The sequence below is a fragment of the Rattus norvegicus genome, chromosome 8 (assembly GCF_036323735.1).
Source record: "Rattus norvegicus strain BN/NHsdMcwi chromosome 8, GRCr8, whole genome shotgun sequence".
NCBI lineage: Eukaryota > Metazoa > Chordata > Mammalia > Rodentia > Muridae > Rattus > Rattus norvegicus.
The window spans coordinates 37,977,902-38,266,259 of record NC_086026.1 but is presented as its reverse complement, the minus strand read 5'-3'; the positions used below and the strand labels follow the sequence as shown (position 1 = coordinate 38,266,259).

General features: G+C 44.4%; 5 protein-coding genes, 1 long non-coding RNA gene and 3 pseudogenes across 31 annotated transcripts; 5 read left to right on the top strand and 4 right to left on the bottom strand.

The window, feature by feature from the left end:
- The first annotated feature begins 16,647 nt into the window (after nt 1-16,647).
- On the top strand, nt 16,648-18,088 carry Prps1-ps1 (phosphoribosyl pyrophosphate synthetase 1, pseudogene 1; annotated as a pseudogene).
- Nucleotides 18,089-53,736: 35,648 nt separating this feature from the next.
- Nucleotides 53,737-66,882, top strand: Amd2l-ps1 (S-adenosylmethionine decarboxylase 2 like, pseudogene 1; annotated as a pseudogene).
- A 30,778-nt stretch (nt 66,883-97,660) lies between these two features.
- Nucleotides 97,661-142,837, top strand: Tmem45b (transmembrane protein 45b). The gene is made up of 6 exons (NM_001033067.2): nt 97,661-97,873; nt 135,975-136,174; nt 137,827-138,036; nt 138,577-138,761; nt 139,224-139,369; nt 140,335-142,837. The coding sequence occupies exons 2-6, from the start codon at nt 135,991-135,993 to the stop codon at nt 140,444-140,446; spliced, it is 837 nt and encodes a 278-aa protein (NP_001028239.1). The 5' UTR covers nt 97,661-97,873; nt 135,975-135,990; the 3' UTR covers nt 140,447-142,837.
- On the bottom strand, nt 102,003-102,709 carry LOC134480154 (large ribosomal subunit protein eL21-like). Its single transcript, XM_063266377.1, has one exon. It carries the CDS (start codon nt 102,504-102,506, stop codon nt 102,024-102,026), a length of 483 nt encoding a protein of 160 aa, XP_063122447.1. The 5' UTR covers nt 102,507-102,709; the 3' UTR covers nt 102,003-102,023.
- Nucleotides 117,551-123,957, top strand: LOC134480011 (uncharacterized). The gene is made up of 2 exons (XR_010054113.1): nt 117,551-123,679; nt 123,801-123,957. It is a non-coding gene; the product is annotated as an uncharacterized LOC134480011 (long non-coding RNA).
- A 1,916-nt stretch (nt 142,838-144,753) lies between the features above and the next one.
- Nucleotides 144,754-176,686, bottom strand: Nfrkb (nuclear factor related to kappa B binding protein). Of its 25 annotated transcripts, none has more exons than NM_001108133.1 (26): nt 176,186-176,298; nt 173,344-173,499; nt 170,850-171,051; nt 167,968-168,095; nt 166,776-166,950; nt 166,137-166,238; nt 165,449-165,522; nt 164,581-164,665; nt 163,676-163,856; nt 163,031-163,139; nt 162,346-162,472; nt 162,018-162,083; nt 160,896-160,975; nt 160,761-160,804; nt 159,967-160,027; nt 159,553-159,727; nt 157,707-157,813; nt 155,666-155,789; nt 155,121-155,200; nt 154,766-154,980; nt 154,416-154,686; nt 153,668-153,880; nt 150,568-151,335; nt 147,164-147,270; nt 146,131-146,266; nt 144,754-146,033 (listed from the first exon to the last, which is right to left on the bottom strand). In NM_001108133.1, exons 2-26 carry the CDS (start codon nt 173,476-173,478, stop codon nt 145,908-145,910), a joined length of 3,891 nt encoding a protein of 1,296 aa, NP_001101603.1. In that variant the 5' UTR covers nt 173,479-173,499; nt 176,186-176,298; the 3' UTR covers nt 144,754-145,907. The 25 variants fall into 25 exon arrangements, with proteins under 25 accessions (NP_001101603.1, XP_006242815.1, XP_063121450.1 ...); XM_006242753.5 differs by having other exon boundaries at nt 144,757-146,033; nt 160,761-160,807; nt 166,137-166,274; nt 173,344-173,516; nt 176,162-176,686; XM_063265380.1 differs by having other exon boundaries at nt 144,757-146,033; nt 159,967-160,024; nt 160,761-160,807; ... (1 more) ...; nt 173,344-173,516; nt 176,162-176,686.
- A 3,666-nt stretch (nt 176,687-180,352) lies between these two features.
- Prdm10 (PR/SET domain 10) lies at nt 180,353-284,050 on the bottom strand. 2 transcript variants are annotated; one of them, NM_001427772.1, is made up of 22 exons: nt 283,744-283,857; nt 253,160-253,353; nt 250,660-250,824; nt 248,432-248,491; nt 240,802-241,009; nt 239,088-239,329; nt 236,904-237,107; nt 231,157-231,229; nt 229,016-229,133; nt 225,520-225,649; nt 224,697-224,939; nt 219,213-219,560; nt 217,195-217,350; nt 211,147-211,326; nt 209,868-209,978; nt 207,511-207,711; nt 205,614-205,757; nt 205,075-205,245; nt 203,561-203,701; nt 202,421-202,589; nt 194,068-194,171; nt 180,353-183,708 (listed from the first exon to the last, which is right to left on the bottom strand). In NM_001427772.1, the coding sequence occupies exons 2-22, from the start codon at nt 253,226-253,228 to the stop codon at nt 183,505-183,507; spliced, it is 3,441 nt and encodes a 1,146-aa protein (NP_001414701.1). In that variant the 5' UTR covers nt 253,229-253,353; nt 283,744-283,857; the 3' UTR covers nt 180,353-183,504. The 2 variants fall into 2 exon arrangements, with proteins under 2 accessions (NP_001414701.1, XP_017451484.1); XM_017595995.3 differs by lacking the exon at nt 219,213-219,560 and having other exon boundaries at nt 283,744-284,050.
- On the top strand, nt 273,924-275,929 carry Rpl32l1 (ribosomal protein L32 like 1). The gene has a single exon (XM_063266379.1). The coding sequence runs from the start codon at nt 274,187-274,189 to the stop codon at nt 274,652-274,654; it is 468 nt and encodes a 155-aa protein (XP_063122449.1). The 5' UTR covers nt 273,924-274,186; the 3' UTR covers nt 274,655-275,929.
- Nucleotides 284,051-288,138: 4,088 nt separating the features above from the next.
- The window catches only part of Nop16-ps1 (NOP16 nucleolar protein, pseudogene 1), a 1,071-nt pseudogene continuing 851 nt past the window's right edge, over nt 288,139-288,358 (bottom strand).

The following is a 288,358-nucleotide window of genomic DNA, read 5'->3' as shown; positions in this document are numbered from 1 at the left end:
AGCACTTCCTGTGCTGACGTGAGGGCCCTGAGTCCAAGTCCCAGCATCCACACGGAAGAACAGATATTTACAATTCTAAGCAAGTATGTTCTGTGATGATTAATCTTGATCGTCAGCGTGGTGGGGTTCAAAATCACCATGGATACACAACTATAGGCATATCTGCAAGGGCGTTTCTAGACTCCCGGAAGTTAACGGAGGTGAGAAGACACACCCTAAATGTGGGCTGGGATGCCAGACTGAATGAGTTGAGCACTCTCATCCATCCCTATGAGTTCCTGACTTCATGGATGATGAGATCAGCTGCCTGCGCCCACGCCATTTCCTTGCCATTCCCCACCAGAGTGGACTGCACCCCGTCAAACTGTAAGCCAAGATAAAACTTTCCTTCCTGAAGTTGCTTCTCCTCGGGTCTCCAGTCACAGCAACAGGAACAGCCGTTAGCACATGCACCAGATGCTGGTACAACAGCATTCTAAACTGAACAGACACAAAGACTGACCTCCACACAGTGACAGTGGGTGTGGGTGGCTCCCATACCCCATACTCATGGAGCAGAACAATTGGGTGGAATTTGATGACATGTAAACAACAGGGAACGGCACTATCAGTGAAACAAATAATCATTTCTTATAATTCAAATATCATTTCTAATAATCATTTCTTCAGAAGGATAAGGTGACAAGCCCTTAGCCAAATAAACCAAAAGAAAGAAGAGATCAATATATAATATAATTAATATTAATGTAACTAGAAACAAAAAGAGACCAGTCAAAGGCACAGCACCAATCAAGTCACAGCATTTTGAAACCCTATATTCAAAGATATTAGAATACATAGAAGAAATGGATGAATTTCTAGACATGTATGGTCTAGCAAATTTAAACCAAGACAATGTAAGTAACCAAATAAACTGATAGACCCGATAAACAATTTCAATAAAATAGCAGCGTGCAAAGAAACCAATAAACAAAAACCTGTAGCCTTTATAGATACCAATAACAAACATTCTAAGAAATAAATCAGGAAAAGAATCTCACTTTCAACTTCAACCTCACTTTCAAGGTCAAAAAGAATGAACTTCATGCTAATAAACCAAACCAAGGAAGTGAAAGATGTCTATGGTGAAAATTTTAAAACATGGAGGCATGAGACTAAAAAAGACACTGCTCGTGGGTTGGCAAAACTGTATCATGAAAATGGCCCTATTATCCAAAGTGACTGTACATTCAGTGCAAAGATTCCCATCCCAACACCAGCGTGGACCACCTCTAAAGAGCCAGGCCCAGACCCAAGGGGTCAACCTAAACCCACACATACATGAGCAACACTAAATGGATTCAGTAAGGTGTGTGTGCGTGCGTGCGTGTGTGTGTGTGTGTGTGTGTGTGTATACTGTGTATCTGTCTGTGCATCTGTGTGTGTGCTGTGTATCTGTCTGTGCATCTGTGTGTGTGTACTGTGTATATGTCTGTGCATTTGTGTGTGTGTGTCTGTATCTCTGTATGTGTACCTGTGTATATGTCTGTGTATTTATGTGTGTGTGTCTGTATCTGTATGTGTGTACCTGTGTATATGTCTGTGTGTCTGTGCATTTGTGTGTGTGCGTCTGTATCTCTGTGTGTGTACCTGTGTGTATATCTGTGTGTCTGTGCATTTGTGTGTGTGTGTGTGCATTTGTGTGTGTATCTGTGTGTGTGCATTTGTGTGTGTATCTGTGTGTGTGCATTTGTGTGTGTGTGTATCTGTGTGTGGGGGGGGTCCACCTGTGTTAAACCATAAGAATGAAGCAAAGGCCATGAGGGTCATTAAGAGGTATTGAGAGGGAGCTGAAAGGAGGAGAGGGGAGAGTAGGAATGAGGTAAATGCAGTACTTGAAATTCTGAAAAGACTAAATCGTCAAGTTGTAATGGTGAATGCCTTTGATCCCAGCACTCTGGAGGCAGAGGCAGGTGGATCTCTATGAGTTCAAGGCCAGCCTGGTCTGCAGAGCTAGTTCCAGGACAGCCAAGATTTTACACACACACACACACACACACACACACACACACACACACACACTATGAAAATGAACAAAGGAAAATGTCTTTGTAATTCTGTGGCTGTTCCAGGAGTTGCAGTCATGACAGAGTGAACGCTGACTCGACTTCTCTCAGCTTCCCAGCAAAGAACAGAAAGATGCCTTCCCAGTGAGAAGAACAGCAACTGGCTTGCTTTCCTAAAGCATTTTACAACATCACTGTTTCGTGGATGCCCATTGCTAAGGGTGCAGGACTGAGTGAAAACAGCTGAGATGGCTGCCACTGGTGCAGCCACTGTAGAAATCAGTGCAGAGTTTCATGACACAGCCATTGCAATCATTTGTGAGCACATACCCAAAGAACCCCGTACCCCACCACAGAGATATCCGCTCATCAATGTTCATGGCCGCTCTATTCACAATAGCTGGGAAACAGTCTATATGGCCATCGATAACCGATAAATGAGAAATGAAAATATAGTATATTTGTATGATGCAATGTTATTCAATCATTAAGAAAAAGAATAATTGTGACATATAAAGATAAATGGAGCTGAAAATAATCCTTGTGAGGAAGGTAACCTAAAACCAGAACAACAAACATTCCATGTTTTCTCTCAAATGTGGATGCTTGCTTTCTATATTCATGGGTGTTTCATTTAGCATACCCATAGAGATCAGGACTCAGTAAGGGGCCATGGGGGGAATCCTGGCCTCCGGGCTAGAAAGGAAATGATCTCCACCAACATAGTCCATCATAGAACTGTACCCTTATAGTGTCCCAGACCATGAGCATTAGGAAGAACAGAGACTGTCTGGTCTCTGCTCACAGGTTGACCACAATCTCTTCAGTGGAAGGTAAACAGGACCTGGTGGTTTGGGGTGGGAAACCTGGCTCTCCATTGCTGAAAAGTATGAACCTTTGAAGGAAAGAATTAACATAGTTCTCAGAAAAGAACTCAAGGAAGCACCACCAGGAGGTTATTTCCTTCCCAAAAGTCCAGACAGTGCCTTAAAACTTGCTGAAAAAAAAAAAAACAGAATTAGCAAAAATAATTAGCCATGGTTTGGACAGCCAGAGGTAGTTCTGTTTACAAGAGAGCGATGAATCACCCAGGCCACCTCACATTGTGACAAGGATCATACTGGAATCTGAAAGTAACACATTTTCTCAATTTATTTGGGGAGATATAAACCTCTTTCACGGTACCCAGGTCCAGAAGGAAAGGCGCCTCTAATATAAATTTGAGGTCTATGAAAAGGGCTAAAGAAACACGTCCTGGACTTCAAGTTGTTCTGTTTTCCCCCTAACATTAGCAATATTTTGTTTTGTTTTGTTTTGTTTTGTTTTGTTTTGTTTTGTTTACAAGACCCTGGGATTTCTGTTGGCTTTAGATCTGTATTTCTTTAAGGAACGGAGAGTTGAACATGTTTGTTTTGTGGCACTGGAGATGGAACCTGGGACCCCGGTGCATGCTGGGAAAATACTGTACTGCTGAGCACACATCCCCGCATAGTTCTGTATAATTCTAAACGATTGCCTTTGTTTCCCGCTAATCTAACTAGGTTATATTAAATATGCTTTAATAAATAAATAAACCTTTGGCTCGTTTGGAGTCGCTACTTTTTCTCCCTCAGGGAGGAGGATTCCTGTTTCCTCTTCCTCTGCCATCATGCATCACCCTCCTAAATAATGTCCCTTTCATCCTACCCTGAATTTGGCCTGGCCCTGCTTAGACATCACAACAGCTGCCGGCAGCACAGACTTCAGGAAAGGCAGCAGCCTCTGCCTCCCAGACCTACCAGAATCCACCCCCAGCCCCAGTGAATCTGAGCCGTCTGAGACGAAATGAGTTTGGGGTGATTACAAGGAACCACTGAATGCCATCCAGCGGTGGGGACCCCCCCCCAAAGGTAGTTGCCTTGTCCACTTAAAATTCTTGAAAGCACTGAGAAGAGTAGCTTGGAAAGCGAGAGAAATGGACTTTAAAAGGTGATGTCAGGGCTTCACCATGTGTTCTTGGCTGGTCAGACTCAGGGTTAGGATTTGGAGGCGCTGTGGGAGTATCCGTTCACTACTCTGTCCTAATCCTCTCAAATCGCCCGGCTCTACAGCTGTTGGTGCACCAGATAAACTATTTGTTCAATTATTCTTGGCCGGGATGGGGCGGCAGGCCTCAAAGGCTATGAGCTTCATAATTCCGGCTACTTCAATCAGCCAGGCCCTCCCCGGGCTGCCCACGGGAGACAGAACCTGTTTGAAGCCAGGGCACTGGGTTCGTCTTCTTTCCACCCTTTTCATCTCCACGCAGACGGCGGGGCGCGGGCACCTCCCGATGGACCCCGGCAAGGAGCAGCATCAGCCATGGGCCCCGTGCCAATGCACAGAATCAAGGCGATAAAATAATTACGAATGAAAGGGAGATTAGTGAGCACTGAGGAGACAAATGCTTCCAAAATGGTTCTAGAAATCTCCTCGGCGTGCTCTCAAAGGGGACTTCGCTGCAGCTGCCATCTCCATGGCAATCGGGCAGCAGATGCTGCGGGGCCAAGAGCACTCTGGACACTTGTCAGAGCCACCCAACACCAGCCCGGGAGGGAGACGTAGGCCGGTCACCTTGGCATCACGGAATTGCGCCGGCCCTGAGCACAAACTTATTTTCCCCCATTTTTAGTGCCCCTCCCTTTCTCTTGGCCTCTGCAGAGTCCACTAATAAGTGGGTGACAACTGCTGAGAGACTGGTCCTGTCTGGCAGTTGCTCTGAGAAATACTCCAAGGGGGGATGAAGCCTCACGTGGCTAAAAAGTCCTTTGGGGCCAAGGTGTTCTCTTGCCAGTCCTACTCATTTTTTTCCTCAAAACTTTATTTTGGTGTCTTGTGAGATTGAGTCGATATTGACAAACAACTTGGGATAACTCCTCTTTCCGGCCCACTGTCTCCACCACCTTCCTCAGATCTCCTCTGATAAAGAAAATCTAAGCCGCAGCCATTGACAGTTGTCGAAGTGTGAGTTAACACAAGCTGTAGCAGGAACTCTAGGACAGGGAAGGAGGCCTCTCCACCTAATGGGACAGAAAGTCTGAAACGCGGCCGTGCATGGTCTATAGGCTATCTTTTCCAGGTACCTCCTCGATAGTACAAGCTAGGGGCAGGACATGTTTAGAACCAGCAGTTCTAATTATGCAACAAGTGGCCCAGACTGAAATAGTTAATTTGTTGGACAGTGAGATGCTGAGAAGCCCCACAACCCAAAATTCCAAAATATGCAATGCTCTATAATCTAAAAACCTGAACATCAACATGATGCCCCAAGTGGAAAACCCTACACCCGACCTCTTGTGTTCTCGTCAGGAAGTCCCAGCATCCACCTGCAAAGAATGCTTCAACTGTGTGAACTATGCTGACACAGCGATATTACAGAAATACAGGAGAGCAGATACTGAAAATGAGTAGAAAAATCTACCTTCCACTGCACTGCGTTCAAGCAGCTCAGAGTCTAGCTGAGGGGTGTTGAAAGAGCAACATCAGGAGTACCGCAGAGAGTTCAACAAAAATAAAATAAAAATAAAAATAAAAAAAAGAGGTGGGAACAACCACCAAGTGCCCAGGTAGGTCTCTCCGGCTGTGACCTCCACTGAGACTGAACGTGCCTGTGTGCATTTTTGCAAAGAAAGCTTCAAAGTTCTCGTGCAAGTTTCAAGTGGATCTGAATCAAAACTGAGAGAAACAACAGGCTTAAAGTGAGAAAAGGGCAGAGAGAGCCAAAGGGAATGCACAGGCTGGACGACTGACCGTTTGCAGACACAGCTCAGAGCACACCCGCTCCCTGGGGAGACCTAGGGCTGCCAAGGTCTGAGGCTTTGTGTCTGGGTCAGCGACTTTCTCCAGCTTCCTTTCAAAGTAGCCAACTTTCAGACAGAACGATACCCAGAATCCCGAGAGCCAAATCTCAGTCAAAACGAGCGCGGTCTGAGCAGAGCAGGTTGACTTCGTGCTATCTTTCCTCAAGATCTGCAGCTTCAATATCCTACACTGGATTGGAAGTCTCCTGTGGACAGAGCTTAAATTCCCTGCCTAGACATTTGTGAGCCTGAGGTAACAATGGGTTTCCTCATTTTTTATATCCTCCTCGGTAAGATTGTGAACTAGTCACGGCCACCCACCCACCCTTGCTTCAGGTGCTGTTGGGAACGTATTTTCTTCAGGAAGAACTTGACCGTGGCCTTTCTGGATCAAAAACCTGCACAAGTCTCTCACGAGATCAGAGTCAGAGCTCCAAAGCCTTCACAAGATTTTCATACTCCTTCCCTCTCCTACGTTACAAAGAGGCAGACAATGACTGTGGTGGAACTCTCTAGTAGTATAGGCCTCCCAGACATCACCCAGGGGAACTCTGTAGTAGTATAGCTCTCCATATGTCCTGCAGAAGGCTCTCCAGTAATGTAGCCTCCCACACATCATCCAGGAGGACTCTTTAGTTGTATAGCTAGCTCCCCATAAGTCACACAGGAGACTCTTCAATGGTGGATACGCATATGTTGCTCACAGCACTTCTTGGGGTGTAGTGACTTTGAAACACCCATCCTCTCGAAGGTAACTCCAGTAAACTCATTGGTTCAGTAAGCTGGGCTTTCTTTGGTCAGTTCTTTTTTTAATCTGCCAGTACCCTCCTATCTGGGGCAAATAGATGTTTCTTTACATCTCCCTAGCAAAGTCCTGAAACAGCTATCATCCTTGGCTCCTGTCCCTCCTTCACTTTCTCATTGAAATCACCTGCTTGCTTGTCAAGATGTCCCTTTCAAAATCTGCTGACTCAGAACTGCCAAGTACGAGGTCCTATCCAGGAAACTTCCCTAAGCTCTCAGATCAAGCCATCAAATAGGGATCCCACAGAGACTCTGTGTTAGGTCCATATTGCACCAGTGAGGCCAAAACCTACAATGGGCATCTAAATTCACTCTGCATTGCTTGAGCCCACTTCAAAGCTAATGACAGATCTAGGAGAAGAAAATTCCAGGACTGTGTGTTTATAGGTCTGGGGTGCAAGCCCTGGAGCAGTTTCCCCAAGACTGAAACACTCAATCTAAAAGAGTTCTAAAAGCAAGTTCTTTAAGACAAAAGGTAAACATCTCAAAACAGCCTCAGGAAGTCCCTGAAACTGAACAGATTCACTACCCCTACCTGGATAGACAAATATTAAAGACTACTGAGAGTCACTCTCAGCTAATTCCAGCCCTACCTGGAAGAAGCAGAGACCAAATCAACTTTTGAGAAAAGACTAAGAGCAGAGGGTCTTCTTGGAAGAGGCTCAGATCAGTTGAGGCACCTGGAAAGGGCCCTCTCCAACCTGTTGAGCTGCCTGTACAGTGTGCTCCAGGTTCCCAGCTTTTGTGAGCTGTCTCCTCTAGGCTGGTATATGTATAGTGCCTTGTACTTCATAGACTTCTGAGGGGAGACATAGACCTCCAGCTCAGAGAAGTGGAGTTTACTGACCCAAACTCAAGTCCTCTGCAGCTATGGTACAGAAGAGCCGCTGCAGACTTGGGGAAGGGAAGTCATCCCACATTTGCTTTGGGAATATTTACTTAGTGGTGGCCTAAGCTTGCACATGATCTACCTAGGAGACACGCCCTGGAGCTCAATGGTAGAAGTCGTGCTTCCCATATTGACACAGAAGTAAAAGCAGGCCAGGGAGTAACCGTTGTCAGGGTGGAAGAGTCATGTCTGTTCTCCACATTCTGCCACCTTTCGGTGGCCAGCTTTTTCACGACGCCTTCCCTCTCCAGCTGCCCGCCCTGCTCTAATGGCGCTGACGTACCATGGCATGCCTCAGCCTACCTCCTTCTTTAGGTTAAGCATTTGGCCTCTGGCTCCGCGTCTTATTACAAATCCTTGAGAACAGAGACCACACCTCATCTTGGTGAGTATCTCCCTGGGTGGACTTCCATATACCAGCGAGTGCTCTGGAGATGACTAGAAACTGTATTAAAGGCTGGAAGAGGACAGGCCTAAATGCCAAAGGCCGTTGGAAGCATCTTAGCCATTCATCTCATTTCACAGGCGTCTTTTGAGGCGACCTGCGTTACAAAAGCGGTGATTTAACTGCGGGCACAAAGTGAACTTCTTAATGTCATGCCTCAGCCAACCAAAAGTCAAAGCCAGGATTTGAACCCAGGAAGTTCCCAGCCCATGCTCTGCCATGTGTCCTACTGCTGAGGCGGGAAAGCTGTGTGAATAGGAAGATGGAACGAGGACAGAGAAACAGAGGGAAAGAACATGTACGCTAACTTTTTAAAAAGAAAAAAATAAGACACTCTTTACCCAACCGGATTCTCATGACCCAGCAGCCTGCAGTGTCTCACACTCTCCCTCCTCTCAGAGGCGCCCATGCCGCTGCATGAATTGGAAATGGGTCTGAGACGGATAGAAAGTGTGCGCATGCGCCAATGGAGATTCTCCCCAGAACAGAAAGCCTGAACTTTTGAATTGTTGAAGTGGACCCCCAGGCAAGTGGTGAACCCTCTGTGACCTAGGCAAACTAAGCACCCCACTTAAGTATCCCACTGTCCGTGAGCGTCCCTTCTCACTGAAAGCTTGTTTTGACATTCTGCAATGTTAACTTAGAAGAAGATATTTGAGGTACCAGAGTCTCGGACCTGCCAATGCAGCCCAAGCCACCTGAATCCACCACTCTGCAAGAATTAACCTGTGAGCAGATGTGGCCGAATGAATCCATAATCCCAGCACTGGGGCGGGTAAAGCGGGAGGGTCATGAGTTCAAGGCAAGCCTGGACCATATAAAAAGACCCTGTCTCCAGACAAAGAAAGGTAGAAGAAAAAAAAGGAAGGGGGGGCAGAGAATTTGCAACACAGAATCCCGGAAGAACTTCCAGTGGGAAAAGGAGGGACAGTTTTATTAAATAACAAGTGTGTGTGTGTGTGTGTGTGTGTGTGTGTGTACACGTGTGTGTGTGTGTGTGTGTGTGTGTGTGTGTGTGTGTGTACACGTGTGTGCCCAATGGAAAGGCATCAGACCAATTGCTTTATTCTGATAAGATGTCAATACAGGTCAAAAATATAAAACGATGTGAGTTTTTATCCTCCCTCCACCCACTCAGCATATACCTGGGGAGTGTGTCTGTTGTATGCTAGGTTCTCCTCTTCAGGTTGTGTCCTGAAGACAAGCTTGAAAGTGAGTAAGCCCCTGGGGAAAAAAGAGAATTTACAGGTAGATCTAGCCAGACGATGGAAATAATTGCATAGACACATGGGACCAATGTCTACAAAGCAACTTTGAGGTGAAGGCGTATATCTATATGTACACTCCAACGGTGCAGTGCAGTACAAAGGTATTCTCAACAAACTTGAAAAGTCGGCTTTCCTGCCCACATTCCATGACTGAGAAGCAGCCCCAGTGAGCACTATACCTACCTGCCAGTACTGGGCTCTTCTCCCTCTATATCCCAGGCTGTTGTCAGGGCCCAACCCACTTCAAAAGCTGTCAGAGAGTGAGTCTGTGACTGTTGTGTGCTCTTCCTTCCTGCCTTTCTTTTATCTCCGGTAAGGCACATTCTAGAAGGAAACCCTATCATGTGTATACACGTCCACCCAAAAGACGCTCTGCTATATGATGTAACCATGGGGGTGACAGTGGAGCTCTGTGACTCTGCTTACAGAAGGCACCAGCAGGTATAAGGCTGTAGACAGTTACAGAAGGTGGGTAAGTGCTGGACATCTGTCCTCCTGAAATGCCTAAGTTTTCAAGATGTGGCCTGTGATCTCATCTTGGTGTTTGTATCACACACACACACACACACACACACACACACATGAATAACAAGCATAAGGAAACTTGGGGAGATGGTGGACGTGACACTAACCTTGACTATGGGGATGGTTCATACGTAACAAATGTCCAAACTCACAGAACTACATGCATTAAGCGTGTGACATTTTTTATATTAGTAACACAGCAACAAGCCTATTTAAACAGTAGCATTTCCATAGCCTCTTCTCCATTCTGCAACCCTTCTCTAGAGTCCAAACGGACTCACTCTGACCCAGTTCACGTCTGTTCATGTTTGAAGAATTTTCCTCTCTTCTCTCCTGACCTTGAGAAATGAGCTTCCCAGTCAAAACCCTGTGGAGGTAAACAGAGGGCCTCTTGGATACTCCCTTGCTCCTAGCCAGAGTGACTTGAAGAAGGGGGATACTGTCAGCCTGTCTCCACCCAGGCCCAGAGGACGGTTTTAGGGGAAAGGTCCTGAACTTTATGTTTCGTTTCACAGGCTTCCAGAGTCCACTGAAGCCAGTGCAGCCTACACCTCACTGAGGTAAGTGGATTCATGCAAGCTATGACTTTCTATTGCTAACTTACTCCACTTAGCATAATGTTTCCCACGTTCATCTATCTAAACAATGAGAACAATTCATGCTAGCCCTGGATGGCGAGTTCAGAGACTGCATCTTGCACCTCAGCTGCAGCCTTGTGCTGACAGACAACTCCCAGGGTGGAGCAGGGACGCCCCCGTTGATCATTGTGCTTAGCTCCTTTCGGAACGCCCTTCGTGCCTGCTTCTCCAAGGTCTGGCACCCTCTCTCACCTCTGAGAATGGAAAAAGACTAAGAAGCTAGGATATGATACCATTGTGAAAAGATCTTGAACTGGGGTGTGTAGGATCAAAGACATACCTCAGAGGACCAGGGGGATGGAGGAAGAGAGGGCTCTTCGCACTGACGACTGCAGAAGAGCCAAGCACCGGCTGTAGGAAGTGCCTCATGGACTAATCCTACGCGCTTAGAAACATAGCTGTTTAGAGTTCCGGGAGATGAAGCTGAGCGTCCCTGTACAGAACACACCGGCTTTCATTTCTTGGTCAGTCAGGATCTGACAACTAATTATCCAGGTGCAACAAGCGCCCCCTGGTGGCCATGGAAGGTGTTTCCCATTACAAAACTATGGAAACAGCACCATCTACAGTTCACAAAAATGCTGCCTCGCCAGCAAAGTTCAATTTGGTCTCTCATTAGGTACTTGTGAAAATAAAACACAACTCTTTAATAATGTGTGTTCCCTGTCGTAGTGAGGCATGAACGTCGGGCCTCGTGTGGCCACGAACAAAGCGTGGATTCTTAAGTTAAATGACTGAAATCTGGTTTTAGGAAAGTTAATACCGCAAAACTTGGTGGTGGTGGTGGTGGTGGGGTGTTGTTTGTTTGTTCGTTTTATCTGTAAAGAAGGTTTGTTTTCTTTCAGCACCGAACAAATGTTTAAATAAAATAATGCGCATAAGATAAAATCAAATGTGCATAAAGTTAGAGGGTAGATGTAAGAAATAGGCCTTAAATTACAACAAAAAATTCTCCTAGAAATTGGGGAAGGGGCATTGTTGAAGTTGTGAACTTTTTCTGAAGCAGGTTTGTCAAATGATAAATAAGAACTCTGTGAGGTATTTTTTTTTTAAGTAGCCTTTCCACTCTCTACAATGATTGACCCTTCTCCAAAAGACAATCTACCCAGTGGGCGTAAAGGCCTCGAAACAAACTTCTGCCAATAGAGTCTCCACAACATGGACTGAGTGTCTGCCCTGCGCTAGACGGCCCAGAAGTGCTCGTTTCGGTGTCATGGGGAGCTCTAAAGCCCCACCAGAAACGGTTTGGTCAAGGGTGTGGGAACGTCTTTTTTTTTTAAAGATTTTTTTTTTTTTTGGTTCTTTTTTTTGGAGCTGGGGACCGAACCCAGGGCCTTGCGCTTCCTAGGTAAGCACTCTACCACTGAGCTAAATCCCCAGCCCCAAGATTTATTTATTTTTTATAGATGAGTACACTGTAGCTGTCTTCAAACGCACCAGGATAGGGCATCAGATCCCATTACAGATGGTTGTGCGCCACCATGTGGTTGCTGGGATTTGAACTCAGGACCTCTGGAAGATCAGTCAGTGCTCTTAACTGCTGAGCCATCTCTCCAGCTCTGAGAACATCTTCTTTTATACTTTCTCAGGCACTGTTGAGATTGGTCAGAAAATCTCAACACTGGGAAGTGTGTGCTCCTTATCCAGAGAAGGTTTTGTGATATATAGCAAAAGGGGGCAAAGAGCCAAGAAGAGCACAATTGGAGTGAGTGTGGAATTGAACCGGGGGAGGCCGGGGGAGGGGAGTTCAGACTAAAATTGTAAATGCTGCATTGTCATAATGGTCCGGAACAATGGTTCTCAACCTTCCTAACCCTTCAACTCTTTAATACAGTTCATCATTTTGTGGTGGCCCCAACCATTAAATTATTTTTTTTCTATTCTTTTTTTTCGGAGCTGGGGACCGAACCCAGGGCCTTGCGCTTGCTAGGCAAGCGCTCTACCACTGAGCCAAATCCCCAACCCCATTAAATTATTTTTGTTGCTATTTCATAACTCTAAGTTAGCTGTTATAACCATGATGTAAAAATATCTGTGTTTTCCAGTCGTTGGGAGGGTCACAAACCACAGGCTGAGAACTGCTGTTCTAGGACAAGATCTTCCTTATGGTGGTAGAAATCAGCACAGCTGGGGGTCGGGGGGCAAGTACAGAGGGGCACTAGAAGTGTGTATGGAGGTGGGGTTGAAACTGGCCTGAATCCTGGCCTGGATGTTGGCCACACAGAAGTAAACAGTCCAGGTTTTCCTGAGCCCATTAGACCTTCTGAAATCAGGTTTTTACAATTCCAAGACATTTGCAAGTTGGTTCAAGTCAGAGTTGTAGAATCGCCATATATTTACACCACAGAGACTGACAAATGCTATCAAAGGAGGGCTTCTTCATCCCACCAGAGAGCCAAATATTTAATATAAATGTACACAATTCTCAGTACACTCATCAAAGCTACCTATGACACACGATGTATTGTATACCGCCGTATGAAAACTGTATCTCAAATAATTATACCTCAAAAGCACGTCTCTTGCTTTCAAAGTTTGCAGAATACAGCTGGGCACCCAGTACTGAGCAGTTACTTAAAAGAGAGATTGAAGCAGCCATTTCTGAAACAGAAAACTAAAACCTAAGAAGTGTTGAAGGATGACACTCAGAGACTGTCCTGGATAGTTTGCTGTCAACTTGACACAACACTGTAGTTCTCTGAGAAAGGGGGACCACACCTGAGAAAATGCCTCCTGAAGACTGGGTTATATGCAAGCCTGTAGGCACTTCAGTGATCGATTGCCAACCTACTGTGAGTGATGCTACCCCTAGGCAGGTGGCCCTGGGGTACGTAATAAAGCAGACTGAACAAGCACCATGGAGACCCATTCCTCCCTGGTTTGTGCTTCATTTCCTGCCTCCAGGTTCTTACCTTGAATTCCTGCCTTGAGTTCCTTCAATGATGGACTCCAATATGGAACTATACTCTGAAATAGATCCTTCCCTTCCCAGGTTGGCAATAGAAATATTAAGATAAAGACAGCCTTCTGCCCACTTTACTGAAGACCCCAGGACCCATCCCCAGCACTGAATTGTCTTTTTGTCCAGCCAAAGGTAGCTGAAGCAACAGAACAAATCAAACACAGAGGCTCCCCACACCCATAGAGTGCCACAGCACTGGTGCTTAAGAGCTGTGAATTCTGACACAGACCATGAAAAAGGTTCCCCTAGGGCTCCTGGAAACGCAGCTTAAAGACTTCAGATTGGCTCGAGACTCTTAGAGAGAACAGGGTGTAAAAGACAGTGACCACCTGGTGACAGTGGTAGGATGTCACCTGAATAGACGGAATTACAGATCACCATGTCCCTCACGTTCACTCCCTATACTTGTCTGCCATCTTGTCAAAAGCTCCAAACAGCTATTCCCAAGTCCTCCCAGACTATGCTGATCTTTAAAAAGCAAGTCTAATCTTCATCTTCATTCGATGTGTGTAGACGTCTGCTTGCATCTTGCGCTATGTGCATGAAATGCCAGCAAGAGGCCAGAGAGAGCCCCAGATCCCTGAGACTTGAGTTACAAAGCATTTTGTGAGCTGCCATGTGGGTGTTGGGAATCAAACCCAGGTCCTCCGAAACAGCAACCAGTGCTCTTAGCTACAGAGCCATCCCTCCGACCCCAAGAAAATGCCCAGTAAACAACATATCAAAACACCATTAATACTCCCAATAACCCACACCTTTGTCTACTCCTCCCCTGCCTCTCCCTCGCCTCTCACCTAGTGTATATTCCTTCGCTCATCACCCCCTAACCCCAGGGCTTCACTCCAACCTGTGCTTGCCTCCCCATCCTTTCTCCTCCTTCCTCCAGGGTTCCCTGCACCAACACCGAGTACCCAGCAGAAACAACTCAGGTCTTGGGCCCTCTAAACTCCTGCAACTCAACCCCCAAAGCCCCTGAAAGACCCAGGTCTTGTGTGTTTAGCCTGGAATACGTGTGAAAATTAGGAAACTAGTAATGAGCTGGTGGGAGTATGTTTGGAGAGTAGGGATAGTAGATTACAGGTGAGGTGGGAGCAAGAGGAGGGGAATGTTGGGGACAGGAAGGTTCAAGCAGGTGGTGAAGTGGTGGGAATCGAGGAACAGGGGGGTAAGGGAAGACGTAGGCAAAATGAAGGGTTTGTGAAGAGGCTACCTGGAAATCTGTCATCCAACTGAAGCTGATAGTGGAACACGTGATATGAAAGACTTGGGGGTAGAGAATACTGGGAGGTAAGGTTTAAGTGAAGGTGACAGGTGAGTGAGGGAGGTAAAGGGTAGGGGGTGGATTAACCAATACTAAGGATATAGGAAGAAACCTTGTGAGACTCCACAGGTTCGCAAGCTGAACTATTTTTAAAGGAGTTTGAAGGGAGGTCTCACACACGTGTGAACAGTGCTGTCCCCAGAAGACATGGCTATTCAGTGAGAATCTCAGTACCATGCACAGGTTCTACCTGCTTGAGTTGTTGGCATTGCCTGTGTTTGCCCAGCATAACTACTGGCTAGTGAGGCTATTACTAAAGACATCACCCACTTCAAAGAAAAAAAAATCAATCTTGAACTGGCCAGGAAAACCCTCTCCTGGCTGGCCTGCTTTTATAGTGATGGACAGACAGACAGGCTTCATGGGAGAGGAAAGATGTCAGTGACTTTACCCAGCACTGGATCCTTCGAGCTATAACAATGACTTGTCAGTAGAGATGTTCTACTGGTTCAATGTGACATGACCGTTTATGGTGACAACCACCTGCTTTCTTGATGGATTTTGAGGCCCACTCCATGGGAGGGGATTCAGGCCTGATATTGCAAACATGGTTGAAATCTATGACTGGGGAAGTTACAGGTTCTAGGAGGGACATCTACTGGTGTTGTTTTGCTAAATGATAATGTTGTCACACCGTCTTCTGTCCATGGACTTGTACTGCTCTCAACCTTGGTGGGAGGGCGCTCTTAGTGCACAGGATAGGGGTTAGTGTAGAGACTCTTAACTGTTCAGTGTCGAGACTAAGCTATTTCAAGTACTCAGCCATAGATGGAACAACCCTATCAGCTCTGCTCCCTGCAGGCTCAGAGAATGTCTAGGGAAAGAGAGCAGAAAGAAAGTAAAGGATGGAGGCTTAGGAGGAGTGCTGAGACAGGCTCGCCTCTGCACACAGCATGGCTACTCCATGAACTCACAGCTGAGGTGACTCCCCACACAAGACCTCCACAAGATCAAAGGAGCTAAAACGTCCATTGTGGGGGTGACTGGATAAATGGCTCAGCAGTTACCATCACTGGCTGCTATCTCAGAGGACCTGGGTTCAATCCCCAGCCCCTACATGGCAGCTCACCGCCATCGGTAACTTCCTTCTACGGGGTCAGATACTCTTTGTGGGCAGGCATCAGGCGTGTGCCAGGTTACCTGCATGCAAAATGTCCAAGTAAAATTAAAATAAATGAATAGGGGTTGGTGAGATGGCTCAGTGGTTAAGAAGACCTGAAGAAGACCTTAAGAAGTTCCTAGCACATGGGATGAAAGGCTCACAACCACCTGCAACTCTAGCTCCAGGGGACCTGACACCCTCTTCTGGCTGTCACAGGTACACACACACACACACACACACACACACACACACACACACACACACTTTTAAAAATCTAAATAGATTTTAAAAAAAAAAAGACATGAAGTTTGAAGGAAGGTGTTAGGGGAGAGGGGGCTGGAGGAACAGAGGGTGGATATGCCCAATGCATACATATGCACATTATATATGTGTATGAAATTTAAAGAAAAAAACAAAAAACCTTTTACAAGTCTCTCCTGCTGTACAGAGGGAGGCACACCAGAACTTCTTATTGCCGTTGTTTGTACCCACTCACCAGCTCACCATCCCTCCTCATCCCTTCCTGGACCCCACTCTATCAGCCACCTGAACCACCATTCACCTCTCAGCCTCTATAAGGTGAACGTTTTTAGGTGTCACACAAGAGTGGGCATCATAGCCTTTCACCATAAGCATCGCTTAACGCAGTGACCCAGGGTTTAGATGACAGGTCGTCATTCTTTCAGGGTGAATAGCATCTCCCTGTGTATAATCTACCACCTTTTCTCTATCCATTCATCAGCTTATGTGTAGTCACAGAATGGGAGAAAACAGAGTAGACATCTGACAAGGAATTGTTAATCCTGAGATTCGAGGGAGAAAAATCCATTTCACTAATTCAGGCCAAATTTGAAGCAAGCCCAAATCTTAAAAAAAAAACAAAAACAAAAAAACAAAAAAACCACCAAGAGATGGACTTTGGTCAAGACCACCCCCTGGAAATTCCAGCAGAGTGGCCTTGAGACACGTGTTGTGGAGGCTTTCATGGACAAAACTCATAGGCCACCGTACTTTCCCATGAGGCTTTGTTACTTTTTTAAGAACTACAACTCCCAGCAGTCCAGAAAGTTGTCGGGTTCTTTGGTGAGGCTTACAGGTTAATTTGGGGGAATTGCAGAATTAATGTCTTGAATATAAAGAATTGTACATACACGATATTAGAAAAATAAATGATGGGTGCTCTGGGAGGGAATGTAAGATGGCGGAACAGCAACGCGGTACTGTGGCAGCAGCGGCAGCAGTGGCGGTGACCACTGAGCATGTTTGGCTCAAGATGCCGAATATCAAAATCTTCAGTGGGAACTCCCACCAGAACTTAAACCAGAAAATTGCTGACCGCCTGGGCCTGGAGCTGGGCAAGGTAGTGACTAAGAAATTCAGCAACCAGGAGACCTGTGTGGAAATTGAGGAAAGCGTTCGTGGAGAAGACATCTACATTGTTCAGAGTGGGTGTGGTGAGAAAAATGACAATCTGATGGGGCTTTTGATCAAAATAAATGCTTACAAGATTGCTTCAGCCAGCCGGACTACTGCAGTCATCCCACCCTTCCCTTATGCTCGCCAAGGTAAGAAGGCTAAGAGTTGGGCTCCCATCTCAGCTAAGCTATGCAAATATGCTATCTGTAGCAGGTGTGGATCGTATCATCACCATGGATCTACATGCATCTCAAATGCAGGGTTTCTTTGATAGAGCAGTGGACAATTTACATGCAGAGCCAGGTGTCCTAAAGTGGATACAGGAGAACATATCTGAGTGGAAAAACTGTACTCTTGTCTCATCTGACGCTGGTGGAGCCAAGAGAGTGACCTCCATGGCAGACCGACTGAATGTGGATTTTGCTTTGATTCACAAGGAACGGAAGAAGGCCAAGGAGGTGGACCGCACAGTTCTGGTAGGAGATGTGAAGGATCGTGTGGCTATGCTTGTGGATGACCTGGCTGACACTTGTGGTACAACCTGTCATGCTGCTGACAAACTTCTGTCAGCTGGAGCTACCAGAGTTTATACTATCTTGACGCTCGGAATCTTTTCTGGCCCAGCCATTTCTCTCATCAACAGTGAATGCTTTGTAGCAGTAGTAGTTCGCAGTACCTCAGGAGGACAGGATGGAACGTTGCTCCAAACGGCAGGTGACTGGCATCTCTATGATCCTTGCAGAAGCCATCAGGAGAACCCACAACCGATAATCTGTCTCCTACCTGGTCAGCCATGCCCCTCTATAATATTATAGCTTCTGAAGCATTTAGAAAATAAAACCACCCCCACCCCTTTGTTTTTCTTGGTATTGGTGAGCTCAGCAGAAGACCCAGCCTGCTCCATAATAGCTTTGTACATCCCACATTAGCTATATTAAAATTTGTCCTACATTGGATAAAGACGGATGGCTAGTAACTGCTAGGATGCCCTACCTGCATTGTTTTATCCCGTCTTTCTTGTTTATTTTGTGAACCTTGCAGCTTTAAGTTGAGTTCGGCTGTTGAAAGATGTATAGACTGTTAAGAGAGTATTCCGTAAGGTCCTTAGGACGGGATTGACAGAGCTCATACTCCATTGCATGTGAATGCTTTGGGGGTTTCCTCATTCAGAATAACAGTCACAAAGTCAGCCCATGTGCGATACATTTTCAGAGGTCTATGCTACACTGTAGCAAGAACCCTGAGCATCCTTAAACATAGTTCAGTTGTTGAGTGCCCTGTAAGGCAGGGGCAGGTAGCGCAATACAGTAATAAATTTGGGGGAGGAAGAAGCCTGATCCATAGCCATTTGTTTAACTTATAGCTTGGATCCTCTACAGCTGTTCCTTTCCAGTTGGCTTCACCTTCAGCCGTCTTCTCTTTTCCTGGTCAAATAACTTGGACTTGGTGATCATTGTAACAAAATCTTCTGTAAGACAGACTTGCTTCTTGCTATGTAACTGCTAACATTCACATCAGGTAACAGCACAATCTTCCTTAGCCTCTGAGTGGTGGGTTTTAGGTGGTGTCGTAGTGCCTTTTGATTAATTTAAGTATTTAATTTTCATCTTCCTTGGATCCATTTGGCCTCTCTCTTTTTTTTCCCCTGGAGCTGAGGACTGAACCCAGGGCCTTGCGCTTGCTAGGCAAGCGCTCTACCACTGAGCTAAATCCCCAACCCCCCCCCATTTGTCCTGTCAATTGAACATTTTCTGCTAAACAATTTGATCTTATTGTCCTGTGTAGAAGAAACTTAATAAAATATCTGTCATGTGAGCAAAAAGAAAAAGAAATGACAGATAGATAGAGTGATGATAGATGGATCGATGGATGGATAGACAGACAGATACAGTCTGATAGTATAACAAAGTAGATCATAAATAGATGTTTCTCAAAAGAAGGCATACAGATGGCAAACAGATATGTGGAAAAAAACGTTCAACATCATCAATCATCAGAGTTGTGTAAATCATAGTGAGATAACACCTGGCTCCCATAAGTCACTATCAGTGTGGAGATGCCTTAACGAATTAGACATAGGAACATTTTTCCATTTGTTTTGTTTTGGTTTGGGTTGGGTTGGGTTGGGTTGGGTTGGGTTGGGTTGGGTTGGGTTGGGTTTGGGCTACTGGGATTTTCTGTGTAACAGAGTCCTGGCTGTCCTGGACTTGATTTGTAGACCAGGCTGGCCTCGAACTCACAGAGATCTGCCTTTAATCTCAGTGCTGGGATTAAAGACGTGCACGACTCTGCTCAGCTTTGATTGTAGCAACTTCATAAAGATGCCGGCTGAGGCAGATCTCTGTATGAGTTCAAAGCCAGCAATCTACATAGCAAGTTCCAGGCCAGCCAGGGCTATAGAAGGGGACTCTGCCTCAAGAAGCAAACAGCAACTGCAAAGCTGCCGATTTGCTGGCTCCGTGACATAAGAACCTTCCCAAGTATGAACCGCACTGTTGGGAAATTCAGACTGCAGTAGGTCCGTATTCTGAAATCTGGCTAACATTACACCACTAGACTATAGGGATGAAACTGCATCAGAATGTGCAGTATTCAGAGACGTGGAAATGTAATCAAAACCGGAATCTGCAGGGGACATAAACACAGGTTCCAAGCAGCACACCAGGTACTAGGAAGGATTTCACAAGGGCTGGACTGAGATTCAGAACTGGACTCCTTTTGAAGAATTTCCCAGGGGTGTGGCCACCAGCATAGGCAACTGGGTCTGAGAGCACCTCCCACTGACCAGACCTGCTTCTATAATCAAGGCTCCCAAAGGAAAGCCTGCAGGCAGGAATAGCATTTGCAGCACAGCTCGTGAAGAACCACCCTGACCAGCATTTATGATCCAATATCACAAAGGAACATCCAGGGCTATGATAGGCATCTGGGATCCTGGCAAGTGTTCTGCTGTGAGAGGAGTACTGAGTAGGCTGTAGTACCAAACATCGAGCTAGCAGAGGAGGAGGAGGATGCCTAAACCCTACCACTACCCAGTCCCTCTTGAACATAGCAAACCACTCCCGCTGAAAGAAAAACAACTTTTCTTTTTAATTCAGGGTGTGGGAGTGTGGCATGTTTTCGTGAGTGAGGTGCTTGCTGTATAAGCATGAGAGCCTGTGTTTGGATTTCTAGAACTCTACAAGGGCAGGAATGTAGACTTACCTGCCTCTGAGTCCAGAACTGAGTTATATCTGCCTGAGAGGCTTGGGCTGCTCAGTCTAGCTGAAATGGAGAGCTTTCTGTTCAATAAGAGGACTCTCTTCCTCTGTCTCCCCTCTCCTCCCTCTCTCTCAATCTCTCCTCTCTCTCTCAACCACTCTCTCTTCTCCTCTTTCTGTCTTCTCATCTCTCCTTCCTTTCCCCTTTCTTTCTTCTCTTTCCTCTCTCTTTCTCTTTCTACCCCTCTCTCTCCTCCCACCCCTCTCTCTCCTCTTAATATCTCTCCTCTATATTTCCTTTCTGTCTCCCATCTCTCTCATTTCTCCATTCTTCCCCCCTTCTCTTTCTCAATCTCTCATTTTCTCATAAGAAATTAATAAAAAGGTACAAATGGAACATTCAAGGTCTATGGGACATTATGAAAAACCAAATCTGTAAGCCATGGGCATAAGTGGAGAATTATGTCATAGAAAACATTTTCAACAAAATCATAGCAGATAATTGTCCAAATATAGGTTTTTTAAAGATTTATTCATTTATTATATATAAGTACACTGTAGCTGTCTTCAGACACACCAGAAGAGGGCATCGGATCTCTTTACAGATGGTTGTGAGCGCACCATGTGGTTGCTGGGAATTGAACTCAGGATCTCTGGAAGAGTAGTCGGGTACTCTTAACAACTGAGCCATCTCTCCAGCCCCCAAATATAGGTTTTAAGATGGCCATCCAGATACAGAAAGAATATGGGACACCAAAGAAATAAGACCAGAAAATAACATCCCTGGCCCATAGTATAGTTAAACAAAGAAAGTACATAGAAAGCTGCAAGAGAAACCATCAACTCACATATAAAGACAGACCCATCCGGTTTCTTGGCATATGCTTTAAAACCCAAGGGGGCTAAGAGTGCTACATTTCAAGTTCTGCAAGATGACAGGTGCCAGTCACAACTACTTTACCCAGCAAAACTATGTCATAATTTGAGCAGAAAGAGAACATTCCCATAATATAAACAGGCTGAGAAAATCCCTGACAACTAAACAACAAGCTCTAAAGAACACAGAAGCAGCCTTGAAGCTAACAGAAAAGAAGGACATGTTCAATTGAAAAGAAGAAAGAAACTCAGCCGGGTAAGAGTGGCACATGCCTTTAATCCCAGCACCGTGAAGGCAGAGACAGGTGGATCTCTGTGAGTTTGAGGCCAGCCTGGTCTACAGTGTGAGTTCTAGGACAGGTGGGACTACACAGAGAAACCCTGCCTCAAAACAAGAAGGAGAAGGAAGAGGAGGAGGAGGAATGGGGAGGAGGAGGAGGGGGGGAGGAGGGGGAGGAGGAGAGAAAAAAAGAAAGCTCCAACTAAAATATTTCAGGCCCAGATGAATTAATTCTAAATTCTACTATGGTCACATTAGACCACAAAACAGAAGAAGAAGGAAGGATACCAAACCTTTTTTATGAAGCTAGTTCTGCTCTGATGCCAAAGTGGATAAAGATATAACAAAGACATTTATACAGTGAACCCAGGGGCAAACATTCTCAATAAAACACTGAGTTCACCTCCACAGGGGAAACGTGAAGATACTGAGATGGGAAATCACACACCAGGAAGCCTTCCGTGCTTCTAGCTTGGAAGAGTTAATATTGTGGAAATGGCTACATTAGAAAGGTTACCTACGGGCTGGAGAGATGGCTCAGTGGTTAAGAGCACTGACTGCTCTTCCAGAGGTCCTGAGTTCAAATCCCAGCAACCACATGGTGGCTCACAACCGTCTGTAATGAGATCTGATGCCCTCTTCTGGCCTGTAGTTGCATACATGCAGGCAGAAAGCTGTATGATGTATACATAATAAATAAATAAATGTTAAAAAAAAAAAAAAAGAAAGGTTACCTACAGGTTCAATTTAACCCCCTAAACCTTCCAGTGATATTCGTTACAGAACTAACTAGAAAAGACAATCCAAAAAATATATCTGGAACCTCAAAGACCATGAACAGCCAAAGCAAGCCTCAGCAGAGAAAACATTGCTAAAGCTATCGGAGGTTAAACTTCAGAGTCATGGTGACGAAAACAGCCAGATGACGGCACAGTGACAGACATGTCAACCAGCCAACTAGAATAGAGGACCCAGACACAAACCCTCAAAGCTAGAGCCACCTGCCTTTTGACACACACTTTATAAATACATACTGAAGAAAAGACAGTCTCTTCAACAAATGGGGGGGGATGGGGGGATGGCGCACTAGATACACAGGCTTAGCTCTCACCTTCCACCAAAAAAAAAAAAGAAAGAAAGAAAGAAAAAAGAAAGAAAGAAAAAGAAAGAAAAGAAAAGAAAAAAAGAGGCTCAAAGACTTTAATGTAAAACCTGAAGCTCTAAACCGTTGGAAGAGTGAAGAAAACACCTGGAGATGCAGGCGTAGGAAAAGGCGTTCTCAGTAGATCTTCCAGCCTCAGGAAACCGACCATCAAATGGGAAGTGTGACTTCCTACTTGGGTGAAGAGATGCCTTACAGAAGGAGAGAGAAAACTGCCCATCTGATGAAGGATTAATTCCTGGAATGTACGAAGAATTCAAAAATCTAAACAAGAAACCGAACAACCGAATCAATCCATACACTAAATGAGCAGACAGCTCTCTGAAAATAAAATACAAATGGCCAAAAGTAAAAACAAAAACAGAGGAAAATGTCCAAGTTCACTAGTCATCAGGAAAGTGGACCCTTCGGTGAGGTTCCGCCTTACCCGAGTCAGAATGAGAACCATTAAGAAACAAATAATAAAATGCTAGTGGGGATTTAGACAATAGAGAACCCTTGCTATACGCCCCTGGTGAGAATATAAACAAGTCCAACTCACGTCCTACCTGACTCTGTATGGACGATCGGTGGTGATGAGGTCCGCGCGTCTGTACCGTCGTGATTGGGGGTGGTAATTAGATTATCTGTTATAAACAGTATTGTGGTTTTAAAATTTCTGTAGAGTTACTAAATCCGGCTCTTCCTCTGAGAAGACTGTTCTCCATCCTTTTTATGTCTTACTAACTCGGAACCTTATATCCAACTCTAATGGGCTCTGCGGTGACGGCTGGCTCCACAGCTGTCCAGATCACTGCAGTTCTGAGCCACGGACCTGAAGCAAAGGGTCACTGTGCTTGCTTTCCATGATGCAGCCACAAGAGGGGGCTCTGTGTCAGCTCTGCAGGAATTGCGGTCGCTGTATAGCCTCGCCAGGTAAATCCGTGATGTCATGAACCCAATTTAAAAAGATCAAGAGGCAGGCAAAAGTGCAAGAAAAACACGGTTTGGACAGAAAAGCATTATGAAAACTGACCGAGAAATGACACAGACTTTACAATTAGCAGGTTAGAATTAGGAGACAAGGTCATTACAACAGTCATTATATGCTCTATATTGAAGAAGAGAAAGGACTACAGCTGAATATATGGAAGACGGTTTTCAAAATAAATCAAGGGCTAAGGATGTCGGTCAGCTTTGTGCAGAAGCCTGCGAGTGGAGTTTCAAGCATGAGGAGCAGAAAAAGAGAAGTAGGGAGGGGAAAGGGGAGGGAGGAGGAAAAGGAGGAGGAGGAGAATGGAGGAGGGGGAAGGAAGAGGAGGGAGGAAGAGGGAGAAGGAGGAGAAGGAAGGAAAGGAGAGAAAAGAAGGAGGAGATAGGAGAGGGAGGGGAAGAAGGGGGAGAAGGAAGAAAGGAAGGTGAGGAGGAAATAATCTTGCATTGGCCCATGCAGGATGCGTGTACATGCATGATGTATGTATATACATGACATATGTACAGGACTACTCCTGTAGTCTTGGCTACTCAGGAGGCCAAAGCAGGAATATCAGGAGTTTATACCCATATTGGATAACAAGAGGGGGTTGGGAATTTGGCTCAGTGGTAGAGCGCTTGCCTAGGAGGCGCAAGGCCCTGGGTTCGGTCCCCAGCTCCAAAAAAAAAAAAAAAAAAAAAAGAATGGCCATGGTAGGATAACAAGAGTCCATCTTTAAATGAATGAATGAATGAATCAACTGCCTAAATTGAACTTTCGAGACTAAACCCACAATGTCGAAAAGAAAAAATACACTACAATCATGAAGATACAATGAATGAGATAAACAGAGTAGAAACTGAAGGGACGAAATGATGGACTTGAAAAGAGAGGAATGTGAAGCTCACAGATTGAAACACAGAAAAATGCTGAGAACAAATAGTGTTAGCACACTGGGAACAACTTCAGTAACTCTAACATATGGAGAACTAAAAATGCTTCTAAATGTTAAAAACAAAAAAATAAAGTGGGGCTAGGGAGATGGTCCAGTGGTTAAGAGCATTGACTGCTCTTCTAGAGGTCCTGAGTTCAAATCCCAGCAGCCACATGGTGGCTCACAACCATCTGCAATGGGATCTGATGCCCTCTTCTGGTGTGTCTGAAGACAGCTACAGTGTATGTATATATAATATATAAATAAATCTTTTTAAAAAATAAAGAGAAAAAGACCTCTAAACTGTCAGACCATGAAAATATTTAATCGGTTTATTGAAGGGAAAACAAAACAAAAAACCTCTACATAGCACCAACTTGTAAATCTTTGTGAGTTCTTTAGATGCAATCAATCTAGCAAGCTGCTTCTAGGTTTTGCTATGTATCCCTTGGCTGGCCTTGAACTTGCCATCTCCCGCCCTATTCTCCTGAGAGTCCGAGTTACAGGTTTGAGCCACCAGACTCCACCAGTATTTTTTTAATCATGTAAAATTAGTCCCTACACAGAGGTGTTCCTTCCAAAAATGTAAGGGTCATCCCAGAATGGGAATTCTGGGATATAAATATAAATTGTTATACCCCCCAAATTAAGAAAACTTATCTAACTTTATGATTGCAATTTTTCTTCATGTGTCTTCCAATAAAAACGCTAAAACAAGAACAGCGACTCCTGAGAAGAGATTGGAAATGTTGACCAGACAGAATGCTGCTTGCAAGCATGATAGAACATCAGAGTCTGGATTTACCTTTCCCACTTTCAAAACTAAAAGCCGAGCAAGGTAAATGGCACTGGGCCACGCCAATGCAGAACAGTGATCACTGAGAGGAAGAAACAAATGACCTGGACAACACCAGAGCCAACTCACTGCCTGGAGAACTTCCAGCGGACTGCCATTAAAAAAAAAAAAAGGAATCAAATGTAGCCAAACAGACTCCCCAAAGGCAAAGTTCAGGCTCCAGCAGAGCAAGGGAAGTAAGCCAAGTATCAAAGGAGAGAAGTCTCTTGGGACCGCAGGAAGGTCCCCCCACCCCCAGCCCTTGGCTGAGCACTGTGATGTGCACCAAGAAGCCACAAACCTGAAGGGAACCGGGAAGGGATGGGCAAAGCTGTCTCAGTTCACACAGGGCCAGAAACAGGATTCTCACAAGCTAAACTGCCAGACTCTCCTGTCCAGTGGTTCTTGGCAAACCTCCATCTCCAAAAATATTTACACTATGATTCCTAACAGTAGCAAAACAACAGTTACAAAGTACCAATGAAAATAATTCTATGGTTGGGGGTGGACACAAAATGAGGAACCGTTTTAAAATGAGGAATGTTTTAAAGCATTAGGAAGGTTGGGAAACATTGTTCTGTGTGTGTGAGGTGTTGGTGCAGTCCTCCAAGCGTGTCCCCTCCACATGGCTAAGTTAGCCCTTGAGGATAAGTTGCCTCAGATCTACCCTATTCAGGGATAAAAGCAAGCCTCAAAAATCCCAGACTGCAGCCATCGGACGGCAGGTGCATTCCCATTCTCCCAGAATATCAGGGTGTCACGTAGCTGCACCCCCCACAAACCCCTATAGAGAGGTTTTGAGACAGACCAAGTCACATAGAGCAGTACCCCAAGCCCCTCCTCCACAGGTTACATAGGCCGAAGACAAAACCCCAAACCCCTCTTCCACAGGTGAGGATGTGACCACAGGTCTCGTAGGCTCAAGACAGATCAGTCATAGAAACAGGACCACGCCCCCGAATATGTAGATGAGGTCTTCCCAGGCTCTCAGGCCAAATCAATAGGAAGTACCTGCTGTCAGACACCGACCCATCCAAAAAGCTGTTTAACTGTCATGTTCAGAATTAAAGGTGTGAAGGAATCATTCCACCGTCTGAGAGCTTCTGTCATAAGAGCTGTAACACCGCCGCTTGGGGAAGAGATCTGCTCTGCCCAAAATCGCCGCCAGAAGCTCCCCTGCACCCCTCGCCCCCCCCCCCCCCCCCAGCAATCCAAGCAGCAGCGGCGCAAGAGATTGGCAGCTGGGGGCGACAAAAGCTGTCCCCGTCCCGGCCCTGGTTCTTTCTCCACCTCACCTGAACCCACACACCTAACTGGGCCAGAGGTCACCGTGAAGAGCCCCACCCATCCCCATCGCCAGAGTCCTACAGGAGAGGTGCTGTGGAAGAGCGTGACTTCCACAAGATGTTTGAAAAATTCTCGAGATGTAACAAAAGACTCAGACAGTTCCTAAAACCATCTTTTACATGAAGGAAAAAGGGGTCTCTTCAGCTTTGATGTGTATTTTCTTACCTCGTGGCTCTTAAGCCCCACAGAGTTGGGAAAGCCTTCTTAGCTGATCCTACTTAAAAAATATTATTATTATTATTATTATTATTGTTGTTGTTGTTGTTGTTATTATTATTATTATTAATTTGTGCATTTGTGTACTTGCTTGTGTGGGTTTATGAGTGCATAAGTTTGTGGATCCAGAAGAAGGCATCACACTCCCTAGAACTGGAGTTCTAGACCAGTAACTGCTGGTAACTGGACCCACATCCTCCACAAGAACAGTAAGCACTCAGCCTCTGAGCCACCTCTCCAACCCCTGAGATTTTCCTACACTTTCCCTACTTAACAATGACCGTTGGTTGGTTTAGATGGTATGCTTAGCTACTGAGTCATCTCTCCGGCCCTGAGAAAGACAGTTAAATGGTGGACTGGGAAAATGGCTGGGCCACTGATGCTTGCCAGGCAAGCAAGAGGACGAGTTTGATCCAGCTCCTGCCTAAGAAAGCCAGGTGTGCACACTTGTAGAGTCAGCAATGGGAAGCTGGATCCAGACTGATGACTTGGGCTTGCTATCCATCTTAGCCTGCTCTGGACTGAGGTCCAGCACCTAAGGTTGACCTCTGGTCTAGACAGACAGACACACACACACACACACACACACACACACACACACACACACGTACCCTCACACACATGTATACATGCATACATGCATGCATACATACATATATTCACATATACATACATATATATAATACATACGTGCATACATACACAAAAGAGATAGAAATGAAGGTAGGGAGGGAAGAAAAGAGGAAGGACACAAGGGATGGAGGGAGGGGTGAAGGAAGGACAAATGAACGATGAGGCAGTAGAACAGGTCATAGAGTGAAATGCTCGCCTAGAAAGCATGAGGACCTGAGTTCACATCCCAGAATTCAAATTTAAAAAAAAAATTTAGATACAGTGACACACGCTCATCATACAGATGCTGGGAAATAGAGAGAGACAGATCCCTAGGATTCACTGGTCCTGCCCTACTAGGTGAGCTCTAGGTCAGTAAAAGACCTTGCCTTTAAAAAAAAAAAGAGAGAGAAAAGAAAAAGAAGAGTGGACAACACACAAGGAACACCTCCACATGCATGCATACACAGATGCAAGCGTGCCAACTGCACATAAACATGTGTAAGTACATACGGTCAGATGCAAGAGAGGGTTGGGCATGGTGGCACATTCCTTTAATCCCTGCACTCAGGAGGCAGAGGCCAGCTTGGTCTACAGAGTGAACTCCAGGACAGCCAGGGCTACCAGAGAAACCAAAAAAAAAAAAAAAAAAAAGTTCTAGTTTTTCAAATTCATTGAAAGTTGTTAATCAGAATGTATTAGACTAGGTTCTTGAGAGAAGCAAAATTAATGTTTTATATTACTGGTATACATATAGCATAAATACATTTATAATAAGCACATTATGTGTGGAGACCTGGGTATGGGGACTCAGGCCTGCCATCCTAGTCCTTGGGAGGCTGAGAGAGAAGGTGGAATTGGGCTATGTAACTATCTCAGGAATACATGCCCGAAACACTGACTTAACAATAGGTAAATAAGTGATTGAAAATGTGTGGAGAAGCAGAGAGAGAGATTTATCAGTCCGAGAAACTGATTTAGGCAGTCATAGAGTGGGAAGCACCATGACCTGCCATCTGCAAGCTAAAAATCCAGAAAAAGCGGGGCGTCTAATCTTGTCTGAGAGTCTGAGAGCCAGGGGAACCCATGGCAGAAGTCCTAATCTGAAAGGAAGGGGGGACAGAATGCCTCCTTCCTCTCACCTTTGTCCTATCCAAGTGCTTGCTCAACAGACTAAATGATGGACACTTTCATAAAGGTTTTACAGAGTCCACCGGTCCGGTTGCTAATCTCACCAGGAAGCGCTCACACCCAGAATGTTTCATGTTTAATTTAGCCTAGTCATGTCCACAGATAACGCCTCACAGGGCTGGGCAGAGGGCTCAATGGATCCCGCTGCCTAGACCTGAAGCCTGGAACTCTGATCACCAGAGCCCATATCAAAGCCAGGCACAGAGCTGTGTGCCTGTAATCCCAGGGCTGGGGTGGGGTGGGGGTGTTGGAGAGGCAGAGACAGGCAGATCCCCCCGAGACTGCTGGTCAACTAGCCTGGCTGAGTCCAGATTCAGTGAGAGATCTTGTGTCAAAAAAATAAGGGGAAGCAATGAAGGAAACTTCCGGACATTGACCTCTGGACCCCGTGTACATGCTGAGGGTGACTCACCTGCACATGTGTGCACACACACACACTGGGCACTGGGGCACACATGAATTAACCATCACAAACCCACTCGTTATCTTGGCATCTGTCAAAACATGCTGACAGCAAGCATAGAGTCCAAGAAAGGGAATAATGACCTTGGAACTCTACCCAACCTGCTACAGGTTGTGCTAACCTCTTCACTAGAATAAAGAAGCGAGCACTGGAACTTCAGTCCTTCTATCCTCCAGATTGGGAGCCCTGGGGATGTTCTTAAATTCCTCGGAGCCCATCATTTCCATGGTGGCCAGAGGGAGGGGGCCCCTGCCAGACAAGTTACACTTCCCCATGTTAAGACTTCTGTCTTGAGAGATTTGAGTAGGTTGGACCTTGTGTAAAAACTCTGAAAGTCTGCTCTGGGTCTAGAGATGTGTTCTGCTTGTCTGCGGAAAATGTCTTGACATGACAAAAATTACTGCTCAGGCTCTTGTGTCAGAAGTTGTAGCTCTGTTGGATACCGGACAGACAACAGGACATAAACATAACCAACAGGAGCAAATTGATAAAGAAAGCTAGTTGAATACTAATTTCGATTTAGGGTTAGTTTACAAGAGTTTGGTTGTAAATTCTTTAGAGAAGGCCAAAATGGAGGTGGCAAAAGCCTTAGACTTCTCTTGATCAGAGCATCACAGAAAGCTTAGCAGTTAGCAAAACAGTCTCCTTATCTTTGCCTAGAGATTCTGGTCTTGAGGGCTGGAGGAACGGCTCAGTGGTTCAGAGCACTGGCTCTTTTCCCAAGGTCACAGGTTCTGATCCTAGAACTCACCTGATGGTCCACAACCATCCAATTCCAGGGATCCAATGCCTTACTCTGACCTGTGAAGACACACAGTGGTACACAGATATACAAGCAGGCAAAACACCCATACACATTAAATAATAAGTAAGAATACATGATAAATAAATAAGTAAATATAAATAAATATTCTGGTCATGAGACAATTAGGGTCAATATGAACACCCACCAGAAGAAGGTTTGCATTGCCGATAATTTCTGTTTGGAGAGCACAGCTTGGTAATGTGTTCTTCTAAGCTTTGTAGTCTAGAAGGCTCAATGAACATAAATGCATTCGGTATCCAAAGAAGTCAGCAGCAATTAACACAGAGAACTAATTCTACTTTATTTTGCTCTTGCAGAAAAATGTAGAATTTTTGGCTTCTTAAAATAACAAGTCTACAACAGCAGCAAAAATAAAAACATTAGGTCTCTTTTATACTCTGTGTGTATGTGTGTGTGTGTGTGTGTGTGTGTGTGTGTGTGTGTGTGTGTGTGTGTGTGCATTAGTACCATGATGTGGAAGTCAGAGGACAGCTTGCAGAAGAAGTCAGTTCTCACCTTCCAACATGTGGATCCCATAGGTCGTACTATGCAGCTTGGTAGTAGGCACGTCCATCTGAAAGACCCCCGGAGTGGGGAGACCCTCACTCAAGTCTCGGGATGACTCGACCCCCCAAGAACTCACACAAGACCGTCCTTGTTGTAATCACATGAGGTTTATCGATAGCAACCAGTGCACTGGGGTCGAGACTTGTATCCCACGCAGGGGCAGTGGAGTTCAACCCTGAGAGGCTGGGAGAAGAGGTATTTAAAGGGAGAAACCACAACCCGAGGGGGAGGGATGGCGACATTGGAAAGTGTGTAGAATAACAGTGAAAAATCACAAGGAAAAACTCTCTGTTTTTTAAGATTGTTTCCTAGGAGAAGCTGTCTCCTACTTCTCAGATTGTTTAACTCCATAGTCCGCTAGTTCCTAGGAGAAGTTGCTTCCTGCTTCTCAAGATTGTTCTCTAAGATTTATGGTCAGCTAGTTTCTAGGAGAAAGCTGTTGAACTGGCCAATGTAATTACCCATTCTATAGCCCTAGGAGAGGCTTCTTGGAACATACAATTCTGGGGGCCTAACCTGTTTTTTGTTTTGTTTTTTTTGTTTGTTTGTTTGTTTTTTTTATTCTGCTCTAAACTTTGTGTCTAGGGGGGCAACTTTAAAACTTTTACCTTTCACATCCACTGAGTCATCTGACTGCCCCCGAACTTTAGACCGGTGATAGCAACTTCGAATAGATTCATTTTATGATGCACAAAGTGTATCTCACACATACAATAACAAAACGCTTGGTCAAAGCAAACAGATGTAGACCTGGGCTTTAGATACCAAGACTGCTCTGTGACTTTGTGTCTCTGTCTCTCTCTGTCTCTCTCTTGTTCTTCCTCCTCCCCTGCCCCTCCCACCTCTCTCCCTGAAACAGGTCACTCCAAACCCACCTACAGTCACAACACATCCCTCCAGTAATTGGCTACAGCCGAGTTTTTTTCTTTTGAAAAAGAAAAAAACAAAACAAAACAACAACAACAACAGCAGGTTTTTCTTTTGAAAGATACTGATAAAAATAGCGAAGATGTGAAAAAAATGAAATAGCCACTCTATGTTGAAAGTCTAGATGTAATATTGTATGAAAAAGAATACTTCTGGTAACTTTGCATATATTCAACTTACACACTCTGGCCCCGCCAACGTTTTCATAATATACAAATAAAATGTAAATATATAGCTCTGTCCATTTCCAGTGAACGACAGACATAAGTATTGAATATACTAGATCACCTTAAAGTAATGATTGTTTATAAAACTGTCCTTACAGTGTTTTGACGTAAACACACCTCAATAGGCCTTGACTTTGTTAAGTCAAGTTTCCTAAGTAGTTAAAAACCTGACGAAATCAGCAGGAAACACAAGGAACTCGCTTCACATAAAACCTGGAAGCTAGTTATGTGTGTGCCCTTGATCTCAGCACTTGGGAGCCAGAAGCAGGCAGATCTCAATGAGGTCAAGGTCAGGCCACCCAGGGCAACAGAGTAAGACCCTCATGTCAAAGAAAGCAAAAAGCAGAAAATCTGTCTTCTAAGCCAATTCCTTGAACAATATCTTAAGGGAAAACTGTTGTTTCAGACGCAGAGAACTCATTTCTAATTTCACAGTGATCTGTAGTCGTGACCTTAGAAACTCTTCTACAGAAATTCACACTTAGAGCACTTCCCATAAATTTCTAAAAATAATGTCCTAGTTGTTTTTCTGATGCTGCAATAAATGACAAAATAAGCCAAAAGCAACCAGAGGGAGAAGACAGCTACTTCATCTTATAGGTTTCCAGGAGAGAAGCTGTTGCTATTTTTCTGCTAAACGGACAGACACAGTGTTGACCCGGCTGCTAATGATGCATTAATGCGTCTCTGAGCCCTCCACAGAGAAGCTTCTTTTTGTTCTCAAAGGTGACAACACTGCCCTAGCCTGTGAGGGTTCAGAGGAGACCTGGAAGGGGGCAAAAGAATGGGGGACAGGAGTCTCGAAGGAGAGCAAGTCTGTGGTCTGATCGAGCTCTCAAATTTTATTTAAAAACAGCAGCTTATAAAGACAAGCAGGCAGGATGGTCACCCAGGACCCAGGACCCAGGACCAATTTCACTACCGTCACCACCCTCCCTATATCCCTGAACTGTAAACTGCAGGTATAAACTGATAAACTGCAGGTATAAACTGATAAGAACACAGAAGGCTGGAGATAGAAGCTGTAAAAGTGATAAGAACGGACAACTGGCTAGGTGTCCCAGAGGGTGTAAGTGGGCTTGACATTCCTGAGAAGAGGGTGTGTAAGTGGGCTTGGCTCCTGGCACAACACCCAGTTAGTCAAGGTTCAGAGATTAAGATACTGCAGTGTGCTCAGCCCTAAACGGGACATCCCTAAACGGGACAGAGGGGTCATTGCCAAAGACTGTTAAGGGACAGATATGGCAGTCTTCCCTGTCAAACTGCGTAAAACTTGTTTATGACCAGAAATCCAGATCTTCTTATCTTCCTTACGACTTTTGTGTAAATGTGTCAATCCACCCACCAAGGTAAACCTGATAAAACCTTGTTCACTCAGAGGCTCGCTGCCTTCTCTGAAGGGAGCTTCCGTGAACCACTCCTTCCCACACACCATTATTTTCATGGGCTATTTTCTTTAAGTCTAGCCAATTTTGGAAAGACTGTGAGATCAGATCCCAGCCTACAGAGAAAAGACAGTTTCCACCCACACTAGCTTAATACCGAAGAGCATTTCTTGCCCCGCCCCCCACGTGCTTGCTCTTTAGAGCTCTGACGTACAGTGCATCTCTTGGTCAGAGTAAGTAAAGCTTTGCCGTGTCAGGACACTTCAGTTGGAGTGACACTTTTGGGGGGCGGGGACCCAAACGTTTTTTAGTAAGCATTAACTTTTAAATTAGCATTCTCTCATACTTTACATCCCTACCTCCCTACATTCCTCCCAGTTCCTACCCCACCTCTCTCCCAGTTCCACTCCTCTATTTCCCTTTAGAAAAGAGTTGGTCTTATCAACTGAACACTGTGTAAGAAGTTACAATAAAACTAGGCATAAACCTTCACGTCAAGGCTGGATGGACGAGGCAACCCAGTAGGAGGAAAGGGGTCCCATTGGCAGATAAGACAGTCAGACACCCCTACTCCCACTGTTAGGAGTTCCACAAGAACGCCCAGCTATATAAACATAATATATAGGCAGAGGACTTAGCTCAGACCCATACAGGGTCTGAGGTTGTCTCTTAAGTTTCTGTGAGCCCCTAAGGGTCCTGTTTAATTAATTCTGTGGGCTATGTTCTCACCGTGTCCTGGACCCCTCTGCCTCCTACAATCCTTCCTGTCCCTCTTCTGTGGGCTGCCTGGCTCTGCCTCATCGGAATTTATTCCTAACACAGGAAACAATGTTTCCAGATGTAACCCGGCAGTTGCACATGTGAATTCACAGCAGTTTTCACAGTATGTGCAAGCTGAAGCCAGCCTCTCAGGACGGAGAGGGGAGATGAGCGCGAAGTTCGATCCTTGGCTGTGGGGCCATTGGCAACAGACAGCTGCTGGGACAGGGAGAGTCCGACTATTTTAAAGGGTGAGGCCACCAAACTCCAGTGGACAGCCACACACCCAAGAGTACAGGGGTAGAACAAATTGCCCTTAATGGACTTTTTATTTTTTTACACTCCAGATTTTATTCCCTTCCCGGTCCACTCCCCAGGGTTCCACATCCCATACCTCCTCCCTACGCCCCCCACCTCCCTCCTGCCCCCCTACCCCTCCCTATCTCCCCTATCCCCACTCCCTTGCCCCCACACACACAAGGATGACCCCACCCCACCCACCCCACAAGACCTCTAAACTCCCTGGCGTCTCCAGTCTCTTGAGGATTAGGTGCATCTTCTCTGACTGAATCCAGACCCAGGAGTCCTCTGCTATATATGTGTTGGGGGCCACATCTCAGCTGGTGTATGCTGCCTGGCTGGTGATCCAGTGTCTGAGAGATCTCAGGGGTCCAGGTTAATTGAGACTGCTGGTCCTCTTACAGGGACACCCTCCTTAGCTTCCTCCAGCTTTTCCTTAATTCAACCAGAGGGGTCAGCAGCTTCTGTTCCTTGCTTGGGTGCACAGATCTGCATCTGACTCTTTCAGCTGCTTGTTGGGTCTTTTGGAGGGCAGTCATGGTAGGTCCCTTTCTCTGAGCTCCCCATAACCTCAGTAACAGTGTCAGGTCTTGGGGCCTCCCCTTGAGCTAGAACTCACTTTGGACCTTCTTTTCCTTAGGCTCTTCTCCATTTCCATCCCTGCATTTCTTTCAGACAGGAAGGATTTTGGGTCATATCTTTGGCTGTGGGGTAGCAACCCCATCCCTCACTTGATGCCCTGTCTTTCTGCTGGAGGTGGATTCAACAAGTTCCCTCTCCCCACTGTAGGGCCTCTAATCTAGGGTCCCTCTCTTTGAGTCCTGATATTCTCTCACTCCCCAGGTCTCTGGTACATTCTAGAAGCCATCTCCTTCTTAATAGACTTTTAAAAAGAGAAAGAAGACACAAAGTTGAATGTGTAGAAGTGGGGAGGGGGGTAGATCAGGGAGGAGGTGGATGTAATCAAAATATGTTGTACAAAATTATCCAAGAACTAATAAATACGTGGGGAAATAAGCTTCTTGTCTCCTGTCACTTGGCCAAGAGCTGTACTCAGCAGGAGATGAGAGGGCAGGATCAGATTTGGGTCTCAGGTGTGTGGTTTCTAGAAGAGGGGAGGGGGTGGTGACAGAAGGGATTTTTGTAGGCTACATAAGCAATTTGGAAGTCTAGATTAAACACAGGTTTTATTTTTATGTAAATAGGGTTGAGTCAGGCACTCAAAGAAATGGGAAGCTTTACATCCTAGTTTGACTACTGTAGAATGGAAAACATTACACTGGCCACAAATCAGCAATGGCATGGTGCCTGAGGCAGCTTGACATTTCTGAGGAATCGAGTATTTGTGGGTAGGGAAAGAAATGGCTGGAGGGAAAAAAAAAAAAAAAAACCAGAGATGCCTATTTGACTTAGCAAAGCAGACATGGCCTCCCGGTTCTCCCAGCATCCCTCAGTTCCTAGCTGTTACAGGGTATGGCTGGCATACCCATCCCCCTATCCTGAACTTTCCAGACCAGGGGTTGGGCTGCCCTTCCCCCAGAGGCTCTTTCCTATATAATCTAGACCTTTTGGTTACCTGCGCTCTCCCCTCTTTTGCTGTTTTATACTTTTGGCCTACTGGCTGCTGTACTTGGTTCCCCTCTCTCCCTTCCTCTCCCCCTCTCCCAACATCGCTCAGGTTCATGACCGATCACTCTGGGTTCTCCCAGATTAAGTCCGCCCCTGACTGTGCTCTCCCACATATGTACAATACAGTTTCTCCTCCACCATACAATACCTAGGAGCAGTCATGTCCTCTCCTCTCCTCTCCTCTCCTCACCTCTCCTCTCCTCTCTTCTCCTCTCCTCTCCTTTCCTCTTCTCTCTTCTCCTCTCCTTATTTCTTTCTTTCATTCGGTGACCGGCTACTGGAGCCCCTGGAGCAGGCAGCCCTAGAGGCAGATCCAGGCAGAGTAAAGGGTGAAGGAGAGGCCTCCTGGTAAATGTTAGTGTTAGGCCAGGAAGGAAAGGAGTGGAAAGCATGGAGCAGTGGGAAGATTTGACAGAGAATCTCTCAGAGGGGAGAGGTCAAAAGGAAAAGAGCAAGACTTTGAATAAGACCCTAAAGGAAAAGCTGGAATTCTTGTTACCAGGTCTAGGAAGCTGTCTGGCTTGGAAGGAAAGAGGTGCTGGCTGGAGAGAGCTAGATTCTCCTTAAGCTGTTAGGGGAAGACAGTTGGCTAGAAAGGAAGACAGTTCGAGGCATCGAACTCGTTCTCGTGTCTCACTTGGGGAGGTCTCCTGTAGTTAAGACTCACTTAAGACAGCAGCAGTTGCTGTCCAGCCAGCTAGAGAAAGTTTATTTAGTGCAGTGCATTCTTAGTTCCAGGATTTGAAAAGTAGCACACCGTTGGCAGAGAGGACAGCAGTTTTAACAGCAAGAGAAAGAACGCGAGCACAGCAGCTTAGGACAAAGGACAGATCTGAGAAGAGGGAGATAAAGTTCAGGAGACTGGATAGATGGTTTTTGTAGAGAAGGAGAAAAGGTGGGGTATCAAGAACAGAGGGGAAGGACAGCGGGGGCCAAGTCAGACGGAAGCCCGGATGTAGGGAACCTCTGGCCGAAACATTGAAAGTCTCGGACTTGTAAGTTGAACATGCTGCTCTCAGATCAAAAACCAACAAACATGGCCGTTACAGAGGACGCAGCACACAATCAGACCGTGTTGCAGTAGAACACAAGGTGTTTGGGCTTAACCGAATGTCCCACCCGGCCATTCGGTAGAGTGAGAAAGGAAATTTTCAAATGGACAGGCTGTTTGAGAAAGGGGTATCCCCTTAGGTACAACCTGTGGGTAGTGATCACTTTAGGGATCAAAATTCCCCTTTCACAGGGGTTGCCTTAGACCATCGTAAAACTCAGATATTTATAACATAATTCATAACAGTAGCAAAATAACTTAATGAAGTAGCAAAAAAAAAAAATCCACGGTTAAGGGTCACCACTACATGAGGAACCCATGTACTAATGGGCGATAGCACTAGGGAGGCAGAGAACCAACCACTGCCGTAGATAAAGACAGGCAGCATCCACAGATCCTTTGAATGGACATCACTAGTGCCACCTGCAGAGGACTCCGTACCCAGTGCCAGGGCTTCTGGGAAGTTTGCTTGGGGGACGGTTAGAAAGAGGTTTTGTCAACTGGTGGTGGTTAAATAATCCTGGTAAGAGTTTCCCAAGGAAGGGGTACAATCATGTGGTCAACAGGAAGGACAAAAGAGCAGAGGGACACAACCCTGGAGAGCCCATACTCAACTCCCTGTGCAGACCACCAGTGTCAAAGCAGTGAGAAAACTGGAAGGTGGTGAGGAGCTCAGTGGCGGCAGAGGACAGCTGCGAGAACCAAAGCCTGCCTGCCATTGGCTTACAGGCTGGGGTCCAACAGGACACACAAAATTGGGGAAAGAGACTTACGTGTGTGTGTGTGTGTGTGTGTGTGTGTGTGTGTGTGTGTGTGTGTGTGTGGTGTGTCTATGTCTATGTATCTGTGTGTCTCTCTGTGTGGTATGTGAGTGTCTGTGTGTCTCTGTGCAGTGTGTGTATGTGTCTGTCTCTCCGCGTGTGTGTGTGTGGTGTGTGTCTATGTATCTGTGTGTCTCTGTGTGTGGTATGTGAGTGTCTGTGTGTCTTTGTGCAGTGTGTGTGTGTGTCTGTGTCTGTCTGTCTATCTCTCTCTCTGTGTGTGTTCGTGTGTGTGTGTGGTGTGTGTCTGTTTGTCTGTCTATGTCTGTCTATCTCTTTCTCTCTGTGTGTGTCTCTGAGTGGTGTGTGTGTGTGTGTGTGTGTGTGTGTGTGTGTGTGTGTGTTTGGGGACAGGGGGTTGTTGACCACTGAGTCAGCTAAAGACTATCAGCTAATCTAGAGGCATTAATCGTGGCTGGTCATTAGCGCTTGGGAGAGGGACCGGCAATGGAGTAGGTAGGACAAGAATCCAGAGGAACAGGTTGCTTTAGTTCTAGGAACCAGGTAACTTCCAGCTTGGGGGTTGTCACAGTTCAATTAAAATGAAAGAGCTCTACAAGAAAAGGGACAAACTTAACATCTGGATCAGCAGAGCGTGAAGTCACAAAGACAAGCATAAATTCTGTGGGTTACTAGAGGTAATGGGAGGATCTTTGATCGCTGAACTCGTGAATGCTGACAGTGGGAGAAATGGCATCGCATGCTGAATGCCCACTCAGAACCCAAGTAGCAGCCATAGAAAACCTTGCCCTAGACTTTCATGGTGTGGCCACTAATCTGGTCACAGTAGACCCACGTTGGCCTCCCAGATAGCTTGCTAAAGTTGTTGCATGGGTACCGGGATTTAACTAAACAACTTCCTAAAAGTCTCCAAAAGGCCACCAAACCTTCATCTAAAGCCAGCCGCTTCAAGATGGTGGGAAACATGGTAAAACCCAGAGATACCATTAGCTAAAATCCCTTGTAACTCTGTTTTACGTAAAATGAGGTCCTTTATCAAAAAAAAAAAAAAAAAAAAAAAAAAAGCTTCACAGAATACTATAACAATGGGTGAGCATTTTGGAGGTCCACACATGGTAGTTTTGGGGAAAGTATCACATAAGAAAAATCTTTAAAAAAAAAAAGCAAAACTATGCTTAGAATAAGAACCAATTCTAGTAGGAAGGAACTCTTTTAAGTTAGCTTCTCAGAAAACTTCAGGAAAGAGATCCCCCAGACCACCCCACAGATGCAGAGTTAGCTACTTGGAGGTTGTGAGCACAAAGAACGGCCTCCTATAATTAACAGTCCTTGAACTGCCCATAAGGCTGAAACAGTAGCAACAGCAGTGACTAACAGCCAATAGGGTTTGCAGCTAACTAACCAGGAATCAAGTATAGATGTGGGAGCGGGGTGGGGTGAAGTGATGCCTCAACCGCACCTAACCATCCCTAACTGAGTAGAAAACCCAGGAACGGTGGGTGATCCATGCCCTGCTTGGGCCAGAGGCGCATGCATACAAAAAACACCAGAGGAGGAAGTTCTGTGGCTCTCTATTCTGGAGACCACTTCTGTGGCTCTCTATTCTGGAGACCACTTCTTCTTTTAGATGTTTGTCTCACCTTTCCTTCCTTCTTGGTAAAGTTTGCTTCTGCTTAGGAGGTCCACAGCTTTAATTTTGACTGACTTGAGATGATAAACTTGGAGCCAATGTCTTATGTGGCTATTCCCTGCCCCGGCGTGTGGGGGTTCGGCGGAGACCTGGGAGGGGGCGGAAGAATGGGGGCCAGGAGGCGCGAAGAAGGAGAACAAGCCTATGGTCTAATCAAGCTCTCAAACTTTAATTAAAAACAGCGGCTTATAAAGACAAGCAGGCAGGAAGGCCACGCAGGGCCTAAGATCGTCACCACCCTCCCATTGTTCTTTACGTTCCTATAACCCTAAATCTCAAATTACAGGAGTGCTGATAAGATCAGATAACTGGTGAGGTGTCCCAGAGGGTGTAAGTGGGCTTGACATTCCTGAAACATTCCTGAGACAGTGGGTGCTTAAGCAGGCTCGGCTCCCTGCAATTGCCTAATTGGTTCTTGATCTATCAGTAAAGATGTCATGGGCCAATTGCTGAGCGGAAGGAAGAGGCGGGATTTCGGAGCCGCCCCCACCACCACCACCACCTCCCCAAGCGAGCTAGCAGGTGCAGGAGACACAGAGGAAAGTAGTTTTTTTTCACCATGCTTTAGAGGGAGAAAAGCCAACCAGACACGTGCGCTCTCCAGCGGAGCATCTAAAGGCCAATTCTCCGGGAGGGAGGTTGGGGTATCGAGCTGGGACTAAAGGTAACTGAGCAAGTTAAGCTGGGGCAGGCTGAGAAGTGATGAGCATTGGGAAGGGCACGCTACTAGCCACTGTAGATTAGTAGTGCCCAGCAGCCCAGCAATTGAGCCAGTACAGCAGGTTGAAATTGAACAGTGTGTGTGCGTTTCCTGCGTTTTCCATCCACAGATCCAATATTCTCTGGGCAGTGGCAGGGGCTGGCATCTCAACCTGTTCCTGGAGCTTAGGCGGGGTAGCAAAAGCTACACCCAACAGTAGATTTTGGTTACCACGAATGTCCAGCATCCTAAGTCCTCAGGTTATTTATGTACAACCAGAATATGACTTTCCTACTCAAAACACCACCTTCACATTGTGGAGAATCGTGAGTTGATCATGTATTTATTGTCATATATTATAGCTACAGAAATTCATTGTCTCACTTTTCTGAATTAGAGGTCTTTGTGGGGCTCTGAAGGGAATCATGTTGCCTGCCCCTTTGTTAGTTTTTGATGGTTTGCCCGTCAGCTTTAGAATTCTCCAGCCTGGGCTGCATTATGCTCCCTTCCCTTTAGATACATACCAAATATACTGGACTAAGATTTCATTCTAAAGACCAGCAGTCTCAACTAACCTGGAGCCCCGAGATCTCACGGACATTGAGCCACCAATTGGGCAGCATACAGTAGATGATCCAAGACCTCTGACACACACATGGCAGAGGGCTGCCTGGCCTGGCCTCAATGAGAGAAGACACACCTAACCCTTGAGAGACTTGAGGCCCCGGGAATGGGGAGGCCTGGTGGTATGTGTGGGAGGGTGTTGGGGTATTGGGACATCCTCTTGGAGACTGGGCAGGAGAAATGGGATAAGGAACAGACAGAGGGCAGAACAGGAGGGGGATAGTGACTGCAAAAGTTGATTAAAGATCATTTTTAAAAAAGATTTCATTCTAAATCAGGTAGTGGTGGTGGCATATGCCTTTAATCCCAGCACTGGGGAGGCAGAAGCAAGAGGATTTCTGAGTTTGAGGCCAGCCTGACCTACAGAATGAATTCCAGGACATAGAGAAACCTGCCTCAAAAAACAAACAAGAGACTTCATTCCATCCATATATAGATATATAAAGCATACAAATACTTTTGTGATAACCCTATTTCCAAATTATCCCACGTTCTGAGGTACTGAGAGTAAGGACTTTTATGTACGAAGCGGGGAGATGGAATTCAATCTATAATATTCAAGAGAAGTACTTCTCAACAATGCAGTATTTTTCCAAACATGCAGATTTATTTACAGATCAATGTACATACTTATTAAAAGCAGAAGAAAAACGGCCCTACATGAATACTTAAATCAAAAAGAAATAAAGATGACAAGAAATAGTAAATAAGGAAGTAACTCTTAAACACTCTTATCTTTTTTTAAGAATTGTTTATCTATTGTATTATGTGAGTACCCTGCAGCTGTCCTCAGACACACCAGAAGAGGGCCTCAGATTCCATCACAGATGGTTGTGAGCCACCATGTGGCTGCTGAGAACTGAACTCGGGACTCCTGGAAGAGCAGTCAGAGCTCCCACCCACTGAGCCATCTCTCCAGCCCAAGACTCTTACCTTAACAATCTATTTAGAGGTAGGTCCTAGACCTGTGTCTCAGGGCCTTTGGGTTCTGCTTGCGGTTTATTAATAATAAAGGCACAGAGACGTCTATATAGCTTAAAGCTGTCACCTGTTTGCTGGGGCTGTCTCTCCATTAGCGTCCTAACTTACCCCAACGCCTCCACCTGGCTCTCACTGCACTACCTCCCTGCTCTGTCCTCTTTGGCTTCCATCCCACCTACTTCTGGCTTCCTCCCCTTTTATCAGCCTGTCCACCTGTCCCAGCTTCACCAGCTCTTTATCCAAAAAAAAAAAGCCACATCCCTTATTCATCCAGTCCGTCTGAACCAATCAGCAGCGGGACGACAACCAGTCCGTTTCTCCGTGTTGCCTTTTGGACTCGAGGGCTACAGATCCTTGCTGTGGCTGCTTGCTTCCTAACATGATAATCTCAGAGAATTCTTTCAGGCAGGTAAAGAAGGGACGAGCATTTACATATAGAGAGCAGGTGATGCATAGAAATGAAAGTAACGAATACCCTGCCAGCTCTTTTCTCTGGCCACACAGCAATGATTGAAAACACAGGGGCACCTACATAGCCATTTGATTCAATGGGGGGGCGGGGGCGGGGAGGGGAGTGGCAGGATGTGCGTTGTTTGGTTATCCCAACTGAATGGGCTACTCAGTAAAGGCGCTTGCTGTACCAATCCTGACAACAAGAGTTTGATCCCTGACACCCACAGCATGAGCATGACATTAGAGCACCAACACCTGTAAGTTGTGTGTGTGTGTGTGTGTGTGTGTGTGTGTGTGTGAAAGAGAGAGAGAGACAGACAGACAGACTTTTAAAATATTTTCAATTCATTTAAATAGGTGAGCTTCCGTATTGGTAATCCCAGCATACAGAATGCAACAGGAAAAATCGTGAAGGCCAGAAAGGGCAACTTAGTGAGTTCAAACTTAACCCAGGCTACTTAGTGAGTTCATAAAGGGGAGCACTAGGAATGGAGCTCAGAACACTGGCCCAAAATGCGAAGGTCCTGGGTTCAATTCCCAGCCCCCCACTCCCAAGAACATGTTAACAAGATAATCGAGCTTTCGGTCTATTTGTTACTTTTCTATTGCTGTAAAAAAAAATGCCATGACCAAAGGTGACTTATGGAGGATAGGTCTCTTTTGTATTAAAGCTCCATAGGGTCTGTAATGTGGGGCAGGATGGCAGCAAGGTATAGCGGCAGGAGGAGGGAGCTGAAAGGTCACGACTTCAACCACAAGCAGAGAGCACAGGAAGCAAACTGGAAGTGAGGTGCAGCTCCAGACTCCCAAAGCCTGTCCCAGGGACCTCCTTCCTCCAACCAGCCTTTGCTATCTGTATAAACAGCGCCCCTAACCGGGGACCAAGTATTCAAATTCAAATACCTGAATCCTACAGGGGAGAGTTCTCACTCAAGCCACCACATTCCAGTACCTGGCCCCCATGGACTTGTGGCTATATATAACGGAAAATGCCGTTTACTTTAAAAGTCCCCGTAGTTTTTCATGGTCTCACCGCCCTTCAAACGCCCATCCTTTAAGGCTCAAGGCAATCTCTTAATTGTAAAGCCTGTAAAAATCAAAAGACAAATTACATATTTCCAACCTACAATAGCGCAGAGTTCTCGAGAAGGGAGAACTAGGGATACTAGGGAGTTAATATGGGACCAAAGCGAGACAGACACCAAACACAAACACAGATCCCATAGCGCACTCAATCTCAAATGTCTCTCAGATGTCTCTGCTGCTGGTAACATTCATCTCCCTTTGGGGCTTGTTCTACTCCCTGTGTGCAGCTCCCCTGGGTACGCCTCTCACATTCTGCCGTCTCCAAAATCTCGGGATCATTACTGCCACCAAGCCTTGCCTTCCACAGCTTTACACAATGGCCCCTCCCGGTCTCCGTGAAGAGATTTCTCTGCCAAGTGTATTGCCTGGTCTCACTGCTCTCTCTGAAACCATTCATCCTTGTATCCTTCGTGCCTTTAACGCCAGCATTATGGGAGACTTCGCTGTGGGGCGTGGCCGCCAGTTTGGATGCCCGGCCCCCTTGAATCATATTAGCAGCAGCTTTTTTTTTCTTTTCTAATTTGGTTGCTTTCCAGGAACAGACAACTTCTTAGGCTCTCTCACAAATTGGAGGTTTAGCTGGGTGAGGTCTTTGCCACGAGGCACTCTTCATTTATCACTGTATGGAGCAGGATGCCTTGCCCTAAACTGTGCTAATCCGACTAATGACAGCCTGACTCTCAGCACGTGCGTTGGCCGAACATTAAGCTCCCTAGTGCCTTTGCTTCTCTTCAAACTGCACATTTCTTTTCGCCCCGCTTCCTTTTCCTTTATTATAGACTTGCACAAGCATTACTACGGTCTTAGTTGGGTTTTTATTGGTGTGATGAACACCATGACCAAAAGCAACTTGGGAAGGAAATGGTACAAGTTTTGAATCTCAACAGCCCTCCTAGGCCTCTGTACCCGCACCTGCCTCCAGGTTCTTGTTCTTTTTGAGTTTCTAACCCTGACTCCATCCAACGATGGGCTGTGATCTGGAAGAGTAAGCCAAATAAACTTTTTCCTCCCCAACTTGCTTTTTTGTTCACCGTGTTCTGTTGCAGCAACTGGAACCCTAGGACAGCTGCCTGCACAGAAGTGGGTGGGAGAAGTTTGCTTTTGGGCTTCCTCCTCTCACTCTGGGTGGCAGATTTTATCCTCTTGCTGAAGCTTTCTTTTGCTGGTGTTAGAATCTACTTCTTCAGTACCCCACTGTAGACCAAAGACCAGCTGAGACATCCAGTCTTATGAGCTCAACGACTATAGAACTCTTGGTCTTTTCCTAGGGTAACAGCCACTGTTGGATGCTGTTGGACTGTGAGAAGTGTTTCTTTCCAGACAGTCACCAGCCAGCTTAACACAGACTCTCACGTGAACTTGGATCAGGCCAAGGGTTTCTACCACACCAGAATGGGATGAAATCAGAGGGGAAAACCAGCAAAATAATCATAACTGAGAATTTACCCAAAGCGATGCCCAACATGAATGATGTCACACATAACCTGAGAGAACAGGTCTGAAGTCTGTCACCTAAGCATATTAATTTATCACTACTACTACAAAATGTCAAAGGAGAAGAAAAATTCTTAATTTCTTTTTTCACTCTGTCAACATCTTACAGCTACATAATTTCAAACGTTTTCTGCCACATGTGGATTACCCTTTCTACAGTGTTGCCCTTTTCCTTTGCTGTACAGAAGCTTGTTAGTTTAATGCAGTCCCAATTGTCAGTCCCCGTTGTCTGTATTTGCTTTTGTTGCTTGTGGGCTTGGTGTCATGGCCAAACAAAACATTCCTAAATCCAATGTCAATAAGCCCTTGACACTGAAACCCATCACTCCTCGGAATTACATGGTTTCAGGTCTTGCATTTACGTCCTTAATCCATGGGAGTTCTATGCATGGTAAGAGTACAGCTTTGCTTTTCTGTTTGTGGATATTAAATTTCCTATCACTGTTTGTGAAGGTGACTACTAAAACGACACAAATAAGGGACACGTTTCTACTACAGAAAGAGCCGGACCAGGTGGGCTCATAGATGAGTTATTCCAAATATTTACTCAGGAAATTAGATTAATTTGACATGACCATTGAGGGGGTGCCACCCAACTCCTTCCGTGACCAGTCAGTCTCATGTCAAAACCAATGACCTTACTGAAAGACCAGGAAAAATTCAGACCCCCTAACAAACAGAGTAGAGCCAAAAATGTAGGTTAGCTGGTTCAGCAACTCCGTTCCAGGAACTGGCTGACCACAAAAGTTATATTAAAATCTTGAGAACAATCTTGAGAAACAGGGACTTTCCCCTTGTGATTTTCACTGGTATTCTCGACATTTTTCCAATGACGCCCTCCCTACCCCCTTGGGATGTGGTTTCTTCCTTTAAATACCTCTTCTCCCAGCTACTCAGGGTCGAACTCCTCTACCCCTGCGTGGGACACGAGTCTCGGCCCCAGAATGCTGGTTCCTGTCAATAAACCTCGTGTGATTGATCAAGGACGATCTCTCATGAGTTCTTGGGGGGTCGCATCATCCCGAGACTTGAGTGAGGGTCTCCCCACTTCGGGGGTCTTTCACTTACAACATATGAAAATGGATTTTGAAATCATTTAAAAATTAGCGAATCAAATCTAGCAGTGTATAAAAATCTGTAAATAACATCAATTCCATACAGTCTCAAATAGTTGTTTGGTAGTTGGCCCCAACGTCAGGTCACAAAATTTGAAGGAATAACCTCACCTGACTTCGAGACTATCAAACTCCATAAATAATTCGCTCTAACAGCAAACCCTGGGGTATACTGTGGGAGTTCCAGTGAGAATGGCAGCTCATCATAGATTCACCAGGTGTGCTAAATGTTCATGCTAGTGAAGGATGTTTGCTCAGAGGGATTGTGGAAGGTAGGGGCTATGGTTAAATCTCTGTAGCTTTTGCTTAATTTCAATGTCAATCAAAAGTACCTCTAAAAAATGAGTTCTGTTTCTTTGAAGAAATTCAGTAATTAAAGCAAAATAATAGCAAAGACTTTTTAACTGAAAAAAAATCATGCAATGTATTTTGATGATTTTCCCTCCCCCAACTCGTCTAGACCTGCTTACCTCCCTACCCACCTAACTTGGTGCTCTTTTCTCTCTTTCAAAACAAAAAATCAAGAAAAGAAGAAGGAAAAGAAGGAAGAAGAGGAAGAAACAAAAAAACACATAAGAAGAAAATCAGAACAAGCAAGTAAAAGACACCCCCCCCCAAAAAAAAGCAAAATAAGTCCACAGAAATAAGAAATAAGTTTGTTTTGTGTTGGTCAGCTACGCCTGCTGTAATGGGGCCTGTCCAGGAATGTAGTTGATATAGCCAGTAAGGCTTCATCGGTTTTCCCTTTGCCAACAGGTATCAATAGTGGATAACTTCTTGTTTAGTAATGGGGTCCCATGTCCACTCCGCCCTCTCAGTGCTGATCCCCTGTCTGGCTTGAACTTCCACAGGTCTTGGGAGTGCTGTCACAATCTCTGTGAGTTCAGATGAATATGAGTCCTGCTGTATCTGGGAGATACCAATAACAGTGACTTTTAAAGTTTATTTTAAAAGTATATATATATATCAGCAATAGCTCACAGGCCAGGGAACAGGGAAATGAAGTGTGTTAATGTGAGGCTTTTACACTGCAAATGAGGCACCATAATAACCTGTGAAGTAATGCTGGGATAAATACATTAAAATGTTGAAAAAAAAAACCCACATCGTACCTGTCTTAGTTAGGGTTTCTATTGCTGCAACAAAACACCATGACCAAAGCAACTTGGAGAGGAAAGGGTTTATTTGTTTTACACCTCCACATTGCTGTTCACCATCGAAGAAAGCTAGGATAGGAATTCAACAGGGCAAAAACCTGGAGGCAGGAGCTGAAGCAGAGACCATGGGGAGGTGTTGCTTACTGACTTGCTCAACATAGCTTGCTTGGCCTGCTTTTTATAGAACCCAGACCATTAACCCACGGATAACACCACCCATACGGGCCCCCTGCCATCAACCGCTAATTAAGAAAATGCCCTGAGCTGAGTCTGGAAGCATCTTCTCAATTGGGGTTCCCTTTCTTCAGATGACTCAAGTTAGTCAGCTAGCACAGTACCTGTAATTTTTGTTTTCAAATAACAGGTATAGCCAGAATCCAAAGCTACATGTCCCTACTAAGGACATTGAAAAGAGACAAATGCAGTCCACCACCAGTCTGTGTTTCTGTCGTTAGAGTAGAACAGGGTCCGAGCTGGTAAGTTCCACCAAGTGCAGCCAAAGACATGAAAACATGTGGGCCATGGGTCTGTGGTCCCAGCTACTCTGGAGGCTGCACTGAGAGGAGTGAATGAGCCTGGGAACTCTGGGTCAGCCTGGGCAGCACAGTAAACTCATCTCAAAACACAAATAATAATAATAATAATAATAATAATAATAATAAGAAGAAGAAGAAGAAGAAGAAGAAGAAGAAGGAGAATATAAAATAAAAATATAATCACACAAAGTGGGCTGACGCAAAGTCAGAGACTTACCTGAGAGAACTAGAGGGAGAGGGCAGGGAGAACCAAGGGACAAATGTCAGGAATGGAAGTAGGTGACAACATGGTAAAGTTGATCAAATAAGGACATGGGTAATTCTGATTAAATTATAGATGTACTAACCACCCAGTTACATGCTAATGGGCCAAAAAAATTTTGCTTGCATTTAATTTTTATTTTAATGCCACAAAGGTGGGTTTTTTTTTTCATTTTTCTCAAAATCTTATATATGGTGTACTATTTTTTGTATGGGTGTGCACATTGGCATACATGCACACATGCACACATGCACACATGCACACATGCACACATGCACACATGCATGGTACACGTGTCAGAGGACAGTTTGTAGAGTTCATTCTCTCCCTCTGCCTTTACAAGGTGTGTTGCTTAATCTCAACTGTCAACTCAGCATGACCTGGAACCACCCAGGAAGGGAGTCTTTTGTTTTTATTTAGAATGCTTTTCACACAATATATTTTGATTCTATTTCTCCCCTCATCCAACTCTTCCCAGATCCTACTCAACCTCCCGCCTACCAAACTTCATATTCTCTTCCACACACCCCCAAAAAAGAAACAAGAAAAACAAACCGAAAAAATCAAACAAACTTTTTAAAAACAGAAAGAGAAATTAATAAGAAAAATAATTTTCAAAATGAGACCCAAAAATTGTACACACAGAAAATGAAGTGTGTTTTGTGTTGACCAACTACTACAGGACGTGGGTCCTGCCTGGGGCATGGTCGATATATACAGTGAGTTATCATTAGAGAAAGCTGATTTTCCCTTCCCCAGCAGATATTAATGGTGAATAGTTTCTTGGCTGGGGGTGGGACTTTGTGTCTACTTCCTCTTCTCAGTGCTGGGATTTTATCTGTTTTAAACCTGTCTTGGTCTCATATGGTCTGGTCTGGTCTTGTCTGCCTCAGTCTCTGTGGGTTCTTGTGTGTATCTGTCCTATAGTGTCTGAAAGAGTCATGAACCGCCTCTGACTCCTACACTCTTTCCACTTCCTCTTCCCTGTAGATTGCTGAGCCTTGAGGGGAGGGGCTTAGTAAAGACATCCTACTTAGGGCTGAGTGCCCCCAAAGGTCTCTCATTCTCTGCACATTGTCCACTTGTGGGTCTCTGCTAACTCCCATCTGCTACAAGAAGAAGCTTCTCTGATGAGGGTTGAGTTGTACACCGATCTGTGGCATTAGGGGTCATTTCATTGCTTTGTTCCTTTAGCGAAATAATCGTAGTGGGTCTGGGAGAAAAATCTTAATGAGGAACTATCTAGATCAGGTGGGCCTGTGGACACGTCTGTAGCAGATTGTCTTGACTGTTGATTGAGGTGGAAAGACCCGCTCTGAATGTGGGTGGCAGCAGTTCAAGGGCTGGACCCTGAGCTGTGTAAGTGTGAAAGAAGCCAGCTAGCAAGCAAGCAGCCCAGCAGCTTTGGACTTGGGATGTGCTCTGACTCAATTGCTTCATTTTCTGCCTTGACTTCCCTGAAATTATCCAGTGTCTCCTGGAAATTTTAAGTCAAAGAAGCTCTTCTTCCCCTAACTTCCTTCTGGTCAAGATGTTTCGTTTTTAATATATTTTTTAATTAATCTATTTTTATTTTATGTGCATTGGTGTTTTGCCTGCATGTTTGTCTATGAGGGTGTCAGATCTTGGAGTTACGAGCAGTTGTGAGCTGCCATGTGGGTCCTGGGATTTGAACCCATGTTGAGGTTTGGTCTGAGGCTGTGTATGGCAATGCTAAATACTGGCCCCCAAGGTCTGGTTGCCCATGGGGACCAGGAAATCTCCCAGCACACCAAGATGCTCTGTAACCTTGCTCCTTAATTTAAAACTATTGGTTGACTAAAGATGCCTATAGCCTATATAGCTGGGCAGAAGAAAGGTAGACTGAGTTTTCTGTGACCAGGCTTGGGGTCTTAGGCAGGGGCAGAAGAAGAGAGAAAAGGTAGAGAGAGGAAAAGATGCCATGGGGTACGTGATCATGAGAACTGGCCACGAGGACTGGCCAATCAGAGTAGGAGTGACCTATGTGGAACACGACAAATCATACCTCAGGGTAACTGTCAGGGAAGTAGACATAATAGCATAGAGGGCTGATATCTGCCCAGCTCTGGGGCTTTAAAGGGTTATTATAAATATAAAGGTTTTGTGTCTTTTATCTGGGAATTGAATGATCTAAGGAAAAATAGAAACCCCCAATTGAGATTAAATATTTACTAAAACAAACCCAGATCCTCTGGGAAAGCACTTGGTCCTCTTAACTGTTAAGCCATCTCTTTGTCCCCTGGTCAAGACGTTTTATCACAAGGAAGGAAGCAAAACTAGATGGCATGGTGTCTAGGACTCTGACTCAGGTCACCAGATCTGTATAACAAGCAGTTTTACCTGCTGAGCCGTCACACACACACACACACACACACACACACACACACACACACACACAACACACACACACACTCACTCACACTCACACATACACTCACACACTCATTCACACACACACTCATATACTCACACACACATACACTCACACACACTCACACATACACTCACACTCACACATACACTCACACACTCACACTCACACATGTACTCACACACACTCACACTCACACATACACTCACACTCACACACTCACACTCACACATACACTCACACTCACACACTCACACTCACACTCACACATACACTCACACTCACACTCACACATATACTCACACACACTCACACTCACACATACACTCACACTCACACACTCACACTCACACATACACTCACACTCACACACTCACACTCACACATACACTCACACTCACACTCACACATACACTCACACTCACACTCACACTCACACATATACTCACACACACTCACACTCACACATACACTCACACTCACACACTCACACTCACACATACACTCACACACACCCATGCATACACTCACCCACACTCACACTCACATGTACACTCACTCACACTCACACTCACACATACACTCACACACTCACATATACACTCACACTCACACACACTCACACTCACATGTATACTCACACACACTCACACATACACTCACGCACACATACACTCACACACACACTCACACTCACATGTATACTCACGCACACTCACACATACACTCACGCACACATTCACACACACATTCACACACACATTCACACACACACACACACACACACACACTCACACACATCACATTTCTTCTGAGAAGATGCACATGAAGATGCATGCTTCTGTTTGTTTGTTTGGAGCAAAGGCCAAAACTGAGTGCCTTTCTCAAGCACTTTCCCTGTCTTGTTTGAGACAAGTCTCTCTCCCAGAACCTGGAGCTTGCTGACTCATCTGGACTGGGTGGCCAGTAAGAGCCAGGGACCCTCCTATCTGCCCCCCCCAGCTCTGGGATCATAGGTGCCCAGGGTCTTTTCTGCGGATGCTTGGGCACTGCACAGGTCTCCCTGCGTGCATAACTACAACTTTACCAACTGGACCAGCTCCTCTCCCTTTTTCATTTCTATTATCTGATATACAAAGGTTAAGAGGGAGCTGGGTCACCTCATTCCTTTTGTACTGACCACTTTACGCTTTCTAAATTCAGGGCATTCAGGGGAGGGGACGGGGAAAAAAGTATTTTTACAAATCACTAGAAGGGAGAGGAGGCTGCTTTGATACTCTTGCCACAAGGCAGATGATTATCTTATGTAAGTTCCCTTTCACTTTTACCAAATATTGTGTTTCAGATTGTAATCAAATGTGAGGATTCATTTCTTAAGTGAATTTATCTGGACCAAACTACATGTACCAAAGAGTTCCATGTCCAGGGTAATCAAAGTGCAGGGCGACAGGAGCCATTCATATCCACTAGCATCCCTGGCCCTCAGAAATCCCTGGCAGGTGGTGTCCTTGTCCCAGGAAATCCCAGGAATAGGGTTAAGGGGATAAATTCCTCAAGTTATCCTGTTTCCTATTTACAAGCAAGAACTTCCAGCAGGCAGGTCTTGCTGGTTGAAGAAGCACGGTGAGATAAGAAGTACACAAGTATCTGTTCTTCTGAACCAGATAAATCCAGTACAGTCTCTCCCCGCAGGCTGTTGGTCAAGTTCTTCCAGATGATCTAGTCGCAGCTCGTGATGACCACAATGAAGAGGATGGCAGACACATTATTGAAACATTGTGTCCATCTGCAGGATTCTCCGCACTGACTGATGTAACTTCAATTTTTTCAAAAGCCTGTTTCTAAGGATGGTTCTAAAATGCTTTGACCTCCCTTTTAGCCTACCACCCACCAGTAGTTGGAAAGAAAGAATAGGGGGTTGCGGGGGCTGGAGAGATGGCTTAGCGGTTAAGAGCACCGACTGCTTTTCCAGAGGTCCTGAGTTCAAATCCCAGCAACCACATGGTGGCTCACAACCATCTGTATGGGGATCCGACGCCCTCTTCTGGTGTGTCTAAAGACAGCTACAGTGTACTCATATACAAAATAAATAAATAAATCTTTAAAAAAAAAAAAAAAGAATAGGGGGTTGGGGTGTGGACCTGTTTAGAAAGGTTCTTTGGAGTAACTCCTGTCTATGTTGTCTGGAACTCAGCAGTTCAGTTCACAGGTCAGCAATTCAGTCCACTCACAAACACTTCACAGATACATCAGCAGTCCAGTTCGGCAGAGTCAGGACAGGAAACACGAATGAGCAAAGATAGTACTACCTAGCAGAGATAGCCAGGCATCAGCATCAGGGAGAATGCCAGGAGAAGTTCTCGGCTGTGCCTCTTTTACCAAAGATCAGTGAAGATGTGAGACCCACAAGCACTGCACAGCTAGCTCTATAAGCAAGCCAAGCTCAGCCTCCGTCACTGTCCATCAAGTCCTATTTACATCCTCTAAACATCACATGTCCTCCACAGGTCGTGCCTTAGCATGGGTCTTTGCCTCAGCTGACATCACTCTATCAATCAGCCTAAGTCAGCACAAGCAGCAAGAAACTGCAGCACACCACCAGAAGACTTTCCTAGGTTTCTCTCTATGGAGTCCCAACAAATGGAGCGCAACTACGCAGTGTAAGGCGGACCAATACATGTGCGCTGTTAACAAAGAATCCTTCATCCTGTGTCCTCTCACAGGCTTGCTTTAGCAGAACATCCTTTCTCCTGTGTCTGCTTCAACAAAACATTCCTTCGCCAGTCTGCCTTAGCCTTTTTGCCCGTGTTCACTCCAGGAAAACACTCCTTCACGTGTTTGCCCAAGCACAACACCACCCAACACAACTGATTCTCCAGAGAACCCTTAGGTTTCCACTTCAGACTGCCCGTGTGGAACATGTGGAGTTTATCTCTCCAGAATATGGTCTCAAAGAAAAATATGCTATCTCAGAAATGGGGGCCAAGAGAAATGGCCCCATGATTAAAAGTATTCCCAGACCCTCCTAGAGGAGTGGAAGTTTGGTTCCTGGCATCCATATTGAATGCTTACAGCCAGTCATCTATAAACTCCAGCTCCTCCAAGGAACCATGTCTCTACCAAAACATATCACACACACACACACACACACACACACACACACACACACACAAATAAATAAATAAAAATAAAAAGTAAAATATATATATATATTTTACTGAACCTGAAGAATTGCTGTGACTAAGAAGATACCAGAACCGCAAAGGTGACACCTTTGCTTTGCTGGGAGAGTGGTAACTGGTCAGCTGGAGCTCAAGAATCAGCTGTGATTAAGAAGAGACCAGCACCGCTGAGGCGATGTCTTCTGGGAAGTGTTTCCACAGACTCAACACACAGAAGCTGTCTTCTGGAAGTGGTCGAAGTCGTACCTCCTGTTGGCAGCCTGACTTGGTAGTTTGAGAAGTCACAGAGGTGGTGCTGGTTTTGAAGGCATCGCACGGTCTAGGCTGAGGCATGGCAGTCGTGTGGCAGGCCTGGAGTCCCCGAAGAGAGCCCAGGAGAGGCTACTGGCAGCCTGGTTGCAGGAAGGGAACCCAGTATTTTGGAGACTCCGGTATCTTGGGGAGCCCACGCAAAACAGCAGCAGGTATGGAGAGGAGCCAGCCTGAGCCTAAAAGGCAAACTGTGGGGGCTGGAGAGATGGCTCAGTGGTTAAGAGCACTGACTGCTCTTCCAGAGGTCCTGAATTCAAATCCCAGCAACCACATGGTGGCTCACAACCATCTGTAAATGGGATCCGATGCCCTCTTCTGGTGTGTCTGAAGACAGCTAAACTGTACTCATATATAATAAATAAATAAATTTTTAAAAAAAAGGCAAACTATGTGTACTGCAGAGAGCCGAGCGGGAGAAGTGACCCAAGGCCTTTGGAGAAGACCAAAAGACCACGACTGAATTGCACTAACATTGCATTACTTACACTGTTGGAGTCTGATTTTGCTTTGCGCAGATCATGGCTGTGCCCTGGTTCTTCCCACTTGAAGTAAGAAAGTACTTGATTTATTTTTTATTTTATGGAAGCCCACAGTTGAAAGGCTTGAAAACTCTTGAAGAAAAAAAAAAAAAGAGATTTAGGGGGTTTTACGGAGGATTTGGATTTTAAAAGAAACTGAGTATTTTTGAAGAGACAACGTTTTTAAAAAACTTTTTATTGGTTCTTTGTGAATTTCACATCATGCAATCCAAATCCCACTCCTTTCACCCCTCCCTTTGTGCCTACTCTCCACCTTTGCAACCTCCCCCACCAAAAGAAAGTAAAAGAAAAAAACAAAAACAACAACAACAAAAAAAAAACCACTTCACTGCAGAAGCTGTAGTATGCCAGTGTGTCGCACGGTATACACATCTGTCCATACTCCTTTGCTTGCAAATGTTCATTGCAATGAACCATTGTCTAGTTCGAGGCCTCTGGCTTCTGTTACACTATCAATACTGGATCCTCAGTGGAACTCCTCTATTGTTGCTGTGCAGTGTCATGGAGATCCTGTAATTTTGGATTTGTGGAAACTGCCCCTTCGTGCCCTCCAGAAGTTCATCAGTAGATGTTGGGGTGGGTCAATTCAAAGCCCTGGATCTGGGCCTGAGATGTAACTGAGCTGGTCAGCTCATGAGCTCTCCCACTCTCACAGTCCGGGGCCAGCTCACCAGCAACACTTGCAAGTAGGGACAGGTCTACCCCACCTGCCTAGGTAAGGCACAGGGCCTGCTCCCCAAGTGTCGTAGCTGGTGAGGGATATGGCAAATTCTCCCACTCTTGTGACCCTGGGGCCAGCTCTTCCTCTTGCCATAGATGGCAAGGGACAAGGGAGAGGAGGAGGAGGACATCATCTGAACCATGACCCAGCAGAAAAGATTGATTAGGTTACCAAGTTCTCCTGTACTCATGCCCTTGAGGCTGGCTCACCCACAACCCCCCACATCCAGGGCCAGCCTTACCGTGCTGGCCAAGCAAGGTGTAGGGCCAGCAACAGACAACTTTTTTTTTTTTTGGTTCTTTTTTTTCGGAGTTGGGGACCGAACCCAGGGCCTTGCGCTTCCTAGGCAAGCGCTCTGCCACTGAGCCAAATCCCCAACCCCAACAGACAACTTTTAAAGTGTTCGTATCTGAAAGGCTGTGAGACTTTTAAAGTTTGTAAAATGTTTTCTGTTGCAATGTCTCTATTAATGTGTAATCTTGGGGATAAACAAGAAAGGAAAGGTTGTGGCTTAATAGTTATGTGTTTGTGTGTCAAAGCTGACAAGGGGCTAGCTGTTCTGGCTAGTTTTATGCCAACTTGACACAAGCTAGGGTCATCAGAGAGGAGGCAGCCTCAACTGAGAAAATGCCTTCATAAAATGGGCTGTAGGCAAGACTGTAGGCATATTCTTTAGTCGTGCTTGATCTAAAACCCTAAGACACATGGTAACCTAATTTAGAAAAAAAATTAAGAGTTTGATTAAATGAAATCTCAGTACTAGAGAGAGGTGCTGCCTTCCTGTGAGTTATTCATATGGGAAGTTCAAGAAATCCCCAAAACAATACAACAAATGTCACTGGTGTTGGTTGTCAAGCAGAACCAAATGGTAAGACCTAAGGCACCACATGCCCTGGTCACAGGACATAGAGAAACCAAACTGAATCTGGGCTGGAAAATAATCTGAAGGCTCCTGGTAAAGGATTGTCCTCAATATTCTTACTCAGCTTTGGACCCTGAGCGTGATAATACCAACCAGCCCAGGAAGATGTACCTACTAGAGCAATTGTGCCAAGTCTGTTATGGGCGTAACAAACTGCTTTCTGATTGGCAATGAAACACGTCCTACAAGAGAGAATTCAGGTCAGGTGTCATAAATCTGTTCAGAAGCCTATAATTGAGGAGGTGACAGGTCCGAGTGGACAACCTTCTGGTATTGCTCTGCCAACCTAAGTGTACAAGCTGTCCCCATCAAACTGTTTTATACCCATAAACCAACTCTGCTACCAACCTTAGTGAAATAATCGTCTTTTCACAATGATTAGTAGTCACTGTGGTGACTTACAGCCAATCAAAATGCTTAGAATAAATGGCCGTTGGTTATTCAGCCAGAAATGGGACATATATATCACCAAGACTCAAGAAACATTAAAGAAGGAGGGAAAGCAAAACAGAAAGGGCCAAAGGAAGTGTGCATGTGGGAGTTAGTGAGGTGTTGAGGTTAGGGGGTTAGTGTTGGACTAAGTTTAGGTTTAGGGAGCACCACGCCCTGAAGATTTACGTGCAATTGATTGTTAATGGGGGAAGTAGGAACAGAAGAATTAAGAGGTGCCAATTTCCCAAAGGAAACCCTCACCCATGCTCAAGTAAGTAATCCTAATAAAGCTCATGGAGTCATTAGAAACAAAAACAAGACACTGGTGAGATGGCTCATTGGATAAAAGTACTTGCTATGTAAGTCTGATGATCCAATCTGAGTTCAATGCCCAGAACTCATAATGAAAGGAGAGAACTGATCCCCAAGTGTTCTCAGACTTCCACACACATATGGGATGTCACCAGATGTGTGCAAGTGTGTGCGCTCATGCACGCACACTAACAAAAATTATAGTAAAGCTTTTAAAGACTTGAAAGTGGAATTGGGGTTTCTTGTAGAAGAGGCAGGGCATTGGGAGGAGTGTAGCAAGGACAACAGAAGGCAATGGGAAGGTGTGTATGCTGAAAACACATTGTGAACATGTTAAGTTCACAGGCCACAGTGTTACCATTATTACACATAGTTAATAAATTCTACCCTAAAAGCTTAAAAGGAAAGCAGAAGTGTCTATTTTGTGAGGTAAAGTAGGCCTAAAGACAAGGACTATTATCAAGGATAAAGAAGACTAGGTATTAATGACAGGAGATGATTAACCTCAAGAACATAACAACTCTAAGTGCCCATATTCCTTGTCACGACGTTTCAAAATGAATGTGACAAAGACTGGCAGACACATAAGTAAACATAGGTGAACTCTTAGTCATAATTTGAATTTTACCATACCTTCCCAAATGTTTATGGGGGAGGGAGGAGTAAAGACATGTCAACAGTACAGAGGGAAGTCCTGAGTGACACTGTGAACTAACTTGTTCTCCTTTATTCCTCTAAAACATTCTTCCCAACAGAGCACACATTCCTTTCACATTCCAAGGAACACTTAACCAAGACGGGCCATACTGTGGGTCAGAAGATAGATCTCGGCAAAGTCAAAATGACCGAGTCAAAGTATGCACTAAGACCACAGTAGAATTAAATTAGGAATCAAGAATAACAATATATCTGAAAATTCCTGAAACATTAGGAAATAGAAGCAAATACACACTTCCTGTAAAAAATAAAAATGTGATATAAAATCATGACATGTTAACCCTCCTTCCATTAAAATCAAGGATAAGACAATAATGTCTGTTGTCAGCAGTATTTTTTATTGTTTTGGAGGACTTAACTAATACAGCAAGACAAGGAAAATAATGTAAATATTGGGAAAGAATTGGTTTTCACGGCTCGTAGGATAAGATAAAGTAGGTTAAGTTTCCGCTTCATCACTCTAACATGCCCCAATGGCTATAGCCCTGTTGTTCGCATGTTTTAAATGTTTTTATATAGGAGGGGTGGTGCAAGCCATAGCATGTGTGGGATGATCAGAAGACAACCCACAGGAGTCGGTTCATTCTTTCTACTTTTTGGGTTCCAAGGATGGACTCCAGTCATCAGACTTGGTAGCAAGCATCTTTACTCACTAAGCCTACTTGCCATCCACATCACTGGTACTTTGAATTGATTGCCCTAGCTAAAATATACAGAGGAAAAAAAGGGCTATAGTAGTTTCTGATTTATCATTGCTTAGAACATGTTCATTACATCGTCAGTCTGATCCCATTTTTTCTTTTTTCTTTCTTTCTTTTTTTTCCTTTGCTTTATTCCTCATAACATAGTTTATTAACTCCCTGAGTAATTTACTTTTTTACAATTTACAATTGGAGTTGGAACTCCCTTGCTTTTTCTGAGGCTACTTGAATGGTTTGGATTGCTTGCTGAGTATTTTCAAAAACGTGTGAAGAAGAATATAAAAACACTTTGGGGAGTTGATCAGCAAACTTGGGGATGAGAAGTGCTACTCATAGCCGGCTGTGTGTCAGGATGCACACCCCCTGTTTTCCACTCCAGAGCAAGCCGTACAAGGGGCAACTGTCCAGCTGTGCCTTTGCTAAGACGTCATGCTCTCCTTCCATTGACCCTTTTAGAAGCAAATGTTGTGTCAAAGTTCATAGAAATGGCGTTTCCTTTCTGCAGGTCTTGGTACTAATGAACCAAAGCCTTCTATGAGGAAAGGGAGGTGGGGGAATAAAAGCTATGCTAGCAGTACATTAACTGGGTGACTAATTCAGTCACCAAAGCTGACCTCACTCTTCTCTGCCTTCAGTGTTCATGCCTTCCTTCTCTTCGACATTCCTGTCTGTCTGTATTCCTCATGAAGACATTTCAAACACAGACAATCAGACCAAATCATATTTATGTCAGTGTTGCATAGACAGAAGTAGACATATTAAAAAGCAGAGAATGGGGAATCGGAGCAGACAAAAGACATGTAAGTACAGCCCTGACAAGAGAAGACCCTGGAAGGAAAGACTTTTCTCAGCACTCAGCCCTTCACCAGAATGACCACGAGACACTGTCTTTTTTTTTTTTTTTTTTTTTTTTTTTTTTTTTTTTTTTTTTTTTTTTTTTTTTACAACACTTAAAGAGTAACCGATTTGGTGCACTAAAGATTCCTCACATAAGCACTAAAATGCAGTCCATTGGACTGCATTGATGATAAACCAAAGTCGCCATCAATGCATCGGCGTTGCATTAAAAAAAAAAAAAAAAAAAAAAAAGAAATCAAAGAGCTTCTTCGTGTCATTTAGCCAAGAGTGAGCCTGGATTTGAGTTCTCTGTCCTTCCCTTTGTCTTAGGTGGTTTCTGTCTGTCTGCTGTATGAGTCTGGATCTGTGCCTACCTGAAGGCCATCTTGTGAATCTATTTGTCCTTGTCCCTCTGTTTTGTGTCTCTCTGTTCCTAAAAGGGGGCTTTTGCTCTCTCTTGCTGAGCTGCACAGAAAGCGTCACTCCAGTGAAGGAATGGGATCCCGGACCCCAGCTAAGCCAATAACAAAAACACTATCAAGCAATATCCAAATTCTGCTTTCTGCACTTACAGCCCATGTTCATTTAATAAGGCTGCCTTCAGCTTCTTTTCCTCTTTCAGCAAATGATTATCAGAAAACACACAAACCACACGCATTACTCTTGGATCAGGGCGTGACAGAGTACATAACGTGAGATTTCAGTATGCATTAGCTCAGATCGCAAGAGCTGATTGTGTGGGAAATCCAAGTCAGGTAAGATTGGTTGTTACAATGTTCTCTTAAAAGCAAGCTAAACAAACAGACTGAGCGCGCGTGACAGGAAACCATGAGGATTAAGTGACTTCAAGGTATATTATTAGCTTTGGCTATGAAGTCTAACAAAAGTTCCCGTCTTTAGACTGTAAGAAGTTTTTCGTTTGTTTTCTTTTTTAACCATGATGCATTGTCACACAATGTGTGCATACCCACTATCAAAGATGTTACCATTTGCCATTTTAACATTAATATTACATTCTCTAGTGGAGAACATTTCCTATGTGTTTCCTATGTGCCAAGCACAGTGTAATGTATATATTTACCTGCTCTCCTTTAAATTTGAATGTTTGGATTATCACATCAACCCTATGTGGTAGATAATACCATCTCCACTTTACACATAGAGAAGTTGAGGCACAGGCGTACACAGTATTCACCTGAGGTCAGAAGGTCAGAGCCAGGGTGTGCAGGAAACAACAGATACAGGCTCCAAGCAGCAAGGCAGACATAGAGGTAGAACCGGCCTTCACAGCCTAACTTCCAAGAATTCTCAAGGGCGTGAGCAGCATCTGTCACTAGATCTTCCAAACAAAGACCTAGAGGAAAGAGCAGCATTTCAACACGACTCGTGAAAAGAAAAAAAAAAAAAAGGGTCTGCTGAGGGGTGTGACTAGACCAGCAACTATGTCCTGATTCACAAAACCGTGTCCAGAATATGAAATTTTCAAGAGGCCGAACAAATGGCCCCATGGAAAGCCTCATAGATAGAATGGAGACTATATCATGGAGATGATATAATATAAGGTCTTTAAGGCAAGGAAAAGGAACTAGGATCAATAACAGGGGTTAATTAGAAGGTGCAAATACCCATTCAGAAACCAAAGAGATAACTCAGCAGGTGACAAGACACAGGATTCTTGAGGTCCTAAGTTCAATTTCCAGTATCCATACTGGTTGGCTCACAGCCACCTGTAAATCCAGGTCCAGGAGTTCTGGTGTCTTCTGGCCTCTATTTGCACCCACATTCCTGAGCATATATCACCCCCCCACAGACACACATGCATACACATAAATGAAACTAAAAATAAATATTTTTAAAAATGTACCACTTGAGATCAATGAAAAGATCAAGTATATGAAGCATGGACACAAAGGGAGAGGAGAAGATGGCCTGGAGAGACAGCTTAACAGTTGAGAGCATGCACTGCTCTCGCACAAGGCCTGGATTTAACTCCCAACACCCACATCAGGCAACTCAAAACTACCAGTAACTCCATCTCCAGAGTGGCATACGCTCAACACAAACACAAACACAAACACACATCAGTAAAAACATTTTAAGTCTTTTTTTTTTAAAGAGAGAATTTCATACTAAAGGACAGAGAAAATATTTTCAATAAGAACCATAGCCTGTATTCTCACTGAATCTATAGGCTCCCTTTAACAAGGCAGACGTTTTCAACTATCAATTCTTCCACTCCATCAGCCTGTTACTGACCTCGAGTGTCTTCCTCTGTTTCTTTCCTTAGCCTTTTCATTGCAAAGGTCTTTCCTTTCTGGTGTTAAGCTTACTCCCGGGAGCTTGTTCACTCTCTCGCTCTCTTGTTCTCATTCTTTTCCCCTATCCCTCTCAACTGTCCCACCCTAATACTGTGAAATGAGATTGTTTTCTTTTCTTTTTTTTTTTTTGAAAGAATCATTTATTTATTTAATGTATACGAGAACACTGTCTCTATCCTCAGACACACCAGAAGAGGGCATCAGATCCCATTACAGATGTCTGTGAGCCAACATGTGGTTGGAGTTGAACTCAGGACCTCTGGAAGAGCAGTCAGTGCTCTTAACCGCTGAGCCATCTCTCCAATCCGAGATTGTTTTCTTGATTTGTCAGTGTATTCGTCATTGGTCTGTAGGAAGGCTGCCGATACTTACTAATTCTGTATTCTGCCACTTTGCTGAAGGTTTGGGGTTTTGTATTTTTGTTTGTTTGTTTGTTTGTTTGTTTGGTTGGTTGGTTGGTTGGTTGGTTGGTTTGGTTTATTGGTATTGTTTTTAGGATCATCTGTGAGTAGGGATACTTTGACTCTTTTTTTCCTAGTTGTATCACTTTTGTTTCTCTGGTCTTAATGCCCTAAGACTTCAGGCACCTTATGGGAATAGGACTAGTGAGAATGGTTACCCTTGTCTGGTTCCTGAGTTTAATGGTAATGCTGTGTGTTTTCTCTGTTTATCATGATGTTGGTTACAGATTTATCATATATAGCCTTTATTGTGTTGAGGTATGCTCCCCTAGCTTCTCTAGGACTTCTGTTGTGAAGGGATGTTTGTTTTCAGCAAATGCCTTTTCTGTATCTTGAAAGGTGATCATGAGCTCCCTTCTTTTGAGTCCATTTATGCAGTGAATTACACTTGTTGATTTAAGTATACTGAGCCACCCACCCTGCATGTCTAGAATTACCAACTTGATCATGATGAATGATCTTCCTTTGTCTTCTATGTTCCATTGGTTTATTTTAATCTAACTTTGTCAATCTTGTGAAGTAGAAATTTCTGGCTTCTTTGGAGGGGCAGTTGTATCATGTGATCTTTTCCTTCAAACTGTCTTATGAGAGGATGTTTTGTTGAAACAGACATGAGAGGACACACTGTGTTTGGAAAAACTGTAAGTAGAACCCAGCAGACAGTGAATGACACTGGTCTTCACTCATCTTTGTTTATCATGACTTCGAAGAATTTCTTGTGGCATTCTGACTGCTTCCTGCTGCTTCCTCAGACTTGTGACCATTCGTCAGAGCCTTGCAGTTTCTTCTACATCTGACCGCTGCTGCTGAGACATGTTTGGTGTTTGCCATTTGGACTGGACTGTCACTACTGACTTGTGTTTGGTGTTTGCTGTTGAACTGGACTCCTGATACCCTGACAACAAAGATTGGAATCACCCCCAAAGAATTACTCCTAAACAGGTCAACATCCTCCTTGTCTAATTAACCACCTTTTCCCCCTACCTTTGGTTAGTGGGCCAGAAGGGGATTTGAAGCATTTAAGAACCTTACTAATTTAAGTTTTGAAAAATCTAAGCCTACAATATTGTTTAGCTTTTCATTGATCCGTTTTTGAAATATTCCAATTCACTAATTTCTATTCCCATGGTAACTATGTCTCTCCGTCTACTGATTTTGGGGACTGGTTTGCTCTCGTTTTCAAAATAAATCTCCCAGATGAACTAGTATTTACCTAACCTTCCTAGTATGTACCCAAAAGACCTGAAGTGACACATCAGAGACACGAGCACATCTATGTCATTGCAATACTAGTCACAATAGCTAACTTATATACCAACCTTGGTGGCCAACAACGGAGGAATGGATAAAGAAACTGTGGAATGAGGGGTTGGGGATTTAGCTCAGTGGTAGAGCGCTTGCCTAGCAAGAGCAAGGCCCTAGCAAGGCCCTGGGTTCGGTCCCCAGCTCCGAAAAAAAAAGAAAAAAAAAACAAAAAAAAAAAAAAAGAAACTGTGGAATGTATACACAATGGAATTTTTTTTAGCATAAAGAAGAGTTGAAGGCAGACCATTTGCTGAAAAATTAATATAGCTGGAGACTTATATTAAGTGAGTTTAGCCAGTTTCTGAAAGACAAATATTGTATGCCTTCCCTCATTTGTGGTTTATAGTTTATATAGGTTTATAAAATCATGTACACATATATCAAACGAAAGAAGCTAAACTATCTATGGTGACAAAGGGAACAAAGGAAGAGGGCTAAAAAATGGATCACATGTTTAAATTAACTTTTCAAAAGGCTTAATTTTTTTTTTACAAGGCCTCCTGGCATAAGCCTTTGGTCCTAGCTACTTTGGAGGCTGATGCAGGGGGATTTCAAAGTCTTTGTGTTCTAAAGCGTGAGTTCAAGGCCAATGTGAACAACTTAGCAAGTCCTTCTCTCAAAGTTAAAAATAGGTTTAATACACAGTGCCACAAAAGATAGATAGGTAGATAGACAGATAGCCTTGCAGAAGACATTGTAAAAGGAATGACAAGAGAAAAAATATATTTGAAAAAAATTACAAAATAATCTGAACTCATTTTTGCAATTTTAGCACTAAGAGGTTGAGCATGGAGGATGAGGATGAGGTTGAATCCTAGCTGGACTGTAGAGTCAAATGCTGTCTTAAACAACAACAATAGGGGTTGGGGATTTAGCTCAGTGGTAGAGCGCTTGCCTAGGAAGCGCAAGGCCCTGGGTTCAATCCCCAGCTCCGAAAAAAAGAACAAAAAAAAATAGTTTTAATAGTTTAAGACTTAATTTTTAGAGTATATGTCATTCTGTCTGTTTGTGGGTATGCTCATGTAAAGGCTGGTATTCACAGGGGCACTGGGTCCCCCCTACAGCTGGAGTTACAAAGAGTTGCGAGTTACCCAGCGGGGTCCTAACAACCAGGCTCGGTCCTCTGCAAGAGCAGCAGCAAGTGCTCTTAACTGCTGATCTGTTTCTTCAAAGATTATTTTAAAAGTCCAGTTTTGTACATGGGGCCAACAGCCTTGTTAGAGACCCTAATGGAAGACAAGGACTAGATCAGGAAGAAACTGTAAAAAAAAAAAAAAATGCATGTGGGCTTGCATTGTATGGCCGGCGATATTAGCTAGTAGTGCTCGCTCAACTTTCTCTAACGCGAAAGCTGCGGACTACAAGAGACTGAACTGTGTCTGCCTCTATTTCCAACAGACTCACATTCAACTTTCGCTCACGAAAATAGCTGGGAATTTTTATTAGTTCTTGAAAAAAAAAGTTAATATGAAATTATAGCCAAAATAAAATAAAATAAAGGAACCTGAACTTTCGTAACACAGCTGGAACAATCCGCCCAGCAGGAGCGGTAGAAGAAGAGATTTAATTTAGTTGACTTTCTGTGGTTATAGGTTATTCGCTAGTCTCACGGCGAGGGAAGCTGCACGTTGCTTTGAAGGGGCGGAGGTCTGGTTTTCCAGACGGAAGTCCGACACAAGCCAGGGACCTGGGGATCTGAGTGGGATGTCCTTTTGAAGGATGTGCAGTGCTCAATCGTAAGCGTGACAAAGACTGACAAGCAGGGAGCTTATGTACTCAGTGAGAGTAGCATGTTTGTCTCCGAGAGATGTTCCATTTTGAAGACATGTGGTACCACCCTCTTACTGAGCACAGTGGTTCCCCGCTGAAGCTCGCTAGGGATGACCATGGGTTTGACTCGATTCAAAGCTCCTTTTATTCTCATAAGAATTTCATGAAGCCTTCATACCAAGGGTCCACGCCAGAATTTCCAGGAAGAAATCGAGTTTCTTAATGCAATTTCCCCGAATGGAGCAGCATGTTGTATGGGACATATGAATTCTGACTGTTGGTACTTGTATACCAGATTACACCCTGGGAATTCTGATGAGTGAGCTTGACCCAGCAGCTATGGACCAGTTCTACATGAAAGATGGTGTTATTGCAAAAGATGTCACTCATGAGAATGGAATTTGTGACCGGATACCAGGTTCTGATTCCTCTGTCTTATAAAACCAAGAATTCTAATGTTGAAAATTTCATAGGCTCGTGCGCAACAAATCCTGGAAAAGAAACTGTAGGCAGACTAGTGATCTAGTGTAATTACAGGCAGGGAAGTTTTGGTGCCATAATTTCTCTTTGTAGGTGTTGGACTTTTAATCAGCTGAACTGTATTTCGGTACCACAATGTAAGCTTCAATAAAAGTTTGCTTAACTGTCTAGTTAAAAAAAAAAAAAAGATGCTTGTGTCATAGGACTTCATGAATATGCAAATTAACAATGAGGTTATCATTAAACACTTAGTAGAAGGCTAAATTCCAGAACACTGGCAAGTGGGATCAAGGCTGTAGATCTGGTGAGATGACTGAGCAAATAAAAGCCCGTGTCCTGAGTTCGAGACCCCCCACGGGAGGTAGGAGAAAAGCAATTCCCACGAGGTTCTCTATCCACATATGTACCATGGCACATGCGTGCCTGCACCGCGCACACACGGACACCACCACCACCACCACCACCACCACCACCACCACCAACAACAACAACAACAACAACAACACAATAAAAATAAAAGAAAAAGAGTTTAAGGATGTAGAGTCTTTTATTTCTTTCTGCTCACTCTTTAGAGCTAGAACAGCCTGGAAACCCAATCTACAGAGCAGTTCATCTCTGCAGCTTCAAGGCCAGGGCTAGTGGAAGGGTAGAGACGTCTCCCCAGACTACTGGATCAGCAAAGACATGCTTTCCCTGGTTGTAGGGTGTGGAACCCAGTTCTGCCCACTCTATAGGTGCCTGGTAGCTGCTGCCAATGAGGCCCAAGACCATGAGGATGCACTGTAAAGGCCAAGCTAAAATTGAAAAATAAGTAAATACATAAACCACCTTTGAAACCTGTGAAAACTGAAAACAGACCAGAAAAGTCCAAGCAAAAGCCACGCTGGGGAACGGTATTTCACCTAGTGATAACACATCACTAGGGTGAAACATTCAAATTTTAAGAACCCAAAGAAGGTCGGAATCAGTTCTAAAACATAATTTTTATTTATTCGGCAGGTTATTGGTGACTGTTTACTTACGTTGAAGATGCAAGTGAAAGGGTTGGTAGGGTATTATGTAGAAAGGGGATGGAAAATCCAATTTCACAGTATTTTGGGTCTATGTAAAAAATGGATGTTGCTCATTGTTTACTAATCGGAAGAGAAACTGGGGGAAGTAGTGTTCGAGGCAGCAAGTTAAGCAAGCACGTAGGCGGTGACTTTATCTTATTTTATTTTATTCTTACATCCTCCTGACTGCAGTTTCTCCTTCCTCCTCTCCTCCCAGACCCTTGCGATGGCAGTTTTTAAAGGTAGGAACTCTTTGAGCTTCGACGCTGGTGAGAAGAGCAGAGTTTTGGCTCCAGTGGCTGTCTGCATGTACGCCCTCAGAGAGCGTGTGCACAGCAGGTGCCTGTTCGACTTAGCGGTCATTGGGTGAATTTCTAACTTTTGAGACGGTTGCTCGACAGACAGATGTAGTGAGCAACTGGTACATTTGTAGTCCAAATACTCAGGAAGCTGAGGCAAGAGGAGCATTCAAGTGCATAACTCAAGACCTACGTGAGCAACATAGGAAGACTCCGACAACGACGACGACGACGACGACAACAACGGGCGGCGACGGTGGGGGCAGCAGCGGCAGCAGCGGCGGCAGCGGTGGCGGTGAATAAAATCTCTTCAATGCTGACTCATAAAGCATTCAGTCTTCATATTTTAAGTCAGAGTTTGATTGTTTCATGTTCTGACTTAGTTAGGGTTTTACTGCTATGAACAGACACCATGACCAAGGCAACTCTTATGAGAACAACATTTAACTGGGGCTGGTTTACAGGTTCAGAGGTTCAGTCCACTGGCGTCAAGGCGCGAGCATGGCAGGCACGGTGCAGGAGGAGCTGAGAGTTCTACATCTTCATCTGAAGGCTGCCTGGGGAAGACTGTCTCCCACAAGGTAAGGAGGAGGGTCTCATTGCCCACCCCCACAGTGACTCGCTTCCTCCAACAAGGCCACACCTCCTAATAGTCCTAAAACTCCCTGGGCCAATCGTATTCAAACCTCCACAATTTTTCTATAATGTATTAGTTAATACCTATCAGGGTTTTGGTTTATTTGCTTTGTTTTGCTTATATGATAAAGTAGAAAATAAATGTTATCTAATAAAGGTTTTTTTTTTTTTAAATGCAGAGCAACGAAGGGGAACACTGTTCACTGCCATTGTGAATGAAGATTCATGCGTCCTCTTTAGGAAGGGAGTTTTGAGGTTTCTTGCAAACCTAAACATAATTTGTGTGTGTGTGTGTGTGTGTGTGTGCATGAGTGTGCATGTGTGCATGAGTGTGTGTGTGTGTGTGTGTGTGTGTATGTGTGTGTGTGTTTCCTAAAACAAGGTTTCTCTATGTAGCCCTAGCTGTCCTGGAACTCAGTCTGTAGACAAGGCTGGCCTCAAACTCAGAGATCCACCTGCCTCTGCCTCCCAAGTGCTGGGGTTAAAGGCGAGTGCCATCAAAACCTGGCTAACACACTCTTGCCAAGGTTCTATCACTTGCCCTGATGAGTACTTACACAAAGCCATTTAAGACATCTCTACATAAAAACTCATATGTAGATGTTTATGAAACATTCATCCAAATGCAAAACTGAGGAAGCCATCAGGAGGTCCTTTAGAAAGTGGATAGATAAAAACATGAAGAGACATGATAGGAACATTATGTTTATATTATTAAGTGAAAGGCACCAGACGACTTAAATGTGACCTGAAAATAAAGGTGGGGGAGTGGTATAGAATGACTGCTCACAATATTTTTATCTTCTATTTTATATACTTACATTTTCTTTAAATTTGGGCAAGGATGGCCTTACTCCCCTCCAACACAAGCCACTGTTCTTTGGAGAGATGTTATGTCTGGCCAGTTGAAGGGCCTGTCTCCTACTGGAGCTGAGGCTATATGGGGTTTTCTCCCTCAGGGTGCTGGAAAGCTGGGTGTGGATACCTGAAAGACTGACTCAACCAGTGGACTAGAAGGTTCCAAAGCTTCTGCAGAGGCTACACCTGAAGAAAAGAAAAAGGATGGAGCAATGAACCAAAACCCAAAGGACAGGACCTCCCTACCAGTGATGGCTCATAGAGAGAAAAGAGCTGAGGAAGTCTCAGGGGAAGGGCGTGGCTGCAGGGTGTGGCTGCAGTACTGCTGGTTTGCTACCTTGTCTCTGTTGAATGCATTTCCTAACCGCTGAGACACCCTGGGCTTACTCGCTTCATCCGCCTGGCTTCACTTTGTTGGCTGGGAAGGTACTAACATCACTGTTTACATGAATGACTCTGAGATCTTAGACGGCCCCCACGACTAATCATGATGTTCCCTAAGCAAAGATGGCCAGATGACAATTTAAGTACTAGTGTGCAGGACCTGCATGGTAAAGTATTAACCGTTCAACATCAAAAACTCAATAAACCACCCCCTCCAAAGGTCTTATTACAGGCGTTCACCACTGCGTGTATTCCCACACAGTTAAAAACTGATAATGCTCCATCTTTTACTATCAGACATTTTAAGAAGTTCTGTTATGAGTGGCAAATTCGACACATCACTAGACACCATTACAGCCCACAGGTCAGACATTTGTAGAATATGCACACTCTGCCCTTAAGAAAGCAACTTTCAGAAAAAAAGAAAAAATGGCTTGAACATCTCCCTGGGATATTCTCGCTATTATTTACTTTAATTTTCTTTTGAAATTTGCCCCAACCCTCTTTATTACTGTTTATTACTAACCCTAACCCTATTTTTATTACCCAAGCTTCCCGACATGTGGCCACTGTCCCGCCCCACATGGCATAAAGAACTAGACCAGTGGGTACCAGGGTGAAATCTTTCAGACATTTCCTAAGCAACTGCCTGGAATCTCGGGACAGAGAATAAGAAAAGATATCTCTGATGCCTCACAAGGGAAGGACCCTCCTGGTGGCGAAGCATCCTGAATTGCGCTCTTGGGTCTAGCATGGCGCTAACATCCTTCTTTTTGTACTTCTGTTAGGATTTTGGTGGCTCCAAACAAGAATAAATACCCTGAAATTTAAAAAGCCAAACAGGTCGGGTGAATATCCCATGGTGATTAGTGCCTGGGGCACCGTAGGGAACATCCAGAGAGCCTTTCTCCTCTGGTGAGGTGTTCAGTTCTCTGGATTGTTCTTGGGCGTGATTTCAGGCCTCCAGTGTTAAACATTTACTTCCAGATTATAAGACATGCTTATTCTTGTTGGATGCCAGATCGTCGTCACAGAACCTGACCTGGATAGGACCTTCTGCCTTGCTTTCGCACTTTCCCAGGTATAATCGATGCTACGGGCCAGGCAATTACATTTAAATTAGTCTGTCCTGAGAAAGTTCTGGCAGAGGACTGTTGGTATTCAGAATGTGCTTCCTGGCATTTATTTGCATGTTTTCCTGACCGTGGTTTTCTGAACTCAGACAACCTTCCTTGGATGGTTGCTTTCTTTGTTTTGTTCATGTCTTACAGGACACTGAAACTGAAGTCGGATTTCCTACAGCATCAGACTGTAGTCCGCCCCATTCTTCAGGTCCTCAGACCCAAGGTCCAACAAACAGGATGTGCGCAGGCTGGCAGAAGGTGCCATGGGGCTACAGAGATGACTGGGTGAGTAAGAATGTTTACCATGCAAGAGAGTTGAGAAGAGCTTGAATGTCAGCAGCCACGTGCCTGAGGAGGTCTCACACACACACACCTGTCACTCTAGCTCTAAGAGAGACACATACAGGAGGACTGCTGGAACTTTCAGCTCCCAGATTAGGCAAAAATTAGGAGCCCGGGGTTCAGAAAGAGAGTCTGTCCCACAGGAAGGAGAGTGATGGGACCCTCTTCTGGTTTCCTCATGTGCATGTGTGTTCATGTGCATGTGTGCACATACTTGTATACATGCACATATCTTTATAACACATACAGACCACACACACACACACACACACACACACACACACACACACACACACACACACACAAAGAAACTACAGGGAGGTTAGGAGATATTTGAATGTGAAAAAAAATGAGAACACAAATTCCTGGCTGCCACCTCCCCTCCGCACATACACACATACCTGCAAGGTCTACAAGTATTCTGTCTTTGCACTACACCCCAGCAAGAAAACATGAGCTGCCAAAACTCATGGCGTACAGCAAAAGCAGCACTGGGGAGGAGAGAGAGAGCTACAGCCCAAAAAGATCTCAAATCAATAATTATGACGCTTCAAGGAAATGGGGAATCAAAGCAATCCAACAACAACCAACTAAACTCAAGTTTGCAGAAGAAAGAAAATGAATAAATGCTAGAACAGATATAAGCAAGCAGAGAGGAGGAAAGTGTGGAGGAAGTCCACAAATGTAAGATCAATCCAATTGACAACGCTTGGGTTGACTAAGGAAAAAAAAAGAAAGAAAATCCCAAAGTCATAAATAAAAGGAGAAATATTGGGTTGGGGATTTAGCTCAGTGGTAGAGCGCTTGCCTAGGAAGCACAAGGCCCTGGGTTCAGTCCCCAGCTCCGAAAAAAAGAACCAAAAAAAAAAAAAAAAAAGGAGAAATATTGCTATAGATTTTGTATAAATAAAGAGGGTTGTGAAGGAGTTTAGGGAACCCAACAAATTAGGTAACCAGTGCAACTTTAATGTCTGTGTCCCTTCCAGAGTTCACAGGAGCACTGAATCCCAAAAGCAATGGCATCATGAATCACAGCCCTTAGGAGGTCATTGCGTCACCTTCACAATAGGATCAGACACCCTTACTACAGGAGCCATGACCTCTCCTCTTCTGGTCCTTCTGTCACGTGAAGATGCTGTGTCCCCCTCCTTTGGAGGAGAAACTGGGCTTCTTATCAGGCATCACACTCAGTATTCTCTGATCTTGACTAATCCAGCCTCCAGAATTGTAAGGAGTACCCTTCCGTTCACAGGCCACTCAGTCTTATCATGCTACAGTAGGTACGTAACACACTTACTGTGTTCTGTTACAGCATCACGAATAGTTCAAGACAACAAACTGGATGAAACGAGCAAAATCCAGGGGAGGGACAATCTGCCAGAGCTTAGTCATGAAGAAATAGAAAAATCTGAAGACTTACAGTCAGTAGGTTTGATTTAGTAATCAATAAAAGGTCAATAATTTCCCAATAATGAGAAGGCCTGCACTTAATGATGTCATCAATGAATTCTATGAGATGGTTGGGTAATTAACACCAATCTTCCTCAAGCTCATTAAAGAAAAATCGAAGAGAAGAGGGTGTTTCCTAAGTCATCCCCATGAGGCCTATTACCAAACTCCAGGCAGCACAAGAAAACCTTAGACAAATATTCCCTGTAAATATTAATACAAAAGCCTCACCCAGATATTGGCAAACTAAATCTAGGAACATACTAAAATAATTCAAATAATCCCTATTTTCAGACAATATGATAAATAGAAGATCCCTCAAAATATACCAGAAAATGTCAGGAAACAACTATTTCAGCAAACAGTGGGATACAAAAATCAAGTTTATGCTCAAAGTCTTTTTTTTTTTTTTTTGGTTCTTTTTTTCGGAGCTGGGGACCGAACCCAGGGCCTTGCGCTTCCTAGGCAAGCGCTCTACCACTGAGCTAAATCCCCAACCCCCAAAAATCAAGTTTAAAAAAAAAAATCAGGCACCTTTGTATACACCAAACACACTGAGAAAAAGATTATGGGAATACTCAAAAAATAAATAAATAAATAACCCAATTAAAAAGTGAGCTACAGGGGTTGGGGATTTAGCAAAGTGGTAGAGCGCTTGCCTAGGAAGCGCAAGGCCCTGGGTTCGGTCCCCAGCTCCAAAAAAAAGAAAAAATAAATAAATAAAAAGTGAGCTACAGAGCTAAACAGAGAATTCTCAACAGAGGAAACTCAAATGGCTGAGAAGCACTTAAAGAAATGTTCAACATCCTTAATTATTGGGGAAATACAAAATCAAAACAACCCTGAGATTCCACTTCACACCAATCAGAATGGCTAAGATAAAAAACTCAAGCAACAGTACATGCTGTCGACGACATGGAGAAAGAGGAACACTCCCCCATTGCTGGTGAGATTGCAAGCTGATACAACCACTCAGGAAATAAATCTGATGGATCCTCAGAAAACTGGACATTGCACTACCTGAAGAACCAGCTATACCACTCCTGGGCATACACCCAAAAGATGTTCCAACAATTAACAAGGACACGTGCTCCACTATGTTCATAGCAGCCTTATTTATAATACCCAGAAGCTGGAAAGAACCCAGATGCCCTTCAACAGAGGAATGGATACAGAAAATGTGGTATATCTGCACAATGGAATATTACTCAGCTATCAAAAACAATGACTTCATGAAATTCATAGGCAAATGGATGGAACTGGAAAATATCATCCTGAGTGAGGTAACCCAAACTCAAATGGACATACGCGGTATGTACTCACTGATAAGTGGATATTAGCCAAAAAGCTCAGAATACCCACGCTACAACTCACAGACCATATGAAAGTTAACGAGAAGGATGGTCCAAGTGTGGATACCTGAAAAACAAAATAATCATGGAAGGCAGAAGGAGGTAGGGTCCTGGGTGGAATAGAGGAAGGGGAGGGGAAAAGAGGGGCCAGGGTATGGAGACAGGAGTGACACCTGGAGGGCCAGGAGAGTGAATCTAAATATGCAGCAGTGGGGGCTAGGGGAGAAGGGAAACCTCTAGAAAGTAGAAGAAACCTGGGATGTGAGAGACTATCAGGACTCAGTGGGGATGCAGAGACTGAAAGAAAAGCTGCCCAGTGACGGGCCCAACTTGGGATCCATCCAGTGAGTACACACCAAATCCTGACGCTATTACTGAGGCCATATTGTGCCTGTGCAGACAGAAGCCTACTCGTTCTCTGAGAGGCTTGGCCACCAGCTGACTGGGACAGATGCAGATACTTACAGCCAATCATTGGATTGAGGTCGGGGACCCCTATGAAAGAGTTCAAGGAAGGACTGAAGGAGCTGAAGGAGACTGATTGCAACCCCATAGGAAGAACAACAGTATCAACCAACCCAGACCCTTCAGAGCTCCCAGGGACTAAGCCAAAAACCAAGGAGAATAGATGAGTGGTTCATGGCCCCAGGCACACGTGTAGCAAAGGACTGCCTTGTATGGCCTCAGTGGGAGAGGGTGTGCTTAGTCCTATGGAAACTTGATGCTCCAGGGAAGCAAGATGCTGATGGGAGTGAGGTGAGAGTGCGTGGGTGGGTGGGGGAGCACCCTTTCAGAGGCAGGGGTGGAGAACTCAGGGAGGGAGAACCAAGAAAGGTGGGCAACTTTTGGAATGTGAATAAATAAAATAATTCAATAAAAAAAAAGACGTCTGTAATGAAAACTTCAGCTCTCTGAAGCAATAAATGGAGAAAGAAACCAGAAAATAGGCACAATCTCATGTCCCTGGACTGTTTGAGTTACTGTTATGAAAACGCACATCCTACCAAAAGCCATTTGCAGAGTCAATGGGGTCTCAATCAAAATACATACAATATTCTTCACAGACATGGTAAAAAAAAAAATCCTGAAATTCATATGGAAACAGAAAAGAGTCCGAAAGCTGATGTAGTCCTTACAGAAAAAATAACACTGGAGAGATTGCCATCCCAGACCTCGAGACACATTCCAGAGCTGTGGTGATAAGAACAGTACAGAAACAGACAAGTAGACCAGTGGAGTGCATTAGAAAACTTAAATGTGAGTGAGTGTAGCTACAGTCATTTGATATTTGACAAAAAGACAAAACATATGCTGGAGAAAGAAAACAAATTGGGCTGAGAAAACTGTATATCCTCATGCAGAAAAACAGAATTAGACCCGTATCTATCACCCTGCCTAAAAATTAGTTCCTAAAGCCTCAGTTTGAACCCTGAACTGTTACCGCTGCAGAAGAAAGAACGGCAGTACTCTACAAGATTCAGGTGCAGGAAGGGACTTTCTGGATAGGGTTCCATTTGCCCAGGAACTAAGACCGGCAACTGACGGACGAGCCCTATAAAGCTAAAAAGTCTCTGTAGAGCTAAGGAAAGAATCAACTGAGTGAAGAGGAAGGCATAGAATGGGAGAGACTCTTTACTGCTGCGCCAGCTCCAGTGGAGCCTGTCTGACAGGAAACCATCATGGTCAGCAAGCCAGAGAGGTCTCCTGGAGACACTTGGCCACTTCCTCCTCCACTTTCTGCCTAGCTGATTGGAACCCGTCTGATCGGGAGTTACATATTTGCTCTTTTGTTTCTTTTTCTACTAACAGGAACATGGAGACCTGATTTGGTCTTTATGGACCATGCCTCTTTTGAAAGCATTAGCAAAATTTAAGTAGAATCAGAATGAAACTCTAAGAGATGTGATCAATAACTTACAATAGGAAGAATTAACTGTGGAAGATCCAGACCTCCTAGATAGTGAAAGAATCAAGACGCTAGCTATTAGAGGGGAAAGTCCCGTCAATTATAAAAAAATCCAAACATTTAGGAATTCCTATCAAGTAGTTACATGGAAGAAAACATTTAATTAGAGGAAGGTGGTGGGCCCCTCCTTCAGGTAAAAACAGCACGAGTAGATACAGGACTACTGCGGAGCCATTGCCCTACACAGGGACATATGATGAAGAAGGTGATAGATGGGTTAATATTGATGGAAAGAGAGTATTATATTATTCTTTAAATTTTATAGAACGCTTGGCCAGATCACATCCCCGTGCTTACCTATTATCAAGAGGAACTATCCTATCTTTAAAAAGACAATTACATGAATTTTGGCTAAGAGAGAGTAAAAGGCTAAAGATTCCTTACAGCTGGCTGTCCTGTTGTTATCCGAGAGATGATATTTAGAGATTGAGGTAAATGAGGTTTATGACCACTATCTGGCATCGGTCTGATTCTCAGGAAAATTTATTTCCTGTCTTGCTTTCTGTTCGGAACTTCATGTAAACTGTTAAACTTTCTCTTGGCTAGTGTTCGAGCGTACTCTGACAAGGGGCCAAAAAATTAGCTCCTGTTCAAGCGTTGAACCACAAGGCAGATTTCAGTAAACTGGCAGCAGATTCAAACCTCCCTGAGTGTGTCGTGTCTGTCTGTATTGCGCTGAAGCTGTGCCTTCTTCCTGAGTACCACAGCCCTGCTTCTCCTGCCCTGTCCTCCATCTGAGTGGTCCATGGCACTTTACCACATACATCTGAGAGAGGATTACTAGCCAGAGAATACAAAGAACTCAAAAACATAGAGTTGAGGAAATAAATGACCCAATTAAAAAATGGGCTACAGGGGTTGGCCAACACAAAACAGGCCCTATGGGTTTCATTTTGTTGTTGTTGGTGGTGGTGGTGGTGGTTTGTTTGTTTGCTCGGTGCATTTTTGTTTTGTTTTGTTTTGTTTTGTTTTTCAAGACAGGGTCTCTGTGCAATCCTGGCTGTCCTGGAACTCAATCTGTAGGCCAATCTGTCCTCAAACTCACAGAGATCCACCTGCCTCTGCCTCCTGAGTGCTGGAATTAAAAGTCTGTGCCACCACCGCCTGGCTTTGTTTTGGTATTTTTGTCTTACTGATTTCCTTTTCTTTTAATTTTGATTTTTAATTTTTGTTGTTGTTTTAGAGGGAAAAGGAAGTAATATGAAGTGGGGTGGGTAGAATGTGGGGAGGGTCTAAGAGCAGTTGGGGGAGGGGAAAGAATACGATCAAAATATATTGAATGAAAAAAATAGGTTAAGGATCTAAAGAGAGAAGAGATTTTTAACCTTTTAATTGGTTTTTATTATTTTGAAATCATAATTCTATTATTTACCCCTTCCCTTTCTTCCCTCCGAACCCTCCTTATACCCAACCTCTTTGCTCTCTTTGAAATTTATGGCCTCTTTTTTCATTAATGTATGTTATATTTTATATATATATATATACATCAGGTGTACATATTATACATATGCATTAATATATATCACATTAATTAATGTATTGCATTAATATATTAATATGTATATATACATATAAATGTGTGTGCATGCATGTGCTTGTGTCTGTGTGTGGCTACGTGTGTGTGCACATGCATGTATGCGCTCACTATGTATAATGACACTTGTATTGTGTTGTCAGGAGTGACCATTTGGTACTGAATAACTAACTGGTGTGCTCTTCTTGGGAAGACGACTATTCTTCCCTGGCTGAGCACTTCTTAGTTGCTGGTATGTTGTTGTGTAGGGTTGAAGCTTGTTAGTTCTCTCCCGTCCGTGTTAGCATGTCTATAGGAGTCATCCTTGTTCATCTCATGCTTAAGCCATGTTGGTGAGACTTAGTGAATGTAGATTATGTCATTGATAGGTGACAAGAAGCTCACAGCAAACTCCTGTTCCTCTGGTCCTCACAATCTTTCTTCCCTCTCTTGCTCAAAGATTCCAAAGCCTTAGGAAAAGAAGTTGTGTTCTAGATGTATCAGTAGGGACTGGGCTTCACAACTCTGCATTTTCATTGGCTGTGAGTTTCTGTAAGGTTTCCGTCAAACAGAGAGTTCCTAATAGAAGAAACAAAAAATGGCAAAGAAATCCCTCAAAGGTTGTTTACCATGCTTATTGATTAGAGAAATGCAAATTAAAACACCTTTGAGCTGATCTCTTACACAAGTCTGAATAACTAAGACCAACAAAACAACTGACAACACATGCTGGCACAGTGTGGGGAAGGGGTGACCCTCATTCACTGTGGGTGGAAATGCAAATTGGTACAGCTAAAAGCTGAATCTAGCATAACCCCAAAGGACTCAGCATTCTACTTCACAGACACTTGCTCAGTCTATTCACAACAGTCAGGAAATGGAAACAACCTCAATGTTCCTCCACTGATGAATGGGTAATGAAAACACAGTACCTATACACAATGGGATGCCGTTCAGCTGTAAAGAAAAATGAAACCATGACCTTTTCAGGCAAATGAACGGGACGAGGAAAGATTATGCTGACCCAGACCCAGACCCAGACCCAGACTCAGAAAACCAAACGCTGCATGTTCTCTCTCGTCTGCAGCTCCCAGTTCTAGATCTTCAGATTCGAGTATACCTCATGGAGTAGCCACGAAACCAGGAAAATATAAAGGTACAGGGGAGCTGGGGAGGGGGGCTTGGGAGGGGAACAACAGAATACAGGTGATAGGAAGCAGGAAACAGAAAACCTGAGCAGGGGGCTTCAACTAGGGAGGAGAGAAGAAGGGAAATAAAAAAAAAAAGAAAAGGATGGAGGAGGGACAAGGAGGAAAAAAAAGATTGTTTGATAAAGACTCAAAAGATCTCATTATTTTATCTTTCCTAAAAGTCAAACACCTTATATCTACAAATTATTTAAATTAAGGAAAGGTAGGCCACTAGGGCTGACAAAGTTTCCCATAAGAATCACAGACTAACAAAAGTCCCAGTACCATGCATGTGAAATCTCCTTTAGAATGGTTGATCAGTGTAGTCTAAGTAACTATCAAAATATCAGAGACTATGGATGTTCCCCTCATTTGGCCCTCAGAGATTCAAGGTAAGCCACTCTTGCTGGAAATACTGCATACTTAGGACACGGGACTCAGATTGTTTCAGATGGATCTAACCTGAGAGCCTTTCTGTGGTCTAGCTTCATTGGTACCAGGAAATATTCTTCAAGCTGCCAAGAGAAGGAAGCAATTAAGAGTTCTACCCACTTTCATGAGGTACCGTTTAACAATTCTTGATCTTAGAACATGAGCGAGTGCAGTTCTGTTTAGGAGATTCCCCCCTGTGTCAATGAGTTCAAAACTCTTTCCCACTTTCTCTTCTATTAAATTCAGTGTATCTGGTTTTATGTTGAGGTCCTTGATCCACTTGGACTTGAGCTTTGTGCAAGGTGACAAATGTGGATCTATTTTCATTTTTCTACATACAGACAGCCAGTTAGACCAGCACCATCTATTTAAGATGCTTTCTTTTTTCCATTGTATATTTTTGGCTTTTTTTTTTTTTGTCAAAGATCAAGTGTGCATAAAGTGTGTGGTTTTATTTCTGGATCTTCAATTCTATTCCATTGATCAACATGTCTGTCTCTGTGCCAATATCACGAAGTTTTTATCCAATTGCTCTATAATAGAGCTTGAGGTCAAGGAGAAAGAGGGACCTGGGAGGGAAAGGGAAGGGGCAGGGGGCAGGAGAGGGGAACATAATCTGGTATTGGCTGGGGGGAAAAGGACTGAAACCCTGAAGGCCAACAGAAAGAATGGAAACAGGCAACCTCGGGAAGTAGAAGGTTGGGGGAACCCTCTAGAATGTACCAGAGACCTGGGAAGTGAGAGACTCTCGGGACTCAAAGGGAGGGACCTTAGATGAAATGCCCTACAGTGGGGAGAGTAGAGCCCACCTCCAGAAGACAGAGCATCAAGTAAAGGATGGGGTTGCCATCCCACAGTCAAAACTCTGACCCATAATTGTTCCAATTCGAAAGAACTGCAGGGATGGAAATGGAGAAGAGCCTGGGGAAAAGAAGGTCTGCGACAGGTCCAAAGTGGGATCCAGCTCAAGTGGTGGACCCAAGGCCTGACACCACTACTGAGGCTATAGAGCACTCACGAAAAGGGGCATATCATGACTGTCCTCTGAAAGACCCAACAAGGAGCTGAAAGAGTCAGATGCAGATTTTTGCCCTCAACCAATGGACAGAAGCTGCTGGACCCTGTGGTTGAATTAGGGGAAAGCTAGAGGAAGCTGAGGAGGAGGAGGATCCTGTACAAGGACCAGCAGTCTCAATTAACCTGGACCCCCAAGATCTCTCAGACAGTGGACCACCAACCAGACAGCATGCACCAGCTGAGATGAGACCCCCAACACATATACAGCTGAGGACTGCCAGGTCTGGGTTCAGTCAGAGAAGATGCACCTAATCCTCAAGAGACTGGAGGCCCCAGGGAGTTTAGAGGTCTGGTAGGGTGGGTGAGAGGGGATATCCTTGTGGAGATGGGAGGGAAGTGGGGAGGAGGCACGGGATGTGGAACTGGACCGGGAAGGGAATAAAATCTGGAGTGTAAAAAATAAATAAATAAAAAGAAGGGGAAAAAAGAATTCTACCCAGCTTCAATACATACAAAACTGTCTTAGTCGCTATTCTATTACTGTAAAGACACACCATGACCAAGGCAACTTTAGAAAGTATTTAACTGGGGGCTGGCTTATATTTTCAGAGGTTTAGTTCACTAAGTGCCCTCAAAAAGAAAGTAGGGAGATCTCATACTAGCAAATTAACAGCACACTTTAAATCTCTAGAACAAACCAAAGCAAACACACCTAAGATGACAGGAACTAACCAAACTTGGGGCAGAAATCAATAAAATACAAACAAGAGAAGAACACAAAGAATCATTGAAACAAAGAGCTAATTTTCTGAGGAAATCAATCAGACAAATCCTTATCCAAAGTAAACGTCAGAGAAAGAATATCCAAATTATCAAAATCAGAAATAAAAAAGGGAACATAATAACAGACACCAAGGTATCCAAGGAATCATTAGATCATACTTCAAAAACCTATACTCCACAAAATTAGAAAATCTAAAAGGAATGGACAAAGTTCTTGAAACTTCTTATCCAAGTTAAGTCAAGATCAGATAAACAATTTAAATAGACCTATAACCCCTAAGAAAATAGAAGTAGTTATTAAAAGTCTCCTGACTAAAATAAGCCCAGGGCCAGACAGTTTCAATATAGAATTCTAACAGACTTTCAAAGAAGAGTTAATACCAATACTCCTCAAATTATTCCACAAAATGGAAACAGAAGAAACATTGTCAAGTTCAGTTTATGAGGCCACAGTCACCCTGATATCCAAACCCCACAAAGATTCAATAAAGAGAATTACAGACAAATTTCTGTAGAGAGAATCTCTTATAAACATCACCTGTAATTTAAAAAAAAAAAAGTTGATGGCCAATGAGCTGAGGCAGGAAATAGGAAATGGCAGAAGGAGAGAGGATTCTAGGAAGTAGTAAGAGATAAGAGAAAGACACAGGGAGAGCTGAGACACACAAGACAGGAGACAGACAAAGAAGGTGGATGTAAACCAGTAGAGAGACTCTGAGGAGATGCTAAGGAAGAAGCCAGCCAGCCGGGACTGAAGGAGAGCTGACTGAGCACACAGTAGACACAGAAGTTTAAATGGGTTAAATAGGTTATGAGCTAGTCAGGGAACGAGCCAAAGCTTATGGTCGAGGCATTTAATAATAACTAGTCTCAGAGTTGATATTGATGGGAACTAAGGGGCCAGGAAGAAAAATGGATTTAAAAATTATTTTTACAAATTTCCCTTATGTACACTGATGCAAAAATACTCAATAAAATATTTATAAGCCAAATCCAGAAACACATTGAAAACATTATCTGCCATGATTAAGTAGGCTTCATCCCAGAGATACAGAGATGGTTCTGTTGTGGTTTGCCCTGGAGTTATCTGTATTTTGATGCTAATTCCACTGCCCCAAGGACAGCTGCCTAGTCAGTACTCAGGAATCAGGTGACTTCACCAGAACCTTGCCATTGAATTTGTAAGGTACAGATGAGGGACAGGTACAGGATAGAAGGAAGCCTGTCATTGGAGGAGAAGGAAGGATGGGCGGAAGAGAAGTTGAAGGAGGAGACTAGGAGAGAGAGGAAGAGATAGGAGACGGAGAGAGGGGAGAAGCGATGGCAAGTGATGTTAAGATTCTGCTCTGTGTATTTACAGGTTGTTATCAATGTTCCTAAGGGATGGACGGTACTGGGCTTTGTATGTTTAAGTGGGCAATTATATCTTACCAATTGGGTCAAAGATTATTGTGTTGTGTGTTCTTTTATGTGAGGGTTTGAGTGTAGGAAAGTGCGAGGCTGGGCTGTGTTTCTGCCAAGATATCTAGCAGATATCTTGGGGCACCGAGGTGCGGACCTAGCAGGACAAAAGACAACTACTCTTTTTTATTTTTATATTTTTACAACAACAGGTTCAACATATAAAAATCTATCAATAAAATCTATCATATGAACAAACTGAAAGGAAAAAGCCAAAAACAACAAAACAAACAACAAGAAGAGAACAAAAGAATCGTGCTGAAAAAGCCTTTGAGAAAATATAGCACCTCTTCATTATAAAAGTCTTGGAGAGATTAGGGGTACAGCCAGCCTATAGTCAACATCAAACTCAATGGAGAGGGTTAGGGTCTGTGAATCACTGAAGAATGACACCTCAGAATCAAGTAGTATGCAAAAGGAGAATGTTTATTCCTGCGTGCGGGGGCCCAATTCCATCGGAATGGAAGGACCCTGATTTAATTCTCAGACTCTGTTTTAAAGAGGAACCGAAGGGAGGGTAGGTGATCTATATCTTGATTGGTGGGTCCGATCTCTGGACGTCTGGGTGATGCTATCATTAAGACTAACTATTCTTGCTCCATGCCAAGGAATAGTAGTAACTCTTGACCTCTTGGCCATAAGCTTGTCTAACTGTCCTTTTACAAGCTCAGGAGGGGTCCCTTTTATGTAAACCTGCGGATGTTCCAGTAACTGACTTGTCCAGTTCTGAGAAGTAGAAACTCAAGCCTGGTCTCCTGAACTCCTAGTTTTTAGCCTTCCATGGAGTCAGCCTCTCTCAGGTCAGTTCACTCCTTTCATTCCTTCCCTAGAGTAAGGATGCATCTCAAATCCCTGAGATGTTTCTACAGGCTGATATTGTTGTCTGAGAATCATTAGTTGAACAGTGGAAATGTGTTCTTTAACAGACCTGACTAAAACCTTAACTCTATAGGGTCCACATGTCAGAACTAACTGTAATATGATGTGGGGACCAGTTATGGTCAAGACAAGGGTGGTGAACAAAGGAGACCAGTTAAAGAGGATGTGGAGTAGCCTGCCATTGTTGCTGAGGTGAGTGGTCTGGAACATTCTCCTTGTGGGGCTGCAGCTGCTGGGCCATTTCTTTCCTGGAAGTCTTAATGTGGGAGCTATGTATCCATGTCCAGATACTGTCCACCTTTGTAGCCCTTGGCGTGGTCAGGATCACAGTGTGAGGTCCCTTCCAGCAAAGCTCCAGAGTCTTGTGGTGATGTCACTTAACACTGACTTTGTCACTTGGCTCAAAGCAATGCGAGTTAGGGGAGGGAGCAGATTCATAAATCTGGCAAATGGTAGGCCAGAGTTGCTTCTGAGCCCTGTGGAGGGCTTCCAGAGATTCCAAAACTTTGTATTGAACATATTCAGCTAGAATATCAGATTGGAGATTAAGTAACATGGGAGGGGCCCCCCATATAGTATCTCAAAGTGGGTAAGATGCAAAGTATAGGGGTTATTCCTAGCCTTATATAAGGCATAGGTGGAGAAACCCCCAGTCACCACCAGTTTCAAGGGTTAATTTGGTCACAGCGTCTTTCGGGGTCCAATTCATCCTCTCTACCTGACCTGAACTTTGGGGTCTGTAGGCAAAATGGAATTTCCAATTAGTCCTCAAGGCCTGGACTAAAGATTAGATTACCTGAGAGATGAATGCTGGTCCACTGTCTGACCCAAGCAGGGTAGGTAGGCCATACCTTGGTATGACTTCTTTCAAACTCTTTGCCGCTACCTTGGTGATTTCCTTCTTTCTTGGGTAGGGCTTCTTCCCATCCTGAGAGAGTATCTATAAAGACTTACAGACATTTATACCCATATTTTCCTGGTTTTACCTCTGTGTAATCTATTTCCCAATTGGCTCCAAGCCACTGGCCTCTGATTCTAGTTCCTGGAGTTTCTTGCCTGGGGTTGAAAGGATTCACAGTCTGGCGTGGGGCAATTTGATATTGCCTGGTCAGTATCCTAACTCAAATATTTTGTGTTTTGCCCCTCTTAGCAATTCTTTTGGTTTTCAGCAGCCCAAATGTGAGGCTTGGTGGACTTGGTGGATTAGCTGTCTGGCAAATTCCTTGGTATGGTGGTGCGACCTGCCCTGTTACGCAACCATCCATCTTTTCTGTAGATTCCTTTGCATGGGGCCTGGTCCTTTTTGTCCGCTGCAGTGTAGTCAGTGACAGTTGAGGTTACAGGGAGTGGCAAGGCTACCAGGATGTGAGCAGTGGGAGTCACAGTGGCTTCCCTGGCAGCCTTATCAGCCATCCTGTTTTCCCTGGCTCTCTCTAATAGTCCCTTTTGACATTGAAGGGGAGCCAGAGTGCTTCCGGTAGAGCCAATATCTCTGCCTTATTTTTAATTGTTTTCTGCTCTGCAGTCAATAATCCCCTCTCTAGGAACATGGGAACATATGCCGTAGCAAAGGCGTGCCTGCTATCAGTGTAGGTGTTGACTTTGGCTCCTTCTGACAGCTTCAGAGCCTGGGTCAAGGCTATCAGCTTAGCTTTTTGGGCCAGTGTTCCTGGTGATAGAGCAGCTGCCCAAACAGTAGAGTCCGGTGCCAAGTCCAACACTGCTGCCCCTACATACCTGGTCCCATTCTGAATGAAACTGCTCCCGTCTGTGAGACACACACGTTCAACATCTGGCCAGGGTATGTCAGTGTACTCACCCGAGTCCTCATGCAGTGCCTCGTCGAGGATAGTGGGTGAGTTCTTGAATCCCTGAGGCAGGCGAGTCTAAGTCAGCCGTCTGTTAAAGCCCCTTTCCAAGTCTTGCCATTCAAGAGCAAACGAGGCTTGGCTTTTGGATGCCAGGGGCGGGCTGAGGAAGGCATTCTTCAGGCTGAATGCGGTGTTTGTAGTGTGCTCAGGAGGGAGGCTGCTCCATATAGTGAAAGGGTTTGGAACTGTGGGGTGAATATCCTCCACCCACTTGTTTACTTCCCTCAAGTCAAGCACAGGTCAGAAGTCACAACAATGAAGCTTCTTGATGGGAAAGAGGTGGATATTCCATGCTGATTGGTAAGGCCCCAGGGTCCTAACTTCCCAGAGCTAGTTCATGTGTGAGGCTATTGCCACGCAGGCCCCTCTTGGCGTTGGACATTGTCTGATGCAAACTGGGTTAACCCCAACCTTTAACTGAACTGTGATTGGGGTCCTGAGATGGACAGTCTAATTGGATTTCTCTCTATCCAAACTTCAGGGACCTCAAGCAGGAACGTCTGGAGCAACGGGTTTGTTGAGGGCACTGGCTGAGGGGAACAACTAGTATTTTTCTTCTAGGGCCAGGATTTAAAAATTAATAGAACCATTCTTATCCAGAACTTCTACTCCCTCTGGGCCAAAATGGATTTGGGATCCCACATTGGTAAGGAGATCTCTACCCAACAAGAAGGCATGGGTATCCTGGGATGACCACAAAAGAATGAGTTATTCCTCCCATTCCCAAGTCCTCCTTTCTTCAGGTCGTCCACGGATAGGACTTAGTGACCATTGCCCTTTGTACCCATGTTTTCGATCTGACAATGGCCCCAGTGATTGTTTTAAAATGGAATGTTGCGTAACAGTGTTCACCAGAAAATCAGTTGGTCTCCCCTCCACCTTCAGGATTACCCAGAGCTCATGAAGTAGGGGGTTGAGCCCCGTTGCCCTCAGTCACTGCCTTCTCTAAGTCCAGGACTTTGGGTTTTCTGTTTGCGCATTCATTTTTCCAATGGCCCGATTCTTTGCAGTAGGCACATTGGTATTTCTCCAGTGTCACTGGAGGCCGAGATTCCCCACCAGGTACCTGCTTACCTCTTCCTCTTTTCTGAACCATGTCCCTCAGCTCCCTGTTGTCCTTGCAGTCTCAGTTGGTGGCAGCTAGCATATTTTGGCCAATCCTGTTTTGTAGCTCCTCAGAGGTTTCTCTATTGCTATAGACTTTCTTTGCTAAAGCTGCCAGCTCTGTCACTTGCTTACCCTCAAACCCCTCCAAGCATTGGAGTTTTTCCCATATGTCAGGGGCTGCCTGGTTAACAAAAGCCATGCTCACAGCTGATTGATTTTCTCTAGCTTGGGTATAGGCTCTGTAGGCCTCCATGAGTCTTTCTAGAAACCGCTTAAGGCTCTCATCTTTTCCTTGGGTAACCTGGCTTACCTTGGATAAATTTGTAGACTGCCTGGAAGCCTATCGGAGGACCCCCCATTAGAATCTGGCAGTAGGCCAGGAATTTTCCCTTACCCCCATCAGTGTTGTAATCCCAGTCAGGTAGAATCAGGGGAAAGTCCCCATCAATATCAGTCTGAACCTGGGTGGAGGTCCCATTTTCCCCCGGAACCAACTTCCGGGTGACAACCACAATCCTCTCCTTGGTAGTAAAGAGGATTGGCAGCAGTTGCTGACAATCATCCCAGGTGTGCTAGTGAGTCAGCATGATTGAGTCTAGAATAGCTATAAGGGCTGATGATCTTTCTGAAAATGGGAGACTGGGGGAGGGGAGGTCATCTTTCAATTATACAGGTCATTACTGGCAAAAGGCAAATAAGTCATAAACTTTCTCCCCAGGGGATCTTGGAGTCCTGTGGTCATGAGGGATGGGGTAGTGGTCCAGTCAGCCTGAGGAGACGCTGCATTAGCTCTTTGGTCAGCTAAAGCCCTAGTATGGGACAGACTTCAGGCTGAGTCAGGAACTTCCTGTTCTTTTTCTTTTGACTTCCTGGGCGTCCTGGACAGAAGCTGCAATATAAGGAGGTGGGCAAAGATCCTCCTCCAGGTAAGGCTGACTGCTGGGGCCTGCCCTCCTCTAGGGGAAGGAGAGCAGGGGGTGGTGCAACTGTTAGCAAAACGGGTTCCATTCAAACAGGGGGTCTTTCCACTAAGTACATGTGGTGATATAAGTAAGGCACCTGGTCTTGGTGATCCAAGGCCTCATAGACCACAGTCTTTACCCAGTAAATGATGGGGGGATGGGAAGTCCCTTCCTGGGGTCACCCAACTTTATCAGTGGGTCATTCATTCCTGCAAAAGGTGCTGAATTTACTGGAATGGACAAGCAGCCCTGAATCCTCCGCCACCTGACCAGTCCCTAAAATGGCCCAGAGCCAAACCCAGAGGGGTGCTCTGTGTGTGTCCCATTTTAAAATGACAGAATGACAACAGTCACTAACAGAGCACACACAGACCAGCACAGGAGGATGTTCCCAGGAAAACAAAAGCAAAACAGGAACAGCCTTTCAGAGGGTCTCACCCAGAGACCTTTTGATGGTTCAGAAACCAGGTGAGAACTCTGGTTCTCCAGATTCCAGGTAAGAGTACTGGGGGTGAGGGTGTCTCCAAGTGGGATTTCATGTCCCCCTTATTCCCCAGCTGCTGGGTGGCAAAATACACATCTGCTTTGCTCCTCCAGGGTAGCAAAAGTCAGAAAACAAACACAGACACAGACCGAGTGTTCCCAAACTTACCAATTAGTAAGGGAGAGGCTCCCCAAAACACTCAGCTGTTTGAGTAGGGGCCTTCAGCAGTTTCCTGGCAAACCCACTAAATGTTAGGGTCCATGAATCACTAAAGAATGATACCCAAGACTCAACGTATGCAAAAGCAAAGAGTGTTTATTCCTTTGTGCAGGGGCCCAATTCCATTGGAATGGAAGGCGCCTGAATGAATTCCCTGATTCAGTTTTAAAGCCAAAGAGAGGAACCATAGGGAGGGATAGGTAACCTATATCTTGATTGGTGGGTTTGGTCTCTGGGGGTCTGTGTGGTGCTATGATTCATACTAATTATTATTCTTTCATGCCAAGGAATGGTAACTCTTGAACTCTTGGCCACACGTTTGTCTAACTGTCCTTTTACAAGCAGGGGAGGGGTCCCTTTTACATAAGCCTGTGCTTGCTCCAGCAACTGACTTGCCCAGTTCTAGGAAGTAGAAACTCAGGCCTGGTCTCCTGAACTGCTAGTTTGCAGCTGTCATAGAGTCAGCCTCTCTTATATACAAATGATAAAGGGGCTGAGGGAGAAATTTTGGACACAGCATCCTTCATAATAGCTACAAATAATATAAAATGTCTTGGTGTAGCTCTAAGCAAACAAGTGAAAGACCTGTGTAACTAGAACTTCAAGTCTTTGAAGAAAGAAATTGGAGAAAATCTCAGAAGACAGAAAGATCTCCTATGCTCATGAATCAGCAGGATTGGGCTGGAGAGATGGCTCAGTGGTTAAGAGCACTGGCTGCTCTTCCAGAGATCCTGAGTTCAATTCCCAGCAACCACATGGTGGCTCACAACCATCTGTAATGAGATCTGATGCCCTCTTCTGGTGTGTCTGAAGACAGCGACAGTGTACTCATATAAATAAAAAAAATTAATAAAAAAAAACTTAAAGAATGAATCAGCAGGATTAACAGTAAACATGGTCATCTTACCAAAAAAAATTCACAGATTCAAATCAATCCCCTTAAAATCCCAACACAATTCTTTACAGACCTTGGAAGAGCAATTCTCAACTTCAAGTGGAAAATCAAAAGACCAGGATGGTTAAAACCATCCTAAACAATAGGAGAACTTCCGAAGATACCACCATCCCTGACCTCCAGCTGTACTGTAGGGCAACAGTAATTTCAAAAAGCATGATATTGGCATAAAAACAGACAGATTTCAGGTCGACTGTACTGTACAAAGAAATAAAACCATCTTCAACCAGTGGTCTACCTGAATGTTAGCATGTAAACGATGCAAATAGATCCATATTTACCGCCCAGCACAAAGCCCGCAAGTCCCAGTAGCTCAAAGACCTCAACAGAAAACCAGGTACACTGAACCTGTAGGAGAGAAGGAGAGGAGTGTCCTGAAGTGAATTGGTACAGGAGACAACTTCCTGAACAGAACACCAACAGCTCAGGAACTAAGGCCAGCAATTAATAAATGGGATCTCACATGAAAAGCTTCTATAAAGCAAAGGACACTGACGAAAGGAAAAAATGGCAGCCTACAGAATGGGGAAAGATCTTCACCCATCCCATACCTGATAGAGGGCTAATTTCCAAAATATATAAAGAACTCAAGAAACTAGACATCAACAAACCCAACGATCCGATTTAAAAGTCGGGTTCCGGTCTAAGCAGAGAATGCTCAACAGAGGAGTCACCGTTGGCTGAGAAGCACTTAAAGAAATGTTTGACATTCTTAGCCATCAGGGAAATGCAAATGGAAACAACTCTGAGATTCTATCTTACATCTGTTAGGAGCACTAAGATCAATATCATAAGTAACAGCTCGTGCGGGTAAGAACGCGCAGCAAAGGGAACACTCCTCTATTGCCTGTGAGGGGGAAACTTGCACTGCTTCTTTGGAGACCATTATGGTGGGTTCTCAGAAAATTGGTAATCCATCTACCTCCAGACCCAGCTATGCCACACCCGGGCACATAGTCAAAGGACACTACACCATAAATGAGGACACTTGCTCAGCTGTGTTCAGAGTAGCTTTATTTATAATAACCAAAGACTGAAGACAACCTAGGTGTCCCTCAACTGAAGAAAGTGTAAAGAAAATACAGTACATTTGCAAATGGAGTATTACTCAGCTGTTAAAAATATTGACACCATAAAATTTGCAGGCAAATGGATGGGACTGGAAAAAAAATCATCCTGAGTGAGGTAGACAAACATGGTATGTACTCACTTGTAAGTAGATATTAGCTATCAAGTAAGGGATAACTATGCTACAATCCACAGACTCAAAAAAGCTAAGAAGCAAGGAGGGAAGGGCGTGGAAAGCATGCATGAATCTCACTGAGAAGGGGAAATAGAATGGACACTGTGGGTGGACAGGGCTGGGAGTGTCTGAGAGGGTTGGGTATGGGAACAAGAAGGATGGGAGAATGGAGGGAGAGAGTACTGGGAGGGACCACTGGGAATTGGGAGGCATCTCTAGGACAAGCTTTGCAATGGAAACTCTCAGTAATGTGTACTTAGACTCCTAGCAATGTGGGACATGGAGCCTGAACTGGCCATCTCCTGAAACCAGGCAAGTCTTCCAGTAGAGGGTTGGGACACCAACCCAACCAGAAAACTGTTGACCGACAATTTGCCCTGCTCATAAGATGTGCTGGGGTTGGCTGAGTGGTAATGACACACACCTTTAATCTAAGCACTCAGGAGGCAGAGACAGATAAAGCTCTGATTTCAAGGCCAGCCTGGTCTACAGAGCGAATTCCAGGATAGCCAGGGCTACACAGAGAAGCCATGTCTCAGAGATAGATAGATAGATAGATAGATAGATAGATAGATAGATAGATAGATAGATAGATAGATAGATAGATAGATAGAAGTATAAAGGAAGTGTAGAGATTGTGGGAGTGACCAACCAATAACTGGCCCAGTTTAAGAACCATGCCATGTGGGGCTGGGGATTTAGCTCAGTGGTAGAGCGCTTACCTAGGAAGCGCAAGGCCCTGGGTTCGGTCCCCAGCTCCGAAAAAAAGAAACAAACAAACAAAAAAAAAAAAAAAAGAACCATGCCATGAGAGAAGACCACCCCTGAAAGGATCAGGACCCAGAAGTTGGACAATCCGGAGACCTAGGATAGAAAATGATTCCTAATAAGTCTGCTATAATCATAGATTTGTGCCTAGCCCACGTGTCATCAAAGAGGCTTCAACCAGCAACTGATGGGAACAGATGCAGACACCCACAGTCTGGGTGGGGTTCTGAGAACCTTTTGAAGAGGGGACGAGAATTATAGGAGCCAGAAGGGTCAAGAACACCACAAGAAAACCCACAGAATCAACCAACCTGGGCTCGTAGGGACTCACAGAGACTGAACCAGGAGCCTGCATGGGACTGACCTACCCTCTGCATATGCAATACAGCTGTGAAGCTTGGTGTTCTTGTGGGACTCCTAACCGTGTTAGCAGGGGCTGTCTCTGACTCTTGTCTGCTCTTGGAACCCTTTCCTCTTATGGGATTGCCTAGTCTAGACTCAATAAGAGGAGAGGTGCCTAGTCTTACTGCAACTTGGTATGTCATGGTTGGTTGACTTCCAGGTCTGCCCTTATCTGAAAGGAATCAGAGGAGAAATAAGGCCATTCTCATTCAAACTAGCACAGATAAGGTCTGGAGAGAATTTATGGCCCATTAAATTAGGAGAAGGAAGGCAAAAACAGTGTAGGAAGGAATCTGGTGTTAGGCTTTTGAAAGAGACTTAAAGAACTGGAGGGTGGCCAATGAGGAAATCCATAGATCAAACTGATAAAACAGGGTTTGATTTTTTTTAGGATTTAGAGGCAGCCAGCAGAGAGTGAAGATCAAAGCTTAAGCCTAGAAGGACAGACTGCAAATAAGTGCTGGAGTTTGTAGGGCTGAAGCTTAAGGGTTCTGTCTACAGGGGAAGTACCCTGCAGGGGAAGAATTATGGAGTCAGTCTACGGCCTTACCTGGGGACTGGAACCTCTTTAGTTCTTCAATATGGCTGTGTTTATTTCTTCATGGTCTCCACTTTTCAATGATGTAAGAATTATTTGCCAATCCGGAAACCGTCTTTGAGTCAATTACTTTTACAAGCTTTATGGTTATGCTAGTGAATCATCTCCACGTAGGACAAGATGAACTGGTTTTAGTATTTTAAGATTGCACTCTCCTCCGGGAACTTGGGAATTCTATAAGCTGGGAATTCTAAACAATTCTTTTTTTTTTTCTGAAGGAAACAAGAACAGTAAAACAAAAAACATGATTCTGTGATAAGAAGTTTCAACAAATTGGAACCAGGAGAGAAATACTTAGACATAAGAAAATCTGTATTTGAATAGTTCACAACTATCCTCAAACTCCGTGGTTTCTGAAAGAATGGAAGCTTTTGCTCTGCGATGAGGCATAGACAGAAATAGAATTACTCTACCTCAATTGGGTAAATGAAGGTGAAGGGGTGTGTCCACATTTGGAAGGGAGAAATTAAATTATCTTTGATCACAGATGGCATGCTTTTTTAAAAAGATTTATTTATTTATGTATATGACTACACTGTAGCTGTCTTCAGACACACCAGAAGAGGGCATCAGATCCCATTACAGATGGTTGTGAGTCACCTTGTGGTGGCTGGGAATTGAACTCAGGACCTCTGGAAGAGCAGTCAGTGCTCCTAATCACTGAGCCATCTCTCCAGCCCAACATCTTTTTTTTTTTTTTTTTGAGTTAGAAAACACTAAACTATTCTACAGGGGCCAGGGAAAGAAAACTATTAAAAGTAATATGTGTATTCTGCTAAGTGTCAGGATACAAAAATTAGCACTCAAATATCACTTGAGTTTCTGTTCATTAGCAATTATCAATCTGAAAGGAATCCTTTCACCTTTTTGTATGCATGCGTGTGGATGTGTGTGTCAAAGGGAGGGGTGTGCACCAGCACATGAAAACTGGAGGACAATCTGGAGTGTCACCTTCAGAAACACCGTCCTTATCTTATTGCCCTGGCCCTCAGCAGTTAAATTAGATCAGTTGGCCATTGAGACTTGGGGATCCTCCCTCTCTCTGCCTCTGCAGTGCTGTGATAACAGGCGCGTGCTACCACACTGAACATCTTTGGTTTTGGAAACAGGGTCTCACTGTATTGCCTTGATTAAGCCTGAAACTCACTAAGTAGACCAAGCCTCAAACTGATAGAAATCTACCTAACTCTGCCTCCTGAGTGCTGGGATTAAAGGTGTGTGCCACCATGCCCTGATCACACTCAGCCTTGTACATTGTCAGATCCTTGAGTTTCAAGGTGTGACGGTTTGTATATGCTTGGCCCAGGGAGTGGCACTATTAGGAGGTGTGGCCTTGTTGGAGTAGATGTGTCACTGTGGGTGTGGGCGTGGGCTTAAGACCCTCACACTAGCTGCCTAGAAGGCAGTCTTCCACTAGCAGCCTTCAGATGAAGGTGTAGAAAACTCTCAGCTCCTCCTGCACCAGGCCTGCCTGGATGCTGCCATGCTCCTGCCTTGATGATAATGGACTGAACCTCGGAACCTGTAAGCCAGCCCCAATTAAATGTTGTCATCTATAAGACTTGTCTTGGTCATAGTGCCTGATCATAGCAGGAAAACCCTAACTGAGACACAAGATAAGCCCCTCACCAACTGAGCTCTCTCCCCAGCCTCCTCAAAAAAAAAAAAAAAAAATAGCATCCTGAGGAATGCTATTCCTCAAATATCTAGAAATATATTTGTGACTAGGAGAGGAAGTCAGTGAGAGAAGGGGGAGGGGCAGGGGTGGGGAGCAGGGGTAAGAGGAGAGGAGAACAGCTGTGCTAAGGGTGTAGCTCAGTAGGTAGAGCCCTTACCTACCGAGAAGCCCTAGGTACAATCCTCAGAAGTGTGTGAAATAGACATGGTAGGAAACACCTGTAAATCGAGCACTCATGCTGTAAAGGTGGGAGGCTCTTCAGCTAGGGATTTGAAGGCCCAGCCTTGGAGCCTTGGGTGTTGGGAAAATGGGAGAGAGAAGACAGAGAGAAATATTTGTGGTATATTAACAGAAACTGAAAGCAGAGACTTGGATATTTGTACACAAATGTTCATAGTCAAGATGTACCAACAATCCAAAATTTCACCATGAAATGAATAATTAAATTAAATGTTTTATAAAGACACAATAAAATAATGCCAAGCAAGAGAAATGAAAATCTGATACATGATAAGAGTACGGATGAAATCTGAAGACGTTATGCTAGGTGAAACAAGCCAGACACACAAAGACAAGTAATACAGAACTCCAGTTACATGGTTACCTCCAGCCATCAAATTCACAGACACAGGAAGTAGGGCAGAAAGGTTCCTGTTTGATAGGTGAACCTGGCCATGAAACTGTGAAGATTGCTAGTGAGTGCTAGTGAGTGAGTACAGCATAGTGAAAATACATAACACCACTGAACTCTGAGATCAAGCAGTGGCTGAAATAGTCTATGCTACAACATATATGTTCTATTACAATTTAAAACAGGAAAACAAAATGCCTTGCCAGACTGCAGACTTCCTAATTTAACAATACACCACTGCCATTTTCCTTTCCTATAGGTATCAATTCTTTTTTATTTTTTGCAGTACCGTACATTACAGAAAAAAAAAATTATGTGTAACCATTGCCCGGCACTGGCAACTATTAATGATACTCTGCTATACCTGCAGACAGGAGCCTAGCATAGCCGCCATCAGAGAGACTTCACCTAGCACCTGATGGAAACAGATGCAGAGACTCACAGCCAAGCATCAGGACGAGCTTGGGGAGTCCTGTGGAAGAGGGAGAAGAATTGTAGAAGCCAGAGAGGTCAAGGACACCACAAAACAAACAAACAAACAAACAAAAAAACAAACAAAAAAACCCTACAGTTATCAACTAACCTGTGTCCATAGAAGTTCACAACCAGAGAGCCTGTGTAGGACTGACTTGGGCCCTCTGCACATGTGTAACAATGGTGTAGCTTGGTCTTCATGTGGGATTCCTAACATTAGGCTGCCACTGCCTCTGTTCCCTGCATTTGGGACACTTTTCTGCTGCTGGGCTGCCCAGTCTAGTAGATGTCCCTAATCGTACAGGAGGCCTCCCCTTTTCTGAAGAGAAAGGGAGGAGGAGCAGGTAGGGGGAGTGGTGTCAAAGGAAAGCCCTGGGAGGAGAGGTGGGGGGGAGAAATGGAGATTGGAATGTAAAGCAAATTACTTAACTAATTTTAAAGAGAAATAAACGAGCCCTGGGATGAACATACTGTAATGTGTTTTTACTCCCACACTGACCATTTGCTGTTATAAACAGTGCTACCATACTGTTTAAGGTTCTTGGGGCTGTGAGGATGGCTCGGCAGTTAAGAAAACAAGCCCTGCTCTTGGAGAACCAACGAGTATGGTTCCCAGCCCTCCCACCTCCACCCCCCACCCGTGTTAAGATGGCTTCCAACAAGCTGTAACTCCAGCTTCAGGGGATTTGACGCCCACTTCCGGCCTCTGAGAGCAATACATAGCACCACACACGCATGCACACACACACACACACACACACACACACACACACACAGAGACAATTAAAAATAAAAACAGACCTTAAAAAAGATTAAGTTTATTCTTTTTAAGCCAGATTAGTCATGACCACCATGACTGAGAGCTTTAAGATCATAACAAATTCAAGGCTAGCTCAACCCTGTTTCAAAAAGCAATTATTATCCATTGGTTCCTTACAGTTGGAAACCCCAAAGCTGTGGTTACCAGGCAAAGTGAGTATTATGAATTTTTTTTCTCCCGCCCATCTTCATGTTTGGTTTGTTGATATTATAAACCAAGAGGAAAGTTGTTTTGTGCTCACCGAGGTTTAGATACACGAAAACCTCAACTAGCCAGGACTTACACAGAACATTTTCTTTTTCACAGAACGGTCTGGAGATGGTCACTGAGAGACTCACACAGGCCAGTCCATGAATTCACCCGAAGATTCCTCCTTACACTGCTATACTCTAGTCTATCGATGGCTCCTGGTCCAAGGTTGGCCCACTCATCCCTTTCCTTTTAGGACATTTTCCACATGTTCCCTGTCATCCCTCTCTTCAGTGACCCGAGCTTCGTTATCTAACTCCTCCTTGGGAAAAATGGGTGGGTGGCCATGTGCCCAGCTGGTAGCATGCTGACCCCGGGGAGAGTGGATAGCAATTTACCTGTGTTTAAAAGATTGTTACTGTGTGCGAGTGTGCGCGTGTGCGTGTGTGTGTGTGTGTGTGTGTGTGTGTGTGTGTGTGTGTCTGCGTGTGTGTGCCCATGCATGCATGCATGCAAATGCTTACGTGTTTGCCATATATGTGCATTCGCCTACAGAGGCTAGAAAATGGCTTTGACTCACTGGAGCTGTGGTTACAGGCAGTTATGAGCTGTGCCATTGGATGCTGGGAACCAAGCTTCTAGAAAAGCAGCAAGCTCTCTTGACTGCCCACCCACTTCTCCAGTCCCAATGTTAAGAGCTTTTAAAAGGACTAAGACAGTTGTACTAGTAACATCTACAAAAATCACCCATTTCCCATGACGTGCTTCTATTTCGTTTTTAGTTAGAACATAAATAGGTTTCCTCTGACAGCTTCATACCTAGGTAGCACTGTAACTTGCCCATGTTTGCTTGGTCTGCTCCCTCCCCCTCCCACAGCTCTCCCATGTAATCCCGCCTGAAAGCAAGCAATTACTTTGCCTTCCTTCTCACTATTATCTTCTCACATTTCCCCTTTCCCCCTCCTTTAGATCTCCTCCCATCTTCCACATAGTCTCCCTTCACTTTTTTTTTTTGCTTATTTATGTAAATTCTACATCTGAGGAAACACGCACATCATTTGTCCTTCTGAGACTTGAAAAGACCATCCTTCCTCTGCTGAAGTCCACATAGGGACATACCAGATGCTAATCTGTTATATTTGTGTTATTTGGGGTTTTTTTTTAATTATTACTTATTTTTATTCTACATGTATGGGTATTTTGCCTGCGTGTACGTCCATGCAGCACATATGTGCAGTGCCCTGAAGAGGAAATTAGATCCTATGGGACTGGAGTTATAAACAGTTGTGAGCTGCCAGGTGGGTGCTGGGAATTGAACCCAGGTCTCCTGGAAGAGTCGCCAGTGCTCTTAACCGCTGCGCCACTCCTTCATCCCTACTTTTGTCTTTTGAGAGTTCATGAAGCCCGTATTGTCCTTGAACTTGTACTTCCTTTGCCTCTAGCTCCTGAATGGTGAGATTACACAAATATGTGTCACCACTTCAGAGTTCCCTGTTTATCAGAAAACGATTACATAATAATTCATTGTTATAATTTATAATTATACAATTATTAGACTATATATATACACAATGTATATAATAATACAATTGTTATTGTAAAATTTCAAAGTTGATTTCCTGATCCTTGTGACCTACTTCATTGAAACTGATTTTTATTAAAACTGTTGATCAATGAAGTTAACGACAGTCAAAGGTATACCTTAAAAACTGGCGTGTCTTATTATCTGGATGCTAAGTTCTAGGCAGAGATCCCTTTCTAAGTTCTGATTTTTCAATGTTAAGAAGTATCTCAGGGCGGGGGAGGAGGCTCCATTGGTAAAGTGCTTATGGGGCAAGAATGAGGGCCTGAGTTCAGATCCCAGAATTCACGCAAAATGCTGGGCGTGAAGGGGGCACATCCCCATAATCTCACTGCAGACAAGGGAGGCTCCCTGGGATTGGCTTGGCCCATAATCTAACTGAATAGGTGAACAGACTGCAGGGTCAATGAGTAATTTCATCTAAAAACTTAGCTGGAGGGAGAGAGAAGATACCCAACATGGACCTCTGCCTCCACATGTACATACCCACGTGAACATGCACACATCATACACACACACACACACACACACACACACACACACACACACACACACACATCTCTGGGCTGAGGATACAGTTCAATTGGTATTTTCCAAGCTTGTATTTTTGGCTACATGGCAAGGTAGAGGCCTGCCTGAGCTCCACAAGACCCTGCCTCAAAAAACATAAGTGGAACTTTCAAAGTGTCTTTGCTAACCAGTAGCTATATCAATAAAACTGTACACACTTGTCTCGGGATCTTAGCCCATGAGGAAAATGAAACATTACTGAGCAGACAGCTGTCAGACGGACAGATCTGATGACCAAGAGCAGCCTCTCCCAGGCTCATGACTGTGTAGGGTTAGTCCATTTCCTCTATTTCAAAATCTGCAGGTGTGGGCACACACCGGGATGGGACCTGATACTTTTCCTCCAAGTACTAGTCCCCAAGCTGAGAATATAGATTCTCATAATGCCTTTTTTGAAAACAGAGCAGCTTTTCATAGTCTCCTCTGCTAGTACCCCTCCCTGGTTCTTACCTGAGTATGAAGAGAGCTTTAGTGCTGGCTTTCTCTTCTTCATATCTTTAGGGTGTAAAGGGGGCAGCAACGGTGCAAAATAAGTTCAGTCTCTTAGCTACAAATGCTATAGAAAGCAGTAAAGGCTGTAGCATCTTAAATACCACGATGAAAACCTGGTCCAAGGTAGGAAGGAAACTCTCCTCACGCCAATCCAGAACTGTGCCCACCCGACAGATTTTTGTCAAATGTGAACAAAGCAAACTGATTGGATGGATGGATGGATGGATGGATGGATGGATGGATGGATGGATGGATGGAGAAAAGGGAATAGAAAAAGAAAGGAAAGGAAAGGAAAGGAAAGGAAAAGAAAAGAAAAGAAAAGAAAAGAAAAGAAAAGAAAAGAAAAGAAAAGAAAAGAAGCAAAGCCCATGTATCACCCACTGGAGCCTTCCTTGGCAGGTGAGTGGTCAGTGGCTCCCTTGTCCCGTGTTTTGGCTGTGGTCCTCTGGCTGGAAAAATTCAGAGATAATCCCTCTCAGAGGTTCCCTTTCTTCCCAAGCCAGAAATCACTTAGCATAACAGGAAGTCTCCATTAGTAGTATACCTGGATGATCCAGGAACCCGGGCTTCAGGATCACACTTTTTAGGGAGTGCCTGCTCCCACACATACACATACACACCCCAAAAGCCTCTCTGAAGCTTGGGACTCTGAAGCAGGGAAAAGGTGCTTAGAAGAAACGTGCAGTGTTGAGCCACCTGATGTCGTGCTAGCGACCGGGTTAGGGCCATCTGGGGGTTGCCAGCTCCTGCAGCGGGCGGGGCCGGGCGGAACGGGGTGCGGACGCTTGCACCTCCTGGGCACCCGCGGTCACACGTGTGACCGAAGCTGGCAAGTGGACACCTCTGAGGCTCGGAAAAGGTAGGATGCCCCGCTGGGTCAAGAGGAGAAAGGGAGGGACCACCTGGGAGGGGAGGCGCGGATCGCGAGTGGGCTCATTAGGAAGGAGATGGAGCTGAAGAAGGGCGCACTCAGATTGAGGGAGGGTGCTGGGATGCAGAGGGGACCTAGTGCCTAGGAAGCTGTTGGTTAGCCCTTTCGGGGCTAGGAATAGTTCTCCTCACCAGCCCCAGCGGGAGTTGCTCCTCTGCACTGCCCCCGGGGTCCTGGAATGATTCGGGTCCTCAGCGTTACCGCGACTAGGTGCGAAGCCCTGCATTCATTCCGTCTTTTTGGAGCAGGGGATCCCCCTTAGGTGGCGTGCTTTTTAAGGAGACTTCAAGTTGTTTTCAGGCTGCCCGGACTGGCTCCCTTGCACCCCAAGCACCCTTGTCGCTGCTTGTTAGCTAAGGATCCACAAATACGGGAACCAGATACATTCCTTAGGCCAGGAAGTCTGATAATGAGAGACGATTGATGCAGCTCTTCCAGCCATCATTTCGTCTCAGCTTCTAAAAGCAAAGAGTAACGCCGCCGCCTTGGCCTTCGTAAGGAGCGCCTGAAAGTAGGGGAACCGGTCTGAATCCGGAGGGACTGACCCTGGAGACAAGGCGCACGCTAATGGAAAAGAGATCTGTACTTCAGCGGGGAAAGGTGGGGCTTCCTGAAACGGAATTTTAAAAGCTTAAGAGCAGTTACCTCGCCTAAGGTCTCAGCAACGGCTGCTTCGTTCCATTCGGTTCTCTTTGGAGCCTCTTTTCCCATCTCCCCACACAGCTTCCTCTGTCGCCCTACCCTGGGTTCTATTTGACTTTAGGCTTAGCGTAGTCATCAAAGCTGACAAGGCAGACGCAGTCTCTCTAAATACACACCAATCTAAATAGTTTTATTCACAAGCAACCTGCGCTTTTTTTTTTCAATACGCGCTTTCTACTCGGTAGAAACTGGATTTTTGAAGCCCCCCAAAAAGCAGCTCTTGATGACAGTTTATTGTCTTAATAATAATGTGGTTACCTGCTGTTTTATAGTCTCAGGGAACGACATAAGAACTTGATCGTAAGGATCTACTAAATAGGAATCGTTGTTTTTACAGAGGATGAGCCGTGAGCAAGGTATTATCTTAATTTTTCTCCTTCCTTCCTACGGAAGAACTTCGGTTTGCTCTGGTTTAGGAAGGTGTTCTGTGGTCCTTTCCCCCTGCCTTTCTGGTGGATGCTGCCTCTGATGGCCAAGGTGAAGCTGTCGAATCTTACAGGATGTGTCAGTTACTTTGTCTGGGGTCTTCCCTGAAGTGCTCTTGGCTATAGCTATGACTTAATCTTGGCAAATGTCACTTCGAGGTGAGCACTGGAAAGGAGAGAGATCGAGGGGACTTCTGACACTTCTCGTTACTTCCAGATGGTTATCAACTGCATGGTCATGGGTACAAAGTGCAGACACCATATGCACTATGAGTTAAGCATGATCAAAGGACAATCAAAGGTTATCATTCTTTTGCTTGTTGAACCAAGTAGGTAAGGGCAGCGTTACCACTCCGAAAGCTACCTTCCTAGCTGAAGTACCTAAGGTTGCAAAACTTTTTAATTATAGGGAATTTAAAGTCACTGGTATGTTAACAAAAACCAGGTAGCTCTGTAAAAAACATTTTATTTCCATATGTTTTTACAGATGGTCATAAGGCAAAAATAGATAATTTACTTTACATTGCACCATACTTCACACACACACACACACACACACACACACACACACACACACACACACGTACTGAACTCTGAACTTTTCCACCCTCTTAACCGCCCAGCTCTCTCTCCCTAGCCTTCTCTAAAACTGGAAATAAAACCATATTAAAGTTTAACTCTTTGGGGTTTTTTTACTGACACCCTTTAAAAGTAGATGTGCACAAGGCTTATATTCTGAGGCCGGAAGAAAATTGGAAAGGTCTATCAGCCAGGTACCTGTACGTGGTGCAGAGTTATTCTGACACTGTCACGGCAAGCCACAATGTTCTGCTGCCAGGAGTTGGATTTCATGAGGCATCATCAGTATCTTGCATAGACCACAGAGTGATTAATGCACTGGGAGATAAAAGTAGGGTCCCTCCTCCATATGCAAAGAAACAGAAATCAAGCCATTTTGTACCTGGACAGCGCTGTCCAGTTATGAAATGGTAGAGCCGGGGCTCCAATCAGAATGTTTTTCCAGAGGGCTGGAGAGATGGCTCAATCGTTAAGAGCACTGACTGCTCTTACAGAGGTCCTGAGTTCAAATCCCAGCAACCACATGGTGGCTCACAACCATCTGTAATGGGATCTGATGCCCTCTTCTGGTGTGTCTGAAGACAGCTACAGTGTATTAAAAGTATAATAAATAAATAAATAAATAAATAAATAAAATGTTTTCCAGAATACCACAGTTCATACTAGGTAATTTTGTATTATTATTTTATAAGTTTTATGACAGATTATAATTTGTTTCTCCTAAACATTCATATTTATTTTTATATATATTGTTTATTCTTTGAGAATCTCACAAATATATACTATGTATTTTGGTCATATCCATCCCACAGTTTCCTCCCTCCAACTCATCCTGCACTACAACACACACACACACACACACACACACACACACACACACACACACACATATTTTCCCTCCCAATCTCATCTCTTATCTCCTTTAAAAAGAAAAAACGCTAAATCAAATCGGTATTCCGACCACACCCATGACTGCGGAGCCGTCCCCTGGAGTATATGAGCAATCTACCATGAGCCACAGCCCTGAAGGAAAGAAATGACTGTCCCTCCCCAAGAGTAACCCAGGAGCCTTCGAATGCCAAGAGCTCCTCAGCCAAGGATGGTATCTCACGTGTCCCTCTGCTGTCCATTCTGGAATGCTGATTGTCTTGATCTCGTGCAGGTCTTCAAGTCTCACACAGATAACCAACCAGTTGCTGTGAATTCATGAGTAGCAGCCATTAAAGAAAGAAAAAAAAAATCAGTTCTCAGAGCTCTCCCTAACCTTGGGCTCTTACAAACTTTCTGCCATTTCTTCTACAATGTCCCCAGTACCCTGGGCAGGGAGAGAGGAGGTTACACAGACACACATTTAATGCCGAGCACCTCATGGTCGTTTATTCTTTTTTTTTTTTAAAGATTTATTCATTTATTATATATAAGTACACTGTAGCTGTCTTCAGACACACCAGAAGAGGGCATCGGATCTCTTTACAGATGGTTGTGAGCCACCATGTGGTTGCTGGGATTTGAACTCAGGACCTCTGGAAGAGCAGTCAGTGCTCTTAACTGCTGAGCCATCTCTCCAGCCCCATGGTCGTTTATTCTTTGTATCTTAACCAATCGTGTGTCTCTTCACTAGTCACAGATCACTGAAGTAGCTTCTCAGATGAGGGCTGAGAGCTGCATTAACTTATGGGTATGAATAAAGGTATTTGGAAGGCAATTGATTTTATATTCGGCATATTAATAGCAGTAGGCTCTCCCCTAGGGCTTAGGTTCCTGACCAGGGCTACGATGCCAAGCATGCGCTCCCCCTGTGGAGTGGGCCGTACATCTGATAAAAAGCAGCAAGTCACCTCTCTAGCACTCATGCCACTATGGCAACACCGGTAATATCCCCAGGTCAATCATTACTGTTGCTCTTAAGAGTTCACAGCTGAACAAAACTGTCGAGGACTTCTCTCCCCTAGTAGAATGCATAGAGCTTTCCAGCACTGTGGAAGCTAGCCAGCAAGGAGAAAACATCCAGGCCAGTACTGACTTGAATATCCTATGACCAAGCGCATGATGTCTGCAGCAATAGGGTCTCTCCATCACATTCTAATGGATAATCAAAAGCAGTGGCATAGCTTGTATTGTTTTAGGGACTATTTTCCTGCCTAACAGCACAAAGGGTATCCCATATTGGGCACTGGGGCTTTTGTTTAATAACATTGTTTCTAGAAGGAGTGTTATCCCACCATCTAGGGTGCTTTTTTTTTTTGTATTTAGTACTGGATTTATTTATATAGTTGGCTACTGATCTTGCTACATCACAGAAAATGATACATTTATTATAAAAAAAAGATACATTTTTTTGAAGTCCAGGTTCTTTATTTCCTTTGTATACATTAGGCCATGAGTCCGTATGGACTGGGCTCCAGCAGCTCAGGCTCCTTTCCATTAGTCCTCACAAAGTGGGCTTCTCTGGGTGGCGCAGGCTGGCGTTTCAGCTGAACCCAGGTGCCCTTCTCTTTGGCTTCCTTTTTCTTCTGATCGTTCTCCTTCACCCGCTTCAGGAAGCCGTCTCTGCTCTTTGAGTGCTTGATGTGCTCAATCCACACACTGATCCTCTTGGCCAGAATCTTGCCTTTAACTTGTTTGTTTACAATGATGCCCACGGCATGCTGGGTGACATTGTAGACTTTTCCAGTTTTGCCATGGTAACACTCATGGGGCATCCCTTTTTGAACAGTGCCCATTCCCTTGATGTCTACAATATCACCCTTCTTGTAGATTCGCATGTATGTGGCCAAAGGAACGACTCCATGTTTCCTAAAAGGTCTCGAGAACATATACCAAGTACCTCTCCTCTTTCCTTTAGTGTTCGTCATTTTGGCAAGTTACTGGAAGATGGCTGCCCCGGAGGAAAGCTTTTTCCTATTTTTTAATTGCATTTTTATTTACCTTTTAAATGTTATCCCGTTTCCTGGTTTCCCCTCCAGAAACCCACTATCGAACCCCAGCCCTGTTTCCACTCCCTCTCACCTCTCCGCCCTGACATTCCCCTACACTGGGGTATCAAGCCTTGACAGGGCCAAGGGCCTCTCCTCCCATTGATGCCCGACAAGGCCAGCTTCTGCTACATATGCAACTGGAGCCATAGGTCTGTCCCTGTGTTCTCTTGGAATGGTGGTTTACTCCCTGGGAGCTCTGGTTAGCTCCCTGGGGATGGGGGGTCCAGTTGGTCGATACTGTGGTCTTATGGGGTTGCAAACCCTTTCAGCTACTTCAGTCCTTTCTCTAACTCCTCCATTGGGACCCTGTTCTCAGTTCAACGGCTGGCTGCCAGCATCTGTATTTGTAAGACTCTGGCAGAGCTTCTCGGCAGACAACTATACAGGTTCCTGTCAGCATGCACTTCTTGGCATCCACAATATTGTCTGAGTTTGGTGGCTGTATGTAGGATGCTTACTTCTCCATGTGGGGCAGTCTCTGAATGGCCTTTCAGTCTCTGCTCCACACTTTGCCTCCATATTTCCTCCTGTGAGTTTTGTTTTGTTCCCTCTAAGGTACTTCTATTCAAACTTTTTTTTTCCAATGGGCTTATATGATAGTAGGTTTCCATATGGCTTTTTCAAACCTCCTTAGTGTTAGTTATCCCTCCCACAACCTTCCCTCTTCAATTGCATCTCCCCTTAATTAATGCCTTCCATTATTCTCCTTTATCCCTTCATACCACCTGTGTTCTACTTTGAGATTCTCCCAAACCCTTGTGCAATTGCTCATTTCTAGTATCCTGGCTTTCACAGGCATCCAGAGTTATGCACGCAAACCTACGTCTAAGCTGAATCCACATATGAGTATGAGCATGTAGCATTTGTCCTTTTAGGCCTGTGTCACCTGACTCAACCTAATACTTTCCAGTTTCATAAATTTTCCTGTATATTTCATAATTTCATTTTTATTGCAGATGGATAAAATTCCATCATGTATATATACATATTTTCATTACGCAGTTCATTAGTTGAAGGGCATCTAGCTGAGTCCATTCCATTTCCTAGCTATAGTGATTAGAACACCAAGTAGCCCTGTACTGGTTTGGAGAGGCCTTTGGGTCTATGCCTTGGAGTGGTATAGCCTTGTCATATGATACATCTCTCTCAAGTTTTTTGAGGAGCCTGAGTACTGACTTCCAAAGTGGCTTCACCCATTTGCACTCTACCAACAGCAGATACGCATTTTCCTTTCCCCATAGCCTTGCTGTATTTGTTGTTTTGTTTTCTTTTCTTGATCTTAGCTATCCTGAATGGGACAAGACAGCAGCCCCATGTAAGCTTTAACATTCATTTCTCCAAGTGCTGGAGGTGCCTTAAAAATGTGTATTAGTCATTTACATTTATTCTTTTGGGAACTCTGTCCAGCTCCGTAGTCCACTTTCTAAATCGAACTGTTTGCTTTATGCTTGTTTATGTATTTATTTTACATTCCACATATTAATCGCCTGTCCAACGTACAGCTGGCAAAGATTCTCTTTCCCATTCTCTAGGCTATCTCTTCATCTGGTTAACAACTGATTCCATAGTACAGGAAATTTTAATTTCATGAGGCCCCACGTTGGTTGTTGGTCTTATTTGCTGCATGGCCAGGATCCTGTAGAAAGGCTTCGCCTGAGTCTATATCCTGAAGTGGGCTTGCTTCTTTCTTTTTCCTCTAGAAGTCTCAGAGTTTTGGCTATAGTTTCCAAGCTTTTGGTACATGTGGAATTCATTTTTGTACTTGATGAGAAATAATGAACCTTCGGGGTTGGAGAGATGGCTCAGAAGTTAAGAGCACCGGTTGCTCTTGTGAAGGACTGGGGTTTGGTTCCCAGCACCCACAGGGTGGCTGGTAACCATCCATAATTCCAGTTCCTGGGGATCTGATGCTCCCTTCTGGCCTCTGCAGGCAATGCATGGAGGTGATGCATATACACACAGGCAAAGCACTAATACATGTAAAATAAAATAATCCTTTAGCCAAAAGTTTAAAAGAGTCAACTTCTAGTCTTCTACAGGTAGGTGTCCAATTTCCCCAGTGTCATTTTTTTGAAGAGATTGTCTTTTCTTCAATGTGCATTTTTGTTACCTTTGTCAAAAACTAGGTGGCTAACTGTATTTAGACTAATATCTGGGTCTTCAGTCAGTTCCTTTGACCAATTTGCCTATTCAGTGGCAGTATCCAGCTGTTTTCATCACTGTGGCACTGTAAGGGCCCATGACTCGCCAAAGAATGACACCCCGGACTCGAAGAATATGCAAACGCAGAGAGTCTTTTATTCTGCACAAGTCCAGCACACTGGGGGCTCCCATTACCAAGATAGAGAGACGACCAAGTGAGCTCACAGGCTCGATTTAAAGCACACTGGAGTTCCAGGGTAGATGAGCTTCATCTTACTCTATCTCTAGGCATTCCAGAACCATTACCTGGGCGTGGAGGCTGGAAACTATTTTCAAGGACCCCGGGGTAGATGGGCTTTCCCTGCTCTAACTCTAGGCATTCTGGAACCATTACTGGAGTATAGAGGTTGGAGCCCAGGGTTTTTTTGTTTTCGCTTTTTCTATAAGTAATTGACTTGCCTGAGCTTGCTCAGTTCTTAGGTCTAGTTTCCTAAATTGCCAATTTATAGCTTGTCATGGAGTCAGTATAGCCTTGTCATTTCCCCCTTCAGTTTTGGGTCACCTCGAATCCTTGGGATGTTTAATAAATCTGTTCCTTAACAATTATTGATTATAATTGTTATGTGCTAACACCAGTGGGATTTGTCTTGTAGTCTCTTTCTGACAAAGGCCATGGATTCTTTGACCACTCCTGAGTGGTCAACATAGAAACAAGATTTCTTCTCATCTGAGGTTGCACAGAGTCCTCCCTGCTGGAGGAACAGCAAGTCTAGACCTTTTCTGTAAGACTTTTGCCTGGGAGGATAGGGACTCCTGCAAGGCCATAATTAACTTTTCCATCTTCCGGTTAAGAGCACTGGCTGCTCTTCCAGAGGTTCTGAGTTCAATTCCCAGCAACCACATGGTGGCTCACAACCATCCGTAATGGGATCCGATGCCCTCTTCTGGTGTGACTGAAGATAGCAACAGTGTACTCCTATAACCATCTCATGAATATCTGCATCCATCTCCATTCATAGGGCTTTGTAATATTTATCTTGGAGTATTAGGGCTGAGACCCCTATACTAGCAGCTCTGGCCAGCCCTATGCCAAGGGCAGAACCTAGAAACACAGCAGAAATGGACGCCCTTTTAACCTGGTTGTTTGAAGGTGCTAGCTGGTTGTAGACATCCTCCCCAAAGTAATAAGTCACTCTGGGTACAAGCTGTACTAGAACACAAAAGTTCCCAGTCGAATTTCCGTAAATGCATGGGGTAAGCCCTGAGGTACAAGCCCACCAAGCATTCTCTGCATGTATCCTGCAACCATGGGGGTTACAGTGCAGCTGCAGAGGTGGGAAGAGGCTGAGGGTACCTTACTTCCAATGCAGAGTCCCTGTCTGGTAACCACCACTTCTGTGTTAAGTCTGGGGAGACAGGAGTTAAGAACCTGCTGTCCCATCAGCCTTCCTGCCAGCCACTGTGAACTTGATGACCAGGTTGTTGCATCGCCCCCTGCAGGTACCCAGATAGTAAGGGGGGCTGGTGGCTGGTGCAGCTAAGCGGAAGCAGCACTCAAGCAGGATCAGGAGCGCTGGAGTCACAGTTTCAGGGGATCAACAGGGTGTGGGGTGACCTTCCATCTTGTGCCCGTTCCCCTGGAAGTCTCCTCTGCTGGGACCTCAACTACCGGATGTTTCTCTCCTAGCAGACTTAATGCGGGAGTGGTGTATGCAGGTCCTGATCCTGTCAGCCTAACAACCATAGGCATGGTCAGGATCACAGTGTGGGGTCGTTTCCAGTGAGGATCCAGAGTCTTGTGGTTAGATCTCTTAATCCAGACTTTGTCACCTGGTTCAAAGCTATGGGGGTTAGGGGGAGGAGCAGACTCATAAGTCTGACACATGGCAGGTCAGAGTTGCTTCTGGACCCTGTGGAGGGCTTCCAAAGATTTTAAAAACTTATGTTGGTTTTATTCAGCTAAAATATCAGATTGGATGTCAGGCAGCATGGGAGAGGGCCCCCTATATAGGATCTCAAAAAGCAGGTGGGGGGACCTAAAGTATAGGGGGTGCTCCTAGCCCTATATAAGGCATAAGGTAGGAGAGATGCCCAGTCACTGCCAGTTTCAAGGGTTAATTTGATCAAGGCCTCCTTCAGGGTCTGATTCATTCTCTCTACTTGCCCTGAACTCTGGGGTCTGTGTGCACAATGTAATTTCCAACTGGTCCCCAGAACCTGTGCTAGAGATTGAGTTACCTGAGAGATGAATGCTGGTCCATTGGCAGACCCAAGCAGGGTAGGCAGACCATACCTGGGTATGATGTCTTCCAGAAGCTTCTTTGCTACTGCATTGACAGTCTCCTTCTTTGGAGGGTAGGCTTCTATCCATCCTGAAAAGGTGTCTATAAAAACTGGCAAATCTTGTATCTGTATGTTCCTGGTTTTATTTTTGTATGATCAATTTCCCAATTAGCCCCTGTCTGTTAATCCCTGATTCTGGCTCCTGGAGTGGCTCCCTGATTGGGGCCTGAGGGGTTCACAGCCTGGCAGGTGGCTCAGTCTGAGAGCACCTGGTCAACCAAGTGTCCTAAGTCAAATGTTTTGTACCTTGCCCCTCACAGAAGTCTCTTCAGCTTTCTGTGACCAGGTGTGAAACTTGATGGATCTGAGGAATGAGTGGCTTAGCAAACTCCTTGGGTAGGGTGGTGCAGCCTTCCGAGGTCAGCAGCCATCATCTCTTCTGTAAACCCCTGGGCATTTCCCCTGATGCCGTTTGTCTTCAGCAGTATACTCAGGGATGGCTGGGAGCCCAGCGATGGCACAACTACCAGGATGTTGGCGGTGGAAGCCTGGGATGCCTCCCTTTCAGCTTTATTAGCTAGCCTGTTCCCTCGGGCTATTTCTGGTGTTCCTTTCTGATGCCTGGGGGCAATGAATTGTGGCCACTTTGAGAGGAAGCCATGATGCCTCCATAAAGTACACATCCCTTCCTTATTCTTGATGGTTTTTCCTTCAGCACTCAGTAATCCCATCTGCTGTCAGTGGGAACATTAGCTATGGCTCCTTTTGCTGGTTTTAAAGCCTGGGTTAGAGCCTTTAGTTCGGCTTTCTGGGCTGAAGTTCCCAGCGGCAAAGCAGTTGCTCACATAACAGAGTCCACGTCCATTACTGCTGCCCCTGCAGACCCGATTCCACTCTGGATGAAGCTGCTCCCATCTGTGAAGTAGATACGTTCCGCATCTGTCCAGGGTAGGTCGAGTCCGGCATGATGTTCTGGATGTGGCCCAGAGCTGTAGAGCAGTCATGCTGCCCGTCTGAGGATGGGTCAGGTGGCAGGGTGGCTGGGTTTAGGGCAGATGATGGGCTATATCTTATGTGAGGGGGATTCAAAAGTGAAGCCTGAAAGTGCAAGTCTGGTGTTGGACAGCCACTGGCTGGATGGATCTTTGAGGGTCCCCTTAATAGCATGGGGTGTGGCAATAACAAGTTCCTGCCCCGTGGTTATTGTGTCAGCATTTATGACTAGCAGGGCAGTGGCAGCTATGATCCAGAGGCAGGCTGGCCATCCTTGGGCCACCAGGTCCAGCCTCTTAGATAAATAAGCCACAGGTCTTTTCCAAGGTCCCAAAGTTTGGGTGAGCACCCCCTTTGCTCTCCCCTTTCTCTCATCTACATACAGGTGGAAAGGTTTGTGACTGTCCAGGAAGACCACAACCTCCAACAGAGCTCTTCCTTGAGTCTTAAAAGCCATGTCCATCTTAGGTCCATTCTATTTTCTCTTCTTGGCCCCTGGTAGCCTCAGTGGACCCTGGAACCCTAAGTCTACAAAACCTGCAGATCCCAGAAATTCCTGTACTTGGCTTTGGGTTGATGGAACTGGAATGCTAAAGATGGTTAACTTCCCAAGCGTCTGCCAGCAAGCGTTAGCCACTGCCCCCTCCCCCGAATATGTATCCTAGACAGGTGACCTCAAGCTGGGCCTTCTTAGCAGACACTCAGTAGCCAAGTTGACACAGCTCCTGCAGCAGGTCTCATGTGGCCTCCTGGCATGTCTCCAAGTTGGGGACCCCCTGGCAATACCTACTGGAGCACAGTTATTTGGAGGTGGGCCAGCCAGTACTCACCCAAGTCCTCATGCAGTGCCTCCTCAAAGGTGGAGGGTGAGTTCTTGAATCCTTGAGGCAAGCATATCCAAGTTAGTTATTGCTTGAAGCCTCTGTCCAAGTCTTGCCATTCAAAGGCAATTAGAGGCTGGCTCTTGGGTGCCAGTATCTAAAGCTTCCAACGGATGTCAGGGGCAGCTTGGTTAACAGAACCCATATTCACAGCTGACTGGTGCTCTCTGGCTTCTGGGTCAAAAGCAGTGTAGGTCCTATAAGCGTCAAAAAGTCTTTCTAGATGTTCTCTGGGGCTCTCATTCTTTCCCTGCATCGCCTGGCTCACCTTGGACAAGTTTGTGGGTCATCTGGCGTCCTCTCAGAGGCCCCCCATCAGAATCTGGTGGTAGACCCAGTCAGGTCCAGTCAAAGAAAAGGTTGCATCCATTTCAGCCTGGGCTTGAGTGGACAATCCATTTGCTCCCATGATCCTCTCTGTCCTGTTGTGAAGAGGACCTGTCAGCAGTGGCTGACAGTCATCCCGAGTGGGTAAGTGAGTGAGCATGATTGAGTCTAGAGGACTTGTGTGAGCTGATGGCCTTTCTAAAAATGGGGAGGCTGCAACTTCCAACTGTAAAGATCATTACTGGCAAATAGCGTGTCATGAACTGTCTCCCCTGAGCCTCTAGGGGTCCCATAGCCTGGAGGAGTAAGGCTAGGCCGTAGTAGAGTCAGCCCTCTGGGCAGTACCAAGTATGATGTGGACTCCAAGTGGAGTCAGGACAGTCAGGGGTGTCAGAGGCTGCTTCTCCCTCCACCTGTGCTGCCGAGGAGCAGGGGCAGCAGGAGCAGGGTCATAAGGAGGGGGACAGAGATCCTCCTTGGAAACTGAAAGGGCTGACCCTCCTTTAGAGGAAGAAGAGTGGGGAGTGGCGGGGCCCATAGCATTTGGTCCCGATGGCCCCAGCTCTCATAAACTAAACCTTTACCCTATAAATGATGGGAAGATGGAAAGTCCCCTCCTTAGGACATCCTACTTTATAGGTGGCCCATTCATTCCTGCAAAAGATGGATAGTTAGTTTGCAGGGATGAACAACTAGACCAGAGTCTTTTACAACTCAGCAAAAGTTCTTAAAATGGTTCAGGACCAAGCCCAGTGGGGTGCTTTGTGCCTGTCCCATCCTAGCAATCAAAGAAAAAGGACAAAAAAACACAGAGAACACACACAGTTGGACACATCCACCAAATGTAAGGCTCTATGATTTGCCAAAGAATGACACCCTGGACTCAAACAGTATGTAAACACAAAGAGTGTTTTATATATATATATATATATATATATATATATATATATATATATATATATATATATATATATACACATATACACATACACACACACACACACACACACATATATATAATTATACATGACAACATTTAATTGGGGCTGGCTTACAGGTTCAGAGGTTCAGTCCATTATCAAGGCAGGAGCAGGGCAGCATCCAGGCAGGCATAGTGCAGGAGGAGGCTGAGTTCTACATCTTCACCCAAAGGAAACCAGGAACAGACTCCCAAAGAGTGTTTTATTCTGCAGAAATTCAGCATGTTGGGGTCTCCCATTACTGAGATAGACAATCAAGGGAGCTCGAAAGCTCCATTTAAAGCACAGTGGAGTTCCAGGGTAGATGAGTTTCATCTTACTCTGTCTCTAGGCATTCCAGAACCATTGCCTGGGTGTGAAGGCTGGAGCCTGGGTTTTTTCTATTAGTAATTGACTTGCCTGAACTGGCCTGGATTTGCCCAGTTCTTAGGCCTCGTCTCCTAAGCTGCTAATTTGAAACCTGTCATAGAGTCAGCCTAGCCTCCTCTGACTAATTCAAAGTCAGGGGTAGTGACACCTCTGGCAGTGTTTACTGTTTCAGACTGTTTTGACTATCTGCCATCTTTTGTGCCTCCCATAAAAAGTTTAAGATTGTTTTTCCCCACGAAAAGTTCAGTTGGAATTCTAATGCGAATTACATTGAATATGTGGACTGCTTTTAGTACGATGATCATTTTCACAATATTAATCCCACCAATCCGTGACAGTGGGTAGTCTTTCCATCTTCTGACTGCTCCTTCAGTTTCTTTAGTGTTTTATAATTTTCATCTATAAGTAATTCACCTATTTCAAGGAATTTTCTTTTTAGGCTCTTGTGAATGGGATTATGCCCCTGATTTCTTTCTCAAAGTTTTTGTCGTTGGTATTTAAGAAGGCCACAGACTCAGATATGTTAATTATGCAACTTGCCCCTTGCCTGAAACCATCCATCAGCTCTAGTAGTTTTCTGGAGTTGTGAGGACCATTCACATACAGAATCATATCATCTGCAAATGGGGACGAGTCGACTTCTTCCTTTCCTATTCGTATCCCCGTGTGTGTGTGTGTGTGTGTGTGTGTGTGTGTGTGTGTGTGTGTGTTTCTCTGGTCTAACTACTCTAGCTAAGGCTTCAAGCTCTGTATTGAATAGACATGACCAGTGTGAGCATCCTTGTCCTATCCCAATCTCAGTGGGAGTGCTTTTCAGTTTCTCTCAATTTAACACGGCAGTGGCTATAGGTCTGATGTACATGATCTTTATGGCTATAGGCCTGATGTATATGATGTTTAGTATGTTGAGATATGCTCCCTCCACCACTAGTCTCTCGAGGGTTTCCCTCTCAAGGTTATGTTGAATTTTGCCAAAGGTCTTTTCTGAATATATTGAGATGATCATGTGACTTGTTTTTAGTTCATTTATATGGTGGATTACACGTATTAATAGGTTACATTTATTGATCTCTGAACCAATAGGCTACAGACAAACTGGTCATGGGGAATGCCCTTTCTGATGTACTCTTGACTTCAGTTTGCAAGTGTTATATTGAGAATTTTTGTGTCTATGTTCATCAGGGAAACTTGCCACTAGTTCTTTTTTGATATCAGGGCAATACTAGTTTTGTTTTTTTTTTTTTAAAGGCAGTGTTTGATCGGGACGGGAAAGTGCTAGTTCCTCTGTCCCAAAGTATGAATTAGGGCTGAGTGGAGATACAACATTTCCAATGAAATCTCTTGCCTGGGTGTTATTTTTTCAGTCTTTCTGCTCTGAGCTAAACTCACTGATTTTTAACTAGTTCTGTTCCCTTATGGAGTCTCACTCCGTCTGCTAGGCAGTTTTCTGTGATAGCTGAGGCAATCTATGGGGTTAAGGGGGCAGGGAAAGAACACCCTGTCCTTGACTTGACTCCAAGCCAAAACCAGGGCCAAGAAAAAGAATCCCACTAATCCCTGAGTTTGCCCCAAAATCGGGCCACAAAATCCCACCAATCCCAAGCCTCCTGGAAAGCTCACCCCGCCCCCAGAAAGAAACCTATAAAGTTTGCTTTCCGCTCAGTTTGCTGTTCCTTCTCACCCACCTGGAGTCAGCCACCCTCCTCACCTGGGATTTTTCTTTCCCATGTGAGGTTGTTGTGTGGTGTGACTCTGTGGTGTTCCCGGGCTGCCAATGACCAGGATACCTCTCGGAGCAGAGCTGTTATTCTTGCACTGGGGGGACCTTCCCCTACCAGAGTGGAGCTGGAACACTTCTGTTGAGGAAGTCTTTCCCCGCAGAGCTGTAACATTTACTCTACTCAGCTGCGTTGCTGTGGCCCCACCCTGCTGGAAGTGGCTACATTGTTTAAAGGTTGCCCGTGCTTCCCACGGTTTCAAGGGTGCTCATGGTGGTCCCAATAGAGGTTGCTGGGGAACCCATGTATAAAAATGAAGCCTTTGTGGGTCTTCTGGGAGAAGTCTGGTAGCCTTGTGTAGCCCAACTTCAGAATCTGGCTGTTGTCCCAGTGTTAGAGAAATGTACTGGAGAGCTGATCAAGTGGATCCTAGAGACTGAGCAGCAGCTAATGGGATTCTAAAATATTCCAGGTCCCGGGTTTCCCTAAAATAGTCATTCCTTGCAACCTTCTTAAAATCTTCCATCTTACCCAGAAGTCTGTTTGTTTTTAACATAAGGTCTCACTATGTAGCCCAGGCTAATACTTTCAATCCTCCTGGCTCAGCTTCCCAACTGGGAGAAATTAATCGTTTTGAAACTTTTAATGAAACCGAATCATACAAAAATCTAAAAATATTTTATGTAACATAAAATCGGTTGTTGGAAGTAATGCTGATATAAACTGTTTGATGGACACGGAACACTTACTCTTGATTCAAACTCTTAGAAGCTAATTTATAGATATTTTGCTTAGCCCATCTTTTTTCCCCAGCTTTGTTTGGTGTCTTAGGAAGAATAATTTAGAGTTGCACATAGTCTTAAAGATTATCAAATCCAATCTCATTTTTCAAAGATGAAAACTAGGTTTAGGGAAAATTAAGCAGATTCCTCACAATGCTTCCTCAAATCTATTTCTTAAAAAAAAAATAGCAACTAAGACTGGGTCCCCCTGGTGTTGATACTGTTGCTCCTTTTGATATGAGATTCCTTGATACTTTCCTAAATACACAAATCAAGTGACTTCTTTGGATGTCTGGTCTGAGGTTTACAATACCAACCCATATCTTCCTGGATTCTGAACCTTGACTTATGATTAAATGGAAAATACCGTAAGTCAAAACTACATACACTGCACTGTCCCCTGAATATCTGTGTGCCCTTGTGATCACATGACTGCCTCGGAGCTGTTACTTACTGCTGCTGTCCGCCATTACAAGAGATTATATTTTATACATATGGTCTGCTCAGAAAATCAAAAGTCAGACCATGGAGTTTAATATCAACTGAATATGATATTATGGCTTTCATGTAATCATGGAGACAATGATCCTAAGGCTAGAGTAAGATTTCTGTTAGAAAGAAAGAGAGAAGGAAGGAGGGAAGGAAGGAAGGAAAAACAAAACAAAACAAAAAACAACCCTATGCCAAACTGTTACTGATCAGCCAGCCAGATCAGTCTTTTACCCTAGTTGAATAGAAGTTGTGAGTTTGCAAAGGGAAGCATTTCTGGTGCTGGCATTCCCAAGCTTTCAGTGGCCCAGAAACGTACAGTTCCAAACCCTGAGGGCTAGGCACCTCTTGCTCTGGCCTCTGAAGTCAGAGACAAGCTATAAGCCCTCCGGTTAGAGGTTTGTAGCTCCGGTCTTTTATTGCCAGTGGCCTCAGCACTTGGCAGATACTGTGTTCCTTTCCAGTGACAGTGGCCCAGTAGTAGTAAGCAGCGGCCAACACTACCTTCTAGTATTACAGCTCTGACACAAGCTCTGGGTGCCAGGACCCTCAGCTCCATGGTGATACATTACAGCTGCCAGGCCAAAGATGTCAGGATCCCCAACCCTTGACAACAGCTCATTCTTGGCCCAGCTGTCTAAGGCCCCTGTCCTCGGGGTTTGGCGGCCCCTGTCCTCGGGGTTTGGCGGCCCCTGTCCTCGGGGTTTGGCGGCCCCTGTCCTCGGGGTTTGGCGGCCCCTGTCCTCGGGGTTTGGCAGCCCTCTGCACATGCTTGGGTGACTGAGGCTCACAATTTCCCTTCTCCGGTTCATCATCTCTACCTCCCAACATCTCCGCTCCATCTCTTGTCTGGAGCGCCTCAATGGCTCTCATGCCACTACGATTGCGCTAACAGTTCCTGCAGCCTTCAACGCTGCTCCACTGCCTCTGTTCCACCTGTGTCTGTCATCTTTTCTTGGTGTCAGCAGCTCAGTCTGATAAAAATCAACTGCTACCAAGGAAAGACCACTAGAAAGCAGCCTTTTATAGAGCACAGTGTTGCAATATCTCAATTAGTATGAGCATCCCAGTGCGTGCAGGCCACAGCCCATCGCGGAGGTCGGATGAACTCTCCAGAGTCAGTTCTCCCCTGCCACCTGTGAGCCCCAGGGAGCGAGATCCGGCCTCCATGCAAGCGGGTCTGCCCACTGAGACATCTCATGGGTCCTGTGTTCATCTTCAAAGGACATTTTCTCTTGCTTTAGCCTTTACTATTCCAGTGGAAGCTTTACTGGAATGACCTTGATAAACAACGGTATGTTATCACAAATAGTGCTGTGCTCCTGTAATCCTAAAACTCAGGGGGCTGAGGCAGGAGGATGATGAGTTTGAAGCTGTCCTAAAACACACAGTTCTGGGACAGCCTGAGCAACATAGAAAGGCTCTGTCTCAGAGACAAAAGAAACAGAGGGAAGGAAGGAGACAGAAGGGAGGGAAAGAAATAGAAAGAAAAGAAAAGTTTTAGGTGTGTGTATGGTAATTAGACAGAGTAGGCTATTTTGTTGGTTTATCATTAAACATCTCTCAGAGCTCTTTACTATAATTAGGTTCCCCAAAATAGAGCTACTCCAGAAGTTTATTCCTTTTTGAATACATTTTTACACTCATTTTGTGTGTGTGTGTGTGTGTGTGTGTGTGTGTGTGTGTGTGTCCATTTGCACATGCATGCTCTTGCCACTGTGCACACATGATGGTCCAAGAACAAGGTGAAGAGGTCAGTCAGTTAACGCTTTACCATGTCGGTCCAAGTGTTGAACTCATGGGACTCGTACAAGCACCTTAATCCACTTGACCATTTTGCAGTTTACTCTTGTTCAAGAGTAACTTGTAACATAAAGAAAAGAAGCTTCTTTCAACTCACCGTGAGACAAAACCACTTTGGTCCATGATCAGCTGCCCTGTAGTTTTGGGCCTGTGGTGACTTATCAGGGACAGCGAAAAACTGCTGACCTCATGTTGGGATGGGACAGAAAGGAAGAAGGGGCCAGGATACCTATCCCCTTAAAGAGCGTATCTCAAACGTCCTCCCAATATACACTGTGAAACCAGCCTTTAACATATGGGCCTTTGGGGACACTGTAGATTCCAACTGTAGCAGACACGGGCAGGCGCATAGCTGTCCAGCATTTAAAGCTGTATTCTGTTCTTGACTCTGTTCCTATTTTTTGTTTGTCTGTTAGTTAGTTAGGTAGGTAGGTAGGTAGGTAGGTAGGTAGGTAGTTTTTTGAGACATGGTTCCTCTGTCCTGGCTATCCCTGGCTCTCCTGGAACTCACTGTGTACAGAGGTCCGTCTGCCTCTGCCTCCTGAGTGCTGGGATTAAAGGCATTTGCTGCCCCCACCATCTGGCTCTGTTCCTACTTTAAAGCTGCCGATAGGCGTCTGTGTGTTGTCTTTCCTATTGAAAAGTAGGAGCTTATACTTAAAAGCAAGACTTCAGAGCAGTAAAATTTCCTTAAACAAATGCACAACTAATTACTTTAGGGTAAATAGTTGTAAATGCTGAATGTATTCAGTAGGTGGCTATTTATATACTAATTTGTTTATACATATGTAGCAATAATAATTAGAAAGAGGTCACCAGTTTCAGAGGGAGCGGAGATGATGGGGAATGAGTTGGAAGGGGAAAGAGGAAAGTACATTACACATGTGTTAAATGAAAAACGAATAAATAAAATATGTGTTGCCCAAATATAATGGAATAAGTGCTAATAACTAATGGGTAATACGTACTAATCCTGAATAAATAAGACCTTAAGAGATATTAAACAGCATGCCAAAGAAAGATCACTTTAAATGGAAAGACATAATTAGAGGTGGGGCATTTGGCCAGCCCTGGAAGCTTCCAGAAGACTTTCTTAAAGGAAGCGAGGTCTGAGTTTTAAAAACTGAGTTCCAGCGAGTCAAATGGAAAGAAACTGGAAAAATGCAGAAGGTGGCAAGAATAGCAAAGCATCGGTGAGGGTCGTGGTAGAGAGAACAGGCCAGGCAATGAAAAGGCTTCATCCTGAATAGATTACACACAGTATAAACTGATACAGACCACCTCATGTGGTAGGCAGTGCACTTGATTGTAGTGTAATTGGATTTATTATAGGTCATGGCTGGCAGAAGGAAATTTGATAGGGGCGGGACTGGACTTGAGGTATTGCAAGTAGGCAAGATGGGAAAAGAACCGAGAAGTGAAGCAAGGCTACTGTTGATGATAGAAAGAGAAGGCTAGAACATTCAGGAAAACAAAATCAGCAGCATTTAAGTGTAGGGAAATGTGGCAACGGGAATTGTAAGATAAGAATTCCCGGGATCCTGGCTTCTTGAGTCCTCAAGTTTGGGATCTGAGAAGCCAACCTGGTGTCTGGGAAAACGGTGAATTTGGTTCAGGACACATCTATTGTGAAGGGTCTAAGAAACATCTATGGACTTTTGTGTACCGGTCACGTTAGCCGAATCTGATGAGGTCAGTCTAAAGACACAGTTCCAGGAATCGTCAGCATGGAAATGACACTTTAATCCATTCTTGTGAGGGAATAGGAAGTGGAAGCAAGCTTGCAAACAACAAACGACCAGTGAGGAAAAAGAATTAGCAGAGCAGCAGAATGAGAGAGAAACTCTTTGGCCATTCATCCAACAAGGGATTAATATACAGAATAAAAGAAAGAACTCAAAAGAGTTAACACCCAAAGAACAAGGGTTGTGCCGAGCCTGCACGTAGCAGACAGGAACAGAAGGATGCGGTGAGTTCAAAGCCACATAGTGAGTTCCAGTCCTGGTGGACTACAGAATAACATCCTGTCTCAAAACGGACAAAAATAGAGCTGCCTTGTTGAGGCTCAACGAGGAGAAATGGGAGGGGGCGGGAGGAGAAAAGGAAGAGGAAGCTGCAACCGGATGTAAAGTAAATAAATAATTTTTTCTTTTTTAGAAAACAGACAAAAATAATAATGCTACACAGTCTGTAAACGGGCAAAGGAACTGTACAGTTTAGGGTCTCAGAGACATGTGTAGTAACAGCCTGGGAATTTGACTTGATTACATTCGAGAGATCTTTCCATTATCACTGCCCTTTCTACATTCAAGGTAGAATTTTTTGAGAGAGAGAGAGAGAGCGCAAGATCAAACTAGGCATGAAGTGAGCCCTCCTTGTTCATAGACATTTTGTTCCCAACAGTGACAAGCAGGTTTGGATTCGCTGGTCTGCTCCCACTCCCTCCAAGCGTGTTGTTCTTGAAAGAATATAGCATCGATGGTAGCTGCTGTCAAGTCTTAGAGGGCAGGGCACTCCAGACCTTCTTCAACGGGGCACACTATTGAGAGCAGGGATGGGCCTTGATGGACTTTACAACCACGGCCATATACGCACATCATCCAGTGAGCAACAATTATCCACACCACGCCTGTACTCTGTTACCCACACCACGCCTGTACTCTGTTACTAAGCAACTCCCGGAACAGGCCAGGTAACAACCAGCTGGGCTGGATGTATACCAGATTGAACTCGGACAGAAAACATTGAGTTCCTGCACAAATGGATAGACTCCAAGTAAAGATTAATTAATCAATAAATCACATGTATGTGTGTTTGTATGAATGTGTGTATGTATATATGTGTATATATATGTGTATGTATGTGTGTATGTATGTATGTGTGTATGTATATATGTTTGAATGTATGTGTGTATGTATGTATGTGTGTATGTATGTATGTGTGTATGTATATATGTTTGTATGAATGTATGTATGTATGTATGTATGCCCATTACAAAAAGATGCTTAGCCTCCACGCTCTTGGCACTTGATGATATAAAATTATATTTGTTCCCTCGTGAGTTCAGCTATTGGAAAGCCACAGACAGCAGTTTTAGTTAAGCAAGTATACCTCTCTGAACCTAGAAATCCATGTTTCTCTCCATTGATACTGAGACCAGGTATAAAAATCACCAGATTAAAGAGGAAAGGCTCATTCATTAAAACACTTACTCTAGTTCATTCTTAGCTGTTTTTAGCTAATACTTCCAGGATTTCCCCAAAGATGGGGCATGATGGCCAGCTACTCTTTATTGATTAGCAGACTCAATTTAGAATCACCTAGGCATTCAAGGCGCGCTTCTTTGAGGGCACTCCATCGGGTTAACTGACGAGAAAATAGTCATCCTGAATGAGTAGGGCACCAGCCCATGGCCAGAGCTCCAGGAGAATGAACCAGGTAAGAATACCCAGAGAGCACTGGCATTCTCCTTCTCCCTTCCTGCCCGACCCATGCCTTAGCCTGCTCTGCTCTGCCTGCGTAATAGGCTGAAGCACCTTTGCCAAATAACCCTCCCTCCCCTAAGTCGGCTATGACAGACATTCTGTTTCAGCAACGAGGAAGCTAAGACAGTGGGAGTTTCCACCCCAGTTTTGGGAATGCTGAGAAGCAGAAATCTAGGGAGTTGGCCAAAGGTTTTGACGGCAGAAGAGGCAAAACCAAGTCTGAGTGCAGGTCTGACACTCTACGCAGCGTGCTCCCTGGGAACTCAGCTGCCTTCAGGAAATTGGATGCAACTATTCTGACTCAATGCTTCACTTGAATCTATTTTATCTCAGGCTTTCTCAACCATGTGTGAGGTGGCATATATTCTTCTCCAGAGATTCTTGGGCATCTAGGGCCACAAAGTCTGTTTGGTTTGACATTTCAGTATACTCTCTTGTCGAGTCCCAAATTTCAAGGTTTACTACCTGGTGGGCCCATGGGCTCATGATCTTTCTTGCTAAATGAGGTGAGAGAGCAAGGATGATGAAAATAGGTAATCTTATTTCTGTCCTGATCTGCCATATCAGTGAACAGCTGCTAATGTCTGTCTGGCTTTAATGGCATGGGCCCTTCCTGGAACTCCACCCACATTAACTGACTAATGTTTGCTTGTTTTTCAAGGAAGTTTTTGAGTCATTTTCCCTGAGTGACAGGTCTTCTCTCCCATTGCTTTCATACTCTCTAGACTCTAAAAAGGCTTTTTCACATGTGTCATGCTGACAGGACTAATCACACATCTAGAACAGGTTGAAAACAAGGTCCCCCCTTAAAGAGTCGCAGACTCTTCCTTCAAGAGTAGAAGGTTGGGGGGTTGGGGATTTGGCTCAGTGGTAGAGCGCTTGCCTAGGAAGCGCAAGGTCCCGGGTTCGGTCCCCAGCCCCAGAAAAAAAAAAAAGAGTAGAAGGTTGGACATGCAAACATGAGGGTCTGAGTTCATAGCCCTAAACACACAGAAATTCACACATGATATAGTATGCACCTGTAATCCAGGGACTCTGATGGTGACGTGGGAGGTAGAGACAGGAGAGTCCCCAGAAACTGGAGGGCCAGCTAGCCTGGTGTGCACATAAGGAAGCAAGAAACCTTATCTCGGGGTTGGGGATTTAGCTCAGTGGTAGAGCGCTTGCCTAGCATGCGCAAGGCCCTGGGTTCAGTCCCCAGCTCCGAAAAAAAAAAAAAAAAAGAAAGAAAAGAAACCTTATCTCAAACAAGGTCAAAGGAGAAACTGAAATACAATGTTGTCTTACACATACATGCACATGCACACACGCATGCACAAAGAGAGGAGAAAGGAGAGAGAGAGATAGATACAGAGAGAGGAGGAAGAGAGGTTTAATATTTATTTTAAAAAAGCCATAAAGCTAGACAAGGTACCAAAACAATTCATTATGGGTAAGAATCTTCTTTTCAACAGATGTCTGAGACACATGCCATTGCCTTGAAAGAATGAAACCGGAACTCCAATTTATTAACACATTCAAAAGTTAGTCCAAAATTAGTCATTCACGCGATATAGGTGCTGAAATACAAAGCTCTTAAAAGAAAGTATAGGAGTGAATCTTCATGACCCCTGATTAAATGGTGGGTTTTGGGGGTAAGGCACCAAAAGGAAAACCAAAAAACAAACAAACAAGCAAAACAAACAATCAAACAAAACAGCGAAATTCAACCATAAAAAGTAAAGAATGTCCACGTGTGATAGCTCAAGCCTTTTCTCCCAGAATTCAGAATTCATGAGGCAGGGCAAGCAGATCTCTGTGAGTTCAAGTCCAGCCTGGACTATATAGTGAGTTCCGGGTCTACACAGTGAGACCCTGTCTCAAAAACAGAAGATGAAAATGTCTATATTATCAAGGATACCTTAAGAAAGTGAAACCGTTGCCCGGCAATGATGGTGCACACCTTTGATCCCAGCACTCAGGCAGAGACAGGCGGATCTCTGAGTTCAAGGTCAACCTAAGGTACAGAGTCCTGTCTTCTAGGACAGCCAGGACCATACAGAGAAACCCTGTCTGAAAAAAAAAAAAAAAAGAAAAGATTAAAAACATAACTTACCTAGTGAGGAAACTATCTGTCAAGTCATTTCTCCAAAACACATATTAAAATTCAACAATAAATGACAACCCAATCACAAATGGACAATGCGCTGAAAGATCTCTCCACAGAAGACGTAAACACAGGAGAAGCACATTTAAAACAGCAGATTCCCGGCATTAGCAGCCGCTAGGAAAACAAAGCGAAACAAGATACTTCATTCCAATTTAGGATGGAGACCATAAAGACAAATTGTACTTACTGACAAGAATGTGGAGAGGCTGGGGACCTTGGACATTGCTGGTGGGAGTGAAAAATGGGGAGGCCACTTGGGAAAAACCTGACAGTTCCCCAAAATGTTAAAAACAGGACTGAGGCTTTAGTGGAGTGGTAGCATCTCAAAGTCTCAGGCTCCCTAGCAACAGGAAAGGAAACGAACAAACAAAATTAAAGCGTTATCGTTTTGAATTGCAGGGGAACTAGTGGGTAAATCAAGGAGTTAGGGAAAACAGGCGTAGTTAGAGGAAGGGGGGCTGGGACCATCCATATGTGTGTGTGTGTGTATATATATATATATATAAAAGGAAAGCATCAGAGTAAAGAATTATCATTAATATTAATATTATTATCATTATTATTATTATTATTATTATCATCATCATTTTCAAGACAGGGTTCCTCTGTGTAGCCCTGGCTGTCCTGGAACTTGCTCTGCAGACCAGGCTGGACTCAAACTCAGAACCACACCCAGTTAGTAAAGAACTTTTTATAACATATTTTTGGTCATATTCTTTCTCCTCTCCCAACTCCAACTCCTCCCAGACCCACCCAACTTCATGCTGTGAAGGTGGTTTTTATTAGGGTTGTCGTGGTTTTCTTTTAAATTAATCCCAGTTGATTGACTTAGTGGCTTTAGAGTTTGTGTCAGAAGATCTGATTGACAGGGATTAGCAGACAAGTTCTCTCCCTACTGGTGACAACCTCTTCCACTTCATAATAAATCTCTGTGCTCAGGTTTTGAATGGACCACATTTCTAGGTACCGTTTCAATATTTTTTTTTTAAGCAGAGTTCTAGAACTACTGGTTTTGCATGCTTCCTTGTGAATAGGTGTCTCCCAAAGTATATTCTTGGCTTGGTGTCAGGTATATATAGTCCTAGCCTTGGGAGACACGCAACTCTATGCCCTTTCTCTCTTTAGAAAGCAACAGCAACAACAACAAAACAAAAACAACAAAACAAAAACAAAAAAAAACAAAAGAAAAACAATTTTAAAAAAAAATAAATTCGCCGGGGTTGGGGATTTAGCTCAGTGGTAGAGCGCTTACCTAGCAAGCACAAGGCCCTGGGTTCGGTCCCCAGCTCCGAAAAAAAGAAAAGAAAAAATAAATAAATAAATAAATAAATAAATAAATAGATTCACAAACATACAAAAACACTATAAAAACACAAAATTGGAAACCATAATATACATGCAAAATACCAGTAAGACTAAAAAAAAAAAAAAAATGCCCAAACAAAGCAATATGGGGCAAAGTCTACTAATAACCCTGCTGCTTCCCCCCTCTCAACAGCAGGACCCCATCTAACTTGAACCTGTGCGAGCTACCACAGCCTCGCTGGTTTATATGTGGAGTGATTTCTATTTAGCAAATTCAATAATCTTCAATATCATCTTATTATGTTGTGTGACCTTTCTTTATTCACACCCTAACTCTCATAACCTTTTCTGCCACACACAAAACCTCTAATTTACATTATATTATATTATAATTCTTATATATAATCCATAATATATTTTCATTTTAAATAATCTTTTAACACAAAATCTTATTTTGCCATATAAAAACTCATCTCATCTAAAAGCATTTCCCTTTTTCATTAGCCTTCCTTTATCAACGACAAATTCCACACCCACGGCTTTAGATCACTTTCCCTCACACGACGGTGGTTCCTTCTGCCTTTTCCAAGTATCTTTCTCATTCTGAAAAATACCTATTTCTCAATAAGACAACTGTATTTTAAGTGACTGCTCAGAAAACTGCACGTGAAACAAAAGGAAAAAAGTGCACGTGCTTTCCAAATGCTTAACAACTATAAACACAGCAAAACTTTACATTTTAAGACATAAAGCTAAGTAATTGTCCATAAAGGAGAAATTATAGAGTGAAATAAACACGCCAAGACTGCCTATAAATCTCAAGATGTCTTTGCCTTTCAAATGATATTTTCCTTGAGAATTTCATACAATATATTTTGGTCACATCTATGCTCTGTATCCCTACCTCCCAGCTCCTTCCATCCCCCACCCCAGCCCCAGTTGTGTTGCCTAGGTGACGCCTGCCGGCCCGCCTGCCCGGTAGCCTAATCAACCTGCTCCACTAAAGAAAGCTTGACTCTCCCTCTCCCAGCAGCTCTCACGCGTAGTGGTGGGATTTTGTGTGTGCGCCCTTGGTCGCCCCTCCACGCTGGGATTTTATCTAGCTCGAGCAGGTCACACGCACGCAATCATAAGCCCCATCTCCATCTCTTACGATCTTTCCATCCACTCCTCTGTGAAGGTTTCCCGGGGCTTTGGGTAAAGGGGTGTGACATGTACATCCCATTCAGGGCTGAGCACTCCACAGTCTCTCATTCTCCATACATTTTTCCGTTGAGAATGTCTTCACTAACTGCCAGGCAGGGAGAAAGGGCTCTGCTGAGGGTTGAAAGATATGACTTACAGGTAAAACCATAAGTCATTAAGTCTTAATACTCTACCCATTTTAGCAATAATAGTGTTGGTTTCTCCCTTAGGGGCTTAATTAGCTTAATTAATTAGTTCTTGTCCCTGTTAACACTGTCAGGTATACTGGCTACTCTTCCAGAGGTCCTGAGTTCAATTCCCAGCAACCACGTGGTGACTCACAACCATCTGTAAAGGGATCTGATGCCCTCTTCTAGTGTGTCTGAAGACAGCTACAGTGTACTTATATACCATAAATAAATAATTCTTTAAAACTTTTTTTTGTTTTATTGTATCCTGGATTGACAAAAATAAGGGTTTGGTAAAACTTGCTTTTAACAGTCAAAAATAATCTTAAAATGCCCATATACACACCAACAATACTGCTCAACAAAAAACTTTTTTTAATAATTTAACTTTTTTTTAAGATTTATTCATTTATGTGAGTATACTATAGCTGTACTCAGACACACCAGAAGAGGGCATTGAATCCCATTACAGATGGTTGTGAGCCACCATGTGGTTGCTGGGATTTAAACTCAGGACCTCTGGAAGAGCAGTCAATGCTCTTAACCACTGAGCCATATCTCCAGCCCCCTCAACAAAATTTTTTAAATATTTAAAATTTTTAAAAATTTTAAAGGGGCCGCATATTTTGTTATTTTCCACCCTTAGGATATAAAATTAATACAAAGACTATTACATGGATGTATATAACAGTTCACCTGCAGAGAAAATAATACATAAATAACTATGAATGGTGTGTCAAGATTATATTTATTATATTTAAGAGAAGGGATGACCTTTCACTGTTGAATTCTCTGTATGAGATTCCTCAGTCAGTGTGAAAGAAGAGTTCTCCGGAAGCCCACCTAAGCACTAGAGAAAGCTTCTGTTAAACCTTAGGGAGAAGACATCTCCACAACTGTCCGATTAAAGCAAGCTGTGCTTAGTAGTGCACGAGGGACTGGCAGACCACTGCCTCCCTCTAAGTTAGAGTTTCAGACCTCCCTGGCTTTTGAGGTCCTCTTAATGGGGTTAGCAGAAAATAGCCGTTGAGATCATTGGCTGTTAGTACCTGGGTTGGGGGGGGGGGGGCTCGGGCCTGAAGGCTGCCAGTGGGGGTGGATAGGTACAAGAATGCATCATGTGGAAGGGGGAGTCATCATGGGTGTTGAGGAGTCTAGCAAGGCAAAGGGGTGGGTATGCATTGTGGGGATACAAGTTTAGCACAAGCTGCTTAGGAAACAGAAACTTATTCTTGTTAGGTCTGGAGACTTAGTAACAATGTGTGACACTGTAGCTCCTTAACAAGGCCTACAAGTTACCTGGAAGTTCAGGATTTCCAAACGTGCAAAGCTTGTGACCACCATTTTAGAAGAGGACACCATCTGGGTTTCAGAAGGTCAAGACCCCCCCACCCCAGGTAATGACCAAAGGACAGAGCCGGTCTAGGGCCCAAACCACACATCATCAAGCAAAAACGATCCCTCTCAAGCATAAAATCTAACTTCAGACTTGCTTGAGACCCACAGCTTTCTCCTTTGTGGTCTCTCCTGTTGTGATGGTGTGGATACACCTATTTCTGAAGCAGATACCTCTTGTTTTTAAGTATCACTGGTGTAGGAGGGGTTTGCCTCAGAAAGAATTCTACCCTGAGACTTGCTCACAGCCACTTGAGGTGATTACCCAGGGCTTAGCCAGTGTTCTATTGCTGTGAAGAGACACTGAAACCAAAACACTCTCATACTAGAAAGCATTTAATTGGGGCTGCCTTACAGGTTCAGAGGTTTATCCCATTATCATCATGGTGGGAAGCATTGTGCCTATCAGGCAGACACAGTGCTGAAGAAGTAGCCCGATTTTTTTTTTTTTTTTAATCTGGATCTGTAGGCATCAGGAAGAATCTCTGGGCATTGGATATCCTTTCTCAAACCTCAAAGCCCACCCCCAGTGACGCACTTCCTCCAACAGGGCCACACCTAATCCTTTCAAACAGTGCGGGGTTGGGGATTTAGCTCAGTGGTACAGCGCTTGCCTAGCAAGCACAAGGCCCTGGGTTCGGTCCCCAGCTCGGGGGGGGGGGGGGGGGACTGTTCCTCAAACAGTGCCACTCCATGGTGACCAAGTATTCAAATCTATGAGCCTATAAGGGCCAGTCTCATTCAAACCACCACACTGCTGGACTGGATTAAGACTTCAATACTGTTGGGCAAGGTGAACACAATTTGCATGTGAGAAGACCTTAGAAGGAATCTAAGGGGAGAATTAGGCAAAATGTGATAAGATAAAGTACCTCCCTCAAATTCATGTGCTGAAGTCCTGATTCCTGGTACAGTAGAATGTGCTAATACGTTAAATATGAGGTCATTGGGATGAGCTCTCAACTAATACGCTAGAGTTTGCATAACAGGAATGTTTGAACCCAGGCACAAACAGAAGGTCGACCACATCATAAAGACACAGGGGAAAGACATGTTTCTATAAGCGGTCCCAAACAGAATCAAGACTTTCATCTTGGGTTTTAGTCTCCATAACTGTAAGAAAACAAATTTCTACCGCTTGCTGCCTTCCTGACTGGAGTACTTTGTCATGGCAGGTCTAGCAGACTATACAATCAGTTTAATAGCGAAACATTCAACAATAAAAAGGAATTTGGAGGATTGGGGATGTAGTTCAGCGGTAGAGTGCTTGCCTATCCTGTACAAAGACCTGAATTTCATCCTCAGCTGGGGGAGGGGTGGTGGTGGTGGTGGTGACAGCATTATTCATAACTGTATTAGTCAGTTTTCTGTTGCTGTGATAAAATACCATAACCAAAAGCTATTTGGTGGGCAAGAGTTTCTTTGGACTTAAGGTTCCAGAGAAAGAGTTCTCTTGCAGGAGAGCAAGCAGCCACATCGGTACTGAGATCAGAACTTCAGTCACAGACTTGAGGCGATAAACCCCCAAAGCCTGCCTCCGGTGACATTCTTCCCACTAGTCATGCCACACCTCCTAAATCTCCCCCAAACAGTACCACCAACTTGGACAACTAGGGACCAAGTGTCCAAATACCAGGGCTTATGGTGGGCATTTTTCATTCAACCCTCCACATTCCACTCCTTGGCCCCACTGGCTCATGGCCATGTCATAATGCAAAAAGCTTTTAATTCAACTTCAAAAGCCTTTCAGAGTCTTGGCATCATTTAAAGCTTCAACGTCTCTTCTGAGACTCAAGGTAATCTCTTAACTGTGGTTCGGTTAAAGTCAAAAAGAAAACAATGTGCTTTACAACGTAAGACTATACATCATCATTCTAAAGAGGAGAAACAGGGGTGGGCACAATGAGAAAATCCTGGACCAAAAGCTACCAGGGAGTCCTTTCCTCTCTAATATCTTCTTCCTTTTCATCCATGGGGTTTAGGACTGTAGATTGGGGAAGGGTTAAAAAAGAGGACAATCTGGGCAACTTCACCAGTCCAGCGGTGCTGTTCTTCCAATGCTCTCCCTAGATAATGAAAGAGAGAGCTGCCTGCTGCCCCTTGACGTCTCATTCCCTTCTGTCCCTGCCATATGGGCTCATGACTATGCAAAGATAGCACCGACCCTGAGACAGGAATGTTGAGGGTGTCCCGCTATGAAAGCGTTCTCTCATGTTTGTTTTCCCGTTGTGCACTGGCCACTCTTCCCGTATATATCACTAAGCACATTGCTGGAGCATTTATTTAGTACTTAAAAAAAAATGGCATACATGATACTGAGAAAAAAAACAAAATTTACTAATCAAAAGATGAATTCCTTTTTAAATGAAGCAGCCATTCCCCACCTTATTTTAGAGGATGACAGAACAGCAGCAGAGGGAAACCTCAGCTGCAGAGAAGACCACTCAGAGCCTTAAGCTATTGGTTATACAAATTATTAGCGATCTTTTCTTTCTAGTTAAGTTAGTCATTGCCTGGCTTCTTCTTTACAAAATGTGACTCATCCTATAAATTCTACCATGTGTTCCACAAGATAGCTCATCCAGGGAGGTCATCCGTTCATCTGTGAATGTAAGAAATCTTCCCCCCTCCTCTTCTTCTTCTTCCTCCTCTTCTTCCTCCCCCTCCCCCTCCTCTTCTTCCTCCTCTTCTTCCTCTTCCTCCTCCTCCCCTTCTCCTCTTCTTCCTCTTCCTCTTCCTCTTCCTCCTCCTCTTCTTCCTCCTCTTCTTCCTCCTCCTCCTCTTCTTCCTCCTCCTCTCCTTCCTCCTCCTCCTCCCCTCCTCTTCTTCCTCCTCCTCCTCTTCCTCTGCCTCCTCTCCTTCCTCCTCCCCCCTCCTCCTCCTCTTCTTCCTCCTCTTCCTCTTCCTCCTCCCCCCCTCCTCCCCCTCTCTCCCTCCCTCCCTCCTTCTCTCCGTCCCTCCCTCCCACCCTATCCACAGTCAGGGCAAAGCGCTCAGCCTTCTGTGTAATATGTCAGCTCCAGGCTAGCGGTGCACAGGCGTGAACTTTAGACCAAGTAAAAGGCAAGGGCGGGGTTGGCATTTGGTACCAAGGACACAGATGCAGATAAGGGCTCCACCTAAACAGAGGCCATTGGGGAATGCAGGGGAAAGGAGACGCTAGTCGATCTACAAGGCTCTGGCACGCATTACAACGCTGGTTTTCCTGTCCCTTTAAAACATAAAATGGAGTACAATGGGTTTAATAATAACAAGAATCTGAGTTAACCATTAAGCAAAAGAATGAAAGTGGCTCCGAAGTTGTATCGGAATGAAAATTATGACAGGCAATTCCTTTCTGCAAAACAGAGAGGGGAAAGAGCTAGACAAATCTCTCAAGACCAACCACTCCACGGACCTGAAAGCCAACCAAATGTAAGCAACAAAGTGAGAAGCATTTATTCTTGGGACACTTCTGTCCCGGGTAAGAACATTTTGCCCACAGATGTTTCCATCGCCCCCTTTGCTGAGTCAATGACTTTTAAGTAAGATCAGCTAATTGTGAAAATATTGGAACATAAAGACTAAATTCCAGGGTTGGGGATTTGGCTCAGTGGTAGAGTGCTTGCCTAGCAAGCGCAAGGCCCTGGGTTCGGTCCTCAGCTCCAAAAAAAAGAATAGAAAAAAAAAAAAAGACTAAATTCCAAGTGCAGCAGGGAATTCTTGGCTTTGCTATCCATGAGAAATGAACATGTAGTGGATACTCGGGAATCAGAAATAAAAAACAAAAAAACAAAAACAAAACCAGCTTTGCTAGCTTCTCAACTCAGTCCCACTCGAGAGCCCCAGACTAACCAGAAATTTAGCAAGGGGAGCTTTGTAATAGAGCTATATAGAAGGATTGAGAAACTCTTCTCTGCACATCTCCTGTGGACATGTTAGGGAGACCTGGGAAATCCTGGCAACAAGTGAAAGTCAAGGAAGATGTGAAAGCTGTCCTTCTCCAACCCATAGACAGATGGCGCCACACAGACCATGAAGAATTAAGGGCCTGAAGAAGCCTCTGCTCAAATAATTGGCTGATAATCTCTAATAATTTGTTATAAAAATAAAGATGTGATCTTGATGAAATCAAACTAATCAATAAAAGATGGAGAATTATAGCTAAATATAGACAGAATCTGTACGTCACCCAGGTCTCCGTAACCCAGGCGAGTCACTACACAGTCCAGAACTGCTACAACTAAAAGGGACAAGGCACAGAGACAGTAAATCATGAATTGCTACAAAAAACCAAAGACAGAAGAAGTAGAAAAAAGCCTACATGGCTTTGAATGCTGTATTTAACAGACAAAGACTTCAATGCAGTTATTTCAAATCTGTTCAGAGAATTAAAACTGGTCAAAGGATCGAAAGAGAATCCAATGCACAGAACAAACAGGATCTCCGAACAGAGAAGTGCAAGCCACAAAGAGTGGAAACCCTCACACAGTTACCGGAGTTAGAGCAGGACCTTATGGTAATGTACACCTGTGATGCAAGAACTTGACAAGCTGAGGCAGGAGGATGACTACAAAGTGAGACCTGTCTCAAAGGTAGGGGGAGAAGGAAGAGAGATGGAGAGAAAAAAAAGGGAGGGAGGGGAGAGAAGGAAGGGAACAAAGAATCAAGTAACTTGAAAAAAAAGAAATCTAGTTTGAAGAGCAGGGGTGAAAAGAATGGAAATAACAGAGCAGTCAAATCATGGGAAAATATTAAATTTCCCCACATACATGTGGCATGAGCTCCAAAAGAAGAAAGAGGGAAATGAAGAAATGCTGACTGGAAAACCTTCCAAATCTGATGAAAATCTTTATTTAAGAAGCCCGGCCAGGGGGCTGGGGATTTAGCTCAGTGGTAGAGCGCTTACCTAGGAAGCACAAGGCCCTGGGTTCGGTCCCCAGCTCCGAAAAAAAGAACCCAAAAAAAAAAAAAAAAAAAAAAAAAAAAAGAAGCCCGGCCAGTCTAGCCAAAATTGTGAACTTCATGTTCGAAGGGAAAAGCTCTTTCAAAAAGCCAGGAAAGGATACCTTAAACTTATGAGAAAAAAAAAATGACAGCATGGGGTGATGCCTGAGTCTGAGTCCTCACTGCTAATGGGAGATGAATTTTTTGAGCTAGTAAAGGTCACCTGAAGGCTATCTGTCTTTTTTGCAAGATGCCCCGTGCACCAGCCCCAGAGACAGAGACAGAGAGACCCTATATTGACCTCTGGTCTATGTATATCCATGTGCATATATCGTACCCAGAAAGGAAGAGGGGGCATGGAGAAAGGAAGATGGAACTGAGAGAGAATATGAATGAATGAATGAATGAATGAATGAATGAATGAATGAATGAATGAGGAAGCTAGACTGATTGGTGAAGGCATTCATCTCCCAAAGACAGGCAATGAAGCCTAGAGCAGGTGACTGCTTCTTCAAATACAGATAAGCAGGAGAAAGAAAACGTAACATGAACTAAGAAAACACACGCCAAGCAATAGAATAACACATGAAAGCCATAGCAAAGAAACGGAGAGCTATGAACTACTAGAACACAATTCCAAATAGCCGCTTTAAGAAAGCGAGGTGGGCTACAAGAGAGCAGGCTGACAAATCAGAAGTGAGTAGACGGATCAAACCAGGAAGTCCAGCAACAAGAACTGAGGTGGGATGAGGCCCCATGCCTGAGTCATCAGCCCCACCCCTGAGTCATCAGCCCCACCCCCCACGACAGCCAAGCGGCCTGGCTGTCAAGTCCACAGCAGGCGTAAGTCAGGTCTGGATCATAACTGCAACCTTGAGAACAAAACCACAGCCACAGCAACGGTTAAATAATCAGCTTCATTGGAGGTCAATTAAACTGAAAAACTCAGGAAGGGCCTGTATCAGCTACGGAGAAATTGCCAGTGACCTGGTTAAAAGCCCAGGTGGAGGGCTGGATAGATGGCTCAGTGGTTAAGAGCACCCGACTGCTCTTCCAGAGGTCCTGAGTTCAAATCCCAGCAACCACATGGTGGCTCACAACCATCTGTAAAGAGATCTGATACCCTCTTCTGGTGTGTCTGAAGACAGCTACAGTGTACTTATATATAATAAATGAATTTTAAAAAAAAAGCCCAGGTGGAGGTGTACCCATGTCAGCGCCATGACAATCACATAAAGAAGGCAGTGATGTAGGAAGAAAAGGCTGGAGAGGGATTTTGTTGCAATGTCAAACTTCATTGCCGGTTCTGATTAACTTAAGCAGTCAAGAACCATTTATTCGTTACGTATCATGAACATGAGTTGTGGGTCCGTATGATTGCCTCAAGAGTCTTCCCCCCATCCTCCATATTCTCTCAGTCAACACCAACTTCCTCAGGAAAACGTAACATTTTTTTTCTCAACAAATCTTAGCTAAGGCTCATAATTTTGATAAACAGAATAAAAGCACATCATGTCTGCTTCAGTTAAGTACCTTCTACAGGATGGGTACCGGACACGGTGATCTGTGTGAATTCCACACCAGACCGTCTCCAGTTTTATGAACGGGGCATTGCGCTTGTGCCTGCTCATTGCTAGATTAACCTTCAGCTTACACTATGGTGTAAATTGTGTCTTTTGTCGGTCGCTTATGTTTTTTCCTTATAAATTTGTAACAGCTGGGGTTGGAGAGATGGCTCAGCCATTAAGAGTACTGGCTGCTGTTCCAGAGGACGTAGGATTGAGTCCCAGCACCCACAAAGCAAAGCAGCCCAAAATTGTCCACAACTCCATTTCCAGACAATCAGACTTTCCCTTAGATATGAATGCGGGCAGAGTACACACACACACACACACACACACACACACACACACACACACACGCATACACACAAATAAGTAAAATTAAATTTGAAAAAAAAAAAACAGTTATTGAAGACCAGCCTTAGTCCGTGGTGATCTGATAGGATGCATAGGATTATTTCAATCTTCTTGTATCTATTGAGGTCTGTTTTGTGACCGATTATATGGTCAGTTTTGGAGAAGGTACCATGAGGTGCTGAGAAGAAGGTATATTCTTTTGTTTTAGGACAAAATGTTCTATAAATATCTGTTACATCCATTTGGTTCATAACTTCGGTTAGTTTCTCTATGTCTTTGTTTAGTTTCTATTTCCAAGATCTGTTCGTTGATGAGAGTGGGGTGTTGAAATCTCCCACTATTATTGTGTGAAGTGTAATGTGTGCTTTGAGCTTTAGTAAGATTTCTTTTTTTGAATGTAGGTGCCCTGTGTAGAGTCATAATTGAGAGTTTAAAATATGAAGTATCCTTCCTTATTTTTTTTGATAACTTTTGGTCGAAAGTCAATTTTATTCAATATTAGAATGGCTACTCCAGCTTGTTTCTTGGGACCATTTGCATGGAAAATTGTTTTCCAGCCTTTTACTCTGAGGTAGTGTCTGTCTTTGTCACTGAGATGTATTTCCTGTATGCAGAAAAATGCTGGGTCCTCTTTACATATCCAGTTAGTTAGTCTATGTCTTTTATTGGGAATTAGAGTCCATTGATATTAAGAAATATTAAGGAATACTGATTGTTGTTTACTGTTATTTTTGCTGTTAGAGGTGGAATTATGTTTGTGTGGCTCTCTTCTTTTGGTTGCAAGAAGATTACTTTCTTGCTTTTTCTAGGGTGTAGTTTCCCTCCTTGTGTTGGAGTTTTCCTTCTATTATCCTTTGTAGGGCTGGGTTTGTGGAAAGATATTGAATGACTGAAAAGTACCTAAAGAAATGTTCAACATTCTTAGTCATCAGGGAAATTAGTCATCAGGGAAATGCAAATCAAAACAACCCCGAGATTCTACCTCACACCAATCAGAATGGCTAAGAGCAAAAACTCAGGTGACAACAGATGCTGGTGAGAATGTGGAGAAAGAGGAACACTCCTCCACTGTTGGTAGGATTGCCAACTTGTACAACTACTCTGGAAATCAGTCTGGAGGTTCCTCAGAAAATTGGACATTGAACTGCCTGAGGATCCAGCTATACCTCTCCTGGGCGTATACCCAAAAGATGCTCCAACATATAACAAAGACACATGCTCCTCTATGTTCATAGCAGCCTTATTTATAATAGCCAGATTATAAAGAACCCAGATGCCCTTCAACAGAGGAATGGATACAGAAAATGTGGTACATTTATACAGTGGAGTACTACTCAGCTATCAAAAACAACGACTTCATGAAATTCATAGGCAAATGGATGGAAATAGAAAATATCATCCTGAGTGAGGTAACCCAATCTCTCACACACACACACACACACACACACACACACACACACACACACACATATATATATATATATATATATATATATATATCCACTGATAAGTGGATATTAGCCCAAAAGCTCAAATTACCCAAGATACAATCCACAGAAGACTACATGAAGCTCAAGAAGAAGGATGACCAAAGTGCGGATGCTTCCGTCCTTCTTAAAAGGAGGAACAAAAATATTCATAGGCGGAGATACAGAAACAACGTTTAGAGCAGAGACTGAAGGAACAGCCATTCAGAGTTTGCCTCACCTGGGGATCCAGCCCATATATATACAGCCACCAAAACTAGACAATAGTGATGAACTGCATGCTGACAGGAGCCTGATATAGCTGTCTCCTGAGGGGCTCTGCCAGGGCGTGACAAATACAGAAGTGAATGCTAGCAGCAAACCACTGAACTGAGAATGGGGTCCCCATTGGAGGAGTTAGAGAAAGGATTGAAGGAGCTGAAGGGGTTTGCAACCCCATAAGAACAACAATACCAACCAACCAGAGCTCCCAGGGACTAAACCACTACCCAAAGACATGGACAGACCCATGGCTCCAGCTGCATATGTAAGAGAGGATAGCCATGTTGGGCACCAATGGGAGGAGAAGCCCTTGGTCCTGCCAAGGCTGGACCCCCCCCCCCAGTGTAGGGGAACGTCAGGGCAAGGAGGTGAGAAGGGGAGTGGTTGGGGAGGGGGAAAACCCTTATAGACAAAAGGGGAGGGGGATGAGATAGGGGGCTTATGAATGGGAAACTGGAAAAGGGAATAACATTTGAAATGTAAATAAAAAATGTCCAATAAGAAAAAGGAAAAAAAATTAAAAAGTAAGGAAATAAATATGTAAAAGCTTTATAATTGACAGTCACCATACTTATCAATTTCCTGATTTATCCATTACTTTTCTATCTCTTAAACATTTTTTAAATTTCATTCCTGTTTCTCATGGGTGTGTATGCCATGGTGTAAGAGTGGGTCCCACTTCTTCCACTGAGACTGAACGCGGGTCATCAGGTTCAGCAACAAGCATCCTTTACTGGCTGAGCCATCTCGCCAGCCTCCTTTTTGACATAAAGAAAATGCTTACATAGAGCTGGCCCCACCCCTCCTCTGCACTGCAGTGGTGTTGACACAGGAGCGATCCGGCTGCAGAACGGGAGAGCAGGCTATGCACCTGGGCTGGCCAGCACACCCTTGTGGTGCCAGTGCAGGTAAGCCAGCCCCAAGGACATGAGAGTGGGAATGCTGATCCCATCCCTCACTGGCTGTGGCACTTGGGTAAGCTAGCCAGGGCGGTGCTGGAGAGCTGGTTCTAGTCATGTGGGTGTGGGCTGACTAACTTAGCTACTACCCAGGCCCAGAACCAGGGCTTTGGGTTGGCCCACCACAACATCTACCCTACCCATGAACTACTGGGGCATGTGAAAGGGCCAGTCCTCAGATCCAAAGCTGCAGGATCTCCATTACACAGATCAACAAGATACCTGAAAGGAGTCCTGGTGAAGATGTGGTATTGATAGTGTAGCAGAGGTCAGAGGACTTGAACCAGACCAATGACTCATTACGGTGAACATTTGCAAGTAAAGATGTTTGGACAAAAAGGTTGTATGACACACTGTGACACACTACAGCTTCCATGATGAGATTTTTGTTCTGTTTTTTTTATTTTTGCAGGGGCCAGGGGGTGATACAAAGGAACAGGGAGAAGAGTGTGATTGGGATGCATGATGTGAAAATCGCCAAGAATCAATAGTGTTTTTAAATGACTACATAGTAGACATCCTTTTCTCTAACTCTCTCCTTCACATCTGTGCCTAGGAAGGTATCTTTACACTGAATCAATAGATACTTACCTGCTCTCCATTTCTCCACACCAATTTTATTTCACACAGCCTCGGGCTGGTGGTTTTCTCCCCACCCCTAAGTTACCTAGCAGACTATAACATTATAATGATTTAAAGGCTTCTCACATAAAAAGAGTCAATCCTTGTTGGTGTGGCTTATGACTTGGAATCAATTCTGCTTCTTGCCAAAGTGTGGAAGAGATGGTGCTTATGAGGCAGGGTTTCATCTAGCCTCAGCTGGCTGGTCTTTCCTTTACTAAGAATGTAAGGATGACCTTGAACTCCTGATCCTGTGACTTCCACCTCCCAAGTGCTAGGACTGTAAGCATACATGCACTACTATGCCCAGCTCAAAATACGTATGGAGCGGAAAGACTTTTTTTCTATCATGAAAAACAACTGAATGTGTTGTGTATCCTTGTGATCTCAGTGCTAGGGAGACAGGCAGATTCATTATAGCTCACGGGCAAGCTATCCAGCGGAGGATAGTTAGTGGGCTCCAGGCCAATGAGAAGCCCTGTGCTAGAGTAAGGCGGTTAGTATCCCTCAAGTAATACCTGGTCTCTCTCTCTCTCTCTCTCTCTCTCTCTCTCTCACACACACACACACACACACACACACACACTCACACACACACACACACACACACACACACATTCAGCTATGTATGTCCATATGTACGTATATATCGTATGTCTTCATCATTCAGTCACCTAATGGCAGTCCTCATCTTTTAGATATTCTGGATCACTGATGGCAAACTTCAAGGGCCATGCTCTCCCCGGGAGCTTCTTTCTAATATTTGGGCTGTGGTGGTCAGTGAAGTACCCACTGAAGTACTTTCACCAAAAGGGCCTAAAGAAGAACAGACTGAGCCTTCAGCAACAGCGCATCGAGATCATTGAAGGTGCAGTGAAGGCTTTGTTTGCAGTCATCGGTAAGAACAAAGGTCATTTCGTCTACAACATCCTCCTCTTCACCCCGGAACCTTCAACCCACCCCAGAATCCTGGGAAACAGATGTCTTACTAGCAGAGATAATAGGCCAAGTCATCTTGGACGACTGCTAGTCTTTTATTTTAATATTCGTGTGTACAAAGCTTTATATTAATAGTTATAGACCCTTTTACTATATACACTATGAATACCTACCAACTAAACTAGTTTTTGCCCTATGGAGTTATAGGAACAGAACAAATACTATGTGAAAAACAAAAAATGTGAATAAGAATTTTTTTATAAAAGCAAGACAAAGTTAAGGTATAGAGTTTGATTTCAATTAAATCATCATTCCCCAAATAGTCTTTATCTACATCTCAGGGGACTTAACGACCACTCGTTGGTATTATCCTCCACATAAAAGTCTCAGGAGAGATACCCACAAGGTGGCCAAAAAGGCAGGCAACAGAAAGCCCTCAGAGGGGCTGTGGGGGGTTTAGCACCTACCTCTTTCTCATCAAGTCCCCCGCTACTGTCTGCAACAGCGCATCAGGGACTGGCAGTGAGCTCCTCCTGGAGCCACATCTGCTGAGAGCATGGCGGGAGTTCACCCTCTGGTTGCCTGCCACTTCTCCTTGGCCTACTGCCGTGTGGGTGTGAAACGGTGACATAAGCCCCTCCAACAAGCAAGATTAACACCTGCCAGATTCAGCCAAGACTTCTTACGTGCACCAGACAGTTCTCTGTGGAGCTCATGAGAACCATATGACGTAGTGGTGAGGAGACAGTGCCTTAAAAACAACAAAACAAGCTAATATATTTGCCACCCCGGCTGGGTCAATGTGACATTGTTCAGGGCTTCCATTCTGGTATCAGTGGCACTTCTCTAGGATCATTCCACAAACTTCTCATCCCTTATGAGTGAATGAAAATTTGAATGATTTCCAGGATTCCCCCAAAATACTTTGGGTACTAAGCACAAAGGCAAATCTGATAAACATGATAAAAAGTAGAAGGGACAAAATACACACATGGTATAGGCTTGTAATCCCAGAGTCAAAAGGACGGAGTTTAGAGCTAGCCTGGGCTTAATAGTGACATTATCTCAATAAGCAAGAACTAAACAAAGCAAAAAGAGAACGTGACAAGATCCACGAGCTACCCAAAAAGCACAGCTTCATCAGTCCGGCCTCATTTTTGTCTCTCTTCAGACACCACGGCCACAGTGTGAGGCCACATGCTGTTTACCAGTGCTTTAAAGAGTGCTGTGCTGAGGGAAGGGGCCCACTTTATGGCAGCCCTACCACATATCCAGGAGCTGCTGCCCACGAAGGTCTCAGCCACACCAGCAGCCGAGGGGAGATGCTCTGCTTGTCTCTGCTGTGGGGCAGAGTCCCAGAGACCAGTATGATCCATTTCCATCACTGCTTCTGCCCCATCCTCAACCCCTAAAGGGGCATCCAGCTGTTTCCATAGGCTTCAAAGAGAAACTCCGTAGGGAAGTCATTTCCAAGTGGGCCCACTGACCTGTGGGCAGCTCTCATCCATCCCCAGACCTGGTCCCTATCTTCCAGCAACCTTTGCCATTTCATGATTACTGGCCACTGTTGCCACCTCTCCCACCTCAGGTTTCACTCTCACTTCCTGGCAGGGATTCTGGCAGAGCAGTTTGTTCCAGACGGACCTCATCTGCACCTCTACCATGAGAATCAGTGGACCAAGCTAATGAACTGGCAGCACAGCACCATGTACCTCTTCTTTGGTGTCTCGGGAATCATCGACATGCTCACCTACCTTTACTTCAACATTGTGCCCCTGGGCCTAGACAGAGTGGTTTTGGCTATGGCTGTATTCGTTGAAGGTAACTTGGCTAGAGAAAGGGAAAGAAAGATAAAAATGTTGACCTTATAAGAGATCAAAACTTAAAAGACGAGAAACACTAACCTATAAAAACCAATTCTCATGACTCCCAAAGCCTAAACAAGGTTGGGTCCTATGCTCTGGGTAGTCCAGATATCATGGTCCATAATGAAGCCAAGAAAGCTTCAGTCCCACCTGAAAATGTTTGTGGGGGGGGGTGTGGGTATACATCCATGTGTACATGTATGTATGCATGTATGTATGTTCATTCATTCAACTTCTTACAAGCCAGCACCATGGCTAAAATACTACACCCGCTCTGTCTTGTCTTTCAACAGAGTCTGCAGACAGACACATTCTTTTATATTCTCAAACCCACAGACAGTCTGCAAGTGCTTGCTGCCAATGATGGCATGGCAGCACAATGCTGAACAAGCTCGAATCGACTGGAGACAAACAAATAAAGGGGGAATCTGCAGTGATCTGGAAGGGCCAGGGTGAATGTTCTTAAGTTTCTGATGGCTGTCCTTGGTTCGCACAGGCTTTCTCTTCTATTTCCACGTTCACGGCCGACCTCCACTGGACCAGCACATCCACTCACTCCTGCTGTTCAGTCTGTTTGGAGCGACCATCAGTATCTGTCTGGAGGTCATCCTCCGAGATAACATTGTGCTGGAGCTTTTCCGAACCACTCTCCTTATCCTGCAGGGAACCTGGTTCTGGCAGGTGACTACCCACACTCAATGCGGTCTGGGTTAAAAAGCCCCTTGGAGATGTCCAAGAAAAATCCTGAAAATGGCTTTGTGGCCTGAAAATGCAGCAAATACAACCGGGGGAGGAGAGAAGTCTGTCTAGAACATTGGTTGAGGGGTATCGTCTATCTAGATTACCTTTCTATCCCCACACCACACCCCGACCTGTGAAGCTTTTCCCCACTAAAAGCTTGCAGGCATACTGACGGTACACCCATATTTACTAAACTACTCACATGAGATGGAAGTCCTGAAGTCCAGCTAATTTTCAATCAGTAACCAAACTTAACAAAGAGCAACAATCCTGTGTGAATAGGGCTTTTGGTGCAACTGAGTCGTAGGAACCATGAGACAGTGTACGGCATACTGCTGGCCGTGAAGACAACTGGTTACTTCTCAGACAACCTGCCAGAAACATCTCCCTTTCTTCCTCCAGATTGGATTTGTCCTGTTCCCGCCGTTTGGAACCCCGGAGTGGGACCAGAAGGACATGGACAACGTCATGTTCATCACCATGTGCTTCTGCTGGCATTATTTGGTAGCTCTCTGCATCACAGCCATCAACTACTCCCTTGTTTACTGGTACGTTTGAAACGAACCTTGTGCAAGTTTCCCTCTCCCCAACTAGTCCCCTAAGGTGGTGAACGCCTATTACTTAATGACGGCCGACATCTTGCTAAACTCTGCACAAAGTATCCGTCATTTGCCGGGAAGTTACCACACCTCTTAGTTGCCAATGAGTCTAAGGCTAAGTTAAACTGCCTGATTGGGTCATAGCAAACCTGTTTAAAGTGCAGTTCTACGACTCTAAGCTAGTGAATGATAGGGAAGTCCTAGAAGCAGAAGTCAGTCTGGGCCGAAGTCCCTACAGTCACTGGTTTGGTGACACTTCAAGACTTGTTTTGCTTACTTCTAAATATACAGACATCAAAATACGTACCAAAGCAGAAAGTGCTAAGTACCTCTGAGCATAAAAGACTGTAAGAACTATTGACTCCTACACTTACTGTCCCAGGCAGCACAGAAAACTTAAGACACAGGTTGACCTCTGACCCTTACCACTGTATCATGTACTGGCGTTGGTGGTGGTGCTTTTAACAAATGGGGAAACAAGGCTTCAGAAGGCTAAATAATTTTACCAACTAGTAAGCGGAAAGCGAAGCTGAAATTTGGCATGTGCTATTATAGAAGTCTGTTTCTGTGAAAGCTGCCCCGTCTACCCTCACCCCTTTCTCATTTCCCTATACCTAAAGCAGATATACTTCACCCAGAAAGATCCCCAGTGACCAAAAAAAAAAAAAAAAAGCTACTTTCTGGTCTGTAAAACAGCTAGATGGCAAGACCTGAATCTGGCCTCAAGAATATTTGGGTCACTACGAAGTCCTTTTTTCCACTGTGAGCAGAACACTGAGAAGCCAGATATGTAGACTTTGTATCACTGTTTAACAGACACCTGAAAAGGGCTCTGCCACTCTCTACATCCTGGAGTTATTGAATGGAAGACTTCCACGGCTGATCTAATGGTTCCTATGGTTTGTCTGCTCCAGCTTTCTGACTCGAGTGAGGAGACGCGCAGAAGGAGAGATCATCGGGATCCAGAAGCTGAAGTCTGACCACACTTACCAGTCAACCCTTTTGAGCGGCTCGGATGAGGAGTGACCTCAGGCTTGGAGCTGTGGAGACCTCACATCCTCTTAAACAATAGCTGGAAAGGATGCAGCTTGTCCCTTGTCCTCTAAGGCTTGCCTTATATAAGTGCTCCTGTCCCCGTCCTCTAAGGCTTGCCTTATGACCTTCTAGGGCTCCATATGCTGCATCCCTCATCTAATACAAAGCCATAGACTCAAATACAGGAAATTAGACCTCAAGTGTTTTTTATGCACCATATACTTGGAATATTTAAGAATACTTTAACTTAAAATCTGTATTACATTAATACCATCCATACAGGAAAATCATACAGTAGCAGGCCTGTCCTTTAGACTTTAAGACTCTGAACACCTACACTAGGAAGTGACTATGTGGATGAAGCAAGCCAGTTATCACTGCTGCTTCTGATAACTTGCCCCTCCTCTCTCAATCAAGCAGGTACTTCCTTCTCAGAAATGTTCCTTCCGGAAGTTAATGACAGCTCAGTGTCTTCAATTCAGAGCCAAGGGTCTAACAGATTTAAAAAAAAAAAAAAAGCAACTCACGAGCTTTGGTATTTTCAGCATTATCTTTTTAAATGTTCTCTAATACATCGTACCAAAGTACTGCATTTTAGCCTTGGTCAGAGATAAAGATAGATGAAAGGTAATTTCCTTAAACCCAGTAGCTAGTTCATAGCTCCACTGAGAACTGAAATCCTGCTGAGTCCTCGACGTCACGCTACTGAGGAGCATTATATAGCAAGCCTGTGCCTCCTAGATGCAGGGGAAAATCAGGTGATGAAAAGCTTCCAATTTTAAAACAGCTAAAAACCAATGTAATGGTTTTGAATGCTTAACACAGGCTTGATGCTCTACTGTTGGTCCTGGACAGGCTTTGTTTCAGGAGGTTTGTTTTTTAGTTTTTATAACTTTCCTCAACATGTATTTATTAAATATCCACTTTGCCCTAGCACTGAAATGTCTCAAGAATGAGTGAGATGTTCATCACGACACTGACAGTATACTGTAAAAGAACTCCTGAGGTTATCAGAGGCAGTGTGGTGGGTGGGCACCTGGTAAAAACAGTGCAGGGGGCAAGTCAGGTTTGGTGGCCCACAGCTTGAATCCCAGCACCTGGGAAGCAGAGGCAACTGATTTCTGAGTTCGAGTCCAGTGTGATCTACAAGTTAACCAGCAGAACAGCCACAGTTTTTTAAAACCCTGTCCCACAAAACAATAAAAAGCAAACAAAATGCAGGAGCTGGAGAGACGCCGAGGCTGATAAGCGCACCTACTGCTTTTCCAGAGGATCCAGGACTGATTCCAAGCTTGGCGGCTCAGTGCTGCCTCCAACTGCAGTTCCTGGGTATGCTATTTGTTTCTGATCTCCACAGGGAGCAGGTGCAAACATGATGCACATACATGCAGGCAAAACCCACACATGCATAAAATTAAAACAAATCTAAAAGAGAGAGAAAAAAAAGGAATACACACACCACAGAGGAACAGGGGAGAAATGGCAAGTTGGCCCTTTAGAGAAGGTATCCCCAGACTTAGTAGTACATACAAAGCCACACGAGTAGAACACATGTGATTACACACACATTAGTTCCAATGAGAAGAGGCTTCTGTGCTGACTGAAACTGGAGAATCTTCAAGACCAAGTAACACCTTTCACTTGTACAACCTGCTGTGATGCTGGGACACAGTCTCTCAGTGAACTCTCACCATCCCTTGTAATTTAAGCATGTCCTCTGAGGCTGGTCAGCATAAGATCTAACAGCTACAAAGTAGAAAAACCAACCCCCACTGTGACTTGGAAGCCTGGTCTTTCTCATAATCCACATCCTGTTCCTTCACCAACACCCACAAACACAAAGTCCTTCAGATTCTCTGGAAGAAAGGCTAGCTAGCTGGCCTTGCGGGAAGTCACATACAGGGATTAAGCCTGAAATTTTCTGCACTCCTTTTCAAGGGGCCCTTTGGTTTGCCAGCTGAGCAGGAACTCAAACTCATTTTACAAATACTGAAGAGCCGTTCACCAGCAACAACACAAAATGTGCTCTCTCCTTAGGTCCAAGCTGGAAAAGGAGCTTACTTCTTACTTCCGGTCTTATTTTCATAGAAAAAGATGTTAAAATGCACTTGAGACTTTTTATATTGGCAGAACAAAGAAACAGTATTGGGACTAACAATTATTAAATATAAAATATTAAAATTTATTTTCGTGGGGCTGGAGAGATGGCTCATCAGTTAACACTACTGGCTGCTCTTCCAGAGGTCCTGAGTTCAATTTCCAGCAACCATGTGGTGGCTCACAACCATCTGTAATGGAGTCCGATGCCCTCCTTTGGTGTGTCTAAAAATAGCTACTGTGTACTTGTATACATAAAGTAAAAAAATATTTTTGTATCACTAACCAGTGGTTTAAGGTACCTTCATTGAATAACCAACCCTAGCAGAACATTCTGAAAGAACAAGCTGTGGGGCCGGAGAGATCGTACTTCCTGCTCTTCCAGAGGACCTGAGCTCAGTTACCGACTCCTACATCTAGGCAACCTCTTCTGCCTTCCACCAGCCCCTGCACATGTATGATATAAACATATGCAAGTATGCAGATACAACTAGATAAAAATAAATCTTAAAGTACAAGCCAGTCAGAAGGCTGTTCACTGAATCTTGTCTTGGACACACAGTCTGAATTGTTTTACCAATCTATCATCCAGATGCTCAAAGCACACGTGCTAATATATTAGTGCTGCTGTAGACAACTCCACTAGGAGTTCTCTAATCTTTACTGTTCCAACAACAGACTAGAAAGTACCCAAACTAGACTTTCTGGGGAGTCAACCCCACAAACTGGCATCTCGGAATAGACCTGTATTTTACATCTGTGCTCTCTAGGATATACATATCCCACACACTTACACACACAGCCAGTCAGGTGATCTAGAGCATAAAAGCTTGGGATAAACCTGAAGCTAAGTATGAGTCACTTTTACGGGATTTGCTAAGTAAATCGGAAGAGGTTTAGCCAGCGGTAAATATCTGAGAGTATTGCCTACTTTCTTACTGTTGTCTAAAACTATTACACTGTTTTCTGTGTGAAATATATCAAAAATATAAACACTTGTCAACGCTTATTCCCCACTATGGTCCTCTTCCCTCTCATCAGTCAGCCCTGAGGCCAGTCCCCTGGACCCGGCAAGAGTGCAATTCCATCTCATCCAGTCTCCTGTGGTTTGAGAGCCAGGCTTGCCACCTAAACCTACCTTCAAGTTTCACTAGAATGCATCCCAGTGAGTTGTCCTTAAGAGGAAAACATGTGGAAGCCCACAATCCGTGCTCCAGCTGACTGTAAGGGCAGGGAGGCTGGTTTTGCAGTGGTACAGATGACTGTGAACAGACAGTTCAAAGGGAAACATGGAAGACTCCTGTAGCGATACACACCCCAGTCTTCCCCGGCCACAAGAGGGTAACACCCTAACAGGAAGCCATTGAAGAGAACGCTCGAGCAGTGTGATGGGAATGCTGAGGCGTCTCTCCACAGCTAATGGCTTCTAGTGAGGGTGTTCGAGGGAAGGGACCCAGTTCTGGGGGGGTGGGCCCCGGAGTTTGACCACGATCCAGTGAGCATGTGGGCAACACAAATTGAACCTGTTTTCTTTTGTGTTTTATTTGGGGGGAAGTGTGGTCACAAGGGTGGGGGAACAGACATGGGATGGCTGGGAAATGAGCGTGTTAGGGTACATGATGTGAAATTCCCAAAGAATCAGTAAAGATACTGTGTTGAGAAAGAGTTTAGCACAAAGGGAATGTGACTTAGGAAGGACCTAACTTTTCTTTTAGTTGAGACGGATCCAACATAGCACCCACGTGGGCCTCTAGCTGAGCACAAGTCTGAAGTCTTAATCTTCCAGCTTCTACTTCTGGAGTGGCAGGATTATAGGCCCATGTGACTCTGCCATCTCACTGTTAGAGGTGCTGGGAATCCAACCCATGCCTGTGGTAGACAGCTGGCACTTTCTCTCGCCACTCGGTTTCACCTTCAGACTGACTTAGAATTCCAAGACCAGGCACCCACCTTGGTTTCCTCTTATTCCCCCTCAGATTTGTTATCTTCTCACCAATAAAGAGGGATGCCAGTTATATCTGACAAAATTCAAATGCAACTGTAAAGCCATTCTGTAGCCAAAACTACTTTAACCCTTTTCTGTTTCTCAGCAACTTGTCAAGTAAACCAGGTTCAACATGGCTCCCTCTAAGACCAGCCATTTCTTCCATTCCACATGCCCTTGGTTGTTTCCCCATGAAAGACAATGACTAAAGGCCCAGAAATTAAAGATATGTTTTTAATAATTTGGATATTTTCACAAAGAGACAGGGAAGCACTATCCCTGCAGAAAGGTTTTCCTACCCACCCCTGCACCACAGCAAGACACGTTAAGATACACCTAGTACATTAAGTACTTGGACTTTGTAAAGTACCCTTCTGAGCCCTGTCTGTGGCTGGTGGTGGCTGAGAAATATGAAATGGCCAGAATAAAAACATCCTTTCCCCTCAAGATGGCACTGCCAGGCAGTGCCTACCCCTGCCCCCACCTCCCCATTTCTTCTCTGTCCCAGTCAAGTGGCCAGCTCCAAGGGTCTGGTTAGCAATGGCTGTTCTACAGCAAGGAGAATGTGCAATGTCTGGGCTGTAAGCAAGTGCACGGTGAGAGCAGCACCTCATCTTCCCCTACTCCTGTCCAAAAGCTCTGAACTTCCATGAACAGGCTTGTCAAGGACAATGCCCACAAGAGAAGACATAGGGACAACCGAGATTCAGATGCCCATATTTAGTACACGGCATTGAACTAGTCCCACTTGAGGGGGTCCATGCTAACTCAAGGCCTACATTTTCTTACTATATAACCTCTCCATTATCAAGTAAGCCGCCAAACTATTAAGAGTCTTGCTATGCTCTCATTCTGGTTGAAGGGGTAAGTGATCAGTTTAGGGGCACTGAAGCCCAGGTTTCTATTTGATAAAAGACGTAGAGTAGGTTCTTTAAAAAAATAAGTTACACAAAAATTCTCTGGACACAAAACTCACATCTCAACAAGTCACGGAGAAGATCAGAAACTAAAAAGTAAAATCCTCACACAGAATGAGGCTTATTCCCTGCCGGTCCACTCACCAACTGGCAGGCCTGCTCCCTGGGAACCCAACATTCAGGAGGTAACCCCGGCTTGTGTGACTGTGACCTCCCCAGACTCTGATGTTCCTTCCCTCTTCCTGGTAGTCCAGGATAACAGATCATCCCTGGAACCCTAAAAAGGGCTTCACTCTGGAGTGTGGCAGCACAATCTAGGCCACAGTTGCCATCACTCTCCACCACCCTGCCTCAAGCAGGACAGCTCAGAAGAATGGTGCAGCCTCCCTGCTCCCTTTCTGTCAGCCGAGATAAACCAGGCCTGGTCTCTTAAAGAAGCCGCCTTTCTTCTCAGTCACTGCTGCTCAGGTGCTTGTTTAGGAGATGGAGCTGTGGTCACAACAACAGTGGACACGGCTTTGGAGGAGCCGGAAGCTGTGCCCTGTTGCAGATGGGATGCTGGCACAGTCTGGATGCGTACCTGCTTACAAAGAGGAGATCCCGTCAGTGGACTGCACTGTTCATCCATTAAGAAAGGAAACAAGGCCGAGCTGCCAAGAGTCTGCATTGGACCTTACCTGTGTAGCCTGACCTTGCTGCTGAAGCTGCTGCAACTGCTGGGCGGTGAGGAAACTCACTGGCTTATTGCCAGCAATGAGCTTAGCACCCGCTGGCATGGTTGTGAGGATGATGTTGCGACCCAGCCCACTGAGACTGTGAAAGGGAAACAGAGGTGAGAATGACCACATCCATCAGGCTCAGACTGAGGCTACATACTGAGTGAAGGCCAATCTTCTAGATTCAATTATAATCTCATACTACGACATTTCTTCTAACCTTCTGTGGTAGGACCCTCCAGAGTAATGGATAAAATGGCCTAAACTCTATACCAGGAAGTGCCAGGAAGGCTCAGGCACTACCAGGAAGCATGTCTCCCTGCAAGAAACTCTCCCAGTTGTACAAGAACTCAGAGTATCACAGAGAGTACAGCTGCGAACCAGCCTCAGCAACCTAGTAAAATGCCTGTCTCTTAGGAAAGAAAAGGCCACTCTACATCCCAAAACAGTTTTATCATCATTAGAAATGCCAGAAGCGGGGCTGGAGAGATGGTTAAGTGCATTGACTGCTCTTCCAGAGGTCCTGAGTTCAATTCCCAGCAACCACATGGTGGCTCACAACCATCTGTAACAAGAGCTGATTCCCTCTTCTGGTGACAGTGTACTTATATATAATAAATGAATAAAAAAAAAAAGAAATGCCAGAAGGACTGCATGAGTCTTTTACTCCTGTTTAAGTCAGAGCCAAAGAAAACCAACATTAACCAAACTGTCTTAAGCTTGGCCTCAAATACAGGGAGCACCCCTTACAGCATCACATGCCAGCACCCTGCACCTTCCTTGTGTTCTACCACCCAATGTATTACTGCTTTATTACCCATCGGATTCCTCTCCCTACATTACACTAATAAGCTGGGCACAGAATGGCTCTTTTGTGTCTTAATCATTGCATCCAAAACAGTACTGGGATTCCATGTGTATCATTGATGAAAGTGTCAGGTGCTAACCGCCTGACACTAACAACTGCATTTGCTATTCTACAAACAGCACTCACTTGGCTCCAAGGTTGCCTTTGATGATGGGGGCTGTGACCACGCTCTTGCCCTTCATTGGCTGGCTAATCACAGAGAGAGGAACTGTGATCCTGGTAGGCAGCTTCCCCTTCAAAGAAAACAATTAGCTTTGTGGGACACAAGACGTACAGTGAAAACAGCTAGTGTCTACAGAGAAAAAGCAAGAGCACTACAGACACCTCCAACCCTCATTCCCCCAAGGGTCCCAATATTCCTGCAAACCCAAGCAACTCCAAAAACTGGCTTTTAACAAGTTATACATCACTTGTTCGATTACCTAAGAGCAGCAACTGCCTATCCTGAGGGGCTTAAGCTTCGAGTTTCCTTAAGGCTCAGGAGGGACTTTAGACTTAGGGTTGGGAAAATGGAACTTGAGAGTGAGTTTGTGTCTCCCAGGCTGGCCCTCAATTCAGATTTCCTCCTCAGCTTCTCCAGTGCTAGGGCATGCACCACATGCTCAGCTAACAGCCTGGGACTTTTTTTTTTTTTTTTTTTTTTTTTTTTTCCGGAGCTGGGGACCGAACCCAGGGCGGGACTTTTAAACAATGCTGGAAACTCCATTTTGTGTTATGTGTGTAACTAGAAGCCTTTGGGAAAGGGGGTGCAAGAGTATAATTTCAATATGAAATGTCCCCCACTGGCTCATATACTGACTGCTGGTAAGACTAATCTGAAAGACTAAAGACACTTTCAGGAAGTGAAGCTAGGTGAAGCCTAGCTGGAGGAAGTGTGATCCTGAAGGCTACCCTGGGCCCTCAGTTCCTGCTTCACTGGACGCTTCCTATCATGAGCTGAGTAGGCTCTGAGACATGCTCCTACTGTTATCACTCTCTACCTCCCCAAGTTGTTTATGACAGAGTATAACTCTTAAAAAGTATTTTTTAGATTTATTTTATGTGTATTCTACCTGAACGTGTGTATGTGCATGACATATGTGCGTAATGTCAGTGAAAGTCACAAGAGGGCACTGAATCTACTGGAACTTTAGTTACAAATGGTTGTGAGTCTCTATGGGAATGTTGGGTCCTCTGGGTTTAATGGTTTAATTCTTTACATACTGCTAGATTTGTATGAACTTTCCTATCATGAAGGATGCTGGTTTACAGCTTTTCTTTTCTTTTTTTTTTTTTGGTTCTTTTTTTCGGAGCTGGGGACCGAACCCAGGGCCTTGCGCTTCCTAGGTAAGCGCTCTACCACTGAGCTAAATCCCCAGCCCCACAGCTTTTCTTTATTGCAATGTCTACACCTGGTTCTGGTGTGAGGATGATGCTGGCCTCACAGACAAATTAAGACTCCACTACTTGTACAAGAAAGTTTAGACACTGAGGCACTGCTTCTTTCATAAGCATTTGGTAGAACCACACATGGGAAATCTTGACTAGTTTTATTTCCTACAAAAAGTATTAGCTCAATTTATGAGAAATAAGTCAACTGAAATGACCCACTTCTTCCTTACATGACTTTCCATCTCACGGAAACAAACAGCTCTGTACCTGACCACAAAGTGTGTGTTCACCCGGCAGTCCCAGATCCTGAGCCAATTGGACTGGTGACCCCTATTTGTCCGGGTGTTCGTAACACATGACACAGTCTGAACACCCGGCTCCCACATCACGAGGAGGACAAGGCCCTCTAGTGTTAGAGAGAAAATGGACAGCACCCCAGTGCAATGCAGGCTCACCTGGGCAGGCAGCAGGACAATCTGATAAAAACAAGTCACATTTCTCCAGAGATAAGGGAGGTTAGTTAGGGGACACTAATAACAAACTTGGCCAAGCGAGAGAGAGAAAAAAAAAATCCTAACTCCAAAGTTAGTAAGGTCCAAGAAGAAAAAGAGCCGCAGAGAGAACCTGTACAAGTGGGAGTACAGAGCTCAAACACCCTCGGGTGCTGGAGGAAACAAAGAGCCTTTAGGTGCCTTTAGGTGCCTAGTTTCTCATGTCTGGTTAGTAATAAAGGATAATATATCCTTTTCAACCACACTACCACTGAGCTACACCCGCAGTTCCGAGCTGGAAGAAAACACTTCCCATGCACACAACAGTGTGTGGCTGACAGTCTTTCTGGCAGCACAGTTAGAGGGACAAAACTCTCAATACATGCACCTTAAACACTTGCAGGAGACCAATGCTGTGGCACCAACAGACCCCTCAATAGAAGCTGATGTACTGCTGCATCACTAAAAAGAACATGGTCACCATCTGAGTATGGCCTACCACGACACCTTCGATGTATATGCATGGAGTGCTAGGAAAGGGGTTTGAAGGACAAATACACTGTTTCTTCCCCCTATAAGAATAGAACAGCAGAAGATGAAGAAAATGCTGTCCTTTCCCCACACGCCTGATACTGTTCTTTGTTCTCTTTTTCCTGGGGGGTGGGGGGTGGGGAATGTCAAGACAGGGTTCCTTGTGTATCTTAGGCTGTCCTGAAACTAATTCTGTAGACCAGGCTGGCCTCACACTCAGAGATCCACCTTCTCTGCCTTTCCACTGGGGATTAAAGGTGTGCACCACCACTGACTCTCTCTCTCTCTCTCTCTCTCTCTCTCTCTCTCTCTGTGTGTGTGTGTGTGTGTGTGTGTGTGTACACATGTACATGTGTGTGAGATGCATGCATGCTAGAGCAAGGCATCAGGTACTACACATGCACACACTACACTTTTGTAAATTATATTCCAAAAACAACAGCCTAGGCCAAATCTGTAAGTCAAATGGAGTTCTCAGTCTCCTAAGGGACAGGGGCTGAGCCTAAACACCTTTCCCAGGCTGGCCAGAGCGATGCATGCCTGGGATCCCAGCACTTGGAGGACTGCGACAGGAAGAGCAATGAATGAGGAGCAGGAGTCAAGACCAGCTTAGACACAACAAATCCTAAGCCAGCCTGGGCTCTCTCTCTATATATAGATATATAGATATATATATATAGCACAGCCCTGCTGACCTGGCTCCTTTATACCAACTTAACACAAACTGAGAGTCATCTGAAAGGGGAGAACCTCATCTGAGAAAAATGCCTCCAAAGATCCAGCTGTAAAACATTTCCTTAGTTATTCATGGGGAGGCCCCAGCCCACTTTGGGTGGTTCTATCCCTGAGCTGGTGGTAGTTCCAGGTTCTAAAGAAAGCAGGTTACGCAAGCCAGTAAGCAGCACCCCTCTGTGGCCTCTTGGGTCCTGTCTTGTTTGAGTTCTTGTCCCAGCTTCCCTCAATAATGAATAGCAACATGGACGTGGAAGCCAAATAAAATAAGCCCTGGCCTCCCCAAGTTGTTTTTGGTCACAATGTTTTATCACAGCAACAGAACCCCTAACTAAGACACCTGTCTCCTCCTGGAAAACAGTTTCTTAAGCAGAGGGGTAAAACCTTCACCATCACCATACTCACAGACTGGGATGTGGACACAACTGTAGTGTTAACAGGAACCTGTCGCACGGTGGGGGCTCCAGTCCCGATGCTGATGGGGGTGCTTGTTGCTCCAGAAGCCACAGCCACAGTCTTAGACACAGTGGCATTGATACTGGGTAAGGACACAGTTGAAGAATGGACAGTTCCAGACCCACCAGCAACAGAGGCTCCTTGCTTTGCATGTGCTGCAACAGTAATGGTCTGGCCTGCTTTAGGAGGCATCACTCCCAGCCCCTGCACAATGCGGATTGTGGCAGCAGGTTTTGCTTCTGAAGAGGCCACTGTGTTCTTCCCCTTCTGATCTGCCACACTCACGCCAAGAGCTGGCATCAAGCGAAAAGCTGAACTGGAGGTTTCTGTTGGCTTGAGATCAGGAGTTACTTTGACCACGGTAGTGCCCGCTGGAGCTGATGAAGGAACACTGGCTGAAGGGGCCTTGGCAGGGCTGTCAGCCGCATGGACAGGGTTGGAAGTCACATGCAAGGTAGCAGAGATGCCTTTGCCTGCAGTGCCGCTACCTGCCCCAAAGAGGTCCTGAGTCAACTTGACTGTGGTGACCTGAGACTTGGCCAGTGTGGCCATCATGTCTGGAGTGATTCTCAGAACCGTCTGGCCCTTGGCATCTGTGGTGATGGAAGAAGGCGGCAGGCGCAGTACATCTTTACCCTGGATACGGAAGTTTGTGGCTGTGAGTGGAATGCTGTTGCCTGTCTGGGGCTTCACACCAAGCTGTCCAGTGATTGACACCTAGATAGGAAAACACAGTAGCAAATAAGAGATTCACAGTGCCTAGTCCTGTGGCAGGACTAGGCAAGCGTGTACTCATGGGCACATATGTCATGTATCTTTAACGCTTTATTTCAAAAAATGGTTAAACACAAACAAAAGGAAAGAAAAATGTAATAAAGCATACACTCTCTATCCAGCTTCGCACACCATTCTTTGTCAATCTTATCTGTCCTTTCCTGGCTTTGGGAAAGAATGGAAGAGACTGAGCTGAAATTGTGGCAGAGTTACCAGCAGCAGCCTGGGTAACACATGAGGTTTAATAAAGCAGATTTAATAAAGCCCTCTCAAAGGATGTTAAATCCAGGGCCTCACCACTGAGCTGCACCTACCAACCCACCCCACTAGAACTGGGGATACTCTAACGTACATCAAATACACTATTTTGCTTTGTGTGTGTGTGTCTAATTTTACACACACACACACACACACACACACACACACAATGTAACTCAGCAAAGGTTCTTTTTTTCCTTAAGCTAATCACAATGCCAACAGTACCGCAGAGCAAGTCCTGACTATCAGCACATACCCGCCTGTCCTTCCCCATCTCCCCACCCCACTCTGGTATCTTACGTCCATCTGTTTATAAGCCCACCTATTGTGAGCGGCAGTGTGGTGTACCAGCTCCAAGAAGGGGTTCTGGAGTCGGACTCCCTGGACTCATCACTTCCCAGCTTCATGGTGACCAATAAGTAACCCCTTTGTTCTACCCATTGTCTTTCTCTGAGTGTCCCTTCCACTGAATCACTGCTACAGAAAACAAGTACAAACCATCTCTAGCCATTCAAAAAAAACATCAAATATGACTGCTTCATGGTTCACCTGCACACATCATTCCAATCCAAATTCTATGCCATCTTCAGTAACAAAATTTCTTTTTAAATTACTCATTTATTTATTTCTGAGTCCGCATGTGTGTCCTATATTGTCCACACTCCAACTTTATCCCCTTTTCATAAATGAGAACACTATACCTAACTACCCCATCCAGAACCCACAGGAAGATTTTTTTTTAAGATTCACATCCAGGCTACCAGCAAACCACACCAGTTCCATTCACTTCTTACCACATCTGACAAATGCCCTCATGCCTCTCACCCAGTCTCCTTGGTTTTATTCTTACTCCAAAGTTCACTGTATCCAGTAGCTAGGAGTTAACTACAAACCAGATCCGCAGTCTGCCTGTGGTTCTCCATCACATTGAAGTCAGAATCAAAGCTCAGCACAATGTCAGCACTGTCAACCTTCTCAAACGCACTGCTCATACAATAACTGTAACCACAGTGACTTGGCAAGTCACCCCTCCACAGCGTGTCTGATGTAAGACACTTACTTTGCAGGTCTACACAGACAGAATTCTATCTCCAGGTCACCATTATGTGGCACAGAAGCTTTGTTCATCTCCTTTAAATCTCACCTCCTCAGAGAAGCCATTTCCCATCATTGTGGCTAAAATAACACACGATACCCAATCTTCCACCTTTGTTCAAATCACCAGTGTTTCTTATTATCTGGTGCTGACCTAATTATTTACCTCCTACTCCTGACATGAGCTCCACAAAGGGGTTTAGTCTGCTTAACACATGCCTAAATTCCTCAAAGACAATACGTACGTGCTGAATTAAATGCTTTTTGTCATCCTGTGGCTCTATTTCTTCCTCTACAAAATGGTGCAATAACACCTACCCACATGCCATGACCGAGTAGCTAACATCTATAACCACACGGTGGGGGGAGCACGCAAGAGGCACTGCTCTAGTACTAGATGTCAATGGGCTTCACAACTTTTTTTTTTACCCTGAGTCAAGGTTTCTCTCTCTGTGTAGCCTTAACTGTCCTGGAAATTGCTTTGCAGACCAGGATGGCCTCGAACTCATAGAGATCCGCCTGCCTCTGCCTCTGAAGTGCTGGGATTAAAGGTGATGACATCACCACTCAGAAGCTTCACAAGTGCAAAGATCACATTTGCATATTTACAGTGAAGAAAAAACCCTACACACTGCAGCTTTAGAGATGACAAACTGAAACCCTGTGATAAAGCATGCCACGGGAGCTAACTGAAAAAACCCAAACCTCAGCTACCCAATGCTGAAACTCAGGAAAGAGAAGAACATAAAGGCTGCTCTGCCCCTGAAGAGTCAGGATGGGGTACCCACCTGATAAATCTCCAAACCAGGAATCAAAGCTAATGAATCCCTGTCTGCAGGCCCCTGGGCTATTCGACAACACTCCACACCATTGGTCAGCCATCTGCTTTAGCTCAGGACACCATTTAGTCAGGTCCACCTACCTGCTTGATGATGTTCTGTCCTGTGACATTCTGAATGACGGCGGTTGTGGAGGCACTTGGAGCAGAGCTCCCAGGAGAACTCATGGCTGTCTTGCTCCCGGGGCTAACTGCAGCAGGAAGACTCGTCACTGTAAGTCCTGTCTGTGCAGGTCCAGGCCGTTGCACAGAGGCCGCTGTAGTCTGCCCCTTGACTGGAACTGTAGCCACAACTGCCTAGTTCAGGATGTGAAGCCGAGAGACCAATTAGACACCAGAATGCTTCCAGCCAAGCAAGCAGAGCCTATAGGAATGGACGCTGCACAGCCTGTGTTTGTACAATGTTTACAATGTTTTACATTTAACATTCTATTTCATTTCCCTATACTGAAGACAAATGGTTTTATATATAGGGAAGGAAAATTAGACAAAGACAGGACTTGGTCCTGAGTCACACAGGCAATGAGTGGCATGGCTATGGCACAGTGCACTTAGAAGCACAACCTTTGAAATCTCATTCCACTCCTACAGAGCCTCGGTCCGAGAGTGAAGGTCTTGTTTCCAACATGTAAACAGAGTACCTAAGAGTACTTTCCCTGCTTTGACCATTTTCCCTGAAGCTCTGAACATTAAATAAGTTATTTCAATGAGCTTTATTGTCAACCCCAGCAATATGTGACTCCCAGGTCTTCAAGCTATGCTTGTTCTGACTCACTGGCCTACCTCTAGGTCCACATGGTCCTATATCCCAGTGACAAGCAGCACCATTTACCTGGGGTACTACTTTGGTTTGGGTAGCGGTGACTGGCACACGGATCTGTGGTCCTGCTGGCATCTGGGGTAGTGGCTGTGCTGGCCCTACTGACTGCTGGGAAACAGCAGGAAGGCTGGGCTGGGCTACTACCCGAACCTGGGGCAGTCCTGCTGAGCTGGAATGGCTGACAACCCGAGCAGTGGTCTGAGAACTGGGCGGAGTCTGGATGGAAGCAGGGGAAAGCATCGTTCCTAGCTGTGGCATTGTTGGTGAGGACACCAGAAGAACACTGAGGAAAAACAAAAACTCAGATGTAAACACAAAAGACTTTGGAGGGAAAGAACAAGAGAAGAAGCAAAGGTGCTTACCCTGAACTAGACTTGGCTGGCTCAGAGACAGTGGTAGAGCCACTTCTGCTCACCGCTGACACAGGTGGAGGAGAGATAGGGGTAGGCAATGCTGGCGTGGTGGGGGTTACAGGCGTAACTGGGGTAGGTGGCATGCTGGAGTCACTGAGGCTCATCTGGCTGGGCTCAGAAGGACCACTAAGGCCCTTCACGGAGCCCTCCTTATTACTGGACTTCTAGAGAAGAAAAAAAAAATCTACCTCAAGCATCATGAAGGAAAGCTCCTGAGGCACTGGGTCAGGTGAGAGCCAAGTGTCTATGCTGAGCTGCCTCGTCACAAAATCTCTAAAGGAGATGCTCTTATGAGGTGACTTACCACCTTGGATGGCGGTTTGGGTTTTTGCTGAAGAGCTTTTCTGGCTTTAGCTGCTGCTGCTTGAGCTTGATGGATCCGTTCTATAAACAAGGATGTTATCAAGTTTAGGAAATCTGACGTTGACATGCTAAATCAGAGTCTTTGTTAAAAGCCAAGGGCTCTCCAAGCAGAAGCTGTATGTAATATCACTCACTCCGCAGGAGACTGAGGCAGGAAAACAGTCAAGACCAGTCTGCTTAGACTCTATCTCAAAGCAAATCAAAACAAAACCAGAAAGTTGGATGTGATTTGCACAACTATAAGCCCAGAACTGGGGTGACAAAGGTAGATCATCTCAAGTTCAAAGTCAGCCTGGCCCACATAGCAAGTTTCACACATAGCCATAGCTGGCTAAAGAGCAAGATTCTTTCTCAGAAACAAAACAACCCAGGCCTTGTGGGTTGACTGGACTCTTGTATCCTAACTGACTGACAACAAACAGAATAGATATGAAACCGAAAGGCAGATGCCCCCCATCTAGTCAGCCCACGGAAGGCCTCACATACCAAACTCTTCCTCACTCCGGTCACGATGCAGGTAGATCCACAGCTTCCGACCAATGTCGTATTTCACACAAGGGTCCTTCTCATAATGCAATCGATCCAGTGCGCCACTCACTACCGTGTTCACCTAAGAACAGAGCAAAAGGAGATGTAGGACAACTCCAACCAAGATAATAAAGTTATCTGGGCGCCTAAGGAAAAACCAGTAGCTGTTAAAGTCAGAGAATAAACAGACTGGATCTCAGCCTAGCTCAGCCACTGGCTCACTGATCACTTTGAAAAGAACGGCAACTAAGAAACTAATTGATTTTCACTAGAATGATCCTGTGAACTGATTAACTGTAGAACCCTTTCCTTTGTTACAGGAGGAGGAGAGGTGACCCAGCAGTGAAGAGCACGTATTGCACCTCCAGGAGACCCGATGCCTTCTTCTGGGCTCCATGGGCACCTACGCTCATATGGCATACAGTAAGATAGGCACCTGTACACACAAAATATTTTAAAAAATGAATCTTAAAAAGAAAAATAAGGGGTTGGGGAATTTAGCTCAGTGGTAGAGCGCTTGCCTAGGAAGCGCAAGGCCCTGGGTTCAGTCCCCAGCTCCGGAAAAAAAAGAACAAAAAAAAAGAACAAAAAAAAAGGGGGGGGGGTTGGGGATTTAGCTCAGTGGTAGAGCGCTTGCCTAGCAAGTGCAAGGCCCTGGGTTCGGTCCCCAGCTCCGAAAAAAAAAAAAAAGAAAAAAGAAAAAAGAAAAAAAAAAAAAAAAAAACAAGACAGTTGTGCACTACTATGTGGATACTAGGAATCAAACCTGAGTCTTCTGAAACAACAGTTCTTCTTAAGCCACTGAGCCATTTCTCTACCCACCTGGTTGTAGTATTTTTAATGGGCTTATTTCATCATTCTTATTGTGTGCAAGATGTTGAGATCAGGCATACATTTGCCATAGTGCATGTGTGAAGGTCAGAAGGTCACAGGTCACTATTACTGTACTGGCTGGTTTTGTGTGTCAACTTGACACAAGCTAGACTCAGAGAGGAAGGAGCCTCACTTGAAAAAAACCCTTTCATGATATCCAGCTGTAAGGCATTTTCTCAATTAGTGATCAATGAGGGAGGGCTCAGCCCATTGTGGGTGGTGCCATCTGTGGACTGGTGGTCCTGGGTTCTGTAAGAAAACAGGCTGAGCAAGCCAGAGGAAGCAAGCCAGTAAAAGCACCCCTCCATTGCTTCTGCATCAGCTCCCACCTCCAGGTCCAGTCCTGACTTCCTTTGGTGATGAACAATGATGTGAGAGTGTAAGCTGAATAAACCCTCTCCTCCCCAACTTGCTTTTTGCTCATGGTGATTCACTGCAGCAACAGAAGCCCTGACTAAGACAATCTGAGGCAGATTCTCTCTTGCTGTTTCTGCCTCGTTGTGTATTCCAGGCTAGCTAGACCATAGGTTCTAGGTCATTCTCCCCAAGTATTGAGATTAAGATTTGCCACCGCATCCAACTTCACACGTAGACTCTAGGCATTGAACGTAGGTCAATCAGGCACGCACAGCAAGTGCCTTTAGCCACTGAACATTCAGGAGTCCAGGCTTCAAATTCAAAATCCTCCTGCTTCAGCCTCCCAAGGTAGCTGGTATTATAAATACATGCCATCATACCTAGCTGGTCTTTAATTTATTCATTTGATTGGTGGGGAGGGGGAGTGCTTCGTGACTAAGTTTCTCCATGTAGCTCTGGGTGTCCTGGCCTCAAACTCAAGCCTGCCTTTCTTTGCCTCCCAGGCGCTGGGACTGAAGACATGCACCGCCACACCTGACTACTCACTTGTTCTTCTTCTTCTTATTTTTTTTAAGATTTTATGTTAGGGAAACACATATGGCTCGTTGGTAAAGCATGTTCCTGGTATGTACAAGACCCTGGGTTCCTGGGTTCCTGGGTTCAACCCTCAGTAGCACAAGAAAAAAAAAAGTATAACTCACATTTGCTAATAGTTTTTCCTCAAACTTATTCTGAAATGAAGCCAAGAAAAACTATGTCTCTGACTCACCTGAGTGCTGGTGACATCAGGAGCAAGAAACTGAGAGTCCTTGAGCAGCTCACAGATCTCTGCCCGAGTGCCTTCTCCATTAGGCAGCCGAGCCGCAGCATCCCGAACTGACAGTAGAGAATGCAAAATCCAGGAGTCAAGCACAGCTCCAGTGAATGGCAACACCTCCTGACCTGTTCTGATGGGGTAGAGCTCCCTAGGATTACGGTTCCTGAGCCTCACCTGACTGGTCAGGGGCACACTGCCCTCTACTGGCCATCAACACTGCACTGCACCTTCCTACACGTTTAACACACCTATGGCAAAAAAATAGGTCCATGGATACCTTAGAATTGAATAGAGTGGTTCTCATCCCCAAACAGATCATCACACTCCCTTCTCCCAAGGCTTGGAAAATGTCACAGAAGAGAGGGTGAGCAGATTTTAAGAGAGAGAGGTTAAGGAGAACTAATAGGAAACAGTACCTTTTGGACGTGAGAGGGAGATGTTCTCCTAACTCTCAAAAGCTGTGATCACTACACAAAACCTGCACAAAATCTATCTAGTCACTATCCCAGCATGGATGGGAGGGTTTGAAAGGTTCCATTTCTAGTTGCAAAAGCTTCAGGAGTCATGGCAGCAAGTTGGAGATATGTCAGTTTTGTTTTGGGGAGAGTAATTAATTACCCATGCTTCAGCGGACAGCCCTATACCCACACCACACCCAGACGCATGCAGATGACACTAACTGGACTTAGCGGGATACACACAAATATATATAATATCCATTTTTAGTGAAAAGGCTAGGAGAGTGTCTGGGGGGAGGGACCAGGGAGACAATGGAGGAGGGAGTAAAGGGTGGATTAGACTAAAAAAAATTCAATCGTGTATAAAGGGAAGACGACAGATGACCCAGTAGTTCTATAAACTTGGTAAGAAAAGTAAATTAGCACTTCTTTCAACTATCAACAAACATAAACCACATACTGCTATTACTGTGCTGTTACAGTAAAAATTAAATACTTTCTATGTTACAAGCGTAACATACAAAATCACTTACACTGACACCCACTGGAAGTTACAGAAATTAGAACACCTGCTGCTACTGGGTCTTATTCAGTATCAAAACAAACATAATTTTGCATTTAAATGTTTTAACAATTTAATAATTACTCAAACATGACTGGCCTTTTTTGTAACTCTAAGTATTTTAAGAATTTAAATGCAAGTGGGTTGTGGTGTGTACACCTTTAATCCTAGTACTCAGGAGGTAGAGAGAGGTAGATCCCTGAGTTCAAGACCAGCCTGTTTTATAGACTGAGTTCCAGGACAGTCAAGGCTGCACAGAGAAGCCCTATCTAGGAGTTGGGTGGGTGGGTGGGGGATTCAAATACCTAATTCTAATTCTGGGAAGGAGCCCATAGGTCTCACTACCCAAGGGACTCATGATACAAGGAATGTCTGGTTCTTTCAGTTTTTGAGAGTGTTATGTGTAGCTTCAAATTCACTGCATAGCCTGGGCAACCTCACATTTACAACAGTCCTCAGCAGCCTAAGAACCGGGGTCACAGGTACATGTCACTGCTCTACGGAAAAGAAACCCTTTGAGAAAGCAAAACCCTACACTTGATGTAACTACTAACTTGTGAGCAGTTCATCAAAACGAAGATGAGTGCCTCTTGGCATTGATCTACCAGGGTAGAATCCACCCTGTCATTCCTCAGATTTGAAATCTTCTAAGACTGATCTTCTATCAATGGATGGAGTGCACAAGGGTTTGGGTTTTGTACACAAAGTATCAGTTTAATGTAAGGAAAGCTTTGGGGTACAAATAAGAAAGCCCTAGTAGTAAATACATGCCACATACCAAGAGACAGAATGGTGACATAGGCAGGCCGGTCAGAGCGCAGCAGTGAGTGCTCACGAGCCTTGTTGAGGGAGGTCTCCTTGTCAAACACGCCCTTCACTGGCCCCACCACAGACTCAAAGCCATGCATGCGAAAGGTGAATGCCTTATGGGGTTGGCTATACCTGTAACGCTCCTACAAAAAAAGGGCAAAAAATTGCTACTTCAGAATCAGTGGAGTTCTCCCTTATATTTTGCTACCTGGAAGAAAAGGCAGTCAAAAGTCTTCTTTCCTTTTCACACTATTTCTGCCTCCCAACAAATAGCCCCAACCAGTGAACTATCTGGGCTGAAGGATCTGAACACCCAAGGGGATGAGATCTAGGAAAGCCAGGCTCAGTGCTTCTGTGTTTACAACTTCTAAGGAGATCTTACCTGCTCTTGAAAAACCCGTTTCTCCTCTCCTGTGCTAGGCCGAACCACATAGTCAGTTCTTCTGGAACATAAAGAATTCCGTATCATTTCTGAGAGCAAGGAGGACTATTAGCCCTTTCTCAGCACCTAGAATGATTCCCTTGGCAGTGTGGAAGAATATCCTTTCATTAAGCACTCAACTCCTGCTCAGTCTGTTCGCCGGCTCTTACTGTAGCCCTACTATTTCCCACATTACTTTTTTCTTAGGCTCCTCAAATGTTTGGAAGAAACAGAAAGAGGGTGGCGTCTTCATCTACTGTTTTCAGTACTGTTGAAAATTAGCTCAATTTAATAACAAAGGAGTCACTCTTGGGAAGAAATAAAGCATTTAAAGTCATGAATGGCTTTCCTGCCTTCCAAAGAACCCCAAATTTGAATTCTAAACCTCCATTATGCGAATGGGTATGTGTAAAGTGTGTGTGTGTATGTGTGTTACACGAAGGCAGGCTGGGCCTCTGCATGTAGTGTGAACAGGTAGGAATCAGGAAACTGAGAAGACTTGGATTGAAGAGCACAGTCCTACAAGTCACGGCATGGAGTTCTTCACAGGCAGACCGTCTGTCTTTAGAGACCACTGCAGTCAGGAGCCATTCTTACAGAGAAGCTCAGATGTGCCCCCCCAGTGCGTTAAGACACATGAGTCAGTGGACTCTGGGTCTCTAAGGTCTGACACGTGGAAGCAAGTCAGCAGATGCAGAGCAGTAATGCTAGGACATGGCTTCCCGGGAAACCACCCACCACAAGAATACACTCACACTCGAGGCACAGGTGTCATGGCATCTGAGCTGTCTTCATTTTCCTGCTGAAGAAAGGGAACACATTATCAGGTAAATGGACCAGAGAATTCTCACTAGAAACCCAAGTAATGAATGAGAAAGTAAGAGGCATACCTTACAGAAAGCCTGGTCTTTGGTTTCTAGCCACAAGTGGAAGAGAGCGGCTAATTCCTTTTCATTATCTTGAGATTGACCTGTGGGGTAAAGGTGGGGCACACACAAAAACTAAGAAATATAAAGGATTATTCCAGAACACTGCCTTCTCTTCAGAAGCTCTACATATGCCAGAGAGAACATGTCAGAACCGGTCACTGGCCCTTCCCACATGCTCACGCCTCTCCTGATTGGCTGCGCTAAGCTCCAGGATGTCACTTTTTCAGATCTTTCATTCAACAAGTATTTATAGGGTAGCACTGTACAGCAAGCATGTGCATCAAGCTGTGCCCATGCAATGAACTCACTTTCTGTCCTCAGAGAGATCATACTGAGTAATGAATTCCTAAACAGAACCAGCTCCAGCAGAGGTACTGTTATAATGGGTGCTCCAAGTTTATACCAAGGAAGGACCCTGCTCTTGCAGATGAGAGAGCTCACTCCTCACACTGGTGCAACAGTAAAAAGACCCAAGGCAAGAAGCAGGCTAAGTCTGTGATCTGCCTAGAAGAAACTACTTCCTCTGTGACCTCTCTGTGAGTCACTCTACTCAGACTCCTGTTGGGGGACCTGGCTCATCTCTCGCATAGCCTAGCACCACCGTGGGATCAGGAACACACAGGCAGGCTATATGAGAAAGGGCAGCTCCACCCTCAACACAAGATCAAAGTCTACCCCAGTGATCTGCACTCCGGCCTCTGCAGTGTATCAGGCTCCGGGTAAGTGCCAGAGAAACAAATGACGGGCAAGCAGAGGGCCACAGTAAGTACAGGATGAAGAGCCAGCACGGCCATGGCCCCCTGGGCCTCACAGGTCACATGTGTTCACACACCATCTCCCCGGTCTCCACCCTCCTCACTGGCAGTAGATGTGAGCCCAGTGCTGTGGAGCCCCTGTCTCCTTCCCTGCTGTGACAAGATGTGGCTCCCCTCAGAAACACCAGGACACATTTCCCTGCGTCCCTGGATCTTCAACCACTCTTCTCTGTGACTACCTTCCCACCACTGATTTCGAGCATTAAAAACAAACAAAACAACAAAAAAACACAAACAGAAAAAAACAACTGGAGACCTAACTACTTACCAAGCAATTTCCACTGCTGGGTTTTCTCTTTGAATTCAACAAATGGAGAAAAACTGGAAGGAACTGCTGCAAGAAACAGATCACATGAACAAGCGTGACTCTAACCCTAACACAGACATAAACCTAAGGTCTGGGTGAGCCTGACTTGGTTTTGTTGTCGGTTTTTCTTTTTTTAATTTTTATTTACTTATTTGTATGTTTGTTTATGTGTGTCAGGAAAGACATCTAGGATATGTCTTATGTAAATGCATTGTTGAACTAATTTACTGCAAGAATTATTTAGACGAAAGAGGGAAAACATGATAAAATTTCACAGAGAAGAACCCACCTCGGCTTTCTCCAGCAAGATACTGCAGAGCAGGCAACACCAACTCAGCCCAGTTGGGGGCAGCAGAGAACCAGCTGTTGAGGGAGCTGGCTGGAGAAGACTGCCAATCCAAAACCCGGTCCTCCAGCTGAGGGAGGAAAGAGGGACCACAGTTAAGTTTCTCCCTATACCAGCAACTCTGAGATGTCAGCGCAGCAAGCAGGGCGTGTACATTCAGTTTGCCAAATTCCTGAATTAGCTGCAGTGCTGTTCGAGGGACCCAGCTGAGCTCTACTTCCCACAAGTGCTGCTTGTTGTCAAGATGACACACACTAAGTCATCCGGGAAGAAAGCCTTTCTTGAGGGACTGCCTCCTTCTGATTTCTGTGGGCAAATGTGAGGCATTTTCTTGATTAATAATTGCTATGGGAGGTCCCAGCCTACCATGTGTTGCCACCCCCGGGGGAATGGTCCTGGGTGATCTAGAGAGCAAGATGAGCAATCCAGGTAGCGCAAGCCAGTAAGCAGCACTCCTCCACGTTCCTACCTGGATGTCCCTGAAGGATGGACTGACTGTAAGCTGAAGTAAACCCTTTTTTCCCCAAGCTGTTTTGTCGATGATCTTTATCACAGCAACAGAAAGTAAGCAGAACCAGAAGCTAGAGACCATTCAAGAGCACCGCAATTGCATCTCTAAAACTCTTACCATAGGAAGGCTAGCCTGACTCTCCAGCAGCAAGATCTCTAACAGAAGAGAGAAAAAACTGGAAGATATTTCATTGATTCCAAGACAAGGCTTGATGTCTTCCAGGGGTCTAAAAAGGAAAGAAGAAAATGTAAGCATTTGATGTCTGAGCCCCACACAGTAGAAGGCGAGAGTCAATTCCTCCAAGCTGCAAATACACACGCACCTACACACACACACACCTACACACACACACACACACACACACACACACACACACACACACACACACACAAAGAAGGCGAGAGCCAATTCCTCCAAGCTGGCTCCTGACTTCCATATATGTAACAAATACACACGCACCTATACACATACATATCTCTCTCTCTCTCACACACACACACACACACACAATTTTGGGGTTTTTTTTAAACATAGAAGCGATCAAAAGGACAAAGAACACATGCCAGATTGACTCAGATTGCCTGAGCCTCCTCGTAAGCACAAGAGCTCAAGAGCTTACTTAAGAAAAGAGAACCTGGTACATTTTCCCAGCAAGCTCTCGGAGCTCAGCATGAATAGTGAACTCAGGTAAGTCGCAAGACTGGGCTGGCCCATGCTTAACTCCCTCCACCCAGTGCAGTCGGTTATATCTCCCTCACTCACTCTTCCTTGATAGACGATATTGCCAGGGGAGAGGGGGCCTGGGAGAGCGTTGGGACCCCTTCAGTATTGCTTAGGGGCTCAGCCAGATCCTCTGCCTCCGATTTAATCAACTTTATTTTCTTCTTTTTCTTCTCCTCCTTTTCCTTCACCTTTTTTTTAAGAACAGCCAAATCATACAAGGCTGGGAACAGGGGAAACACACAACACATACAAGTCACAAAACTGTGTCATCAAGTGAGAGGTCTTAGTTGCACACCCTTCTCCGAGGCCTGTCTGAAGACTCAGTAGTAAGACACTCCATATTTTTGAAAACCCAACTCAGTGCGTGACTGCTAATTTAATACCTAATAATGTGCTGTGCTGATCTGGTTTGACTTCATTTTATTCAAGTATCCATGTGCATGGCACATGTGCATCTACATGTGTATCATGTGTGGGTGTATGTATGCACACATGGAGACCAGATATTGCACATGTGCATCTACATGTGTATCATGTGTGGGTGTATGTGTACACACATGGAGACCAGATATTGACCTAGGCATCGTTCTCAATCACTCGCCCTGAAGCGGGGTTTCTATCTAGTATAGCTAGTCTACTTGCTCAAGAGGTCCTATCTTGCCTCCAGAGCACTGGGACTAGAGAGGGCTGTGACACCCAGCTTTTACATGGATGCTGGGAATACAAACTCAGATCTTCACCCTTGTACAGCAAGCACTATATCCACTGAGCTCTCTCCCCGAGGGCCTGCTGTGCTAATTTTAAATTCAGAGGGCAATTACAAAACAAAGGTGGTCTGCATAAAGAAAGCTACGATTCCATTTATTTTTGTTACATATGGACAATATGTCATACAATTTGGCATCAGCAGTCTGGTATCTAAGAGGGGACCCATAGTCTTTTACCTGCTAGAGAGCCCTTCCTGCCGGCATTTACTCGAGTCATGATGTCGCTGAGAGTCAGATCCCCTGTCAAAAGGTCTGGGTGATCCTAGATATGACATCAAAGATCTGGTTATAAAGGTCTAAAGGTCTAGAAAGGTCTAAAAATTGATGGTGTCTGTGCCAATTTACCTAATAAATACAGTATGTCAGGGATACCTGAGGGAATCATGTTAAACAAAAATACTTATTGCTCTTCACAGTGGAGAAAAACCTGGCTCCCTTTCTGCTGTACGGCAGCTGCAGTTCATAAAACCCCTCTGCGTCCTTATTCTTATCTCATGTGCTCACACAACAGTCTTAATACTATTATAGTTTACAAGTCTGAAAATAGGATGCTGAGGACATAGGTTTGCTTGATTATCACTGTAAGCGGAGCAGACAGACCCAATTTTGGCTCCCTGCTCTTCCTACGTGACCTCTCTCAGATGGCTGTCTGTCTTCACACTGTTTCTCTACTTTGATGTACTGCCATATTGAAATGAGAATGGAGGTCACACAAAATGGAATAGCACAAAGCTTGGCTCTTGGCTCTGCCACTAGCCGCAGGATAAACTCGGCCTCTGGGACTGGAAGGGGAGATCATGACTCTCACATACCAATGTAACCGCAAAGACTGGATGACGCGTACACTGTCAACCGTGCCTTGTAAAGCCAGAGCACTTGACTGGCTTCTCATACCTCTGATGCCAAGCAGCCTTTCTTGTTGCTCCTGTCTTTGACAGTGATAAATAACAAAAAAGCACAACCCAGATAGTACTAACACTGTCTCAGGACAAATCAGAGGCATCACACTGAAAATTACGAATGGCCACTCCCACCGCAATCTTACTGGTTGATGTTTCCGCTTCTCATGGTGTTTCTTTAACATTAACTTCAGGTCACTGTCCCCCAGTTCTATTTTATCTGAAAGTAAATGAACCAAACCACATGGACCAGGTCATTCACTGTGATGGTGCTCTAACTGAAATCTGACTAATCACTCAGATATTCAAAAGCACGGTGGGCCTCTGGTCCTGTGTGCTACTTCTCATTCTGTGTGCGATGAGCAGCACAAGTCTTCATAATGTCCCAGGATCAGCACTGTTTGTCAAACTGTGTACCTTTTTTTTTTTTAAAAAAAAAAAAATACATGAACCAATAAATGGTTTCAGCTCCTTAGCAAACTAATAAGCACACCTGAGAGGCAGTCTCACTTGGCTCCCACTCCAAATCCAAGTTCGTTTTTGTCTTTACAGTCTACTGAGTTGCTATGGGTCTGGCTACACATTCTACTAATAGTTCAAGCACGATTATGCTTTTTTTTTAACCAAAAATAGCAATTGATTAGTTTCTGAGAATGATTTCAAAACAAAGAAAAGCAGGGATGCCTGCATGGTACCAGTTCTCCACATCTCCCTCGTCTAAGTAGCACTGCTGTTTGTTGTCAGGCAAGAATCCAGTCCCCACCTCCCTAAGGAGCGCTCACTTTTCTACACCATGATGTCTTGGAACTGCAGTAGCATCAGCTCAGTTCTCACCTGCAGTTTTCATATCCGTGGTGGAAAGCGTGGGCACCACCCTCAGGGGCACCGCAGGACTAGGAGAGCGTGCTGGAGAGCTTGGAAGCCATGAGCTGAGATCTTCAAAAGAAAATTTTTCTTGTAAATCCAACGTGGCTGTGGACTCCAATAGGGGAGATTGGGTAAGTGGCCATTTGGGTTCAACAGGGCTAAGCCAACAACATGGAGGCCAGGGTTCCACATTCCTTTCTGACCCTTCCCCAGATGAGCTGGAGCACACATTTAAACGGCTCTTCCAGGAGAGAGACTTCAACAGAGTGATGGGGTCGCATTGCAGCAGGCCAACAGTCACTACTACTCTCCTGTAAGGGGAAAAGCAGTTCTCTCAAGTGGCACAATGGGACCAGAGGCCTACTGTGCAGAGACCCTGTCCTGCAGGGATCTGTCCAGGACGCTCTCTCTAACCTCAGTGCCTCATGAGCACAGGAATAAAAGGGCATGTAGTCACTCCTAGACAGTGTCTCAACAACTCAACCACCAAGAACTGGTCACCCACTCTCCGCCCCCCAACAAGACAGAGGGCCCCTTTACTGGGAAGTATATGGCTACCACTGGCTCCAAAACCCTAACTCCCCAGAAATACCCAAGGACACTCACCCTCCTCATCAGACGACAGGGCAGTGTCGCCACACTCCTCCTTCACTTCCCTCAAGACTTTCAGGTAACGCTGCTGGGTCCGCCACTCCCGCTCCTCCGGGCTTCGGGATGGTGAATGGTGCTTGTGTCGAAAGGGAAGAGCCGGGCCGCTCGTGCGAGCCATCTCCAGGAGATCCTATCAAGAGACCAAATGAGGAGGACGGTCACCACCAACTCTCCATGTTTTACACTCCTCAATGTTAAAAAGCCCAACTCTCCCCCCTCCAAATGACAAAGAAATATACAGATACATAATTATATACAGTAAAAAGTACCTAAAGTTTGACATTCATGATATAAAAAAACAAAACCTGAAATTTCATGAGTACCAACACAACATCGCAAGTGAAAAACGCTGCGCCGTATCTGTGCCACAGACTGAAACCCACACACAGTAAATGAACACTGAAAATTGGGCACACAATTACCTTCAGGCTCCATGTGTTGCATATTAAATCTAATTTTGTTTATAACTATGTCTTACTCCCACCCCCAAATACACCAGTATTTTAAACATCTGAAAAAATCCTGAAATTCAAAACACTTCTGATTGTAAAAAGATCTCAAGAAATACTCAGCCTGAGTTACAAGGTGGAAAATACCCCATTTTAGTATCAGCTGCTTCCCTCAGAATTAATACTTATATTAAACATCTAGATATTTGTATACTAAGTCTCAAAGAACAACTTAAAGGACTCATTAGAGGGCCAGTGAGATGCTCAGAAGGCATAGACACTTGCCACTAAGCCTGGCAAAGACTCTAGTACGTTGTCCTCTCAGTGTCACACGTGCTCTACTCCCAGTAACTTCTGCCCCAGAGAGTTATCAGACTGGAAAGGGGCCTGAGGCCACCAAACTCTATGTTCTGCATATATGTGACAGAATCAGGTCAGCATGTACTTCCCATCAATTCCAAAGCTTCCTAGCTATCCTCAAAACCCAGCAGTCTGAAACCCTTGGTTTCTCTTTGTAAATACTGATTCCAGGAAGCACTCTGTTTTTCATGTTTTATTATCTCTGAAATCTAAAATCACGCTCCTAAGAGGAAAAGACAAAGCCCAACTTTTGTTAGTGGTTCTTTCGGTGTTTGTAGTAGAACCACGCGATGCCCTCTGTATACCACGCTGTGTGCCTAGCTCAGAGTACTACTTACACTTCTGGAAGCAAGAATCTGTCTCAGCAGCCGGTGGAAATACTGCTGTTGGGAGCTGAGGTACCGCTTGTACTGTGACTTGAAGCAGAGCTGCCGATACTTGACCACCTCAGGGTTAAAGTGTCCATCTTAAAAACAGAGGACAATTGTATATGCATCGGTCCACACACCAAATGAGCTGTGCGTGATGTGGCTGCAGCACAGAAAGAACACCTGACTATGTAGGAAAGAAACCCAAAGACAAGACCCAAGAAAGACAGACCCAAAAGTAAAAGAATATAAATAAATAAACAAAACAAAATACAACTCAGTTAAGGTTACTACTCATAGTAACTCAATTGTGCTTACTCATAGTAACCACATAACACAATTAACTTCAAAACTAGAACTGAAGGGCTGGAGAGATGGCTCAGCGGTTAAGAGCACCGACTGCTCTTCCAGAGGTCCTGAGTTCAAATCCCAGCAACCACATGGTGGCTCACAACCATCTGTAATGAGATTCGATGCCCTCTTCTGGTGTGTCTGAAGACAGCTACAGTGTACTCACATATAATAAATAAATATTAAAAAAAAAAAAAAAACTAGAACTGAAATACAGCACCAAGTCAGAGAAATACACAAAAGTCTCCAGCCCCACCTCTATATCCTGTTGTGTACTTGAGGGCGCACAGCACACCACTCATTTCTATAAGGACCCTATGTAACCTCTGAAATCCTGCCAGGGTCCCTACTCTGAGGGAAGACAGTGATCAGAGACCTGGGTCAAAATCAAACAGATTGCTAACAACAAAGGTGAACTTGTATTTAAACTAATACCCATCAACGGAGGAAAAGCAGCTGTGTATAGTCGTGTGCCTGACACCCCAGCTCTCTGAAGGTCAGGCAGGATGATAAACCCAGTTAGGGCCACTCTGGACAACCAAGGGAGAACTGTCTCTTACAAAAATGAAGGGGGCTTGGGCCTGCAACTCAATGGTAGAATATTCACCTAGCATGTATGTGAGCCTTCAAATACTAACTTAAAACCCTGAGAATAACAAGAGATTTGAAATGATAGGCCTACTCTCTCCAGTCTTCAGCCACAATTAACTATTCCAGTTTAACAAGACTTAAGGAGCTAACGCTGCCCCTTCAGACCAATCTGCCAAAACAAAGACACCCAAGAACAAGGGAGGAAGAGGCTTCTGGTCTCCACAGGTCAGAGAACAAACTGTGATTTAAGAGTGACCTCCACCCTCTTCTGGTGCATCTGAGGACAGCTACAGTGTACTCATATACAGTAAATAAGTAAATCTTTAAAAAAAAAAAAAGAAAGAAAAGAAAAGAGTGACCTCCAATTGCCTCGAAATGTCTTCAGTAATAGCTGATTCAGGCAAAGATCAGTGGTGGAAGGGACCCTAGGTGAAACAAAAGCTTCTAAGAAACAAGTCTTGATCCCAAAACACCACTCAATAAATATCAACAAAAAAAAAATAAAAAAGATGCCCCTATACTCAAGAATTGTAGCAAGGCACTGTGGTCCATGCCCTTACCACCAGCACTCAGGAGACAGGTGAGTGCATCACTGGGACTCTGGAGGCCAGCACAGACGCAACTTTACCAAGTGAACACAGGTAGCCACCATTCCCAATGGTAGGAAACTGGTGCTTTGTGCCTCTTGAAATGGTATAGTAGGAAGGAAGGAGATGTCCTACATAACACTGTTACCAAAAGCATTTGATACAAACCTAATATGGAAGCAGTAAGACAAATTCCCAGAAAGTAGAAGTGTATAACAAAAATCAGCTGTATAAAAAAACAGACAAAACAAAACCTGCCAGTGTCCAGAAAAGAAACAAACAAAATCCTCTATACACAGAACTAACAGACACAAACAGACCCAAGTCAAAACACACTGCATGCTCCCTGAGTATGCTATGGATTTAAACAGCAACTTACAAAGCCATTTCAGGAGCAGTTAAGAAAATAAATGTGGGGGCTGGAGAGATGGCTCAGTGGTTAAGAGGTCCTGAGCTCAACTCCTAGCAACCACATGGTGGCTCACAACCATCTGTTAATGAGATCTGATGCACTTTCTGATGTTTCTGAAGACAGTGACAGCCTACTTATACTAAATAAATAAATCAAAAGGAAAAGAGAGAAAGAAGAAAACAAATTCAAGAAGTAGTCTATATTACTTGCTCAGTGTAAATTCTTCTACAGACAACTAACAGGGCTGATTATGTGGGGGATGTCCTTTGTGAGAAGATCTAAATGCTAAGACAGAAGTGATGATTTGTGTGTAGAATCCCAGGCAAGCTAAAGCAAGGAGACAGTCAAAAACTCAGGGCCAGCCCAGGCTACACAGTGAGACCCATCTTTAAAAGAGAAAGATGCACACGGCTATGAGATGTCACACTTCTTTGCAGGAAAAAAAAGCGAACAACAAGCTAGTATCTGTCTTCCATTTTTAAGTTTAAAAACTATCATAAAGGGGTTGGGGATTTAGCTCAGTGGTAGAGCGCTTGCCTAGCAAACGCAAGGCCCTGGGTTCAGTCCCCAGCTCCGAAAAAAAGAAAAAAGAAAAAAAAAAAAAAACAAACAAAAAAAACCAAACAAACAACAATCATAAAGATCTTCTGGGTGCTGACAATGCTTTCTTACGATGGTTACACAGCTGAGTACTTTCTATCTAAATCAATCTATGTACTATCTGTCTATGTACTTTCTATCGTAAATCAATACAACTCTTATTTTTTAAAAATAGCATAGGCTGCAAATAAATACAGAAAGCCACTGTCCTCAGATGCCACATCAGTCCATGAGATGAGGATTTTAAAAGCATGTGTGCATTAAGTGAACGAGTGCTCAACCCATCACAAACAAAATGCTGAGCTACAGACCTCGGAAGAGCTTCTGGGCGATGTGCAGAGGGTTTCCGAAGCGGAAGTTCTCCCCACTGAATAGGGCAAGGATGAGCTCATTCTGCTGCTCTACAGTGTCTGTAGGAAACTGCGGCAGAAACTGCTGGAGATGTTCACGCTGAGAGTCACTTAGTACTTCCTGCCATGTGGAGAGGCTGACGACGTCAAAGAATATTTCAGGCTGGGAGAATGTGAAGAAAAAGCAACAGATAAAGAAATAAATATTTAAGGTTGTGTGTGTCAATGCAGTGTTTTTATCGCTGTCGAGTACACATTCCAGGAGTTTTAAGTATATTCGCATTTCTTATGTAGCCATCACTACAGTCCTGAAGTTCTTTAAACAGACTAAAATTCTAATGATTTTTGACTCAATTCTCAAAAATCAGAGATTAACTGGCTATGGTTATACACACCTGTATTCCCAGCACTTAGGAGGCAGACACAGGAGGATTGTGAGTTCAAGTCCAGCCTGGGCTGCTTGGCAAGCCCCTACTTCAAAACAAAATAAGAGCTTATCAAAGACAGTACACAAATTACAATATAGCAGCACATGATAACCCAGGGAAAAGCTGTAAGGAAGCCATCTCTGCCAACCAGGGTATGATGGCAGCTACATGAATTCAACTTAAAGTAAACAGCAGGAAAAAGTAATTGAGGTGAGTGGTCGTCTAAGAAGAAAGAACTAAAAAATGAAAGAGGGCAGGACGGACTTCAGACTTTTAATTAATACACAGTTTATTCTACTTTGAGATTGTAGCTTTGGCTGTCTGGAACTCACTCTGTAGATCAGACAGCTTTGAACTCACATACATCAACGTGCCTCTGCCTCCCAAGTGCTAAGATTAAAGGTGTGCGTGCACCAAGTCCAGCACAGACTACATACTGGATGTCTATGTAGTGACTAATAAGCTTAACACACAAATTACAAAGTAGCTTAAGAACTGTTAAAGTATACAGAAGTGCATAGCTCAAAAAAGCCTACCCTAGATGATGTCAGGATAGTTAAACGAATCAGAAAGGGGGAACGTGCTGGAAGAGCTAAAACAAAATCATAGAAGCAAAAGAACTAACAGCAAAGAAGATTATCATGGTGGACGGTGGAATTGAAAGCAAGACAGAAGAGGTCTTACCTAGGGACTTAAATGGTATTCTTCCGTACTACCTTAGGTGGTTACCCACACAGTTCTGGGGGAGAAGAAACCTATTGTTTTATGGTGATGTTTTGTTTTTAAGATGGTCTTGAACTGGTGAGCTGAAGTGATCTTCCTGCCTCAGCCTCCAGAGTAGGTAAACATACTGGTGAATGCCATTCACACCTAGACATGAATGTTTTACCATTGCTTAAAATATATACATGTATATAAATGTGCTGATACATAGGTATTTATTTTATTCTTTTCTGTGGTTTGTTTTAATAAGCAACTTCAGGAAATGTTTCATTTGATCAAGGAAAGGGAGGGTATAACAGTAGAAAGAAAAGCCACGTAAACCTGTTAGGTAATTATGACTTTACCCCAACAACATAACGGAACCATGGAAATTTAAATAGGAAGCTGCATAACTCAACCATAAAATACCCTTTCATGAATGTATCCCAATCACTTAAGACTCAATATCTAATTATCTTTTCCTAAAATCTTGTTTTTTCCATTCAATTTTAGTTTTAGTATCTAACTCGTCTGGCATGAACTAGGTACATAATAAAGTCAGCACTGGATGATAGAACAGATCTCAGAAAGAAACTTCCTTGACAGAGTACACAGAGAAGATCCAAATGAGGGCTGGATGTGAAGTTCAGTTGGCAGAATGTTGGTCCACCACACTGTCCACATAAACAAGGCTTGGTGGTATATATTGTTACTCCCAGTGCTTAAGTGGAGGAAGAAGGATCACAGACTCAAGGTTATCTCAAAGCCAACCTAGGCTATGAGACCCGATGGCAGAGGGGAAGGGGGAGGGGGAGAAAAGAGGAGAGAGAGCAAGCACAGACAAGCCCTCTCTTAACAGATGGTAGCTCCCTTCCTAATGATGGCTTTACACCTGTGAAAGTCATCAAAGCCGTGCCAATGTTCTGTCCCAGGACACACTACTCCTGACCAGAAGGTTCCCATATGAACGCAGACAAAGCTGGGTTTGTTTAATGTTTCACAACAGGAAAATCATTTACAGGAAACACAATGCTACTCGTAAAATAGCCAACTTTTTTTTTTAATTAGTGAAAATTATCTTGTTATAATATGATTTACTTATATCATGGTATTATTCTGGTATTATTCTGAAAGGCTGATCAAACATGTAGACTATATCTTATACTGTCTTCCTTAATCAGAATACTAACTTCACTGTACTTTTACACATAGTAAGGGAACACTGCTGAAATGTGGAAAATAAAAGGGAGCAAGGAAAGCAGAGGGCAGAGGAAAGGGGGTCAGAAGAGGGGAAAGGAGACGCTTGCAACAATGTTCCTACTCACATCCTCCAGCAGGTCTTCAGGCAGACTAACCCTGGTTCCACCCAGAAGGCAGTCCTCCATGATCCCTGTACTGTGACCATCTCCACAAGGACCAAGTTCTAGGGGATCTGTCAGCATGTGATCCAAGGAATCCATTGTTTCTTCTCCACAGGTACACTACCTAAAAATACACCCTGAGACAGAAAATCAGAGATCAGGCGGATGCTAATATTCAATCTCAAGTCTTGTTCTTTAAAAGCAGAGGGCAGGGTCTCATTCTGTATCCCAAAATGGCCTATAATTCACTATACAGCCTAGGCTGGCCTCAAACAGGCAACAGTCCTCCTGTCCTAGCATTTCTACAGTAGGTTACAGAGTAAGTAGCCATGCCTGGTTCCAATCTCCTTTTACATCAGGTCCTTTTCTCTAACCATACAGCTCTCCTCTCCTTCCATCCTTTCAACACTCCGTTTCCATCAATTTTCCAGTCTTACCTAATCTAGTAAGACTTCTCAAAACACTTCTACAACAACTTCTAAATTCTTACGTTTCTTACACTTTCATGTTATAGAAGAGTAAGACCCAGAAATTAAGTGGAAATCCTGCACGGTCAATCAAGTGCATAATCCCAGTACTTGGGAGGATAAGGCAGGAGGATCACAAATTCCAGGCCAGCCTGGGGTATGTCATGAGGACTTGTCTCAAAAAAATAATAAATGACAGACCATGGTCCACAACTATAAGTTCCAAGGTCAATAAACTATTTGAACAATTATAAATCCACAGGCTTGATTGGCAAGATACTGTAGTGTGTTAAAGTGAGTGCCACACTAACCTAATGACCTGAGAATGATCCCTAGACCCCACCACAGAAGGAAAGGAACTCCTCCACAGGAATGGTATGGATGTCTACACACACACACACACACACACACACACACACACACACGTTTTTAATGTAAGATTGTTTTTAAAAAGCCATGAATCCCACAGACATTAGTAAGACTCAGATACTAACTAACCAATTCTCTCGTCTTGTTTTTTAAGGCGGGAGTAGGTTTCTGCACCCCAGTTTGCACCCCAGTTTTCACGGGATCCTTACAGCTGTGCTAACTGTAGCTCTGCTACACACACTAACTGAAGATCAGAGTTTGGAAATGACTTCCCAACTCTAGGTTGGCCTGCCTGCAGATGTTAACATCATACACAACGCTTCTTGCTTATACTCTCAATTTAAACTGTAAACACTTGATATGATTTTATTCCGTCCACAGTAATTCCTAGGACTCCAATCACCAGCCTGTTATTAGTTGTCAATGGACAATCTGACCTTCAGGCCCATGTAAATTAATGCAAGTTTCTTCTTTCCTGTAATAACTGAACAGGGCTGGCCATTCTTTTTTAGAAAACTAAATACATGATTGTATTTAGGGAACATTTCTCAAAGCTGGAATCAGGTTTGAAGCTAAGGCTGAAGTTCTGAACTGTGCTAACAAAACGCACAGTGAACTTGAGCTCATCACTCTAACTCAGCGGTTCTCTGCCTTCCCAACGCTGTGACCCTTTAAAACCGTTTCTCAGGTTGTGGTGACCACCCCACCCCCACCCCCCAGCCATGAAACCCATTTCGTTGCTACTTCATAACTGCAATTTTGCTGTTACATGTGTTTTCCAATGGTCTTAGATGACCAGTCTGAAAAGGTCATTCAACCCCCACTCCAGAAGGGTCAGGAGGCAGTTTGAGAACTGTTCTCCATGTACTGGGTTCTTATCGCTATTACTGACAGCCCACAAAAAATGGGAAGATCAACCAGATTTCTACCCTGGGGCGGTCACTTATCTGTGACATCTTACTTCACCAGGTGTCAGGCTCCCTACCTGTACGGAGTTGGACCAGAGCCTCCCCACCATTATTTCTACTCTTAAGATCTTACAGGGAATCTCCAGCAAACTGAGTTTACAAAACAATGAAGATACTCCCCGATTCCCAAGTCCTCAAATGAAAAAGAGCAAGCCGAAAATGAAGCTCTTTTCTGCAAAAATGATTTCAAGTTCTGACAGTATTTCAGATCAAGGAAAGATACGGTGAGGGTTACACGGACACAAACAACTGTGTGGTCCCGAGGTAACTATGCGGTCACATCTCCAGCACACTGAGAATTGAAGACATCCTAAATGTATGTGGCGACTAAATAACTGAGTTAAAGTGAGAAAGGAACAAGACACCGGCACTTAACAAAACTTCAAAAACATAGGAGCAACCTGATGCTGAGAATAAAATCCTCTTACCGTACGTGGCATAGGCAGCGTGCAAAGTCAGTTACCTCATCTGACAGGTGCATAATGTACACAACTCGCTCAGAAGCTTCTTCCAGTGCCGACGGTTGGTTAAGCTAAACGTTAATATCTAGTGACAACCTCTGTCTTGCCACTTACTCTCTCAAAATACGAAAACACCGGCGCTACCAGCGAGCTGAAACCCCGGAAGCTGCAGATTTCTAAGTGTTGGGGTGTCCGGGACTTCCTCGCTAGACCAGGAAGGCCTCTTCTCTGCACCTGGGGCTAGCCCACCCTCCAGACCCTCCCGAGCAAGCTGCGAGCAAGGCTCTCCGGCCGTAGCCCCACGTCTCCAGCCCCACCTGCGCGCAGCGCGCCGCGGCCCCGCCCCTCCCCCACACGTCCTCACCCCAACCCTCGCCCACCCGGTCGTCGCACGCCACGCGTGGAGCCCGCCGCGTGCCCACGGTGACGTTGACCTCGGAGCCCGACTTCTCCCGTTCTCACCGCTTCTTTCCTTCCCCCGTTACCCATCAAACCCGACGCCTGGGCCCGCCCTCACCTCAGCCGGGTCCGCGGGTCTCACCCGGGGCTCGTCCGGCCGTGGGCTCCCGGACGCGCTCGCTCCCGCAAGGAGTTTGGGTGCGCGCACGTTCCGGGCTCCGGCAGCGGAAGGGGCGGGACCTGTAGGGGCGAACCCTAACGGCGGGGCGGGGCGGGGCGACTTGGGCAGGACGGGCGGGGGCGGAGCCTGTGACAGCACCTGAACCGCCCCGACGAGTACCCTACCACCCTCTACAGCGCCCAGCAGAAGGCAAGTTCCACTCTGTGCTGATTCTCAGGTTCAGGAACTTTGGAGGACAAAGCTATGTCGCTTTTTGTCAGCTGCAAAACAAGAGCACAGCTCGACCAGACGCTGTGCTAACAACCACTTCTTGTGGGACAAAATTTTTCCTAGGGAGACTCAACACAAGTCTACTCACCATAGGATCCGACGGCAGACCAAAGTACAGATACCACCTAAGTCCAACTTGGTGAACTATTATTGGGATTACTTACAGGAGTATTGACGAGGGGTTACTTAACAAGAGCAGACATTACTTAACTGTAAAACCAAAGGTCACCCCAGCATGGATGACAACTCTCAAAAGCTGGGTACCTGGAACACAATGCACAGCCTACAAGCAGCTCAACAAGTTGCAGTGGGTCCTTTCCAGGTGCCTTAGTTGATCTAAACCTCTTCCAGGCAGTTCAGATGGTTCCTGCTGCCTCCAGGTACCTGGTCTGCCCTCAGAGTCAACTTCATAGCTTTTTCCCTCTCAGAATCCTCTTCTCGGCTTCGCTTCCCACCATCTGCGGGGTCTCTCAGTTTTTATCGTTTATTCTGGCAGAGAGGGGGCCTAGAGAATCTGGTCAGTTTCGGGGACTTCCTGAAGATATTTTGAGTTGCTTACCTTCCTGTTTAAAAGAGCTTCCCTGCAGGAGAAGAAAACCGTTAGACACCACCACTCCATTGTGAAGGCTTTGCTGAGGCTACTAGACAGTGGAGAAACTCTTGCAGTCTTGAAGGTTGGCCAAGTATAACACAGTCCCTAGCCCATGTCTCCAAGTCCACACAACTTCCAGAAAGTATAAATATCGAAAACTTACCTTCTCAGTCATCATTATGCCTGCTTTCTCTAAGAACATCTTATTTAGAGTGTCTTCTCAAGTATTCCACAGCTTTACTCTCTGGTCCTTGGTAGATTATCCAGTTCTTTGGGTTTAATAAACACGTCAGGGGAGCAGGACGTGCCAAGCATGTGTTTCCCTCAATGGGAAAAAAATGCTTTCCAAATAAAGCCAAATCTTTGCGCGCGCGCGCACGCGCGCACACACACACACACACACACACACACACACACACACACACACCCTCTCCTGCATTGGCTCTAGAGATGTTCGTAGATCCTGTTAGAGTTAGAAACCACCATTTAGAAATGGCAATGCAGCCTCATTCTGGGTGACCAGACAGGAGAGCATCAAAACACTACAAATTGCCATTTTCATTAGCCCTTATTTTTAGAGCAGTTTTAGGGTCATAGCAAAATTTAACAAAGCATAGGTTTACCTCAAATCCCACCCCACCCCACCCCCATGCACACACACACACACACACACTTCACTCACAGGAATGGTACATATATCAAATAATTGATGGATCCATGTGATATTGTTTCGCTGTCCACCCCAAAATTAATTACGCTCCACCTACTCGTGTTTACAACTCCCCTTCCTCTCTCCCACACCACTGATCTGTGAAGTGTCATTTGGCCATCAAACCTGCCCCGTCCCTGCCTTAGACCTCCAAATACTGGCATTCTCATGAATGGCACCACACTTGGCAGAGACTGAATCTCTTTTCCCACTGAATAGGAAATAATATGCTCTGGCTTTGGTAGAGGGGATGGAAGGCAGGCTCTCTGCCACCAAGCCACACCCCGAAGCCTTGTGCTGTTGTGATATTAATTTGAATTTCCCTGGTGGTAGCAGATGTGGGACATTTTTCCGTTCATTTATTTGTGTCTATTCTTTTTTTTTAATTATTTTTTAGGTGTTTATTCTTGATGAAGAATTCTTTGTGCCATTTTTCACCAGGACTCTTTCTTTCTCTTTTGTCGAATTTGTGTTCTTTGTGTACTTCAGCTAACAGTCCTTCATCAGACATATCATCTGAAAGCATTTTTTTCCCCTAAGTCTGCCTCTCCATCTCTTGCTCTCACGATATTGAATTCTGTCTTGATGGTAAACACCTCTCAGCTGTGGGGGTTTTGTTTTTTTGTTTTTTGTTTTTGTTTTTGTTTTTGGTTGGTTGGTTTTTGGGTTGACTGGTGGTTTGGTTTGTTTTCTTGCCCTGCGATTTTTTATCTTACAGAGCACACATGGGGCCACATACACACTAAGGATCACTGTCAGCTTAGGACCCCCGAGACCAAGTTCTCAACACAAAGGAGATTATTTGCCTCAGAGGGACATAGGGCTGGGTATAAGAGACAAAGAGAGGTGATAGAGGAAGAAGGAGAAGGGGAAGGTACAAGGGAGAGGGATGTTTGTCCCAAAGGGAGACAAAGGATTGCCTCTAGATAGAAGAGACAGTCTTAGCACATACAGAAATGGTAGTTTTTAAAGACAAAAGGGGAAACCCCATTAGGATGAGGTGTTTAATTTTAATTGGGCACATTAATTGGGTGAGCCAAAGGTGGCTTTTGATTGCTGCTAGACATCAATACTTTGATACCTGGACCTTGGTAGTCAGCCTCAGGAGGGGGAAGTGGCCAAATAAGGGAACAGACCTTGGTGGCTAGCTCTAGGAATGTAATCTAAGGGTTTTTAGCAAGGCGGAGGGAATGGGAGAGAAGGGCAGGGCCAGTCAGAGCCATGCTCACCACACTCCAGCTGGCCAGAGGCCCTTCACTAGGCAAGGGCTCCACCTTTGAGTTCTATCTCTAGCCCGGGTCATTTCTTCTGGTTGAACAGAGAGCACTAGTTAAAGATTTCTAGAGACAGGCCTTTAGTAAAGGGGTAAGTTGAGGGGCAGGGGAAGTGGAAGTACTCTAGAACCCTATTATGGGGCCTTGGTTTCTTCAGTGAGCATATGATTCTCAGTCACCCTCCCCATGCAATGGATGGCTACAGGTGGCTGGATTTGAGTGTTCCATTTCCCCAGCTCAGTGAGGCTCTGAGAAACTCTTCAGGTTAGGCTTTAGTTAATTAGTTTACCCTGAGCTAGTTAGGAAGTAAGGTGCTTTGCTATCTTTCACAATGATTTCTTTTCCTCTCCCTCTGCCAGGGGCACTGGGGAATCTTTCTCAGAGAACCTGATCAAACTCATAAAAACACAGGACCCTACCTGACTGGATCCCTGGGTTTTTTGAAATTGTGTGTGTGTGTCTGTTGTATGGGTATGTGCATGTGACAACAGGTGCCTGAGAAGGCCAGACGCATCAGATCCCTAGAACTCCAGTAATACGTGGCTATGAGTCACCCAATGAGGAGGGCACTAGGAACAGAACTTGGGTCCTTTGCAGTGCATACTATTAACTGCTGAGCTCCCCAGCCCTCTCTTGGAGTTTTCCCTCATATTTCTCCATATGGAGTCTCCAAACATTCAATTACAGTTCAGGCTTTTCTATCTTGGCTGACACTGGTTCCCTTGGAGGTTTCTTTTTTCTTTTTTTTTTTTAAGATGTATTTATTTTAGTTATATGAGTACACTGTAGCTGTCTTCAGACACATCAGAAGAGGGCATCAGATTCAATTACAGATGGTTGTGAACCACCATGCGGTTGCTGGGAATTGAACTCAGGACCTCTGGAAGAGCAGTCGGTGCTCTTAACTGCTGAGCTATCTCTCCAGCCCCCCTTGGGGGTTTCTACTCTTGCAATTGTGATTTTCAGTATTTGCTTTCCCGTCTCTCCAATTGTGAGAGCAGCAGCTTGTCCGTTACCTTAATTCTCGACGAACTTACATTGTTCCAGTTTGTTTGGCTTTGTACATGTGAGAAGGAAGATGGGGAGAAAATCCCCAAGATTCTTAAGTGCCAGATTGGGAACCAGAAAGCAAAGTGCACTATTTTGAGGAGGGGAATGTTAACACATCCTGTAGCTTAGACTAATCTAGAACCAGTGCAACCAGGATGGCTTGTGCAATATTTAAAAGAAAATTTGACCATATCAGTGATCCCCATGTACACATGCACAAGTAAGAAACATGCTTATTAAAAAAATATTTATTAATTTTTACACCTGCTGGGTAGCACAAGACTATTAACACTATAACTCACTGAATATACAGTAAATGTTCACATTTAAATAACAAGATAGAATCACTGCTTTCAACCAATGGGCCAGTTTCAGCTTCTCATTAGGTTCTTTTTAGCTCTAGATATTTTAAGAATTCTTTTTTGAAAGGATAATTCCAGGTCAGAAAATAATTCAAGAACATCAAAACAGAAAATCTTTCCAGAAAAATAGGAATGTTACATGATGAAATAACCATTTTTTTCTGGGTACAAACTAAACAATAAAAATGTAAAAAAGAAAAAAAATTCTACATCCATCCCACTTCAAAACATCCCCACTGTAACGAGCACACTCTACAGTGTCCGTGTGACTGGGAGGGAGAGACCACCATAGAAATATTGGCCACATGTTTCCCACAGTGTGTTGTCAGAGGGATTATACTCTGCCATCTCCTCTGTCACCTCAGGATAAATTCATAAAATACCTGATCTTAGAACAGTGATAGTATTATGTTCTGGAATTTACTTACTCCATATAAGGACCCAAAAAAGGAGAAAGAGATGAAGAGGTCCTTCAACAGTATTTTCCTCTGCGTATTTTAAAAGTTAAAAATAACTGGCATAAAACCAACATTCCTCCAGTGATTGGCTTTGTTTTAATCACTGCGTTATTCCTGAGAAGAGGGGAGACACCCCTGCTGGCTCTCATTAAAGAGAATCCATTGGGTCAAATTTATTTATTTACTTGTGTAGTTTTCTTTTCAAATCAAGGGCTCTCAGTGTGTAGCCCTGGCTGTCCTTGAACTCTTTGTAGGAGTGGCCTCCAACTGAAAGGCAGGCCCGCAGCAGCCTTCCAAGTGCTGGATTAAAGGTGTTCACTCCCACACCCTGCTGCAGCGGCGCAAATTTAAATCACAAAAACCTCAAACTGTACCTTAGAGGTGGTCTCGTGCTCTTCGCCTTCCAAGGCTCTCTGGATGAGACCCTGGGACAGTTACAACACTACATGACTTTTGGAGAACCCGAGACAGTTATAGTCATTACACCACAGGAATTTGGGGACCAGAGTCTTGCATTTTGTGACGGAGTCAACATTTCATGTTGAAATTATTGTTAACCTTTTCTTGTTGGCAAAGATACAGAGTCCATTTTCAGTTTCCACACATTTTTTGAGGTAATTTTCCCAGGTTCTTTTCAGGCCCCAATCTTCAGACATAGTCTATGAATGAGATCCCAAGAGGAAAGTGTAGGATCTACGTAATAAATAAAGTGACTTCAAACCAAAGGATTACTTTTCAGGAAGGCCTCTTTACCACCCAGAAGTTACTCTATTTCTTAAATCACAGACCCAGTTTTTCCTTAGAAATGTAAATAAAATAAATTAGTTAACTTCATTTGAAACAAACTTAGGTCTCCCTGATCTGGAGTGATAAATTCACTCTACAATAATTATTTTTAAATATATGTCACAAAAGTTGTTAAAATACAGGCTTTAAAGATGTCTTATGGGTACAAGTGGAATGCAGAGTAAAAAGAGGGGCAGCACTTCCCCACTAGATTCACAGCAAACAAGACTCGAAAACAGGAAGACAGAGAAGACCACTATCACACAGACGACTGCGTTCCTCTCAGAACTAACTGCACACCCATCCCTTTACCTCAGCCTACTACAATGGTCCCTTTATTTTATGTTTGCCCTAAGTGGGAAGTAGGTCATCTTATATCAAGGTCTGGGTGAGTTGCAATAGGCTTAAAGTTTAAAATGCTTAGAAGAAAGAAAGGCCGCCTTTCTACACAACCTTAAAGAATCTTCACTTTTCAGACAGCACTGAAAGTACTAAAATACAGTCAATGCTGTGAACAAGAGTGCGAGGTGGGGCCGGAGTTGTAGCTCAGTGGTGGGGAACCTGCCCAGCATGCAGAGGCCCTGGGTTTGAGTCCTAGCATCACACACAAAGGTGCTATACGTACGCAGCTGAGTTTATGAGTGTCTGAGTAAGGAGCTCATCCTTCACATCCTGTGAGGCAGGACAAGGTCTCAGTTCTCTCTCTCTCCCTCTCTCCATAAGTATGTGTGTGTGTGTGTGTGTGTGTGTGTGTGTGTGTGTATACACACACACACACAAATATATACAATTTACATATTTTTCGTAGAACATATCTTCTTCTTAAGCACAGCTATATATAACCAGAAGCCTGGAAGCAGAGCGTTAACAAAGGGGCTCAAATCCTGCTGAGACCATGCAACCTTTTGTCTTCCAGGGAGTCTGTCTGTGCTTGTGGAATATGAGGCCAGGTCTGCCTGGGGTCAGCATCTGTGGGGAGTCCTGCTACTGCCCAGTAGGTTTTCCGAAACAAGAGAGTTTAAACACAACTGCCATGACAGTGCTGACCGTAGTCCCAGCTACTTGGGAAACTAAGGCAGGAGGATCCCATGAGCCCATGAGCTCAGGGCTATCCTGGGCAGCAGAGTAGCAGAGTGAGACTGAGACGAGAGAGAGAGAGAGAGAGAGAGAGAGAGAGAGAGAGAGAGAGAGAACAGTTTTTCGCTCAGAAGACCACCTTCAAATCTTTATCTTATTTTAATTTTTCCATCCAATAGGCTGCCTTTGTTAAAATTACTGAAAACTCCACTGCATGAGAGACAGCGGTCCTGACCTAATCACACCCAGGAAAGAAATGTTCCTTCTCTTTTGACGCCATAGCTTGGGTTTCAGATGTCCAGTGGCCATGGACTTGGTACAACTTGTCTCCACCCTTTGGTACGAACATAATACTAGCCACTGAGTATGTCCACAAAGGGAAGTAAGGCTTGTCAGTGTGTTCAGAAACAAAAACAAAAACAAAACAACCAGCTCAAGAGCAAGGCGCAAGTTTCTCCATCTGGAAGTTAACTTTCCCCAGAAAGAACTGCATTCCGTAGCAGAAATCCCAAGGGTGGGACGAGTCAATCGAGTAAAGATGACCTTGGCAGAAATCACCCTTGGTCTATGTGTGTCAAAACTGCAGTTCCCAAACTCTTGAGAGAGTAATAAGTCTTTAAAAAGAGGTTGAGGTGTTTGGAGCTTCAGATTCCAAATGAGAAACTGTGGCGTGAACTCTGGCCTCCAGCCAGGGGATGAAGGCTACGGCTTGGTGATGTGCACTTCGCTGCCCCCATTCCCATTGGTGGTGGTTGTGATGATGTACTGGGTGGTCTGCTGTTGGCTGGGGCTTGTGGAGTCCAGGGAGTCACTGTGTGCAGACGGCTGAACTTGGACTGCTCCGGAGAGAGCAGAGGCTTGCTTTTCCTCCAATTCTGGTTGACTTTCTGATAATACATAATGACCCTAGAGCAGAAGAAAACGATTTTTTAAAAGAACTGGGGTTGGGAAGAGAGCAGGAGCACATCCAAAACAATGCTACAAACAGACCTAACAGATGCCTATGAGAGATGCTTGACCTATGTCCTCTGTGGGGGATGGATAGGTCACAGACTCAAATCATAGTTCAAAGGAACACCTTTGCTGTGTCATCAGATAACACAACAAGGAACCTTAGGTATAGATATCTGCAACTTGGTGACACTTTGCTGGGCAAAAAAGTTTTAATTAAAAAAAATAAAACATGCTCTTTAAAAGTTGCTCCTGAAAGTTCAGAAATTTGTTTTGTTAATCAAGTATTAAGTCATCCAAAATGAACTGAAAGGATGGTAAAGTCTCTGTAAAGGGGCAGACTGGTATCTTAGATAGGTCTTCAACATTAATGGTTCCCAGATAATAGAACTGCAAAGCCCAGTGACATTTAAAACAATACTAATGGGGCTGGGAAGATAGCTCTGTCACTTAAGTCTTTGCCACAGAAGCACAAAGAGCTGCTCTATTCCTAGAACTGGACCCACCACAAAGGCGTTCTGTACCCCACTGTTAGAGAGGGAAACTGAAGTAGGTCCTTGGGCCCCAAATAATCCTAAATTTTATTTTTCCAAGTAAAGACATTTAGAATATACTAAAGCAAAGGCTGGAGAGGATGTCTCAGCAGTTGGGGCTTATGTTCTCTGTTCATAGAACACAAGTTCTGTCCCCCATGCCTGTATCCAAGCTTCAGAGGATCTGATGCCCTCTTATCTCCTCAGGCACCTGCATTTACATGTATGTACCCCCCACAGACACATAATTTTTGTTTGTTTTTTGAAACAGCATTTCTCTGTGTCATCCTGGAACTTGTTCTGTAGACCAGGCTGGCCTTGAACTCAGAGATCCAGCTGCCTCTGCTTTCCTAGTTCTGGCATTAAAGGTGTGTGCCATCACTGCCCAGTAAAAATACTTTTAAATCTTTAAAAGTAAAATAAAATTTGCTACCCACATTAAGTATGTGCTTTATACTTGAGAACACAGGACAGGGGTTGGGGTGCAGTTCAGTGGTACATGCACGAGGTCCTGGGTTCAGTCCATAACACATACATAAATAAAAAGCAACGAAAAGAAAGCACAAGAAGAATACAGTCTTAGAAATGTGTGCCTTGCACTGAGAAAACTTAAGGGAACTTTCACGTATTCACTTTTCCTCATTTTTTTCCTTGATCATGAGAAGTTCAAACATTCAAGCTGGGCATTTTATTCATTATATTAATTTTTAAACTCTTATATAACCCAGGGTAGCCTTAAAATCACTATGTAGCCGAAAATGACCTTGAACTCTTGGTTTCTCTATCTCCACCTCTGAATGCTTGGATTACAGGCATGCACCACTACACTTCACTTTATACTGACATTTTTAAAGAAGTGATATTTCAGTCAGAAGGGCAACTGCTCTTCTCTGAAAGCATGGTGCTATGATAGGCATTGCTCTCCTTCAAGAGCCTGTGTATTGCAGGTCCAGTCCCAGCTGGCACTCTTGAGAGGGAGTGAAACCTTCAGGAAGGGAGGCCTGGTGGGAGGTCACTGGGAATGGGCCCTGAATGAGGTGTGCAGCCCTCCCCATCTTTGCTCTCTGCCTGATGAGGTGAGTGGTTTACTGTGCCACACAGCCCACCATGCTGTACTATGGTGGCCCAAAGCAACAGGACTACTGACTACAACCTCCAAAACCATGAACCAATAACCCTGAGTTATTAGACATCTCAGGTAATTTAGAGTAACTTGAAGCTAAACAACGGGACAGAAGAAGTCAGAGAGGAAGACTCAGCCCCTCTTTTCAACCTTGTGCAGAAAACAAGCTACAGCGAATATCCAACTGACTCCCCTAGTGCCATATGCCTAGGCCCTGCCCTCGAGTAGATTTCAGAATATGATCTGCTTTCCTTGTGACTCTTCCTCTACCATGGGGGCTGCTGCTTAGCCCAGGACCCACTCACCCTCAGCAAATGAACTGTTTTTGTGGTGAGAGGACTTAAGATCCAGTCTCAGCAATGTTCAGGTGCACTTTATGTTATCACCATCTGTGGCCACCACAATGTAACCAGATCTCCAGAGTTTATTTCTCAGGGTTTTTGTTGTTTTTGCAATGCTAGGGACTACACTCACGCCCTAGCATATGTTAAGTATGTGTTCAACCACTAAGCACAGTCCTAACTCAACATAGTTTTCTTTTTTTGGTTTATTTCCTTGTATGGTTTTATATTTTTTCAGGGCAGGATTTCACTATGTAGTTCTGGCTGCCCTGAAACTTGCCATGTAGACTAGGCTGTCCTCAACTTCCCAAAGATCCATTGGCCCCTGCTGGAATTAATGGCATGAACCACTAACCCTCACCAAGAACACGTTTCTTAATTTTCTTTTTTTTTTTTTTTTTTTTTTTGGTTCTTTTTTTTCGGAGCTGGGGACCGAACCCAGGGCCTTGCGCTTCCTAGGCAAGCGCTCTACCACTGAGCTAAATCCCCAACCCCCACGTTTCTTAATTTAAATGTGGGTACTCTGGGGCCTGGAGAGATGGCTTAGTGCTTGAGAGCACAGGATGCACTTACAAAGGACTTGGATTCAGTTCCCAGCATCTATGCTCACAACTGCCTGTGTGACTAGCTTCAGGGGATTCCTTGCCCAAGTTAAATTTGCTAACTGATGGCAATGTTTCCTTCTGAAGTAGTTAACTTATGTAAAGCAACTATGTACTGGCCGACCATGGATACTCATGACTGTCATCACAGTGAGTTCCAGGCCGGCCTAGGCTAGATCCTGTCTCAACACTCCTCCTCCAACAAAAGCTCTGTAAGCCAGGAATGTTGGGGTGCCTGTAACCCCAGTATGCTGGAAGCTGAGGTAGGAGAATTGCTTTAGGGTCAATTTGGCTCTTTTTCTCCTCTCCCTCACCCTCCCCTCCCTTTCCTCTTATATACACCCCTAGTATCTTCTTCCTACACTTCCCCTCTCCCCCCACCCCTTCTGTCTCCCAGGAGGATCAATCGAACATGGCATAAACAAGCTACAATAAGACCAGGCACATACCAGAGGCTGCAGGAAAGAGTCATGGACAGCCCCCACTCCTGCTGTTAGGAATTCCACAACAGCTATTCAGCACTAACATATGCTGAGGACCTAGGTCAGACCCCTACAGGCTCCCTGATCTCTGGGAGCCCCCACTGAGTTCCAGTCAGTTGATTCTGCCAGCCCTGTTCTTGTGGTGTCCCTATGGTTACTCTAATCCTTCCTTTCCCTCCTCCAAAAGACTCCCGGAGCTCTGCCTAACATTTGGCTGTGAGACTTTGCATCTGTTCCCGTTGGTTGCTGGTCTCTCTAATAATTGTGCTAGGTTCTAGTCCCAGAACTGTAGACAGGACAAACTGTAGGCTGGAGCTTTTGTGGCTGGGTTGGTCCCAATCAACTTGAGGCCTTACCTGGTTACAGGAGACAGCCAGTTCAGGTTCCAAGGCCCCTATTACTAGGAGTCTTTGCTAGGGTTACTCTCATATGTTCCACTGAGTTCCTGCTACACTAGATTTCTACCTCACCTCCAAAATGTACCCCAATTCCAGTTTCTCCCAGCATTTTCTCTCTCCTCCTCCATCACATTCTTCCGGTTCCCAACCACACCCACTCCCAGTCCACAAGTGAAATCTATGCTATTTCCCCTTCCCAAGGAGGTCCCTCTCCCTTCCCCCATTAGCCCTCCTTGCTTCTTAGTCTCTCTGGGTCTGTGGATTGCAGCATTATCATCTTTTACTTTACAGCTAATATCCACTTATAAATGAGTACATACCATGTTTGTCTTTCCAGGTCTGGGTTACCTCACTCAGGATGATTTTTTTCTAGTTCCATCCATTTGCCTATAAATTTCATGATGTCGCTGTTTTTAACAGCTAAGTAATACACCATTGTGTAAATGTACCACATTTTCTTTATCCATTCCTCAGTTGAAGAACATCTAGGTTGTTTCCAGTTTCTGGCTATTATGAATGAAGCTGCTATGAACACAGGTGAGCACGTGTCCCTGTGGTAGGATGGAGCAGCCTTTGGGCATGTGCCCAGGATGGGTATAGCTGGGTCTTAAGATAGATAGATTCCCAATTTTCCGAGAAACCACCATATTGATTTCCAAGTAATAGTACAAGTTTCCACTCCCACCAGCAGTGTAGAAGTGTTCCCTCTGCTGCACGCTCATGAGCGTGAATGCCTGTCACTTGTGGTTTTGATCTTAGCTGTTCTGACAGGCATAAGATGGAGTCTCAAACTCATCTTGATTTGCATTTCCCTGATTGTTAAGGGTGCTGTACATTTCTCTGTTTCTTGGTCGTTTGAGATTCCTCTGTTGAGAATTCTGTTTAGCTATATACCCCATTTTTTAGTTGTATTACTTGGTTTGTTGATGTATATTTTCTTGAGTTCTTAATTTTGGAAATTAGCCCTCTGTGAGATGTGGGTTAGTGAAAATATTTTCCCATTCTGTGGGCTGTCATTTTGTCCTATTAATGGTGTCCTTTGCCTTATAGATTGTCAGTTTCATGAGGTCCCGCTTATTAATTATTGATCTTAAGTGCATGAGCTGATGATGTTGATGACGTTCTGATCAGGAAGTTGTCTCCTGTACCAATGAGTTCAAGGCTATTCCCTACTTTCTCATCTATAGATTCAGTGTGTCTGGTTTACATTGAGGTCTTTGATCCACATGGACTTGAGTTTTGCTCAGGGCGATGGATTCTTCTACATATCAACAGTTAGACCAGCACCATTTGTTGAAGATGCTTTCATTTTTCCATTGTAATTTTGGCTTCTTTGTCAAACATCAGGTGTCTACAGGTCTGTGGATTTACATCTGGGTGTCTGATTCAAATTCCATTGGTCACACTGTTTTTACGTCAATACCATGAAGTTTTTATTATAGCTTTGTGGTAAGCTTGAAATCCACTGATTCCTCTGGAAATTGATACCTCTGGAAGTGCTGTAGTACAGAACTGTTGTAGCTACCTGGGTTTTGTTTTACCATGTGAATGTTTAAGGTCTGTAAAGAATTGTGTGGGGATTTTGATAGGGATTACACTGAATCTGCAGATTGCTTTGGGTAGGATGGCCATTTTTACTATGTTATTTTTTTTTAAGATTTATTCATTTATTATATATAAGTACACTGTAGCTGTCTTCAGACACACCAGAAGAGGGCATCAGATCTCATTACAGATGGTTGTGAGCCACCATGTGGTTGCTGGGAATTGAACTCAGGTCCTCTGGAAGAGCAGTCAGTGCTCTCAACCACTGAGCCATCTCTCCAGCCCCATTTTTACTATGCTAATCCTGCAATCCATGAGCATGAATTTCTTTCTGAATCTTCCTCAATTTTATTCTTCAAAATCTTAAAGTTTTAATCAAACAAGTCTTTTACTTGCTTGGTTAGAATTACACCAAGAGATTTTATATTATTTGCGGGTATTGTGAAGGGCGTTATTTCTGTTTTCTTTCTCAGCCTGTATGTCCTTTGTATATAGAAGGGCTCCTGGAATTAATTAACTAACTAACTAACTAACTAACTAACTAACTAACTAACTAACTAACATATTTATTTTAGTTAATCTTGTATCTAGCCACTTCACTGAAGTATTTATCAACCATAGGAATAACCTTGTAGGGCTGGAGAGATGGCTCAGAGGTTAAGCTCAGATGTAGGGCTGGAGAGATGGCTCAGAGATGGCTCTGCTCTTCCAGAGGTCCTGAGTTCAATCCCCAGCAACCACATGGTGGCTCACAACCATCTGTAATGGAATCTGATGCCCTCTGCTGGTATGTCTGAAGACAGCTACAGAGTACTTATATATAGTAAATAAAGAAATAAATTTAAAAAAATAAAAAGAAAAAAAAAAAAGGAATAACCTTGTAGAATGTTTGGGGTCACTCGTGTATACTATAATATTTTCAAATAGAGATACTTTTCACTTCTTCCTTTCCAATTTGTATCCCCTTGATTTCCTTTAGTTTTCCTATTGCTCTAGCTAGAAATTCAACTACTATATTGAAGTGATAGTCTTGTCTTGTTTCTATTTTAGTGGAACTGCTTTGAGTTTTTCTCCATTTAATTTGATGTTGGCTATCCGCTTGCTATATATTGTCTTTATTATGTTTAGGCATTTCCCATGTATCCTGATCTCTCCAAGACTTTTTATCATAAAGGAGTGATGGACTTTATGATACGTCAAGGCTTTTATCAAAGGCTTTTTCAGCATCTAGTGAGGTTTTTTTTCTTCCAGTTTGTTTATATGGTGGATTATTTTGACAAATTTGTGTATGTTGAACCATTCCTACATCTCTGGGATGAAGCCTACATGATCGTGGTAGATGAACTTTTTGATATGTTCTTGGATTTGGTTTGTAAGTATTTTATTGAATCTTTTTGCATCAATGTTCAGGAAGAAAATTGGTCTATAATTCTTTCTATGTTGAATATTTGTGTGGTTTGGTTGTCGGGTAACTGTGGTATCATAAAATGGCTTGGCAGTGCTTCTTCTGTTTCTATTTTGTGAACTAATTTGAGGTGTATTAACATTAGCTCTTCTTTGAAAATCTGGCAGAATTCTGCACTAAAACCATCTGAGCTTTTTTTGGTTGGGAGAATTTTAATGACGGCTTCTACTCCCTTAGAGGTCTATCTGAACTGCTTATCTGGTCTTGATTTAACTTTGCTAAGCAGTATCTACCAAAAAATTTGTCCATTTCTTTTAGATTTTCCATTTTTGTTGAGGATTTTGAAATATGACCTAATGAATCTTTGGGTTTCTTTAGAGTCTGTTATTATGTCTCCCCTTTTTGTTTCTGATGTTGTTAATGTGGATATTGTCTCTGACTTTTAGTTAGTTTGGATAAGTTTGGTTGTCTTGTTTACTTTCTCAAAGAATCAACTCTTTGTTTCTTGATTCCTTGTATTGTTTTCTTTGTTTCTATTTTTATTGATTTCAGCCCTCGGTTTGATTATTTTGTGCCATCTACTTCTCCTGGATGTGTTTGCTTCTTTTTGTTCTGGAGCTTTCAGGTGCGCTGTTAAGTTGCTAGTATGAGATCTCTCTAATTTTTTAGTGCTATGAACTTTCCTCTTACCATTGTGTCCCCTAAGTTTGGGTATATTGTGCCTCCATTTTCACTGAATTCTAGAAGTCTACAATTTCTAGAGACACTAGGCCGGCGTGGAATTGGGATGTGTGTTTCTGGCATGGAAACCTGCCTTGGGAACTAGATAGGTAGAAAGATAGCTGCCAGGCTCAGAGAGAGGCCTTCGGCAGTGTGATATGGGATGGAGCAAAGTGGGTGAGACTTTGCTGATTGAGACTTAAGATATCTAGCAGATATCTTGGGGCACTGCAATGTCGGGCCTAGAGCGGGATAAAAGACAGCATTTTTATTTTTTTATATTCTTACAACAACATCCCACTATTAACATGTGGGGTTTGATGTGTGATTTGATCTTGTGTCTGGGGCATAAATGTTAAGAATTGAAATGTCATCTGGGTAGATTTTTACTTTGATAAGTATGAAATGCCGTTATCTCTTTTAATTTTGATTAGAAGTATATTTTGTTAGGTATTATAATTTATACACCAGCTTGCTTCTTGTGTCCATTCACTTGTAAAATCTTTTTCCAATCCTTTACTCTAAGGTAATGTTTATCTTTGATGTTGAGGTGTGTTTCTTGTATGCAGCAATACATTTTGTCTTTTCATTGAGGTATTAAACTCATTGATATTGAGAGATATTAATGACCAATGATTGATAGATTGTTAATTCCTGTTGTTTTGTTGTTCTTGGTAGTGGTATGTGTCTGTGTTTTCTTCTTTTCTTTTTGCTGATGTGAAATTATTTACCAAGTGTTTTCTTGGGTGCAGTTAAGTTCTTTCAGTTGGAGATCTATCACCCTCTATAGGGCTGGATTTATGGATTGATATCATTTAGATTTAATTTTGTCATGGGGTATAGTAGTCTCTCCTGGTATCTGTGATCTCTTAGGGTCTGCAAGACATCTATCCAGGCCCTTCTGACTTTTAGAATTCCTGTTGAGAAGTTGGGTGTAATTCTAACAGGTCTACCTTTATATGTTACTTGGCCTTCTTCTCTTATAGCTTTTAATATTCTGTCTTTGTTCTGTATGTTTTGTGTTTTGATTCTTATTTGGCAAGGATATTTTTTTTTCTGGTCCAATTAATTTGGTATTCTGTAGGCTTCTTGTACCTTTATAGACATGTCCTTTTTTTATGTTAGAAAATTTTTCTTCTGTGATTTTGATAAATATACTTTCTGGATTATTGATCTGGGATTGTTCTCCTTCTTCTACTCTTAGGTTTGGTCTTTTCATAGTATTCCAGATTTTCTTTTTTTTTTTTTTCTTTTCTATTTTTCAGAGCTGGGGACCGAACCCAGGGCCTTGCGATTGCTAGGCAAGCGCTCTACCACTGAGCTAAATCCCCAACCCCCAGATTTTCTATAATGACACTTACATCTGTAGTTCCCATTAACTTACCTAGATTTCCATTTCCATAAAAACCTCAGTTTGTGCTTTCTTTTTTACTTCTTTTTCTATTTGGTCTTGAATGGTTTCTTTCTTTCTTTTTTTAAGAGTTATTTATATTTACATTATATATTTATTTATATAAGTACACTGTCACTGTCTTCAGACATATCAAAAGAGGGCATCAGATCTCATTTCAGACGGTTGTGAGCCACCATGTGGTTGCTGGGATTTGAACTCAGGACCTCTGGAAGAGCAGTCAGTGATCTTAACCACTGAGCCATCTCTCCAGCCCAGTTTCTTTCAATTGTTTGTTCTCTTTGGCTTTCTTGGCATTCTTTAAGGGATTTATTGATTTTCTCCAAATTTTGTTTGTATTTTTCTTGATTTCTTTATGTTTTTTTTTTTTTTTTCATTTCCTCTTTAAAGACCTGTATCATCTTCATAAAGTTGGTTTTAAGGTTAATTTCTTGTGCTTCAACTGTGTTTGAATATCCAGGTCTTGCTGTTGTAGAAAGTTGGGCCCTGGTGGTGCCATGTTGCCCTGGCTGTTGACTATGTTCTTACACTAGTGTTTAAGCATCTGGGTTATGGATGACTACAGATCTAGATACTGATTTCTGAGTTTGTCTTTGTTGGTTTCAGTTTTTGGTCTTCTGGTCTTTGTGACCTGGACTTCTTGCAACTAGCCTGACCTCTGTCTGTCTGATCCAGTAAGGAGTCTCTGTCGAGCTTGGGGGCTGAACTTCTGGGGACTAGCTTGCCCTTTTGGTGCAGCAGGGGGTCTCTGGCAGATTTAGGGGGTGGGATACAGTGATGATGAGGGTAATGGGGACTGGGTGTACTGTGTGGAGGAGGTCCTCTGCTGGGCTGCCTATCTATGGTTCTGGTTGCCAGTCGGTGTGGTCTCTGGTCCAGCAAGGAGTCTCTGCCTGAGTTCACCTATCTTTTTTCCTGGTTTGCTTGGCCTGTACCAGTTTTTCTGACTGGTGTGGCCTGCACCAAGGCAGTCATTTTTCTGACTGTTGTAGCCTGCATCTAGACAGAGAAAGTCAACCCAAGTTGGGGCCAAGGCACTGCAGTGGGAAGGGCAGCAATGGGACAGGACAAGTGGGGCAGGGTGGAGACAGACAATGGAATGGATCTTTGGGAACTGAATCTAGGGAGTGGTGTGGTTCAGCTAGCAGGTAGGTCACTTCTGAATGGCATAGTCTACACCTGGCACACTGAACCTCTCTTAAGGCAGCCTGTGGCTCAATGTTTGTACAAGAAGTACCCTATAGCCAGGATTCCCTGCACCTCTCCTGACTATCCCAACTTGGCTTTCATAGTGAAACCCTGTCTGTCTCAAACACACACACACACACACACACACACACACACACACACACACACATACACACACACCATAAATGATTCATTATACTATTCACTCCCAGCTAAAGTCTTGTAATATTTATAAGAAGTGCTAGAGCTGGTAGGTGTGTTGTAGTTAGGAGCTGAATGGACATTTATTGGGCATTCTCCTGGGCAATTCACTAAGGATATGGCAATAAAGATCCAGCTTTCAAATCGTCAGCTGTGAGAAAACTGACCTAATCACCAATTAAAAGAAACGGAGGCCTGGGGAGGTAACGCAATGGTAGATGACCTACCCAGCAAGCCACATGTACAAGGTCCTGGGTTCCAATTCCAGCACCTCAAAGGGAGGGATGGAGGGGGAGAGGAAGGAAGGAAGGGAGGGAAGGCAGAGAATGACCACGCTGTAACACAGCCCTGGCAGAATGACTTACCGAAGTCACTGCTTTCACTTGCCCAGATGTAACAGGGGTTGCCACACCACTGTCTGTGATCACAAACTGACCTGGAGGCAGTGTCATCATTTGAATTTCTGACGCTAAAAACAGGACATAAACAAAATTTAGTGGTCTTAGATTTTAGTTTAAGTACTAGAAGAAAGGAATGCTTCTCTATATTATGGGGTTATATGCCAATAAACTCACCATAAACTGAAAATACAGTTAAGTGGAATGCATTGAATACAAATAAATTGCTAGGTACTATAATGCACACTTTTAATCCCAATACTAGGGAGCCAGAGGCAGGAGGGTCTCTATGAATTCAAGGCCAGCCTGGTCTCCACAGTAGTTCCAAGACAGTCAAGTCTACAACATAAGAACCTGTTTCAAAAATATTTTTTGCATATATATATTACCAAGCATTATAGCTCAGTCTAACCTACCTTTGGCATATTCATAATCTGAATATTACCTACAGGGACAATCCTGTCAACACAAAGCCCACTTCATGATAAAATGCTGATGGCAGCTATACACCCAGCTGCTCAAGGCTAAAGGTAAATCAATCACTTGAGCCAAGGCTTGAGGTGAATGGCCCAGAACACCAGAGCAACAAAACGAGATCACCTGAAAGCAGAAACCCAAACGGTGTATGGTTGTGTTCTTGCCCCACCAACAGTAATCCTATGCTGAAAATCCTAAATGCACTGGCCCTGGTGGTCAGGTCTATTACCCAAGCACTCAGGAGGCTAGCACAGAAAGATCACAATTTTTTTTTTTGAGATAGGGTCCCACATATCCCACAGTTGCCTCAAACTTACATGAAGCTAAGAATGACCTTGAACTTTTGGTTGCCCTGCTTCCCACCTCCTGTTATTACTGGCATGTGGTGCCACACCCAATGTATGCTGTGCTACGGATTAAACCCAGGGTGTCCTGAATGCTACTGGTCTGGGCTACACAGTGTATGTGAGACTTACATGAGCTATATGGGACCATAAAGCCAAAAGAAGAAAGATCTCAAGTCCTAAGCAAGAGACCGTCCATACCTGCCAATGCTCGAATTCCCACTGAGACCGTTCCCAGGGTTCCCCACATTTGAGAGATCTTACAGTGGTGTGAGTTCTCTTACTTTCCCTTTCCCTTTCCCTTTCCCTTTCTCTCTCTCTCTCTCTCTCTCTCTCTCTCTCTCTCGTTTTTCTGTTTTTGTTTGGTAGCCATGACTGTCCTAGAACTATCTCTGTAGACCAGGGTGGCCTTGAACGAGATAAGTCCAACTCTGCCTCCTGAGTGCTGGGATTAAAGGTGTGCACCACCATGCCTAGCCTGATGTGAATAAGCCTCCAGCTATCATCACACGTGTGGAGAGACTAGTACAGAGGGATTATAAGAAACAACCAATGCCTCCTCACTCAAAAGTGTCTTACAAATATTCACAAGACAATACTCAAACTTTTTAAACTTTGGAATGAATCATAAAAGCTTCCTTTTTCTGGCCTGGTATATTTTATCTTTTATACTCAGGTATGAATTCATAGCACAAATGTCTTTACAGCTGCCTAGTGATCACAAGTGAATAAGCAGTGTTAATATTTCCACTAAAATGGAAGGATGAGTAGGAGATAGACTGATGCCAGCTCTGGGTAGTGAGAGAGGGCTAGTCTGGGACATTGTGTCTTCCCAGCACAGGAAAGGGTCAGGGGTAAAAGGTGCAGGTACCAGGATACACAGTCAAAGATGTGGTAGCCTGAACACCCATAAAGGTAACAAACGCAGCAGGTTCAAGCATGTCACGGTTATATATGTATATAAGCATCATGAGCACAAAGTAAGACTAAGATACACAACCACTAGCCATCTGGGATACTACAACATAAGGAAACTGACTTACTATTTTGAAGTACAGTAAAATAAGTAACGAATCTGGCATTTAAAGTATTTAATTCTGCTTTTCCTATATAGGCTATACCTTAATTTTATGATTATAATCATTTTTTCTTTTCTTTCTTTCTTATCTTGCTTTGCTTTTATTGTTACTTTGAGACCTGTTTTCACTATGTAGCTTTCTAACCTCAGTAGACCAGGCTGGTTTCAAATTCACAGACATCCCCTGCCTCTGGCTCTACAACTAAAGCTATGCTCTTATTTGTTTGTTTTTAATAGTATCTTTCCAGGCAGCCTTGCGTGTCTGGCAGTCCCCCTGCTTACAAGGGCTAAGGTTACAGGCTGAGGTTAACGGTGTGTGCTACACCAGAGCTGGCACATTTTTTTCTCTTTATAAAATGCTTGCACCTAATTAATGAATAGGAATGACAGAACCAAATTAGAGTATCAAAACTTTACAAGCCCTGATGAGACAAAGAAGCTAGAGGATAAACACTAGTGGCTTTCAACATTACAGAAAGAGAAGTGACCCAACCCCAGCAGCAGCTGAGTACCCTGGGGAAAAGAGCCTAACTCTAGTTAAGCCTCTAGATCTAGTTGTTGGTCTTCAGGAGACAAAAAGAAGACAGTACATTAAGTGATAACATGTGGGCACCATGGGCAAAACCCGGTGTGAGGACCACAGGAGCCATGGCTGGCTGGTCTCCTCAGCAGACACAGCAGCTGCAAGGGAAGGGTGAGAAGGTGTGGAAAGAAAGGGGAAGATGCAGTCAGCTGCAGTGGATGGCCCTTTCTCAGAACGCAGTTCAAACAAGAAATTAACACCTTTCTCAGGTGGTCAAAGAAATATGAATTCTGACTGGGTACTGGAACTATATTTGTGATGTTAAAGACTTATTTCCATTTATTTTTAGGCTGAATAATAATAGCAATAGCATGATTTTTTTCCCAATGTTTTGGGCTAGGTACATTTTGGGCTCAGTAATAGAGCAAGTACTTAGCCTTGTGCACCAAAAAACAAACAAAAAGAGGTCTTTGCGGGGTTTTTCTTTTCATTAATTTTTTTAGTGTTTGTTATCGTTGTTGTTGTTGGTGTGTGTGCATGCATTGTGTGTCTGTGTGTCTCTCTCTGTGCGTGTGTGTGTGTGTGTGCACGCGCGTGCGTGTGTGTGAGATGCATGCATGTGTACTAGAGCAAGATGTCAGGTATCTGCCTCTGTGTCTCTCTTACTTTCTTCTTTTTTTTTTCCGGAGCTGGGAACCGAACCCAGGGCCTTGTGCTTGCTAGGCAAGTGCTTTACCACTGAGCTAAATCCCCAACCCCTCTTACTTTCAACTTCTCACTTACAACAGAGTCCCTCACTGAACTTGAAACTCACTTTTCACCAGGCCGTGTGCTCCAGCATCCTGCCCGTGTCCACTCCTTAACTCAGACAACAGGTATGAGCAGCCAAGCCCAGCCAGGGATTTGAGCTTAGATCCCCATACTGTGTAGCAAGTACTGTCACCTCCTAAGACACTTCCCCAGCCTCCTCCCCTTGTTTTGGAGACAAGGTCTCACGTAGCCCAGGTTGTCCTCAAACTTGCTATATAGTCGAAGATGACGTCGAATGCCTGAGTCTCCTCCCTCACCTTCCAAGTTCTTAGATCTCAGGTAAGCTCAGTCTTTTCATTTTAGAAACATACTAAAATGTTTAGAGCAAAAGGCTGTAATGAGTACATCACCTAGTCAGGGGTGGGGAAGAAAGGTAGGCAAGGCTGGGCAGAACTTCGGAACTGCTTAAGTCAAGTAGGCGGTCCAGAGGGTTCCTGCCCTCTGCTCCCCACTGTCACAATTACAGAATCTTTTCCTAGTAAATCATCTCAGTTGCAGAGTATTTTTTTCAAATTATAATGCTAATTCCTGAAGTGATTACAGTAGGTGTATACATCATTTCACTTTCTTAAACTGAGTATAGATGTCAGTCTATCTGCCAGGCTCTATGGGGTAACCTGGGGTACCTGTAAGTGACCTTCATCCATGCTCCTGTGGGCAACTCCACTGCACTCATGGGTTCACCAAGCTAGCCTTGAGTATAATAACTTCTGTCTGTTAGTGTTCTGTCTAAGGTAAATAGACAGTTCTTCACATTTCTCCAAGGAAAGTCCCACAGCACAGCTGGCCCCTGGACAGGGATTGGCAGAACCAAAGATGAGGTGAGAAGAGTGGCTGCGGCACACTGGTGAGCGTGACTGAGGTGATCCAAGGGAGTGTGCATCTGTGGGAGCAGCCCCAATATTGCTACCTTCTCCATGATGTATGAGATGCTGTGCCTCTTTGCTATAGTAGTAACTGCACAGAGGTGGAAAGATAGATATCCAAAGCCAAGCTATTTGAGAGTGGTGCTCAAAGCTATCAAATAGCCAAGCTATCTGGGGGTGAGGAGAGAGCAGGTCCCAGGAAGGCTATCCTCCCCAACATGGTCCGGAGTAGCACATCTGATAAATAAGGCCTATCACAGAAGTACAGGATCCCCCACCCCACTCCCAAATAGCTGATGTGTTAGAGGATACGTTACAGTTCTTAAAAGTAACGTGTTTGGGATAAGAGCATAAACAGGTGGGGAAAGCTGTTGTATGGTCTTTGCTCTGGGCAATAAGGCATATAGCTGAGGCTAAGCCATCTGCCCAGAAGGAAGTTTCCCATGTAAAGGCAGAATTACAATGGGAAAACACGTGCATGCTCTCCTCAGCGTTCACCTCTGTCTTGTGGGAACTGGGAACGTGGGAGAGGGGAAGATGAGGTGGAGAGGAGGTAAAGTTGCAGTATTTTACAGCTGATGGAATGTGTGGGAAAGAGAATCTAAAAACTCGGAACCCGTGAGAAAAATCAAGACTTCGAGAAGGAAGAGAAAAGGATGGGAACAACAGAAGAGCCCCCTGGTTTGACCTTTAATACAGAGGAAATCTATGATTCAGCATGTGGATGGGCAGGCCTATTAACTGTATGGGAAACTACAATGACCAAGAATTAGTCTGCCTCTGAACTGCACTTAAACACGGAATGGAAGAGCCTGCCTCAGTGTGGCTCATGGAACTGCGGGACATGGGGACAGATGGGGTCCGTCTGAGTGCTACAGACAAAAAGAAGCTAAGTAATAGCACTGTCTATCCTTCCTTGAGACAAAGGCTGACTACTCCAAGACAATGAAGGAAACAGGTGTCTCATAGACTGGCTCAGACAAGCCACCAGAGACACAGTACTGGCCGGGGTTCCTGTCAACATCAGGAACCAGAGGACAATGGCAGAAAGACAGTTGTTACCAAAAAAACTGGGTATGAGAGTGGCAGAGCTTGATGCTCAGTTCACTGGGCCACATTCTACTGTGTTCACCAGAAAGTTAAGACCCTAACTCAGCCTGGACTCTGGGACTGATATGGAGTTTTAGTGGCTTCTCTGTGTCCCAAGGTGAGACATGACAGTGACGAGGAAGGAGGTTCTGGCAGACCTGAATGACCTGATCCAGCAGACCTGGGAGCCTGTTGGGCCACTCAAATGCAAACGCACAAAGACTTGTGTCAAGGTGGCATTCCTAGGGGAAAAGTTGACAGTGAATCAAGGCTTTAAAGTCACAGCAGTCGCTCACAGAAGACATGCTTTAAAAACTAAAGGTGAAAAAGATCAAGTTTGTTCTAGGGGTAAACAGTTATCTATGTAAAATATGCTACAAAAATTGTTCCCCTGAAAGAATATACTGAGTGAGGGGATTATCACATAGCCCTGACCCTTTCAGCAACCAGCTGTGTCACACACAGAGGCAGCAGCCAGAGTGCTGGCCTGTGAGAACTGGTAAGTCAGCTCAGTGGCGAGCATAGCAGGTTAGAGTGGGCCCTGCTCCCCACTTAGGCTTGAGTCTAAGAAGCATGGAGACAGTTGGCCTGGGGATCCTGTGCAGCCGTGTGCATCACCCCTGGAAACGAAGGCTGGAAAAAAGTCTTTGTGGGTTTGCTTCCGCTGAGGCAGGGAATCATTGAGGACAGATGGAGTAGTGTCCTCTTCTTTAATGCTTTAATACATCCAACACAGCTCTTTCACAACTGATTCAGTGATGGAATGGATCATACACTAGACCTTAATAATGTTCCTTCTCAGTGTCCCCTTAGTCACTCAAGACCAATTCTTAGAGCTCCTGCACCCACCCCCTATAAAAAAGTGTTATACTATATAAAGTTCACCTGGAGTAGCTCACAGACTTGGAAAGCATCGTAACGAACATTAAAAGAGCAGCCGAAGAGGCTGAACAAGGACCAGCTGTATGGGTGGGGAAAGAGCATTTTCTGGGAGCTATAGATTACAGAGTAAAAGCCCAGCATGAGTTCTTTGCCAGGGAGGTTCCTAGAGACCCACACATAAACCATAAGAGTATGTATGGTCTCTGCTATTGCTTGCATGCTGAAGGTAAGTGGTAAGACCCTACTGCTTAAAATTCTGTACTTTGTGCCTCTAGGGCTTAGAAAAATGTGGCTGGCTTGAGGTTGGAAGCTCTCACTCTGCTAGCTGGCTTTCACTGTTCTGGCTGCATGTAAGGCCCATTACAATGGAAGGAACTTATGTCTTATAGTGTAATCCAGGACAAAATTGTGACTGGGGAGATCACTGATCCAAGAGGGATAGTAACTACATAGATGTGATGTGTCTGTCAAATGCTTTTAAACATTTGTGTTTATGCCCAAATATTTCTACTGCCATCAGCCTCAGATGTGGGGGGGAATCTTTTTTGCCATTGCTAGTGGTTACTGCAGAGAATCCAAACGCCTCGTAAGTGACTATCGGTGTGTCACAGTGGTGCAGTGGCTCAGCAATAAATAATCAGACATCTCTATTGCCTTCTCCAAGACTCAGGAAGATGGTGGAAAACGGGTAGAAAGAGTGTAAGAGCTGGCCAAAGGCTGGAGTGTTGTGTAGCCATTTCCTCTCTTCTACTGACATAGAGAGACTCGGAAGACTTGAAAAGCCAAGGAAACACACGGGGCTAAAGAAGTGTGGAGGTTACAAGCTCACAGGGCTCTCCTCTAAGTTACAAAAGCAGTGAAAATTGCTGGCAAGAAACTCTCTCCAATAGAGCTGACTAGAAATTGGGCAGAGGGTTCCAGGGCTACAGCTTTTGTGAGTTGTCACCATGCTAAAGCGGACATTTGGTGATGCAGATGCCTCCAAGTCCCCTGTAAGGAACCAGATTGCCATCCTCTGGCAGATGATCTGAACAAACTCATTGGTTCACTAACCTAGAGCTGGGTGGGGTCACTTCCTTGAGCTGTTGTTGGTACCCTATCTGGGTGAATAGACGTTTGATCATGTTTGGAGAAGTTACAGAGCATCAAGCAAAGAAGTTATCAACTTTGGCCTCTGACTGCCAGCCTGTTCACACTTCCCAAGCATGAACATACTCGGGAACATACTAACCAAATACGTCAACCTCTCTGTTACATGATAACCCAAAGGCCTTAGGAGATGCAATACAACAAGATGATTTAGCATGTGAGTTCTGGAGCCAGAACTCTTGGCTTCCAATCTTCTGTTGACTAGCTAAGTCTCTTGGATGAGGTATTGTATGTGCACTACTTTATGTATAAAATGCAAATAACCACTGTGCTCATATCACAGATCTTTGTAAATACCAATTTTGACATACCTGGGTTAGAATTATTCCTGACACACAGGAAGATCTGAATGAAGTTGCATGAGGTTACTTAATGAAGTAGTATAAGGTCAATGTTAATTTTTACATATTGTGGTCTGATTGAGAATGGCCCTGATAAGCTAATATATTTGAATACTTGGTCCCCAGTTGTCCTTGTTGGAGGAGGTACATCATGGGGGAAGCAATTCTCTGTTAGCTACTCCTGCCTCCTAGCTGTTTAAACATATAGGCTCTCAGCTACTGCTCTAGCAGGGTGTCTGACTGTGGCCATTCCCCACCAGGATGGCCATGAAAAGGAAACGACAATCCCAAAGTAAAGTAAATGTTTTCTTATATAAGTTGCCTTGGTCATGGTGTTTTGCCATGACAACAGAAAAGTAACTAAGACACACATACCTAGGGTCAAGCATAGTGACTATTACATAAAAGGACATTTAATGAGACCCACTACCAAATGTGTGTGTGTGTGTGAGAGAGAGAGAGAGAGAGAGAGAGAGAGAGAGAGAGAAAGAGAGAAATGAAACATTACCATCAATATATTCTCTCTCCATCTATTCCATACCTTAAGTCATATTCCAGTAATATACTTAACATCTCTGAAAATATATAACACTGGCACTCTGAGGTCAAAACACTTCCCTGAAATTAATTCAAATACATGTACCATAGAATACTGAAAATGAGCAACTGATACTTCAATCAAAAAACCTATTATAAAGCTGATGAAATGAAGACATATGGCCAAAGATTCCCCCACCCAACAACTGTCCCCTTCTCCTTACAATAACCACGGAAGGAGTTCCAAGCATTGGGGAGGTATGTGTGTTGTACAGAGGAATTCTGCTGCTGCTGTAGAGCCTGCCCTTGAGTGGAAGAACTGCCTTGGATATGGGAGGGGCTGAGCCCCTGCTGGACCGGCTGAGCAGAGGGGCTCAATGGCTGCCCTGCTACCTAGGGAGAAAGAGAAACAAAAGGAGGAAATGGTGACATTCCAGGAGACCTAAGACACCTAAGCAATAGTTTAAATAAGAGTAGGATTAATGAAAAACAGTAATAACTCTGAAACTCTATATTGTTTTCCAAGGGGAATCTACAAAGATAATAAAACAATGGATTTCAATTAAATTGCTGCAAGGGCAAATGAATACAAGTATATAACTGCTTACATTAGCTAAGCCTAAACCAAGGAAGATGAAACAGCCTGTCCGGTCACAAAGGAAACAACACAACAAGTCATGGTTCTCATTGAGTGGCCTGGGCCCATCCACCCAGAGTAGAGCTTACACAGGTGCACACCAGGCATCTGGTGGAGAGGCTGACTTCTGATTCCATGACAAGCCCACACTCCACCATCTGCAACTCAGGACCGTCCACAGTCCAAGTCCTAACTACTTTCCAACTCTTTCCCAGGATTACTTCCTGCTCCCAAACAGAATAACATTTTTAATAAGTGTTATAATTTCCTATCTCCTTTTATACTCAAAATGCTATTTAGAACATAATTCCTTCCCTTGATGTCATGACAAGCGTACAGTCCCCCTTCAAGAAACTTAATTTAAAAACTAAAGGACAAAAATGTCCTTGCTTCCCAGCTAAGTAGAACTGTCCCCTCCTCTGAATTTTCATACCCTGCTTTACATCCCAGTGACAGGCTCAACCTTACTCCAAGTCACAGAAGCAACTGAAAACTCTTGCTGTAGAATGTTTTGTTTTTAGGATCTTAAACCACAGAGCTCCACTGGGAAGCCGGGAACCTACTGCAAGACCATTTGCAGTAGCGACATAAAAAGTGGGGGTACAACTGGTCAGGTACTAACATGTGACATCGTCCCCTCAGTGACCAAGGGCAATGAGTTCACGGTTATTAATCTGATAGTCCCTGATGTCACCTGACCTCTCTGCATCTCTGTAGAGAAACGTACCTGGGATGCTGATGGAGCTGTGGGGGTGGGCTCTGTGACCTGGATGTGCTGCACCTGGATGGCATGCTGCGTGTAGGTCTGAGGATCATGCAGCTGGCCAACATCCACTGTGGACTGCTGGGACTGATGCGGGGAAGTGGCCTGGGGGGACATAAAGATCCGGTTCCAAACAGATAGGCACTCAGTAAGGTTAAAGAGAAAAAGTTCACCTAAAAATAATATTCCCTGACAGGCTAAACTGGGGAGAGGTTTTGAGTTTCAGGCCAGCTGGGGCTATGCAGTGAGACCCTGTTATCAAAACAATAAATCAAAGCCAGGCATGGTAGTGCATGTCTTTAATCCAGCATTCAGGAAGCAGAGGAAAGTGGATCTCTGAGTTTGAGGCCAGCCTGATCTACTAGTGAGCTCTAGGCCAGACAAGGCTATACAGTGAGACCTCATCTTTTTTTTTTTTTAAAGATTTATTTATTTTATTTATATGTTAGTACACTGTAGTTCTCTTCAGACACTTCAGAAGAGAGCATCCCATTACAAATGGTTGTGAGCCACCATGTGGTTGCTGGGAATTGAACTCAGGACCTCTGGAAGAGCAGTCAGTGCTCTTAACCACTGAGCCATCTCTCCAGCCCGAGACCTCATCTTAAAATAAACAAAAAACTGAAATAAAACAAGTAAGGAATGGTGGATGATGGGGTGACAGTGATATCTACCATTTCCATACATTTAAAACTGTATTGGTTTTTGTTCACAAGATTAAATTATTTGAAAATGACAATGTTCACTCATGTCTTAAGTCCATTTTCTCACAGCACAATGAAAGAGAACAGCAGTTCTGGGAGACATCCTTCTTTTAGTCCACAGTGAGCAAGCGTGAGTTAGGCACTGTCTAGTAGAGGACCATGGTAATAGTTCTATCCCACGTGGAGCTGACTTAGGCTGGAGAGACGGCTAAGTGAGGAAGAGTACTTGTTGCTCTTCCAGAGGATCCAGGTTCCGTTTCCAGCACCCACACCTTATAACATCTGTAATCCCAGTTCCAGAGATCCAACACCCTCTTCTGACCTCCACAAGCATCCGGCTAGATAGATAGATGATAGATAGATAGATAGATAGATAGATAGATAGATAGATAGATAGAGCTATCAAAAAATTACTCACTAAAACCTCTCACTGAAATAAATTATTCAATGCCCGTGTAGGTATTCCTCAAACTGGTTCATTATGAAATAGTCAGCCAGGATATCACTACAGCTATTACTGGCTGGCTATATACACAGGAGCTGAGACCTTCTACCTATAGTGGAAACCTCTTACTCTTCTGAGTCCAGAGCCGTGATGAAGGGCAGAGGGAAGAAGGCAGTGGAGATGGTATTCTCCTACTGCCTCAGACTCAGCACTTCTATGCAGCTGCACCTTACACAGAGCCAAGGATGTTTCTGTTGAATCCTGTTACCATGCTGGCCACTGGCAATATGGTGCTCATGCAGGTAAGAAGAAATGAAGTGTCACAGTACCGGAGCCACCTGCACCACTTGCAGCTGTATGTGCTGAGGTTGCTGCAGACCAGACGCTGACTGAGACACAGGGATATACTGAATCCTTTGGTAGTCCCCCTGAGGTGTTCGGTAATCCGTTGTTAAGGTCTGGGATAGTTCCGTCATCGCCTGAGTTAGCAGGTCTGTTGTCTAGAAGAATAAATATCACCAAACATATTAGTAACAACACTGTAGCCATCCTGATACAATTCAGTTTGGCATGGGGCATATCAAGGAAATACAGACTGGCCTGAGGGCCTGACTCTGACCCACTGAATCTGCTTCCACACTGCTGATTTCACCACTGAGAAGGAAAGCATTAAAGATGCCCTGCTCCTCCTTTGGCAGACAGATTTTTAGCAAACACCAGCAAGGGAACCCAAGCATAAGCACAATGCTGTAAGTGGCAAGCTGAGTACCCTCATTTGCAAAAAATTAATAAATAATTGGCGTGGCCTTGTTGTAAAGAGAGGAGGGGCATGAAGGGAAGAAGACACTCTTCCTAGTCACTCACTCACCACCACAGTCTCTCCAGTGGCACTATCTGTCGTTAAGACAGCTGGGGTGGCGCTGATCACAGCTGTTGTCAGTGGCGTGTGGATGGTGTTGGGAAGCTGGGCATACTCTGGGTGCTTCTTTCGAATGTGCTGCACCATCTTGGTCTGGAAAATGAAGAAAAAAAATAAACAATTACTGCAGCTAAGGCAGGAAAGGCATAAATTTAAGGCCAGCCTGGGCTAGATACCAAGACCTTGTCTCAAAACAAAGCAAAAAGAACAAGGACCATGTGGTGGCTTGAATATGCTTGGTCCAGGGAGTGGTACCATTAGGAGGTGTGGCAATGTTGGAGTAGGCATGGCTTTGTTGGAGGATGTGTGACCTTTTGTGGGTGGGCTTTGCAATCCTATGCTCAATCTCCATGCAGTGTGGAAGAGAGCCTCCTCCTGGTTGCCTGCAGAAAACAGTCTCTTTCTACCCACTTTGAGATCAAGATGTAGAACTTTCAGCTCCTTCTCCAGCAGCACCATGTCTTCCTGAGCACTGCCATGCTTCCTGCCATGATGATAATGGACTGAACCTCTGAAACTGTAAGCCAGCCCCTGTAGGATGTCATACAGGTGAGGGCAGGATAGAAGGAGGCCCGTCATTGGATGAGAAGGAAGGATGGGCGGGAGAAAAGTTTGAGGGAAGAGGAGGGGACTGCAGAGAAGCCTCGGAGAGAACGTGGAGGCTGACGTTAGGACTCCACGCTGTACCTTTGCAGGTTGTTATTAATGTTCTTGAGGGATGGATGTGTACAGGGCTTTGTATGTTTAGGTGGGCAATTACATCTTATCAATTGGATCAGAGGTTATTGTGTTGTGTGTTCTTTCTTGTAGAGAACTGAATTTGGGAGAGTGTGAGGGACGTCACAGAGTTGGGATGTGTGTTTCTGACAAGATATCTAGCAGATATCTTGGGGTACTTTGGTGCCAGACCTAGCGGGGTAAAAGACAGACCATTTCTTTTTTTATAATCTTACAGCAACAAGCCCCAATTAAATATTGTCCTTTATAGGAATTGTCTTGGTCATGGTGTCTGTTCACAGCAATGGAAAACCTAATTAAGACAGACCAGAATTAGCAACTTTCTTCCATGCCATTGCTCCAAAGGCTCTTAAAATATTTCATTTGATGCCTTTAAAAATGTTCTTTTTCTTGCAAGGGGGTGGGAGAGTGTTGGTTGGTTCTTACTGTTGTTTGTTTGTTTGTTTGTTTGTTTGTTTTAGTCAGGCACAATGGCTTGTATTCATAAGGACCACCTCCTTGAGAAGCTAAGGCAGAAAGGATGACTTGAGTCCAGGAGTTTGAGGCCAACCTGGGAAACACAGAGAGATTCCATCTCCTAAATGCAGTAAAGAAATCAGAGCAGCACTGACCACACTTGGGAAGGGGTCACACTGTCAAAGCACAACAGGATGTGGGGAGAAGACAGGGGGAAGAGGGGACACGAAAACACTTACATGATTCTAGACCATCAAGACGCAGCCATAACCTCATACTTATTCCCAATCCCCATGAGTACTTGAAGCTTCAAGTGGGATACCCACTGAAGTGACCCCCTTTTCAAAAACTTCCATCTCAGTTCCTGTATAGGGATTCCACAGGATGAGCTCATAAACTGTGAGCAAAGAACATCCAAATACAAGGTTCAAGCAGGTCAAGAGAAAGCAACTGAATGCTTAGACTGGTAAGCAGGAGTAACTCGGAGGAGTGCACACCATTTCATTCCCATTCCCATAAGTGGTCCCTACTTATACAGGGCTCTTTCAGGCAATCAATTCACCATGCAGAACACCTGGGGGAGAAGGCCATCTATTAAGACATCCTCATGTAGAGGTTCTAGCATTTGACTTGGTCAGAGTCAGCACCATACCTTGCTGCTATACTGCTTGGAGCAGTGTGGGCAGCAGACAGGAGGGGTGGCAATGGTACCCGTCAGCTGGGTGTGGGTGCTCAGCATAGGGTCAGGCTCTCCAGGGCCAGCAGGACGAAGTTTCCGAATGCTTGGTGGGAGTTCCGCTCCTGGATGGTTCTTCAGAATGTGGGCTTTGCGCTTGCTGGCACTCTTATAAACCTGCAAGTTTAAATATTTGGCCATGAAAGCAATGTACAGTTCCACTTTCTTGCCTGAAGCAAAATAAGAAATTTCATTCTTAGAAAAGGAGAAAAATGCATCAATATAGCCCAAAATAAAATGTATCAACAAGTCATGCCTGTGATCTCAGCTCTCAAGAGACTATAGCAGTTGACATCTAGTCAAGTGCCGTCTTGCGTGCTCCGTGAGTCTAAGCCAGGGTGAACTAGAATGAAACCCTGTCTTAGAATAAGAAGGCTGTCAGGCGTGACGCACACACCTTTAATCCCAGTTCTCGGGAGGTGGACACCAGCCTGGTCTACAGAGTGAGTTCCATGTAGTCAAGGCTCTGTTACACAGAGAAACCCTGTCTTGAAAAGTGAAGGGAAGAAGGGGGGAAAAGGGAGTAAGAGGTTCTGGATATGGTGCTCTATACCTACAATCCTAGTTCTCAAGAGGCAAGGGTAAATGGATTGCGATTTCAAGACCAGCCCAAGCTACACCAGACCCTGTCCTACAAAAAAAAAAATATGAATATGAGTATTGTCTACTAGAATAAAGTAAGAATATAATATAGAGATGCTAGGTCATTTCCTTGAATTTTCGTTATAAATAAGTGTGGTAGTTCGAAGTGAATTATCTGTATAAGATAGTGTGGTAGTTTGAATATGCTTGGCCCAGGGAGTGAGTGGCACTATTAGGAAGTGTGGCTTTGTTGAAGTAGGTGTGGCCTTCCTGGAGAAAGTGTGTCACTGTGGGGGTGGCTTCGAGACCCTCCCCGAGCCACCTGGAAGACAAGTCTTCTGTTTGCCTTCAGAACAAGATGTAGAACTCTCAGCTCCTCCAGTGCCATGCCTGCCTGGACACTGCCAAGCTTCCCACCATGATGATAAAGGACTGAACTTCTACACATGTAAACCAGCCCCAGTGAAATGTTGTCTTTTATGAGTTCTCTTGGTCATGGTGTCTCTTCCCAGCAATGGAAACTCTAAGACAGATAGTAACTGTAAAAACACCCTTCACTCAAAATGTAAAAGGGACACACCATAGGCAGCACCCGCCTTGTGTAACTGCAGTAGTAAAAGCAGAGAACTGCACCACAGACCTTTTCTTTTTTTTGGAGCTGGGGACCGAACCCAGGGCACTGAGCTAAATCCCCAACCCCACCATAGACCTTTTCACTGTTCACTCAGTCTCTTAGGAACACCGACCTACCATGTAGCTTGCAAGCTGACAGACTATTATTTTACATCTTGGACATTTCAAATGAATTCATATTCTAATAGATATTCTCTATTGTAAAAGTCACAAACCGAAAGGATAATAAAAAGACAAAGTCAATGAATTCTTCAAAAAAATGGTTTAATTTTTTTAACATTATAGTTTATCTAGTTAGCTATTTTTTTTTTTGAGGCAGGATTTCCATATAGCTCTGGCTGTCCTGAAACTCACTCTGAAGAATAGGCTGGCCTCCAACTCAGACATCCACCTCTCTCGGCATCCCAAGTGCTAGGATTAAAGCATGCACCACCACTGTCCCACCACATTTAATGTTTTAATTAAAAATTTTTTATAAAACTACTATGTGTTCACATGGATACTTGCATATGTGCTTATATAAGTGCAAATGCCCAGAAGAAAGTATCGTATGCCCTGGGGCTAGAGTTACAGGAAGTTTGTGAGTCAGCTGATGTGGGTGAGGCAACTTAAACTCAGGTCCCTGGAACAGAAATGCTCTCAACACTGAACCATCTCTCCAGCCCCTAAAATTTTATTTTTTATTTAAAAGTGTGCATATGCACACATGTGTGTATGTATACGTGTGTGCACATACATGTATGTGTCTGTCTGTCTCTGCCAGTCTGTAAGTGCACCATGTTTGCACAGTTCCTATGAAAGAAAGGAGAGGGCATCAGATTCCTTAGAGTTGGAATTACAAGAGGTTGGGTTGCCCGGTGTAGATATTGAGAGAGATTCCTTGATGACAGTTGTAAGTGCTTGCTCTTGACCACAGAGCCATCTCTACAGCCCTTGGCTTACAATGAGGCTGCCTTTCAGCCTTTTTACCTAAATGCTGAAAAGCCCTGGTGGGCATCCACCCTCGACCTCATCCCCACACCCACAACAGCCCAGCCGGGGGAAGATTTTGCTTTTACCTTATCACAATACTGACAGAAGTAATCTCGATTGGGTTTTATGATGGGGAGGGTTAACTCAGGCACCTCTTCTATCTTCATGTCTGGATGCCTCTTTGATAAGTGATTCACCTGGAGAGAGAGAGACAGACAGACAGACACACAGGGAGAGAGCCATTACAAAGCAGAGTTAGAGAAAACACTCTGACACTGAGGCCTAAAGGTTAAAGCTCTGAAGAAAATGCTCAAAACAGTAAGGTTTATGCCAGAGTCAAAGTGTCCATGGACCCTGTCAACAGGAGTTAACAATAAACCATTCAGCAAATAACTGAAGGCAGCCAATCACCTGGAGGCCCATCAACAGTCTCTGTCTAAAACAAAAATCATTCGAGAAAGGAGAACTGCCAAGCATGAGTTTCCTGAAGACGTATCCTGATGTAAACGTGACTTTCATTTTTCAACTGTCTTCCTGGGACTGCTGAATGGATCCAAAGTAAGGTTCTAATTTTAACTACTAAGACTTTCTCACCACCTTGGAGAAGTTAGGGTCTGAGTCAGCTGAAGCAGAGAACTGTCCTGACAGTTCCTGTAACCCGGGTCACACTCTCTGCTTTGAAGGCAAGTTTTCTTTTTCTTTTTCTTTTTCTTTTTTTTAAGGTTTATTTATTTAGTATATATAACTACACTGCCGCTGTCTTCAGACACACCAGAAGAGGGCACCAGATCTCATTACAGATGGTTGTGAGCCACCATGTGGTTGCTGGGAATTGAACTCAGGACCTCTGGAAGAGCAGTCAGTGCTCTTAACCACTGAGCCATCTCTCCAGCCCAAAGGCAAGTTTTCTTATGTCACTATTTCCTAACTCCACAAAGATGGTATTGATAGGGAACACTGGGAAGGAGATAGAGACCCCACCAGATAGAATAGTCAACAAATGAGAGGAGGAAAATCAAACAGATAAGACTAAGAGATCAAGGTAAAGGAAAACAAACAAATAAAGAAGTGACAGAGGTCTAGGGATGTGGCTCAATGGCAGAGCACATGCCAAATGGGTATAAGGCCCCGGATTCCCAGCTTCAAGACAGGGAAAGGAAGGGCATGGAAACTTTCTTTCAGAAGGTTGTCCAGAAAGTGGTTCAGAAGGGCAAAGGGAGACAGAAGGAAAAGAAGCCCAAACTAGGGGCTGCTTGCTTTTCTTCTCTCCTAGCCACTGACTGATTCGTCCACGATCTAATTTGTAAGGCTCACTGCCACCGACAGAGAGACTGACTGGAGAGTCTTCCTGTGGCCAGCACTAACCAGCATGCCTCGCCTCCGGAAGCCCATCATGCACAGGCGGCACTTGAACGTGAAGCTGTCGTAGTCTGTGGATGTGATTCGGGGCTTGAAGGTCTTGGAACGGCTGATGCGGTCAGCTTTCTTGGCCTCCCTTTCAGGGTTATGCATCCTTTGCATGTGCTCCCGGAGTTTGTCTTTTCGCTATTTGGAGAATTTTTGTTAAAAGGGGTAGGGGAAAGGACAGAAGAGTTTTAATTGAGGAGTTAAGAGACAAAACAAAACAAAACAACAACAACAAAAAGCCAATTCCTTGGAAATGCACTGGCCACTCCAGCCAGAGAACCGGGTAGGCTAACTGCACATCTTCGACTCCTCCTCCTCCTTCTCTCCCCAACTCTGTAGTAGATTGCCTGCTACAGCTCCTGCCTACCATGCTGATGGGTCACACAGATCTCCCCTCTGTAGTTGTTTGAAAGAAAATGGCCATAGGCTCACAGGAAGTGGCACAATTGGAAAGTGTGGCCTTGCTGGAGTAGGCGTGCTTTGTTGGAGGAAATGGGTTACTGGGAGCCAGCTCCGAGGTCTCAGAAGCTCAAGATAGACCTAGTGGCTCATTCACTTCTTGCTGCCTGCAGATCCAGATGTAGAATGTTTAGCCACCTCTCCAGCACCATGCCTGCCTACGTGCCACCATGATGACAATGGACTAAACCTCTAAACTGTAAGCCAACCCCAATTAAATGTATTCCTTTATAAGAGTTCCCACAGTCATGATGCCTCTTTACAGCTATAAAATTCTAAGACACCTCCAAACTACACACACACACACACACACACACACACACACACACACACACACCAATTTATCCCAGCCCGTGACTCTAGCAGGCATTCCCTGGGAACCCAACAAGCTAAGCCTGCCAGAGAAGCAAATAGGAGGGCAAAGCAGGTAGGTGAGCTTCAGATCACCCTCTCCCTTCTCTCCGCAACACTCAGTCCCCCAGGCTCACCCCCAGCTCTGTAGCCAACAACCTGTTGTAGCCTCTCATCATTTTTCGCCTTTATTCCCAGAGGACGAAGCAGATCCTGGTGGAACACCCTACGTTCCACCACTTGTGGACCCCCTCAGCCCCTACTTTCCAGCCCATCTCCACTCCCAATACCTAGAAAAACATTTTTACCAGGAATCCCCACTGGCCACACTTAGCAGGAGCCCAGAAGAAATCCCTACCAAGCAACACAGAGCCACCATAACCCACCCCCAAGAAACAGAGAGGGCATCAGAAACTAACACCCTCCAAACAAAACCAAGACCAGATATTAGCACCTAGAATTACTACCTTCCCAAACCCAGATGCCTAGACACCAGCATAAAAGCTCAATCAGTAACAGCCAGGACAACGTGTTTCTGCTGGAGCCCAGCAACCCTACCACAGGAGACCCTGAGAACTGCATCACGGCTGACGCGTGGGAAAAAGATTAATAACAGCCTTTACAAGGATTAAAGGGGAAGTAATCAATCCCCTAAAGAGATCGATGAAAATACAAATAAACAGTGGAAGGAACTAAATAAAACAATTTAAGACCTGAAAGTGGAAATAGAATCAAGGAAAACCCAACTGAGGGAAATATGGGATGAAAACTTAAGGAACTCAATCAGGAGCCTCAGGAAGTCTCGCCAACAGAATGCAACAGATGGATGGAAGAGAGAGTCTCAGGCCCTGAAGTCACAGTAGAAGAAATAGATACCACCGTCAAATAAAGTGTTAAACGTAAAAAACTCCTGGCACAAAACATACGGTAAATCTGGGACACCACTGAAAGACCAAATCTAAGAATAATAGGAATAGAAGAAGGAAAAGAAACTGGGATCAAAAGCACAGAAAATATTTTCAACGAAATCACAGAAGAAAATATCTCCAATCTGAAGAAGGAGATGCCTAACAAGGTACAAGAAGCATAAAAAAACCAAATAGACAGGACCAGAAAAGAAATTCCCCTCCACACATAATAATCAAAACATTAGGGTTGGAGAGATGGCTCAGCAGTTAAGAGCACTGACTGCTCTTCCAGAGGTCCTGAGTTCAATTCCCAGCAACCACATGATAGCTCACAACCATCTGTAATAGGATCCAGTGCCCCCTTCTGGTGTGTCTGAAGAGAGTGACAGTGTAGTCACATATGTAAAATAAATAAATCTTTAAAAAAATCAAAACATTAAATGTACATAACAAAGAAACAATATTAAAAGCTGCAAGGAAGAAAGGCACTCCCCTGCCTCTCACTTGAACTAGCTATGTAAGAGCTATGACAGCGTCACCAGCAGAAGGTCCTATGGGTATTCAGAATAAGCATTTCACTCAGAGATCAAGAAATATCCAGATGAGTAGTGTCATCCAGGTGAAATTATGGTACTTTGAAAGTTGACTTTAATCCAGGTCTAAGATCAAATAGAGAGACAGGACCCCTCATTGAAGTAACTCCACACAACAAGGCTGCCAAGTGGAAGGAGGGACCAGAGAGGAAGGAACCAGACCTTGTGTGGTTGTGAATACCGTGATGAGAACTGTGGGATCCTCCTGCACAGACAACTGCAGAGTTTTCTCAGAAGGGCCACAACAGCAGATTTGTTCCCAGTGAGTCTGAAAAGGGCACTGCAGTCATGGTGGCTGTGGTGCCCTCTTGGTCAAGGCAAAGAAGGATTCCATGGACCACCCCCCTACACACACACACACACACACACACACACACACACACACACACACACACACACACACACAGCTTTGCTCCAAGATGGAGTCAGCCAGAGGAGGAACTGGCAGTGGTCTGAAAGGTGAGGCCAGAGGGGCTGTCATGTTGTGCTGGGTCTGGTGGGAAGATGCCAGCATATTCTCCCTCCCTCCCTCCCTCCCTCCCTCCCTCCCTCCCTCCCACTCGGCCACCAGCTCTCTTCCTAACAGCAGACATACTGGCCAACTCCAGACTTAACCTAAGGTGCTGCCTTCCACCAGCCTTCCATCCTCCAGTCACTGCAGTCAGAGGACTTGGGGTCCCAGAGCCCCGTAAGCTCCCATCGACCATGCCGAGCAGCGCTCCAGTGGGTGCACTGGTGGTTGCTCATGCCCCAGATCCTCCTTCCAGACTCTCATTTCTACTTCTTCCCCCACAATTAAGTTCTTAGTCAAATCAGGACAACCCTCTTCTCTAATGGTCAGAGTAGCTTTGACTCCAGCCCCACTCCATCTACCAGGACTGAATGAAATTAAAGAGAAAACAGAAACAGAAAGATTTGGTTTCTTCTTAATTCTTTTTGTTCTTAAAGTTTGTATTACATGTGTTTTATTTGTAGGAGGAAACCCACATGTCATGGTGGATGTATGATGTCAGAGGACAACTTGCAAGAGTCAGTTCTTAGTATGTGGCTCCAGGGACTGAACCCAGGTTGTTAGTGTTGGCAGTAGATACCTTTATCCACTGAGCCATCTGGCTGGCCCAACTCTTTTTGTTTTTAACCTTCTTAAACATTAAAATAATAACTGGCATAAAAATAGTCAAAAAGTATTAAGTCAGGCCTAGTGTCCCATGTCTATAATCCCAATACTAATGAAGCAGAGGCAGGAGGAACCATAGCTCAAGGCCAGCCTGAACAACACATCCCACTTGAGGCAGCCTAGACTCTTTCTCAAAGTAGCAAAAAACAATGAAGAGCTTGATGGATAGAACAGGTGGACTGGCAAATGTCAGCATCACAGCACAAGGATTCCTTTAGAAAATTTTATGGAGGGGGCTGGAGAGATGGCTCAGTGGTTAGGAGCACTGACTGCTCTCCCAGAGGTCCTGAGTTCAAATCCCAGCAACCACATGGTGGCTCACAACCATCTGTAATGGGATCAGATGCTTTCTTCTGGTGTGTCTGAAGACAGCTACAGTGTACTTAGATATAATAAATAAATCTTAAAAAAAAGAAAGCTTTATGGAAACTGGAGATATAATTGTTGGTAGAGTCTGTGACTAACATATGCAAAACCCTAAGTTTCCCCACATCCAGGACAGAAGGTGTGGAGGGGCAAGGGGAAAGAGGAGAGGAAAAGGAAAGAGAAAAAGAAGAGATGGGGTGGGAGAAAGGAAGGGGAAAGGAGAGAATAGAATAGGAAAGATGAAATGTAAAGGAAAAGTATATGGGAGAAAGTGAGGGTTAGACCACTGTGCAGAACATAATGGTTTCACGGGCTGTAATTCTAACAGGAACCAAGATGACACTGGACACAGAAATGAGATGGGGAAATGGAGAAGGGAAAGGAAGAAAGGAAAGAGAACTTGAGAGGGAAGGGAAGGGAAAGGAGAGGAGACGAGACTATGGTGATGTGTGCCTGTAACCCCAATACCTACAGGGCAAAAGCACCCAAGAGTAAGTTTTGAGGACAGCCTGGTCTACATAGAAAACACTATCTAAGAGAGACAACAAAGAAAAGAAAAGTAGGAGGAAAGTAGGTTGGGCAGGAGAAAGGGAGGGAAGAAGGGAAGAGAGAGGCAGGCAGGGAGGGAGGGATGGAAAGAAGGAAAGAAGGAAAAAGAAAAGATAGGAAAACCACAATCCAATTTATACTGTTCACATTGGAGTTCTTTAAAACTTGTGTACAAGCATGCACATGCACATGGCGTGGTTTGCATGTACAGACAAAGGATAACCCGTGCACCCGGTTCTCTACCTCTACTACATGTGTTCCAGGGATCAAACCCAGATTGTTAAGTGCAATAGCAAGCAGACCCACCTACTGCATCATCCATCTCATCAGCCCATGTTGGTTTTTTTTTTTTTTCTTTTTTCTTTTTTTTGGAGCTGGGGACCGAACCCAGGGCCTTGCACTTGCTAGGCAAGCGCTCTACCACTGAGCTAAATCCCCAGCCCCCGATGTTGGTTTTTGAAACACGGTCTCATCTATACCCAGGCTGGCCCTTAGTTTGCTACATAGCCTAGGCTGGCCTCAATCTTATGGCAATCCCTGTGTCAGCCTCCTGAGTACTGAGATTCCAGGTAGATGCTGTCATACATAGGTCATAGTGGAGTTCCTCAGAGGTTTCAATCATGATAATATACTATAAGCCATCACAAATATGACCATAATTAATCTATAATGGGTGCACCACAGATCTTAAGCCTCTTCTTTTTCATATTCCATAGGGACAGACCTCTCACTTGTCCTCTCCCAAGAATCCATCTCAGCTTCTTCTTCCTTATTTAATTTTATTGATCATTAGTGTGGCGAGGACATTCAAGTACCACAAGGACACAAGAAGGGCCAAGGACAACTTTTCTGGGTGGTTCTCTCCATTCACCATGGGATCTGGGTATCGAACTCAGATTCTCAGGTTTGTGTGGCAAGTGCCTTTGGCCACTGAACCGTCTGTCACACTGGCCCTCTTTCAGCCTGTCTCACAAGTGACTACAACAGTGTTTAGCGGTGACTGTCACTAACAGCTGCTGAGTTTCCTGCAGATTTCCCCTTGGTGTCTTTTTTTTTTTTCTTTTCTTTTTTTCGGAGCTGGGGACTGAACCCAGGGCCTTGCGCTTCCTAGGCAAGCGCTCTACCACTGAGCTAAATCCCCAACCCCCCACTTGGTGTCTTCTTAATTCCAGGCAGGTTGCTGGTTTGGGTTTCACTCAGCTTACATTTGGGTTCACTTTTGTAGCACAAACTGGCTAGCCACTTACTATATAGCTCAGGCTAGCCTCAAATTCAAGCTCCTTTCTCTAATTCCATGCCAAGCCATGTATGTATTTCACCAGAGTTCTCTAACCCTCAGGCTTGTCCCCTCTGAGAGCTCTACTGGAGAAGATCCTGCTGCTTAGAGGACTTACCTGCGGGCTCTTATCTGACTAAATGTTCAACAACAGAAAAGACCTCTTGATTTAAGCAGTAAGCAAATGCACTGGTCTCTTGGACTCCCTCAGTAGCAATTTAGTTCTTAGGACATGTGCACAAAGCCATGAAACAAGCAGGTGCCTGTCCTGAGCCTGATTTGATCCTGGGCAGGCCAGTCCCCACAGGCTTCAGGTTCACTTCCTACCTTAAACTGCTTCCCGCAGGTGGAACACAGGAAGTCCTTGCGGTCGGAATGCCGGAGCATGTGCAGTCTCAGTTTGTCAGGGCGACAGAAGGCCTTGTCACACTCTGTACACTGGTAGATCTTTTCCGAGTGGAAGCTTCGCACATGCTTTTTCACCTGGCAGTAAAGACCAGGGGATGCTCAGGCCAAAAGAAAGGGTCAGACTTGGCTATGACGCTAGAGGGAGCCAACGCACCACCGAGGACTCTCAGCAGCCTGGCCAGTTGTCCAGTGTCAAGGGAGGACTGCCCTCAGTAACACACACTGTCCTTGTCACAAAGAAATAGAACAGGCCAGAAAGCCCCATAAATCTGAACCTCCCAAGTGACTTAAAGCATAGAAGTAAGAGCACTGTCTTGACCTTTTGTACATCTTCTTTTTTGAGGCTAATGGCGGGATGGCTTTGGGTTTAAATGAATCTTGCTAAAAATTACCTATAAGAAAACAAAAGTCATTTGTCCTCATTTCTGTTTCTACACATGTAGAGGTAATTGCTTCATTAGTAGCTGATCCTCTCATATCTTCCTATTAAAGCAGGTGGGATGTAGCTCAGTATAACATAACTGCCTGCAGCCATGCACGCTCTAGGTTCAATCTCTGGAAGAAAAGGGTCAGGTTCTGAAGAATGAAAGATAGAGATCAGATGGCATTGGCAATACCACTTCCCGAGCACAGCCCTGACTGCCATCCTCCCTGACAGGAAGAGACTCTCTTCACTTTCAGGTAATTTCATACCTTCACCCTGGATTCCACTCCAGTACTTGGGTGGGAGTGGAGATAGAGAAAGACAGGTTCTGAACTCTCTGAGCTATAAATAATAAACAAAAAGGCGCTTTGGGAGAAGCTAAAGCTCAACAGAACAATGTGTGTTAGCATTTAGGAGACTTTGAATCCAACAGCCAGCACAGAAGTGAAAAGGAAAAAAGCAAGTATGCTATGGACAGAAGCTAAGTACAAAACCCACCAAGCTAGTCTTTGAAGCACTTGGATTCACTAACGCTGGAGTCCCTTTTGCCATTACATTTTGCCTTAACTTTCCTTACTCTACAGAGAAAAACTTTCCAACACCATCACTGTCAGAGAGCTAAGATAAAATTTCACCCTCTTTTTTAAGATATATATATATTGAGGCAGGGTTTCTCTGTGTAGTCTTGGTTGTTCTGGAACTCACTCTGTAGACCAGGCTGGCCTTGAACTTATGGAGATCCACCTGCCTCTGCCTCCCAAGCACTGGAATTAAAGGCGTGAGCCACCATACCCAGCAATTTAAAGAATATTTATATAATGTATTATGATTTAATTCCTTACTGAATAAAAAATATCATCAGTTAAAATTAAATCAGGGATACTCTGGGATTTTTCTATCCCCCTTTGCCACGATACTACAGGAGAGATAGTCGGTGCTTGGTCCTTCCAAATACACAGCCTTCCTAAAGCAAGAGAGAAAGCAGAGTGGTAGGGAGATGTTTCCCATGCAGAAACGGAGAAGGATGCTGCAGACTCTGTGCTGTTTCATGAGTAATGGCTATTTGGCAAAGAATTTTAAAATGACTTTTTAAAAATAATAACCAGATGTGGTATTTCAAGAAGATTTTATATTTATTTTAGCGCAGGTGTGCAATGACACACACGTGGAGATCAGAGGACAGTTGCAGGGACAGTTCTCCTGTGGAGTCCGGGGACTGAACTCAGATCATCCGGCTTGGCAGCAAGCACCTTGACCCACTGGGCTAGCTTGCCAGCGCCAGACGCAGTGTTTATTACTAGAAATATAATTTAAGATATTTAAGTAACACTGATCTGGACAGCTAAGGAAAATAATACTCTGTGTGTGAAAAGTAGTTGGAAAACTATTGCAAAGTTACTTAAAAAAAAAAAAAAAAAAAAAAGAAGCATGAGAGGCAGCAGCCGGATTGTCTCAGTTTTCCACTTTTAGGAAAAGGTGGAAGCAGACAGGAATGTCGGTCACAGACACTCACCTGGATAAAATCTGGGAACCGTTTCTTACAAGTTGGGCAGGTGAAGTAGCCATCATTGACATGAATGGCCACATGATCTTTCAACAAATCAAGGCGGTCAAAGGATTCTGGGCAAAAAATGCAAGAGTAAGTCTTCTGGTCCGAATGGAGCTTCATGTGGCTCTCCAAGGAGGCGCTGCTGATGAAGCCCTTGTTACAGAGATCACAGGTCAACGGGCAGTTCCCCTCCCGCCCGTGGAAGCGCAAGTGTTGGTCCAGTTTGTCCTTTTCCCGGAAGGCCTTCCCACACTGCAGACATTTAAAAGGCCGGAAGGACTTCCGGATAAACAGATGCTGAAGAGCTGCATTCTGAAAGACACAAACAGGGCGGAGGGCTGAGGAGACCCAGAGTGACTCCTGCAGTTCAGAGGGGCTGAACTCAAGGACACGGGGAAGGGAGAACCTGAGGCTGAAGCAAGCCCAAAACTGTGTTGTGAACACTCAGTTTCAGGCTTTCGCTTCATAGCCATATGTGTGTAATTCCTTTAGAAAGGATTTAAGTAAATTTCAAACCATGTTTTCCTTCTTTTTTATTTCCTTTTTTTTTTTTTTTTTTTTTTTTGAGATAGGATCTTACTATACAGGGAGCTTTGGCTGTACTACAACTCAGAGATGCCCCTGCCCCTGCATCTCAGGAGCTGGGATTAAAGGCATGCACCACCACACCCTCCTCAAAACTTATCCTCAATAGAAACTAAAAAAAAAAAAAAAAAAAAAAAGGAAGGAAGGAAGGAAGGAAGGAAGGAAGGAAGGAGAAAACCTAGAGCAGAGAGAACAGAGCAGAAACTGGAGATACGGAGAGCACTTGGGTAAGTGACACATGTGTGGTGAGAGCAGAGGGTGACGGTCAGTCGATGCCCTCCATGAAAGAATATGGAATAGATGAAACATTTCACAGCACAGAAAGAGGAGCTGATGGGCAATCAGATCTTCCCCGGAGGGAGGCAGACAAAGACACAGGTATGGGGTCCTTTGGGCATAAGGCATGAAGTCAGTGGATTTTTCAATGTGTATTATTGATCTCAATTAAAGAAAATGAGCAGAATGGGAAATGAAGATTTCTGTGAGTGTATCTGTTCATGGGGCATGTCATGAACACATGAATACATCATGCATGGAAAATATGTATTTCAGCTCTTAGAGAGTGTGAAGGACTAGTTCCCACGGTAGTTCTAGACAAAGCTAGGCTCACTGCTGTGCCTCTGGTCTAAACCGGTCAATTTTGCTCTTTCCTTCTCAGGACTGATTGTCCTTCTGTAGCTGGTTATCTGTCTATCTTGTAAATCCATGCAATTGTCACGGGGAATCCAAGCCAAAGAAGACTGACTTTCAGTGAGATCTGTCACAGCTGCTGGACAATCAACTGACATTCCACCAAGAGCAAAGCCCCACAAATATCTTTTACACAGAGAATACAGAATCAATACTTAATCGTGCCACAAGGAAGACTCATTCCTAAGTTCCTCAAGCACAGAGGCAAAGGTCTAGATAGCTTTACGGTAGGGAAACTATTCAGAATATACCTGTGAATGGCTGTGCCTGAACAGCTATAAGGAAGAGTCATTGAAAAGTCAATAGGGATTGTCAAGCATTATCTGTGCAATGAAGAAAATGCTGGTGTCAGCGTACTTTCAATTGCTTATCAGAAGAACCTTGAAAACTATATTTAATGTGACATAATTATGGGGAAAAGCAAAATATTTATTTTTGATCTACAGAAATTTCTGAACACGGTCCAATTCACATACCAGGAAACACTCCCTCCCGGCTTCTCCACCATGCCTAGGAGAGGTATTTACTATGCTCCCTAGTCATTTATTCTGAGTAGAAAACAACAATTCTGTTGTCTTCCTAAGCTGACTGAGGCTGCAGGGGGTATGGGAGGGGCACACATTTTATTCCTTTTTGAATCTAGATCCCTTAATAAACTAGGAAAATCTCACATATTGGCTTGAAAATGAATACCCTGTATTTCCAAATGAAACTCTACATTATTCCTAGGTTCTTTCTGACAGTATCCACAGAGATCCTGAAGAACGGATCTCTTCCAAATCAGCCACGGTTGCTCTCCTCTCCTCAGGCTGCTTGGCACATTATCCTGACACACACTTGGCAAAAGGCTCTTCCTATTTTCCTCTACTTTCAGAATGTTATGGGAAGATGCCAGAAAAGCAGATGCTCTCCTAAGGCTCAGTGAAGATGTGGGATTTAGAGCATGTCTGCTGTTTAAGAAGCACTTCCCTGATGCAGCCTCGGTCAGGTTTCCAAGGACAGACCTGCTGCACAATCGCACAGGGGCCACAAGTCTCCTGGGTGCTAAATCCACAACTCGGCTCTTCGCTGCTCCGCTGTGCTCCTCAGGCTCCTGTCAGCTCTGATTAGCCTGAGTACCTTCAGACACTCGGCTTTAACAGAGCAGCCACCTGGCTCCCCTGCCTTAGTTCCATTGCAACTGCTATCATCTGTGTCATTTCCATGGAGCCCTGAGCACTGAGTGCTCAAGAGCTGGCCTGCTTCTATCTGAGCTAGTGGCTCTCGAGTTGCAAGGGAGTGAGTGAGTACTGGGCTACCCCCACCCTTGACCCACTTGAAGGCTACTTCTGCTCTGAGATAGTTTCTCTCAAGTACAGCCACACCTGGGCCATTTGTACATAGAAGAAACCATCACAAACAAGGAGGCTGGGCACAGATGCATTGTGGGTCTTCTAATCCCTAAACTCCCGTACTGTTACCATACCACGTGGTACACTAACTGCTCTGGGGATGCCAAAGTAGTAGCCTCCGTCTAAACTCTATGGCACTACAGTGAATTCTGCGAGGACTCTTGTAAAATGTTTCTAAAGTTTGAAATTAATAGCTAAGGGAACCCACACTATTAACTCACTGTCATACTGTTCTGATCCTGAGACTAAAAAGAAAAGAATCAGCTTATTTGTTGGGTTTTGGTTGTGTTTAAAAAAAAGAAAAGAAAAGAATATTCTTCAGTCTACATACACCCAGCTTTCAAAACTTTTAGTGTGTTAACAACACACCTCTCTCCACTCTCCTTCAGACACCCAAACCAGGGTCACAACGCTAGCTGTACTGTCCCCTAACAGCACCAAAAATATCAGTGCCTGTGCCTTCGATCCAATGGTTGACTTCCTGTGGAGTTATCTATCTCCCACAAGAGACAGCTTTTTCCAAACGCCTGTCTCTTCCCATCTACAAGTGATTTCCTGACTTCCCTATCTCCGGCCTTCTGTTCTTCTCCGATCCTGGAGCAGTCTCAGGCTGCACTAGAGTATTTGACAGAGAACTGCAAATCGCTTTCTGTTAACACTGGTTCCTTATTACACTAGAAGCCCCAGAGCCTGAGCTCTGTTGGCTGCTTAGACACAGCGGACCGTGCAGTCCGCGTCCAGCACCTTAGCACACAGCACTGAAATTGCTTCAGAGCTAGCAGGGCCTTGGAGATCGCTTTGTCCTCGCCTTTAATGCACAGGAGGAATCCACAGCTCACAATTTACTAATTTATCTATTTGCAAATAAACTCTTATCATCCATTCATTAGTTTGCATTTACAGGGGCTTCCAAATTGTATCTTCATTCTGTATTTCCTAAGCACAGTATGCAAAGAACAGCAGGTCAGCGAACACTGAAATAGCATTCCGGGTATGTGAAACACAGGAGACAAACCTACCTGCAGCTCCAGCTGAGCAGGCAGCATTAGAGGAGAGAAAAATAGTTACATTACCAATTGGACCGCAAGAGTTCCCTTCAGTTGGTCATTACCAATCTGGATAAAAAGATGAAGAAATACACAGCCCTGCTTTTTAGAATGTGTGAGAGGGGAAAAAAACAAGACAGATCAACTAAGATTGACCTCAAAGGCTACACACATGTGGCTTTTGCTTTGATGCAAGGAGCCTTGTGATGACCTGTACCCCGCCTCTTTTAAGAACCGAAGTGCTCAAACAACCACTTGACACAAGTATTCGCCTTGTTATTTTTTCCCCTTCAAAACAATGGGATGGAGCAAGCATTTCCCTGAACTTGGTAACGCACACGTGGTAACAGCTGGGCAAGAGGACAAGCGCAGACAGGGAAATAATACATAGAATGTATTGGAAAAGACCCGCTCACACAACTTCCGGCATATATTAATGAAATTCTTGAAGTTATATAGAGGGATCTGAAAGTTGTATGTATTTTGACTACAGGACCCTCTTAGAGGATATTTAAACAGTTTTCAGCGTCATTCAAGTCTGTCATGTGACTAAAAATGTTTAAATGTATTGTTAAATGAAATGCATTTCAAAGGGCCCTTCCAGCCTGTAAACAGACCAAGTGGGAAGAGGCCCAATTTCTCTTGTCTGCTGCAAGATCCCAAGGCAGGAGACGACGCTCCGGCTCACGTGGGTGCCTCCACGAGTCACTGCTAGAAAGAAAGAAGAAAGGAAGACCAAACAAACCAGAGCTAGAAAAGGCTAGAGAGGTGTGTGTGTGTGTGTGTGTGTGTGTATGTGTGTGTGTGTGTGTGTGTGTACATGCACTTGCGCACATGTGCGTGTGCATTTTATGTACAAGTCAAGTGTAAACAAATCTTTTTACACACTAGCTGCCACAAACACAGACATTACACAAAACCATATTACTTTCCGTATACACACACTGTAGTTCCTAACTCAGGTTCAAATACAGCCCACAAAATACTACAAAAACCATGTTGGAAACATGTTGGAAATGCAAGTCTGAAAACCTCTGCAGACTCGCAGCCTAAAGCGGAGACACAGACTGCACAGTAACACACTAACCAGCTCCTGAATGTACAGCTGTGCTTTAAGCTGTGCCAGGTGTGTACCCTGAACCTGCCCCATTAACCGAGACAGATCCCTTCCCAGGGACACTTGCTAATTTCCCCTGGAAACTACAAATAACCAATTTAGTTACCCAGAATTTCCTTGAGGGCTATGATTAGACTCAGATTAGAATGGCTGGAAATACAAATATTTTAGGTTGGAAAGTGTAGCTTGGTGGAAGGGTCCCTGCTTAGCCCATGTAAGACCTTTGGTTCAATCTATAGCACCAAAAAGAAAAAAGAAAAGGAAAAAAAATTAAGTAAAATAGAATTAATTATTGTAATTAAATAAGCCTAAGTCTCTATTTTGAAACTCTGAATTCAGGAACATGGAGAGCTACCATACTTTAAGTATACTAATTCATGAGCTGCCCAAACCCAGGCCTGCAATCATCGACTTTAGGACAGTCATGTCAGCTTGCCAGGAACAGAATCACTGAGAAAAAGCACTTCCGAAAAATAAGATGATCTAGGGGGCACATGAAAGGCCAGACACAAGATTTCGAAGTGAATGATTATCAGGCTGAACCACAAAGCCCTGAGAGAGCTGTCTGAGAAGAGAAAGGTAGCGGCCAGCCAGGAAGTGTGCGCCCGTTCCCACTTACTCGGATGCGTTTGGCTCTGCGCATGTCATCGGCTGTCAAAGTGGTCTGGGTAGGCACTAGGCTCTCTTCTTGCTGTGGCTGCAGGTGCAAGGTGTGAGTTTCTGGTTCCTGCTCCAGAGAAGTCGGGGTTTCCTGTGGCAGCTGAGGAACTGGGATGGACGCTTGTTCTGGCTGATCTAGTCCGTTCAGAGCAGCTGGCTCAGCCTCATCAAACTGCTCCTTTTCGGGGAAATGCAGCAAGTCCTGAATTTCGCAAACACCAGGAATTACCACCCGATCTACATGAAGATCGGTGATACAGGGGCTACTTATTGGCTCAAATTTAGAATCAGTGGTATTAATTTACTTACGAGAGAGGGTCTTGCTACATTTTCTAGGCTGGCCCTCTTATATCAGCTTCCTGAATGGTTAGGACTATAGAACAGGACACTGAACCCAGCTATGGCTTTTTAAAAATGATTGGCATTATGGGGCTGAAATAATACTCTCCCTCTAAGAAAGTTAGCCAACAGGTGAACACGTACCAAAGGCAAAGACTGTAAAACAGTTTCCTGGTCACAGAACAGGAAAATGATAAAATCTCTCTAGGGTATCAATCACTCTAATGGTTTAAATTAATTAAGCAAAGGCTTCCCAGAATACCTCTGGTCAGCTTTAAAATGTTAGCACAGTAAAGGTAAATCTGAACTGTAAGTAACACTTCAAAATGTCCTCTTTGTCCTGTTCCAATCCTGCTTTAGCTGACAGGACAACACTCTAATAAGACAGAATTATAAACACCAGCACAGCTGCGTCTGGAGAGGAGCTCCTCAGAGCCCAGTACCTGTGTTCCATCGTCACTCTTTTCCCCATTTTCACTGGTGATTTCCAAACGGATAAATTTTGGAGGACGTCCAGGCCGCCGGCCAGGGCCAAATCTCCTCTTGCCTCGACCCCTTCCTCTGCCTCTTGTTCTGGGGACAAGAGATCAGGGTTACAAATAGTCATCACTTGGCACCCCATGCATTATTCCCTGGGAGTTCTTACAGACACCAGAGTCTGAGTTCCTCACTTTATTAGTTCCCCGGTTCTTCTTTGATGGAAAGCACTGTTAGGCTAATGTGTGTTTTCTACACTGCCAGCTTCTCTTTAGCGCAGGGATGTCGTAAAATTATTGGGAGGAAATAAGAGCTATAAAAATAAAAGCACTGCTAACACTTTGCTGGTGAAAGGAGGTGAGGAAAGCACATAGCACGGACCTGCTTGCCCCATGGCTCCTCCCATCATTCAGTCCACTCTTTCTCCTTTGCATCAGCTTCTGCACCTTCCCAGAAATGTGGCTAAATTCAATTAAGTCTTCTTTTCCACCACTTTCTAGACAGTCCAAACAAATTTCTAACCCCCACTCTTCCATTACAGGCCAAGTAACCACCCATTAAATCAGTCCCCTTTAACTGATTACAGACACACAAAGCAGCCCTGTCCCACGACTCCTGGGCGTGGCTTGTAGCTCAGTTGGTAGGGTGCTCGCCGAGCTCCCCAGCACTGCTACACCAGGGGTGGTGGCACACCATTGTGATTTCAACACTCAGGAAGTGAACACGGGAAAATCAGAAGTTCAAGATCATCCTTGGCCACATACATAGCAAGGTCAACGCCAGCCTGGACCACATCAAACCATATTGGGAAGGGAAAGAGAGGAGAGGGAGAGGAAGGAGGAAGGGAAAGGGGGAGGGGGACAGAAAAGGGGAAGGAGGAAAGAAGAGGGGATGGGGAGGGGAAGAGGAAAGAGAGAGAGAGAGAGAGAGAGAGAGAGAGAGAGAGAGAGACTGAGATTGCATTATAGTCAGCAACAGAATACTTGCCCCACATGTATGAGGTGTCCTGGCTAAGGCAGGAAGCAGTGTGGGTGGACTCAGAAAGAACATCACACATTTATTTTGAAAGACCTGTGTGATGATGGCTTGCCTTGACTGTCAACCTGGCTAGACTGAGAAGCACCCTGGACATTAGCAAAGAACCTTTGTGTGTATGACTGTTTCCAGAGAGAGTTTCCTAAGTGGGAGAGAGCTGCTCTAAATGCAGACAGCACCATCTCACATACTGGAGGTCTCGATGTTCTAAGAAGGAGAAAGCCACTACCACAGGTGTCATTTGCTGCTGTCTGGCACTGTGAGGTGAGCAGCTCTGCTCTGCCACGCCCTTTCCGCCACAAGAACAAATCAATCCTTTCCCCTTGGATTACTTTCTCATTTACTTTGTCATAGCAACGAAGAGCTATACGTGTGTGGCATGCATATAATATAAATCAGATCCTGTTTCACTCTTCCATACAGTTACTTAACAAATACATCTTTTCCGGGAATGTTTTTCCTTTTGCTTTTTTCTGAGATGTCTTACTACTACTCAAACTCCTGAGCCGAAGGGAATCATCCTGCCTGTCAGTCTCCGACTGACCTGTGACTACAGCTACCCAACACCTCACCTGGACTTCAGGAACTGTTAAAAGATTCTTTTTTATGGAAAGTTCTGAATATAGGCAAATGGAGAGAAAAGAATAATGAGCCAATATATTGATACTCAACTTTAAGACTTACTTATGACAAGCTTATGCTATCTTTACCCCCACTACCTCCTCACAAATTACCCATTAGGTATCCTTTATCTGAAAATACTTCAATAAACATCTCTGAACCTTAACAACTCTACATATGCTTACATGAGTATAAAGATACAATGTCATTATCACACCTAAAAACATGATAGTTGTACATTATTAATAGTAGCTAGTGAACATTTTACCTATGTGTCATACACTATGCTAAGCACTAAAGACATCGCAACATATGTGACAGTTCTTACCCTCAGAGATCTGGTAGAGACTGTAGGCAAGCAAACGAAAAGTCATAATGCAGTATAAAAATGCTACAATGAAGCATGTGCACACTTTTAGGGATATTCAAGCATGAGTGACTTGATTCTCGTTGCACTGTCCCCTCCATGGACACTCACTCCATGGTCCTATCCTAGCCCTTGTCATCTTAGTAAAAAGCTCCATTATCCCTAATCCACCCATTGTCCACCAGAAAGCATCTCTGCTCTCCTGATCACACTGTCTGCTACCTGGATTCAGCCTCTCATGCCCACTCCCACCCCTGCCCTTTCTTCTTCCACAGCAGGCTCTCCCAGGACGCTCATAATCACTGTTTGCTTTGGGGCCCCACCCCTATTGCCCTTCTTTATTCTCCCTCTGTTGAGGTGTGTAATTAAGCCACAAGCCTGTGTCACTAAGCTCCCTGCCCTATCTCTACTAGTCTTCTCGTGGCTGGAAAACAGCACACAGGCTTGCTGTGGTCTCTTTCCTATTTTGTGACCCTGAACCCAAGGTTAGCACTCAGAATTGTAGGCAATCACATGGCTCTTCCCTAGAATATTTTCTTCCCTGTTTTCCTAAATGTAGTATTATGCCAGCACCTATCTTTCCAAACCCTCTAAAAGTGGATCTATTCCGTTACTACTGCCCTTTTCTAAGGAAGTCTCACCCTCCACTTGACCTGTTGACTAACTTCTATGAGACTCGGTTTTCAGTCTTACCCCAGAATTAGCTAGACTAATATTCTCATTTTTATCCAGAATGGTCTTTTGAAAACCCAACATCACAGCTTTCTCTGACCAAGACTTTCTAAAGACCACCTGTCATACTTAAAGTTTAAACTTTGTACCATCTCCCGTAAGCCCAATCTGACCCAGCCACTGCCTGATCCATCCTCCATGACTCTCCCCTGTCTCTTTTTAATATGGACGAATTAAGTATATAAGAAATCATAGTGCTCAGAAAAGTGTGAAAATCAGGATGCATATCACATCAAATGTATATGATGTCTTAAGGATTCTTCACTCAGGGGGTTGGAGCAATGCCTTAGTGGTTAAGAACATTGACCGTTCTTCTAGAGGACACAGGTTCAACCCCCAGCACCTACTAATAGTCTGTAACTCCAATTCCAGATAATCTGACACCGTTTTCTGGGCTCCACCAGTGCACACATATGGTGCACAGACATGCATTCAGGAAAACCACCCATTGAGATAAAATAAAAATAATAAGTAGTTTTAAAAAATTCCCAATTCAGAATGTAGTTAAAGGAGCATTAACCAGGGTAAAGGAGTAAAGGATCTCTCAACATAGGTATGGGTTTTTCTGGAAAAAAATAAACAGCAAATAAAAAAGTCCCCAAGGTATTCAGCAGCCCACCTGGTTACCTGTACATACATGCATTCGTGCACACACACACACACACACACACACACGCACACACGCACGCATGCACACACACGCCCACCTGGTAAACACATCTAGCTTCTCATCGTGAGAATTGAGGTGCTGTTGTAGTTGCTCTGAGCTGATAAACCGCCGGTTGCACTCATAGCATGGCCAATTCTTCTCTTGCTCTCGAAGAACTGTAGCCATGGAAGAGAAATCATAATTTATGGCTGATGATCAACAGACCCCAGGAAGACAGAGCTCCTGCTGTCTCCGCCATTCTTATCTCACTGTAGACAGGAGCTGCTATTTGCATTAATTTCTTGTTATAAAATCAAAGGCTAAAATTTGGCAGAGAAGTGGCTTTTAGAATCTTATTTTAAAGCATTCATGTGAGGCATCAAAAGACCCACAGTATCAAACCACCCTCCCTTACCCCCTCGACACATAAAAACTCTAAGGAGATCTTTACTTAGATAACTTCTTGGTTCAGATCCAAGTTTCATAATTAAGGATATATCTTATCACAACAAAAGTCAGTGGCCAATACGGTCTAACAAAACATCCATATCTCCAAAGGCTGAATATATGCATACCCATGACCCAGCATCCATTCCTTTCCCAGCTCTACATCCGACCCAAGTGTGCACAGAACACCTCTTAAAACACATGCGTAAGAAGACATCAGGCACACTCCTGTCCACAGTTGTGTGCTGGAAAAAACCTGATGGCCTTCATGCCTGGTCCTTTGGGGGTAACCTCTAAGCCACTGGAACTTCCTGAATGACGGGAGGTTCTTTGTTATTGGATGGGGGTTCCACATCCTACCTGACTTTATCCTGCTGTCTCAGGGTGGGAGCTCCTTTGGCTAGAAAAACATGGCCTTGTGATTAGACGGTTGGTGTTTTCAGCTTGCTGATGTGTCTTACATCAGGAAGGAAGGGAAGCTAGAGACAGAGCTCAATCACATGGCCAACCACCTCATTAGTTATGCCTGTGTGATAAAGCTTCAATAAAAGCTCTGGACAACAAAGTTGAGCCTTTATGCTTGGGTTCAATAGTTCAGTGCCTCAGGAGGACACATACGTCATTCTAAGATCTATGTCTCTGCATTTGGCTGGTTCTGAGGCCTATCTTTTATTATAAAACTCTAATCACTCATTTTAGTACTTTCCTGGGTTCCGGGAGTTACTCTAATAAACTATGAAGCCTGCAGGGGTAAGGGGAGTCCCTAAATTGTGGACAGAAGTATGAGTGGCAAGGGAACCCAGAATTCTGGAGCTCCTGTGTAAAGTGAGTCTTGTGGAAAACCATGCCTTTAACCAATAAGATGTTAGCTAATTCTGGGTACTTAACATCATAACTACACCACACAACTAAATCTACAACAAGGTAGACAAACGGTTATACAGTCATGAGTAGAGTCCCTGACAGCAATGATAATATACAAATTTACATAAACAATGTAAATTTAGCTCAAAACTATGTTCACCGGGAAGTTAGAAGTTTGGCTCAGTGGGAGAACGTTTGCTGAGCAACCCCAAGGCCTTAGGTTCAGTTCCCAGCTCCAGAAACAAAGAAAATACTACGTTCAAGCAAAAGATGCCCAAATACGAGGTTGGGGATTTAGCTCAGTGGTAGAGCGCTTGCCTAGCAAGCGCAAGGCCCTGGGTTCAGTCCCCAGCTCCAAAAAAAAGAAAAGGGAAAAAAAAAAAACAGATGCCCAAATACAAAAAAATGCTCCTGTTATCATATCATTCTGTTCATCCACGATTCATTAATAAGCAATTAGTGAGTGTTATTAGAAATCAGGACAGTATACTTGGTGATCTGCACAGGTGTGTCCCTGTGAAAATTAACCAAGCTGTATACACTTCGTTGCTTGTGAATCCCTCTGTAGGTAGAATATACTTCAATAACATTTACATTAAAAAAAAAATAACCAAGGTTGGTGCTTGTTTCACTATATGTTCAGATGTGGTTAATTCCAGACAGGCATCTTCCTCTGACACCAGGGTCCTAATTTGATGGCAGGAAGTTTCCACTATATTCAATACTATTTTCTGGCCCTAGAAGTGTAAACCTGTCGGTGTAATTGGACCCTAGGATAAAAAGGAGACGTGTGGCTCTGAGAAACCTACTCTTGGATCTTGGGAGATATACTGAGATGGGAAAATCAGAGGCTACGTGTAAAAAAGGTACACACAAAAGCCCAAGCACCTTTCCTTTCTTCTTCAGATATGTCGTGGATTTTCTGATTCACGAACTCGGCATAGGATGCAGCATACCACACCTAGAAGAACCAAGGACATCATTAAGAACCAACGGGCATTGCCAGTTGTGCTTTGCATGCTTAAACTACCCCTCCTGCTTACATGAAACAACTCGGGCATTTCATTAACATATCCATCAACAGTAACAGCCACACCGTGGGCCTCCACCATACTCATCTGGCAGATGACCCATGGGGCATTGAGGATCCAGATGCTTTGCCTGTTCCCTCTTCCTTCGAAAAAATTCATCTGGTTATTTAAAAAACAAAATCTCAAGGTTTACTTTCATTGTATCTTTACCTAAATAAAACAGCTACATTTAAAGTTAAAACTCTACATTTAAATCTGGGTCTTTATACAGCTGTCATCTGTCATGCAGGTTAGTGATGGGACCATGGATGGGACTGTACCAAATGTTCTCCCGGTTTCCCTACCCCCCTTAGCTTCTGCTTCTGTTCACTCTCCCTGGCTGTCTCCGGCCCTGTCTACAAACTTCCATATGTTGCTGCTGCTCAAAGCTTAGTCTAAACCCTGAGTCTTATTTCCTTTCTGGTATCACAGCCATTTTCAACCAACTCCATGCCGATAACCAACTCCTAAATCTTTTTCTTTTGCTTTAGTCTCATCCCTCGAGTCTCACACATCCCAGGCTGGCCTCAAACTCAGTAAGTAGTTGAGAATGGCCTTGACTTTCGGGTCCTTCTGTTTCCATCTCCTAACTGCTAGGATTAAAGGATTGTGTACCATATATGGTTTATGCAGGATTGAAGATGGAGGCCAGGAATTTGTGCATGCATCCCTACCCCTTTCATAGTTTTATTTTTAGACAAGATTTTACTAAGTTGCTCAGACTGACCTCTGACTTGTAACTCTCTTGCCTCAGCCTGGTGAGTAGCTATGACTACCAGTGTGCACTACCATGCTCAGCTTTCATCTCTAATATTTAGGCAAGAATGGTTTTGCTGTCATTTTGATTTTGTAGTGCAACCCTCTATATGTGCTAGCAAACTGCTCTACCACTGTCAGAAGTTGCCATCTCCAATTTTAAATGTCCTACCTCCCAGCAGGTACTCAGATGTAAAACTTAAAACATGTCTTCTGTTTCTCCATTTGTCTCAGTAACCTTTAGCAAGGACCATCCTCAGATGTGACACATTACCTATTCAGTGTTTAAGCTACCAGATTCACGCCAACAACCATCTCCTGGCTAGACTACCACCTGGCCTTCTAACTGGTCTCCTTCTTCCTTGTAATTCCCAGCCACAATGGTGGTGGTGGTGGTGGTGGTGGTGGTCATCCTCTTCTCCTTCTTCATCTGTTTATTTTCTGTGTATGAGTATTTTGTCTTCATATCACATATGCCTTGCCTGAAAAGGTTATCAAAAACCCTGGAACTGGAGGTTACAGATGGCTGTGAGCCATCATGTGGTTGCAGGAAATTGAGCCCAGGTACAGCAAGCGCTCTTAACCTCTGAGTCATCTCTCTAGGCCCAGGGAGATCTGGTACAGGTTTCCATTTGACTCCTCACTTTATGGTAAACCTGAAAGGCTTAAGGATGATGCCCAAAGAACTCGGTGATCTCCCCAGTACATCTACATACCTCAGCCTCGTCACAACCCACCAATGGGCCAAGACAGCTACCGGAACATGCAGAGTACTTCCCAGCCTGGAGCTGGACTCCGGGAATGCAGGGTTGGTGTTGGTCCCTCTAACTCTGCTGTCCTCAGCCTTCCCCTCTTAGCAAGCCTTCTATCCAGCATATCCAAGTTGGTCCCTGTCCTGTTACTCACTCTCTTTGTGCTACGACACTTACTCCATTTGATATTAGCTGTTTTACATCTTTCTGTTCACCTCTCCCTTAGATTTAAGTCTGCTAGACAGAGGGGAAGCTTTATTTTTCTTAATGTAGGAAACACACCTGCAGTTCAATATGTATTAACTTCGAAGTGAATTAATCATGCATTAAATATATATGACTGTAGTTGTATAAGGAGACTTCTATAGAACAACGTTCTGTAGACTCTGTGTTCCACAATTCCTTAACTGTGCTCCTCTGGTTATATTATCTTATGAAGTTTGTTGTTTTCCTATTACAAATTCTTTCCTAATCCATCAGTTCCGAGACGCATGCTTTTCCATCTCAGAAATCAGAATCTAGCTGGGCACAGTAGCTTCCATCCAGAACCTCAGCACTTGGAAGAGGGTGAGGCAGGGCTGCACAGAAACCCTGTCTCAACAAAACAAAAACACCCCCCCCCACAAATCCACCCCCCAAATTGAACACTTTGCTGTTCCTGGAAGAGGAATCAGAAGGTATTATATTCACACCTGGTACCCACTAGCCTCCATGCCACTAATGTCAGTACCCTGTTTCTCACTTCTGCACAGCCTGGCCCTGTGGACTGTCCCCACCTCCTACCGGGCTCAGAGCCGCTTAAACAATTGCAAAGCAATGCAATTGAAGACTGGAGGAAAAAAACAAACAAACAAACAAAAAACCTGTCATTTCTCTTCGGAAGAGAAATTTCAAAGCAACACAAGGTTGGTGAACATCTTCGGGGTCTTGCTAGGGCACCAAGCAGAACTGTCAAAGTTCCTGCTGATGTGATCAGAGAGCTCATTAATTTCCATGCACTGTTCAGTGCAGAATAACCGCAAACCCGTGGGGCAGAGCAGTGTCCAGACTTGCAGACGGAATAGCAGTGATGTGGGAGAATACCCCAGAAACAAGGATGTAACACTTATGTTGACATGCTCAGGTTGTCCAGCATGGTGGGACAGCCTGAAATCCCAGCACTGGGAGGCCAAGAGAGCCAGTTAGGCTGAAGATAGCCTGTGCTACAGAGTGAGTTCCAGGGCAGACAGGCCTACATAGTGAGACACCATCTTTAAAAAAGAAGTACGTGGGGCTAACTGTGCCTTGTTACGCATGAGCCAGTGGGGCATAATCTTTAATTGAGCTCTAATCAAATTTAAAGTGGTTCCCTGGATGATGAAGAAACAACCATTTTATTGATTTTATGAATGGGCTGCAGTAGAAAACCTGACGGCAATTTTCTTAATGGAGCATCTTAATAGCTGCTATGTCTTAGAGTCGGGAAATACAGTATTACCATGTTTTAATATGTCTAGTTCTTTCTTTTCTTACAACTGTTTCCTCAGATTATCTCTGAGAGATCTGTCTTACTTGAACATTTTGGTTCAGAAATATTCCTACTCTGTAAAGTGCTGTAATTCTGTAATCAAAGTCTTTGCTTTATTTTGTTGCTGCTGTTGTTTTTGGTGTGTGTGCTGTGTGTGTGTGTGTGTGTGTGTGTGTGTGTGTGTACACCTGCACAAGTGCAGGGATATGTGGACAAAGAAGTTAGGGAAAGTCTCTCAGGAGCTGGCTCTCTATTGCCACCTTGTGGATCCAGGGACTGAACTCAAGTCATCAGTGTAAGTGCCTGTCTCTACCCACTGAACCATCTCACCAGCCCTGTTTCAAAAACTTCACCTTCTTCTGCTGCTAATTTAAAACCAACAAAGATAGTAAGTCATGCTTTGCTGGTTTATATCTTTGTCTTCTGCAATGTTGAGGATTCGCCCAGAGTGCCACACACAGCAGGCAAGCCTTCTCCACCAAGCTAGATCTTGAGCCCTTTATGAATCTTTAAATTATTAAGAAATTACTTAAACATGTCTTTACTATTTGTTTCTTCCAATTAACCCCTATTCCTGCATTTCTCCACCTGCATCTAGTGAGGCCGGATGTACAAAACACTGTTCCTGCTTTCATATCCAAACACGTGACTGCACTACAAAGACCTCTCCCATTCTACTGCTTCCTTTTTATCTGTTTTGGTTGGTTGACTGATTGGGATCTCTCTCTCTCTTTCTCTCTCTCTCTCTCTCTCTCTCTCTCTCTCTCTCTCTCTCTCTCTCTCTCTCTCTCTCTCTGGCAGGGTCTCACCATGTAGCACTGGCTGCCCTATAACTCTCTATGCAGAGCAGCCTGGCATTGAACTCTGCCTCCCAGTGCCGAGATTAAAGCCACGCCCAGCCTTGTCTTGCTCTTTGCACTGCTAGGTATCAAGCCCAGTGTATTGCCTATGCTAGGCGAGTTCTGCACCCTTGAGCCAGGTTCCTAGCCTTGGCATTTATTACATCTTACTGTTCACCCCCACAGTCCCATCTGCTGTTTCAAAGAGAAAGGGAACTGAGGATGCAGCTCAGTAGCTTCTACCCAGGCCCAGGTGAGAGGGATGAGGGAGAATGGGTGAGACATCTTTCTGTAACTAAGAAGCATTCTTTTTCTTTTTATCCTTTTAGGGCTTTTTCTTTATTACAAAATGTACTGGAAGTTACACTTGGTAGTATAAATCTGTAATCCCAGCAGCTAGGAGGCGGGAGCAGGAGACCAGGGATTCAAGGTTACTCCCTAGCTGCATAGTGTAAGTTAGAAGCTGGCCAGAGCTACAGAAGCCCTGCCTGCCTCTCTGGTCCTGATAGGTTGACCACAATCCAAAGGATGCGCACCCCCACAGCACAAACCAGAACCAGTGTGTTATTAATTTTGTGATACAAATTTGGGGGTAGGGAGCAGGCAGCTCTGGAATGAGTTAATGGGAGGAAGTGGGAGTAACTATGACCAAAATACACTGCATGAAATTACCAAAGAATTCATGAAAATATTTTTAAAGAGCCTAATGGGAAACAGAGAAAACTTCTGTGTCAGTTGTGCACAGTGGAACATGCCTATACTATCAGTGTTAGGGAGACGAAGCTAGGCACATTTTAATTTAAGGGCAGTCTGAGCTGTTCAGGGAGAGCCAGAGGCCCAGGGTGTAGCTGAGTAGGTGACTGTCATGTAAAAATACCAAAATTCAACCCCTGGCAGTGCAAAAGAGAAAAAAAAAAACCCAAAAAAACAGAATGTTCATTTACATACAGAATCATAGCACAATTTTTATTATGTCATTGAATTCATAAATAAATTCTAACAATTATCCTCAAAATATTCTGATTATTTCTGAAATCAGAAGCCACCACATAGAATTCTTTAAAAAATTAAATTTTTAGATAAAGAAGTCTTAGGCATACATCTGAATCTCAGTTTATAAAATCTCCCATTTCACAAGTAACTCTTCCTCAGCACATCCACTGGCATTGACAGCGTCAGTCACCCTATCACTATCCCCAGTGTCCCCAGCACAGAGAGGGCCTCGCCCCATGCTTAACACCTTGATGAAGGCCCCCGACACATAAAAATGACCTAGCCCCACTCCATTTCATTGACAAGATTAGTAAAAGTCTATGGTGCACAGTACAGTCGGCCCTGCTTGGTCAGGGTTCCACCACCAACAGAGTGAATATTCATGAACGACATCACCGTCTGTGCTGAAGTGAAGAGCTGGCTCGCCATTGCTCCCATACATAGGCATAATGACTGTTATACAGCATTTATATTGCAGTAGATAATAAACAGCCTAGAAATGATCTGAAATGTGTAAGGATAGCATGGGCTCTACGCATGTACATATGTAAGAGATGTGAGCATCCAGATTTTGTAACCGTGAAGGGGAGGGATCCTGGAAGCAACAGGAAGGCTGAAGTCACTCAATAACAGAGGAATTACCAGGAAAGGATCCTTCTATAGGAAGAGCCCTAATCATCCCCCTGGCCGGCAGGCAGCTGCAGATCCAGTTCTGTACCTTCAGTTCCTGCTTGGGCTCCACATTCTTTATTGTTGTATAATACACATGGTGGCCATATTGGTAAGCTACCAGGTTCTGTTCTAGGTGGTTCTGGGCTGGGCGCACAAACATCATCCAGTTACAAAGGGTCTCATCAGACAACTCAAACCACAGGTCTTCATGCAAATCCCTGTCTTTTCTGTCTCCTTTATCAAGAGAAACCTGTAACCAAAGAGAAGGTGAACTGAACTAGGGTCCTCGAGAAAGGCCATACACATTCTTAACTGCTGAGCCATTCCTCCAGCCCTAGAGGAAGCACAACTTTCTTTTAAATATGTTTTTATTTTGTTTTGTGCCTATTTGTCTGTGCACCACATGTACACTTGAACCCAAAAAAAGTCAGAAGAGGACCAGATCCCCTGGAACTGTAGTTACGGATGGTTGTGAGCTGCCATGTGGGTGCTGGGAACAGAAGTCTGTTCCTCTACAAGAGCAGCAAGTTCTCTCAACTGCTGAGCTGTGTGTCCATCTCTGCCATCCCCTGTGAAGTATTCTTTAACACAAAGAACGCCAAAGGTCAGACCCACTCTAAGACTCGAAACTGTCTAAGTGCAATTGTTCCAGCACACACAGAGCGCACAGTCAGACATCTCCACATTCTAATTAGTTTTTCTTTTGGACACAGGGTCTGGATGTGTAGCCCAGGCTACACTGGAATTCACAATCCTCCTGCCTCAGCCTCACAACTGCTGGGATTATAGGTGTGTGTCACCACACCAGTTCTAAAATAAAAACTTTTTTCCAGATAGGTTTTCATGTAGCCTAGGATGGCCTCAAACCCACTATCTAGTCAAGGGTGACCTTTAACTTTTGACCCCCTCCCTCTTGAATGCTGGCATTACAGGGCAGAGGAACATCCATTCCCTCCACCAAGTATGTTGCCTCCCCAACCCTCCATCACTTTGTTTAGAAGAGAAGATGCACATAGCATGGCGGACCTGCCTTTCACCGCAGCACTAGAAAGCAGGGGTCTCTGTAAGTTTGAGGCCAGCTTGGTCTACATAGAGAGTTCCAGTACAGTCAAGGCTATGTAGAAAGGCCCATCTCAAAAAATAAAATTAAAATAAACAAAAGAGAAAGTACATCAAGCCCCCTATTAAGAGTTTAACTTTGGGGTTGGGGATTTAGCTCAGCGGTAGAGCACTTGCCTAGGGAGCGCAAGGCCCTGGGTTCGGTCCCCAGCTCCGAAAAAAAGAAAAAAAGAAAAAAAAAAAAAAAAAGAGTTTAACTTTACGTTCTCTCCGCTCCCCCAAAAATTCATGTGGGAATCCTATAACCCTGATTCCTCAGATGTGACTACACTGAAGTCAAGATCTCTAAAGGGGTCTTGGATTAGAGCTTTGAGAAATACATTTCCATTATTTAAGATACTCACAGGCATATGCAGTGTGCACATGTGTGTGTATGCATGTGAAAACCAGAGCATAAAACTAGGTATCTTTTTTTTTTTTTTTGAGACAGGGCTTCTCTGTGTAGCTCTGGGTGTCCTGGAACTCACTCTGTAGACAAGGCTGGCCTTAAACTCAGAGATCCACCTTCTGAGTGCCAGGGTTAAAGGTATGTGCCATTGTCCAGCTTCCTCAACAGCTCTTCATTTTATTCCCTCAGGCATCTTTTTGATTCAGTCTAGCTAGCCAGTTCCAAGGATCCTCTGTCCACTTTCAGATTACTGGAATGATAGGCTTGTTGTTGTTGTATTATTTATTTTGTATGTGTTAGAGTTTTGCCTGCATGTATGTGCCCATATGTACGCCTGGTGCATGTGGATGCCAGAAGGCAGCACTGGATCACTTAGGATCAGAGTTCTCCATGCTGTGAGCTGAGGAGCTGAACCTGCTCCTTGTGCCTACATGGCGAGTGTTTTGTCTCCCCCCAAGCATCTGCACTGTTTTAAAATGAAAGCCCCGCGTACTACCTATAGCTCCCCAAAACTTTCTGTCTACAGATACGCAGACAATGCCGTAAGCAGATGCCATTACCATCTCTAATCTACTGAGAATGCAGAGCAAATTTCCATATAACAACATAAAACAAAATTAGCAATTAGCTGGTATGACCTGATAAAAGAGACTGGGTACAAAATATAAGCTCCTGTTGGACAGTCTTAACAGAACAAGCACAGTGGGAGAAAGCCGGAGTTACCTTGAGATGGATGTAGCAGTCTTTCAGCTCTGATCCCCTGACCAGTGGCCCCTCCACTGGGCCAAACTGGGTGCGCTTGGGAATCCGTCTTTTGGAGAACACTCCCCCAAGGAACCTATCTATGTAGAGGACCAGAGGCAGACTGGCTCTTGCCCGGGTGAGCACAGGCCGGTTAGGGATTGGATGCAAGGGGCCATGCTTTGGGCACACAGAAGAATGTGCATTGTTACACTCCTCACACCCTGCAAGAGAAAGAAAGCTAAAAGTCAAATGCCTCGAAGCCTCTTGAGTCCATGAAAAAGGTGCTGACCTAAAAATAATCTGAAATCTAATTTTTCAGGCCAAATTTAGTTAACTCCTACAAGGATGCTAACAATGTACTATGAAGTATTACCTTTCATAGCCCAGTGAGAATGCTGTCATTTCCCCTAAAACCATGCTAATCCCCTATGCCTGCTAAAAGTAATATGCAACTCATGACAATTCCCTGCCAGACGGTGGTTCCAAACAGTGGACACAATTTACAAATCAATTATAAGAAAAAAATGAAAAGCTTCCTTGTTAGATGTTACAAAATCTGATGAGACAAAGTCATTTTAATAAAGCTGTTGTGGGATCAGCCCTGACAATACGGTTTGCTCTGCTTCCTCCCAGTGAGTTTGAGAAGCTGTAATGCACGTGTAGTCTCAGGCAAACAGAATGCTCTTCACTTCAGGTTGCACGACCTGAGGATGCTAAAATGAGTCTCACCAGGACCCCGCCTTTGTTACTCAGACAGCACCATTAGTGTAGCCCTGGCAGGGCATACATTTTCAACTGATGCTGGAAATCTACATTTGCCTCAAGCCAGGAGTGCTCACTCCCTTTTCAAGAGGAACCCAGAAGAGATACTCAGGGTCACAAATTAGAGACAAGTAACCAGGCCAAACAGAGTTCAGACTCATCACACCCCTCCTCTCCGGCTATGTGGTGACCTGGTTTAGGTGTCTGAAATTCCACAATTCTCAAGTAATGCAGAGTAACTTTGTATTAATATTTATAAGATAAATAAATTTCAGTGCATCTGATTAAGGAGCTGCCTTGAAAACTTACTCAAAGAAAAACAAAACAAAGTCCTTTGTTACATGGGTTTTAGATATGGAGCTGAGTACAACCAGACAGGAGGGTGGTGCAAAGCCACAAACTTGCTCACTCAGGAGAATGAGGTCAGTCTGCCACGTGGGCATGAAAATCCACAGAGAGAAACAATGAACTGGTGGGTAAACATGGAGACTGAGCAGGCCGGACAGAGGACAATTCCGGGTGTGGCGTCCCACCCAGACCTGCAGCCAGCTGTTCCCAGGCACTCACAGTTATGACCTTCAGAAAGAAGCCAGCGGAGAGAGGCTGAGGAGTGCCTCTGTGCAGCAATGACTGAAGACCTGTAAGTATTCTTAAACACCCATGAGAGAGACAGAGCAGCACAGCGCAGAGGCCTGACCTAGACCGACTCACTGTAGCAATTAAGAGCCCCAGTGTGGGTGCCTGGTTGCCCATTTACTTGTTGACCCTGGGACCTCTTCTGGGTTTCAGATTCTTTTTCAGTAAAAACAAAAAACAAAACAAGAGTCAGGACCTCCCTCCTAGGGCTGTGCCAGTGTATGGGTGGACAATTGCTGTGCACATGACCACACTTGCACACATCTTCCTGGCACAGTCCAGTGCCTGTACTTACACAAATCATGGGGATCAAAAGGCCTGGGTGGGTCAGGCTGCCAGTCATCCACATCCGTGTCTTCAGCATCCTCTTCCTCCTCTTCCTCTGTATCCTCATCTTCATCCTCCTCTTCTTCCTCTTCCTCTTTTGCATCTAGTCTGGCAATTGGGTTCTGCAGAGTTGCCAGAGGGTCTGAACCATCCACACTCTCAATGGAAGGCAGCACCTGAGTATGTACAAGTAATTAGGCTTGGACAGAAGCTTAAGGGACAAAGCAAGTAGGCACCTCTTTTAAGAAAACTAGGACCCGGGGCTGGGGATTTAGCTCAGTGGTAGAGCGCTTACCTAGGAAGCGCAAGGCCCTGGGTTCGGTCCCCAGCTCCGAAAAAAAGAACCAAAAAAAAAAAGAAAAAAGAAAAAAGAAAACTAGGACCCACATGTATACACAATAAATACACTCTTGACAGAACATAGTTTTTACCCTAGTTTCTTGCAAAGCTCTGGAAAAAATAACTTTTATTCATAGGCAACTTTATCCAAGACTCTAACTTCCTTTCAAATGTCTAATGCCCTTGGCTTTCAAGCTCAATTCTCCCTCCTCACCTTCTGCCTCCTATGTGGGCAGACTGAGACACCTTTGACACACACCAGAAAGAGATTCAAATCTAGTTCCACTCTTTGCTTGCACAAGACATTTCCTACTGGCTTAATGGACCTGCCCTACCTCCTGAGAGACTTTGGTGAACACACATTTCCATTGCCTCCTGCCTGGGTTGCTTGTGAAATCTTCTGTCTTTATATCTGGGACTAGGGTCCCTCCTTACTTTTAAAAGTGACTTTACCACACAGAGAAGGGACCATAGTGGCTTTCTCATAATGCTCTTCTAGGAACTTGTGTTTGTGTGATGTATATACATGTAAGTGCCTCTGTGCACATACGCAGGTCAGATATCAACATTGGACTGTTGCTTTTTTAGATCACTTTCCATCTTTTCTTTTTTTTTCTTTTTTTCGGAGCTGAGGACTGAACCCAGGGCCTTGCGCTCGCTAGGCAAGCACTCTACCACTGAGCTAAATCCCCAACCCTCCATCTTTTTTAATCATTATTGTGTATATGTCCATGAATTCAGGTGCCCACAGAGGCCAGAGGTGCTGGATATAAGTCACTTGATATGAGTGCTGGGATTTGAACTTGGACCCTCTAGCAGAGTAGTATATGCTCTTAACCACTGAGCCATCTCTCTTGCCGCATTTTATTTCTGATACAGCATCTATCATTGACCTCAAGCTCATTAATTCAGCTATACTGGCTGGCTAACAGGCCCCTAGTATCCGGCTCTGATCCTGCAGTGCTGGGGTTTTTTTATGTGGGTTCTGAGTACCCACACTCCGGCTCCCACACTTGTACAACAAGCCTTTCCCCACTGAGCCATCTCCCCAGCCCAGCTTGGTATTTTCAAAGACAGAATTACTATGTTGCCCAGACAAGCTCTCCAAACTCCTAGACTCATGTGACCTCCTGCCTCCTGAGTATCTGGGACTACTCATTTCTCCTAGTGTTTTGCTTTGTTCTGTTTTGTCTTTAGTGCTGGGAAGGGAACACAGAGCTTTCTGCACATGAGGCAAATGTTCTAACACTAAGCTACATCCTCACTTCACTTTTCAAGCTAAATACAGGGTATAACACGTGGTTAGTACAACTTCATAGCTGACAGCTCTCCTTTGAAACACTCTGAAAGGCTTAAGTGTTTTGGAAAGAATGAAAGAAGTGACTATTCCCTGTGCTTAAGGCGGCGATGCAAACAAGCAAACACTTAGGTGACAGCATCCGGGATCAATGTCGCTCTTCACACACGCAGAAAACAAAAGGCGCCCTGCAAAATGAGTGTTACATGCTACACACAGCCCTAAGTCCCTTTCAGCCAGTATCCTCTCTTCTGACCATATTAAACCCATGTCCTTTTAGTCATTTAACTGTTTAACTGTGCCCACTCTGTTTCCCTTGATCTGTTCACATATGCTGGTTTTCCTCTGCTAGGATGCTAATCCCTTGCCTGCCTTCAAAATGCAACCATGTTCCCCAGCAAGCCACATCTGACACCCTGACCCTCCTGTGCTCTGAACATCTACTGCAACTGCAGGCACAGTCCACTTGTCCAACAGCTCTGGGCCTCAATTCCTCCCTAGGTAGCCAGAACATTTGAGAAGAGGCTATCACATCTGCCAATACACATCTTCTGCTGGTCAGAACCTAGGCCTTTCCCTCTGGAGTTCAGTAGAAAAGTCTAATGTTTCTGTCATGTGATACAAATATTCAAGAATTCAAAGTTCCTAATTTATACCATCATTTTTCATACAGCCAAACTTCCAGCTCCTTGGTCACCTTGCCTGCTTATTCCCTAGTGAATTACACAGGTCTATGAATGCAGCATCAGATCACACCAACATATGACAGCCACCTTTCTATTGCCAACTTAGAAGACTAAATTACTTAGCAAACTTAGACTCACAGATACCTGTCATTTCCCATTCATCTTTCTCCCTGACTTTTTAAATCAATCTTACTATGTAGTTCAGGCTGCCTTTTAACTTGGAGACCTCTTGCCACTGTCTCCTAAAATCTGGAATTATGGGCATATGCCACTGTCTTAGTTAGGGTTTTATTGCTGTGAAGACACAGCATGACCAAGGCAACTCTTATAAGGATAATATTTAATTGGGTCTGGCTTACAGGTTCTGAGGCTCAACCTATTATCATTAAGGTGGGAGTATGACAGCATCCAGGCAAGCATGGTGCAGGAGGAACTGAGTTCTACATCTCCTTCTAAAGGCAAACAGGAAAAGATTGGCTTCCAGGCAGCTAGGATGAGGGTCTTAAACCCACACCCACAGTGACACACCTACTCCAGCAGGGCCACACCTTCTAATAGTGCCATGCCCTGGGTCAAGTATATACAAACCATCACAGCCTCCAAACCTGGCAACTCCTTTTTGAAGAGCCCCATGTAGCCAGGTATGGTTATACATGACTTTAATTCTAATACTTAGGAGGGAGAGACTGGCAGAACTCTCAGTTCAAGGACAGGCTGCTTACACAATAAGTTCCAGGACAGCCAGGGATATATAGAGAGACCTTGTCTCAAACAACAAAGAGAGCTATCATCAGAACAGCCTTGAACTCCAGATTCTTGTCACCACCTCCCAAGTAGCTGGGATAACAGGCATGCACCTGCATGCTTGGCCTGGGTGTGTTTGGACATGCAGTTATTTAACCCAAAGGCCTAGACTTTTACACAACCTTCACTGTACCTTTGAGCCTTTCAGAACGGTTTTTTAATGGGGGAAGGGAGGGAAGTAGGAAGATACTCTGCCTCAGCCTCAACATAGACTAGATGCCTCCTGAGGGTGGGGAGAGAAAAGGGAGGTTTCTGGCAGTGCAACTTCCTCAGCCTCCTCAGCACATCCTTCATATCCTTCAAGGAGGAAGCAACTTCATGCCCACTCATCACCTTGAGCAGTTTACTACTCCACCTTCTCTAAGCCACTTAAGCTCAATGCCAGTGTTAGTAACAAACGTTATCTCCACTGAAGCACAGCATACACACACATCAGCTCCTCACAGAGCCTGTCTCTGTGCAGAACATACCAAAAGGATCCACTCACAACTCAGTTACTCTAAAGCCACAGTGAGACATTTTTTTCTCAGTAGATGTGGTTTCAAGAACTCTGGTTTGGCAAGGTTGCTGCTGGCTTCTCGACAGTGCTCAGAAAGCTGGCATGAAAACCGTCATGACAACCTTCCCTGTCCCACACTTCAGTGTTAGCTTTGAGGACTGATGCTGAAACAGACATGAACCTGAAGCACGGTGAGCACTGTGGGAAAAGCAGGGAAAGCATCAAAGAGCACTTCTGGTAAGACCTGTCTTTAATGTAGACAGCACAGACCTGAACACACAGTGGGATGTGCTGCAACTTGGTTTAATTCAAATTCCCCTGGCATTTACTGACCTAGGTAGGCATCTAAGTTCATCTGAGATAAGGCTGCACTGCCAGAAATCTCCCTTTTCTCTCCCCACCCTCAGGAGGCATCTAGTCTATGTTGAGGCTGAGGCAGAGTATCTTCCTACTTCCCTCCCTTCCCCCATTAAAAAACCGTTCTGAAAGGCTCAGAGGTACAGAGAAGGTTGTGCAATAGTCTAGGCCTTTGGGTTAAATGACTGCATGTTATCTCCCTGGCTGCAGACATGAAATTCAAGTTCTGCCACTTTTCTACCACAATAGCCCCTGTGGAATTTAGTCTATTCAGGGATGCAAATACCCCCTACTTTGCCCCTCTTTGAATACTAGGCAACAAGCTAATAAATACATTCTCTTCTGATAATGGCCAGGCAGTGTAAGTGACCGGTGTGTACCTGATTTACACAGAAGAAAAGAATTTAAAAGGAAGTTGTTAGTCCTATACAGTTCGCCGCCGTACAATCAAACACAGTGAAAGGAAAGAGAATTAGCTAAACGTACACTTTCTTCTTCCCACTTAATGCCACCCTGTGATTAATTGCATCTACATGATACATTTCAGGACACGTTTGTCTGAGAAGCGAAACAGGAAATGACACTGGACAGCAATGAGTAAGACAGAATGGTTTGTGCCTCCTACTGAGCCCAGTTATCAAGACAACATAGTTTCTTCTCTATGTGTGAGAAGTCACAGTTGCTAATTTTTGGAAATAAAGAGGAGTGGGTGCTACCATGTCTGTGTCTGCACACCGGTGCCGCCTGTCTTAAAGACAAAGGAGTGGGGGTTGGGGATTTAGCTCAGTGGTAGAGCGCTTGCCTAGGAAGCGCAAGGCCCTGGGTTCGGTCCCCAGCTCCGGAAAAAAAAAAAAAAAAAAAAAAAAAGACAAAGGAGTGAACACACAAAAAGAGCTTCAAACAGATTTTTCCACCAAGCCTTTCAGCCAAGACAGAAAGAGAGGCAGAGGCAAGGGCAGAGACAGACAGAGTTGGGGATGTAGCTGTGGTACTGTATACTCCACATGTACAAGGCCCTGAACTTGACCGCAGCATGAGGAACGAGAAGAACAAGCCCAAGCAAGGCTCCAAGCCAACACCTATAGTCACGCTGTTTTATAATGCCGGAGTCACAGAGCTATCTAAGTATAATTTTCCCTTTATACAAAACATAAAAGGACCAGATTGTTTTGGGAGGTTGGAGAAGATGAAGGGACCTTTGAGGTGTAAATGGAAACAAAACCATCAATTAAAACATGCCAAATAGTAAAACAACCAAATGGCATTTTTGTCCATCAGATTGTCAAGATCTGAGAGGACTGAAAGCACACCAGTGGTAGGCTTGAAATGGCATTTGCATAAAGTTGACAGGAATATAAACTTCTTCAATATCCAGCAGCAATAGACAAAGAATTGTCAAAATGATTTTCTTAAACAAGACATAGTGGCTCACACCTTTAATCCCAGCCCATGAGAGGCTGAGGTAGGAGAATATCATACCCAGGGCCAGCTTAAGCTACAATGGTAGCCCACTACCTAAACAAACAAACAAACCCCTGTTTTCTTACTCATAAGAACAATCTCAAATGCATCAAGCAGAACAATGCAACAAGTTCCATATCCTTGCCATTTAGATTCCAAACACTAGCTGATCTCCCTCCTCTTTACGTCTCACTACATTACTATGAAGCAAAACCTACATGTTTTATAGACCATCATCTTTAAATAGTTCAGTGTGTGTGTGTGTGTGTGTGTGTGTGTGTGTGTGTGTGTGTGTGTGTCTGTGTGTGTGTACATATTTCTTTTTTTTTTTTTTCTTCTTTTTTTTCGGAGCTGGGGAGCAAACCCAGGGCCTTGAGCTTGCTCGGCAAGCGCTCTACCACTGAGCTAAATCCCCAACCTCATGTATATATATTTCTATACAGTGACCTTTATAGTTTACATATTAACATTTCTAAGAACTTACTGGTTTTAAGTATAATTAAGAATCCTTTAGTGTTGCTATTTTTCCCAATTGTCTCCTTTTTTTTTTTTACACTTAGTTCAATATAATCAGGATCCAAATGAAAGCCATATACAACATTTACTGCACTGATACATCCAAGTCTCTTAGTTCCCCTCCTCTTCTTTACCATTACGATTATTTGTGGGAAAAGTCGGGGGACATAGCTCAGTAGTAGAATGCTTGTACAAGCGAAAACAGACAATATAGCAACAAAATCCAAACAGGTTATCTGGATGGGCCATGGCTCTGCTCATACAATGTTTGCCTCACATGCACAGAAGACCTGGGCTCAATCCCCAGCACACATACAGTAAGGGTGATGATGCAAGCCTTCGATCCCAGTGAATAGGAAGTGAAGGCAAGATGATCAGAAGTTTGAAATCATCTTTGGCTATGTGCGTTCAAGCCTAGCAGCTTAGACTATACAAGGCCCTGTCTCAAAACCAAAATAAGCAAAAACCCAAACCTTTAGGCCACTTCATCTCTCCTGCGGTCCACAGGCTAGATTTCACCAGTAAGTCTTAGACATCTTTGACTCATCCAGTTTGTCTGCCATGCATCCTGTCAGCCGCAGAACACTCAACAGACTTGGTCAGACTTGGGTTTGACTTTGTGGGATGAACACCACACGATACGACACATCAGAAATATACAGCACTAGGACACACAGTGAGCAGCCATCCCTCTTCAGTCCCAGGAAAGCTGAGGTACTTGCTACCATCTGGGTTGTCCATCAAAACCCTTCCCATCAGCCTCCTTCAGGCTGCTACTGACAGCGTCATGCTTCATCGGGGGATGAAAGAGGTGCTGTGTTTATTGTCTGGGACAGAAGTTTCTCTCTCAGGTCACTGTCAAGGAACTCACTAAGCATGAAACAGGATGAAAGGCTTGCCAGCTTCCAGCAGGGATAATGGGGGGAGTGGTTCTGGTGGTCTCTCCCTGTCTGTCTGTCTCTCTCTTTCCTCTTGCCTTCTCCTGAAACAAAGTCTAACCAGGCAACTCAATCTGGTTTAGAACCTGTGACTGTCCAGTCTCTGCCTCCCAAGTGCTCGTGTTAGAGAGGCACCAGGTCAACAACAACAACAACGACGACGACAACAACCCCTTATGATCTTTTTTTTATTGGAAATTTGAACAAACATTCTACTTGTGTGTGTGTGTGTGTGTGTGTGTGTGTGTGTGTGTGTGTGTGTGTGTGTGTGTTATAATGAGTCACTACTATTTTGCTCAGGTTGGTCTTTACCAGGTGGACTCAACCAATCCTCCTGACCTCAGTGGTATATGCTTACCTTTCAAATCTTCCCCAGCCATGGACTTTTTATTAGCAGACTATGTCAATATACTGACTGCAGTGTTAGTGTCACATTCTGTTTACTTTCTCTCCATTAAAGAAGTTGGAGAATGTACATACAAAACCAACACTCGGGGCTGGGGATTTGGCTCAGTGGCAGAGCGCTTGCCTAGGAAGCGCAAGGCCCTGGGTTCGGTCCCCAGCTCCGGAAAAAAAAGAACCAAAAAAAAAAAAAAAAAAAAAAAAAACCAACACTCAAGGCGGCATAGGGGCAGAAGGACACTGCAGGAACATGACAGCCACCTTTTTACTACCAAATGCCACAAAGGGCTTTTCATTACCTGTTGAGCTGTGGCATCCTGTTGGACATAAGCTACCTGGGCTGGATCTGTAAACAGAGTCTAGAGAAAAACAAACATATCAATAGATTAGACTGCTCGCCTACACAGGAAACCTGACTGTGCTGAGCACCAGCTCTTAGGAGTTACCTTGACTCACAGCTAGTAATCCTTTATCAATGCAGGAGAGAGACAGCATGCTTACTCCTGGCTACAGCCTTCCCTTCACAGGGCTCCAGAGACTGAAGACCCCAAAGGCTAACAGACTTCAGTGCTCTACTCTCGGGCAAATCCCCTCTTGAGGTTGAATGTCACAGTTAATTAAAAAGGCACGTCATGCTAACATGAAGGCATGCCGTGAAGGAAGTGCACCACTCAGGCTCAAGTCCACACGCGGGGAGACCTGGGAGTGGGTGAGAACAGACTGAGAGGTAGGAGCACACCAGAGTGTCAGGAATACGGGATTATAAGCTATTATCATAGAAACGTGTTTATCGTCAGAAAAGTAGAAAGAACAGTGCAGTCTGTTCTTTTTTAATAAAAGTGTACAGTCTGTGGATTCCTTTTTAATAAAACCAATGGGTACAATAATGACAATTAGGAAGTTTAACCATGATAAACACATAACAAGTAGAAAAGGAGAATTTCCGTATGTTACGGCTAAGACAAGGTCAGTATTTCCAACCCAGAGAAGTCACTCTGTCAAATCTTTTGAAAGATTTTGATTTGCTCAATATTTTCACAAACCTATGGGAATAAAAACTGAATTCCAGAGGAATCGGTGTAAGAAGTTGAGATTTCTTCACTTTGACATTTTAAAAATTATGGAAATTCAGACATTTACTTAACCTTCTAATAAACGAGCACTTGCGAACAGGCCACTCTTTACATAGACTCTGATGTACTTCTATAGTCAGAGGACTAACAGTAAACCCAGGCATGCCAAAAGTACCACCTGAACACTGACAAGTCCATCTCTGTACAGACTGGAAACGTATTCATGAGGTGAATCCCATTTTTTCTTAGCAGTGATGTGAGGCTCTTGATGAAATATTACATAAAGACAATTTTATGTCCAGGATCCTACTATAAAAATATGCATCTAAAAAAAAATGAGGGGCTGGAGAGATGGCTCAGTGGTTAAGAGCACTGGCTACTCTTTAAGAGTTGAATTCCCAGCAAATTACATAGTGATTCACAATCATCTACAATGGGATCTGACGCCCTCTTCTGGTGTGCTGTGTACATGAAGATAGAGTGCTCATATACAATAAATAAAATAAATCTTAAAAAAAAAAACAAAACAGCAAATGAAGCCAGGCGTGGTGGTACATGCTTTTAATCAAAGGACTCAGGAGGCAGAGGCAGGCAGATCTCTGTGAGTTCATGGCCAGCATGATCTATACAGCTCCAGCCCCTCATTTTTTTTAATGCATATTTTTATAGTAGGATCCTTGACATGAACTCTGCCAGGGCTGTGTGGAAAATCCCTGTCCCCTGTGTCACACACTGACTATAGCCTCGGCCTTCATTAGTATATGTGAGCACAGTATGGGTATGTGGGACCTGTGTACATGTACTCTATGAAACACATGTATACATGTAACACATTATAAACACTTTATACACTGTAAAGTGCCAAAAATATTTGTGGATATTTGTGTCTTTTAAAAACTCCAAGTCAGTGGCAAAAACTAGAAGCTATATTGTAGAGTTTTTGTGAATATACGCCATGACTTCTATTCTAGTCCTATCAACTAGCAAACAACAGCATAAGCTGGTAGTGATGCTCTGCTCACACATTTAACAGAAATGATCTGTATGCTTTCATTGAGCCAACTTGGATTTAGCTTTACACATAAGTAATAACATACAGACCAAATGCTTGGTTCTGGATACTCAGTAAACGTAACAAATTGGCACCCACCTCAGTGGTCACTGGAGAGAAAGGCTGACATGAGACTGGAGTGCTAATTCATTCTGCATTTAATTTAAATAAATGTACCATCTCTTTTATTGCCAAATTAGTTATACACTCCTTGAAAGCATATATCATATCTGAATGTTTACCAAATCAAAGATCTATGACAACTGACCCATAGTAAACATAATTATTAATTAATATAATTAATATTATAATAATACTAATAATAACATATTAATTAATATAATTAATATTATAATAATACTAACATAATAACATATTATTAATTAATAAACAAGTCAAAAACCTGTGCAGCTTCCACTGGGTGGATGTACACCAGTGTGTGCTCTGGACCGTCCACTGACGTGTAGGAGGCACCATCTGCCGTATAAACCACCTGCTGGGGTGGACGGACTTGGTCGTCAGTGTATACAATCTGAGCCACAGTTCCGGCATCCGGAACAAAGTGCACCTGGGGAAAAAGCAGTCAAGTATGGAGCATCTGTCTTTATAAAGCAAAATCAAACTCACAAAGGCATATGGCCAACCTCAGCTGAGCTGAAACACCCCTAACACAAGGAAAGCAGCCAATGTGCCTTCATCCATGCTAAGCTAGAGCCCAGAAGGTAGGATGCACAGACCTTGTTGGTAATTTACTGCTTAATGTCAGAGAGCTGACTTGAATTCTTTTGTCTTAAAAACCCAACGCAAATAGGTAACTTCTGATGACTCACAAGGGGACAAATAATTGATCCTGGAAAAGCAACTCTAGATTCTTGTATGACACCATTGTTAAAATACAAAACACACACTGCTGTGTGATACAGACCTAAAAGCAATTGCTTTCAACACATCATAAAAATTCTAGTTTATAATGAATACTGCTTTTCAGCAGACACATTAAAACAAGGTCACTTTCACTCCTCCACGTTGTTTCCTATGTGAAGGACATACTGCTGCGTGGAGCAAATGAGGAAATGTCACTGTGTCGATGATGTGGTGTGACTCCTCCCTGCTAAGTAAAGACGCAGAAGAAAACCTTAATGAAGCACTTTAAAGTGCTCCTGGTCAAGTAGATCAGCTGTGCACAGGGAAGCATTCGTCTGTGTCCTAAGAGAACTAAAGAATTGAGTTGTACAAAGTCCTCTCCAAGTGTTTGGCAATGGAACACTGCCTCTATGGAGGCCTCAGCAGGGCAGAAACAGAGAGACTACAGGTAGACGACCACAGCACACATCTGGGGCAGAAATAATTAATGTGCTGACATCCTGGGTTGGCATTCTTACTTTACTGACTTGCCACTGGTCCTAATGTTTCTACGGCAGTTTTCTCCAGTAGGAAATGATAGAATTCACAGATGACACGTAAACTAACTTAATGCCCAAAAAGAATGCTGGGGGCCAAGTGTAACTGAGCACCCCAGGAGTACAACAGACTTCCTCTAAGTGACCAGTCTGTCTGCTATATGCCTGCAGTTTCCGCCTGAAGATAAAGCTCGCGCATGGGGGAACTAGGCTCCCAGCAGATCTGCAGAGCTTCCATTGCTGTGAGGTAACCTTGTGACTTCCCATTTATAATCTTCAGCTCTCAACTTTCTCATGCATACCAAAGCTTTAAAATGGGGGGCAGACATTTTACTCAAAGAAAGAGAGAAGGCTAAGTTTTTCCACTTGTCTTTTCTCACTCAGTCTATACAGTTTGCAGAACTATGGAGCAGAAAGGACTGAAATTAAAGAATGGGGGGGGGGGGTTGGGGATTTAGCTCAGTGGTAGAGCGCTTGCCTAGCAAGCACAAGGCCCTGGGTTCGGTCCCCAGCTCCAAAAAAAAAAAAAAAAGGAATGCAGGGGGGCTCCTGACTGCAGATCCCCACAGGCAGGGACCCTGATCAAAATACAGAACCTCACAAAAACATTTCCTTTTGTCCCCCCGGCCCCCTCTCTCAGTCTCACTATGTAGCCCTTACTGCTTGGAACTCACTAAGTAGATCAGGCTGTCCTTGAACTCATAGAGACCAACTGGCCCAGTCCTCACCTTTTCTCCTACTCTTGGATAAAGGCAGTACATAAATTAATGAAAGTAGTTATCAAAACAGTTTCCATGAGAAAAGCAGTGTTCTCAGTCATTGAGCTGAAAACACCTCTGAAATCACTTTCTCTAAATTTTAGACGGTAGCCTTTAAGTCATATTATATAATCATGGTTTCTCACTACAGTGTTGATATCTCTTAAATTAAGTAATATCTGCATATTTAAATCTTCCAAGGTCAACTTTCTGATTTGACAATAATATATGGTTATACACTTTAGTGAAAAACTGGATCAAAACCTCACGTCTATCATATTGTTTAAAACTGAGTTTATGGGTCTAGCTTGCCTCCTGTTAGTATGTGGAAGGCAGAACCAGGCAGATCTCTATGAATTCTGTGTCTTAAAAGAGAAGATAGGTCACTTACTTTATAAACACACCTTAGGTTTCATTACTCATGGAGAACTGAAACTCTACACTGGCTACGGTAAAAGCAGCCAGTGAAGGCTTGAGGTTTTCAGGATCAGTAACACAAAAAAGGAGGAAAGTCAGCAAGGTGCAGAGGCGAGGCCTACAGGGTGGATGAATTCTACCTCACCTGAAGGCTGCCTCAGTGAAGCTAGTGCTAATGCATTCTTGCTTCTCCAAGCAAATTCTCACGTCCACTCCCTCCCAGTCACATTCAGAATAGAGACACAGACACTGCTGTGTCTTTAGCTGTTGGCATCTACCCAACTGAAACACTGCTGCCAACAGTGAGCTGGAGGAGGTCGTCCTTCACCTGTGCAGTGTTCTGTTCATGGTCTGCAGACGTTGGCCACACATGAGAACTTTCATCTTTGGGATCCATCTTCTTGTTGGACAGCTCCAAGTCTGAACCACCTACAGCAGTAGCTCAGGACAGAGAGCACTCATCTGTCTTGTAGGTCCTGTACACGTGTGCTCATGGAGGGCAGGAAGGTCTCTACAGCGCCCCTGAGAAGAGACAGGAAAGGGACCCAGGTTTAAGTGGATAGCTATGTTGTAATAAATTAGTTTCAACCACAAACCACAAAGAGGTTTTATTAAAAGGTAACACACCTTAGCAAAGGGTAAGAATAAAGTATTATTTGTGGTAATAATATAATATATTGCATACCTGCTATATTTTGAATAATTATTAGATGTATGTTTATACATATGTATATACATGGGAACTATATATAGAATGCAAGCCTCATTATAAATATTGAAGGCAATCTTAGTTCTTTTGAGAAAAATTATTTTCCTGTGTATTAGTTATAGGTAAGTAACAGACTTACGATCAATCAGATTGATGTGTAGTCCAAACTTGGCTTTTTGGCTGTTGTTGTTGTTTTTGTTTTGTTTTGTTTTGTTTTGTTTTTGGGGTTTCTCTGTGTATTCCTCCCTGGCTGTTCTGGAACTCAGGCTAGTCTCAGACTCAGGCAGATCCACCTGCCTTTGCCTCTTGAGTGCTAACATAATGTTTGCTACAAATAAGCAATCACTTTTCAAAAAGTTATCCAATTGTGTTACTGTCTCCTCCCTGCTTATCTTAAGTCTCTAAATTCCTTCAAGAGGAGGAGTATGTTTAGTTAACTGCTGACATAAGGAAGGACTTGGGTGATTTTTCTTGAGTAAAGATATCCTAGTGTGCAGAATGGGGACAGAGGAGAATGTCTAAGCCCAGAGGTGTGCTGAGATCACTTCCTAGAGGAGATGAAGTGTAACAGATGTTAGGAAGAAAGCACACAACAGAAGGGGCAGGACAATCATTCCAATCTGAAGTGTCCTTGTTAAATCTTACTGGATCAAGAAACCGTACATGATGTAAAACATCTGCAACTACATAGAGCAGGGCTTGGGAGTAGCTGGGCAGAGAACTGCTTTTTAGCATGTACACAAGGGAAAAGACATGAAGCAATCACTCTGATTCTAGGAAAGAACAGCAGTAACCTTTAGCAATGAGGATGAGACTCACAAAGGCAGTTCCCACTAAGTCCCCAATACCAGTCGCAAACACAGCACAGTGTGGTAGTAGGAAATACACATTTGGTCTCTGTCCCCTTTACCTGGCAGGTAAATCTAATTCCCTGACCCTACAAAGGGTGCTAATGACACAGCTGATTTTGGCAGGCTGGGGAGGTTCACAATGGGTGTCAGTTGCCAACACAAGACTAAAAGATTGTGGATTCAGCCCTCTGTAATTGCCATCTGTCCAGTCTCTTCAAACACCTTCTTCTCAGTCATTTTTTAGTTCCCATCCTGACATTCACCCATTGTCCTGTCCCAAATTCTTAAGAAGTGTGTGGGGGATGACACAGATAACAGACTAAAGATTAAATTTAGCATCAAAGGTCAAAAATCAAGCATAAGTCTCCAAAATGACATTTTTGCCAGCTTCAGGATAGCTTCCAGGAAGAAGTATTTCTGAAGAGAGCAGGATACCCTCCCTCCCCATGCTCTCTGTACAGAATCATCTGGAGTTCACTGGCATCCTTTGAAATATCCTTCACAAACCAGTAAAGTGTTCCCAGAAGTCTATGAGGCACTCTAGTGAGGAAATGGAAGTTCAGACATGGGTGGAGGGAATGTCAACTTAGAACAGGCCATCGGAAGCACAGGTAAAACAACTGCCATCCCAAATAAGCAGCAGCCTCGAGGACTGAGTCACCAACCTGGAGGAGCTAAGGATCTCCAAGGAGACAGCATCTCAGGTGGATGCAGTTAGTTGTTTTTTGTTTTGTTTGTTTTGTATTCTTTGCTTTTCTTTTTTTCTTTTTTTGGAGACAGGATTTCTCTGTGTAGCCCTGGATATAGACCAGGCTGGTCTTGAACTCAAAGATCCACCTGCCTCTGCCTCCCAAGTGCTGGGATTAAAGGTGTATGCTGGTTCTTAATGATATAAGATTTTTATCTCTTGGCATCTGCATCTTAAATTCAATAAAACATGGAACTATTTGTGATCACACAGAATAATGGCAAATGTTCAAGAAATGGTCACAAAGCTTTTCACCTCTGGTAAACACTAAATACATTTTTTAGTACACGGTAAGCACTAAAGAGAAAAAGTTGTCCATAGCTCTGCCCCATAGGACACAGCATCTAACGGGAGAGCTAAGAGCTAACTTCTCCATTCACTCTGCACGACACTTACATGGTAAAAACTGAGTGGTAGAGACCATGGAGAAAATAAATTTCTGGAGTGTTCAGCCTCCTCTAACTCCTCTAACTCAGTCATGTTTTCATTTCCATCCTATCCTACTACTCCAGAACCTTCTAAGAGTCCAGGAGAAGCTCCTATCTCCACTGCCTACATCTATTGTAGAAAGGCTACAAGAAATCCAACTCTATAGTATAAACAGCAGGACTGGCTCCAGTATTTAAAACTGCCAGGGCTTGGAGAAGCCAATCAATCAGCAAAGTGCTTGGCCAACACACACACACACACACACACACACACACACACACACACACACACACACACAGCACTAAATCCAGTTCCTAGTGCCACATAAAACAAGGCATGGTCCATGCCTATACGCACAGCACTCAGAGGGTAAAGGCAGGAGGATCAGAGGTTTAAGTCCTCCTTTACCACACAGTGAGTAGGAGGCCAGCCTAGGCTACACGAGACCCCTCCTCAAAAGAAAAAAGAGAAACTCCATGTCCATGGTTCTCAATCACCCTCTGATAATAGAACATCATGAAAGATTACTGTTTCCCTAGATATAAATTTTTTTTAATCATTTGAAAAGCAAGATCAATCAAAAAGGATGCTACAAAAGCACTTGCCATGTAAGCCTGACAACCTTAGTTCAGTCCTTAAAATCCACTTAAAGGTGGGAAGAGAGCAACAACTCAACCAGCTGTCATGATGGCCAGGAATGTACTTTGGTGTACACACACACACACACACACACACACACACACACACACACACTCACTCACTCACTCACTCACAGATACATACTCACACATACACAATAACAATTTAAAAAAATTTTTTTTCTTAAAGTAAATATGGTGGTGCTGGAGAGATGGCTCAGTGATCAAGAGCACTGGCTGCTCTTGCAGAGGACCTGGGTTCTATTCCCAGCAACCACATGGTGGTTCACAACCATCTGTAACTTTAGTTACAGGGGACCTGTTGCTCTCTTTTGGCTTCCTTGGACACCAATCACATGTCATGTACACATGCACATGCAGGTAAAACGCTAGTACATGTTACACAAAACAAATACATATTGAAAAATAATAAAAGATAATGGTGCTAGAGAGAGGACTCAGTCCATAATGCTCCTGCCGCTGTGCTTTTACAAATGGTAATCTTTTTCCATGTTTTTCCATAATAAAAAGTTGAAATAAAAAATTCATGGATAACAAGCAATAATCACTACCCACTTCTTCACGATGGAGATGGGATGTCACTGGCTCTTTTCTCACAACAACCAGGGATGAATGCGTGGCTACTAAGAAGCAGGAGTTGGCAGGTTCAAGCCTCCCAACCCTCCCTCTACCTAGCCAAACTGGCATTGTTCGCTCCCTACCATTGCAACCTCTTGGGCTCAGGTCTTGAACAGTGGCCAACGCCATCCTTCTGAAATTCTTGGAATCCAATCTGCTGCTTAGGCAGCAGGCTGACTATAACATCACTGCCCTCCAGAAGTACAGCACACAGTACTGAACAGTAGGGAGCAGTGGCAGGAACAGCACTGCAGTTTACAAGTTTAACCTTAGCTGCACTCTTCACTTCTTGAGTTGTATTTGCACAGAGCTGGATCAGTGGAAGACAACGGTCTCGGGAAACACTGCAGTTACCTAAGGTACCGCCACTAAGAGCCTTCTAGGAAGAAAAGAGGCGAAAGGTGAAGGAGATAGCAGGAGGGTACAAAGGATGCCCCTGTCCTGCTCACTGGGAGAGGCACAGGCCATGCTGGCAACCTCGTTAAGAGCCAGCTTCCACACTCACATCCTCGTCTGGTTTCCTATTCCATAGTCTCGGGCTTTGGAGCTCAACTTATTTCTTGGATCTCTGACTGCTGACCTGATTCTCAAGAGGTTTGTGGTAGTTGTTTCTTTTTTATGCAATATTTAAGAAAACTCTGTGACACAGCTTAAATGGGAAATGACCCATTCCCCAACAGGCTCCTGTGTTTGACTACTTGGTCCCCAGAGGGCAGTGCTGTCTCAGAACTTTAGAACGTGGGGCCCAGCAGAAGGAAATAGGTCAGTGGGGAACAGAACTTAAGGTTTTATAGATTGGCCTTGCTTTTGTCCTTTGCTTCTTGATCAGCAAAATACAAGCAAGCCATTGCCAGGCCCTCCTCCCACCACAGAGCCATCTGCAAAATACCTTTCCCACCATCACATCCCTCCAGGATACATTGTATTCACTGAAACCTCAGCCAAAAGAATCCTTCATTCTTTGTGTTGCTTCTTGTCAGATATCAGGTCAAAGTAAGGGAAAAAGTAAGTCTCAGTACCAGCTCCTACCACATACAGTTCTTTTCCTGGGGACAGAGCCATGTGAGAGTGGCCAGAGAGAAGCAGTGGGCTCAGTGCCAGTCACAAGGACAAGGTATTGAAGATAAGTAACTCAAATTCATCTCAGTCAGAATTCAAGGAGCTTACAGTGATCAACTCAGCTCATTAATTTAGTGCCCACACCACTGAAGGAAGTTGGTTAAATCTGGGGTTCAGAAACTGTATCACACAGAAATGTAGCACGCTGTGACAAGCCAGGCGGACAATGACACTGAATAAGAAGTGCTGCATTAAAGCTGACCACAAGTGCAGGAACAGAAAGAGCTTCTGTTCTGTTCACATTTGGAATGAGAGTTAAAGCTTCTGCATTTAACTGATTCCTGGAACAAATAACTTTAGAATCCAGGAAAGAAAGTATACTAAGCTTAGTTCTAACTGGTGAAAGGAAACTGAAGCAGAAATAAAATAGACAAACAACAGAGTAATACAAATTTCAGTACAAATTCCTTATTCTTCCTGTGAAGTGCAAGCCTATTTAATCCTTTGAAATGTGCTGGCTAATTTCATGTCATAAGCTTCTCGACTACATTAGCATCGTTTTGGGAGAGGAAACCTTAATTGAGAAAATACTTCCTCCAGACTGGCCTGTGGGCAAGCCTGTGGTGCATTTCTTGATTGATGGCAGATGTGAGAGGACCTTGGGCTGGTGGTCGTGAAATGTGTAAGAAACAGGCTGAAGCGGGGCATGGTGGCCATCCCTTTAATCCCAACACTCAGGAGGCAGAGGTAGGCGGGTCTCTGCTTTGAAGGTCAGCCTGGTCTACAAAGCAAGTTCCAGTACAGCCAGGGCTACACAGAGAAACCCTGTCTTGAAAAAAGAAAGGAAAGAAGGAAAGAAGGAAGGAAGAAAGGAGGGAGAGAGAGGGGGAAGGACAGAGGGAGGGAGGGAAGGAAGGAAGGAAGGACTACTGTTGAAAAGTGGGAATGAGTAGTCATATACAACAGATACCAGTACCCTCCTGCCCATTGAGGTTTTCTAAGTGCCTTGAGAGAGCCTGCTTTATCTGCTCTTCACCTCAAGAGCTGAAAAGTTCTTGGTAAGACTCTGGAGAGAGGTTATCACCTCTAGTAACCCAAGAGCCCACTGTTCAAGTTGGGTAGCCTAGTCTCTCCACCTGTGCAGTATGGTATCTATCACCACAGATAGCAATTTGACTCCAACTAGTGAGCTACTGGGAACCTAGAAGCAGAGTAGGAGGATACATGGCTAAAATAGTTCTCTAGATGCACTAGAAATAAAATGTAGACAATTTTTGCTAGGATATATATATGCCCGAGAAGCTGAACACTTTCATAAAGGATTTCAGAAAATTCAAAACCAGAAGAAGAAAGTGGTGGCTCATGTCTTTAAGTTCAGCAGTTGGAAGGGAGAGGCGGGCAGATCTCTATGAGTTCGAGGGCAGCCTAGTCTACAGAGCAAGATCTAGAACAGCCAGGGCTACAACAGAGAAACTGTCTCAAAAACTGAGGGGAGTGGTGGATACCGCTTAGTGAGAGAATTCTTCCATAGAGGATTTGATCCTCAGTCTGCAGGGAGAAGAGAGATTATGCCTTTGACTAATAAATTGTTTATCTGCTTTCTTTTTCTTTTTTTCCAAAACAGGGTTTCTCTCTGGCTGTCCTGGAACTCCTTCTGTAGACCAGGCTATCCTCAAACTCAGAGATCCACCTGCCTTGGCCTCCCAAGTGCTGAGACTAAACGTGTGCACCACCACTGCCTGGCTTGGAATATTTCTATATAGCCAGAGAGGTCTAAAGTTAAGAAGAGTAAGAACACAACAGTAAGGGCTGTGGCATGTATCTACTGAGGGCACATTTAACAACAGGTATAAATGTCAACAATGAAACTGAAAATGATTGTTCCAGTCATAAAAATCAACAAAACCGCATCAGAAATAAAGTTTTATGCCATTGGTTGGGGATGGGCATTCAGAAAAGTGGTCAGACACCTGTGAGTAAGGGAAGGCAGATCAATTTTGGAGTAAACAGCCTTTTGAATTTATGACAGTGAGTAGTTTCTAAAATGGTTGTATAATGTAACTTAAAGAAATGTTCCGGGGTTGGGGATTTAGCTCAGTGGTAGAGCGCTTGCCTAGGAAGCGCAAGGCCCTGGGTTCGGTCCCCAGCTCCGGAAAAAAAGAACCAAAAAAAAAAAAAAAAAAAAAAAAAAGAAATGTTCCGGGGTTGGGGATACCTGTTGCTCCTGCAAAGGTCCTACAACTACATGACAACTCACAACCACCTATAACTCCAGTTTTAGAGATGAGATACCCTCTGGTCGCCACAGGAACCTGCACACACACGGTGCACATAAACTCATGCTAGTGCACACACAGACAAAATGAAAACTAAATAAAGAGATCCAGATCTTTAAGGAAAGAAGGAGAGAATGAGGGAAGGAGCGAAGAAGAAAAGGAAAAAACAAAGGGAAGGAAGCTCAGTTCACCAGGCTAGAGAGATGCCTTAGGGACCAAGAACACCTGCTCTTGTAGAGGACTCTTGGTTTGGCTCCCAGCATCCACATGGCCACTCACAACCCTCTGTAACTTGTAATTCCAGAAGATTACACACCTTCTTTTGGGTTCTGCAGGCATTGCACATACATGGTATATTCACATAGGTGCAGGCAAAACACTATACACATAAGATAAAAATCTTAAAATGAAAGAAAAAGTGTTCCTAACTGGTTTTTCTGACCACCATCAAGAAAGATATTATGTAACCACAAGAGAGATGAACTATGATTGAAAAATAAATGACACCACCACAGACAGACTGGAAAGCAGAGAAGAGAGGTGGGAGCAGGTAGGTGTGAAGTCCACTGAACAAGGCTGGGGGAGGGGCAGAGTCCTTCAAGCCCTTCTTGCAGGTCCATAGCTCCTTGCTTTCCTTGTGCACAAAAGGATTCTAGGATCATCAACTCAGGCTTTTTCTTCTAAGGAAGGCCCCTTTTCTCCTGTGAGAGTAAGAGCACTCCTTTCTTCCCACCTCAAAGGAGGAAGCGAGCCAATCTTTCTTGTTAACCGGGGAATGTGGACTTTCCCTTCTTGTTCAAATTGAACTTTTCATGTACCCAAAATAAAGGTGACTCCTCCCATCTCATTTCATAGTCTGCTCGTGAGGCAGTAGGGCACCATCAAGTTCTTCAAAGAAATTTCTACCATTCACTCAGAGAAAAGAAAAGCCCAGGTGATGAGACTTGCTGGGGGTCTGGGCTGTCAAAGCTACATGAAGATCCTTGGGAGTTCAAAAGGGCTCCGTGTGAGTTCTAAGGGATGACAAACCTTGATGTCTGCCTTGGCGGGTTCATAAAGAGTAGCTGCTTGACTGATGAGATGTGAGGGCAATTTCAAAGAGAAAGCTGGCAGGTGCCTCTTCTGCTTTCAGGAGCAGAAGTGTGTGTGCCTGTGGAACAGCAAACTAGTGCGAGCATCTGCGTGGGGACAAATTCACCAAGCACACACCCAGCTGCTGGGACAGACAGGCACCTCCCACAGGACACCTGTCTTTCTTCAGGCCCACTATCTCTGGCAGGCTGCACCATGGTTCCTCAAGGTCTGAGCTATTCTATGGCTGGTCTGTTGCCCAGAGGGGTCCACCTGAGGGCCAACACTTCCAGTGTAGAGAGACAATTTCAAAGTATATTTGAGTGACCTTGGTCCTCAGCTTCTGTGTGTTCAGGGACATGAGACTACCAACATCCCATTCTTCCAGTCACCTGGGTTCAGACCTCCTGCTGGGTCCCTCGCTCTGGAATGATGGCCCCTGTGCTCCGACTGCTGACTTCCCCAGTCTGCTCACATTACCTGTAGGCTTCTCTGCCTCTCAGCAGCCCTGCTGACAAACTCCCCACCCCACATCTAGAAAGCATGCAGAAAACTGTGTCAACACTCTGTTATCTTATGACTGTGTTTATAAGAAACTTTTGAACTCACCAATGTCAGTACAGGTCATCCCTGACAAGCACAACATTGCCTTATGACCTACTTGAAAACCAAAAAAAAAAAAAAAAAAAAAAAAAAGACAGGAGTGGACATATGGCCTCAGCAGGCAACAGAACATACTGTTTTGTCAAGGGCCTGAGTTCAGTTCCCAGCACCTACATCAAGTGGCTCACAACTCCTGTAACTCCAGCTCCAGGAGGATCCAAAGCCTCTAAGCTGGGTAGTGACCCCTATATACAGACATGCACATAATTCAAAAATAATTAAATAATAAAGAAAACGACAAAGGATCTAAGTAAACATTTTTCTCCAATATTTACAAACAGGCAATCACATCTGGAAAGATATTTAAGAGCTGGAGACATAGTTCAGTGGAACAGCAGGAACTTGAAGGCACAGCAGGACTGAAGGCCCTACATTCAAGGCACACACACACACACACACACACACACACACACACACTATCTCAAAGGAAATAAACACATAAAATCCCCAAGGGGAATAATGTGCTGAGAGATGTTACATAATTGAACCTTTGAAAACAAGACAAGCAGGACATGACAGTGCTTGTCTATATCCTAACACACAGGGGGGGTGCTAGGAGTTTGAAATCAAACAAAGACAGAGTGTGTATGTGTGTAGAAACTGTCTCAAAACAAAAAACAAAAAGAAAAGAAAAACTGTAAGTGAACAAAGCCAGTCACAAAAGACTACTTATTCTATCTTTAAAGTCAGAACTGATAAGTGTACACACACAAGATAAGTGATTGCTACAGGCAGGATCCAGGAGGGAGAGGAGCTAAGGAGTACATGTTTTTGTGATGTGATGAAAATGTTCTAAAAATGAACATATATGTGGATATATTTTTAAGTAAACACTGAATTAGAAAAAATTAGAAAAATTCTGATAGTATAGAATTGTTTTAAATAAAAAATAAAAGTCACCCTTTCCCTTCCCACCCCATCCCTAGATGTGGCCACTGTTGACAGTCTCTTGTGAGTCCTCCCACTTTTACACAAACCCAACACATAGAAAGCAGCTGTGTCTCTAAGCACATTCTTAAGTACAGCCATATAGCGTGAGTCACCAAAGGGCATCTTTTAAGACACTTAAAGTACTTTTAGTAAATACCACTTTTAACATAGTAGATATATATCACAAACGTACTCAAATATTAACCTACTAAAGGAAAAGTTTTGGCAGTGGTGAATCCAGGGGTCAGCCCCAATGCTTGGCAATCACACTACCACTGAACTTCATCCTCACTCAGTATTTTCATTTTTACCCTTTTTGGGGGTGGAAATGTTTTCAAGACAGGGTTTCTCTAGGTAACCCTGGCTGTCCTGGAACTCACTCCGTAGACCAGACTGGCCTCGAACTCACAGAGCTCTGCCTGCCTCTGCCTCCCAAGTACTGGGACTAACAGTGTGTGCCACCACCCAGCTTCATTTTTACCCCCCCCCCTTTTTTTTAAAGATTTATTCATTTATTATATATAAGTACACTGTAGCTGTCTTCAGACACACCAGAAGAGGGCATCAGATCTCTTTACAGATGGTTGTGAGCCACCATGTGGTTGCTGGGAATTGAACTCATGACCTCTGGAAGAGCAGTCGGGGCTCTTAACCACTGAGCCATCTCTCCAGCCCCCTTTCCCCTTTTTTAAAAAATTTAAAAATCTGTGTGCATGGATTATTTGTGGTGCAGAAAAACTATCCACACATTCAAACATAAGGAATGTGTGAGGAGCTGGGCAGCTTACTCAAGGGATTGACAAGGGAGCAGCTCTAGAACCCAGGAGTTTATGGCCACCTTCAATAGTGTAGGGAGGTCCTGCTGGTTAAAAACTGTGCAAAATAAAGTCAGGCACAGTGGTACATGCCTGGGGTCCTAGCACCTGGGAGGCATCTGATCTTAAAAATTTTCAAAATAAAGATAACTTAGACAAAACACTGCTCATACACATGTTCATTGTGCATGTGTGTACAGGTTTTTGTACGGGGAGGGAAGATGTTTGTATGTGTTGGTGGGGGTGTTTGTGGGGCTTGTTGGGGGACAGCAATCAAAGTTGGGTATTTTCCTCATTGTTCCCATTTGAAACAGGGTCCCTCACTGAACCTACAATTCATCTAGTCAGCCTGGAGACTTCTGTCAGCCACACAGCAGTGCAGGTATTGCAGGCACGTACCACAGCGCCTGCTGTTCTGGGGGTACTAGGGATCAGGACCAGGCTCCCACGTTTATGCAACAAGCACCTACTGCCTGGGCCCTCTCCCCGAGCCCACTCCACTTGGATTTATTTTTAGCAGGAATGGGCCTGGACCCAGGGTCTGGTGCCAGTGTTCCCAGTGAGCTGTATCCTAGCTCCACAGTGACTATTACATAATTTCTGTATAGCTTAGGCACTTTCTGGACCTTTTCCTTTTCTGTCTGTTTACATTTTGGAAACAAGTCTCACCATGGAGTGCAGGCTGCCTTTGAACTCACTATCCTCCTACTTCCACCTCCTCAGTGCTAGTATCATAGGCGTGCGACACCATGCCCAGATTTGAATTCTTTTTAGTGGTGGTCAGTCTGTGGTTTGTTTGTTTCTTGTGGGTTTTGTTTGTTCTATGACAAAGTCCCATCGAGATCCCAAGCTGACTGAAAACTGAGTGTGTAGCAGAGAATGGCCCTGACGTCTGATCCTCTTGCCCCTAGTACCTAAGTGCTGGGACAGCTTAGGAAGGACTAGAAGACAGCAGATCTTTGTTTCTACACAACTGATGCACACTGCACTGTAAACAGTCCTGCGGTAGGCAAAACACTGCAGTAAACAGACATTTTTATTGGATTAAATATCAAAGTCCAACATCGCACAGCCCTTTTGTAAACCCCAGCCAGTTCCATGCCCTACCCATTGGGCCACCCTCCCAATTTCTAGGCTCTCACTTCAAAAAAGGAGCATTTCTTTCCTTCTTTTTGCTCAAATTTCCTCCTGTCTCAGCTCCCAGCTGACTAACTTATCTCACATGTAATTTGGGAAAGAGATGCTTTGGGGAGACCCTCCCTCTGCTTCCCCACACTTAGTCCCTGCTCACACTCATTAAGCCTTCCAACTACAATGCAGGCAACATTGCGGGTCAGACCAAAAACTGTCACCTACCCAGGTGGCTCCAGAATCAGACCTTCCTGGGCCCTGAAGACCTCTTCTTTGTTTCTCCTACACTATCAGTTTCTTTTCCTGTAGGTACGTTCATATCAGCAAATATGCACTAGAATCTATTTTCATCGAAAAATGAAAGCCAGGCTTTGTGGTACATGCCTCTACTCCCAACATTCAGTAGGGTAGACAGACAGATGACAGACAGACAGACAAACAGGTGCATGGCTACACAGGGAATTTGGGAGTGAGAGCTGGGTTTTAGGTCAGTAATAGAGCACGTGCCCAGCATGCATGAGGCTCTTGGTCTGATCTGATCCTAAGTACTAGAAAAACAAGATTGAAGATGTCTAGACTTACATTGTATTCTGATAAAATGTTTTCGACAAACAGTTTCCCTTGCAGCTAGCTTCCTACCTGTGCATCTGTCCACTCTTTCTCTCATATATTGAAACCTCTGAGAAGCTACTTATAGTTCATTTCCATTGCCTCATTTAAGAACATACATTTAAAAAAAGGGGGGGGGGGGTTGGGGATTTAGCTCAGTGGTAGAACATTTGCCTAGCAAGCGCAAGGCCCTGGGTTCGGTCCCCAGCTTCCAAAAAAAAAAAAAAAAAAAAAAAAAGTCTCATATATCCCAGACTTGCTTGGAACTCACTATGTAGCCAAGGATGACCCTGAGCTCCTGATCCCATTCCTCTGTTTCTCAAGTGCTAAGATCCTAGGCATGTGCCACAAGTGGTTTATGCTGTCCTAGATGTAAGGCAAACACTTTTCCAACCTAGAATACAAACCCAGGCAAAAATACACCTGTCAAATGCATGTGCCAAAGGCAAGCCTACACCACACTTCTTACCCCACTGGGCCTTTCAGTGGCATCTGCAACCTCCTTAGGGCCCTGTCGTTGATCTTGTCTCAAGGGCTTCCTCGAATCAAGAGCATCTCCTTCACAGACCCTCTGCTGCCTGCAGCTATGTTGCTTGGGCTCTCTCCAGGCCCTCCCTCCCTCCCCTGTAGTTTATACCTTCCCCAGGACCACCTGCCCCAAGGAGAAGTGCAATGCTTTGGCAATGTTATAGAAAAACTAATTGTTTTACATCATTCAGATGCCAAAGTCACTGTTACCTCCTTAGACGGCCATTTTGCACCCTCTCTCTCACTAGACTCTCCTTAAACACTCAGTCATTACCATCAATTAAAAGGTCTGAGGATGTGGTTCAGTGGCAGAGTACTTACTCCGTATGAGGCCTTGGGTTCTATCCCTGGCACTGCAGGAAAAAGGAAGGAAGGGAGGGAGGGAGGGAGGGAGGGAGGGAGGGAGGGAGGAAGGAAGGAAGGAAGGAAGGAAGGAAGGAAGGAAGGAAGGGAGAAAGAAAGGCAGGAAACCAAGCATGGTGTTGCATGCCTTTAATCCCAACAGAGGCAAAACTCTGAGTTTGAGGCCAGCATGGCCTACAGAGTAAGTTCCAGGAAAACCAGGACTATGTAGAGAGAGACTATGTCTCAGAAAAAAAATATTATTAAAATGACCATTCAACTGTTACCACAGTGAAGAAATTATATGTGTATGATATTAAGATTTATACCTGAGCTTGAAAGGGAGCCAGAAAGGGTGAAAAAAACACTAAAGGGGGGAGGGGGCAAAGTATAGGTGACTCTTCCTGGGGAGTGAGACTATTTTGAGAGGATTTGAATTCTTGCCATCTATGCAATGAAAAAGTACAGAGAGTTCAGCTGCTCTTGTTATGAAAAATTAAACTCAAAATCCATTCTTTTGAATACAAAGAAGAGACTAGAAGCCAGATTAGGAAAGGAATTCTTTAAAAAGTGTGACTGCTATCTGCAAGGGAGTCATGGGTGACTACTGGCTTGAGTGTTCCCTCACCCACAATCTGTGACACTCAGAACAGCACTGCAAGATCTGAGGAGCATCTCCAGGCCCCATTAGGGGCCTCTGCACCCACAGTGGTTACAGCAGGCTGCAGCTAGCATGAGCAAGTCCAAGGTGTGGTGTGCTACAATGCAGGCCTTCTGCCTCTTCACCCAGTGCCTCCAATCTGCTCAGTGAACAGGCAAGGCCAGAGACCCAGGATGAGAATGATATTTACTGGAAATCACACAATAGCAGTTTGTCCTTGTGTAGCTGTAAGTCCTTATGTAATTCTTTGTGTCTTAACAAGCCTTTCCAGTAGTCTGTGCTGACCAAACTTGTTCTTCCTTCACTGCTATGTCACTGCCATGCACCACTGCTGGAGGAGGTGCCAGGTGAGTTAAGTCACTACAACTGAACCTCTCCCATACAAATGCTAGCAGCACAGTTGTCCCTACAATAGAATGGCGACAGTAAGAAATAACTATAACAGGGCTATGGTATGTACGGCTCGGTGGCATGGCTTAGCATGCACAAAGGTTCAATCCCTAGCACCAAAAATAAAAGTAAGTTAAAATGGAATTATGTAACTGAAAAACTATAGAAAGCACATAATGTATAACTGATAAACGGAAGCCTGCAAAAGGCCCCTTGTTATCAGTGTGGATGTTAATACAACTGCTACGACCTAATAATTCATGGTCATTCCAAGATTAAAGGGAATGAGAACAGCCATGAAAAAAAAACACACCACAGATTCTTTTTGCTCTTCCATAGGCAACACATCTCTAAAATTCAAGGCATACAAGCTACGCACTATAAACTTCTCCCACTAAAACTAAATAAAGGTTTGTCTGTTTCAGAAAAACAAGACAGAGGGCCAGGGAAAGCCCAGTGGTAGAGTACTTGCCTAGCTTGAATGAGGTCCTGGGTTTGATTCCCTAGAACATTTTTTAAAAAGTTCAATACGGGTGTGGGGACTTCAGTTTCAGCAAAATAACGATACACTACATCATCTACTGAGCTCCCAGTCTAATAGCAGGCAACAGTCTTCAGGCCGTGTGGCTGCATTACATGAGAGTGATTCTCTTAATAATGCTCTAGTTTCTACTATCCTCATTTTGGTAGGCTATCTTCATTTTCTCAACTTTATTCTACATTTTGATATAGGAAGCTAAGAACAAACAATGAGACTGTAGAGAACCGAGAACCTCATATGCTGCTGGTGACTAAAACACTGGAGGCACTTTGGTAGAGAGTCTGGCAACTGATCAGAAGTCTAAACAGCTATGACATGACACACTGATTCCTTATGAAGATGTAACAAACCCTCGTGGAGTAACATATTTCCCCAAAGAACTTGTCCATAAATATTCATAGTGTTAGTCATAAGAGCTAAAAACTGGAAACAGTCCAAATACCCATCAACTAATAACAGGATGCATAAAATGTAGAATATCTATATACATGTCCATAAAAAGGAATGAAGAAGTGGGAGGTTAAGGCAGAAGGCTAGCAAGTTCGAAGCCACCCAGGACTTCACAGACAGGCCATATCTCAAAAGGAAAAACAACAACACAAAAGAAAACTAAACCACAGCTACCCATGTTTCTACAGCAAATCTAATTAGACTTAGACTCCAACCCTGGCCTCTTTTTTTTTTTTTTTAAGATTTATTTACTTATTATATATACTGTAGCTGTCTTCAGACACACCAGAATAGGGCATCACATCCCATTACAGATGGTTGTGAGCCACCATGTGGTTGCTGGGATTTGAACTCAGGACCTCTGGAAAAGCAGTCAGTGCTCTTAACCACTGAGCCCTCTCTCCAGCCCCAACCCTGGCCTCTTGAGTGCTGGAATTATAGGCATGAACCACCACATCCAGCTCAAAGGCCTACTCATGATTAAAAAAATGGAAGTTTAACCAATATAAACTTTTATGAAGAGAAAATGTGTTCCAGGACAATGCTCAGGTGTGGTGCCCATGAGGAAGGAACAAAAACAAAACTCAGACCTGGAGAGATGACTCAGTGGGCAAAGCCTCTTGCTATGCAAGATAAGAACTAAACCTAGAGGGGCTGGGGATTTAGCTCAGTGGTAGAGCGCTTACCTAGGAAGCGCAAGGCCCTGGGTTCAGTCCCCAGCTCCGGAAAAAAAAGAACCTAGAACCCAGAAGTCCAGAGCAGGCCTGCAATCCCAGTGCTCCTTCAACACTCAAGGAGGAGGAGAAGCCACGGGCTCTCACGGGGCAACTAGCCTGGTATGTAAAGCATCAGGCAAGGCAGCTGGCAAGGACTGACCCAGAGCTTGGCCTGTGACTGCATGTGCGCCATGTTTGCAATCACACAGGCAAAGACATTTTTTTAAGAATCAACAGAAGCTGAAGACACAGTTCAGTGACTAAGAGCACCGCTGTTCTTCAGAGACCCCAGGTTCGGTTCCCAGCACCAACGTGGCAGCTCACAACTGTCTGTAACTCCAGTTCCAGGGGATCCTACCCTCTTATCTGGCCTCTGCAGGCAGCAGGCACCACGTGGTGTACAGACATACATGCAGGTAAAACACTCACATACATAAAATAATAAAGTAAGTCTAAAAGGAAAAAAAAGAGTAAAGAAATAAAAAGCATCGAATGGTGGTTAGAATGGTCTAATAGGTGGAAATCTTAAACCTCATCCTTGGTCTACCAAGAGTTTCAAGGTTTATCAACTAGTTTTTCTGATTTCAAACAGGGGGCTGGTGAAAAGCAATTTCAAGGCCAGACCCATGAAGAATCTCTTGCAATCAGTTGCACATCAAGGAAAAAGCAGAGAAATCTTTGTAAACCTCCAGGTGATCCTTGTGGAAGCCAGCTCTAGCTCCAGCACAGAGGGGAAAGAAAAGTGTGCAACCATCTGAAAAGCAGCTTGAGGGCTCCGCACGGGAGGCCAGACCTGCTTCTGATAATCCATCAAAGAGAGCTCAGAATTCTTAGCTGTCTTAATGATGTGAATAAATATTCCTATACAAACTTCCACAGGTCAGAGCTCCCACCGTAAAAAAAGAAAAGAGAAGAAAGAAACTTGGGCTGTATAAAAAGCTCAGCAGGTAAGGACACCTGAAACCAAGCCAATCACCTGAGCTTAGTACCCAGAACCCACACCAACAGGACAGAACCAGCTCTTGCAAGTTTTCCTTTGACCTGAACATGACATGTGCACATGGATGGGGACAGAGAGAGAGAGAGAGAGAGAGAGAGAGAGAGAGAGAGAGAATATTAAAATAAAACCTTTTTGGTTGCTAAACAATAACTTAGCAGGAATGTGTACAATCTTCCTTCAAGATTCTTCCACCTAACTGAGGGTCTTTATGTCTCAGAATCCCGGAGGGAGTAGGGGCAGGTTTACCAACCAGGGTGTTCTCTCCTTCACTTTCCAGCTTTCCCTTACTACATGGAAACAAGCAAATCAGTACCAGACACCTATGTGGACACTAGAGTGAACTTTGAATGTAAACATAGACTCACAGGAATCATCTGAAGACTAAAAACTGGCTGTGACTCACTGGCTATACTGGGCCACCCTGTCATTCACTACAGAGAGATTTACAAAGCTCCAGCACTTTCCCTCCAGCTCCCTCCAGACAGCAGCATCCTTGGAGACAGCCTGCAGGCAGAAAGATGCCTGCTGTGTTGTGGGTGGGCCTCTGCATGGATTGCTACAAACACCACCACCACCACCACCCCCCCACCCCCACCCCCCACTCCCCACTCCCCACCCCCCCTGGTCTCTAGCTCCTTGGTAAAGTAGCAGTCACCTAACTAATTAAGAAATGCAGAAGTGGGGCTTCTACAGCCTGAAAAGCCTCAAACATCACAAACCCAACACCGCAGACAAAATTCTAGAGACAGAGGCACAGTCTGAAGTAGCAACTGTTTCCTCAGTAAGTTCACTCTAACTTAACCACGGAAAAATATAGTCCTGTTCAGAAACTGACTAAGGACTAAGAAGCTAATTGGTACTGGTTTGAAATCATTCCCTTTACAGCTAATTCATTGCCCAAGTAGACAGGATAATGAGGGCTTCTCCTGGTTTCCACTACCAGATTTTCATTCTGCAACTCATGTGAAATGGGTAAAGTAAGGATTTTATTAACAAGGTGATCCATTCAGATAAATGGCATCTTGATGCATTTACTGCTTTTTAAAACTCTTTATCTGAGGTTAGGGATATGGCTCAGTGGTAGACACTGCCTGGAATGCATGAGGCCCTGAATTCTATCTCCAACACAGAAAAAAAAAACTCTATTTTGGGAGCTGACGACATGGTTCAGTCAGTGAAGTGCTCACCATGTGAGTGTGAAAACCTGAGTTCAGATACCTCATGCCTAGATTAAAAGGCCAGGCATGGTAACACACACCTACAATCCTAGCACTGGGGAGGCAGGCAGACAGGACCAATGGAGATTGCTGGCTAGCTAATCTTGTTGAATTGGTAACCTTCAGGATCAGCTAGAAACCCTGACTCAGAAAAAGTGCAAAGTATAAGCACTTAATGTTCACACCTTTGGCCCCCAAATTTTCTTGTGCGCGCGCGCACGCACACACACACAAACACACACACACACACACACACACACACACACACACACACACACACACACACACACTCGGTGCTCATAGAAAACCTCTTTCACCCAGCACGTAATTAAGGTCTCAAATACTAAATTTCTACCTTCTCCATCTTAATAAAATTCTGATCTGGTGTTCAGATATGGAAATCAGGATCCACCCCTACCCCTCTACTGTGTCATTTTGTAGCTCAACTGTCCTGGAACTCCAGAACATCCCACCTCAGCCTCCAGAGGTCTGCCTTAAGAAGAATGCACTAAACCCCGGGTTATCAACAGGGTGTTTCTTAAAGAGCTTTCTCAGCATGGAGTGGTGGGAAAGGAAGAGAGAGGAAAACAAGCCAGGTTTCATTATCTTGACAACTGTAATAACCTTTCCTAAGTCACAATGGCACTGGTAACATAAAGCAGAGTATTTGTTATTTTGTACCTTGAGAGTAAAGAGTGTGCTGCCACTCAGTCCTGTTAAATCCAAACCGTGCCTTGTCCAGAAAAGTCCTATTTCATTACTAAACAATCGACTGGGGAATAAATGTCTTTCTACTAAAGACATGAGTTTTCTCATGCCTGATCATTTCAGACAATGTTTAACTTCAAAATGACAGAAATTTTAAATGTGATTACTAATTTTTTTCTGCATGAAGAGGCATTTCAAATCAGCTCTTCCAGCCAGTGCCTCTGTGGGCAAAAGCCCTTGCCACCAAGCCTGAAGACCTGAGGCTGACTGCAAGGGCCCCTGTGGTTGAAGGTGAAAGGCCACCTCTGCTGACTTCCACACAGTGTGTGCCTTCTGTAAAGGTGGCACCTCCAGGTTGGACTCACTGATGCCTGCGCTGAGGGAGTTAAACGAGATCACAAAGCTGGACTCCCTTAACAGATGCAGCTCTTTATTTTAAAAATCAGCATAATCACAGTTCCACTGGCTCAAAATGCAGCCTGTGGAAAGTCAACGTTACCTGAGTAAACAAGGAGTGGGCAGGAAGACTACAGAGAGCCGCCATTACTCAGCAGCTCGCAGGGCCAGGCACTGTGAAAGAAATGCCCTTTAAATATCAGCTTCCAAAAAAGTCCTCACCACAACCAAGAACGGCTGCTTGTCCAAGCTCAAAACACTATGTGGGGCTAAACTCAGACTCATTACCACAGAGCTTAGACCTCTTCCCCACTGCAGCAACAACTTTCACCCTAGCCAGGCTGCCAGGGTCCAGCTGGTTGCGTCTGCTGCTTTCTCCCAGCTTCACCAGATGATGCAATCACAAAGCTAGACTGTATCTCAAGGGAAGTAGAGGAGGTGGTAATTTACTCAGCCCACAAAGAGCTTTAATTGAGCAAATTGCTCAAAAGCCAGAGAGCTAAGTAACTACAAAGCCATAGTCAAGGGTTCCCATTGGGAAGGAAGGAAAGTGTGTGTGAGTGTGTGAGTGTGTGTGTCCGCCCCTGAGATTATGTACCAGAGTGTGCACTTGTCATGGACATCATGGGACAATCTCAGGTGTCATTCCTCAGGCCCTGTCCACCTTTTTAGTGTTCCTAAGACAAGTTTTCTCATTGGCCTGGATCTTCAGCAGTGAGCTTCACAGATTCACTTGACTTGGTCTTATCTTGGCCTCCTTGGCTCTGGGATTACAAACTCCACTGAGTGTCTAGCTCTATTATATACTGTCCTGATAATGTTGCTTTCCAGGCAGCTATGCCACAAACCATACTCCGTCCAGTCCTCTATGAAGATCACTGCTGTTCACATCTTTAGGATTTGGAGTTGCCTACTTCAACTATGGTGTGTGGGAACATGTCATTGTGGATTGATTTGTTTCCTTAGTCACTCACAAGGCTGAACAGAGATGTATGGGTTTCTTTCTCATTTTCCAAGGGCCTGTTGAAGACCTCTGCCCTCACATGCACATGCGGCACCTCGCTTAAGGAGTCTCCTCTAAGCAGAGGCTCTGCACGTACTTCCTATATTAACTTCAGTTCTACATTAGCTTCAGAAGCTCTCTCTCTCTCATTATGCTCTTCACCTGCTTCCTGGGTGCTTGAATATGTATGAGCCTATTTCCGGACTGCTGGTGGTGTTCAATTGATAGATCATTTTAATTTGTCAAGAGCAGCAGTGTATTGTTTTAAGCATCAGTTCTTGGTCTCTGGCAGAGAAGTTTCCCAATTCTTCTTTCAAGAGTAATCTGCCCCTTTTAGAAGCAATGTGTCTACTACTTCATTTCTGCTGTGGCTACCCAAAGCACAAAAACGTTTGACATCTTCGCAACACTGGGCAGTCCTTGAACTTCTGTGGTTCCATATTACTTCTCAAAGTCACTCCAGAAAGTTTTTAGATTTTCTTTTCTACAAAATCTCACACATATTTTATGAATTTAATTTTATCTTCAGGGATAGGACTACATATCCATAATAGAATCACATCTTTTTTTTTTTTTTTTTTTTTTTTTTGGTTCTTTTTTTCGGAGCTGGGGACCGAACCCAGGGCCTTGCGCTTCCTAGGTAAGCGCTCTACCACTGAGCTAAATCCCCAGCCCAATAGAATCACATCTTAAGGTCTGCACTTGAGCATCAGCACCACAGATACGCATATCTGCTACAGTTTATGACTGTTGAAAACCATGGATCTGCAGGTGGGGTGTGAAAAAATATTTTTGTAAGAGGAAAAGATATCTTAGTTAAAAGTGTCATAAAGAAATGTTGGGCCTTCCTCCTTGGCGCTGCCTGCGACGTGGCTGCCATCTGTTTTATGGCATCATGGCTACCCTTCTGTGTCTAGTGAAGCCCAAGATCGTCAAAAAGAGGACCAAGAAGTTCATCAGGCACCAGTTGGACCAATATGTGAAAATTAAGCGAAAATGGTGGAAACCCAGAGGCATTGAGAACAGGGTGCGGAGAAGATTCAAGGGCCAGATCCTGATGCCCAACATTGGTGACGGGAGTAACAAGAAAACCAAGCACGTGCTGCCTAGCGGCTTCCGGGAGTTTCTGGCCCACAATGTCAAGGAGCTGGAAGTGCAGCTGATGTGCAACAAATCTTACTGTGCTGAGATTGCTCACAGTGTGTCCTCTAAGAACCGAAAAGCCACTGTAGCAAGAGCAGCACAGCTGGCCATCAGAGTCACCAATCCCAAAGCCAGGCTACGCAGAGAAGAAAATGAATAGATGACTTGTGTGCCTGTTTTGTGTTCAAATAAAACCACCAAAACTGCCAAAAAAGGGAAAAGGGGGAAAAAAAAGAAATGTTGGGGGCTGGAGAGATGGCTCAGCGGTTGGGAGCACTGACTGACTCCAGAGGTCCTGAGTTCAATTCCCAGCAACCACATGGTGGCTCACAACCATCTGTAATGGGATCCAATGCCTTCTTCTGATGTGTCTGAGGATAACTACAGTGTTCTCAAATAAAATAAATAATTCTTTCAACAAAAAAAAAAAAGAAAGGAAAGAAAAATTAAAAAAAAAAAAAAGAAAGAAATATTGGGCATGGTAGCACTTGCCTTTAATTCCAGCACTAGAGAGGCAGAGGTAGAAGCAGGCAAGAATCTCTGTAAATTCAAGGCCAGCCTGGTCTACATAAGAGTTCCAGACCAGCCAAGACTACAGAGTGAGACCATGTCTTAAAACAATATCAACAAATGTCCCCTAAAGGCCTATGTGTTTAAGGCTTGGTGGTCCTCAGCTTAGCACTACTGGGAGGTGGTGAACATTAAGAAGTGGGTACTTGGGGCTGGAGAGATGGCTCAGAGGTTAAGAGCACTGACTGCTATTTTAGAGGTCCTGAGTTCAATTCCCAGCAACCACATGGTGACTCACAACCATCTGTAATGGGACCCAATACCCTCTTTTGGTGTGTCTAAAGAGAGTGACAGTGTAGTCACATATGTAAAACAAATAAATTAAAAAAAAAAAAAAAAGAAGTTGGTACTTTCAGGTCACTGGAAGAAGGTGCCTTTGAAGGAGAGTGTGGGACACTGGACTCTTTCTTCACTTTCTGGTCATGAGACCCTACCAATATGCTCCCACTGTGATATATTAGTCATAGAGAGGAAACTCCAAAACTACTAGTCAAATGATTCTTTTCTCCTTATGAGTTGATTATATCCAATATGCTGCTCTAGAAACAGCAGGAACTTAGGATAGTTATAATAAATATGAATATTACCTTACTAAAGCTTTAAGTCAAAGTCCACCACAACAGCAATTTAACCTCACTTTCATCCTAGAATTACTGTTTTGTTGAAGACACTTAAAAGAAGCTAAACATCACATTAAAAATCATTCTAAGCCAGCACACACCTTTAATCCCAGCAATGGGGAGGCAGAGGCAAGGAGAATCTGAGTTAGAGGCCTGCCTGGTCTCTAACAATTCCAGGATAGCTAAGGCCACACAGAGAAACTCTACCTTGAATCCAAAAGAAAATAGAAAGAAAAAAAAAAAAAAAAAAGCATTCTAAGGCCAGGTACGGAGGCACAAGACTTTAATCCCAGCACTTGGAAGGCAGAGAAAGCAGATCTCTGTGAGTTTTCGGACAGGATGGTGTCTACACAGTGAATTCCAGGATAGCCAGAGCTACACGACCTTGTCTCAAAGTACTGTAAACATCAGTGTTTAAAGGCACTTATATTTATCAATAATGAATTAATTACAGTCCAGGAGCTGCATGATTGCCTCTCGGAGGTTGAAGGTAAGTCTATTGCTGAAGATAACACACACTGAGGGGAAGGGGAAAGAGATGTAATTATATTTTACTGAAGAATATATTAAAAAATAAAGTAAAATCTAGAGGCTGGAAAGCTAGGGGTGTGGTTCAGTGGGAGAGCATTCTCCCTAGCCTGGGTTCCATCTTTAGCAGCGCACACACGCACTCACACTCACACACACACACACACACACACACACACACACACACACGCACGCACTCACACTCACACACAAAAATCAAGAATGCTTTTCAAGTAATCAACCTCAAGAGAGGAAGAGATATATAAATGATGACAAGATTGAACTTATCAATACACACCACAGTCTAGGACCGAGGGTGCAGAGTTCTTACATCTTGGCTGCCTCCTCACTCTTGTCTGGTTCACCAAACCTGTCACCTTTTGCTTTTTGTAAAATTGAACACTGATCTATCGATGGCATGTTTTAAGGTTTGAGAGTTTTATTTGTTTTGGTTTTCAGACAGAGGCTCATGAAGTAATGATGGTTGGTCTCAAACTCACAGAGATCCACCTGGCCTCTGTCCCCAGTACTGGGACTAAAAGTGTATGCCACCATGCACCCAGCACACACTAAGAATTAAATGTAAAGTTGAAAAGTTGGTCAAAGGGGGATGAAGCAACTGCTTAGCAATCAGGACTGCTTACTGCGAGGCCCACAGGCGCCGACAGGCAGAAGACAGCCAGAGGCCCAGCCCCGAGTTGCTCGCCCACAGCAGATGTGATGGAGAGACGGAAGAAAAAGAGAAGCAGAACAGTTTGTACAATGAAGGGAGGCAGAATTCAAGACTCAAAGGTGGTGAGGAACAGCCTTTGTGAGTAGCTACAACGTCACCTGAGGCCATGATGGTGTCCTGGCCCATGCTGCAGCTGAGAGCAATGCCTGGGTCCATGGCCCTGTGACAACAGGCATCTATGTGGATGTCCATGGTCCATGTTATCACCAAAGGCCATGTAGATATCCCTGATCTGGGCTGCCTCCTGGGACCATGTTTATGTTTAAGGACTGCACAGAGCTAGCCTTGCCCCTTGTTGGCTGTACCACTTCGGAGAGCACTCCCCACCTTACCTGGACAGCAGAGTAGAGCTGGCCCTGGTAAGCCATGCCAAGGGTGTGAGCACAGGAGAGCTGGCCAGGCCCCTAATCTGCCTTCTGTTTGTTTTGTTATTTTATCTTACTTCATTTTATTTTGTTTTCTTTTAGGAGGTTGCAAAGGCAGAGGGCACATATGAAGAGATGGGAAAGGAGGATTAGGTACATGATGTGAAATTCACATAGAATCAAGAAAAAGATTTTTGGTTTTGGTTTGCTTTTAAAGAAATTTCTTAGTGGGCTGGACAGATGGCTCAGAAGTTAAAAGTACTCACTGCTCTTCAAGAGGTTATGAGTTCAATTCCCAGCACCACATGGTGGCTCACGATCATCTGTAATGGGATCCAATGCTCTCTATTGGTGTGTCTGAAGACAGCTACAGTGTACTCACATACATAAAATAAATAAATAATTAAAAAGAAAAAGAAAGTGTTTACTGCCCTTACAGAGAACCAGGGCCTGGCTCCCAGCACCCACATGGTGGCTTACAACCATCCCCAACTCCAATTCCAAAAGATCTAACACCCTCTTCTGGCCTCCAAGGACACTTCTGCACATGGCGCTGACATACACACAGGCAAAACGCTTATATGCATGTTTTAAAAGCTATCCAGATACACTACAAACGTTGGTTACAGCACATGAGAAGTCAAGGCTGCACTGAGCTGGAAGCTTCATCTCGGTGACTAGCTTCCAAGGTGCTGCAAGCCACCTTCGTAGGCCACTAGGGGAGAAAAATCATTAACAGCCTTCCTCAGTTGTAGGTTCTGTAAGCTACATTCCCAACCTCCTAGGCAAGGTGTAGCCACTGCAAGGTGTGTGTGACTGTTATGGGAGTGGCCAACTGCTTTGTGTTTGGATTTGAGGCCTGCTCCACAAAACAGGGCTCCTGCCAGGCACAATGAACCTGGTCAAAAGTCTGCTGCTACAGGGATCACAGGCTAGAGCGAAGAAGCTACTAGTGTTGGACTAAGTAAATGTATTGTGTCCATCAAATTGCCTTCTAAATATTTTTATTTATGCCCACAGACTAGTGTTGCTATCAACTACGGTCAAAATAACTTCTTTGTGCAGCAGGTAATAATTACTGAAGAGATTCATAACTGGCTGAAGTGCTAAGAGCAAGTAATTGCTGATATCTAAGTCATAAATAGGACATCGTTAACATACACATTCTCTATCTCTCCCTCCCTCTACCCACCCCCCCCCACACACACACACATGTTCAGAAAATGGCTCACTGGTTGCGAACACCTACTGCTCTTGCAGAGAATCAGGGTTCAGTTCCAGCACCCACACAGTGGCTCACAATTGTCTGTAAATCTAGTGCTAGGGGCTCAGACACCCTCTTCTGCCTTTCACCAGAACCAGGCATACACATGATTCACATACATACACTCATTCATATAAAATTTTTTAAAAAATACTAAAAGAAAACCTTTTTTCATTTAAAGACTACATGGTGGGATGGCTGTTGTCCACAGCCTCTAGCTTCCACATGTACACACACAAACACACACACACACACACACACACACATGTATCCGTGCACATGAAACCACCAAGACAGACAGAATAGATCTCATTTTGATATTAAGTTCAAACAATTAGCTGAATATGCATTAATTCAATAACATTTGACACAACTCTTAGGAAGTGGTTTGAAGACTAAGACACTCTTCAAAGGAATAGTTGTGGGTTTGTGAGAGCTATCATAACCACTAGAAAAACCAAACACACCTACAAATTAGCCCTATTAGCTGACACTAGAGGAACCTAAAGATAATAAGCACATAGTGTTACTGCTACTTGAGAACACCCCACCCCACCAGGCTAAGGCTGAGTTGGTCAATACAAATATGGGAGCCACATAAGTTGGAAGTTCCAGTAACCATGATGTTTAACCATAAAAACATGAAATTATGTTACTTAACTGCATGGCTCACATATTAGCATCTCAATATTTAAACTATTTTTTCATACTAAATCTCGATGTGCACATTCACACTCACAGACTGCGTATGCGTCATAGTTCAGAAGTTTAGCAGACACAGGCTCCTGGCTAACAGGATACCTTATGTGCTGCCGAAAGGGAACATGGCAGAAGAAACACTACATAAATCACAACCTCAGAGTCCCTGATGCTGGAAGACAGCACAGAGGACAAGCTGCAGTGAGTTCTCTCCCGCCACCGCCGGTCTCGGGGACTGAGCACAGGCCTCAGGTTTGGTACCAGGTGCCTTTAGCAGCTGAGCCATGTCTCCAGCCCCCTCACTCTAATTCTGAAGTAAATGAGTTAAACTTAAAGAATAACCAACAGTAACCAGCTATTCCATCAGATTGCCCATAACCTTCTGGCAATCATTGTTTGGAGTCAAAGCCCTATGTGGTTTTGATTTTATGACAACTGTTTTCAGCACATTTTAACTGGTCTTGCTATCATTTGAGATTAACCAGAACTTTCTTCTTCCCTAACCAATTCCTCACATGAACATCCCCTAAATTCACTAAACCATTTAAAGTTATTAAAAAGAAAATAAAAACAAAACCACTGCTTCGCCGAGCCATGGAGATGCTCGGGGTTAATAAGAGCACTTGCTGCTCTTGCAGGGCCCTGGCTTGGGTCCCGGCACTTAAGAGACTGCAGTTCCAAAAAGTCCTACACCCTCTTCTGGCCCCTAGGGACACCAGGTACGTATGTGCAACATACACTCATAAACATACAAAAAGTAATAATCTTTAGAAGATGGGGAAGAGAAGAAAGAGCATGAAGAAGAAGAGGGAGAGGGAGAGGAAGAGGAAGAGGAAGAGGAAGAGGAAGAACTTCCAGTCACTCTTACAACCTGAACAGACTTTTGTCACCCAGGTAGAGCAACAGGAAGACAACAGAAGACTTCAGAAAGAAGGGAGGAGGGGGTTGTGTTTCAGAAGGAACACCATAGTATAAACCCACAGAAGCTACAGGAAATAAAGCGGAGTTGAACAAGCTCCGAGTGCTCCAAATGAGCCTTCACTTGGCCGACAGTGGCATTTCAAAAGGACAGGAACCAGATAGCCTTCTACCTCTTACATGATCATCCAACTAAACCACAAAAACAGTCAGGAAAATGTCTACGGTATGAACCAATGTACCCCTATTCAGTCTCCCACCCGTACCCCACCTGGGCCCCAGGAGAATTGATGGAGAACCTCTCTGCAAAAATCAGGCTGGCCCAAGCTTTTGTATGGTGAGGGAGGGGCATGCACTGGGGACTGAACTCAAGGTCTTACACACCCCAGACACACTGTGCCACCGAGCTGTCTTCCCAGCCCTAACATTTCATTGTTCTTAAGTCACTAGGCTTAATTTCCACTTGTTAATCTGACAGAGTGTCTATCATAAACAGAAACAAGTTCTGCATGTAGGCAAGCTGTGTGCCAGACTGGGAGTGTCTACACTTCTAGGAGACTATGTATTTGAATGGCAGCAACCATTGGCACTCAAGTTTAAAATAAACTACAACAGGATGCTTACTAGTTTTCACCATATAATCTTTTCCAAATGAAATCATGCAGTCACCATGTATTTACTACTGCGTAAAATGTAAACGTACTAAGGAAATGAAAATTACAACTCAGTGCTTCTCAGTTCTCAGCCCCAGTTCTGCCTGGTCCAGAAGCCTATCCTTCTTACTGTTTTAGCTTTTACTCATGTGTATCTGTGTGTTTACAGGCCTGCGCTGCATACCTGGAGGCCAGAGACCAAGTATCTTCCTTATACGCTCCACATTATTCTCTAAAACGGAGACATTCACGAACCTGCAGCTCACCTACTTAACCTGACTGGGGGGAGCACCAAGTCTCCCAAATCATCCTGTCTCCACCCCCAAGTGCTGTGTCACAGGCATGCTGGGCCATAACTGGCTTTTATGAGGGTAGGGAATTAGAATTCATTTCTTCATGTTTACAAAGCAAACACTTTATCCACCAAGCCAACTCACTTTATCCAACCAGGCCCCAAAATTTTGCTGGTGTCTCTGTATAGCCCTGGCTGTCCTGGAACTCAATTAACTCTGTAGATCTGCCTCTTTGTCTCACCAGTGCTAAGATTAAAAGTGTGTACCAACTTTTGTTGTTTCGGATAGGGGTACAGGTGTCCTTTGTGGAGTTGGTCCTCTCCTTCCACCATTATGTGGGTTCCTGAGAACAAGCTTTACCTGCTGAGCATCGTTTCAGGGACCCAGGTTTTGCTTTTAAAAAGTAAAATGAGCCAGATGGGCTGGCACACACCTTTAAGCCCAGTCTTTGAAAGTTTCAGGCCAGCCTGGGTCTATCTATTCACGTCAGATAAAACTACACAGTGAGACTCTGTCTCAAAAGAACAAAGCGAAGGCGGGAGTAGCAGGGCTTGACTTTAATCTCCTTTAATCCCAGCAGACACAAGCAGCTCTGAGCAGTCCAGACCAGCCAGCACCGCATGTCTCAAAACAAATATTTTTTTAAGTAAAGTGAATAAGAAAATTACTCTTTTGGCGCATAGGACTTCGTGTGGCAAATCACCAGTGAAGTATTTAAGCACCCATCTTCACTTAAAACAGACACGAAGTCACACAAATATCTTGTGCACATTTGTTCTTGCACCCAAAGATCTAAAAAACAGATATACTAGTAAGGATTTTATCTAGTCATATGTTAGGGCTTTTTTACTTCTTATGCTCTTTCTATGATAATCACGTGTTACTGTTAAAAAGGAAAAAAAAAAAAAAGGCAAGTAATTGGCCAGTGCCAATCTGAGGTTTTATTGGATTGACATTCCAGAATGAGTAAATAAAAAGCATTTAGGGGGCTTGAAGACAGAGCCTTGCCTCACTTGGACATGCTCACCTACAATGGACCAATTATTTTTGGTGGATCATGTTACAAATCATTAGAAAATGTAAAAATGACTTCATCTGAAGAAAGAAAAAGACCCTTAAGGAAAATGTAACTACTTCAGAAGGTGGATGTTATTGGAATAATTGAGTCACAGGTGGGGGGAAAAAACCTTGAACCAAAATAAAAATGTAAACCTACTAAATGACAGGGAAATCATTCCTATGAAAATAGTTCATCCCGTGTCAATTTCGCCTCAATTTGTAAAAAGCAAACCTAGTAGTTACTAAATATACCAGATTGCGCAAACGTTGTACGTTACTTTGCCCCCAACCAAAACTGATTTCGTTTTCTCAATTCTAGAGCAACAAACAAGTACAGCTCATGGGTGCAGAAGGTATTGTGGCACCAGTGGAGGGGGTGGGTACAAAAGAATACAATGTAATGCTGCACACCCTCGGGCCCACAAAGAGCTAACTGCTGCAGTGGCGCGAACAGGTCAGAAAGCGAGGACTAGTCAAGAGTACCTTTTGCTTTTAATGAAAAGTAGATAGAATTGGCCTTAAACACAAGACTAGTGAAAGATGTGAAGGCAAGTTCCTTAAGGATTCGGGGTATGGGATTTTAGCTGGATGGACTTCATCAATGACACCTCAAACTATCCCCTACTCTCTGGCTTAAGTGTACATATATATTGGTTGAAAATGGGTTGAAATCCAACTAATATCCACCTAACAAGGCTAAAATAAATGGCACCCGAATTCAGCAGCCTTCGTATGCCGGGAAGGCAGATCTCAACTATGCCATTTTATCTAGTACCTATTCAACCTGGCTACAGACAGTTCTCGTTTTAATATTAGCTCAATGAGAGCCCGACTCCCTAAGAGACCCGCCTCGCTCGCCAGTTTTCTTGGTCCTCGGCCTCCGCCCTACCCAGCCCGCCATCCTGTTTGCAGACAGACCCGCAGTTGCGGTCCCCACACCTTTGCGGGCGGGGTGGCTGGGAAATGCGGGCCGGGATGCCAGCACGAGAACCCACGGCCACGCGCGCCACTACCACCCGCACGGGTCCCGGCCCGCCGCCACTCGCCCGCCCAACCGCCGCCCGGCGCGCAGGCAGCCCAACCGCCGTCCCGGCCCAACCAACGCGGGAGGGGAGAGAGGAGCGCACGGCCGGCGGGGCACGCGAGCCACTCGGGGGGCACGGGGCAGGTTGCGGGCCGGGGAGTCGAGGCGGGCGGCGCCGAAGCCCACGCTGGACGCGGGGCCCGGACGGCTTCCCGGAGGGGACTCTCCCCTCTCGGCGTAGAAGGTGCAGATGGTTTGACCCCCCACCCCGAGCGAGGTGCCTCGTCCCAGCCCCGGCTGGACTGTACCATCGGGCGGTGCCGCCGGGATTGCTCCCCCCACCACTACCATCAGTTCCCCCCCCACCCGGGTCCGCGGTCGGTTGGCCCCGGCCGGGCGCTGAGACGCAGAAAGAGCTGGGCGCCATTTTGGGTGGGACTAAGCAAAGACGAAACACTCTCCCAGGCGATGGGATACTCTGGACCCCGGCTTATCCGGTTCCCTTAATCCTTTAGGTACTTACACGACGTTGGGTGAGGGGAGCTGGAAGATCAGCGGGTCCCGGATCCTCTCTCCCTAGGGGTGATGGAAATCAAACCCCCCCGCCGCCTCCAGGTGGTTCTTCCCGCCGCAGAGTGGGAGCAGCATAAAAGGCGGGGCCTTATTAGCATAATCTGCCTGGCAACCTGATCTCAACGTTATGTGATTGGCTAAACTCTGAAAGTCCCATGCTGTTCCTAGAGACCAGGAACGCTGGGCCGAACTGACAAGCCCAGATTTAAGAGTCATGACGAAAATCCTGGGACGCTAATTCAGTCTGCAGAGAAGCCAAAAGGAGATTCACACAATGGCCCAATGACTGAAGGCCTCTTTATTTGGTGCTCTGCAGTTCATGTAAAACCCAATAGAAGAGCGGGTCTCTGGCGGTGCTTGCCTGCGTTTGTACTCTAAGCCAATCAGAAAGCCCCACTCTTTGCATTCAGGGTCAAGGCCCATCTAAGAACCTTGGCGGGCAAGTGGAGGGACACAGTCCAGCATGCTTGAGCATCCAGTGTGGAAGATCCAATGCACACCCGAATCCCTAGTCCACCTGTCCCCCCACACTCGGGTCCTCGGAAGCTCTGGAGGCGTGGGCCGTGGATCTTCCCGCTCCAGGGCGGACTTGCACAGAACGCGCGCGCCCGGGGCCTCAGCGCGACTGGGACACGCCTTTCCGGGACTACCGAAACCGGTTAAACAGACTGCGCCCCGCGGGCCAGGAGTGGCCTATCAGCCTTCCAGACACAAGGAGAATCGGTCATCAGACCTTGCAGTCCCTTTACAGCACCTACACTACATCTCTCTTTTCCACCATTTACCATTCTGGAAAAGTTTTTCAGAAGCAATCGGGGTGAGGATGTGTCTCAGTAGAGCGCCTACCACACTAAGTCCTGTGCTCAAGCCCCAGCACCACATAACCCTGGAGTGGTGGTGCACCCAGGAGGTGGAGGCAATAGGAGCTGCAGTTAAAGGCCAGCTTGAACTACTTAAGCCGGGTGAGGGAACGTTAGTCAATACTGAACGAGCAAAAATGTCAGAACTCTTCTTTCTTAATTTAGGACCTCCACGTCGTACTGTCCCTTAAGATTGCCTTCTCAGTGTTAGCCAGGTTTGTAAAAGCAAGCTCAGCTTTGAAATGAGACAACCTGGGAACTCCCCCACTGAAAACAGGAATGGCAACCAAATGCCAGAGACCTTCGCTCTTTGTGTCTGCAGGGAATATTTTCATTACCCAAGACCTGTACTTTACTGTGTTGCTTTGAAGGTTAAATGAGATCATCCGTTAAAATTCTCTTCTAACACTGACCGGAACTTTTAAGAAACAGAAAGGTTAGAGGTGATAAAGCCTACAGAGAGAAAGCTAGATAATCCAAACCCATAATCCCAGTTCTTGAGTGGAAAGGCAGAATTGTTTGAGGGTAATGTGGCCTACACAGTTCCAGGCCAGCCAGCAGTATACAACAAAATTCAGTTTCCAAACAAAATCCCCTACAAAACTACTGGCTAGCCAAGAAAAAAGAAGTACCAGGAAACAAAAGGCTCGAGAAAAAAAATCCAGGGAGAAAACCTAAAATCCGTTCCACCAGATCGCTTGCAGTTGCAGTTTTGTTTAAATGACTAAAAACAGCGAAAAGCTGAGGCCAGTTTTTAAAACTCAGACAGGACAGCCTAGGAAGGCAGGACTTAACGAAGAATCCATGATTTGTTCTTCCACAGACCCCTTTGGGAGCAGCACCAGACATAGAATAAAGGCCCTGCTGAACCCAGTAGAAAAGAAAGCATGAAAGGGAGACAGATGAGCTAGACTCCCATTTGTCACGTGCAGCGCTGTTCTCTCCTCTCCGGGTCTATTGTCAAGAAGCCATTTGCTTCTGGAATGTTTTGTAGTAGCCAGAGAAGTCTCTGGAATGATCGCTCAGTGATTGGAGTCCGAAATGCCAGAGGTAGACAGGCCCTCGATGGCCTTGGAAGGCGGCCATGCCCTATACCCATGGCCTCTAGAGATCCTTTTGAGATTTAACAATATTATATCGTCTCTGATGTATTAAGAGTCCCAGAGGTCAGGTTATCAGAGATGACAAGAAAGAAAACTCAACAGGAGAAATGGGACTACATCTATCTAGCTGGGACTTAAACAAATGTTCTAAAAACCGTTGTCTTTTTTTTATAACCAGGATGAGGTTACTGTGATAGATGATGAAGCCAATTTTTATTTCTGTATATTTCTTTCCCCTAATGTCTTTGCTACAGATGTCTTCATTCCTGTTTGTGTTTGTACATGTACATATGTGTACATGTGTGTACTCTTAGGTCTCAAACCCAGGGACAAATGGCAAACTGAGGCACTCATTTACATATCAAAGCACACAGTGGCTGCCAGGTTCTGCCTGCATCCCTCAGTTATACCTGGTATGTGGTATGGTTGTCATACCCCTCCCCCTCCCCTGAACTCCAACCTAGAGGCTTCTTGCCCTTCCCCATATAATCCAGCCATTTCGGTTACCAGTCCTTTTTGGTCCACCTTTTACTCTCTTGGCCAGTCTTCTGGCCTAGGCCACCCCCCTAGGTTGGTGGATCCCTTCCTCCCTCTCCTCACATAGCCCAGCTCAGTCTGTTACTCTAGACTCTTCCTCTACCTCCCCCTTTTTATCCACAACAAACTTTCTCCAACATACCTAGAAGCAGTCATGTCCTTCCATTTTTATTTATTTTTTTCATTGATGTACCTGTTTGTGAGCGCTCCATAGTTGTATGCACAGATGTGCGTATGGAGGACAAAGGTCGGCTTCAGCTGAAGCTGTTGTTCCTCAGGATAGCTACCTATTGTATTTTCTTAAGGTAGGTTTGGTATCTGGGACCTGGTACTTATAGACTAAGCTAGGCAGTGAGTCCCAAGGGTCTCTTCTGTCTCTGTCTCTCCAGTGCTGAGGATTACAAGTAGACACATGCGTGTCATGTTTTTGTGTTCTGGTTTGGTTGGTTTTGGTGTGTGGTTTTTGAAGGTAGGGTTTCTCTGTATAGCTCTGACTGTCTTGTAACTCCCTCTGTAGACAAGGCTGGCCTCAAACTCACGAGATCCACCTGCCTCCTGTGATTGCTGGGACTCAATGCCTGTGCCTCCACTGGCACCTGCCATGTCATGTTTTTTATGTGGGTTCCTGGTTATGTCTCCTTAGTTATCTCCCGAGCCCTAGAGCATGTATCTATCTACAGTACAGGAGACTGAACTTGGTGCCTCACTCCCAACAGGCCTTACCACTGAGCCATACCCCAGCCCTCCTTTTGATTTTTAATTTTCAGGTAGAGTCTCATTAAGTTGCCCAGGCTGGTCTCGAACCCACTCTGTAAATTTCAGGATAGCCAAAACTATAGGCCTGTGCTATCTGGCCTGTTCTAAAGCTTTGATAGGCACAAATGCTTCAATGAGGCACAAGCCTACCAACTTTTTAAATTTCAACTGTCCGACATCTCAAAAACCTGCCACTTATGTATTGTACACACACTAAAATTTTCTGTGCAGGAAGCATGCATGGAATGTGTGCCAGGAGCCAGCCACTGCTCTAAGCAATGAAGACAGGAGAGAACAGAAAAGTGCTCTCTTTAAGCTTCCAGTTAAATAGAGGCAAGGACAAAGTTCACAGACAATTCCAAGTGATGATGTTACAAGGAAAATATTGCAAGGAAATGGAAGGGATAGGGAATGCCAAAACTGTTGAAATGTATGCCCCACAACATTTTAGTTTAGTTTTTGTTTGGTTGTCTGGGTTTCTTTTATTTGATTGGTCGTTTTGTTTTTGTTCCACCTTTCCCCCCTCTGAAACAGGGTAGCTATGTGTGTAGCCCTAGCTGGCCTGGAACTCACTATGTAGATCCAGTTGGCCTCAAACTCACAGAGATCCTACTGCTTCTGCCTCCCCAGTGCTGGGAATAAAAGTATGTGCCACTGTGCCATCTGGGCAATGGCTCTGTTGATAGAGGGTTTTCTCTACAAAAACAGGGGACCTGCATCAATTCTCAGAGGCTACGTAAAAGATCCCAGTGCTTCCCTAAAAGCCAGACATGGCAGTATATGATCATAATTCCAGCTCTGGGGCCAAGGATGCAGGGGCATACATTCCTGGACACTGATGAGCTGCAAACTAATGAGAACCCTGTTTCAAAAGACAGAAACGGTGTTCCTAAAGATGTCATTCAAGGTTGTCCACCAGCCTCCATAAATGGCACACATATATACTTAGATACACACACATACACACTCACTTTTAACAAGAATGGGAACTAGAATAAGGCAAAAAGAAGACCAGGCATGTTACAATTTGAGGGAACATTCCAGCCTGTAAAGATAGCCTAAAAGGTTTTGTTGTTGCTGTTTGTTTGTCTTGTTATTTTTATCACTTACAGAATGCATTGAAATGAAGCATCCCCTCTGAACATGGAATAGCAGGCCCTGGCTTTCTATAAGTTCCCAACAGAACATGAGCCATGGCCTCGAAAGAAAGAGTTCCTTCTCTTCCATATGGCACAGGCCTTTAACCCCAGCACTTGCACAGTCAAGTAGATCTCTGTGAGTTCAAGACCAACCTGGTCTACAGAGAGAG

What these genes read in the sequence shown, in the direction of transcription:
- Prdm10 (NM_001427772.1), bottom strand. Translation starts at nt 253,228, where the DNA reads ATGGATCCCAAAGATGAAAGTTCTCATGTGTGGCCAACGTCTGCAGAC. An exon ending in AGAGTGACGATGGAACACAG is followed by an intron (nt 224,940 to 225,519) that starts GTACTGGGCTCT and finishes TGCGAAATTCAG; the next exon opens with GACTTGCTGCATTTCCCCGA. An exon ending in TCTGTCAGTATTGTGATAAG is followed by an intron (nt 207,712 to 209,867) that starts GTAAAAGCAAAA and finishes TTAAACTTGCAG; the next exon opens with GTTTATAAGAGTGCCAGCAA.
- Rpl32l1 (XM_063266379.1), top strand. Translation starts at nt 274,187, where the DNA reads ATGTTGGGCCTTCCTCCTTGGCGCTGCCTGCGACGTGGCTGCCATCTG.
- Nfrkb (XM_006242753.5), bottom strand. Translation starts at nt 173,478, where the DNA reads ATGGATTCCTTGGATCACATGCTGACAGATCCCCTAGAACTTGGTCCT. An exon ending in AGATTCTTGCTTCCAGAAGT is followed by an intron (nt 166,951 to 167,967) that starts GTAAGTAGTACT and finishes GTCTCTTGATAG; the next exon opens with GATCTCCTGGAGATGGCTCG. An exon ending in AGAAGCGGAAACATCAACCA is followed by an intron (nt 164,666 to 165,448) that starts GTAAGATTGCGG and finishes TGTCATATCTAG; the next exon opens with GATCACCCAGACCTTTTGAC.
- LOC134480154 (XM_063266377.1), bottom strand. Translation starts at nt 102,506, where the DNA reads ATGACGAACACTAAAGGAAAGAGGAGAGGTACTTGGTATATGTTCTCG.
- Tmem45b (NM_001033067.2), top strand. Translation starts at nt 135,991, where the DNA reads ATGGCAAACTTCAAGGGCCATGCTCTCCCCGGGAGCTTCTTTCTAATA. An exon ending in GGCTTTGTTTGCAGTCATCG is followed by an intron (nt 136,175 to 137,826) that starts GTAAGAACAAAG and finishes ACTTCCTGGCAG; the next exon opens with GGATTCTGGCAGAGCAGTTT. An exon ending in TATGGCTGTATTCGTTGAAG is followed by an intron (nt 138,037 to 138,576) that starts GTAACTTGGCTA and finishes TGGTTCGCACAG; the next exon opens with GCTTTCTCTTCTATTTCCAC.